This window comes from Petromyzon marinus, chromosome 3 (assembly GCF_048934315.1).
Source record: "Petromyzon marinus isolate PM22_M1 ecotype Great Lakes invasive population chromosome 3, UKy_Petmar_22M1.pri1.0, whole genome shotgun sequence".
Lineage (NCBI taxonomy): Eukaryota > Metazoa > Chordata > Hyperoartia > Petromyzontiformes > Petromyzontidae > Petromyzon > Petromyzon marinus.
The window spans coordinates 13,737-294,929 of NC_133669.1; the positions used below are offsets into that span (position 1 = coordinate 13,737).

Here is a 281,193-nt window from a genome sequence, read left to right on the forward strand (position 1 = left end):
AGCTTCATGTCCCTCTCCTAGCATCCACGCAACGCTCCCCTCCCACTACGCCCCTCCCTTGCCCCCTCCCCCCTCTCTTACCCATATAACCTCTTACCACGGCATCTCTCCCACTTCAGCAAAAAATAACTCTTACTGTGGTTTTCCCACCTGATGATTGCTTGTGTTGCAATCGAAACGTCACGATTTATTTTTTATACCTACGTGACTTTACCGAAAGAACCAGAGTATACCTCTGTCATTGCTGATCAATGTTGTAACGGTGTGGGCTCGCACAAAATAGATTTTTCTAAAACGGAGGTATTCTGCAAACCTACCGGCTACCTTCAGAGATTTGTTCATGAAGCCATCCAGATATACCTGTATAAACAGACATTTCAACCGAGAGGATGGGTACAAATTGAGCAAACATTGGAAGGACGTTATTAACCAGGTAAAGTCTTAACAGACTGTGATGTTTCCATCCTACCTGCCTGTCAGCTGTTATTTTAGACTGTCTCTATGCCTCTCTTAGATCTCTCATGCTCGCATGTCCTTTGCATTGCACTCTCATGCTCACATGTCCTTTGGATTGCACTCTCATGCCTTTGAATTGCACTCTCATGCTCACATGCCCTTAGGATTGCACCCTTTGGGTTTCACTCCCATGCCTTTGGATTGCACCACTCTTCGATTTTACATTAACATGCTAATCTCTCACATTACATAGCCACTTCCGTGCCCTCGTCGAGGAGGCCGCTCTCCAATCTTGCATTTATATACTAATTTCTCACATTAACATCACTAGCCCCGCCCACTTCTTTATGACCCTTGGGCTACACACATTTCAAACCTTTTAAGTTTGCCTCAGCAGCAGATCATGCTTTCCCACCTGATGACGGACACTTGTGTTGCACCCGAAACATCGTGATTTATTTTATTTTATACCTACGTGACTTACCGAAAGAACCAAAGAGTAAGGATGACTATCACAAGGGGCCACTTTAGCTAGCACCTGTGACAGGTCATAAAAGGCATCAGACCCATCGGCCTTGCCTGCATCCCTCTACTGATGTCCATCTTCGGTGGGGACATAAGTAACCACGACCACCACTCCTCATCCCTGGTTAATGGGAAGGTGAGGCCACAGTTGCCTGGGGCTTACAGCTTCCAACACATTACCGCTACGGTCCCACATCTCCTTCATTCTTTTGTTCAGAAGAGCCACTCCCTGTTGTTTGGTAGTCTCCTGCCCTGAGTTGATGACAGTCCACCCCTTACGGTGGCAGGAGCCAGAGCCAGTCCACCAGACCTCCTGAATACGAGATTCAGGCGGTACCGGTCCAGCTTCCGACAGGGTGGCGGCAGCCTCTCCTCCACAGTGAACATTCGACTATTCCACATAGCCACTCGTAATGGCTTTTTGTTGTTTCTGGAAGAACCCTGAGGGTAAGGATTCAGCCTCCTCGCTCCGCCAAATGGGGTTTGGCCAGAAGACATCATAGACGCCTGTCCCACCAGGGCCTCCGGCACAAGCTTAGATTTTTAACACGTGTTTTTGTGGTACTTTGTGTAGTGGCATAGAATAAGTAATGTAGCAGCATAGCGCTGGCTGCTGGTGGGGAAGGTGATCTGCGGCTTACAGCAGCCCTGATATCAGCAGGCCAGGTTATACACCAGAGGGTGATCTCGGGAAAAGGTCACAGAAGGGGCACACCAAAAACCCATTGGTAGGTTCTAGAAAGGAGGCGTGGCCGGGGGCAGAGCCACGCCACGCTGACAGTAGCGGACCTCAGGGCTATTGATCGTAAGTGGGATCCCCGTCCATCGTCGTCGTCATCATTCTTCTCTTAGTCGCCGCAGTTGTCGTCACTTAATATTGCGCTGTTATACAGTTGTTGGCTGTATCAGTCAGCGCCATCGGTGTTAGACGGCTAGTGTTGTCTATAGGCTAGGGTGTGTGTAGCCTAGGCGACTGTAGGATGTGTGAAGGGAGATTGTGAGTATAATAAAAGTGCCTCCAAGAATTACTGCCTCCGAGTTGAACCACTACACTTGTATTGAAGGTGGAGGGGTTACCAGCCAGAGACCCCATTGGCTGCAGTGGTGGCGACAAGCACCACGAGGGGAAAAGCCAAATGGAATTGGCCGTTCCCTCCATGGCAACGCTTGTATCCACCAGCGTTACCATCCGGCACACCGAGATAGGGAGTTGTTTTTTGCTACCCACACACACCTCTAGACACACACACACCCCTAACTAAAGTGGCCCCTCGGGATAGTTATCTTGTTTGGTGCCTGAGTGGGTCATGACATGGGCAATTGGACTGGAGTGATTGGAAGGCATGGGCAACATCAGCTCAATATAATGGTAGGAGACTGTTCGAGACGTCTGCAGCCCATGGACTTGTAATCACCGACACGCATCAAACTGCTAAAAAACTCAGAATGAAAGTCTTCAAAAATGTGTATTCCTTGTTTCAATTTTAACAATGCAATGGAGATGGTAGTCACATGCACCTGTCCATGTTATCGCAGATAGTTACTTCAAATAAACATGTTGCAAATAATAACACTCAAGTGTACACCAAGTATGTTAGCTATGTTTTGGGCAATTTAGATACAACTCATGTAAGCAATGTATCCTGTTTGGTAATAGAGTGAGTGAAGACTGGCCTTTCCCCCCTTGAGATACTGGAAGCTCAGTTGTTGCTGTTGAGAGCTTCTGCCATGAACAGCTTTCCCAGGTTCTGCGATGTAAACTCATTGATTTGTTGGCAGTAGGTGTTGATTTGTCCTGAAAGTCAGATCACAATGTGGCATTAAAAGTTATGGCCAAGTAACCACATGGAACAAAACATAAGTAAAAATACCACTGGTTTATAAATATCTTATCAAATATATTATACACATTGACTTAAAGCTTTCGTGACAGCAGGAATTCATATTCTTTGGGTCTTTCGGTAAAGCCACGTAGATAGAAAAAAAATCAAAATCACAATGTTTCGATGGCAACACAAGCATACCATAGAGCTCGTATTTCCGACCATCACCACCTAGCCAGTGAACTGGAGCACGTACACCAAGCCCTCAAGAAGAATGGATATTCAGACAACACAATCCGTAAAGCTATCACCCCAACCATTGGGAAAGAACCATCTGGGGACCCAATCAAAACCATCACCTTGCCATACATAGCAGGGGTCACCAAAATATTTCCAAAATCATGAGCAAACACAAGATCCAGGTACGATTCAACACAGTACATAACATTTGTGATTTGATCCCATCTGTTGAGGATGTGATCCCTGACATGCAATACCCCAGTGTCTACAAACTAAGCTGTGTCTGTGGCAGCAGTTACATTGGGGAAACTAAGCGACATGTCTCGGACCGGGTTAGTGAACATAAGGCAGATCTGAAACACGGTAAGACCAATACCTCAGCCGTGACTGATCATTATTTTAACGTGGTGAGCACACAGACACAATTTCAACCGAGAAGATGGGTACAAACTGAGCAATCACTGGAAGGACGTTATTAACCAGTTTAGGTCATAACTGGCTGTGATGTTCCTATCTTAACTACATGTTAGCAGTTATTTTCGACTCTCTTGAGTTACATTCACTAACACAGCCAACCTTTAGGTGTGTTAGTAAATGGCGGCTTGCCACTACGTCGTCCGGGCCCTTTCCGAGCTGACATTTACAAGCAAATTTCTCTCTCCTACTCGATCCTCAAATTTCTCTCTCCTACACGCTCCTACATTGGCATTAGCTGCCCTGCCCATCTCTAAACCTTTATAAACAGCCTGCCGCAGCAATTTCCCCCTCTATTTTTCACCTGAAGACGATTGCTTGTGTTGCGATCGAAATGTCGTGATTTAGATTTTATTATTTTTTCTATCTACGTGGCTTTACCGAAAGACCAAATGAATATATTCTAAACACATAACAGTGTGAATAAAGTGCATTATGTGGGGTTTCAACATGTGTAAATAATTCATTTAGACATATTCAATATGACAAATTCAAGTGTTGTGCTTGAGAAAAACAAGAGTACCTACAAGAAACAGACAAATTACCTATTGGAATAACAGGCAATCTCAGGCATTCTATAAGGTGGTTTAATTCGAGAAGTTGGGGCCTCCTATATAACATTAATTTGTGGCAGTTGCCATTATTACAAGCAGAATTAAATTGTAAAAAAAACATCCTTTAGGCCATGCTCAGCAGTGGCGAACTGAGAAACTGGGGTTGAACGGTAATTTCACAAAAATAAAAAAGGTTTGGTTAACGGTTTTAGCTCGTTTAATTTCTCCCACCATCTCAATTTAGCACTTTGCAGCTGGGATCTTTTTAAGTTGAAATAGCCTTCGATTTTTCAACCAAGTTTACTAATATTAAGCTCGAGAGAACATTTGTTGTGGTCCGTTTGTGTCTCTGACACAAGCACAGATTTTGGCAAAAGTCTAAAAAAAAAAGTCAGATGGCCACGCAGAGACAGGTAGGCACAGAGACACAAAGACAGTAAAACAGATAGACAAATACAGAGTGAGACACACAGATGGACAAAGTATGAGCCAATATAAATACAATTTTCCTAATTTTGCCGAATAGGAATCAAATATTTTCCCACAAATTTCACAGTAAAGTTAAAACTAAAACTAGTTTATTTTACCAGTTAAGACCCACCTGAGCTATATAGAGCACTTTTTCAAAAGCAACCTGGCGATAAATGATGTGCAAATTTCTAGCAGCCAAATACTCTAAACACATGTTTCTAAATGTGGAGAGGAAAACCAATGGACCAGATTAAAAATCCACATGACCATGGGGAGAACATGCAACCTCCAAATATACAGGCGTCAGGGTCGGGATCGAACTCAGGCGAGGGAGTTAACAAAGCAACCGTGGTGCCCAAAGTCAAATGTAGCATTACATAGAAAAGAGCAAGGATTAAAGTAAATCTTGAAACTGCAAAATGTTTGATCTTTGTTTTTCGAGTTTAGCAAATATGCAAATGTGAACTGATTTCGAATGTTTTTTTGCCAAATGGTTAACCAGAACCAAACCTTCCCAAATCGTTCTGACCTGATTGAACTGTAACTGGTTCAATTGGATTTCAGATGATAAAAACTGTACCCGAAAACCAATTGAATAAATTTCCTGATGTTCAGGTCACCCCATAAGTTAATTTAACAATTCTAATGCAAAGTGACTAACCAGCGATAAGCAGGGTATCAAGACGGGAAGGAGGTGCTGGCGGCTTGAAGAGCTTGCTGATGTCCTCCTCTGCCAATGGCTGGTCACCACGCGCCTCACGTTGAACGTTTTCTTGCTGGCGCTTCTGTAGATACTTTATTACCAACATTGCCAAATGCACACCCACACAATAGCACACAAATATGTTAACTTGTTGGCAGAATGCTCAATCCATTATGAAATGTCAGAATCAAAATCTGTATTTACACTATATTTTAATGTCATGGGCTATGGTTGTGTGCGGCTTGACGGGCACCTGCGTCTTCTGCTGTTGTAGCTTTCCCAGAGTGCGCAAGTGCGTGTTGTACTTGACGATGTCAGAGGCCATGTCGTCTATGCGGTCCATTAGCAACTGCAGGTTCTTTTCTAGGTGATTGCTGTATGAACATCAACGATCAAGTTGTCATTGTCACCAAAGCCATCGAAGCCACCACAACGCTTTCTTACCTTTCCACCAAATCCCACAGCTGCTGCACAGTAGACCCACGAACTTCAAGATCGGTCCTGACAAGTGTTCCATAATCTGGTCTTAGGTCTTCCTTTTCATTGCCAAACTCGTGAAGACTAGTCTAAAACCTAAGTAACCAATCCTCAGTGGTACTTATTCTATCAATCTCAGAGGAGTGATTTGCTAAGTCAACTCAACCAAAATGTAAACTCACAACCTTACAATTACGACCCGCTCGCTCTAACACTGAGAAACCACATCGGCTTGTTGTTTAACGACTGTCAATGCACCTTTTCATTTGCATACCCCTAACTTGGGCCACTACCAGTGTGTGAGCAGTGAAAAGTGCTCAGGGTACCTGCTCGCCAAGCTGAGGAGCTCCTGTTTATCGGCCACTTTGGACTTTCCCTCCAGCTCCCCCTCCAGCACGTTAGTGAGGTACGAGTTCTTGATGATGATGGGAACTTCCTCAAACATCTGCTCATACGTCACACCAGCTTTTTTTATTCTGTGGATGAAACATTCTACAAATCAGCTTGTTCAACATGGAACTTGATCGCAAAATGTTTACACAACAGAGGTTTTCGCCATAAAGTAGAAAGCATTACATCCTTCAACTATTTAATCACAATTAAAAACTATTTCATTTGCTTTCAATCCAGTGACAATATCTAAACTCCACATCAACATGAAAATATATGAAGGAAATGGCTGTTAAAGCCCAGAATACCCTTCCGAGCTGAATTCCTTTTCCTTGTACAGTTCCATGAGCTTGGGTGTCAAGCGATACGCTTTGAGAGACAGACTACCCAGAGCTGTCTTCACAGGATCTGTCAGACAAAAATAGTGCCTATTATGTGCTTTTTCTTATCAATGTTGAGAGCTCTATTTAATAAAGAGATGCACTTTTTGCTATTTATGTTTTACCATATGTTTTCAATATACCAAGAGCTGCTATGCATGTGTATAACGTCACGAAGCAGCAGTCCTTAAAGAGCCACATGTGGCTCCTGAGCCGCAAGTTGCCAACCCCTACACTAGGGCAAGGCAAGATACATTTTAGAACTTAGTAGCAGATTTAAAATGAAAAAAAGCCAATGAGCAGGGATCAAATCTTGACTTAAAGCTTTTGTGACTGCAGGAATTCATATTCTTTTGGGTCTTTCGGTAAAGTCACGTAGATAGGTTGAAAGAAAATAACAAAAAACTACGACGTTTCCATCACAACACAAGCGATCGTCATCAGGAGGAAAAAAAAAGTAAAGCTGCTGAGGCAGACTGTTTTAAAGGTTTAGATTGGGTGTAGCCCAACGGTTATAAACAAAGTGGGCGGGGCTAGTGATATTAATGTGAGAAATTAGCATGTTAATGTAAGATCGGAGGACGACGTCCATGACAGAAAGCGCGGAGGTGGCTGTGTTAATGTGAGAAATGAGCATGTTAATGTAAGATCGCAGAGTCTCTGCCGCGTCGGCACGCGAGGTGGCTGTGTTAGTGTGAGAAATTTAACCTGTTAATGTAAAATCAGAGCCGAAAATAGCAACTAACATCGGAAGGTAGGGTGTAAACATCACAGACAGTTATGACTTAAACTGGTTAATAACGTCCTTCCAATGATTGCTCAGTGTGTACCCATCTTCTCGGTTGAAATTGTGTGTGATGTTTCCAACCTTTCATGTGATCGAAACGTCGTAGTTTTTTGTTATTTTCTCTCAAACTATCTACGTGACTTTACCGAAAGACCCAAAGAGCAGGGATAATTGTATTTCCTCTCTCTACAATCAAGTTATCAACTAGGGTTTATTCTATACAACAAGAGAACTGGCGGTGGGCAATAGTTTATTATTTTGATTTGAAGCTTTCATGACTGCAGGAATCCATACTCTTTGGTTCTTTCGGTAAAGTCACGTAGGTAGAAAAAAATCTACATCACGAAATTTCGATCGCAACACAAGCGGTCGTCCTCAGGCGGAAAAAATAATCCAGCAGTGCAACTGCTGAACCAGGAAGAACACAGCAAGAGAGCTGTTACAACATTAGGTTATATATGTGGTGAAGGGCAAGCAGGCGGGGTTCTGAGCTGGAAAGGAATTCGATCCCCGCACACAAGCACGTCAGTTGTGTTAATAGGGGAGATTATGGAGAGATTAGGGAGAGATTAGCATGAAATGAGCTTCTGTCGCTGCATAAGAGTATCGTCCCCACATATAAGAGATTAGGCAGAGAGATTAGGGGGATTAGCAAGTTAATGTCATGTGTATGTGTAACACAAGCTGCGGCGCTGCCAACTGCGCTGTGAGAGGCAAGCACGTCAATGCAAAAGAACCACCGCAACGGTGGTCGCGCCAGTGAGACACACAGCCCAACACACAGCCAGAACCATCGATACATCAAGGCTAAGGGAGCAGAGGTGGCCATGTTAGTGAGACCCCAGCCCATTAATGCAGAGGCACCCAACAGGGCAATGCAACTCAGTGTCGGAGATAACAGCCTCATATATATAACCTCTTGTTGCAACAGCTCTTTCGCTGTGTTCTTCCTGGTTCAGCAGTTCCACTGCTAGATTATTTTTTCCGCCTGAGGACGGCCGCTTGTGTTGCGATCGAAACGTCGTGATATATTGTTTTTTATTTTTCTACCGACATGACTTTATCGAAAGAACCAAAGAGTATAGTTGATTATTTATTGAATATTTGAAAATGTCTGCATGCCATTTAGTATTTTCTATGTATATAAGCCATTTGACACCCTAGAAACCATTGAATACAAGATGTTCCATCTCAAATAACAATCCAGGTTAAATATTTCATTTAAACATAATTGAAGAACTCCTTACCAAATATGAGCACAACCGACTCCTCGATGGCATGCTGGTAGCTGAATTGTGAGTCGAGCAGTGCACGGCTGATAAAGGAACCATAGAAAGTCGATTGGTACCAACCGACGTGCAGATGGTCAATGTTGACATGCCGGAGACTGCGCATCATCTCCATCTGATACTGAACTGCAAGGACCAAGGAAAGACACTGGTTATTACTCATCCCGTTATTCATGTTATGTTCCTGCTACAAGCAAGCAGAGAATCAAGGTGTACAAAATGCATCAACACTCACAACAATTTCGATAGGGTAATGAACTGCAGACTACAACACGCAATAATTATGCATGGGCTATTAAAATTCTCAACACCATTTTAGGTCCTAAAAATTGGCCAGGTTTCATACATGGTCTGGATATTCTGCTACCCCAAAATATAAGCAAAATTTTAATGTTGGTTGAATTGATGTGGAATGGACCCTATAACCTTCTATATATTATAAGGCAATGTTTCAACAAAACCGATATGACTTTTGTCAGTATGGCAAGTCAATATTTGCAGTTGTTTAAGTTAGCCAGTCTTGACATGTTCAAAGGCCCCATTCCCTTCCCTTCATCCAAAAATGTATGGGCTTTTTTCTGTTAGACATGTCCTTCATGAGACCACATATTCATAAGTTTGGTTGATGTAATACATACATTGATATGTTCCTCTTACTGTCCCTCAATGTGATTCCAATCATGCAACTCGTCATGCTTGAGTTTGTTCTACATTTTTTATTAACAATCATGTTTTTTTTGTAATCACACGTTTTACCCTCATCAAAATCGGACTCATCCTCTGTGTGCTGCGGGAACGGGAAGCAGTTGGTGATCTCCAGGCGGTCATCCACCACCAGGCCGAGCAACACCCCCTGCGCCACGTCCTGTACCGTGCCCTCCTCCTGGCAGTGCTTAATGATCTTCAGCACCACCTGAGGGCCAAGCACACAACCACTTATTCTACAACTTCAACGAAATCAAATGACATTTTTCAGATGTTTGAAAATAAGTTCCACACTATCAAAATTAAAAACATGATTTATTGCAATATGTCCTTACAAATAATACATCGGATTCCCTGCCTTTGGCCAAATTACCACTCCAAGGCATCTTACAGTACGTACTTACACTGTCAGTGTAAAAATGCAAATCCAGGTAATACAATTCAAAATTACAATATAATTGTATAAAGTGTTCAGCTTAAAAAAAAATCTGCATCACAGAGTCTGCAAAAAAGCCATCGGGTTTCCAATAAGCAGAGTGAAAACAGCGTGTTTGAATTCAAATCTACAACTCATTACTAATCATAACCAATGACTGATTACTAATCGATTATATAATTACAATACCCCCCCTCCGCCTCTAATCACTGCACCTGATGAGTTAAGTGATGACGTCACCCTGCTGCTCTATATAAAACCGGGAGCAAGCGAGGGCTTTACCATTCTGGTGAATTGCCCGATGATGCTGGATGTATTTACCAGCGAAACGTCGTACTCAAACTGTAAATGTGGATTCACTCTTCAACACACCGGTGGGCTAAAGTAGTGAACTATTTGTCTTTTTGTCAACGTGACACCTTTTTTTGCTGATTGGCCGTGTCGGGTGGTGGAGGGTTACGACACATTTATAAATAAACGCGATCTAACCCAAAAACCTTTATTATGAATAATATTGGTCGCGAAAGCCTACGTGTTAAACAGAATTTATCATGTAGGTTCTTTCGATTAAACACTTATTAAAAAATTAAGTACTTAAGTACATTAAAAACTATACATATTCTGATTACAATGAAGATACGTTACGTGGAATGACAAATGTTTTGTGTCCCATAGATTTTCCAAAATGTATTCGAATAAAGCCAAGGACAAAATGTCGTCGCAGTCTCGTCACTCGCAAATTAGATGATATCCTGGTCTCGAGTTCTGACCTGGTGAAACACAATCATCTTTAAACTTGCAAAGACAATCCGTATCGTTTTCATCACTACATATGTTTTTCTTGGTGGGCTTTCTCTCGGACGAATTCGTTTTAAGCTGCCGTCCCGTTAACAGTCTGGTCCATCGACCACAATTGTTCACAGCGATGTTTGTGTTTAAGTAGAACGTGGGATACGTACACAAAACGACCGGGAAGCGACATGTCAATTGGCTCATGGAAATGTATCACATGGCGTGCGTACATTCATCTCTTCAGAAAAATTGAAGTGGAGGCAGCGGCCGTTTGGGGAAGCATTAATCTGGTTAGGAGCGACCATGGCTGAATACGATGAATGGGATTGACCTCGCTGAGGGCGACGGCTCATTCACCACAATCAGCGAGTTTCCACAACGCTCCACAACGCACGCAGTCGCCGGGCTCGGGCGAAGAAAAACGTGGGAGGATCGGCTGTGGCGGTCGCAGACTCCAGGATTCAGTTTTTTACTCCTCTAAACAGCCTCCGCACCATCATTGGGGAACGTCTGCCAAAAAAAATCACCGAACTGCACCGTGTACAGAATTTTGATTTAAAGCTTTCGTGACTGCAGGGATTCTTATTCTTGGTTATTTCGGTAAAGCCACGTTTCCCTTCTACGTGACTTTACCGAAAGAACCAAGAATGTGTACACAATTCTTTGTCACGTGTCGTGGCGGGTACTGGAAGATTTGACCATGTCCGTCCAGCGCTCGCCGAGCTGCATTGGTTTCCGGTTGCGGAACGAATAAATTATAAGGTCGCCCTCATTACCCACAAAGTGCTTGCACAAATTAACAATACCTTGCAAGGTACATAAACCATCACGCGAACTCCGGTCATCCTCGCAGTGGCTTTTGGATAGCCATCGAACAAAGACGGTCACTTGAATCGCGCGACTTCGGATACACTTTTGAGACCGTCAGGAACGCTCTTCTTTCTGATATTTGGAAGCCACTGGAGCTACGCACTTTTACATATAGATTGAAAACTCATTTCTTAAAAACTGTTTTTCGTGTTTAAGTTTGTTGTCCTTCCCCCGAACCCCCGATGAGCGCGGGTGGCTACGGACGGGGAGAAAGAAGTTTAATCATACATACACCCCCATAGAGAACGGGAGTGGACAAGAGTACACGGGGAGATAGAGGGGAGAGCGGGGAGGCCGCTCGCCTCACCAGGCCGTCGATCTGCACCAACTTCACGGGAGAGCCGAGCGCCGCCGCCGCCGCCACCACCGCTACCTCCTTCCTCGCCGCCATCTTCCGTGGTGAGAGCGTGTTGCCGTAAAGCCGCTAGTAAGGTGTCGTAAGTTCCGTGTCGTCATTTCCGTGTCGTGAAATACCAGCCTACAGTTTGCGACAATGACTCTTGTCACACGGTTGTGTCGCCACAGGGTGGGATTCCGTTCGTAACAAAGTAAAAAAAATGAAGCGTTCGCCTCCAGCTGGTCTTTGTCGCTGTACATCAACAATGAAATAAAACCTGGAGTTCAAATCCTCATTGGGAATTACTTGATCAGGAAGTAACCAACTCATTGTCATTCTGTGGGCTGTTTAATCAAACATTTCAAGCAAACTAAACACGGTCGCCAATTATGTCTAAAAAATAAATGTATATAATAGACAGCTTTTCGGGCAATGGTCCTCAGCACATAGAAGTAGGCGCCCATAGATGTAGGTAACAAGGAACGTTCCTGAGATCGGCCATGCAATGAAGGAATCTTTGTTAAAAAATAGCTGCAATGTAAGTGCTGAGGAGTTTCACGACCAACATCCCAGACAAAACAGTACAGTACGAGAAATCAATGTGACACTACTGGAATGTGTATCCTTACAATACCATAATTGTGGAATGGTTTACAAGATTTACTCACTAAATTAATACTAGTGTGATTTGTGTGTGAGCGTAGGAATGTATGTGATGAGTGCGCTGTTTCCTGTGTATAGTATGTATGTTTAACTTCTTTCGCACCGTACATAGCCAACCATGCTAATTGGATGTGCGGGAAAGGACAACACAAAAAGCAGTTCTAAATAAATTCGTTGTCAATCTAGATTTCACGAATGTATAAACATTCGTGAATGTATAAACATTCGTGAACTGGCTGAAAACATCCTAAAAAAAACCGATGCATGACCCTCATGATTACGAATTCTACTATCAAATGTCTTTCCTGGACAAATAAGTACATTATTATTACAATACCTTCATTCAACTCTCGTATAAATACAATAATATATTAACCTATGGTTTTATGTGGTATAGTTTACTTTCTTTCCTGAAAAGGAGGTATTTTTGGTATTAGGCTGGAAAAAAAAAAGTGTCACAGAAGCCCAGTATGTTTGGCCAGGACTGTTTGGTGTCTAGGTAACAGGATAGTTCTGTAGTAGCTCAACCACAACAGGATCAACAACACGTCCAATATTTGCATAACGTGTGCTTTTTCTATGTCAACTTAAAGTTTATATGGATTCATAATGTTACACCAATTATTCGCATCAACAATCTTCATTCCGCAATGTAGATGAGATTTCTTAAAAGTAGTGTCATAAAATATCAGCAGAGCATTTGTATATATTTGTTGAAATAAAAACCCAACTTGTATGTACTCATTCAGACAGAGCTGCTTTAACATGGAGCAACCTACGAGACACTAAAACGTGCCACCGGTCTCAACATATATATTATACATCTTTAATTAAAACACAATTGCACAATGTGCAACCGTTACAGCTAAACTACATTATATATGAACTAGTGGTGTGCACAATTTGTGGCGTGTTGATGTTTGAATTTTTAGATACAGTATGTTACTGTTTTACGTATATTACGCATTGACAGTGTACTCAGCCCATTTTAATTAGGGTGTCCTACTGGATGCACATTGATGAACGAAAGGAATTAAGTACAGTATGTGCATTTCTAATACTGTAGTCCTTTTAAGGAAAGAGGAGTTGATGTTATGCATACTACGTTTACACAATGTGTACCTTAGGTGCCAAATACATATCTATATCTTCGGTGTTGGGCGAACTGCTTTGACAGAACCCATCCCCCAGACCAAGCATTGATTCGCAAATTCAATGCATTTTCAACCTGAACGTAATTGAATCCAGTTGTGTGTTAACGTATCAAAGGATAACTATTGAGCCTCACCATTTGATTGTAGCTTGCTATGTGACTTAAAGCTGAACATCGAGATAAAAGTAAAACCGATTGACGCAACATCTTTAATCCTGTTCTTGGTTCTTTCGGTAAAGTCACGTAGAAGGGAAACAAAATAATAATCCTGCCTTTCTGCTGCAGCTTTTGTGCCAAGGCACGTACTTTTTTTCCTAACAGCCTTTTCTTTTGAAGCCAAAGCGACACCCCTTGGAAACAGTTTCAGCGTTGCTAAGACGTTGACAGTGTTTGTGTCTTGGAGATGTCCGCGTGCACACGACAAAGTGCAAAGGGTGCTTGGGCAGGCTTCTTCACAGCGCTGTGATTTCCCATCACATCACGGCGAGACCACGCATTTGACTGCCCTCCCTCTTCCCAGCCCTACCCCACGCTACCCCAGCACACACCCTCGCCTATAAATGCTCTGCTCAAACGCGCTCCACAGAAGATCATACGCGACACAGGCTGCAAAGCCGCAGTACGGACAAAACAACAACAACCAAGCAGTCCGCTTTGCTGAAACACGTTAAATAAATAATTACAAATTGATAAATGGAGGCTCTGTCGGCAGAAATTATGCAGGATCGGAGCGGGCAGTACGGGGGCTGCCCCCCGTGCTCTCCGGCCACCTTTTCCCAGAGGCGAGTTGGCAGAATGGACATCGGCAAGGCTCTGACACACCTGCGCAATGAGCTGGTGAGCGATGATGCCCTGTGCACACACCACGCAGTCATATGCTTCGTCAAGGTCTGCACAGACACATTCTCTAGCTAAATCGTTTATCAAAATGTAACTGGATGTTCGGAAGTACATTGGCAGAGGAACACATGGCTACGCAGGTTAATGATAGACCATGCAAACGGTTAAGAAAAAATGAATCTTGATTTGGCAGAACGCATGGCTGGAAGAGACGATGAACTATGGTCGAGATTAGCGATGGAGTGGCAGCCAATGAACGTAACGCGTCCAAAAGTTGTACAACCGAGGAGACGGAGCGATAAAATCAGTTAATGTGCCGCTACTGTCATTGAATGCATTTCAAGATCGTGAAAGGTGCCGGTGGATTAGGAGGCCTTTACCGGGCAGTGATTTGACCACGGCTATGATTATATTATTGACCCTTCTATTAGTTATTAGAAGGTAAATACTGCATGTTATCTTGAATTGTTAATGGGATGCAAATTACAATGTACATTTATTTTGTGGAGGACAACGAAAATTAGAATTCAGAATGTTAATTAGCTGTTTTTATTTTCTTTGACTTTCATTTGTGTATTCTTCGATGTGTTTGTCCCACTCATGTGGGGTGTTCCGCTGCCTTTGCCAACCTTTTCCATGCTGCCCTGTCCTGCGCCATCTCTTTCCACTGCTCGGGCTACTATGTCCGATCGCACCACATCGCCCCCCCCACCTCTGCCTTCCTCTTGATCTATTTCCTTGCACTTGCATAACTTGCACCTTCTGACCCAAGGGATTTTCCTGTTGTCTCTCCACATGACCGAACCACACCCACAGCCTTTTCTCTCTCATCCTCTCTGTGATTTCTACCACCTTGAGTCTTCCTCTCACTTCATTTCTCACCCTGTCCTTCTTTGTTAAACCCAACATCCACCGCAACATCCTCATCTCTGTGACTGCAATAGCTTGGTCCTCCCTCCTTTTTGTGCCCCAGCACTTGGCCCCATACAACAGCACTGGCCTCACCAACGTCTTGTACACTTTTCTCTTCAAACAAACTGGGGGACCCTCTTATCGCACACCAATCACACCAGTCATCTCTCCTTCTAGTGATCCATCAGTACACATCGTTGCACCCAGGTACTTAACTGGTCACTTCCAATATGCAATCATCCTCCTGCATTGTCCACTGAAATTTGCCACCATGTCCTCCGTCTTTTTTGTTATTAGTTCATTAACTTCCCTTGTTTAAAATGCATTTTGTAAAACCTATGTAAAATATGGTACTATAATACAGGAATGTGTCACATGACATAGTGTTCAAAAAGCGGCAGTAAGTCTGCAACCTGCACCTCCGATTAGCACAGTGCGAAAGAAGTTCAACAAACATACTGTACATGCTTATCAATTTGCTACAACTACTACGACGATTACTCTTCCCGTGAACTTCACTCATTGATTCCTACACCAATTTTGAGGACTCTCTACCACACTACGGTAATCATTTAGTCCCAGCCATATTGTGTTCAACCAGCATACTGCAAGTCACAAAACACTCACAATTTCGTAGGTTACAACACTTAAATTTATGCTTCCCTCAAATTGCTCCACTTAGGAATCCCCTCCTGGTGTCTATTTTCCAAAGTTCTTGTAATCTCACTCAATAAAAAACATGTCAACTCATTCAACAACTTTGATATTGCTGTTTGTTGCTGGCCCCTTGACGTTTTAGGCGTGTACTCAGCAAATTGGGTAAATACAATCTCACGTGGTGTGTCTAGAAGCTCATTTTCCTGAAAACCATTGCGGGTGTGTGCGTGGTGACCTCTCTCTCTGGCGTGCCCTGTGGCCATGGCGATTGAAGCTGTTATGTGTGTTTTGTGGCACTGAACTCACTGACGCAACCCTTTTCAACAAAAAGGATTGGGGCAAAAGTAATGAAAGCATTTATCACAAGCACAATCCAGTGCTTTTGTTGCTAAATGCTAATGAATGGCCACACGTGGATAACGTTTTATGACCTTGTTTGTGTTATCCTTTATAGCCATTTAATCAATCGACAACGTTTTGAATGTAACATTACTTGTATGTTGAACTTCTTTCGCACCGTAGGTATCCAATCGTGATAATCGGATGTTATTAAATTACCAAACCCAACTTCTTGCCATTGGTTACAGTTGCGCTAGTGGTGTGGTTTCTAAGCAACAATGACTCGCACATCTATCAGTGACAACTGGCAGCACTGGAATCCAAGTTTAGGTCATTGCGACTGGAAACATTTGTCTGGCGAATTCAGCACATCATCCATAATATAGCTTTTTTTGGGTTAGATAAAAAATATATATAAATGTGTCGTTAAACCCACCACCACCCGACGCAGCCAATTAGTAAGGGTTGTCACGTAAACAGAATATGCCAATTCGTTACTCGTACAGCACACCGGTGTGTTGGAGAGCAAATCCACAACATTTACAATCTTGAGTACGTTTCGCCTTTTATATTTATAAAATACATTTATATTTAAGCGATTTATATTTTTATATTTACACGCTCTAACCCAACAAAAACCTATATTATGGATATTGGTAAGCTCAGTACGTAATGTTTCACAAAATCTAAAACCAGCTATTAATACAAGTTGGCTTAGGCAGGACAATGGGTCAAGAATAATTAACACTATGTAACACGATTTTTGTTTCTGGGTAGTAAGTGTTATTTTCTAATTGCTTATGCTTCAAAAGTATGTAAAATGGCTATTATTCCCCACAAACTTTGCTTTTGTGACCAGGACTTTATGTGAAGGGATGACACAAATGCACACCACGTTTTCTCATTGAAAATGGGTAAATTTTAAAATATCACTGTCCTGGTCACAAAAGCAAAGTTCGTGGGGAATAATAACCATTTTCTGTACTTTTGAGGCATACGCAATTAGGAAATAACACTTACTACCCAGGGACAAAAAATATATAACAAAAAATATATAATTATATATATATATAATTATATATTTACTGGGTAGTAAGTAACAAAAAATAATATATTTTGTTACACGGTGTTATTAATGGAGTGGATTATTAACTTTGCTTTTGTATCCTGGTCACATAAGCAATTAGAAAATAACACTTTTGTTACAGTGTAATGGAGTGACAGTCAAGGAGTGTAACGTGTCCAAGATGACGAAGGAAATGGAGCAACAAATGCAGTTCAGGTGTTAGATGGATTGTTGCATCGCAAGCTTGTGAGAGGTGGCAGCGGCTTTGGGAGAACTCCATCCAGCAGTAGACTGACCATGGGTGATGATGAATGTTTAAAAAAACATTGTTGTTGCACAAGTTCAGTCTTCCAGAAAAAAACTAAATCTTTACCAGTGACAAATTAAATAATTGTACCATTGTGTTTCCCATATTTTACTACTGTACTTAAATCCTGCTCACTGTAGTTTAAAAAAACAGCTTACGTAGAGAAATCTTAATTCACATGTTGTAACACGTAGGCTTTCGCGATGAATATCAATAAAAGAGGTTTTTTGGGGGTAATAGATCGCATAAATATATAAATGTGTAGTTCAACCCGCCGACACAGCCAACTAGTAAGGATTGTCACGTAAACAGAACATGCCAATTCATCACTAGTACAGCACAACGGTATGTTGATGACGCTAGTTGTAATTACTGGTGAAACGTCGTACTCAGTTTGTAAATGTTGTGGCTTGGCTCTCCAACACACCGGTGTGCTGTACTAGTGACGAATTGGCATGTTCTGTTTACGTGACAACCCTTACTAGTTGTCTGTGTCGGGTGGTGGAGAGTTTAAGGACACATTTATATATTTACGCGATCTAACCCCCAAAAAAACCTCTTATGAATCACATGTTGTACTCATCAGGAATACATTTTCAATTTAAGATGAATAAAAAATATAAAAAGCAAGGAATACACAGTCATAAGGCATTGCAAGCATTTGGATACACACTACTATGTACCAAGTGACCACCGATATTTAATGCAACAATCTCTGTGTACATATGTAGTGACATAGAATTGGTCACTAAGTAGCATAGCGCTAGCTGCTGGCAGGAAAGGGATCTGCAGCTTGAAGCGGCCCTCACTGACAGCAGGCCACGTGATAGACCCGAGAGGGATCTCGGGGAAAGGTTACGGAAGGGACACGTCGGGAACCCGCTAGTAGGTTCTAGAAAGGGGGCGTGGCTAGGGCGGAGCGAGGCCACGCTGACAGTATAAGGGCCCCTGTAAGGGACCTCAGGTCTGTTGATCGTAAGTGGGACCCCGAGCAGGAGCTCGGGGCTGTCGTTTGGAGTAGGATCCCTGTCGTCGTTGCTGCTGAAGATTGCCACCATCGCCGCTGTCGTCTCGTGCCTTCGTCGCTGTCGTCTCCACTTGATAATTGCGCTGCTAGACGTAGTTGGCTGTCTCGGTTCAGCGCCGTCAGTGTCAGACGGCTAGCCTTGTGTGTAGGCTAGTAACCAGTGTAGAGTTGCGTATAAGTGAGAAACAGAGAGTGTGTAACAGTGTTGAGTGTGTATTGTATAAAGTGTACAAAGTGTGCTCGGTGTTTAATTAAATAATTGTCTCCAAGTCAGTCACTACACATATTTAGCATGCATTTCATATATGGCTATATTGAAATTGTAAATCTTCAGCATACCAATAAATGTTAAGTAGCTGATACCATCTCCAGCCACAGCTGCATCACTACCCAGTGACCATGCTCCTGCTGCTTGCTTGTGTAATGAGCGACTTCCGCGACACGTCGTGTAGATGGTACTTTTTTTATTTCTCACAAGGGCACAACACAGGCCAACCTTATCCGTCTCACTCTTGAGTAAAATACTTACAGTGAAGGAAAAAAGTATTTGATCCCCTGCTGATTTTGTACGTTTGCCCACTGACAAATAAATGATCAGTCATTAATTTTAATGGTAGGTTTATTTGAACAGTGAGAGACAGAATAACAACAAAAAAATCCAGAAAAACGCATGTCAAAAATTTTATAAATTGATTTGCATTTTAATGAGGGAAATAAGTATTTGACCTCCTCTCAATCAAACAGATTTCTGGCTCCCAGGTGTCTTTTATACAGGTAACGAGCTGAGATTAGGAGCACACTCTTAAAGGGAGTGCTCCTAATCTCAGCTTGTTAACTGTATAAAAGACACCTGTCCACAGAAGCAATCAATCAATCAGATTCCAAACTCTCCACCATGGCCAAGACCAAACAGCTCTCCAAGGATGTCAGGGACAAGATTGTAGACCTACACAAAGTTGGAATGGGCTACAAGACCATTGCCAAGCAGCTTGGTGAGGTGACAACAGGACCAATTCTTCGACCACATCAATTCCATACACCCAGCCATCAGATTTACCATGCAAGTCGAAAAAGATGGCAAGCTACCTTTTTTGGATGTCCTAATTAAAAAGAGACCTGATGGTTCAATCGGCCTGGGGCTCCATGCAAGATCTCACCTCGTGGAGTTGCAATGATCATGAGAACGGTAAGTAATCAGCCCAGAACTACACAGGAGGATCTTGTCAATGATCTCAAGGCAGCTGGGACCATAGTCACCAAGAAAACAATTTGTAACACACTATGCCGTGAAGGACTAAAATCCTGCAGCGCCCGCAAGGTCCCCCTGCTCAAGAAAGCACATACATGCCCGTCTGAAGTTTGCCAATGAACATCTGAATGATTCAGAGGACAACTGGGTGAAAGTGTTGTGGTCAGATGAGACCAAAATTGAGCTCTTTGGCATCAACTCAACTCGCCGTGTTTGGAGGAGGAATGCTGCCTATGACCTCAAGAACACCATCCCCACCGTCAAACATGGAGGTGGAAACACTATGCTTTGGGGGTGTTTTTCTGCTAAGGGGACAGGACAACAACACCGCATCAAAGGGACGATGGACGGGGCCATGTACCGTCAAATCTTGGGTGAGAACCTCCTTCCCTCAGCCAGGGCATTGAAAATGGGTCGTGGATGGGTATTCCCGCATGACAATGACCCAAAACACACGGCCAAGGCAACAAAGGAATGGCTCAAGAAGAAGCACATTAAGGTCCTGGAGTGGCCTAGCCAGTCTCCAGACCTTAATCCCATAGAAAATCTGTGGAGGGAGCTGAAGGTTCGAGTTGCCAAACGTCAGCCTCGAAACCTTAATGACTTGGAGAAGATCTGCAAAAAGGAGTGGGACAAAATCCCTCCTGAGATGTGTGCAAACCTGGTGGCCAACTACAAGAAACGTCTGACCTCTGCGATTGCTCACAAGGGTTTTGCCACCAAGTACTAAGTCATGTTTTTCAGAGGGGTCAAATACTTATTTCCCTCATTAAAATGCAAATCAATTTATAACATTTTTGACATGCGTTTTTCTGGATTTTTTTGTTATTCTGTCTCTCACTGTTCAAATAAACCTACCATTAAAATGATACACTGATCATTTCTTTGTCCGTGGGCAAACGTACAAAATCAGCAGGGGATCAAATACTTTTTTCCCTCACTGTAGATATTAACGTCTCTATTAGCGAGACACAGCCGATCACTCGGCGTGGTCCCACCGCTCTCACTCGGCTACACCACTGGTTGACAGCATGACGAGGATGGCGATGGAAACCCCGCAGATCTTCCACGTGGCCGGATGGGCGAGAGAGATGGCGGCGAGCAGCGACGAAGTCCGGACCCAAGAATCCACACCCGAACCCCGAGCCCCGGTCCGCCCGCGCTATCTCCCCATGCCCGGAGCATCTCGGCCAACCTCGCCTATTACCTCTGCGCCAGATACCTCTCCCTTTCCGATTGGATGTTATCTTAGCGGTGCCCGTACCCGTGCTTCCCTTTCCCAGTCAGCAGGTGTCATGTCATTACACCTGTAAAATAATGGAGGCTTCAAAGCTATACCTTTTAATCAAGCAGGTACCTCAGTGTTGTCAGGTTATGGGTCCCCACCAACAACATATTCACTGTAGCCACAAAGCTATACACAAGTGAGTTATTCGTAATGAGGAAATTAAACTAAGGTTTAAAAGTGACTCAATGTAATATTATTTACCTAACATGCAATGGCCATCACAACAAGCAGCCCTTGTGGGCATGGGGATACAGTTGTTGGATGCTTGTGTAAATCCATGCATGATTTAGTGATTTTTGTTATTCTTGTCCTCTGTGGGGATACCATTATTTTAAAAGGTCAAAATAAACGTAAAATTCCATTATGAAACATTGCTGTCACTTTGTAACTATATATCAAATTAATAAAGCACTTCAACAGGCTCTTACTAAAGTCGCAACCAAACCAAATTGGTTTTAATAATTTAAAACGGTTCAGGGCAACCGAACACATGCAGCTTAGGTGTATATTTTATTTATTACATTTATTTACTTCAGAAATTTTCTAATTTTGTGATCTGGTGTGTAATTTTTCAAATTTGTCATGAGATCTTTAACATCGACTGTGAAGCATGCGGTGCATCGTATTGAATGGTCAATATGCACACAGCATTACCTAGGGCAGCCTGTATTTAGAATCAATAATGGGCGTTTTTAGATACCGTCATTCATCTAAACTGCACTGCGCAATCCGCAAACATGGAGATGCCGATATAGTAAGAGGTCTGCAGCCAATTAATGAGTGGAAGAACACGGGAGCACCCGTAGAAAACTTATGTGTGCGTCGGTGCAACAATATCCCATACGAGCTTGGGCACCAGCACCTTGACGCTCATGGGAAAGGGAGTTTCAAGTCATTTGTGATCCACCAACTCTCCCCTCCACTGCTGGATTACAGGCGTGCGCCGCCACCATCACCTGGCGAAACATAACAAGCAGCAAATGTGCAACCGCTGGGCCATGCCACTCCACCACGTATCTAAACGAGTTGTCTTTTGGAATGCATTTTCCTGTATACAGAGGTCCATGTGATCCAACGTGGTGCATTTGCTCGAATTGTAGGTGGAGTTGCGTCTGCAGGACAAGGCGCTTCTGCAACAGCTGCGGGAACTTCACCTGGGCCTACAGGAGCTGCGTCTTGGTGAGGACAACGGCAGCGAAAGTGGTGGCAGCCAAAGCGACATCTCCTACGCCTCATCTTTTGGGGACGGCGAACCCATCCCATGGCCTGGCTTCCCACGCGCACGCAGCCGTCGCAACTCCATGCCCTAATTTTAATGGCAAGCCCTGTACAAAACGCACCCTCGCGTGGCAAACTCCTGACAAATCACTGAGGTCAAGCTCGCTGCTAAATAGTCATTAAGCATGTGACAAAACACAATGAAATTGATCATGACATTTACACCGTTAGTGTAATTTTTAAACATGTTTATAACATCAGTCTTGATAACGAGACATTTTATAGATATGTTATCAGTTGTATCTCTTAACATGCAACAAGTTGCCTATCTGAAGGAAATACTTTGAAGAGCAAATACCTTTGGCATGAAAGAATATATCCACATGGTCCAAAGTGGGGAAAAATGCAAATATTAAGATGTTTCCACAACTGCTATGTAAAAGTGAAGACGGCTAATTTAATTGCACAAATGTATGGATAATTGTTCTTTGGTTTCTGCTCCATAATCAACTTGACTTTGGCTTTGCCAAATTTCAACTTTTCATTCTTTTGTAAGCACAAATGCATTTCCCAATATATTTGTTAAATTGGATTTTAACATGTTATATTCCATTTACCAGTATGGGGACAGAGTAGGTTAAACATGAACATGCCTGAACTATTCAAGTGCAGATTTGGTTCAATTAGAAGCACTGATGTTTGGAAGTTTCTGATATGGCAATGAAGTTGTTGTCTCACGATGACCTGACCTTAAATTTGCGCGTTGGCTGACATGACCATTTCTGAAACATAAGACAATGTGTGGTAATATTTTGACACAAATACCAAACACGCTTGGGTTAAGTTTAGGACTTACAAATTGGATGCTGTACAGTGGATAATACACCTAAAATATAAACATTCACAATGAGACAGCCCTATCCAATGACATGGCCAGGCTATGATTATCACTTGTAAAAACATACCGATAAACATATTTCTTTAAGAAAATGGAACTGTAAACCATAGCTCATTTGGAAAATATTTGATGTTTTTTTTTTTATCTAACAACAGATTGCCACTGTCAAATGTTTTACTCCAAAATTAGTAAAAATAAAATTATACACTGGAGAATGTTATGCATATGTTAACTTAGAGGCCACGTTTTTGTCTCTATTGAAAAGTCTCATGATAAATTAAGAGATTTACTTGAAATTAAGTGAACTTATTCCAGCATGCTTTCATCAATTTGGAAATAATTTATGGAAATGGCATAAATGAAACAAGAACTGGAGTAAAATATTTAATAAATGAATAATTTCTTACATATACCAGTTGTAGAAAAAATGTAAGTTTAATGATCCAGTAATGGCAAAATGTGACAATGGGTTTGTTGACCTGTTTATACCATGACAACATGCATTAATGTATGGCACTTTAAGATTTCACATTTTTTTTGTAATTTGTATAGTATTGTATTGGCTATATGACTTCATATTAAGTTATTGATATTGAATCTTGAATCATATACAGAGTATGACTACAAGTTATATAACTACCAAAACTAACTTTTAAGGTGCTTAGTTTAGTTCTACGAAACGTCAGTGAAGTCGTTCCTTGTTGAGTGTCAAATGCATTTAGATGCACTGTATTTAAATGTTGTAATGTAACGCAATACAAAGGTAGGCATATGGAACAAGTGTGACTGCAAAGAACATGGACTGGACAGAAATAGCATGAGACCATATATCTTTACTATTTTACGTTGGGATAAGCACTTACACCAATAGCAAATAATTATCAAGCAACGAAAAATATGAACTAAAGTACAATTTGATTGAACAAATTCGACATTTAAACAAGACTGCACATCTTTTTCTAGCATTAAGTGCTTTTCAGTTGCATGAAGTTTGTAAGATCAGATTGATCTAAAAGAGCACTGCAGTGTATTGCGTTTGCAGGTAATTCCAGATGTACACGTTGTGCTACATGAACATATCATCATAGTTGGGGGGAGGCAGGTGGTCTGGATCCGGCCTGAAAATAAAAACACAAAATATTACACATTATATTTTTCCCCATTCACAGCTACAAAGGCTGTTATCATGTAATTTGTAAACACGAAAGTGCTTATTTAAAAAGAGAATATATATCCAGAGGTGGAATGGGTTCAGCCATGGACCAAATTTAGTTAATTACAAACAGTAAGTTCGTAAAAGCTATGTGCCCCTGCTGTTCAAATATTTACTTTAGTCCATCTGCCAGCACTTAGCAGTGACCTAATGCTGGGGACATTGTGTTTTTTTAGAAACAGACCACTGCAGTTTCCACATCACACGTGCAGATCGTGGTTTAGAAATAAGGCCTCGCAAAACACCACCCATTTGGATGACAATTATAAGCACTGTACATATTATTAGGGTAAGATTGAGCAAAATACATAGCTGCACTTAAGAGCCACACTTACAGTTGCCCCATGCTCTCTACACATATAAAAGCAGCCAATGTGTTCTTATAACAAATAACATAGTGACCAAACTTGAGAAAGACTATATTGGTCTGCAATGAATATAACTAACAATACGATCGTAACAAGGAAGAGACTAGGGGATGTTTACAATTAAATATACTAAATTAGACTTAGCTGATGTCACTGTTTTAACCTGATCCTAGCATCCATCGGTAAAATGTTTACTCAAGCAAATGTGGACACAAATGTCGACACACATGCATTGTGCAAGATTAAAGTAACATGCAAAATAACATGAGTCTTTATTTGTTCTGTTTTGGATGTACACATATAAATGTGAATTAGTTTCACATGAATTGCATATTAAATACATGAGCACTTCACAAACTTGATATGCCTCTGATCAAATCACCTGTTATGTACCCAATCTTGTTAGGGCATAAAAGTTAAACAGGGTTGACCCTGGATAGTGCTTGCATTGGCAACCAGTATGTATAAACATGTGCTGTAGGCATCCTTAGGTTAGCATTATTTATTGGACAGTGAAGAAAAATCCATTGTTGTACTGTGCTATGCTCCAAGATCTATGTTCACCGTCTTCACCAACCTTCAGATCAGCATAGTGAAGAATAGACAAATAACTCCTACAACCTGCACAGCATGCGGAAGCCCTCATGCAGCAGTGGATTGAATATATGTACAAACCCTTCTGTACATTAATTTACAATCCCATAACATGATGTAAGAATGGGCATTCTCATGAAGCCTATGTCATGTCATCTATAAAACATAATTAACATTGTTTTTACATTTACTATTTATTATGCACCTCACATTGGAATATTGGGAAATGTCAAGTGGCTGCTTTCATGAGTACTTGATGGATGAGTTGATGAGACGTGAGCCAGCTAAAGTATGCATTGGCATGTGACATGATAACAATCTAAGTATATACGAAACCATGATTCTGCCGATACTATTATATGGATTAGAATATTTGAGTCTGAGGAAAGCAGATGAACAAAAGATGCAGACTGCAGGTATAAGTTGGTAGAGGGGAATCTTTGGATTCTCGGTGTCCCAAAATAAGAAATGAAGATAATAAAATGATAAGCACAAGGAAAAACAACAGATCCAAGAAATGAGACAAATGGTTTGGACATGTCTCAAGAATGGATCCTGACAGAATACCAAACATGGTGATGTACATCAGAATATACAAGGATTGAACAATATAGGCAGTCAGAATGTCTTGGCTTGATATTAGGAAAGGAGATATAGAACAGAGGGCATTGTCAAGAATAAAGTTGTGAAATTGGCAGACAATAGAGCACAATATAGTTACTTCATACAGAACAATGTCACAATTGAGCAGATGGACAGGACCTGAAGAAAACTCACCCGCCGTGGGTGCCATAGGGACCGATGGGGTCAAACCGAGCGCCGGGAGGCACAGAGCCCAGGGGTAGCTGACCAGGAAACCGAGGTCTGGGACCACGGTGCCTGGGGTCCATCAACATTCCACCTTGGCCACGTCTGCATTAAAAAGCACAGGGCAAGTTTACAAAAAAGTGCAAGCAAAAATGTTCCACCACTTATGTTCCGACAAAACAAATACATGTGTCAGCCAATGACCTTTTTTAATTTGTATACAATTCATTTAGTTTTTGCTCTTAGTTCTCCACCTCTAAACAACGTTTTTTTTATGTTCAACGCATAGGCCTTCATGACCAATATCCATAATACAGGTTTTTTTGGGTTAGATCACGTACATTCTTTTGCATATATAGAAAGCCAAGCATGTCTTGTTACCTACTGGAATAGTGTACGTATGTTGAACTTCTTTTTCACCGTATGTAGCCAACCGTGCTAATCGGAGGTGCGAATGAACTAGTCATCGAATCAGAAAATCAGTAATCAAAACAAAACACTTTCTGGCTAAGCATCTTACCCAAATGGGTCCAGGTCAGCTCCACCTACTGTAAATGGGTTCACAGGATCTGACCTGCAAAAAGCACACAATTAGTAGATAGCTATTTTTTCATGGGAAAAGATTACCATTGGTCAACAAGCTATGTGTTACACATAGACATGACATTAACTTGCTAATCCCCCTAATCTCCCTGCCTAATCTCTCCCATCAACATAGTGCTAATCTCCCATTAACACCGCTGTGGTTCACATATGCGACGATACTCTTATGCGGTGATGGAAGTTCATTTCATGCTAATCTCTCTCCCTAATCTCCCCCATTAACACAACTGACGTGCTTGCGTCCAGGGATGAAATTCCTTTCCAGCTCAGACCCCGCTTGCTTGACCATCGCCATATAAATAACCTCTTGTTGTAACAGCTCTCTCGCTGGTTCAGCAGTTCCACTGCTGGATTATTTTTTCCGCCTGAGGACGACCGCTTGTGTTGCGATCGAAACGTCGTGATATATTTTTTTATATTCTTAGCTCTTTCGGTAAAGTCACGTTGAAGGGAAACAATAAAATAATAAAATATATATAAAACAATAAAAATTCTCACGTTTCGACCATAACACAAACGGTCGTCATCAGGTGTGTCGGTTTGCATATATTTTTTTTTAAACGGTGTATTTATTTATAAAAACGTCAGCGCCACGCGCAGCGATTTGGCAGTTTATTTAGAAGGACGAGTCCATCTATGTTCTGAAAAGAGGAGGGGGGAGACGAAAAATGAATGTATGCTGTCTGAAAGCCACTGTAAGCGTGAACAATCAAATAAGACCTGAAATGGTTAATCAAATCTTTCCAATGATTGCTAAGCCAGAATCCATCTTCTCGGTTGAAATTGTCTCTGTGCTTGTATATGTGGATAGCCTCATGAACGAATCTCTCATGGTAGCCAGATGGCTTACAAAGAACCTCTGTCTTGGAAAAGTCAATGTCATGTGAGCCTACTGAATTATAACAATGATCTGCCACGGCCGAGGTGTTGGTCCTACCGTGTTTAAGGTCTGCTTTGTGTTCAACCGAGAAGATGGATTCTGGCTTAGCAATAATTGGAAAGATTTGATTAACCATTTCAGGTCTTAATTGATTGTTCACGCTTACAGTGGCTTTCAGACAGCATACATTCATTTTTCGTCTCCCCCCTCCTCTTTTCAGAACATAGATGGACTCGTCCTTCTAAATAAATTGCCAAATCGCTGCGTGTGGTGCTGACGTTTTTTATAAATACACCGTTTAAAAATAAATAAATGTATGCAAACCGACACACCTGATGACGACCGTTTGTGTTATGGTCGAAACGTCGTGAGAATTTTTATTGTTTTATATATATTTTATTATTTTATTGTTTCCCTTCAACGTGACTTTACCGAAAGAGCTAAGAATATGAATTACTGCAGTCACGAAAGCTTTAAATCAAAAATATTATTTTTTGTTTCATTTTATTTTTCTACCTACGTGACTTTACCGAAAGAACCAAAGAGTATTGTATCATGGTAATAAGCACTGACCAGTCAGGTTGTCTTGGTGGCCGGAAGCCATGTGGAAGGTTCTTTGGAGGTCCGTAATCTCTGAGGGGGTCAATGCGACTGCCCTCCTGCTGTGAACTTGAGGCTTTGGCCTGTTGCCGCCTCTGCTCTCTTCCTCCCAGTGGCTCCACAAGTTCTCTGGCCACCAAGTTGCGGAGACCATCTTGATTTTTGAAAACTCTGGATGTTATAAAAAACAGCAAGTTTCTGAAGTTTCAAGCGCATTGTTTAACCCGGTAAGGACCCAAGAGACAATGGATAGTGTCATTTGCAAGTGACTTGGGTCACCAAAATAACAAAAGCAATAACATAAAACAAAGGTACACCAAAACATTAAAAGGAATTCAGAGAAAAACCCACCAAATAGAAATTAGAGCAAAACTACCCAATTACAAAAGAGAAACTGCACAAACATGAATTAATTTAAGTTGCATATATTTCCTGTGATGAAAGTTGGTTAAGACAAATTACTTTAAAACTGTCCATGGAAAATGAAGTTACACAAATTTAAACATGGATTTAGGGAGATTGCATATGCATGTAAACAGGCAAGGATAGGTGTCAATACAATGCAAATGAATGCGAAGGGTGTTTTGGCAATAATGCATACATGTGTAGTGAGTTCAACTGAGTCACAGACATACTCTTTGGAGACAACACATTTATTGATACCAACAAAAAGGGGTAACTGCCCCTTTACCAGATAACAACCTATGGTGGTGGACCACCAGGCTAACTACACTAATTACACTGGGAGTAGCTACAACGGACAGGACCCCGGCTTGGGTCCAGGTCCACATGTTGGCGACTCTTCTCGGATGTAGAACGTAGAAGGCAGATCTTCAGGATAACAACAGCAACGCTGAACCCCGGTCCCTCTGGGGACCAGGTTTATATCCTCACTGGTCGTGGCTGGCCCCGCCATTGGCCAGTACCACCTTCTCGAATCCTTTAGCAGGATCTCGCCCGACATGTGACCACCCCTAGCCCCCGCTTGGGGCCCCTGTGTAGACTTTACCCGTCACGTGCCTTCCTGGGTCAACCAGAGTGCCATGGCCTACATTAACCCCATTCATGGCCGGCACCCTCACACCCCCTCCTGTAGGGGACAGCACTGCACACCGAGCGTGGTGCCACTCAGCGCTCTCTGTAAGCGCTCACCGAGCCCCTGTAGGGCTGGTACTACACCCACATGTACAGGGTGTCCGTGATGTGAGTACATCGCACGCCGTACCTCATTAGAGCCGGCATTACCCACTGACATCCACGATGTCGCTACACACGTGATGTCCGTGATGTGAGTACATCGTACGCCGTGCCTCTCTATGGCTGGCACCACAGTGACATCCGCGATGTCACTACACATGTACCAATCCAGTGAAAACAAAGTAAATTTGTTAAATAATCAAGGAAAACACATACATGGAAGAAATTGCTTCAAATTGGACGATGTTTAAACATTACATATCGGTCATTGTACAACTCTTATTAACTTTTATTGCAGGATATTTTCAGGCACGAAATGCAGAACTGTTTGTTACCTTTCAAAATCTTGGAGATTGTCCTCATCAATGTACTCAGTCAGCTTCAATGTTAAATCAACTACCTGTTCAGTTTTTGTATCCTGCAAAAAGACAACAAAACACCTAAACAAAATATAAATCTATCCCATACAGAGAAGACCAATTGTATTGTAAAGAAATTTAAAAACATGCCAGGCTTGACAAAGACCACGCAATCCTTTAAAATTACTGTTTACTTGTTGCCAAATTGCGGCTTGCTAAAAATGTCTAGGAGTATTACAGAATGTCAGGGTACGTTTAGACAATAATTTTGTGGGTTTTTCACTGAAACATACATTGCTTACATTTTAGTTTTTAGTAAAAGCATTGTACTATAAATTACTCGATGAATAGAGCTGTACAAATGGGATGGAAGTACTTGCCATTAAATTGATAATAGCTTCACTCTCAATGGGGATGACCTTTAAAAGTAATGAGCGGTCATTAGACGCATATCTCAGTGTGTAAACATCTTTGACGTCATTCCATCCTTGTGGAAGCAATTCACTGTTCTTGTCACTTTCACCAGCCTGCAAAATGAAATCATGGAAATGTACTCACCACAAGCCATGACACCAGAACATTTATCATCTTGTTGTGCAACCAGAATATTCAACACGGTATATTATGAAGAACATATCAACCAGCCTCAGGAGCACTGTGATATGTGCATATATCCTATAATTCAGTCTGCCAAAACTGCTGAATAACAAAAGAAAAAAATTCAAGCGACACAAATGAGTAATGAGCATTGCAAATGATAACAGAGAAGTGTTTTTGAATCAAGACCAAGACGTCATCAAGGCCAAAGCCGTCGATTGCCACTGCACCTTGCCAATGCTTTTTATCCTCGGCCCTCATAGCATCCCACTATCTGCTTTTAGGTCTTCCCTTGGTCACCACTCGTTGAATAGCAGTGAAATAGTCTTAAGTAAAAAAACACATGAGGGTGGCTATTGCCAACCAACATTGGTCTCAAACTGTATGTCATTATTGCATCCAGGTGCGCTGGTGCAAAGTTACATACTTACAGGCTGTCACTACTTAAGAGAACCAGAAGAGGGAGACCCGAGCGCTGTGTTTTACCTAAAACAAACGAGGAATACATATTCTTGGTTCTTTCGGTAAAGTCGCAGTCACCCCCCAAACACATACCTGTGGATAACATTATTGCTCAGGTCGATGTAGCTCTTAAGGGTTTGGGACACATCGCTGCAGACGTGGCAAGATCTGAAATCACTGCAACCCTCAAAGGCGCTAAGATACCAGTCAGCAACATCAGTAAGGAGGAGCATTTTGAGTTATCTCAATTAAAAAAAGAGGGAAGATATCGTCATCCTCTCAGCCGTCAAGGGCAATGCCACAGTCATCATTGATAAAAAAAAACGTGTACAATAAAATTCAGGACCTACTTAATGATGGTAGCTATACACTAAAATTAAAAGAGATCCCACCAACTGTCTCGTTACAAAAACGAACAGTATCATCACTGATTCAGCTTCATTAATTGAACAGACCAAACGGGTTTCCTTAAAACCCTCTGCTGCTCGACCACCCAGACATATGGCCTACCAAAAATCCATAAAGAAGGTATACCCCTTTGTCCCATCGTCTACACCATTGGCTCACCCACCTACAAACTGGCCCGATATCTGAGACCTTGCAGCCATTCAATGGTCAGACCACCTCTTTTGTTCTTAACTCGGCTCACCTGGTATTGTCAATTAAAGACATCTCACTGTCCCCAGGTGATTTGCTCGTGAGTTTCGATGTAGTTTCTTTGTTCACCAAAGTTCCTGTGCCCAAAACCGCTGCAATAATTGATTATTTGGTCCAACAAGGATTGAATGCTGATGTACCAGCCCTGGTAAGACACTGCCTCACCAATACATACTTCACCTGGGGTGCAACATTCTACAAACAAACTGAAGGCACCCCAATGGGTTCTCCCTTATCTCCGGTTGTGGCCAACATTTTCATGGAAAAATGTGAGACGGACGTCATCCAGGCATCCACTCTAAGCCCATCCTTGTGGAAGAGGTACGTGGATGACACGTTTGTCATCCGGCCACATGGCCGAAAGGCTCTGAAACAATTTCTCAACCACATCAATTCTATACACCCAGCCATCAAATTCACCATGGAGGTAGAAAAGGATGGCATGCTACCTTTCTTGGATGTCCTAATAAAAAAGAGACTAGATGGCTCAATGAGCCATTTTGTTTACAGGAAATTAACCCATATTGATGCCTACCTAAAACCTGATTCCCACCACCATCCATCCCAGAAGAATTCCCTCATCAAAACGCTACACCATAGAGCTCAATGTATCTCCGACCATGAACACCTAACCAGTGAACTCAAAGACGTACACCAAGCTCTCATGGCGAATGGATATTTACTACACAATCCGCAAAGCCATCACCCCACCCATGAGGAAGGAGCCATCTGAAGATCCAATCAAAACCATCACCTTGCGTTACATAGCAGGGATAACCAAAAATATTTCCAAAATATTGAACAAACACAAGATCCAGATCCGATTTAACACAGTGCATAAAATTCGTAAACTGATCCCATCTGTGAAGGACAAGATTCCTGACATGCAATATCCCGGCGTCTACAAACTAAGCTGTATCTGTGGCAGGAGTCACATTGGGGAAATTAAATGACATGTCTCGGACCGTGTTCGTGAACATAAGGCAGATCTGAAACACGGCAGGACCAACACTTCTGCCGTGGCTGATCATTAATTTAATGCGGCTGGCTCACATGAAATGTATTTCTCTAAGATGATGGCACTTTGCAAGCCGACTGGCTATCAACAAAGATTCGTTCACGAAGCCATCCATTTACAGACACAATTTCAACCCAGACGACGGTTTTAAACTCAGCAATCATTGGAAAGATGTCATCAACCACTTTGGGTCATGACTTGATTTGTGTTTTCTTGTCAACCTCTACCGTCATCAGTGTGAATGGGTGTAGTGAGGTGGAATGCCCCCCCCCCCCCCAATCTCTACCTCCCTCTCTCCCCCTATCTCTACCCCCTCCCCCCATTGTCTAACACACTTGGACTGCGCCCTCACCTTCACCCCCCCCTCTCTCCCCCTGTCTCTGCCCCCTCCCTCCCCCCATTGTCTAACGCACTGGCTTTGCTTGTACTTCTGGTCCTTTGCTCCGACATTAGCGCTGGCTGCCCCGCCCATGCTGTTTACGCCGCACAGCTTTGCTCACTTTGAAAGCCCTTATAAGCAATTGCATTTGGAGGTTTGCCCCTCTTTTTTCTCCGCCTGATGAAGACCGCTTGTGTTGCGTTCGAAACGTCGTGGTTTTTGCTTGTATTTTTAATTTATTTTTTATTAAAATTTTATTTTGGTTTTTATTTTCTATCTACGTGACTTTACCGAAAGAACCAAGAATATGAATTCCTGCAGTCACGAAATATTTAAGTCAAAAAAAGGAATGAACAACTTCCGGTCCCCGAAAGACATCACTGGAGCCGTTATTAATTGTGATTACGCTGGTCATGAGTGCGGCGCTGTTACTGATGGGGGCGATAATGACAAGAGGAAAGGGGTTGGTTGGGAGGCGGTTTTCACCTGTTCGCCGAGCCCCCTGCACTTGTACCCAGCTGTGACCAGCTCCCAGTGCAGCAAGCAAAGCAGCGCGTCTGAGGGAGACGTCACGCTTCCTGCCGCGCCCTCGAACAGCAGCTCGAGCCCCGCCATCGAGAGGAATCTTGGGCCTCAAGTTGTCTTAGCAAGGCCACAGAGGAATTTACAGGTCATTCAAAAACGTCTGCCTGCTCAAATGAGCAACGGGCGGTGCTCAATTTGAACCCGAGTCGGGGGCTCATACAGTTCCACCGAAAAAATCTGCTGTTGTATATAAGTAGATATATTTGTGTCGCAGGCCATCCAATACGATATATGTTTCACCTTTTCTGGCAATAAAACAGGTGTTAAGATTTTGATTTAAAGCTTTCGTGACTGCAGGGATTCATATTCTTGTTTCTTTCGGTAAAGTCACGTAGAAAGGAAACTAAATATATATTAAACAATAAAATTCTCACGACGTTTCGACTGCAACACAAGCAATCATCAGGTGTGAAACCCACAGCAAGAAAATAAAAAAACGCCACTTTTTTCAAATTTTCTTGCTGTGGTTTTCACACCTGATGATGATTGCTTGTGTTGCAGTCGAAACGTCGTGAGAATTTTATTGTTTTATATTTTGTTTCCCTTCTACGTGACTTTACCGAAAGAACCAAGAATATAGGTGTTAAGATGTTTAAACAACAAACAGAATCCTTTTTCAAGGAATTGGTTGCATTAACCACACGTACTTGTGGTGAACATGCAAAAAAACATGCTCTGCATATATTATCAGAGCTTGTTTTTAATCTGCTTTATGCGTCTCAGATTAAAATATATATAAATCACATTCCTAATACGTAGTCCATGAGCTAAAGCAGAATTCGGTACCACTAGAGGCGGACATTTAGTAATACGAGCTTCTGTGTGGATCGTAAAAGTGGAGTATGCGGTAAAATACTTAAATAAGGTTATTTCATAATTTCCTTTTACGGTTAAAGGTGGCACCAACAAGTGTATTTTTTTGGTCAGGGGCCAATGGATTATGGTTGGGGCCCATGGTTTATGATTTTTAAATTGCATCGCTCCAAAAATGTGCAAGGCCCAAACTGTACGCGACGGATCTCTTCCGCAATGCATCACTACCCAGCACGACTGCACATCCGTGACAGCGGTCAGACGTCCCAACGCATAAAATCCACACATCGTATCACAACATAACGGGCCAAGTTGCCTTGAGTCAGCAACGACGATGCCACATTCCCATAACGGTAGCAAGGTATTTAAAAAACGGCCACTTCTGTGTGTACCGACTTCCCAAAAATCGGTACTCATATTTGCCTCGTTTTTACTTGGGAGGCGGTACATTTTACGCAACAAAGTCATGCCTTAACGGAAAGACTATAGCGCGCTTAGCAATAATCAGAACGTAGTGGTAGCGATTGTTTAGTTTGAGTTAATTGAAACCCGGAGCCGAACCTCGTTGCTACTGCGTGAAGCCGCCGGGCAGACGAGCCGTGATGACGTCACTGCGTCGCTTGCTGGTGACGACATCCGCCAAATTTTGTGAACGTCATAGCGCCATGATCGGGGCGTTTTCTCGGCAACGGGCGCGCGACGGTCGCTGGAGGGCCGCGCTCGCTGATGACGTCATCGGTTTTAGCAAAAATATGCGATGGCGTCACTCGTCAACATGGCGGCTTCCACGACGAGCACGTGTGGCCGGTTCCTGCTGTTGCTGGCACAGGAGCACGTGGAGTTCAGGCTGCCCGTGAGCCCCGCTCGCCCCAGTGACACCTAACGCTCCCGCGGTCTCTCCCAGCACGCACCTCAGCCCAGGGAGGCTCTATTACTAGACTGAACCATAGTGGACACATGTACTTGGCCGTGCAGGTTAAGGGTTGACTCAAATTTCAATAAAGTTAAAGCATGTTCTGGTCAAATGAGGATTTAGGCACTATTAATGTTTGCAGCCCTGGGTCAGTGGTTTAAACTCCACATTTCTATGCCGGGTGCAAGTATTTCAAGAGGACAGGCACTGCTGACTTCCCGATAAATTGGTACTCATTGTATCGGAGGGATGAAGGGCTGAGGCAATCCTCAAACCAGGATTTTAACTCACAACCTTTACGCTTGCGAGCTGCTTGCTCTATCGCTGAGCCACCTGACTGGTTAATAATGATTATGGACATGTGTATTGCTTGAACAGAAGCGACAGCACCCACACGGGACCACGCCTATCGTAGAATGCGTGGTCCCGTGTTAAAAAGTCATGTTGCTCGTACCGAGCCTTGAGGGAGGCCCACTGTTCATAATATCTTGCGGCTGTGTATATCAACAAGGTGTACTCTGAAAGTACGGTTACTGAGCATCGTGTCGATTCGGTGTACTGTACAATAGAACACCATCTGATGATTTTGGTCATCTTCCACAGCAGGCCATGATGCCAAAACGGTGACGGTAGGCAGCAGAAAGATAAAACATCATTGCTGTACCAGTTTTCAGTTGACATTGAAAACCAGCTTCTGAGGGTTGTGAACGCAACGATCCGTTTGCAGCAGCTAAGGTCAGTTCGAAATCTGGATTGTTCGGGAGGTAGTTGGGGGGCGACAATGGCAATCTAGCAGGCATTGCTTGGTACGTTCCATCAGATTGGAGGTGGAGGGCCAGAGGGATATTGGCCTGTAGCTGGAGGGCGAATCTTGTGGCTTTTCGGGTTTCAGAATGGCGGTGACTATATTGCTTACATTTTTGTGTGTCAAGCTGAATGTGTCATCATGGCCAAAGCCATTGATGCCACCACACGACACCAACGCTTCTTTCCTCTGCAATATTCCGCAACTGCTGCACAGAAGACATGCGACCTCCCAGATCTGCCAACACATTTTGTTTTGAAAATATTTGTTTTTACATTTTGTGTGTGCTTTACACAAATTAATCAAGTCTGTAGATTACAACAATAGCATATGACTTATTAATGTCTTGCAAGGATCAGAACTCGTTCAGTTCAGTTTCAGTTCAGTTTATTTATTTTGGTATAGCCCTGTGAGCCATTCGGCTCTTGAATCGGGTGCAGCCTCAACAAACAAAAAACAAAAACACGAACAAGAAAAACATCTTAAAGTGACTGACTGTGCAAACAGAAAATCCATGAAAAAGCAAAATATTCCTGAAAAAGCACCGTACACCATCAGTCTAACTCCGTACTACAACAAAACAAACATCTCCAAACCAAAAAACCTTTCGAAATCACCAAAAAATAAAGCCATAATTGCAATGTAACAATGATCATAGGGACTGTGACCGAATTTTTTACAATAAACTACATAAATAACATGTAACACCAAATCCTAGAGCCATAGCTGGCTGCATGAGTTACTCCACAACAACAGAAGCATCAGTCGGAGTATCACATTTTTCAATGCACCTTTAAGATCAAATCTAAATACAGATGATACTTTGCAGCGTCATCCGGAGCAACATTTTTTATTTTATTTTATGCCAATGAATAGCAGTGGCAGCTAGGGGTGTACAACTCCTCTAGAGCAGTTTTGAGAGAAGATCTCATTGGTAGCGATTCAAGTTGCAGCTTATTGGCAATAGCATTCCAGACCCTGGGGGCATCAATAGCAAAGACCCTTCCTCCAGTTTTTGTAGGGCAATAGAGAATGTGAAGCTGGTAAATGAGCGAAGACCTGAGGTCAAATTTGTTCTTTGAAACAGAGAGGGGATCCAGCAGGTAGTCTGCGGATTTTTTTGTAAGTACATCGTGAATAAATAAGATCTGGTGCACAAGCCGTCGAACATTAAGAGATGTTAAGTTTGACCCAATGTAGAGATCACAGTGGTGAGTCCTATATGGGCAGTTCAATGTAAATCTTAAGACCGAGTGATAGATGGAATCAAGCTTCTTCAGTACAGTACTTGGGGCTGATTTATACACGATGTCACAGTAGTCAAGCAGAGGCAGTATGGTAGCTTTTATCAATTCGAAATGGAACATTGGGGGGAAGCAGTGCTTGTGTCGATACAGAAAACCAATTTTTATTTTTGTCTTTTTACCAATATAATCAATGTGATCTTCAAAATTCAGTTTTGAATCCAGGATGACCCCAAGATACTTATAGATTTTGACTTGCTCTATTTGATAATTATTTAAGGAATGTAATTGGGGAAAAATAACTTCCTGCTTTAGTCCTGGTGAGAAGCATAGCACCTTGGTTTTGGAGGTATTCAGGACTAGTTTAAGAGCAACTAGCTGATGTAGTTTGTTGAAATCACCCTGTAGCTTAGCAATCACGTCATCCGGAGAGCGGCCAGCAGTAATCAGTATCGTGTCATCTGCAAAAAGATTTACCCTGGAATGATCCAGGTCAGTGCCCAAGTCATTGACATAAAGAGAGAACAAAAGGGGGCCAAGGATGGAACCCTGTGGAACCCCTTTTATCTTAACACTGTTTGACCTCCAACCATCTGTAAATACAGTTTGGGTGCAAGAAAAGAGGTAATTTTGTAACCATTTTACTGCGTTTTCGGAAAAACCGAGGCAACTTAGTTTACTAAGCAGGGTGTTGTGCTATACTGTATCAAAAGCTTTGGACAGGTCTAGAAAAAGACAGGCACAGTACTGCTTATTATCAAGGCTACTGTAAATGTGATTCAGCGAGTCTAATGCAACAAATGTGGTGCTGTATTTTTTTCGGAACCCAGATTGTTTTAGATGTAGTAGATTGTTGGTGGACAGGAAACTGCTCATTTGGTAGGTCAATGTTTCAAAAATTTTCATAAACGGGACAAAATTGAGATAGGTCATCTTTGTGAAGTGGACGGACATAGGAATGTTTCCATTCTAGAGGAACTGATGCTTCTTTGATGGACAGGTTGAAAATATGGGCTATAGGTTTGTATATTAGGTGACCAATAGTAGAGCAAAGATGGGAATACTATCTGCTCTGGTAGAGGTTGACCCTTTGAGGTAGGACAGTTGTTTCAGAACATTACTTTCGTGGATTGGCTGGAAACTAAATTCGTTTAATGTTTGGACAGGGGTGTAGGAATTTGCATGAGCTGGGGTGAATCCCAATACATTATCAAAAAGATTACCAGCTTCAGAAAAATGAAGGTTAAAATTGTCAACTATTTTTTTGGGATCTGAAAAATATTCCCCATTTCGGTTAAGCTCAGCGGGCAGATTGTTTTGGATGCCTTTTCGATACATTTGATTGTTTTCCAGAAAATCCTGGCATTTCCATGTGATTCCAGGAGAGTGGAGGAAAAGTAGGCATTTTTTGCATGCCGTATTTTTTTTACACATCTATTCCTTAAAATCCTGTATTATAGCCAGTCATTGACCAAATTACTTTTCTGAGTACATGCCCAAGCCTTGTCCCTAATTTTCATGAGCTTTCTAATCAAAGGATCAAACCATGGTGGGCAGTTGCCTTTCGTTTTAAATCTAACCAACGGAGCATGTTTGTTAAGAGTTTGGAGAAACGTGTACCTGAAGGTCTCCCAAGCCGTAGTCAGGTTGGCGATATCACAGACCTTGTCAATATCCGAGTGAAGCACATCATTAGTAAATGCCTGAGTGCGGAAGTGTCTCAGAGTGCTTCTCAACCAATTTGGGGGGGCTTTGGGTCTGGCTGATGATCTCACCCCAAAAATGAAGGAGTGATCACTAAGGTTATTACCCAGAACACCAGTCAGTGTGAAATTGTGAGGGGCATTTGTGAATAGGACGTCAAGCAGAAATGACTGCCCCGGATTTTTTTAGGTTGGGTCTTGTGGGGACATTTATTAATTGAAACAAATTAAATTCATCTGTAAAATTTGTGGCCACGGCTGGCGGGTTTAGCCAATTCCAATTTAGATCACCCACTAAAACTATTTCACCTTTAGGGAGGCCCCCAAAAAGCTCTCTCAGTGCAGATGCAGCTTCAATATCCTTCCCACTAGGCGGTCGATAGCAGCACACTACCAATATCTGTTGATTATTTGGGAGAGTTATTTTGAGAGCCAGACCTTCAAATCAACATTTTTTAAACAAGGAGTGAGCTAGTGAACATGCAATAGTATTACAAACATAGATGGCAATTCCACCTCCTTTAGATCCTCGGTCAAGCCGAAAAAGGTTGTAGTTGTCAATCGCAATCTGCAAGTCATTGATGGCAGGAGTGGGAAATGTTTCTGTTTGGCAAAAAATGTCCGTGTCTAGTTTTAGTTGACTTAATTTAATAACAAGCCCTCTGATGTTGACATGTAGAACACCAACACCTTTCCTGCCAGAAAAATCTACAGAATTGTATGAGTTCTTTTCACTTGGGCCAGGATGAAGCTCAATACCACCCAGAAATAAGAAAAGTAGAATTAATAGTTTGCACAAGTATTTTCTGTGAAAGGATGAAGAGCGGCGAACCTTGGACGAATAGCAGTAGCTCGCAGATGGTGTTATTTTTAAGAGCAGAATGAAGTTTGGAAGGAGTGCTGGTGAAGTAATGGGACAAAGATAGGGTTTAAAAAAATATAATGATGGAGTGTAGAAGTGTCTATAAGCTGTTTCATTTGCAGGTGTAGTGGCAAATCGAGCAACAAGTATGGACGCAAAGTAACAAGGGTAGCCGTTTGTAGAGTTGAGTGTGGCACTTTATATGGCCGGGAAGGACAGCAGTAGGATACACAGCAGGAGAATTGCCATCTCTAAAATATCCGGGGTAAACAGATTAACACACAAGCGGAAAATAAAAAATATATGTACTTGTAGGCCCAGCACGAGAAAAACGTCTTGCCGCACTCGTCACACATGCACGGCTTCTCGCCCATGTGCTAGGGTTAAACAGCCCCCCCCCCCACCCAGACAAGGACAGCAGATTTTTGGCTGTTGTGGGCTCGGCTGAACCGCTTGCACCACCTCCTTTCCCCGCCACAGGATGGTGCTCGAGCCCAGCCCTCCTTGAGCTCAGCCCACGACTGGAATGTTGTTTCTTGGCCTCTCGTGTCTCTGCTGCCCATCCAGACGGCCCCACTGAATCCCACACAGGGGACTCTTCATTCACGACCCTTGGCTGTCTTGACGATCGTGAAGTTTTCCAGGAACATAGCTTGGGGTCCGTCGCAATGTTGCCTTGGCAGGAACACAGCTTGGGGTCCGTGGCAATGTTGCCTTGTTATTCTAGTAGTCGTGTGGATTTTTCATGGGGTCCTCCAGGTTTTTCCTTCCACATTTAGAATCCACACGCATTTTAGAGTATTTTGCTGCTGTACATTTCCACATGATAATTCATTTCGTTGGGCTATCATTTGTGGCCCTGTCGCTTCTGAAAAAGAACCATATAGTTCAGTGGGCCTTACCTGGTAAATTAAAAAAAAATTCCCTTATTTGCTCACGTGCAACCCCTGGCACTGTTACAGTTGTGATGGTTCATGTGAAACACGGAAAGGTCGCGCTAACCCCACCAAAACCCATCTCAAAAAGTCATCTCGAGGCTTGACCAGTGGACATTTCGCATGAGGTCTCGCTTGTTCTCTCTGTGCTCACGTGGCCACGAACGAACAAAGCAGACCTCAACAAAAACGCAATGCTCACATCGATGCTTACAAAAGAGATAAGGCCGACAAATGAAATGCAGACAGCATTCATTGGCGCTGCAAAGTCTGGTGGCGACACAATCGACAAACATGTGTTTTTGTATTCAATCGACGAGTGTAAAGTTCTTCAGTGTATTACGGGCACGATTTTGAATGCGTTCTTGGTGGTTACAACATTCTGTTGCCACGTATGCAGTAGCTGCAAGAAACGTGTACAAACAAAAACACATTAAAAACTCACTCTCATAAACAAAGACAGCAAAGACACGCAGAGGGAAATTGCATTTGCGTTGTTTGTCAATTCTGCACACGGCGCAGGTGTTTCTGTTTGTTAGCAGTCGCATCGGACTCGCAGCAGACGTTTCAAGCAATGGTGTCCATTAAGGCGTCGGCGTGAGACATTATCTCACCGCCTCGAAAGAGCTCGGAGAGCACAACAACGGCCAGCTGCTCTCGACTGCAGGATCAAAATGATTGGCAAGCAGCGATGCGTAGTCCGTTTGCTTAAAACAAGTGCGATTTTCATTGTTTACATAAACAAATAAGTCGCTAAATGCCCAGCGTTTCTGTATGAACACAACATCGTGACAGCAGTGCGTGGTCATTCCCACAGGAGCTGAAGGCACTGTTCTCAGTGTGCGGAAAGCACTTGGAATGCAACACAGGTGGAAGTTCTGACAAAGTAAGAACTTTAAAATAAAATATTTATGTTTGTGTGCATGGACAGCTTCTTGTCGGGGTATGCAAAATGAGAACTCAATTTCTGTGAACCGATCAGTTGTCTGTAAACTCTGAGATGTCCATTAGCTGGTTTAAACTGTCCTCAATGTTGGCACAGTGCATGCACACCTCAAAAAGTCAATGGGATATCCTGCTCAAATGAGAATTCAGGTGGTACTCATCTCCAGTTTACAGCCCTGAACCAGTGGTGTAAATTCCTCATCCCTATGGTAAGGGTAAACATATCCAGAGGAAAACAACCATTAACTTCCCACACAGTCATACTTATTTTGTCAACCCCAGGTGGACGATGGGCTGAGCTACCCCCAACCAGTATTTGATGAGATTTTCGGTTTTATGATTTTTTAAAATAGTAATAAATGTTGTTTGTGATTAATAAGTATGCTTTTGTTTAAATGTTTGGTTAGAAACACTTAGTGCTCTAAAATTGCCTGTGTGAAAAGTGGGCTAAGTTTTACCGAATCTTGGCCAACTGACTGAAAAACTGAATATACTAAAATATTTAAACTTGCTCACACTACCGCTGTCACGCTCCCACAGAGCCACCTATCTACAGTGAGGGAAGAATGTATTTGATCCCCTGCTGATTTTGTACGTTTGCCCACTGACAAAGAAATGATCAGTCTATAATTTTAATGGTAGGTTTATTTGAACAGTGAGAGACAGAATAACAAAAGAAAAATCCAGAAAAACACATGTCAAAAGTGTTATAAATTTATTTGCATTTTAATGAGGGAAATAAGTATTTGACCCCCACTCAATGAGAAAGATTTCTGGCTCCCAGGTGTATTTATACAGGTAACGTGCTGAGATTAGGAGCACACTCTTAAAGGGAGTGCTCATAATCTCAGCTTCTTACCTGTATAAAAGACACCTGTCCACAGAAGCAATCAATCAGATTCCAAACTCTCCACCATGGCCAAGACCAAAGAGCTCTCTAAGGATGTTAGGAACAAGATTGTAGACCTACACAAGGCTGGAATGGGCTACAAGACCATTGCCAAGCAGCTTGGTGAGAAGGTGACAACAGTTGGTGCGATTATTCGCAAATGGAAGAAACACAAAAGAACTGTCAATCTCCCTTGGCCTGGGGCTCCATGCAAGATCTCACCTCGTGGAGTTGCAATGATCATGAGAACGGTGAGGAATCAGCCCAGAACTACACGGGAGGATCTTGTCAATGATCTCAAGGCAGCTGGGACCATAGTCACCAAGAAAACAATTGGTAACACACTACGCCGTGAAGTACTGAAATCCTGCAGCGCCCACAAGGTCCCCCTGCTCAAGAAAGCACATATACATGCCCGTCTGAAGTTTGCCAATGAACATCTGAATGATTCAGAGGACAGCTGGGTGAAAGTGTTGTGGTCAGATGAGACCAAAATGGAGCTCTTTGGCATCAACTCAACTCGCCGTGTTTGTAGAAGGAGGAATGCTGCCTATGACCCCAAGAACACCATCCCCACCATCAAACATGGAGGTGGAAACATGCTTTGGGGGTGTTTTTCTGCTAAGGGGACAGGACAACTTGACCGCATCAAAGGGACGATGGACGGGGCCATTTACCGTCAAATCGTGGGTGAGAACCTCCTTCCCTCAGCCAGGGCATTGAAAATGGGTCGTGGATGGGTATTCCAGCATGACAGTGACCCAAAACACACGGCCAAGGCAACAAAGGAGTGGCTCAAGAAGAAGCACATTAAGGTCCTGGAGTGGCCTAGCCACTCTCCAGACCTTAATCCCATAGAAAATCTGTAGAGGGAGCTGAAAGTTCGAGTTGCCAAACGTCAGCCTCAAAACCTTAATGACTTGGAGAAGATCTGCAAAGAGGAGTGGGGCAAAATCCCTCCTGAGATGTGTGCAAACCTGGTGGCCAACTACAAGAAACGTCTGACCTCTGTGATTGCCAACAAGGGTTTTGCCACCAAGTACTAAGTCATGTTTTGCAGAGGGGTCAAATACTTATTTCCCTCATTAAAATGCAAATCAATTTATAACATTTTTGACATGCGTTCTTCTGGATTTTTTTGTTATTCTTTTCTCACTGTTCAAATTAACCTACCATTAAAATTATAGACTGATCATTTCTTTGTCAGTGGGCAAACGTACAAAATCAGCAGGGGATCAAATACTTTTTCCCTCACTGTATGAGGTTTTGAACAGTCGTCGTATTGCATATTGCACACACAGACTTATCAAATAAAAATGTTAAGTTTCTGATTTTACTCTTATGCTCTGAATGCTTTTACTAGGGCCCATTTTTGGTTGTTTTGGGAACATCGGAGGAAACAATTAGAAAAGTCATGGAAAGGACCGTATCAGCCAAGTAAGCACTGCAACATGGGGCGGAGCCAGGGGGGGGGGTGACAGGGGTGACATTCTGCGTATATGTGTACGACACTCGGTCTGGCGGACTCCATACAACTGCAATGTCAGAGTGTGTCGCCAACCGATGGCGTCTAGTTCAACAGCCTGACTCTAATCATTCTTGAAATTAAAATTTGTTGAATGTCACCCCGGCCTGAAATCCTGACTCCGCCCCTGACTGCAACATGAATAACTGTACATCGTCTTTCCCTTTCGGCGTAAAGTTCTCACCAGCAATATGGTAATATACTGTATTGTCTTTCCCTATAGGTCTGCTATAGAGCTGTGGGGAATGGGGAAGACCCATCAGGAATTGTTGGCTTCCCTCAAACCACAATCTGAGCACATCGTGAGAACATTTATGATTTACTTTTTACTTTCAATATTCACTTGTAAAGCATTCTCAATCACAGCCTTCATCTTCAACTAGGTGAGAGCCCATTGAGATGATAAATATATCTTCCAAGGGAGACCAGGATTGAAAGAGCAGTCCACCCTGGTGGATTCTGTGCATGTTTTAAACATACAACCCCTACGCACCGTCTGCTTTACAGAGGACATAAACAATCTTGGAGCATCCTTCGAATAAGAGTAGGCCATTGTTTTCTGGCATCATAATTCCCATTTGAAATGTACTCTCAAATTACTTAATTGGGAAACGTAGAGCACATGTTGCTCTCTCCTGTGAAAACTTAGCAGAACCCTCCTCAAATAGTCCTTGAGACTCAGTGAGGCTTTTCTAGGTAAACAAGTGTAAAATATGATACTATTGGGTGAAGCAATAAGGACATGTTCATACATTTAGTGTTAATCCCTCTCACATGACGGTTTCTTTCTGCATCTCAGGTTGCAGAGGATTACATCTGTTATGAACAAGTCAGATTTACCTATTGGCCGGTCCTTTGCAAAGGTTGTGAATAAAAACTTAAACAAATGCAAGTTCCTTTGTATTCATTTCTAAAGAAGAGCACAATGATGATCAATGTGACTTATTTAGAACAAAGCACAAGGGTGAATGGAAGATCTGGTGTAGAAAATTTACAGAACCCTGAACATGGTTCTGTCAGTGTTTCACAGTCATATTACTACTATGAAAGTCAATATCTTTCTCTACAGTTTCACATTAATACTTTGTTAGAATTGTCTATTTTATACATTTGTCTACTAATTATTGTATATAGTGAAAACATTTCTCCAGGGTAGCAAAGGCATGCACCGAGATTATTTTTTTTCCATTTGTAATCCTTGATTTCACTGCTCAAAGTGCAATATCATTATCAGTCTGTACCAGGCTATGAATATGGGATGACCCGGCTTTTCTAACAGAGACAGCTGTGCCACCCAGAATCTTCATTCAAGATCACAATACACACTTTTAACAAGACTCTCCAGTACAACGAGCGTCTGCAGAGGATTGAGGTAAGGATTTGACTGTGGTGTGCTTATACAGAAGGGTGCTGGTTGCATTGTTAATCGAGTGGTCTTGGGTATGGTGACAGCTTGTCTTTATGAGACTTTGCCAACATCCACATTTGCCACAAATGCTTTCTATGTTCAAAAATATTTGCATGGTTGTGTGTTTGTGTCGGGCATAGCAATGTGTCCATACTTTTACAGCCAAATTATAGTTTGTACAGTGGCCTTTAACAAAGCATATTTTTTGTTATTTTGTCTGTTTCAGTCATTGGATGTCCTTCCATTTAATGGGCGAGTGGACTTAAAAAACCCAGATCACAATTTTTTCCTCCTGGAGGATTATGGGTTGGACCCTAACAACGTTCCCACAGACCCTCTCTGCCTCTACTTCGGCAGATGGGTAGGTGTTGGCTGACCAACTTACACTGGGTATATTTATAGTATGCATTGTATTTGATCATATGTACACAATTTTGTGAATGTAGGCTCCAATGATAAAAAAAAACAATTCTTATCTTGCTATGCATCAATTAAAGCATACAGTAATGATTCAGTGTAGTGCCTTATATATTTATATATTAGATATCTTTAGCAATAATGTGACAAGTGAAACTTATATGGGCATCACATAACCAAAAAATATGTTTCTAGATTTAAAGCTTTCGTGACTGCAAGGATCCATACTCTTTGGTTCTATTCGGTAAAGTCACGTAGGTAAAAAATAAAAATAAAAATCACGACGTTTTTGCCACAACACAAGAAGCCTTCATCAGGTGAAGGGATCAGGCTGTCTCGAGGACAGCACTGGAGTGGAACACAGCCACGCTCAGACCGCGCCCTTTAAGCTGTGTGCGAGGAAACAAGGTGCCTTGACAAAGGAATTAACATAAAATTAGCCTTTGATTGCCCGACTTAGCATAGAAGTGGTGTACATGCAAGTGCACATGCCAGTTGGCGCGGGGGGGGGGGAGTTTCCCTATTGATGGTGTGAAAAGGGAATTTAAGAGCTGCGAAAGTTTGGGGTACCACTGCTTGAAAAATATACTGCACCATTGAAAATTAGTTTAATGTTTGGTTCGATTTAGAACATCTTTCCAATGGTTGCTTAATTTGAAACCATCTTCTCGGTTGAAATTGTGTCTGTGCTTGTAGATCTGAATTGCCTCGTGAACAAATCTCTGATAAAAACCCGTGGGTTTGCAAAGAACCTTAGTATCGGAGAAAATTATATCGTGATCACCCACAGCGTTGTAACAATGATCAGCTACGGCAGAAGAATTTGTTTTACCGTGTTTCAAATCTGATTTGTGCTCGCGAATTCGGTCAGAGACATGTCGCTTTGTCTCCCCGATATAGCAATCACCGCAGGTACAACTCAATTTGTAAACCCCGGGGTACTGTAAGTCAGGAATGACATCCTTCACGGATGGGATCAAATCACGAATTTTGTGTACTGTATTGAACCGGACCTGGATCTTGTGTTTGTTTAGAATTTTGGAAATCTTTTTAGTAACGCCTGCTATATATGGAAGTGTGATGGTTTTGACCGGAGTATCAAGTGGTTGTTTCTCTATGGAGGGAGAGACAGCTTGGCGGATGGTACGGTCAGAGTATCCATTCCTTTTGAGGGCCAGGTGTACATGTTTTAATTCACTGGTCAGGTGGTGTTGGTCCGAAATGCAATGAGCCCTATGGTATAAAGTTTTGATGGGAGAATTCTTCTGGGCTGGGTGGTGGTGGGAATCAGGCTTCAAGTAGGAATCCGTGTGGGTGGGTTTCCTGCAGACAGAATGCCCCAATGAGCCATCAGGTCTCCTCTCAAACAGAACATCCAAGAATGGTAGCTTGCCATCTTTCTCCACCTCCATGGTGGATTTGATGGCGGGATGTCTGGAATTGATGTGGTGTAGGAAAAGGTTCAGAGCTGGGAGGCCATGTGGCCAAATGACGAAAGTGTCATCCACATATCTCTTCCACAGGGAAGGTCTGAGGGTGGAATTCTGGATGGTGTCTGATTCAAATTTCTCCATGAAAATATTGGCTATCACTGGTGACAAGGGGGGTCTCATGGGGGTACCCTCATTTTGTTTGTAGAAGGAGCCATTCCAAGTAAAGTAGGTATTGTTGAGGCAGTGCCTCCCCCACTACGACCCATCGTATCCACGATCAACTCCCCTGCCTATAGACTGGCCCGTTTTCTGTCAGATACCTTGCTGCCTTTCACTGGCAAGACCGCCTCAGCAGTACTTAACTCAGCCCAATTGGTCTCTATGGTCAAAGACGTTGTACTGTCCCCTGACGATATCCTTGTCAGCTTCGATGTGGTCTCTTTGTTCACCAAGGTCCCAGTGCCTGATACCATTGAAATAATTGAAAATTTGGTCCAACATGGACTAGACCCCGATACACCTGTACTGGTTAGGCACTGCCTCAACAATACCTACTTTACTTGGAATGGCTCCTTCTACAAACAAAATGAGGGTACCCCCATGGGATCCCCATTGTCACCAGTGATAGCCAATATTTTCATGGAGAAATTTGAATCAGACACCATCCAGACTTCCACCCTCAGACCTTCCCTGTGGAAGAGATATGTGGATGACACTTTCATCATTTGGCCACATGGCCTCCCAGCTCTGAACCTTTTCCTACACCACATCAATTCCAGACCACCCGTCATCAAATTCACCATGGAGGTGGAGAAAGATGGCAAGCTACCATTCTTGGATGTTCTGTTTGAGAGGAGACCTGATGGCTCATTGGGGCATTCTGTCTACAGGAAACCCACCCACACAGATTCCTACTTGAAGCCTGATTCCCACCACCACCCAGCCCAGAAGAATTATCTCATCAAAACTTTATACCATAGGGCTCATTGCATTTCGGACCAACACCACCTGACCAGTGAATTAAAACATGTACACCTGGCCCTCAAAAGGAATGGATACTCTGACCGTACCATCCGCCAAGCTGTTTCTCCCTCCATACAGAAACAACCACTTGATATTCTGGTCAAAACCATCACACTACCATATATAGCAGGCGTTACTAAAAGGATTTCCAAAATTCTAAACAAACACAAGATCCAGGTCCGGTTCAATACAGTACACAAAATTCATGATCTGATCCCATCCGTGAAGGATGTCATTCCTGACTTACAGTACCCCGGGGTTTACAAATTGAGCTGTACCTGCGGTGATTGCTATATCGGGGAGACAAAGCGACATGTCTCTGACCGAATTCGCGAGCACAAATCAGATTTGAAACACGGTAAAACGAATTCTTCTGCCGTAGCTGATCATTGTTACAACGCTGTGGGTGATCACGATATAATTTTCTCCGATACCAAGGTTCTTTGCAAACCCACGGGTTTTTTTTTATCAGAGATTTGTTCACGACGCAATTCAGATCTACAAGCACAGACACAATTTCAACCGAGAAGATGGTTTCAAATTAAGCAACCATTGGAAAGATGTTCTAAATCGAACCAAACATTAAACTAATTTTCAATGGTACAGTATATTTTTCAAGTAGTGGTACCCAAAACTTTCGCAGCTCTTAAATTCCCTTTTCACACCATCAATAGGGAAACTCCCCCTCCCCACCCCCCGCGCCAACCGGCATGTGCACTTGCATCTACACCACTTCTATGCTAAGTCGGGCAATCAAATGCTATTTTTTTATGTTAATTCCTTTGTCAAGGCACCTTGTTTCCTCGCACACAGCTTAAAGGTTGCGGTCTGAGCGTGGCTGTGTTCCACTCCAGCGCTGTCCTCGAGACAGCCTGATCCCTTCACCTGATGAAGGCCGCTTGTGTTGTGGCCGAAACGTCATGATTTTTTGTTGTTTTATTTTTTACCTACGTGACTTTACCGAATAGAACCAAAGAGTATAAAAAATATGCTGTACACATTTAGTCCATGGGTCAGACAGGTTAATAGGTGAATTGGTACCATCATGAGGTACCAGATGGAATTGACACTTATGTTTTTGTATCCCCAAGACATGAATACAAATGCATGATGGACTTTTCGAAGGGTAGTTGTAACCTATATTCTTAGTTTTTTCGGTAAAGTCACGTTGAAGAGAAACAACAAAATAACAAAATATATATAAAACAATAAAAAATTCTCACGACGTTTCGACCATAACTCAAACGGTCATCATCAGGTGTGTCGGTTTGCATAAATTTATTTTGAAAACGGCATATTTATTTATATATATAAAAATAACGTTTGCGTCACGCGCAACGATGGCAGTTTGCCAGGACTAGTCCATCTATTTTTTGAAAAGAGGAGGGGGGAGACGAAATTTGTTTTTATGTAAGCTGTCTGAAAGGCACTGTAAGCGTGAACAATCAATCAAGAACTGAAATGATTTATCAAATCTTTCCAATGATTGCTAAGATAGAATCCATCTTCTCGGTTGAAATTGTCTCTGTGTTTGTATATGTGGATAGCCTCATGAACGAATCTCTCATGGAAGCCAGATGGCTTACAAAGAACCTCCGTCTTGGAAAAGTTCTTTGTAAGCCATCTGGCTTCCATGAGAGATTCGTTCATGAGGCTATCCACATATACAAACACAGAGACAATTTCAACCGAGAAGATGGATTCTATCTTAGCAATCATTGGAAAGATTTGATAAATCATTTCAGTTCTTGATTGATTGTTCACGCTTACAGTGCCTTTCAGACAGCTTACATAAAAACAAATTTCGTCTCCCCCCTCCTCTTTTCAAAAAATAGATGGACTAGTCCTGGCAAACTGCCATCGTTGCGCGTGACGCAAACGTTATTTTTATATATATAAATAAATATGCCGTTTTCAAAATAAATTTATGCAAACCGACACACCTGATGATGACCGTTTGAGTTATGGTCGAAACGTCGTGAGAATTTTTTATTGTTTTATATATATTTTGTTATTTTGTTGTTTCTCTTCAACGTGACTTTACCGAAAAAACTAAGAATATGAATTACTGCAGTCACGAAAGCTTTAAATCAAAATTTAGTTGTAACCTCTTATAGACTATACAGAAGAACTCCTCTTAGCCGTGACCCTATTACCCACAACTCCTAATATCCACAAAAAACTCACAATTTCCCGTAGCCATATTCTAACAATTGCCACCATCCACACATTTCTCCGAGCGCTAACTGCAGAACCTCAAAGTACAGACTGGTTAAATAATACATACAACTTCTTGGTTCTTTCGGTAAAGTCACTGAAAGAACCAAGAAGATGAATCCCTGCAGTCACGAAAGCTTTAAATCGAAATTTAATACTTACAAATAAAGAGGTAGATTCATATACAAAAGGGAAAACAGACACAACAGACTTTACACAATTACATTTAAAAAAAAATAATTTAAAAAACATGTAAGTGGTAGTCAAGACTGTAATTAGCACTGTAAAGCTACTGGTCATAATGGTCCACTATATGTAAACATCTACACGCATGTAGTAAGTCACTACACTCAATAAAGTCTGCTATATTGCTTTATCAATCCTGGTACCACTCCCATATCTAACCCCTGCTTCATGGACTCAATATGTGAGAGAGGTGCGAAATATATGTATGTTAAACTTCTTTCGCACCATACGTAGCCAACCGTGCTCATCAAATGTGCAGGGAAGGACAATACACTAAACACAAAAAGCAACATTAAAGTTCAAACAAATGAATGTGGCACTGAAAAAAACAGGCTTATTATTCAGTGGTGGTTGATATGATATGGTTCCATCTTTTAAACAGCTGGTGGATGGACAGCGTGACTTACTGCGGAGCTACAGTGTGAAGACGCGTCACTTCATTGGCAACACCAGCATGGACGCCGGCCTGGCTTTCATCATGGCTAACCACGCCAGAGTGCAACCAGGGCACCTTGTGTGCGACCCATTCGTTGGCACTGGTACGATATTAGTGGTCTACCCATAGGGAGTAGATGCATTCAGCTTACATTTGCCCAGTATGTATGTTGAACTCCTTTCGCACTATACATAGCCAACCGTGCTCATTGGAGTAGTGGGGGAAGGTCCAAAAACTAAACACAAAAAGCAATTCTCAAAAATTAGTTTTCAAATTAGATTTTAAAATGCATAGTTCCAGTGGCTCCCTAATATCAGAAGGAAGAGTGTTCCAGATGGCCACAGAAGCGCACCTGAAAGTGCGTGATGCAGTGACTGTCTTTGTTCAATGGCTAGCCAAAAGCCACTGTGAGGATGATTGTAGTTCGCTTGATTGTTTATGCTCCAGTGTTCTTATTACACAGCGAGTGGAAGTAACCAGATATTGAAACGTTAATGTTGCTAAAATATATCATTGGCCTTAAATATATTTGTGAGAGTTTGGGTGCCTGCATCGATTTCTATTGAATGGGAAGTTTTTCATAATCTAAAGACGAGGCACAATTTCAAGGGAAATGCATTTGTGGTGGGCTCAAACTGAGTCGCAGACGTACTCTTTGGAGGCAACACATTTAATACCAACACTGGTTAAACACTATACAACCTATGGTGGTGACCACCAGGCTAACTACACTAATCACACAGTAACTAGCTACCACAGACAGGACCACAGCTTGGGTCCAGGCTCACTTGTTAGAGAGACTTTTTGGACGTAGAATGTAGGTTTCTTCAGGATAACAGCAGCTGGTCCCTCTGGGGGCCCGGCTTATATCCTGTGTGGTGGGGCTCGCTCCGCCCTTAGCCCTGACCACCTCGAATCGTCGAGCAGGATCTTGACCCGGACACGTGATCACCCCTAGCCCCCTTTTGGGGGCCCCCCTGTAGACACCACCAGTCATGTGTCCTCCAGGGTCCCTTGTAACCATATTCCATGGCTGGCACTCTTGCACCCTATCCTGTAGGGGCCAGCACAGCACGCTGAGCGTGGTGCCATCCATCACTGTCAGCGCTCACGAGCCCCGCTAGGGCCGGTACTGCATCCACATTCAAGTGGTGTCTGCGATGTCAATACATCGCACGCTGTGCCTCTCTAGGGCCGGCATTTTACAGTGACATCCGAGATGTCACGACACATTGGTATTTTCCAAAGTCTGACAATCGTACAGCAAAAGCTCTCTTATCTGGCATCCATGGGGAATAGAGGATACCGGTTAATAAAAATATGCAGGCTATCTGAGAGTTATACTTATGGTTCACCAAATTTTCCAAGTACATAAAACTTTGAAGAAAGAAATTAAGCCTACATTTTAACCATGATATAAGAAACAATATACTTTTACAGGGGTACTCACCAATCAGTTGTAGAGCATTCTAAGTTGATTGTAGAGAAGCAGTGGAGCGGTTTAGAGTACAATGCACAGTAGTACAGTCCTGTATGTATAGACTTCTGCGACCACCACCACTTGGCAGTATCCTGAAGCTTCCATTAACAACAGATCTATGGTAAGCGCATGCATGGCAAGATGCCAGTTGGCTGTCAGATTTTTTACAGATACGTGAAGGAAGATTCGTATTGCCATCTAATAGATGCCAGTTAATAGAGCATTCCGTATGGTGAAGTGCCAGATAACAGAGCTTTTGCTGTATGTATGTAGTCAATAGTAGAGAAACCTTTCATAAACCCTACCCATGCTCACAGTTGATTGGCCTCTAAGTTTGTCATGATTTGTTCCCAATGATCTTTGAGAACTATTTATATAAGAGAACGAGTGTATAGTTTTCAATTCAGTCACTGGTACCTGTGGAAAGTTACATAATTGTACCTTACTCGGTATTATAAAATACACGTGCATAAGGTATGTTTTTATAAAAGGTTTGCAAAGAAGTATGGAACAGGTGCATGCTTGCAATTACATAGATACAAACAGCAACACGTATTCGAGAACATGTAAGTTAGAGACATTGCCTTAAGACAAGTAATTGGCCTTGGGTAGGACATGTCGCAAGAAGGGTTGATCGTCGGTGGTTGAGTCTTCTGATGGAGTGGCAACCAAAGGAAAGAACATCACCAAGAGTCCATAAAATGCAGAGATGGAGTGATGAAATCAGATCTTGCACAGGTTTGTTGCATTGCAGATCAATAGCTGCATTGTAGGAACATGAGAGGCTTGGGGGAGCCTCTCGAACAATAGATTTATCATGGCTGATGATGAATGTAAAAATTGTATTCCAGCTCCATGCAAATATGCATTAAAATAGAAAAGTGATTTCCCAAGCCCTGTAAGCTTATTTCCATGTGTAAATAACTGTCAGAATGATGTCGAGTGCATAACATAGCAGATGTTTTGTCCTGTGTGAGTTCTATTATCCCTGATGGAAACAGGCATTGTGCATAATTGAAAAAGAGTATTTGCAATTTTGCAACCACATGCTGTGCTGGCTTTTTACTCCAAAATAATTTACAGCATTGTTTTTTGCCATGTGTCTTAAATCTTGCCTGTGTGCAGGGAGCCTGCTGGTAGCTTGTGCTCGGTTTGGCGCATTTGTCATGGGCAGCGACATTGACTACAACACAATCCATGGGCTGGGTATGACCTTCACATCAAACCTCACTTAAGCAGATAGCACACAGTACAGGATTCAATGGATGCTTTACAATGTAAGATGTATAAATAATGTTCAAGTGGAATGTTCCGATTTCACCAGGAACATGTTAAATAAGACACCTAGGCAGAACCTCCATTTCATCATCAAAAACATTGGGATGAAACTATTATCTTCTTTGGTTCTTTCGGTAAAGTCACGTAGAATGAGAATAAAATAATACATTGATAAAATAAAATAACACAATAATAATATTATTGTTCTTTCGGTAAAGTCACGTAGAATGAGAATAAAATAATAAATTGATAAAATAAAATAACACAATAATAATATTAGAAGATGAATCATTGCAGTCACGAAAGCTTTAAATCGAAAAATGAAACTATTAGTTGGGCAGAGAGCCCGTGAAGAAAGAGGGGCTATGTATCTGCACTAGCTACGTACATTCATTCACAGCATCCAAGCATCATCCACCTTAAAGCAACAGCCCAAGACTCAACTGTTCAGGCCAGCTTATGAGGAACTTTGAGTTCCATTGTCTTATTTTCGAAATATGCACAAATAAATTGTGTATTACTGGTAGTGCATTCTGCACTGACATCTCTAAATTCTGCACCCTAGTATCTAAGTTTGCTCTGCCCATATTTGTTGGCAATTCACCAGCACACATTAATTTTTATTAGAAGGGGAAGTGGCCAGGAAAAAAAACTGTATAGGGTTACCAACCAACCTAAAGTATAGGCTCCACTACATTACAACTCATTTACCTGGGAAAGCCTCACCAAGTCTCAAGACTTTTTTTATGAGGGTTCTGCCAAGTTTTTTTTGCAGTAGGTAACGATGATTGCTATGCATTTCCCAAATAAGTAATTTACAAGTGAGTTTTTAATTTGGACCAAGATGCCGGCATACAAGGTCCCACTTTTCTTCTGTTGGCGTCTCAGGATGTTAACGCCCACTATGAAGCAGATGGTGCTTAGTATTATATGGTCAAAGGGCAGTTGCATGGCTGACCTGGTTATTACTGTGGGTGTATCAGCCGTATAAAAATACACCATCTTCACAGTGGACATTTAAGATCCTGTGACGTAATTTGCAAGTGTAGGCTATGGTGTGCCAGTGTCATGGTCCAAATTTTGAAATATTACCCACAAATTATTCAATTGAGATTACACGTAGCATTCATCACATCAACTGCAAAAAGACGGCAGGATCCTCCTGAAAGAGTCATGAGACTCGGTGAGGCTTTCCTAGGTAAAGAAGTGTCATGATAATTACCCCATACTCCAATTCGAACCATTATTTTTTTCAACAAGTGGCAAACGTGGTACCGCTCGGCCACACTGCGACATTGTCATAATGGAAACAGGAGATGCCTTAATATCCAACAAATTCCTAGCACAGAGCAGCTCAAACAAGAAGCGGCTTGTTTTAATTATGCATTTTGCAAACTCAAATCTTCCTAAGAAGTATAATTTAAATATAAGGTAGGAATCTGTGCAACAAAAGCCATGTGTGCATGTTATTGCTTTAGACTATGCCCGATGCTTTCCTTTATAGGAAAGGCAAGCCGAAAAAACCAGAAGTGGCGTGGGCCTGACGAGAACATCCGTGCAAACCTGCGACAGTATGGCCTGGAGCAGCTGTACGCAGACGTGCTGGTGTCAGACGCTTCACGTCCCATCTGGAGGCCACACCAACTCTTTGATGCCATCCTCACTGACCGTATAAGCAGTTTCTGTGACATCCCTTACAACAGATTGCTTTAGTACTCATGTTTTATATAGGGGCAATACACTGTCATGTTTTCTGCCTAGTTTCATGAATGCGTTACTAACATATAGTATCCGGCCAGGTGTCTTGAGTGTCTCAGTGGTAGAGTGAGAAGCTCGCAATCAGAAAGTTGCAGCTTAAAATCCTGGTTGGGAGTTGACTTGGCCCATCTTCCATACAGTGTCAATAAAATAAGTACCACTTTGTGGAGAAGTCAACAGTGGTTGTCCTACACATAAGTTGCCCCTGCCATAGGAGTGTGACATTTTCACCACTGGCTCAGGGCTGTAAACAATAAATGAGCACCGCCTCATTTGAGCAGCAAATCACTTTGACTTTAAACTTAGTGTTCAACTGTTGCTCTACTTTCTCCATTTTGGGAACTGCCTGAGCACATTGCGTGCAAAGTCAAATTAAAGTTATGAGGAAGCCTAAGTATATATAACATGGCAATTTTTTAATGAAGTCATCAAATACATTTATTTACCTATGTACAATTAACACATCTATTTTACTTGAGGTGAATTCATCAAAGATAAATCAATACACTAATTTATTCAAACAAAGTTTTCCTAGCTTTAGCTCTGGCAGAGTCATGAATGATGTCATTGAAATTGAAAGATAAAAATTCAGATGGCCACACTAACCATCGCTCAGCTCTTCAATTTGGAATAGAGGGCCTAAAGGAGTGCCTACAAAATACAAGGATCTAATGCCCTATTAGCCTTTGGGTTAATCCGGCCCTGATTGTACGTCTTTGTCATTGACAAGGATAATTAATAAATCTGCTCGCATTATGATTTATGAGATGCCGTTGCAATTATAAATACTTTATATAATTACACACAGTATGTGACCAAAAAATAGGCAAATATTTGCGTTACATTTTTTGTATGTATATGTATAACGTTTTTCGGACCGTATGTAGCTTGTAAGTAAATGAACATTTATTTTACCAACAGCGCCATATGGAATCCGAGAGTCCACGAGAAAAATTGGATCGTATGGTGAAAATGGCAAAGTCCCTGATGATGTGTAAGTAATTTAACATTGGATTATTTACCTAAAATGAAATAACTTAAAATTGGTAACAGCAATGGTTGTTCTGAAGAACTTTTTGCAGTATATTTTTAATAAAGCCACTGCTAAAGTGGAGAAATAGCTGCTGGTTTTGCTTTGTTTTTGTTTCAGCGCAGATAACCACATTCCCGAGAGCAGGGAATACCATCTGAGTGATATCTTTGTGGATCTGCTCAACTTTGCAGCGGAGTACCTGGTGAATGGGGGGCGGCTTGTTTACTGGTTGCCCGTCTTCAGACCTGAGTGAGTTGAACTATGCAGCTGAGTATACTGCCCTTTTAACCAGTTAATATAACATAAAATGCTTCAACATTGAAGTTGAAGAGTTATTCATATTTCAAGAGTGATAGCCCCACCAGATAATGTGGAACTGTCTCGTCATCCCAGCTACACGGAGGAGATTGTGCCTCGGCATCCGTGCTTGAAGCTCGTGAGCAACTGTGAGCAGATGCTCAACAGCCAGAGTGGCCGCCGCCTCCTCACCATGCAGAAGATCAAGGACTTTGAGGTGAGCATTGCCAACATCAGCACATTTACAGTAAGGATGGCCAAGTGGTGCTGTGGCTTGGTGCTCGACTCGCAATCAGAAGGTTGTGAGTAAAAAAAACAGATAGAGGTCGACTCGGCTATTTATATAGAAATGAGACATGGATGTCTGATCAAATGACTGACAGAATAATGTGGATATTCAATCACAGTATGAACATTAAAGCGCATTTATAGTATTGTGTAAACATGTTTTCATTACATTGTCGGGTCAACTTTTGTCACCGGAAATTTGTTTTATTGAAGATTCACTTATATGTGCAGTTTTCAATTTCTGCTGTAATGTGGTTGGTTTTTTCCTGCTTTCTATTTATTTAAGCACTGTACTTTGTTTTTATGTGACTGATTTTGTCACTTTTGTGACCCAAATTACTCTTTCGAATGAGACTGTCCTGGCCTCACCTGGTTAAACAAAATCCACTTTAAACTTACCTTGATGTGTTATTAAAAAATAGTTTTGAGTTCTTGCAATAACACTGTTCTTATGAGTTTGTATGCAATTTTAATATATATTGAGTATTTTTTCCTATAATATTGGCATACATAAGAGACACCATGAGTCACATTCAGACACCAGTGAGGGCTTTCCAAAAAGCCAGCGTGGTTGCGAATGACATTTTTTTTTCCCCAGGAGGTTGATCGTTATGCACATATGCAGGATGTGCGACAAAACCCTTATAAGGGACACAACGCATTCCGCGACAAGTACTTTAGCGGGCTCACAAAGGAGAGGGCCCGGGAGTGTGAGTGAGGACAGCCAGCAGAGCTATACGGCACAGAATGCTACATCAACACTCAAAATGTTTTACATAATGTATTTCTGATGTTAAAATGTACTTTGTGGTGCTCTGAAAAGACAGGGTAAAGGTAATAATTTGTTGAAAGCCACAAAAGGTAGGGCAGATGTAAAATATTGTCAGCAGTAGATATTACTATTGCTATATTGTATAAAAAATATACATAATGAATCCATTAAAATGCTGGTGAGTCTGCTTTAAAATGTCTTCTCAAATCGAATAAATGAATAGACTAAAGTTTAATAGTATAAATATTGTGTTGTGTATCTTTTTCAATAGATTTTTACCAAAGAACTCTGAAAATAAAAATAGATGTATTTCAGTTGCAAAGTCTGATTAAAAATATCGACACTTTGTAGATATCATGTTGTATTTCTCAGTCCGTTATTTTATGGAAGTGACAAAAAGTATTTGATTTAATAGGTGTGGCAGTTGTGGAAAAGGGATAAGGGGAAGTATGCGTTGTCCATAAGGGCATTATGCATGCCACAATATTGCAAATGTAGCTGGGACATAAAATATTTAGTCTAGACTCTCGGCAATTTCTCCCCATGTAAACATTTTAACGTTAGGCAGGATGACAATGATGTCCCCCTAGCCATTCCGGCCAGCAGAAAGTAACACATTTGTGTTACAATGTATGAGAGTTCCTTGAAGCTTTGTTTTTGTGACCTTGTACTTTAACGGTATCTAGATAGTGATAAGATTCGTTTTATATGTATGAAGCCTTAGCCATTAGCCTTAAACATTTTGTAATTTACCATTGTGGCCCACTACTTGGCATTTCTATTATTTTTGAAAGACTGCTACTATCTACTAGCTTATCCAGTTTTAGACTGCAGAGCATATTATAGATTTGAGCATAGATTTCGACATAGGGTATTCACTTAAATTACTCTTTTCCAAGGACATATGTGTAGCATTAACTTTTTATGTCTTATACAGATTTATCTGGCTTCATACAGTGATGGGCTTATGGGAAGTATCTCTGCAATGCCAACATTTAATTCCATCGCAGTTTCTGGCAACGTTATAATATTTAGTTTGTAATCGCCCAAGATTTATAGTGGGTTTAGGGAATTTGTTAAGTGATTTGAAAACGATGTAGGTATGTGTTAAATTCTGAAAATATATTTAATTAGTAACTATTATGCATACATTAAACACGTACGTGGGCTATGGAAACAAATGTTTTTAATAATTTAGATTGAGCCAAGGCAGACCGCAAAGTTCCTGCAATTGTAATTTGTCTGTTTTTAAATGCTCTCGATTTCCTAAACGGCTGTTTAATCTATTAAACACAGATACATGCAATTCCCACCAAAAATGGTGATCCTCCACTAATGTGTTTTTGTTGTAAATTTGTAACTTCCAAAACAATTTACTGTACACAGTTGCACCTTTGTTTTATTTTCAAGATGTTTGTGGAAGTTTGCTTAGAGACACTGCACAATATTTTGATGAATAAAATGTGTTTTAAATGGTGGTACATTATTGTGTGTGCATTCCTGTTATATGAAAAAGAAGCCACGAGGAATGTGAACAATGCTTAGGTCCAGTAAGTGCCCACTCGTTTGAGAGTAAAGAAACGGAGCAGAAGGGCCCCATTGACTTGAGGAAAATACACTCCCATGATCGCCTTGCACCCATGTTTTCCAGCAAGTTGATAATTATGAGAATGTCAGAATGAGGGATGGGTTTCTAAAAAAAGTTGTTCTTTGTTACAGATTATAACATCGTGCATGTATTAATGCAACCTTCAGCTGTTTCTATTTTCCAGTAAATGATACCAATGGGTCTTGGCATGTTTATTGCAGCAAGAGAGCCGAGAGGCGTATATCCAGTATAGATATATTTGTTGCTTCCCATCATGTTTTTTAATTATTTTTTTCTGGTTCACAATATTGGGGGTGCTCAAAAGGCATAATAAACGATCTCTCGTATTAGCACACGACTATAACATGGGATTTGAGGGATGTTTTCTAAGTCTGATCTTTGGTCAAGGTATAACACCTTAGGTCTTAAAGCATGTTTTAGTGGAAAGGAATTGGTCCAATAGCACAATTACAAGGAACTCTGAAGTAAAAGAAAATGAACAAGAATAAAACCCCAACATCTATATTCAAGATCTGAAAAACATTTTTCTGAGCTATCAAAAAACCATGGTGAATGAGGTTGGGATTTCAGGTTACAGAGATCTGGTAATATTAAAATAAGAACCCCAAGGTCACTCAATAATTCAGTTTTGCATTTTCCAAAATGACTATGCTTTTTAGATTTTTATTTAGGCATTTATTTCTCCTTCCAGATGACGTGTGTGTAATTGAGTCATTCCAGTGTTTAGCACAAACCAGGTTTCACAATAATGTAAGTAATATTTTAATGAAAAATATGTGCATATACATAGGGTGATGAGAATATAACTGCAAGTTCGTTTTTTTAAAGGCTTGCATCTTGCATTTCCATGACTGCATGCATTTCCGTAACATTGTTCTGTGTCGACAGGAATATTCTTCGCGGGCATTGTACATGTTTGACAACTCCACTCTACCTGTGAGTTGCATCCACTGTTATGTCCAGTAGGGAGAGCTGTAGACACAAGTCCCCTCCATCCCTGAATCGGGAAATGATGTCAAAGGGAATGCTCTCATCATTGAATTTGCAACTTTAAGCATAAGATGACAACGTGCCATTTATTATTTCACTTGTTTGAATTGGAAATACTGTATATTGAATTCAGGCAGACGCTTGTGAGAAATAGAAATTAACATGCATTATATGCTCTTTCCGAGACTTTTAACAGCACACCAATGTGTCTGGAAAATAACGTTGTCGATCAGTGCACATTACCATGATAACATACGGATCAAAAACATGGGCACTGACAAGTAAAATGGAACACCAGCTGAAAAATTCACAAATAAGCATTGGGAGATGCAAGCTTGGAATTACCCGCAGATAAAATGGAACACATGGATCAGGATACAAAATACACTTAGAGGCATTACTTGTTCAAGAAAGTAAGTTGGCTTGGACAGGACACATCGCTAGGGGGGATGATGAGAGCGGTGAAGTAATGGCAGCCAAAGGAGCGAATGTGCCCAATAGGATAACCACCTCATAAGCGGAGCAAACAGATCAGCATCTGTAGAGGAGTGAGATGGATTGATTGTGGCATTGTAGGACCATGAGGTTTGACGATCGGGTGGGGAGGTCTTCCTTCATGCAGCAGTGGATAGACAATGGCTAATAATTCCATGAAGGCATCACAAACATACAACAATTCGCTTTCCTTGAATTCTATATAAGGACGTAGGGTGGATGCCTGGATGGCATCTGTCTCAAATTTATCCATGAAAACATTGGCTACAACTGGAAATAAGGGAGAACCCATTGGGGTACCTTCAACTTGGTTGTAGAATGTTCCATTCCAGGTGAAGTAAGTGTTGGTGAGGCAGTGTCTTACCAGGGCCAGTACATCAGCATTCAGTCCTTGTTGGACCACATCTTCAATGATTGCTATAGTGTCAGGCACAGGAACTTTGATAAACAAAGATACCACATCGAAACTGACAAGCAAATCACCTGGAGATAGTGAGATATTCTTAATTGAAGTTATCAAGTGAACGGAGTTAAGTACAGCTGATGTGGTCTTACCAGTTAATGGTTGCAAGGTCTCAGACATAAATTGGGCCAGTTTATAGATGGGTGAGCTAATGGTGGAGACGATAGTATGGAGTGGTGTACCTTTTTATGGATTTTTGGTCAGCTATAAAATCTGGGTGGTCTAGCGGTAGAGGGTTTTAAGGAAAGCCGCTTGGTTGGTTCGATTAAAGATGTCGAATCGGTGATAATGTTGGTTTTCATAACCAGGTGGTTGGTTGGATCTCCATTAATTTTGGTATAGCTGCCATCATTAAGTAGGTCCAGAATTTTATTATTGTACGTGGTTTTGTCCATGATGACAGTGGGATTGCCCTTGTCGGCTGAGAGGATGACTATGTCACCTCTCTTTTTTTAGTTGTCTTAAATTGACATGCTAATCTCTCAATACAATGGCCACCCCCACAGCTTAATTTATGAGTTGCATTCACAAACAGCCACCGTTAGCTCTGTTAGTAAATGGCGGCTTGCCATCCTTTTCCACCTCCATATGTCGATGGCTCTTTCCTAGCTCTCTCCGAGCTTACATTTCCAAGCATCTCTAAACCTTTGTAAACAGCTCTTTTATTGAGGTAGACCTACTGCCGGTTATGGAGACCTCTGCTACATTAACATTAGCTGCCCTGCCCATCTCTAAACCTTTATAAACAGCTATTTGATTGGTGTCTACCTACTGCAGGTTACGGAGACCTCTCCTACATTAACATTAGCTGCCCCGCCCATCTCTAAACCTTTATAAACAGCCTGCCTCAGCAGCTTTCCCCCTCTTTTTTCACCTGATCACGATTGCTTGTGTTGCGATCGAAACTTTGTGATATTGTTATTATTTTTTCTATCTACATGGCTTTACCGAAAGACCCACAGAATACACAATATATCGTTATAACTAGCTTTGCAAGTCTATTAACCTTCAGAGGAATTCACAGATTAACATTAACTTTGAAACGTCATTTGAAATGGACTTGTACATTATTAACTTGTGGTATTAAATGTGTTTAGGATATATTGAATTTAATAGTCTTGTATATTTACCAGTGAATCCATACATTTCACAAAGTTAATATATTTGTTATGTAGCGTTTCACGGGAATGCATAAATTGTTTGAAGACTTGACTTAAAGCTTTCGTGACTGCAGGGATTAATATTCTTTGGATCTTTCGGTAAAGTCACATAGATAGGTAAAATATATATATAATAATAAAATAAAACAAACTACGACGTTTCAATCGCAACACAAGCAACTGTCACCTGATGACCATCACCTGATGACGGTCACTTGTGTTGTGATCGAAACGTCGTAGTTTAAAAATAATGTTTTGAACCTATATACGTGACTTTACCGAAAGACCCAAAGAATATGTTTGAATACCGTATAATTAGTGCTATAATTTCCTGCTGAGCAGCAAATGTGCACTTATTCATATATAACCACAACTATATATGTATTATTCTTGGTTCTTTCGGTAAAGTCACATAGAACAGAGGAAAAATACAAATTTCACTCAGAAAGCTTGCCACTGTTGTTAGCGATGGCTGACAAACTGGCTCAAACTGAGATGACCGGGTTTATGATGTAGTGTGGTAGCCATTGCATCACTAAACCATCCCCAAATTCAGAGAGTATATTGTATATTCTTGGTTCTTTCGGTAAAGTCACGTAGAAGGGAAACAATAAAATAATAAAAATATAAAACAATAAAAATATCACGACGTTTCGACTGCAACACAAGCAACCATCATAAGGTGTGAAAACCACAGCAAGAAAATTTGAAAAAAGTGGCGGTTATTTTTAACGTTAGCACCACGGAGAGCGATTGGAAACCAAGTGCAAGGTAAGGAACAACTTGAAATGTGTTTTGAATTTCACAAGCGTCCCACTAATGCAGGGCACGAGCTATTTGCCAACAAAACTGGATAGCTCACTGGCACCTGTTCAGCCCTTCACACGCTATATAACTAATGTAGCAAAAACTAGCATACTGTGGCGATCAGATATATATTTTTTAGGTGTTATCATTCGCTAAATCACAACTTTGAAATGTGATGTCAACCAAATGACACGAAGGCCAAGAAGTAAAAACCGATATGAACCGTGATAAGAATTAAATGTGAGAAGTATCCACATTGGATTCCATAAATGTGTTCATAAGACATTATGGGATAAGTATATGAATGTTTTGTATGTGTGTGTGTATATATGAGAATAGGTTCTCCCCTTGTTCTGGTAATAAAGCAGGTGTTAAGATGTTAAAACACCAAACTGAAACCTTTTACAACGAGTCATGTCTGCATTAACCACAATATATGTGGTCAGAATGCAAACAATCACTTTCAAAGACAATGCCAATATATGATCAGAGTATGTTTTTTTGTTTGCATTCTGACCACAAGTGTTGTGGTTAATGCAGACATGACTCCTTGTAAAAGGTTTCAGTTTGGTGTTTTAACATCTTAACACCTATTTTATTGCCAGAAAAAAGGGGAAAATCTATTCTCATATTTTGGTACTGGCAAAGGAGGTCCCATGATTGTCTGTATGTATATTCAAAATTTAAGCAAATTACACGAACACAATTGCAAGAATATGGGAGTACATACAGGAATTGTACAGTTCAATGCCACTATTGATAATTCTAGGACCTCATATCATGGTAACTTTATTCAGTTAATACAATACTGTGCGATTTGATCTGTGGGTTACCATTGTACAACTTTATGAAATTTCATCAGGAAAATGTACGGGTAATTATCATAGAAGGGACGAGACTGTCTGGTAGGACAGCGCTGGAGTGAAAGAGCCACGTTCAGATCACGGCCTTTAAGCCTCAACTTTAGCACTTTAGCACGTGATCTGAACGTGGCTCTTTCACTCCAGCGCTGTCCTACCAGACAGTCTCGTCCCTTCACCTGATGAAGGCCGCTTGTGTTGTGGCCGAAACGTCGTGAGAATATTATTGTGTTATTTTATTTTATCAATGTATTATTTTATTCTCATTCTACGTGACTTTACCGAAAGAACCAAATAAGATGAATCATTGCAGTCACGAAAGCTTTAAATCGAAAAATTATCATAGACTTACGTAAATCCTCACTGTTGAACTTCATGAATTAAGTTTTGTGGAATGAAAATATAACTTATTGTTTTTGTACAGCAGTCATGATTTTTATCCTTCACCATGCCATTTTGTAAAATGTTACGTTGTTAGAAATGTCTGAAATAATGATCGCACACCCATGCGTTGTGGATTGGCAGTCATATCCCAGCACATAACCAATGGTTTAGGGAGATGATTGAGAGTTGAGTTGGAGTAGGTAAGGGTTAAGATAGTGGGCTGGAGGGTAAAAGGCTTGTTTTGCTTTATATCAAACTGATTTTCTACACACAGACACCCCCTGGTCTATAAAACTGAAACAAATCCTAGCGAGAGGCCTACTGGAAGGAATAAACATTTTGGCAGACTTTGTGGCACAGTGGCTCAGCCAACACTAGACACTCACGCAAGATGATGTCAACCAGTAGGTCTCCCTCATAGGCTTACTATACATAGGTCTACCATAAAGAGTCAAACGACTTATTGTGAAAATGTTTTATTATACACTAGGCAATATTTGCATTAGCAAATATTACATAAAATTCATTTAAAAATAAACCTTTTTTATCTGATGGCAATAATTTGGCCACAACAGTAGTGCTTCACAATGCATCATGGTATGGTTCAGGTCTGCAGCTTTGGTGTTACCTTTGGAGTTTGATGGGTTTTGTTGGGTAAAGAATGAATTACCGTGATGCCCAAAGCCAATGTAGCTCAAATGGAGGTGACAGAGCACTGCCTGAGAGACCAAGGTTTGTGTAAAGCTCTTCTGGGATGTGGTGGCTGCCTTAATACAGCACTGCAGCCCTGGAGAAAGCAAAAGGCCAACTTCCAGTTTTATTTCAATGACTCGTGGCAGCAGAAGATGTGGGTGAGGCTATGTCTCTTACTAGAGACAACATATCAGGGTATTATGGTCGTGTCATTATACATGATGTTGCAGGCCAGCATGTTTACCCATGCCGACACTTTAAAGATGACTTTAAACGAAACATAGCATACCTGTGTTCGGAAGATAACACAGTAGGATGTTGGTGCAGGAGTTAGTGTAATAAACCAGAGAGTACTCCCCTAGCTACATACCTACCCAGCTAGCCTGTCAGCTACAAAGCCGGCCACCCAGCCAGCACTGCCACACAGGCACCTAACACTACCCATATGACATGCCATTCTTTGTCCCAGATACATACCCTATGTATCTTCTTGGTTCTTTCGGTAAAGTCACGTAGAATGGAAATAAAATAATAAAAAATAAAACATACGTGACTTAAACCAAAAGAACCAAGAAGATGAATCCCTGCAGTCACGAAAGCTTTAAATCGAAAAATACCCTATGTAATTAACACATCACCAGATAGCTACCACCACATCCAGCCAACCTGCCTGCCATTGGGCTACCTACCCAACCCCCACCCATCCACCCAACCGGTTGATCACCCACCTCGTTCCCCACCCAGCCATACGCTGTTGGCCTGCTTTCCAGATACAATGATAAGTTACCTTCGATTTTTACAAATTAAATGTAGTGCTCTTACACGAAATACTAACATTTAATTTATGTAGAAATGGCCACAAATGTCCAATGCCATAAAACATTTTATATACAATAACCAATTAAAAGATAGAATTATTTAACGTATTTTTTTAATTTTACATAAATAAAATGACAACTTATTAATATTATTGGTAAAAGTAAATCAATGTGCATATCGTTTTAAATATGTTGATAAGAAATGTGGAACAACGCATACAAAAAAAACATTCTAACCAATGATATTACGATATTACCATCTTCCTCGGCTCATCTAATTCATACATGTTCATCACATTTTTACACAGAAATAATATACCACAATCATGAAATGATGCCTTAATCATGAGGACTAACTTATTATTCCTTTAAATATATGACAGCATAAAGGACATATACACTTCAGGATATAAAGGGCATTATAATAAATTTTAAGAGTCCTAAGCCTAAACCAACTTCCAGATTTTCCTATAATTTAAACGAATATCATCACACAATCCTTCATGGTGGCATAAAACCTGGAACATGTATGCAACGCCTCACATTTCCCAGAAGCACGTTTGACTCATAATTGTACACAGCAGCACAGTTTTAACGCACCACTGCCAAACCATTATTTAGGAAATGGAATGCCACTACAAAGACACATTATATCCATTGCCAAAGTATTTATTTTAACAATGCCAGACAGGCGAAAGGATAAGCCTACAAGTAAAAAATATGACACATACCATTATATATCTCAGCCAAGTTTATATTTGCGGAAGCCAGCCAATCAGCAGTCAGACGACTGCATTTCTATTTCTGACCATAATGCCATATAAAATACAACATTTTCCACAAGCTCCAGAATCAAGTATGGTTGGCACTTGCCTAATCTATCTAAAGCGTGCAAAATAACACTCTGGAAGTGGTTAAAGAAATAACTTCGTCAGCGGAAAACATGTTATTTATTCATGTTAATAATGTTAACATGTTAATAATTCCTTCAGTATTTATTCCTGTAGAGCCACAAGGGAGGACGAACAACGCGATTAGCTTTCATGCTATACACCACGGTAGAATCTTAAAAAATATATGTTATATCATTCCCTTCGGTAAAACATGTTGTAGTTTTTAGCTTACCCAGCACATGGCTGGACAAATTTAGTGATTTAAAGAGATGATTCCACACGTTATACCTTAGTCATTTTCCTTGTGAATCTAAGAGGTAAAAATTCCCTCATCAAAACTCTACACCATAGGGCTCGTTGCATTTCCGACCATCACCACCTAGCCAGTAAACTGGAATACGTACACCAAGCCCTCAAGATGAATAGATATTCGGATCGCACAATCCGTAAAGCTGTCACCCTAACCGTTGGGAGAGAACCGCCTGAGGACCCAATCAAAACCATCACCTTGCCACACATAGTAGGGGTCACCAAAAATATTTCCAAAATCATGAGCAACCACAAGATCCAGGTCCGATTCAACACAGTGCATAAAATTCGTGATCTGATCCCATAAGCGATGATTAACTGTACAGCCCAGTTCCTGAGATACAACCAGCTAGATTTAAAATGGTTCAACAGCCAAAGATAACCTCTTCGTAAATATGTAGAACTTATTTCACATTTTCTTGGTTCTTTCGGTAAAGTCAGGTAGAATGGAAATAAAATAATAAAAATAAAACATAATAAAATAAAATTCTCACGACGTTTCGGCCACAACACAAGTAGCCTTCTTCAGGTGAAGAAACAGGACCGTCCAGAAAACAGCCCCAACATGCTAATTCATATGTTAATTCCGCCCACACAGCTTAAAAGACGCGGTGCATGCTTGGCAGTGTTCACTAAAGCGCTGTCTTCTGGACGGTCGTGTTTCTTCACCTGAAGAAGGCTACTTGTGTTGTGGCCGAAACGTCGTGAGAATTTTATTTTATTATATTTTATTTGTATTATTTTATTTCCATTCTATGTGACTTTACCGAAAGAACCAAGAAGATGAATCCCTGCAGTCACGAAAGCTTTAAATCTAAATTATTTCACATTGTACGTAGCTAACCGTCTTCAAAACTAGGTCCACATGACCTGTGGCAGCCATCGAGACTCATCAGATTAAGGACTCCCAGCAATGACTGGGCCACCTCCCTGGGGAGAAGGGGTCGGTACAACATTGACATGGGATGGAGGACTCAAGCCTTGCCCCACTCAGTGGGTAGTCAATGAGATGCGTCCATTGCCTGCCTCCACCCCTACCAGTTTGGAGTGGGCACATGGGTTGTTTTTATTCTGAGAATTTAAGACTCCATGCCATGCCAGCACCATACTAGCTGGCCTCCTGGACCATGCCACCATGCATGGTTCAATCTAAAAATAAATTCCCTTTCTGCAGTGAGACTGATTTGCTGGTTTTGAGTGGCTCAGACGACAGCAGCGCGATTTTAAACCGGTCATGCCCCACTGGTTGTTAATACTCATAATCAAGCTGGGTCAATTACCCTAATTGATACAAGCACTTCAAATGAAAGACCTGGTCACACTTCAAAGCAATAGATTTGGTAATTGCCATGCTTTGGCTAAACAAAGCAGACATTCAAAGTACTGAATTTTCAATTACAATATTTTATTGTGTAAAAAGCTTTTTGAAAATTACACTTTTTCATTATAAGATTAGATGTACTATATTAAAAGCAGTTTCTTATTTAAATATTAGTCAACATTTACTTCGGCATGAAGTAATTTTTCCTTGGACAATTTATCCAGTTACGACATTATCAAACGGTGACATTTTGTGACGGACTGGAATGAGTTATCATTTTGTCAGAACCTAATATTATTTGCACAAATAATATAGGGGTTATGAAATAACAAATTCTGGCATGTTTCTATAAAGTGAGTTTGTATGTTTGCGAAAATCAACTCACTCCAATTCAAACTACCAGAAAACTGTTTTTTGTCTATAAATGAGGAAAATATTTAATCTTTTTAATTTCTAAAACAAGATTAATTTCAAATATCTTGATGCGGCTTTCACATTTGTTAATTCAGAGTTTGTGTTAACATATATCGATGTGTACTCAGGTTGGCTGCAACATCTTGACCATATTTTCTTTCAGAAAATATTTGCTTTAACTTAGAATAAAATTATATGCAGTCGGTAAACTATGAATGAAAATTCACTTGTATCACAAAATGATCTAGCTGGCTAACTGGCTACTTGAGTATTTACGAACCCAGGCATCCGTGTGCCAAACGGCCAGCATTTGGGCAACTTCCATGGGGTTCAAGGTTTGAAACACCGAATCACAAATAAAATTAACAAGTAAATCTGGCAGGACATGCACCATTCAGTATTTCTCTTTGCATCAATAAAGGACACAAACACATGCTATAATAGGAGTCCAGTGCAGCATCTGTTGGTTGCTTGTGTTGCTTCCAAAACGTCGTGATTTAATTTATTTGTTTTATACCTACGTGACTTTACCGAAAGAACTAAAAAGTATAGATCCCTGCAGTCACGAAAACTTCAGATCTAGATTGAACCACTTCTACGGGGAGGGTTTCCACACCTCTGTTAGAGCTTTTACGGGATAATAAGGCGCAACCAATCGAGTCGCTAACCTTCCTCAAGAGATGCCGTGACAACAAGGTAATACCTATCGCATTTACACTAACTTCTGCTGCTGTCACTTCTTCTAACGCTAAACGGATCTTGTTTAAAGCTAGCCTATCACTGATCTCAGAGAGAATAAGATTGCTCCGATTTGAACTGGATAATTTAGACAAAACTCTCTTACAATCACACCTAATATTACCAGAAAAAAATGTCCACTTCTGATTGGGACCGTGTAGATAACATGACAGTCTCCTTTGCCAATTAAGTGTCAACCAAATGTAAAGCTAACTTGGTCGCTAAATTCAACCGCCTGTCAAAAAAGAAACCAGATCCACACGTTAAAAAGTTAGATGTTAACAAGATTGTCATCAATCAGAGTAACATCCCAATTTCTGACAGCCTAAAATCGGTACTAGCTAAAGGGTTGAATTTCGCAGTTACCCCTAAACATATCCCAGTGGATGTTATAATCTCCCAGGTCGTCGTAGCTCTCAAAGGCTTGGGACACATCCCGACATACGTTGCTAGAGCTAAAATTGCCACCATCCTAAAAAATGCTAAGAAACCCATTAGTAAGATCAGCAAAGACGAGCACTCTGAACTCGCAAATTTGAAAATAGGGATGACATAGTCATCCTTTCGGCTGACAAGGGCAATGCCACTATTATCATGGATAAAACCACATACAACAACAAAATCCAGGACCTTCTCAATGATGGTAGCTACTCCAAAATCAATAAAGATCCTACTAACAGCTTGACTACAAAAAACAACAATATCATTTCCAGTTCGACTTCTCTAATCGAACCAGTCAAACGGCTCTCCCTAAAACCTTCGGCTGCTAGACAACCCAGATTCTATGGGCTTCCTAAGATCCATAAAGAAGGCACTCCACTTCGGCCCATCGTGTCCATAATCAACTCACCTACCTACAAACTGGCCCGTTTTCTGTCTGATACCTTGCTTCCTTTCACTGGCAAGATTACCTCAGCAGTACATAACTCAGCTCACTTGGTCTCTCTAATCAAGGACATTTCACTGTCCCCAGATGATTGTCTCGTCAGCTTTGATGTGGTTTCTCTGTTCACCAAGGTTCCGGTACCTGACACCATAGCAATAATTGAAGACTTAGTCCAACATGGACTGAACTCTGATGTTCCTACTCTGGTTAGGCACTGCCTTACCAACACTTACTTCACCTGGAATGGTACTTTCTACAAACAAAATGAAGGTATCTCCATGGGTTCCCCCTTGTCACCAGTGATAGCGAATGTTTTCATGGAGAAATTTGAAACAGATGCCATCCAGACATCCACCCTACGTCCTTCCTTGTGGAAGAGATATGTAGATGACACTTTCGTCATTTGACCACATGGTCTGCCAGCATTGAACCAATTTCTCAACCATATTAACTCCATACACCCATCCATCAAATTCACCATGGAAGTGGAGAATGATGGCAAGCTACCATTCCTGGATGTGTTGTTTGAGAAGAAACCTGATGGCTCTTTGGGACACTCTGTCTACAGGAAAACCACCCACACAGATTCCTATCTGAAACCTGATTCCCACCACCATGCGGCACAGAAGAATTCCCTCATCAAAACACCACACCAAAGAGCCCACTGCATTTCTGACCAACACCACCTAGCCAGTGAATTGGAACATGTAAACCAGGCCCTTAAGATGAATGGATATTAGGACCGTATTATCCGCAAAGCTGTTTCTCCAACCATGGAGAAACAACCCCCTGAGACGCCGATCAAAACCATCACCTTACCATACATAGCAGGCGTGACCAAAAAGATTTACAAAATCTTAAACAAACACAAGATCCAAGTCCGATTCAGTACAGTACACAAAATCCGTGACCTAATCCCATCCGTAAAGGATGTCATTCCTGACATGCAATACCCTGGAGTCTACAAACTGAGTTGCACGTGTGGTGATTGTTACATGGGGAAACGAAACGACATGTATCTGACCGTATTCGCGAGCACAAGGCAGATCTGAAACACGGTAGAACTAACTCTTCCGCCGTGGCTGATCACTGCTATAACGCTGTGGGCTCTCATGATATTGTCTTTTCCGAGACCAAGGTGCTCTGCAAACCGTCAGGCTACTATCAAAGGTTTGTTCATGATGCCATCCAGATATATAAACACAGACGTAACTTCAACCGAGAAGATGGATACAAATTGAGCAATCATTGGAAGGATGTTATTCACTAGGTAAAACCTTAATTATTTTACAGTTTGCCTTCATATCCACATCTCCAGTTTATTCAGCCTTCTACCCCCAGGCCCGCTTACTGCCCAGCCCTGGCATTGTGTCGTACTAGCGGTGCAAGTTGTAGCGGTTTTGCATCACAATAGGCAGATCGCCACTCCCCTACATGAGGCAGATCGCCACTCCCCTACACCCCCCCCCTCCCCCACCCTTTCTATCTCTCCTCCCTGGCTCCTCCCCCCTCTTACCTTATATAACCTCTTGTCACAAGTATCTCTTTTGCCCACTACAGCAATTTGTTCCTTGCTGTGGCCACCTGATGATGGACGCTTGTGTTGCTTCCGAAACGTCGTGATTAAATTTATTTTGTTTTATACCTACGTGACTTTACCGAAAGAACCAAAGAGTAGGTAGAAGGTATTTACATCACAAACCTCGAGTCAGCTTGAGCCTAATTACTTTTGTCTTACACAGTTAGATCTTACAGCTTTAAACTGTCCGTACTATCTCTTCCACACACATTAACGTATACAACTGAGGCCTACACACCTGAAAAGTCACGTGTTTATTCAATATCATAACCAAATTAATTACTCTTCTTTGGTTCTTTCGGTAAAGTCACGTACAATGAGAATAAAATAATAAAATAAAACAATAAAATTCTCACGACGTTTCGGCCACAACACAAGTGGCCTTCTTCAGGTGAAAGGAACAGACCTAAATTTTGATTTAAAGCTTTTGTGACTGCAGTAATTCATATTCTTAGTTTTTTTGGTAAAGTCACGTTGAAAGGAAACAACAAAATAATAAAATATATATAAAACAATAAAAAAAATTCTCACGACGTTTCGACCATAACTCAAACGGTCGTCTTCAGGTGTGTTGGTTTGCATAAATTTATTTTTAAACGGCGCATTTATTTATTTATAAAAACGTTAGCGCCACGCGCAACGATTTGGCAGTTTATTTAGGACTAGTCAATCTATATTCTGAAAAGAGGAGGGGGGAGACGAAATTTTTTATAATGTATGCTGTCTGAAAGCCACTGTAAACGTGAACAATCAATTAAGACCTGAAATGGTTTTTCAAATCTTTCCAATGATTGCTAAGATATAATCCATCTTCTCGGTTGAAATTGTCTCTGTGCTTGTATATGTGGATAGCCTCATGAACGAATCTCTCATGGTAGCCAGATGGCTTACAAAGAACCTCTGTCTTGGAAAAGTCAATGGCATGTGAGCCTACTGAATTAGAACAATGATCTGCCACGGCCGAGGTGTTGGTCCTACCGTGTTTAAGGTCTGCTTTGTGTTCACGAATGCGGTCCGAGACATGGCGTTTGGTTTCTCCAATGTAACTACTACCACAGGAATCACATCTTTTACAGACGGAACCAGATCACGGATTTTATGTAATGTGTTGAAACGGACCTGGATCTTGTGTTTATTCAAGATTTTGGAGATCTTTTTAGTGACCCCTGCAATGTAGGTTAAGGTGATGGTATTGAAAGGCTCCTCAAGAGGGTTCTTCTTCATGGTTTGAGTGATGGCTTTGCGGATTGTGTAGTCGGAGTAACCATTAGCCCTGAGAGCATGGTGTACGTGTTTGAGTTCACTGGTAATGTGTTCCTGGTCGGAAATGCATTGGGCTCTATGGTATAGAGTCTTGATGAGGGAGTTCTTCTGGGATGGATGGTGGTGGGAATCCGGTTTCAAGTAAGCATCTGTATGGGTAGCTTTCCTGTAGACAGAGTGGCTCATTGAGCCATCAGGTCTCTTTTTAATTAAGACATCCAAAAAGGGTAGCTTGCCATCTTTTTTCACCTCCATGGTAAATCTGATGGCTGGGTGTATGGAATTGATGTGGTCCCGGAATTGGTCTAGAGCAGGCTGGCCATGTGGCCAGATGACAAAAGTGTCATCCACGTACCTCTTCCATAAGGTCGGGCGTAGAGTGGCAGTCTAGATGGCGTCAGTTTCAAAATTTTCCATGACTACGTTGGCTACAATAGGAGACAGGGGGGAGCCCATTGGGGTGCCCTCAGTCTGTTTGTAGGCGAAGTATGTGTTGGTTAAGAAATGTCTCACCAGAGGGGGTACATCAGTATGCAGTCCTTGATTAACCAAGTCTTCAATGATAGCGATGGTGTCAGGTACTGGAACTTTGGTGAACAAGGACACCACATCAAAACTGACAAGCAGGTCGTCTGGGGACAGGGAAATGCCTTTGATTGTCGATACCAGGTGAGTAGAATTTAGTACTGCAGAGGTGTTTTTTTTTCCAGTGAAAGGTCGCAATATATCAACAAGAAAACGTGCCAGTTGATAGGTGGGGGAGTTGATAGTAGAGACGATGGGACGAAGGGGTGTATCTTCTTTGTGTATCTTTGGAAGGCCATATAATCTTGGTGGTCTGGCAGCAGAGGGTTTCAACGATAACGGTTTGGTCTGATCAATTAATGCTGTTGAATCAGAGATTATTATATTCGTTTTGGTAACCAGGCTATTGGTAGGATCTCTTCTTATTTTTGTATAGCTGCCATCGTTGAGTAGTTCTTGAATTTTGTTGTTATATTCTGTTTTGTCCATGATGACAGTGGCATTGCCCTTGTCGGCTGAGAGGACAACAATATCATCTTTCTTTTTTAATTGAGATAATTCAAAGCGTTCATCTTTGCTGGTGTTGCTAGGTTAATGGTATGGTTTATAACATGATTATAACAGCGCCTCGCAGCTGTTTCTCGCCTCTGTTCCGACCATGATGGACTCGTCCATCTGAACGGGGCTCGTAGCGGTCCGTGGTGCTGATGTGGAGGGTAAGAATCCACCCATTTTTTCGCCATATAGCATCGTGATATATAACGACTTATTGTTGGTAGCTCAGCTCATTGGATAATATATAGTTTATTGATAACATTGAGGTAGTTTATATTTTAGTTTTTTTTAACGTTTCCTATATGGTATTCATTATATAGTGTAGTGTATACCCAGTTTCTGTTAATAGCTCTGCTTATTGAAGAATATATTGAGTACATTTATTATATTGATGTAATTTAGACTTAGGTTTTTTTTCACATCGGTTTACTGTATGATAGTTGAGTTGTTGCAGCCCCTTTGGCGTCCATGTACGAGGTGCCTCTGTGGATGTGTAGGCTTTGACTTTAATATAGCTATTTCTGTGACCAGTCACAAGCTAATCCCTCAACTGTTTCAATGCTAAATTCTCCTGTTTGATATGTAAACCCCCTTTGTCAAGGTGCCTCACTTCTCTCAACCAGCTTAAAAGACGCTGCGAATCTTAGCAGCGTTCATTGTAGCTCTGTCGTCCCGACAGGTTTGTCCCTTTCACCTGAAGAAGGCCACTTGTGTTGTAGCCGAAACGTCGTGAGAATTGTATTGTTTTATTTTATTATTTTATTCTCATTCTACGTGACTTTACCGAAAGAACCAAAGAAGATGAATCCTTGCAGTTACGAAAGCTTGAAATCGAAAATTAATTACTTTTAACTCCACTTCCCAGAAGAGCTCAATCACTATAATACAATTCTACCTATCGTTTAGAAATGAGAATGTACTGTAACAACTTCAAAAATGTAACAATATGAAAAAAAACCTACTTAAAATATATAACTTCGCACTGCACTATAAACCGAGTAATGAGAGCTCGATTCTCAGTCATGGCCAACATCAGTTCCAAGTGAACTGGTCCCGGGCCACCCCCTTTGCCAACCTGCACAGACCAGCATGAGGAAGCATAGTCAAACAACCTCCATGATCAATACCTTTTCAAGTTCACGTTTATTTCGCTGAGACAGGTGAGAACTCACGAGACCACGATAGTTGTATTTGCAAGAGTGACCTGGACCACCAGAGCAAATATAAGTCTTGCATGAGAATACAAAATATCGCAATGACATTAATGTTAAATAATACATTCCCTAAACTCTACGTCAGCTCAAGGAGATTTTTAGATGGCTCATAGTACAATTACAATTCAGTTACAAAAACATTAACAGTCATAGGGTGATAATTGTACTAATATGCAAACAGACGAATATACATTGTCAAATGCAATTGCAAGTTAAGTTATGAAGACTCAACAGCTCGACATCAAATCGTACTTTAGATGGGAGAGGAACCAAGGACGTTTTTAAAGCGATGGCATTCCAGATCTTTGCGGCATTGACAGACAATGAGTCACAGCGTTGAGAGGCACTCATTCAATAATACAAATAAATTAAACTTATATAGCGCTCTTCATCTAGCAGTAGCATTGACACACAGCTGTACATCTACAGTATTATGCAACTAATGGAGTTCAGTGAAATTGACTGGGCATACATGTGCCAATGATATATTTTTTTCATCCCATTTACAATTGCCAAACTTCTCTTTATGGTTTCAACTTTTCCAAGGAAAATACGCACCTTCCCATTTAAATAGATGCAAATAGATCAGCTACATAATCAATTGTTCTGATTCTATTTCACACAAAATGGAAAAGACTTCTGTCTCTCTTGATAAGCATATGATTGGTGTTTAACAACCTTACAATGTGACAAATGGCAGAGACAGCAATGAATGACAAAACTTAAGCTGCATTTTGTGATTTGCACGCAAGGTTTAAAACTCAAATATAATGCTTAGGGATAAATTTACACAGCCATTATATAAACGCTATAATGCATTGGATAAAACACCATTGTATCTTAAGTTTATGTAGCAGAGGGGTGTAGCTTCGATTGGTAAGACGACATCCCATATATAACCACCATAGATGGTATATGACCAGTGATAACATGTGTAGTGACATCTGGGATGTCACTGTATGGTGCCGGCCTGAGAGAGCCATGGCACGTGATGCACTCTCATCGCATACACCCTGTGAGCGGGTGTCGTACCAGCCCTAGCGGGGCTTGGTGAGTGCTGGATAGCGCGGGCACCACACAGCGTGTGGTGGGGGCTCCACGATGGGGAGCAGGAGAGTGTTAGCAAAAGGGTAGGGTTGCCCCGGGCAATGGCACTCTGGTTGACCCGCCAGACACGTGATCTAGAGTTTCAATACAGAAGCCCCCAGGTGGAGGGACTAGAGGGTGATCACTTGTCCGGGGGGAGCTTTCGAGGGGGATTGAGAGGGCGCTAGAAGGCTCCAGAAGGTGGGCGGGGCCAAAGGCGGAGCAGCCCCGACCATAGGGGGATATAAGGCGGGTCCCTGAGAGGGACTGGGGTCGCTGCAATCTACAAGCTGGAAGCTCTACGTCTCAAGCTGGAAGCTCTACAAGGCAGCCACGTGGTTGCGGACCCGAGTGAGGGCTCGACCCTTCGTAGCAATAACTCCTCTGTATAGAGTAGTTAGCTAGGTGGTCACCACCCTAGGCTGTATCTGGTGAAGGGGCAGTTACCCCTTGTGTTACGTGTTACAAATAAATGTGTTGCTTCTAAAAGGAACAACGTCTGCGACTCAGTTGGACTCACTACAACTGGTGTCGGAAGTGGCCAACACGCTCGTTATTCAGCTATCTGCAGACTATGTCTACGCGTCACAGACCACGTACCAGGACATCGGACAGTGAAAACGAGGATCTCGTGCCGCCTACAATGCCGGAGGATGCGGGGGAGATGCTGCCAGCGGAGCAGGGCACCGTCCGGCCGCTCGACGCTTCGCCGTCAGCAGGGGCGACCCTCCGGGAGGCGTACGGACGTCTTGTGGAGCTCCTCCACGCTGCGGCTTCACTCCTCGCGGAGGTCAGCCCCACGGTCTCGCCGGTGAAGGAGGGAGCGGCGATGCCACTTGGGGACGATGACTCCACCGCCATTTTGCAGCAGGCGGGAAACTCTGGGGCTCAGCCCATGCATAGGGCCGCCATTTTGTCGCCGGCACGGAGCGCGCAGCTCGCCAAAATTGAAGACGCACTGTCGCGCCAATGGACATCCCGGCCCTCCGACGTCGGCTTCCCTTTATTAAAGAATTCGCGGCCTCTAGTGGCAACTAGGTGGCCTTCAAGCGGTGGTCCCTCATGAACGCCGACTTGGCGGGTTGGACGGAGGCGGAGGCGCTGCGAGCATTGCCTGCCGCTCTCGACGATAATGCCCTTGCGGCATTTGTCGCCATCCCTCCACCGGAGAGGTCCACCCTTTCACAGGCTTTCGACCACATGGCATCTATTCATGAGCCTCCGGTGAACACGCACCACAAATTCGCCACGCAACGGAAGGGGAGAACGAGTCAGCCCTCGCCTTCCGTAGTGCGCTTTTGCTGCTAGCGAAAGCCGCCTTCCCTAAGATGGACCACGATGGGATCGACGTGATGGTCCTCGAGAGACTCCTGGCCTTGGCGAAAACCCTCCACACTATTCTTCCGGCCGAGGATGGTGACGTCTCGTCTCTTAAAGTCGACAGGTGCATCCAAGCCCAGCAACTTCTACAACGGGATAGGGCACTTGTGACATGTGCCGTGTCCCGCACGGAGCCGGGGCCACCGGAGGGAGCAGAGCCCCTTTCGGCATGCGCGTCGACTCGGGTGGTGGCGACCGGGGTGATGGTGGCGCTTGACGGACGGATGAGCAGCGGCAGCCAAGATCATTGTCCCGTTCCAGAGCCGGCCGTGTCACCTGCTACAATTGCGGCCGGTCGGGGTACGTTTCTTCAGGCTGCCGCGTAACACGACGGCGCCTACCAGCGTCACCACCATCCTACACCTCTCCACACCCTAACGCGAGTCGCGACGCACTCCACAGTCAACCACTTGCCTCACCTCACCCATCTAGGCGGTTCGGTTCGCGTCCTGGTCGCGCGTCGGTACGGGGGAATCCTACGTGAAATCGGGAGGTTTGTCAGCTCTGACCGGATCAGTGGTCGGAGCTGGCACATCGAGTTGTAGCAGCGGCTGCAGGTTAATCTGCCGTGCTTGGATTTATTGAGGGTGTGGAAATAAGGATGCTAATCGATACGGGTGCGTCGGCAACCATAATTTCGGAGTTGATTTACAATATTTTGCCTCCTAAGTGTCGGGTTCTAGACCGTGTCGATGCACCGCGTTTCACCGCTAATGGCGGCTCATTGGGTATTATCAGTTGGATTACGGCCGAACTGTGCATTGCTGACGTTAAATTGTCAGGGCACATTCTTGTCTCCACGTCCCTAGCTGTTCCATGTTTACTTGGAACCGATTTTCTCAGGAGGATGCCCTTGAAAATCCGTATTGACCGTGGCTGTTTGGAATTGCTATTCGGCTGTCGTATGGCATTTTTGCCTTCCTCCACCTGGTTGTGTACGGTCAACGCTATGGTGCAGGCGCTCATGTGCCAAACGGTGAGAATCCCTCCCGGTGCACAGATGTTGATTCCCCTCCACTTGAGGAAGCCGCTCGATTGGGGAGCCACGGTAGATGGGATTGTTTTGGGACCTTCCAACAAGGTCAATCACGGACTTGTTTTGGTGGCGACCCAAACGCTGGTGTCGAATGACCAGGAACCTTTTATTCAGGTTCTTAATGCTGAGTTGGACACCGAGGTCATCCAGGAGGGTACGGTTCTGGCTCATGCGTCGCTGGTGCGTCCGGAAGGGGGCATCGTCGGGAACGTGGGTGCTGCTCCTTGTACACGAAAATCCCGGGATATGGATGAAAGTTGGATTGACAAGCTATCCGCTGAGAGTGGTTCCTTGTCTGCCGACCAGTTAGGTAAGCTGCGGGTGCTCTTGCGGGAATTCTCTGATATTTTTAGCAAGGGTAAATTTGATAGTGGGCACACGTCGCTATTGAGTTACCACATTGATATGGGCGATGTGGCCCCTATCCGGCAGAATCCTTACCGGCTGAGCCCGGCAGAAAAGATACATGTTCGGCTGGCGGTTTAGGAGATGTTAGCCGCCGACATCATCTCACCATCCACCCATCCCTGGGGAGCTCTGATTGTGGTCATGACAACGTGTTGATTTTCGGAATAAGGTGTCTGTTGCGGATGCGTATCCTCTGCCTCGCATGGATGATTCACTGGATGCGCTGGCGGGGGCACGTTTCTTTTCAACCCTCGATCTCTTATCTGGGTTTTGGCAATTGCCGTTTGACGATGTCTCGAGACCTTCGTAAGCCTCAGGGATTGTTCAAATTTAACCGGCTTCCCATGGGGCTCCATTCTGCACCAGCCACATTCCAACGTTTAATGGAACTGGTCCTGGCAGGTCTCCAGTGGAACTCGTGTTTAATATATATCTCGATGATGTAATTGTCTTCAGTCGCACTTTCGACGAACATTTGGTCTGCCTGCGTGCTGTATTTCTTAAAATGCGGGCGGCTAACCTTAAATTCAAACCTCAGAAATGTCATCTTCTCCAGAAATCGGTTCAGTATCTTGGCCACATCGTTGACGAATCGGGCATTGCAAATGACCCAGAGAAGACTGCGTGCGTTCGAACTTGGCCGACCCCAACCTCGGTGACTGAAGTGCGCAGTTTTATCGGCTTCGCTTCTTACTAACGCCGGTTTGTTGCCGGGTTTGCGTCGCTTGCTAAACCCCTCCACGCTTTGCCAGTGAAGGGTCATAAGTTTCATTGGGGGGAGGTGGAGGAGGCTGCATTTCGTGCTATCCGCGATGGATTGGTGAACACCCCTCCCCTACGTTATCCGGATTTTTCATTGCTGTTTATCCTAGATACGGCCGCTAGCAATACCAGAATTGGAGCTGTCTTGTCGACGGGGTAGAGAATGTTGTTGCGTACGGCAGTAGGGTGCTGTCTCCGGCTAGCCATTGTGGTTTTCGTGCAGCAGTATTGCCCCTACTTGTACGGTAGACGTTTTGAGGTGTGTTCCGATCATGCGGTGCTCCAATATGCGCTGCATGTGGATCAGCCGTCAGGCCAATTGTCGCGCTGGCTAGAGATCCTGCAGGACTTCTCGTTCCACGTTATGTACCGCAAGGGTACTCGCCATACGAACGCCGATGCCTTCTCGCGACTGCCGTTGTCTGAGGGTTGTGCGTGTTTCTCGGGTTCCGGGCACTGTAAACCGACCGATGTGACTTTGACCTTTCCTCTCGCGGCATCCGCCGATGCAGCAACAGGAAGGAAGGCCGCCGGTCCTGGCGCTCGGGACGCGGTCATTGGTCTAGATTACATGGAATGGGGACGCCTTCAGGCGGAAGATGCTTCGTTACTCAAGTTGCGCCGTCGTGTGAGGGAAGCTGATGCGGCGTCGACTCGGTGGTTCTGCGGGGTGGCTTGCTCATGCATTGGGATGGGGGGCTGTGCTGTTATACCATTGTTGTCCCCACTACCCTGCGAGGCAAGCTTGTTTGGGCTGTGCACGAGCGTCTTTTGCACCTGGGCATGCAGAAGATGCTGGCCACGCTCAAACTGGAATTTTATTGGCCGGCCATGTCTGCGGACGTGGAAGATTTGCTTAAAGGGTGCATGCGGTGTGCTCGGCAAAAACCGCCGGCTAAACGTTGCCGACCCCCCTTGCAATCAATTCAGGTATCGCGCGTCAATTAACTCATTGCTTGGACCGTTTCCACTACCGCTCGGGGGAACAAATACCTGCTTGTGGGGGACGAGTATTTTTCATGATGGCCTTTTCCGTGGCCGCTCCCTAACCAATCGGCTGTGACTATTACGGAAGCATTCCTCAATGGTTACGTTATGGACAAGGGCGCTCCTGAACATCTTTTGACCGACCAGGGCAATAATTTGTCTTCTAAATTGTTACAGGTCTGCGTTTTGTTGGGAACAAAAAAGGGTGCGCACGTCGCCGTACCACCCGCAGACTGATGGCATAGTTTAACGGCCACAAAGGACTTTGACCTCCATGTTGAGCCACCAGGTCAATGAATCACAACTTGATTGGGATTTACATATCCCTGCGGTCCTCTCCACTTACAGGATGGCCCCGCACGCATCCACAGGCTACTCGCCGTTTTTTTAATATATGGAAGGGAATACGACCCCCCCCCCCCCCCCCCCCCCATCGATCTACAGTTACAGGCCGCGCCAACGAAGCATAAATCTAAGATTTCTGACTCTATCGGTAAAGTCACGTAGAAGGGAAACAATAAAATATTATTTAAAATATTATTTTATTGTTTCCCTTCTATGTGACTTTACCGAAAGAACCAAGAATATGAATCCCTGCAGTCATGAAAGCTTTAAATCAAAATTTCTGACTCTCTTCGCTTCACTCTTCAAAAGCTTTCTGAGGCACGGGAGGCCTCCAGGGTTAATTCGGAGTCGCGGCAAATTGGCCAACGAACGGCTTAAGGGAGTGCGTGCTTCCCTGTATGAATGGTTGCGGGGGGACAAGGCCTGGTTGCACTGTCCCCAGGTGCCAGTGGGTACATTGCCTAAGTAACTCCACCCTTGGCGGGGGCCGGTCGATGTTCTCCGAGTTGTTCGACCACTGTGTCCAGATCAACTTTGGTCGGTGGAGTTGGTTCGTGCATCCATCTCGCCTGAAACCCTTTAGCACGCCATGCAAATTCTTTTCATCTCCACATCGCAGGGGCCGAGTGTCAATTGTGTCCGACGAGCTGGGGTGTGTGCCCGTTGATGTTGATCCTCAGCGGAGCGATTCTGTTCCGCCCACAGGTGCTGCACGACTGAGGTCCCCTGAACAACCGTGCATGCCGCCTTCGAGCATGGAGGATCCGTCGACCCAGCCTACTGCTCTTCGTTGGGAGCTGGGTTCGGCGGAACATTTACGCATTCCCCCCGGGTCCTCCAGGGTGAGTGAGCCCACCTGCCCTGGGGGTCCGGCATCGCTCAAAGACTCGTTTTTCGTGATTCCCTTGCAGACACGCTCGCACGTTGTCAGTTGCTTGTCACGCACATTGTGTCGTGGTGGTCATTGGCTGATCCTGGCCGCCATTGAGCTCACGTGCATTGTTACACGGTGAAAGTGGGAGGTGTGGTGGTGGAGGGGATCCCGAGGTTTTACGCATTTTTAAAAATATATTGTTGTTGGAATGGTGTTGTTATTGTTAGTTCATTGGTTGATACCCTTCTCCCTGTTGAATTGTACATTTGTAAAGTGTCATTTTTGTACAGGTGCGTTGGGTATTTTTTTTCTTGTATTTCAGTTAAATTGTTCGTTGCAGGGGGAGTTGACAGCCGGGACAGCTGGATGCTACAAAGGGGATGTCACTGGATGGTGCCGGCCTGAGAGGGCCATGGCACGCGATACACTGTCATCGCATACACCCTGAGAGCGGGTGTAGTACCAGCCCTAGTGGGGCTTGGTGAGTGCTGGATAGCGCAGGCACCAGGCATAGCGTGTGGTGGGGGCTCCCACAAGGGGGAGCGGGAGAGTGTCAGCCCAAGGGCAGGGTTGCCCCGGGCCATGGCACTCTGGTTGACCTGGCAGACACCTGATCTAGAGTGTCCATAGAGAGGCCCCCAGGTGGGGGGACTAGGGGGTGATCACGTGCCTGGGGGGAGCTCTCGAGGTTGATTCAGAGGGAGCTAGAAGGCACCAGGAGGTGGGCGGGGCTAAGGGCGGAGCAGCCCTGACCATAGGGGGATATAAGGCGGGTCCTTGAGAGGGACCGGGGTTGCTGCAATCTAGAAGCTGGAAGCTCTATGTCTCAAACTGGAAGCTCTACAAGGCAGCCACGTGGTTGCGAACCCGAGTGAGGGCCCGACCCTTCGTAGAAGTAACTCCTCTGCATAGAGTAGTTAGCTGGGTGGTCACCACCTTAGGCTGTATCTGTTGTGTTACAAATAAATGTGTTGCCTCTAAAAGGAACGTCTGCGACTTAGTTGGACTCACTACACATGTATAAGAAACACTTGAAACATATGGTCCTTCCAATAATTCCAAGTATCTATAATGGTGGCTTATTCTGGAGCTACTTGAAGTTGGCTCCGAAACATTTTACATCATTCTGAGCTGCAATTACACTTTGATTCTTAAATAAATTGTAAAGTTTTTTTTAATCCACAGGACATCTCTGATGTCTCATGTATGAACCTAAATTGTACATTTCTGTTAAAAACATGTCGCTATATAAAAAAGGGTGTCGTTCCTTGCTTTTTTGCACCATATTATTTTCTTAACAGCCGCTATGAAGTACCTAACGTGTATGTCATCTAAGCCATGTGTTGCTTTCTCTGAGCTTTTCTTCCATTTTGTCAATGCCCATGGTTCTGATACATATGGTATAGCAAGACATATTTTCTTCAGGCATACTGGTATGTTGCCTTTAATTATGAAATTCACTTTTCCAGATGCACTCCAACCTGCTCTTGTCCACCTCTTTATATCATCATTAACTGCCCAAGGCACATATACTCTGATGTGTTTTTCAGTTGTGTCCCTACAACAGATATCTCCAATTGTTTGCACACTTCTTGTACAAGCCCAATGTTTTTGCATTCATTATTCTCAATCATGTCCTGCAATATGTTCCCATTGGTTTTTTTAAATCATAACTGTCGTCAGCAAATCTAATATAGTTAATACTTTCTCCATGTAAATGTATGTCTTTTTTTAAATCAACATACACATAGAACAATTTTATAGAAAAAATATCCTTGTTTGACACCACCTATTTATTTTGTAACTTTGTTCATGCAATCTCATTGGAGCCGTTCCGCTTCTGTGGTGTCTTCTTTAAAATATTGAATGTGCCAATATTATGCATTTTCGCGAACACATCCCAACCTGCACACCCTGGGACACCTTCTAAACCGTATTAAATCCAAACTCCCCTGCCTCTTTTTTTGGGGTTCCAATTGATCATTGCACATGTCGTGCACATTTTTCAGACACTTGCGTGCAATGCTGCCATTCTCTGAAAACATCTGGGGGGGATCAGGGGGAGTTTGGGGGTGGAGTTGAGGGAAGAAGTCAACAGATCCATTTGGATCAGACCTACAGCACGCACCTCAAGCTAAAATATTGGCAAGTGCATTTGGCACTTCTTATATTTACCAAAGCGAACTGGAGGTACACTTACTCATGTAAAAAAATACTGAAGCTCCTGTGTTTGATAAAACTGGACAAAAAAACCCAACTATAATAACTATGTAATTTACTGCATCAACTGTCAGCAAAGCTTACTTTAGTTATGAGCATAAACAAGTAAATCAGGGGAAAAAAATAATATTTCCTGTATCTTATTGATGAAATAGACATACATATTTCTTTATAATTGCGTTTTGTGTTCAGCTTATCCTTCCCCCACACCTGATTAGCACGGTTGGCCACGTACGGTGCAAAATAAGTTCAACATACGAAATACCAAATTGTGCACCGTATTAAGCTGGCAATAATTACCACAATCATGATGGCAATATTAAGCACATGTTTTGTGTACGGTAAAAACTCTGGCGTACCAGACACAAATTAAAATATATTTCTCCTGCCCTTCATTCTATTCCTAGCTGTGGCTGACAGCCATTTCAGGAGGACCTTGGGTTACACAACTCCTGTATAAAGGGAGGCAGCCCTCACCCATGACATAGCCACATCAGTATTATATATGGCTCAGGTGCAGGATGCCCTTTTGACTTGTTACAGAAAGTTATGTATTTTTTAATCCAGGACACAATCATGGATTTTGATGTCATAGTTCTTCAATTAAAGACTGTAAAGTGTTAATGAGAGATTAGACTTCCAGAAAACCTCAGCAGGTAGTACTTAAAAGGTATTGGCAGACTCATAAGATGTCTCCAAAGCCTTTCCTTACTAGATAGAGGCCTCACACGGAGAGGGAAGGGTTACAGGTTGATCAAGGGAATTACCTGAAACTACCTTCATTAGAAAGACTGCATGCAGTCTCAAAATGGTCGTTCGCACCTGAAGAATGATACAAGGGAACAACAAAGCTGGCAATGCTCCCACACATCTGAGATAACAACCACTCAAATGGCCACCTTTCAAATCACAAAACAGTGCTGCAAATGGTGTAGCTTCACTGATGTCGCAATGACCGAGTCGAGATGCCTCTACATGACATAGCGACGCAGTGCCCTGAAAGAGTACTCAAGTACATCGCGTCCACACAAAACGGTCAGGTTGGTACATGTGCAGATCACGATTTCATTTCTGCGTTTGCATTTGAGCGGTGATTCTGGGTATTCAATCTGAGTAGTGTTATGGAGGCCGGGGGGACATCCAACACATCGCGTCTGCATTCTCGTCAGTTACCTTCCCTGTCTACAATTCATTGTTGTTGAAATTACTATTTGTAAATTTGAGATTCGAATTTTATATTTGTGAATATAGATGAGGAACGTAGCTGTGAGTGATGTAAGTAGAAACAGCTGTATGGCTCCTTCAGGTATGCAAGTTGCATCTTTCGCTGAGCACGTGTATGACAGCACAGCAGGGAAGAGATGCATTCACAATATCTCAACACAAACGATTACTATCAATTACCTATTTCTTCTGAGCTACGATCCTGGCAGGGCTTTAAGCCTCTGGCTCATCCATCTCGGTTTTTTAGTTAACAGTGGTTTGGTTGTGCCTCTTATTATTTTTAAATGCTTTTACATTTTAAGAACACACACCGACATGTACTTATGTTGAACTTCTTTTACACTATAGTAGCCAACCATGCTAATCGGAGGTGCGGGGGAAGAACCTAAACACAAAAATCAGTTGTAAAGAAAAGAGTTTTCAATATATGTATATTAACAATCTTGTCCATAGCAAATCCCACAAGACGAACCAAGTGATACAGCTAGCTGTACCAAGTGATACAGCTATTCTGCTGTGACTTCCACCTGAAGACGGAAACTTGTGTTGCCTCCGAAACGTCGTGATACAGCTATTCTGCTGACTGTTCCACCTGAAGACGGAAGCTTGTGTTGCCTCCGAAACGTCGTGATTTAATTTAGTTTTTATTTTACCTACGTGACTTTACCGAAAAAACCAAGGAGTACTACCACAGAGGCAACTTAGTTTGTAGACGCCAGGGTACTGTATGTCCGGAATCACATCTTTTACAGACGGAACTAGATCACAGATTTTATGTAATGTGTTGAATCGGACCTGGATCTTGTTTATTCAAGATTTTGGAAATATTTTTTGTGATCCCCGCAAAGTAGGGTAAAGTGATGGTTTTGAAAGGCTCGAGGGTCCTTCTTCATGGTTGGAATGATAGCTTTGCGGATTGTGTAGTCGGAATAACCATTAGCCTTAAGAGCTTGGTGTACGTGTTTGAGTTCACTGGCTATGTGTTCCTGGTCGGATATGCAGTTTCCCTTCTACATGACTTTACTGAAAGAACCAAGAATACCATTACCTGGTTGATAACATCCTTCCAATGATTGTTCAATTTGTATCCATCTTCTCGGTTGAAGTTTTGTCTATGTCTATATATCTGGATGGCTTCATGAACAAACCTTTGATAATAGTCTGAAGGTTTGCAGAGTACCTTGGTGTCGGAAAAAAACAATATCATGCGAGCCCACAGCGTTATAACAATGGTCAGCTACGGCAGATGTATTGGTTCTGCCATGTTTCAGATAGACGTCGTTTCGTTTCCCCATTGTAATTGCTACCACAGGTACAACTCAGTTTGTAGACTCCAGGGTATTGCATGTCAGGAATGACCTCTTAACACAGATGGGATTAGATCACAGATTTTGAGTATTGTATTGAATCGGACTTGGATCTTGTGTTTAAGATTTTGGAAATATTTTTGGTAACACCTGCTATGTATGGTAACGTGATGGTTTTGATTGGATTCAGCTTTGCGAATAATGCGGTCCGAGTACCCATTCATCTTGAGGGCTTGGTGTACGTGTTCCAGTTTGCTGGCTAGGTGGTGTTGGTCGGAGATGCAGTGGGCCCTATGGTGTAGTGTTTTGATGGAGGAATTATTCTGTGCCGGATGGGTGGGAATCAGGTTTTAGATAAGAATCTGTGGGTGGCTTTCCTGTGGACAGTGTCCCAATGAGCCGTCAGGCCTCTTCTCAAACAGAACATCCAGGAATGGTAGTTTACATCCTTCTCCACTTCCATGGTGAATTTGATGTATGGGTGTATGGAATTAATGTGGTTGAGAAATTGGTTCAATGCTGGCAGGCCATGTGGACAAATTACAAAAGTGTATCTACACATCTCTTCCACAAGGACGTAGGGTGGATGTCTGAATGGCATGTTTCAAATTTCTCTATGAAAACATTCACTATCACTGGTGATAAGGGGGAACTTATGGGGGCATATTTCATTTTGTTTGTAGAAAGTACTATTCCAGGTGAAGTGTTGGTAAGGCAGTGCCTAACAAAAGTTTACAAGCAAATCATCTGGAGACAGTGAGATACTCTTTATTAGAGAGACCAAGTCAGCTGAGTTATGTACTGCTGAGATAGTCTTGCCCGTGAATGGAAGCAACATTATTAAAATGTTTCCAAAAGTCAAGGTGCATACTTAATACATCTCACAAGGTTTAAAACTGAGATTGATAATTGCAATGTTCATTGGGATGTTGACAGAAAGATAAGTTATTCAAATTTGTGGTGAAAGAAATACAATTGAAACAAATACCCTTTTTTCTGTTGTCTTCAGGGAAATTACTTTTATGGGCACTTGAGATTGACAAACACTGTCTTGTCCGCAGCTGCAAAGGTTCACATGCAAATAAAGACTGGTTGTATTTGAAGTCCCCACCTTGTGTATACTTTTATTAGTCACTGTCCCAGATAATTTTTATGAGCATTTATTGTGATTTTAAAGTAACATAAGAATCAGTGTAAGGTATAGGAGATGCACTGCACCAGGTGGTGTTGCAATGTCCTGACTGCAGGACCACGCGATTATAAATGACACTACCCTCTCTATTACAGCTATCGTCATGGTGCTTGATTGGAAGCTGCGATACAGTACTTGCAGTGAATCACGATAAAGCTATGACCTCTGATATATCCCTTAACAAAATGTCTTGCATTGTGTTACACCAGCTCAACAAGATGTGCTCTGGCCTAATGAGTGCAATAGATCTCAAATGTTGCGTGGCCTTCAGAAGTATTCCGAGATCAATGACCATGAGATATACAACAATCTATAGTTTTTGCTATATGGTAAAATTGATTGCTGAACTTTGATACAGAAATGAACACTGCATGAATTAACCACAGCAACTCTACTGTGTGTTACAAAAAGCCTGATTGGCATTACATTTTTGTATTATAGCAAAAAGTTAAATATTATTTTTTTCCCTTGGATTTTCCTTTTGAGTTTTTGCTTTGCGATGTCTCTGTGGTCTTCTTTTTGTTTCGATTCTTATTCTTCACATTGTGCGTTTCGTAATATCGCACTCCCACTTTCTTGGACTTCTGGGATCGATCCAGTTTCCGTCTCTATGAAAAATAAATAAGAATTCACACATTGTTACTGTTTGTACATCTAATACACATATACAATTGTCTGAGTGATGGATGTAATTTTAAATGATGAAATGTATAAGCTACAAAACAGATATTTGTCATAATTTTAGTTGCATCTCCTTCAATTGGGAAAACATCTAAAATTAAAACGGAATTTTGGGCCTTCCATCGGCAAACATTCGTTATTTATAATGTAGGCTTATGAAATGAACCGACAAGTGAAAATAAAACTGTGACATGAAATTAAATTTTAACAATATGAATAAAGTAGCTCAAAATTTCCAAAAAATACCCCACTGCATCTCAAGCACACTTAAAAAGTATGGAATACTAACTTTACCTTATAACAATTCTGCTTTCTTCGATCTCTTTATAAAACTAGACATTGTTTAATTTAAGTAGTATTTGCCGACCAGCAGGTCACAACTGCCAACAATTTGCTTTACATTTTTACACATTTTATTCACTTTGAGTAAAACAAATTCCTTTATAGAGTGAGAAGATGGGGAGCAAGCCAAGTGCCTCATCAGTGTGAGCAGGTTTAAAGTCTCAATTATTTCATATAAAACCCACGTGGCCGACGGCTATGGACAAATTCACCTCTAATATGCTCCAAGCAAAGGGGCTGAGTACACAGTTTGTGTCGGCCACTTGTTAGAAATAAACACATTTTCAAACTATTGCACCTCCTGCCAAAAAACTCACAACTTGAAGCTAAACAACCAGAAACCTTGGCTTTTTGCGCCATTTTTGTTGCAAATATGGGGGGGTTATTTTGCCAAAAATGGATAAAAATGAACATTCACCGACTCACAAATCAGGCCCAAAGTGTCTCCAGTCAAATGATTTCTCGGTTATGTGCTTCTACATCAGCAATCATATATAATGGCAGATGCCAGAAGCCAGTCCCCTCCAAAAGATAACCATAGGCCAATTCTCAAAAAGTGGACCTCATTTCACAGCTCTGGAATTATGGACTACATCAATGGCCTACCTTGTAAACATTTACAATTGTAAATGTTGTGTGTTTACTCTCCAACACACCGGTGCTGTACTCTTAATGAATTGGCATGTTTTATTTACATGACAAACCTGGTGGCAGGTTTGACTATACATTTATATTTAAGCGATCTAACCCAAAAATCTCTATTATGGAAAACATGTGACTTTGTGGCCAGTGTGAGATTTGTTTTCCCTTGTTCTGTTAAAATACAATTGCTTTCACTGATGAATAAAAACCAGAGGCTCCTAACCTTCACATGTGAGAAATTGCAATGGTGTGATGGCCACAGCCAATGAGCCTGATAAATATTGACACAACCCTTACTGAATATTGTGGCTTTAAAAACACCGAAGGTCACCACCGAAACTTAGATGTGATGGGCCAAACCTGTTTGGAGGTCATCTTGTCCTGCCCCTCATCACTCCACCACTTCTCTTCATCATCTCCACCAGGCTTCCCTTTCTTCTTCTTGGCGCTTCTCTCATCCTCCTCATTGCCTTGAAAGTGAGCAGTAAATACTCAGGATGAACTCAGACTACAACCACAATCTCGACTTTGGGTCTTTCGGTAAAGTCACGTAGATAGGTTCAAAGAAAATAACAAAAACTAACAAAAAACTATGACGTTTCGATCGCAACCTATCTACGTGACTTTACCAAAAGACCCAAGAATATGAATTCCTGCAGTCACAAAAGCTGTAAGTCAAGGTGCCTTAGTAGTTTAAGCAAAAGCCAAAAAATAGAAATACCCTTTATTCAAGAAAGATTAATTGTAATTTAAGATATTTTCAGGATACATTTGACAAATTCGTTTATCAACATGTGTGGAATGAAATTGGGAGTTCCTGGAGAAAACATGCATTAGCAAACTAGTTTTTGGTTTCTTTGGCATGTGTCATATAAATGCATCCCAAAACACATTACTATTATGATATAACTGCCACATACCATCGATCATACATGCAATGTTTAATCCATAAAATATTCATATTTCTTTAATAAAACATTTCAGGATTGTGAAAATGCATTTAATTTTTCACTGTGCTATAGAATGTAGCACCAAGACAAAGCTGCAGACTAACGCCCATTACTTCTGATTCATGAGAGGTCAGCGGCTTGAAGTTCATCTCCGTTGACTGGGCACACACCTTGGTTTGAAGGTCGCTTCAACTTTTGCTTTGGATCCTCCGTGTGCATGACCATCTTGGTACTGAGAGCCTTTGGTATCCTTTATTTGGGATACACAGTGAAAAAAATTACCACCCTTGCAAAACTTGCAATATTTAGAAGCTGCTTTCGAATTATGGCAAGAACGGTGAACATACTAAGATCATACGAAGATGTGATGTTCAACATACCTTTATTGCATTAAAAAACTACACATCCTGAGAAAGTTACCAAGAGATACATGGGGGAAAAGGACATCCTGTATTTATAATTTTCGGTTTTGATTTAAAACAGCTCAGTAGGAAAATTACAATCACTGATCGCCTTCGTGTATGTCAAATGAAAGTTTCTTTTTATGGAATGTCTCTTTAAAACAAGTCTAAACTCAATTAAATTATTGTTTTACCCTATTCCTCTCTGGAATTCAGCAGACGAAGGAAGCTTAAAACACGTTTAATGGTTTTGAAGTCATCAGAATATTTTAGCAACCGATATATGCACAAAACCTCCAACTACCTAGCCCGCTCAGACCATAATGAGTTGTGATCGACACAGCACTTAGCTGATATATGAACACAGGACAACCCCAATCTATTCCAGCTATTATAAGGCCATCCAAGGCATATTTTGAAATATTTAAAGTTAAAATACATTGAGACATGTAACAATCATAATGTTCCAAAATACTAAATAATTTAAAACACTACTCAAACAAAAACAAGGATGTGCTGCTTATTGTTCTGTTGTTCTGGAAATGTATACTCGGAATTGGCCGTTGAATGTTGTTTTAAAATAATTGTTTTCTAATACAACCTTGAATTTTTGTTTCATTCATTTTGCCATGATTTGATTCTCACATTTTATTACAGCAACACTTAATGGACTGCTGTAATGAATCCATCTGTTTTTGGCCCTCACATGAAAGATGTATGTTTATCCACAGGCATGTTAAAGTTAAGTGTGCTGTCACAAACCTGGTTCTGGGGTGTGACCTGCTCAGTGTGAACTGGGGAACACAAGCTGAAGCAATTACACTTAGCGATAATCTGAGACTCAAATTGATAAACGTGGCAATTCCTACCAATTATTTTATTGTAAATGCTTCCCATTATCTGTATGTCATGTACTTACTGTTTTATACAATTCTTTCTAAACCTGCATATTACTTCCGTACTTGTGTAGTGGGTTCCACTGAGGCGCACACTCGAACTTGGAGGCAACACGTTTATTTTTTAACATAACGGGGTAACTATATTATCACTCGACGGATAATGATCTAGGGTGGTAACCACCACGAGTAACCACATAACCACTTGACGGGATAACTATAAAATCAGACCAGGTCAGCTAACACGCTGCCTGGTCCACGATGTCGTGCGCATAGCACGAAGACCGAGTACCGAAGACAGAGACTAGCACGGCGGGTTGATTCCAGAAGACAGCCGCGATTGCTCTTGGGCCGTCCCTCTTATGATGCCGAGCGTGGCATTACTCCGCCTCCGGCCACGCCCCCTTCTGAAGGATCTGGAGCCAGCATCACGTGTCCCTCAAGCCCCTTTTGGCCCCCTTGCTACCCCGTGCTGGTCACGTGTCCTCTCGGGTTCACCCAGACGTTACGTCCTCACCCGACCTCTCTGCCACTGTCACTCAAACTATGCCCCCTAGGGGCCCTTCCGTTCGATACTCATTTCGGTTCTAAAGAGAGGCTCCAAACATACAGTACCGCTCTTCTCTCGGTACTGGCGCTACACCAGTGACTCTATACATGCCACTACATGTATCATAATAAACATTCCTAGGACTCAGTTATAAAATGAATATTCTCCTGGCTTGCATAAAAGAGTGCTTGTTTTTCCAAGAAGTGCAACATTTTTATTTGAGAAGTAAAAAAAATGGTGCATTAACTCCTTGACAAGTGTAAATAAAATGGAAAAAGTTACACTTCCATAATATACCTTGCAACTAAAAGTTTGGCTCAATTGAAGTAAACACTTTCAGTAAGTATGAAAACACACAAATAAAAGCACTTGCCAACACACACAAGTTCGCACACTCAAACTGCCATGCCTAGTACTGCAACTGCTGTAATCAAGGGAGACTGCTTACAGCAGTGGGCCTTTGATTCCGATACTAATGGTTCATTTCTTGGCCACACGAGTATGCCAATTGGTGCCTCCAATTATTGCACACTGGGAGATGGTAGTACTGCCAACACCACCAGAAATTATAAGCTTATAAAATCACTTAATAGCTTACAACACTAGTTGGGCACAAAACGTTAACTTGAATCCAGTTAAATACAATATAAATGTTGTTATGCATGTACTGCACAAGAAAATGTAAAATTTTCTTAAGTTATAAATGTGTATGTTTACTACAAAACGTGTAAGCTACCCACAAAGTGGGTTGCTGAGGGTTTACTATACAGAACTCAGTAACATTTCACCAATTCAAATTCAAGCATCCCATGAAAGTATTAATTTCTGTTGGGTACCCTATACTAGCACCAACTCAGAGATAGAGGTAGCTTTGGCTTTAACATTTATGATGCGAACAATCACACAGGGTCAGAATACAAATCTAAAGCTTATCCATTCAGAACAAGAATCCTGAGAAGGAATTGTACATACCTGATGGCAGAAAACCTCTTGGCCTGGGCTTGAGCCAGGAACTTTTTATATTTGTCAATCTTGGCATCAAGGTCTCTGATGACGCTTTTAGTGGACTTGGCTTCTTGCTTCTCTCTGGCACAGGAGGCACTGTCTTCAGTTGCACCCTCCACATCCTCCGGAAGCCCCACATTAGGAGGCCCGGCACCTTCATGCCGGTCAGAGTTCTGCTCATTGTCTGAAAGGCTGTCATCTGGTAAAGAGATCCATATGTTTAGCAGAACCAAACCCACCACATCTCACAAGTTACTATCCGAATCGATAATTCGTTTTCAGAAATTCCATCGGCCCTTCCAAGTTTCAAGGCTTACAGGTATTTTTTTAATAGAATATATAATTTAGTTGTACAGTAGTTTAAAGTTATAAACATACACTCGTGCATTAAAGTGCTCCTTAAATTAAAATACAGTAAGTTTTATTCAATGTTCCTTCATTGTTGTTTGACTTGCATCCCACTGGGATTTTTTTGCACACAGCGTTGGTGTACGGTGCTTTTTTCAGGAATATTTTGCTGTTTTTTTTCATGGATTTTCTGTTTGCACAGTCACATAGTCACTTTAAGATGTTTTCTTGTTCGTGTTTTTGTTTGTTGTGATTGCACCCGATTCAAGAGCCGAATGGCTCACACGGCTATACCAAAATAAATGAACTGAAATGAAATTATTGATAACTTAATGGATATATATTGCAACATGAATGACTCAATGTGAAGTTAATGCTTGTGATGTGAAAACAGGATCAGCTCACCTCACACTCAATGGCTTATCACCAGTTAATTTGATGCATACCAATCAATCACCTCAAATGTTTTAAATTAAACAATGTTTTTGTGATACTGCATTGGTCGAGATGCAAATGCATCAATACAAACTCAGCCCATGTGTTAATAACACTGTGGCCCTAAAAGTTAAAAGATACATAATAGGAGACATTTTGGGAAATAGCCCTTCTTCATTAAAAAATATGCACTCACAAGTCGTGGCACAAAACCATGACAATTGGATACGGTGAGTAAACCCAGGGGCATCAGTGTTTTTTTCAAATGAATGTTTTTCAATGTCAATACTTCATAGCAATGCATTGTGTGTATACCATGGCAAGACAACACATACTTGAATGTTTCTATACTTGGTAACATTTAAATAACCTTGTTAGTCTGAAATTGAAAAAATAATTGCTTGGAATGTACAGTCATCTGTTAATGGAATATGTATTTGGAAGGCAGACAATACTATAAAGATTATATCAACCGGCATGAGCCCCAAAGCAAGGTTTGCCAAGTACCAACATTCGCTGTGGCCATCAAATTAACCCGTCACCAATTCAAGTGCACTAGAAGTAGGGGTAGATCAGCGTGTTGTAGAAGTGTGCTCTGCCAGTTGAACAGGTCCACATGGAGTCAAGGCGAAGCCTCACCCACCCACAGCTCCATATAGCAGCCACCTTTGTCATCTTCATTCTCATCCTCGGATGGCAGCTCGATGGGTTCGAGAGGGAGGAGATCGTCTCCAGAAAACTCCAGTCCCACACTGATGATGCTGAAGTCCTGGTGGACGCTGGGGTGGACCACGCTGGCTGAGGCATTGACCCCCTCTTCCTGCTCCTCCTCCTCCACCGCGACAGCATCTCCTTGCCCTGACACTTCCTGGCTATCAACGGGATTGCTCGCAACTTCTGTATCCTGCGTTCTTGCGTCTGCTCCAACCTCTGCTTCATTTTGGGCTTCCGTGTTGACTCCCTGTACACAGTGCATGATCAAGATGTATTATAAATGTTGAGTATGTTTAAAATATCGTTGTTTCCATGTATCGGAAGCTTCAAATTGACATTTGCCTGACCTATATTCTTTAGTTCTATTCGGTAAAGTAATTTTTTACCTACGTGACTTTACTGAATAGAACAAAAGAGTATGGATCCTTGGAGTCACAAAAGCTTCAAATCTAGAATTTGCCTGACCTCACAAATTAAAACTCTTTTTCATAATTGCATCTGTTATTGTAAATGTCTTAACGAAGGAATTTTTTTATACTAAGAAATTAGCTAATTAAAATCAAATCCGCTAAATTACCAGAAATTGCATATTTACCCTTGTCATAAAAAACAAGTTATGGCAGTACAAATGCCTTTTCCTTCCTAACAGCTTCGATTGTAGACCGGTAGTCTTCTGTTTCATAATGGAGGGGCCTATAAGGACCCTTCTCACTTAATGAACAGCACTTCATTTTGATTGACAAAGACAAAACTGTTAATCACTTATTTAGGGACATCTTATTCCTGTTTTGATTTACAGAAACTTGTGTAATGAAGGTAAGAAACATATTTTCGGGCCTTCTTCAACTGGGTAACATTTTTATGAATGAGCCTGTGGTAATCATACTATCCACAAATGTTTACATTTTCAATGTTTGTGTTTCTTAATGAACAGAAAATAAACATCCCAAACGGTGCAACACAACATCGTTTAGCCACCATGGCCAGATAAGCCCTACCCTGTCCTCCGAGCCTTGTCAGAGCTCGGTTATACTTTGGGTCATGTAGCAGTGTAAACATCTATTTGGCATTTTTTGTTTGTATATTTATTGTTAAGATTACCCGTAATTTATTTCACACAGCACATATGGTCAGACTTCCTAAATGCACTTCATGCAGGATATGGCGCAATAATTCTGAACAGTAAGCTTTGCTGCACACAAGTGTGAAGACGGTAATGTATTATGGAGATGGCTTTGTGGTTGAATGTTCTACAGAAAACTCACCTTCATTCTCAAATATTTTTTTACTTGGCACCTAATGATGTTATGGAAGATTTTTTTTTCACATACTGCTTGTTCTCTTGCAAGATTTAAATAATCTTGGACAAGATTTGCACAAATTTTACTAATGGGCATAGTTTTAACTATTGAACATTCACACACAATATTAACCTCAAGGGAAATAACAGTGAGTGATCCTGTGATTAGGGCACTATTGGGAGGTTGTAAATTCAATGGATGCCACGATAAGCAGCAGGCTAAGCAGGTGGTAGGTTCTGCTGCTGCTGTGGAGCCACTTACCTTCACACCCCCTGGGGCTGCTGGCGGCTTCACAAAGAATGGGATCCTACCCCTCTGGAAATCATTGAGCACCATCTTGGCCACGGTCTGGCAGTCTGGCTCCCCACCCTGACCAACACAATAAGGGGTGGGGGGGGGGTGATGGGCACACGTTCAAGCAGCCAGCAGCGGCAACACCTTCCACCCATAAACTCCAAAACTTGCAGGGCACTAGAAGCAGTGGGTGGCCGTTAGATAGGCAGCCTGAAGACTTGATTGTTTGCAGAATTATACTTTGTATGTTTTTGGAAGTTTATTTCTAAACACAAACACGGGTTACATAATGGTCAAGTCAAATTTAATTCAAGATTAATGAGCATGAAAGCAGTGCTTAACTCTCATTCACAACTATGAGCCAAGTGGCAATTCCACATTCCTATGACAGGATACTCATTATATCAACCCCAGAGGGATGAGGAGTCAATCCCCAACCATGATTAGAACTCGCAACCGTCCCATTGAGAGCAGCTCTCTCCTGCTGAGCCACATGGCCAAATGTGTAACCTCATGGTGGCCTCAAATGGAGAAATGTATTGATTATATTTGCTGATTACAAAAAAACACAGCCGAAAGTTATTTTACAATAAATTGAACCAAATTACTAAAAAACCGGAACAATTTGAATATTTATCTTGCACGACTAAGAGCATTTGTAAGTTGCTTTTCATGAAGTTGAGTTGTCCAAAAGCACTCCTACCTCACGTCCACCTCTTTATTTCAACAGTTTTATCCCAGTCCACCTTAAATAACTGACCTAGGTACACAATCATTTGTTGTCCAGTTGTGCCCCTACAACAAATATCTTACATTTATTTAACAGTACTTAATTTTTGTATTGCTCATGTGTCGTGAGCCAAACTTTTCAACTTTCTTAATTTAAAATTTGATTTAAAGCTTTCGTGACTGCAGGGATTCATATTCTTGGTTCTTTCGGTAAAGTCACCACGTAGAAGGGAAACAATAAAATAATAAAAATATAAAACAATAAAATTAACACGACGTTTCAACTGCAACAAAAGCAAGACTGTGTTGCAGTCGAAACGTCGTGAGAATTGTATTTTATATTAGTATTATTTTATTGTTTCCCTTCTACGTGACTTTACCGAAAGAACCAAGAATATTTCTTAATTTAGTTTATTATTTTATTAACTTCTTTAATTATTCAGTAATTCTGAATTCTTGAATAATTAATTTTACATACCAAATTTCTAACGTAAAAAGTGCTTCGATTGGCACATATCTATTAAATATGGGTCAAACAGAAATTTACAAAAAAGTTTAAAAACTGAAAAATGCAGCAAAAAGCACAGAGGTGCATGCTTAAAATGGCAATGAAAACCAGAAAGAGGAATGCACGTGTTACAGAACATACGCAACTTAGAGGCAGGGAAAGGCAGGGAAAGTTGCAAGAAGGGATTATGGCTGGTGGTCAAGACTAACAACAGAACGGTAGCCAAAGAAGGGAACATTCTCAAAAGGGACATCCCACTGCAGAGATCGCAGCGATGAGATCTGCTCGTTTTCAGGACAGAGATGAATTGTTGCATTACAAGACCAAACACCATGCACAGATTATATACAACTATATTTAAATGCATTCAATTACATTATGAAAGAAACAAAACCAAAATATTAAATTAAATAAATTAAAATAAATTAAATCACGACTTTACCGAAAGAACCAAAGAGTATGAATCCCTGCAGTTATGAAAACTTCAAATCTAGATCAAAATATTAAACCCAGGTTTCCTTTACAAAGTCCACCATGTGGCTGAATAAGCTGTCCTCAACTCCAAGCACGTTCTCGATCAGCAGTTGCAACATATTTTTTGTGTGACCCATAAACGGAATCACACAACTAGCTCCCATGTGGGCCGAGAGGTTCATGTGAAAACGTCGCAAACACAACTTCACCTAATGGAAAAGAACGTCACGTTTGCGAATGATGTCATATTCATGAACGAAAGGCATAGTCGCCTGTTCGCAGTGAACAGCCCACTTAGCCAATAGCTCACGTAAATCGGTGCTCGCACCGTGGGCTCAAAATGGCCCATGGGCTAACTGGTGCACACTCCTGTTCTAAATGAAATAAAGATGCTCTGCGTAACCATGAATACATACACGTTGTATTATATTAATGAGATTACTATAATAGTAAGCCCAATGACGACATGGAGGTACACACAATTATTGGCAGTATGAGAAGCCATTACCGTTCAAGGTTTCCTCAATAAACTATAACCAGGACAGTTTGCTTGTGTTTAAAGGCAGAGTGCAGCCTTTCTGTTCTCCCAAGGCTGTAAATGCTGGAATCTACATAATGGGCCCAACAAGCTTCCAACTGCAGATGCTGAAATAATGTGACCGCACGTGTCAGAACGATAACATTCAACTGTGTGATGGCAGAAAGGTCATGAAATACCATAGGCCTTGTGGATTACCTTTGTACCGAAGACTTAGTTTATTCCGTGAAAGCAAGAGCCATGCAGCCATTTTGTCACTACAATAATGTTACATTATTATTCCTTGCGTACATATTAGAAATGTTATGCAATGATAATACAAATAACACAAGTTACAAAAAGCTCATAACACATAATAGGGGTTTTTCTCCATTTTTTCTGGCAACAAAACTGAAGCCTTTTTTACAAGGATTCATGTCTGCATTAACCACAATACTTGTGAAAATGCAAACAAAAAAACACTGATATATGCATTCATCTTCTTTGGTTCTTTCGGTAAAGTAACGTAGAATGAGAATAAAATAATAAATTGATAAAATAAAATAACACAATAATATTCTCACGACGTTTCGGCCACAACACAAGCGGCCTTCATCAGGTGAAGGGACGAGACTGTCTGGTAGGACAGCGCTGGAGTGAAAGAGCCACGTTCAGATCACGGCCTTTAAGCTGTGTGAGAGGAACAAAGCGCCTTGACAAAGGAATTAGCATATAATTTAGCATTAAAATGGCTGAATGATTAGCTTGTGACTGGTCACAGAAATAGCTATGTTAAAAGTTAAAGCATACACATCCGCAGAGGCACCCCTTGTTAAAGGAATTAGCATAGAATTTAGCATTGAAATAGCTAAGTTAAAGCATACACATCCGCAGAGGCGCACCCCTTGACAATGGAATTTAGCATTGAAATAGCTGAGTGATTAGCTTGTAACTGCTCACAGAAATAGCTACGTTAAAGTCAGACCATACACATTCACCGAGGCACTTAGTACAAATCAAACAGGAGAATTTAGCATTGAAATAACTAGGCGAATTTAGCATTGAAATAACTGAGTGATTAGCTAGTGACTGGTCACAGAAATGACTATGTTGAAGTCAAGGCCTACACATCTGAGCTATTCACAGTACTATATAGTGAACCAATAAAAAACTAAAATATAAATTACCTTAATGTTATCAATAAACTCTATATTCTCCAATCAGCTAAGCTACCAACAATAAGTCGTTATATATCACAATGCTATATGGCGCAAAAAATGGGTGGATTCTTACCCTCAACTTTAGCACCACGGATAGCTACGGGCCCCGTTCAGACGGACGAGTTCGTCCATGGTCGGAACAGAAGGGGGAGAGAGACAGCTGCGAGGCGCTATTATACTCCATGTTGTAAAACCATGCCATTAACCGTGGTGTGAGAGGTATTAAGAGTCAATGCTGGCGAAGGAGCTGCGGTCTGAAGGTCATCGTAAAAATACAATTAATTAAGAACAGAAATGATTTAAAACATCTTTCCAGTGGTTACTAAGCCAGAATCCATCTTCTCGGTTGAAATTGTCTCTGTGCTTGTATATGTGAATGGCCTCATGAACGAATCTCTCATGGTAGCCGGTTGGTTTGCAAAGAACCTCCGTCTTGGAGAAGTCAATGTCATGTGAGCCCACTGAATTATAACAGTGATCTGCCACGGCAGAGGAGTTCATCCTACCGTGTTTCAAGTCTGCTTTATGTTCGCGGATGCGGTCCGAGATATGTCTTTTGGTTTCTCCAATGTAGCTACTACCACAGAGGCACTTTAGTTTGTAAACGCCCGGGTACTATATGTCTGGAACAGCATCTTTTACAGATGGAACTAAATCACGGATTTTATGTACTGTGTTGAATCGGACCTGGATCTTGTGTTTATTCAGGATATTGGAGATCTTTTTAGTGACCCCTGCAATGTAGGGTAAGGTGATGGTTTTGAGTGGCTCCACAAGAGGATCCTTCTTCATGACTGGAGTGATGGCTTTGCGGATTGTGTAGTCGGAGTAGCCATTAGCCCTGAGAGCCTGGTGTACGTGCTCGAGTTCACTGGTAATGTGTTCCTGGTCGGAAATGCATTGGGCTCTATGGTATAGAGTCTTGATGAGGGAGTTCTTCTGGGATGGATGGTGGTGGGAATCCGGTTTCAAGTAAGCATCTGTATGGGTAGCTTTCCTGTAGACAGAGTGGCTCATTGAACCATCATGTCTCCTTTTAATTAAGACATCCAGAAAGGGTAGTTTGCCATCTTTTTCGACCTCCATGGTAAATCTGATGGCTGGGTGTATGGAATTGATGTGGTCGCGGAATTGGTCTAGAGCAGGCTGGCCATGTGGCCAGATGACAAAGGTGTCATCAACGTACCTCTTCCATAAGGTCGGGCGTAGAGTGGCAGTCTGGATGGCGTCAGTTTCAAATTTTTCCATGAATACGTTGGCTACAACCGGAGATAGGGGGGAGCCCATTGGGGTGCCCTCAGTTTGTTTGTAGAAAGTTCCATTCCAGGTGAAGTATGTGTTGGTTAAGCAATGTCTCACCAGGGGGGGTACATCAGTATGCAGTCCTTGATGAACCAGGTCTTCAATGATAGCGATGGTGTCAGGTACCTGACACCATCGCTATCATTGAAGACCTGGTACCTGACACCATCGCTATCATTGAAGACCTGGTACCTGACACCATCGCTATCATTGAAGACCTGGTTCATCAAGGACTGCATACTGATGTACCCCCCCTGGTGAGACATTGCTTAACCAACACATACTTCACCTGGAATGGAACTTTCTACAAACAAACTGAGGGCACCCCAATGGGCTCCCCCCTATCTCCGGTTGTAGCCAACGTATTCATGGAAAAATTTGAAACTGACGCCATCCAGACTGCCACTCTACGCCCGACCTTATGGAAGAGGTACGTTGATGACACCTTTGTCATCTGGCCACATGGCCAGCCTGCTCTAGACCAATTCCGCGACCACATCAATTCCATACACCCAGCCATCAGATTTACCATGGAGGTCGAAAAAGATGGCAAACTACCCTTTCTGGATGTCTTAATTAAAAGGAGACATGATGGTTCAATGAGCCACTCTGTCTACAGGAAAGCTACCCATACAGATGCTTACTTGAAACCGGATTCCCACCACCATCCATCCCAGAAGAACTCCCTCATCAAGACTCTATACCATAGAGCCCAATGCATTTCTGACCAGGAACACATTACCAGTGAACTCAAACACGTACACCAGGCTCTCAGGGCTAATGGCTACTCCGACTACACAATCCGCAAAGCCATCACTCCAGTCATGAAGAAGGATCCTCTTGTGGAGCCACTCAAAACCATCACCTTACCCTACATTGCAGGGGTCACTAAAAAGATCTCCAAAATCCTGAATAAACACAAGATCCAGGTCCGATTCAACACAGTACATAAAATCCGTGATTTAGTTCCATCTGTAAAAGATGCTGTTCCAGACACACAGTACCCGGGCGTTTACAAACTAAAGTGCCTCTGTGGTAGTAGCTACATTGGAGAAACCAAAAGACATATCTCGGACCGCATCCGCGAACATAAAGCAGACTTGAAACACGGTAGGATGAACTCCTCTGCCGTGGCAGATCACTGTTATAATTCAGTGGGCTCACATGACATTGACTTCTCCAAGACGGAGGTTCTTTGCAAACCAACCGGCTACCATGAGAGATTAGTTCATGAGGCCATTCACATATACAAGCACAGAGACAATTTCAACCGAGAAGATGGATTCTGGCTTATTAACCACTGGAAAGATGTTTTAAATCATTTCTGTTCTTAATTAATTGTATTTTTACGATGACCTTCAGACCGCAGCTCCTTCGCCAGCATTGACTCTTAATACCTCTCACACCACGGTTAATGGTATGGTTTTACAACATGGAGTATAATAGCGCCTCGCAGCTGTCTCTCTCCCCCTTCTGTTCCGACCATGGACGAACTCGTCCGTCTGAACGGGGCCCGTAGCTATCCATGGTGCTAAAGTTGAGGGTAAGAATCCACCCATTTTTTCACCATTTAGCATTGTGATATATAACGACTTATTGTTGGTAGCTTAGCTGATTGGAGAATATAGAGTTTATTGATAACATTAAGGTAATTTATATTTTAGTTTTTTATTGGTTCACTATATAGTACTGTGAATAGCTCAGATGTGTAGGCCTTGACTTCAACATAGTCATTTCTGTGACCAGTCACTAGCTAATCACTCAGTTATTTCAATGCTAAATTCGCCTAGTTATTTCAATGCTAAATTCTCCTGTTTGATTTGTACTAAGTGCCTCGGTGAATGTGTATGCTCTGACTTTAACGTAGCTATTTCTGTGAGCAGTTACAAGCTAATCACTCAGCTATTTCAATGCTAAATTCCATTGTCAAGGGGTGCGCCTCTGCGGATGTGTATGCTTTAACTTAGCTATTTCAATGCTAAATTCTATGCTAATTCCTTTAACAAGGGGTGCCTCTGCGGATGTGTATGCTTTAACTTTTAACATAGCTATTTCTGTGACCAGTCACAAGCTAATCATTCAGCCATTTTAATGCTAAATTATATGCTAATTCCTTTGTCAAGGCGCTTTGTTCCTCTCACACAGCTTAAAGGCCGTGATCTGAACGTGGCTCTTTCACTCCAGCGCTGTCCTACCAGACAGTCTCGTCCCTTCACCTGATGAAGGCCGCTTGTGTTGTGGCCGAAACGTCGTGAGAATATTATTGTGTTATTTTAGTTTATCAATTTATTATTTTATTCTCATTCTACGTGACTTTACCGAAAGAACCAAAGAAGATGAATCATTGCAGTCACGAAAACTTTAAATAGAAATATATGCATTGTCCTTGAAACTGATTGGTCCACACCAGAGACAGATTTCTTTAGAGCCTAGTCTCAATTGGTGCTAGACCAGATGACGCCAAAAGGCGTACAGCTCAAAGACAATGCACTAACAAAGTAATGAGGGCTCGGGGTATGCATCTAAATCATTGGACCTCCTTTGCCAGTACAAAAATATAATAGGGTTTTTTGTATTATTATATTGTAGATTGCAAGTATTGTGGTTAATGCAGACATAAAGCCTTGTAAAAAAGGTTTAAGTTTTGTTGCCAGAGAAAAAAGGGGAAAAAAACCCTATTATAATATTTTTGTCCTGGCAAAGGAGGTCCAATGATGTAGACTCATAACACATAATTCACAATATTACATTTGTACACACGTGTGATTCGTTGATAAAGTCGTGAATAAGTTACGGCTTAAATTTAGACTTAAAACTTTCGTGACTGCAGGAATTCATAATCTTGGTTCTTTCGGTAAAGTCTCGTAAAAAATATAATCATAAAAATAAAATAAAACATTTCTTGAAAATAAAAGCAAAAAAACCCACAATAAAAAGAAAAGATAGTAAAATAAAATTACATTGAAAATAAAAGCAAAAAACCCACGACGCTTCGATCGCAACACAAGCGGTCTTCATCAATTTGTAAGGCCGCGGTGACAGACTTATTTCATTTAAAGGTTATAATCTCTTGTTCATCATGACGTCCTTTTTACTTGTCTCAATAGTGTTACGGAGATCGCGTGACGTGCGGGTTATAAGTTGTCGCTGAGGAGGCGCCTCTTGCCCCCATGTGGAGTGATGTCACCCGCTAATTATTAATGGCGGAGGGGGTGTCCATTTGGAGGACATCACCTGTTCATTGATTATTGAGGGGGGCTGTTCGATGTGGAGTGATGTCACCTCCATATGATTGTGAATGAGGGGGGGGGGGGTTTCTCCATGCGGAGTGATGTCACACGTTCATTATTAATGAGGGAGGGGGCGTGTCCATGTGGAGCACATAATCGGTTCATGATTATTAATAAAGGCTGATCGATGTGGAGTGACGTCACATGCGGGACACAGACATTCTTGGCTCATTATAAGAGTAATTAGTGAGATTATTTTGACTTAAAAGGCTAAGTGGACTTTGATAGGACCCGTCATGAGTACGGATGATGGCAGATGGGTGAGGCTGGTGAGGTGGATGGTTGCATCGTGGGACCTTTAGGGATGGCAATGGATGTTGGGAGGCCTTCATCCAGCAGTGGACAGATCATGGCTGATGACAATGGTGCCAACATGTTTAGGAACAAGCTTCAGTGAAGCTCAAAAACAATTCTAGATAACATAAGAAAACTAACAAAAATGCGTGTTGATGATGTATAAAATACCTTCAGTAGCTTGCCCATGCGGAAAGCCATCTTCTCCAGAAAGTCTTCTGGGCTTGACCAAGACTCGATTTTGTATGTCTTCTGGATGTAGTCTGGCTTAACACGGTTCAGAACCTCTGGTATGTGATCTTCAGGCGTTTTAATTTTCTCTATTTGGACCTAAGGCGCACACAGGCCAGGGAGTGATTTAAGAGCAGTTTTCAGAAAATAGACTCAACTGAGCCCATCAATTGGGCATATTTTTTTATAATCTTGAAGCATGTTTATAGTTATTAAATACGTACACTTCCTTAAACTATATGGTGCACAGTGGCTGAATATATTCTTACATAATTTATTTTGATGCTTTCGAGATTAAGTTTTTTATAAATATTCCTAAGCTTTCTACAAGTACTGATTACAAACCTAGCTATTAAATAGCCACACTAAAATTTGTATAACTGTATTCTTGGTTCTTTCGGTAAAGTCACGTAGAAGGGAAACAATAAAATAATAAAAATATAACACTATTTTTACAACGTTTTTTTTATTTTATTGTTTGCCTTCTACGTGACTTTACCGAAATAACCAAGAATATGAATCCCTGCAGTCACGAAAGCTTTAAATAAAAATTTGTATAACTGATTACTGTGCTTTATATTCAACATTTCAAATAAAACATTTGTCTCGCGTTAAATGTAATAAAAAATCGAGATTACATTTTGTGGCTACGCTACTTGTAACGAATTTCCATATGCAGTTTCAAACATATAACTTGCATAAGATCACACGCGACATAAAACTTTATTTACCACTCCTTTGAGAACAATCTCCGTCTCCGTGTCGCCAGAAGGGTAGACAACACCAGGGCAATCGATGAGGAAAATACGCTTCATCAGTGTGATGTACTGCCAGACCTTTCTCATGCAACAGTCACAAAACAATACCAAATTTATGACACATCTGCTTCTATTCAAAAGGAGAGACATGTTCCATTTCCAAGGATGTCTCTTTTGCACATCTGTTTAAAATGATTGAACAGATATCTAAAGCTTGACAATTTTGGTGCAACACCTGCACACACGCATATTCATAGGCTCGCTGAAGCAAGGTCAATATTCGGTGTGTAAATCTTACAGGGGTCAGCTGTACAACACGTAATTGCTCACACCGTATTTTGCGTCTGATGGCGTGTTTATAAGAACAGGGCTCCCCGTCTTAATAATGGGGAGCGGTGGCACAGCAGTTAGCGCGCTGCACTAGGAACCTGAATAGGTCATAAACATTTATTTCATTTGCACATGAAACGAGAAATTAAATGCCATTCATTTACTGAGGATAATCACAACTTTCTCCGTCTTAAGATTTTTTCAGCAAAAACCTACTATTACTACTCATTGACTATGAGCGATTAGAGCCCTACTCTTATACTGGTAGGAACGAAGTTGTAAACTGAGTGTACCAGCCTGCAATAGATTAATGTGTCCGTCCGTCCGTCCCCTTTCAATACTTTAACGAAGTGAAATCTCGTGCTGTTGGGTGTAAAATCAGCAATAGACAGCGCAGAGACTTGTCCTACCAGCCCACCCTGCAGGGACCTGTTTACTTATGATTCAACGTGTCTCTCTGTTGATGTGTGGGGTAGTGGACATCTCCATTGTGGTCCTGGATGAGCAGAAACACTACAACCCAAAGTCTAGAGCCAAAATGTGACCTAATTTGCTGACTCCAAAAACTTAATAACCCTTCGATTTAAAGCTTTCGTGACTGCAAGGATTCATCTTCTTTGGTTCTTTCGGTAAAGTCACGTAGAATGAGAATAAAATAATAAAATAAAACAATTAAATTCTCACGACGTTTCGGCCACAACACAAGTAGCCTTCTTCAGGTGAGGGAACAAAACTGTCGTCCCGACAGTCGTCCCACAGTTTTGTTCCTTCACCTGAAGAAGGCTACTTGTGTTGTGGCTGAAACGTCATGAGAATTTGATTGTTTTATTTTATTATTTTATTGTCTTTCTACGTGACTTTACCGAAAGAACCAAAGAAGACTCAATAACCCTGGCAGGAATATGAAATCACAAACTTCTGATTGAGAGCTGATCGGTGCTACAGCACCACTCATCTTGAAACGTGACACTCAAATGGCAACATAGATGTTCTTACACAGGACATTGTCTTACCTTGGTTTCTCCTGCAATCGGAGCCACCTTGCACACCTTCTTTGACCTCAACGTGTTGATGATGGAGCTCTTGCCCACATTGGGGTAGCCGATGAAGCCAACACTAATGTGTTTCTTGTCTATGTGTAGCTGCAGAACAATATTGCAATAAGACCGCCATCAAAACGCACCACACATTTATGAACGTATGCACTCCATTAATCTTTAATTAAATGTAAAAAAACCCCTGGCTTACCTTTCCAAACTGTCTAAGGAGTTGAATCAGGGCTCCCTTGCCAAAGGACTTGGTAATGCTGGCATGGAAGGCTAACGTTGGATACTCACTGGACAGAATGGCGACCCAGCGTTGCTGTGAAAGAAATAAGCCAGTAGAAAGTGAAACCATCTACAATTTTAATTAACTTATAATTTACACTGCATTTTTGCACCAAAGTCAAACAAAACAAGACGAGAGTTGGTTATTGGAGGTCCTTCTCGGTCGAGTGGAAAATTGAACGCATGAGGAAATTGCGCAGCGTGCATTGGGCCTTGGCTGCCTGGTGCCTGTGCTGGTGCTTAATGGCCCTTTCAGGCTTCCCGATGTGGTTGGCTGCTGGTTGGCTGCTGGCCGGCTTGAAAGGAAATTGCTTCAGTGATTAATAGATACCGAGCATTGCTATAATTTTAATAGCAGCTGTACTTGGAATAATATGTAGGTTGTACCATTTACTTTGTTTATAAATGTTGGTTAAGGAAACACACGAGGAGCCAAAATGGCGACATCACTGTTGCCCATTTAATTATACTTCACTTTGCATTTTTTAATTTCATTATCACAAGACCATAATGAGCCAACGTTCCACTAGACACCTATCAAAGGGTCGTCTTACATCCAAAGTTGGCCTCTTAGATCACAGGATGCAACCTTGCTTAGTATTATAACAGGGAAGAGATATTAAAACATATTTATGATTTAGAATTCACTCTTGTAAATTATATTGTACTACTTGCTTTTACTGAATTTATGTATGCAAATTTCTTACGAATTTTCTACTTCTTAATATATATTCTCTGATGCATATAGCTACAATATTTGATAGTTTTTTGCAAAATCACTTTGAGGCAAATACTCTGGGGAAAGGTCCGATACAAAAATAAAGATTGATTGAACTATGCATTGTACTTAAAAAATACTCAGACTAAATCATAAAAATCAATTTTTCTGAGGTTCTTTCTTAGTGTAAGTACAAAGCAGCATCTCTTTATGGTAAAACTTGTGCACATAACACTTAACAGGGTGCTAAAATATTCACTTACTAATAATATTTGAATTACATATCAAAGAACCTTACATCACATCTCATATTAAACATTGGAAGGGGATCACCATTGGCATCTGTTTTGGTATGGCACAAGGCAACTTGGCACCAACCTGCAAGTGGAAATTAGTCTGCAAGTCATGGGCAATGGTTTGCTATGTGTCAAATCATGAGTAATTTGTGAATAATATTTCAAATGTGGCAATTTGGACCATGACGCCAGCAAGGAATGGCCTGCTCTTTTTTATTCCGACCACATGATTTTCCATTGTGAAGCATCTACTGTTAAGTAGGCGGCGAGTAGTTTTAATGTTAATAGACAATATTATACAGGGTGGTCTATCGGATCCGAACCACGAACCTCTACACCATCCATCGAACGCGCGACCGCTTGAACACGTCACTGCATATATATTTATTAGAAAGCATGTGAAAAAAGTACATACCGTCACCCACGTTGGGACAAGGTCACACTTATTGAATACAAAGATCAGATGTTTCCAAGGCTTCTCTTTACGCAGGTACTTCTCGATGTGCTTTGAACGGGTGCCCATTGGGTCACGAGCATCAAGAACTTGGATAACGACATCTGATGAGTCGATCACCTAGTGAAATGTTGGCGGGGGTGGGGTATTATAATCTACATGAGCAACTGCAACTATACACACAATTAATATTTTTGTGAATGCTTAATTATTTGCTGTACATTTTTAACATTAAATGACAAATGCATTCACTGCAAAATCGCCTTCATTTGATAATGCATTCATTATATTCATTGTGAAATGACTATGTCAGTTGTAAATAATGTGTAGCAGACCGATAGTCTTAGCAAATGCTGTATTAGAAAAAAAAATTGAACAAACAGTTCCTATTCAGTCAACATGACAGATAAAAATAAACAAACCTGCAAATTAAATTTTGATTTAAAGCTTTCGTGACTGCAGTAATTCATATTCTTATTTTTTTCGGTAAAGTCACGTTGAAGGGAAACAACAAAATAATAAAATATACATAAAACAATAAAAAATTCTCACGACGTTTCGACCATAACTCAAACGGTCGTCTTCAGGTGTGTTGGTTTGCATAAATTTGTTGTTTCCCTTCAACGTGACTTTACCGAAAAAACTAAGATAATGAAACCTGCAAATTACTCATTGTTTTTTTCTATTTATTCAATCAGCTTCCATATAACATGTACAAGAACTCACATTTGTCAGTAACACTGCCTTAAAAGAACAAAAAATATATATTATGAGACCTCCTTTGCCGGTAGCAAGATATAGTAATAGATTTTTACCCTTTTATCTGGCACCAACACTGACACCTTTATACAAGGGATCATGTTTGCAATAACCACAACACAAGCAGTTAAAATGCAAACAAAAAAGAGAACTCTGATAATGATATGCACTGTCCTTGAAATTGATTGGTCCACACCCGAGACGGCTTTTCTAGAGCCTAGTCTCCACTGGTGTTAGACCAGATGACGCCAAAAAGCCGTCTCGGGTGTGGACCAATCAATTTCAAGGACAGTGCATATCATTATCAGAGTTGTCTCTTTTTTTGTTTGCATTTTGACTGCTTGTGTTGTGGTTATTGCAAACATGATCCCTTGCATAAAGGTGTCAGTTTTGGTGCCAGATAAAACGGTAAAAACCTATTACTAAAAAGTATATAATCGACCAAGTTACGGGAAATGGCCTTTCTTCACTGCACACAAGAGCGTGCCCAATGGTGTTGAGTGCAGTCTCCAACCCCGATTAACTCTGGCCTCTGTTTGTGATGAAAATAACACACAATATGCCTCTACAGTGGGCCTTACCTGGTAAAATAAAAATAAAATATAGGCTGGCCAGATGTGAAAAGATGGTAAAAGTTGCTTTACAATTTTTAAGATAGGGGTCAAAATATAATAGGTTTTCCCTTTTGTCTGACAACAAAACAGGTGTTAAGATGTTAAAACACCAAACTGAAGCCTTGTACAAGGAATCATGTTTGCATTCTGACCACAAGCATTGTGGTTAATGCAGACATGATTCCTTGTAAAAGGTTTCAGTTTGGTGTTTTAACATCTAACACCTATATTTGATTTAAAGCTTTCGTGACTGCAGGTATTCATATTCTTGGTTCTTTCGGTAAAGTCACATAGAAGGAAAACAATAAAATAATAAAAATATAAAACATTAAAATTCTCACGACGTTTCGACTGCAACACAAGCGATTATCATCAGGTGTAAAAAACACACCTGATGATGATTGCTTGTGTTGATGATTGCTTGTGTTGCAGTCGAAACGTCGTGAGAATTTTAATGTTTAATATTTTTATTATTTTGTTTCCCTTCTAGGTGACTTAACCGAAAGAACCAAGAATATCTTAACACCTGTTTTGTTGCCAAACAAAAGGGGAAAACCTATTATCATATTTTGGTACTGGCAAAGGAGATCCCATGATATAGGGGCCAAATACAAGCCCATCTGTCCTCCCATCATGAGACCCTCTGAATACATGGCTTAGAAGATGGTGCTTATTTGTGTTTTTTACAGCCATGAAACCAATGCGTACATGTAACTGCACCTTCATTCACCAGCAAAAACATTTGCATTTATGAATCGCTCAATAATTACCTTGTACAACTCCCCCCAGATTCTCTTGGACTGTCCTTTTTTGAAGATCTCTTCTCTTGCCTCTTCCCTAAACAATCAGAGGGAAAATATTTCACTTCACCTTAAAGTAAATCACAGTTATACCATTACCATAGAGTACATTTGATTACATGTATAATAACAAGCATATTTAGGTATCAAGGGGTGAATAATGTGGCCTACTTCTAATCAATACTTAATAAAATAAAAAGCTAAACTGCTGCTAGTTTTGCCCAAGTCACATTTGTTTGTAAAGCTGTAAATCCCAACACATTAAAGATACGTGGTGATGACATGGCCCAGCAGGAGTGCATTCACAACTTGCTACAAATGTTTGCAGTTAAAATCTTAAAGGCTGCCCTGCTTAATACTCGGGTGTGTATTAACCATAAAATATTTCACCCCTTCTGCTTCACTGGGGATTAAAAAAAGGCTTTGTGCTGGTGTCATGGTCTAAAATGTAAAAATTACCTGCAATTTACTTATTGGGAAGTCACTCGTTGCTTAACTTCAGTCCGTTTAACATTGTTTTGCTATGTCACCGATGAATCACTACCCATTTATGCATTTAACGTCGTGTGGTACCGCTCTAACGTCGCTGCCAGCAGGCAACTACTTTCCATGGCGGAGAGTGAGGCGGCTGTACGCTCTATGCGGCCAGACTGTACGGTAGGTCCTCGCTTTCTTGCACTGTGCTAGTTAGCGGAATGATACAGTACGCGGCAGCATACCTTCATGTCGGTTCATTGTGGTGACGTCACCGTCAATTCGTAACGAACGGCGGTTAATATTGTTGTGAGAGTGAGTGGGGAGTGGTGGTGCAGTGGTTTGTGCACTACGCTGCGAACTCAGCAGAGACCAGAGTTTGATTCCTGCTCACAGCCACCACTAATAACAGCAGTGGCAGCGATTATCTGAACTGGGACTCCCCTAGGTGGACTCAGTCCATAATGAATACCTGGTGCAGTGTGTATGAAATGTCGCCACTTGGGAGACAAAGACGGCCAGGCGTGTGTGGTGCATGCCACCCACATCCTCGTGTGCTGTGCCGGCTTTCATAGGTGCTACTCTCCTAAAGCACTTGCACAGAGCCTGCTAAAGGCTACAGGGGGATCTTTGTCTTTGGTGCAGTGGTTAGCGCATTGTGCTGCAGACCCAGCCAACCTGCGACGACTTCTAAAAAATATATATAACTCAAAACAGCTGTCAATGATACACACTGTGTGTGGCCTAAACAAAAAACATCAACGTCATTTCAGGCAATGGCCCTTCTTAATGGTCTTAACCTAAACTAAGCTTTTCTCTACTTATAGCTACAGTTAATCACCAGTGTTATTATTCGTTTTTCAATTAAATATGTACATTAAGAAAGCTTTTTTACGTTCTTAATTTTCATAGGAAATTTCCGAGGAACAATAACCTCCCCTATTTACATTATTTCTTATGGCAAAACAGGTTTCGCTTAATGCTGCTTCACTTAAAGTTGTATATTCCAAGAAAGTAACCCCAAAGTTAGGCGAGGAGTGACTGTACAAGTAGCAGGCAATGCCCCATACTGAGTCACCTGTTCGGCAAAGGGACAGCTAGCACTTGGGGTACCCTTCGAATGTTTGAAGCATGTAGCCACCATATACATATTATTATTCCTTTGACTTTTCACAAATTACTGCTGAACTCTGACCATTCTGTAGATCTTAGACCACCAAGCACTTGCTACACATTGGTCAAGTGACTTTCGCTTGCCCTCGGTGCTCACCGTATGCCAGAATCCTCCACTACGAGGTCGCGGTCTTTCTCGAGGTCGTAGGTGTCGGCCGAGGTCTGGGCGCTCTCCAGCAGGGCCTGTAGGTCGGCCGCTGGCAGGCTCGGCCGCTTGCGCTGCGCTTTCTTCCCGAATGTCGTCTCGAAACTCTCCGTGTCGAGGATGTGCACCCGAGAGTTCTGAGAATCATGAGGCATGGCAGAAGTGCCTTGGTTACAGGAATTGTTACCTCCGATTAGCACGGTTGGCTACATTCGGAGCGTAAGAATTTCAACATACTTATGTGATATGGGAATTAAATTATATGTTAGATTTGAGGTGGTTGGGTGGCTCAGGGGTCATAACACTGAGTGGGTACAGCTAATACCCAAAGTTATAATCTGGATTTTAAATACCTGTGATTAAATTAGGTTCCTTAAGTGTAGCAAGTTTATCACCTCACTCCTGTCACTAATTACTGCATTAAAAAAGCATCACATTAAATTTGTTTTTCATTTAATTTGGCAAAATTCTAGCTCTAAAATTGAAAATTATTGGTTTAACTGGCAACAGCAAATATTTCTCTCTGTGCAGGGTCAGTGGGAAAGTGATTCCCAAGAAGTTACTTAAAGGGATCTCAGAAGTTGTTCTTTGGTCTATCCTTCCACAGGCTGTTTTCTGACATAGCGTGATGCATTGCTATACAAGTTCGGAAATAACATATTGTTTCATGACCACGCAGACAGCACAAATTGGGAACAAAATAAAGAGTATAGTTTTATTAACGTTGATCAAAATGTACAGATATTTATTGAAAAAAAAGTTAAATGTCTTCAGTTCTATTGATTCCAAAGCCAATGATCGAAATTTCATATTCCTATGACAACCCACCAATCTCTCCATAGGAAAAACACCATCGTTGAATTCGCACAAGGTGGTACTAATTTTTCAATGCCAGACAGATGGGTCGAGTCTCTCCTTAACCAGGAACTTAACTAAAACATTTTGATTATGAGCTTGTGAAGTTTTTTACTTTCAGGATGTTACTTATCAGGAAATACTTATTACAGTTTATTCATGTCATCATAGACAATGTTGGAAACAATACCCATCCATCAACAAGTCACAAAGTACACTTACATGTGGCTTGCTGCTCTCATTCAGAAGAGAGATTGGAAGTTTACTGGTTTTCAAGATAACTTTGTACGGGTCCTTTATAACTTTTCCCATTTCTTCCTGAAACTTCTGCAAGGCAACCTGCTTGATGACGCGGGTATTTCCTGTTACATGCAAAAACAGCAATATGTTTATCTGAAAACCTTTAAAAGTCATGGTCCTCTTACATGCCAGTTTACAAGCAGCCTATTTATATTCTTGGTTCTTTCGGTAAAGTCACGTAGAAGGTTTTCCCACCTGATGATGATTGCTTGTTGCAGTCGAAACGTCGTGAGAATTTTATTGTTTTATATTTTTATTATTTTATTGTTTCCCTTCTACGTGACTTTACCGAAAGAACCAAGAATATGAATCCCTGCAGTAACGAAAGCTTTAAATCAAAATTTAAGCAGCCTATTTGTTTCCTTTGTTGGTGTTATTACTCAATAACTGTAGGCACTTGGAAGTCCATGTACAGAAATGCTGGCTTCCACACACCAACAGTTGCCAGGAAAGCCACCCTTTAGAGTGGTGAAAACTTCACTGAGCAACAAATGCAGATAAGTGTTAATTCTTGAGAATCAAGTTTGAATTAGGAGAGTACTGCCACAACATTTGGTCAAGAATAGAATACAAACATAGAAAAGTTTGGTTGGTTTAAACGTAATTGTATTGTGACACAAGGCACAACTTTAATCGAGGTTCAGTAAACTAAACCAATGCCTATGGGACCCTTTTGCAAGTATCAAAATGGAAAAAAATAAGAGACTTTACCCTGCCAGAAAGTGTAAAGCCTATTTTTCAAACTCAACCAAATTTACATTTAATAAACCATGCATAACAACTGCATAACTTGTATCAATAAAAGACAAAAACACACCACAATTCACTTGGTATGCATTAAGAGACAAAATTCACCTGGTGTTCCTTGCGAAAATTAGGTCAATATAGCGGGCATTCTATCCATCCTAATAACCTGTTACTATGAATTAGTTGGTGTTGCTAATCTATGTATTGCTTTGGGTATTGCAATATCGAGCATAGCAGCAATTTTAAACATTTACAATGTTTAATATACTCTTTGGTTCTTTCGGTAAAGTCGCGTAGAAAGAAAATACATAGTGTCTATGTTGTGTATCTCTCTGTGTGTCTCTGTGTTGTCTCTCTCTGCTTGTGTGTCTGTCTGTGTGTCCCCGTGTCTGTGTTTTATCTCTCTCAAATTTTGCAATCTTTGGAAGAACGTAATGAACCAGCTAAGGTGCTGACTGTTGTGTTAGCCGACTCTCTGTGTTGTATTGCATTGTATTTCGAAGTTCACTAGGTTGTTTTCTACCTGATGACGATTGCTTGTTTTGCAATCGAAACGTTTTATTCTATTATTTAATTCATTTTCTTTCTACGTGACTTTACCGAAAAAACATAGTAATTCCTGCAGTCACGGAAGCTCCAAATACATGTTTAATATGTTGTTTACTTTTTTTGACTTGTGTGATTAACAGTGTTTTTTTTTACCAAATAGGTGTATGTTCATACGTGGTTGATCACACTATGTTGAACTTTTTTTTCACCGTATGTAGCCAACCGTGCTAATGGGCAGGTGCATTCTAAGCACACATTCATACACCAAGTGCCCATGGGATAAATCATATTAAAACAATCCAATCCAATTAAAGATTCATAAAGAACCACTACAAATAAAATACACGCATGAATGACTCAAAATGCTAAAAACAACTTGGTTGAAAAAAAACTTACCAAACCATTTTCTGTTTGGTTCCACTCTGGCAACAGTTCCAGAGGCCACCTCCGACTGGTAAGGCAACCGCTTTATCACCTTTCCAAAATTGTTCCTTTTAAGTGGAAAAAAAATGACAGTACATATCAGTGATAATCCTGCAGGTAAACCATTTCAAACAAAAATAAACATTGCTATTACACAACAAGAGAAAGGTGCTTCTTTACTGAAATGATTGGGGCAGTACTTGTCTGTAAGCAGCCCTGAGGTAGAAGTGGGAATTCCACATCGTGGTGCCCTGTTTATGTACAGGGCAACCATCACTGCTACTTATTTGTAGGGTTCTGGTCGAGCAGTGCTTTTTGGATTTGTATACATGTTCTTACAATGGTGGCAAACCATTACCAATCTATGGTTATGTTTATGTTGTATCCCATATGCAGACACAAAAGCACTCATTAACTCGTATAAGGCTAACATGGTGTTTTACTGGTAGGAAGCGTGTATGTCTGTGGATGTCTGTCCACGTGGGAGGGGTGGGGCTGGGTGGAGAGGGTAGGGAGGGGCTGGGTGGGTGGGGAGGGGCTGGGTGGGGAGGGGAGGGTGGGGAGGGGCTGGGTGGGGGGTGGGAGGGGTGGGGCTGGGTGGGGTGGGGCTGGGTGGGGAGGGGCTGGTCACCCCGTGGTGCCCTTATAAAACTCAACGTTTAACCTACTCACGCTGGCTTGTGCCCGCCCTCACAGTCGGGCATATTTGCGGAAAACACCATGCCACCGTTGACCCTGTCCATTGACCGAGCAACCCAACATTCCTACCAGCTCCCTCCGCAGGAATGTGTTAATTAGAAGACTTGAGGTACATACACGTGTGCTGCACACAGAATTACAGGTGTAGGCAGCCATCGTCTCTGTAAGATATTCATTTTCTGGGCCCCCCTCTGACAGGGGCTCTTAAATAGGCATAGAGTACTTGGTCATGTGACCAACTTCCTGAGGCAATGCACATACACATTACACATTATTGCCCAAACACACCAGTGTATTTTCCCAAATGCTTGCTTTCATTGTTTAATAAATGATCCACTTTAAAATCAAGTAGAGGAAAAACATTTGTCAGAGCATGTTAGCTAGGACAAAAAAACAGTATATCTGTACGTTTAACTTCTTTTGCACTGTACATAGCCAACTGTGCTTATCGGAGGTGCGGGAACATTATGTATAATTTGTATGAAGTAGAGATTCAGTTATTCTGTAAAAACATGTAGCACAAATAAAAAGTGGTTGAATTGCTGCCAGCAATGTTGCCATTTCAAGTATTACAAGCATGTTTCTTTCAATCAACCAGCATGTGCAGGATTTTACTGAAAAGTGTTGCACTCTGTGTTGTGTCCACTGCTGTGCACAAAGTTGATGTAGTTACTGAATGTCATGTATACTCAGTGTGGGCCGTACCTCCTTTCCTTCTGCCTGTACATGTTGAGGCGGCGGATGGTGGCCCGATCCCGCATGTTTTGGCCACCAGCCCCCTTGGGCCGGTCTATGCACAATTTCACAAATTACTTTTCACTCAGCCATTGCATTGACAGGGCACAGAATACAATGAAAAATGCTACTTCTTTAACTGAAATCCACACGTAAGAATCGAGTGCCATTTTCAATAATGCACGAAAGTAAATTTTACTATCAGTATTTTTTGGGTCTTTCGGTGAAGCCACATAGATAGAAAAATAATAAAAAAATAAAAATATCACGTTTCAATCGCAATATAAGCAATCGTCATCAGGTGAAAAAATATAGGAGAGCTGCTGAGGCAGGAAAACAATATAACGGGAGCTGCTGAAGCAGGATGTTATATAGGTTTGAGATGGGTGTAGCCCAAGGGTAAATGGGCGGGGCTACAGATGGAATTTGCATGTCAATGTAAGATCGGAGAGCTGCTGACGCAGGATGTTATATAGGTTTGAGATGGGTGTAGCCCAAGGGTAAGTGGGCGGGGCTAGAGATGGAATTTGCGCTTAAATTCAAGATCGGAGAGCTGATATACCTCCACGACTACGAAGCTGTGGAGGTGGCCATTGTATTGTGAGAGATTAGCATGTCAATGTAAGAGAACCACCACAACGGTGGCTGTGTTAGTCAGACATTCAGCCTGTTAATGTAAACACATTTAACCTGGTAATGTAACTCAGAGAGTTGGAAATAACTGCTCACATCGGCAGGTAGGATGGAAACATCACAGCCAGTTAAACTGGTTAATGACAAATGCAAGACATTTTATGAACAATATGTAGATTGGGGACTTAATTTGTCTAAAATGTATGTTTACTGTGTATTGCGTAATGGGAAGTTCAATGCTGGGTAAAGATAAGTTCACTCGTTGTATAAAGGCAGGCTTATACCCCCATTTTGAGCCCAAAGTCCCATTTTTGCTGCATGTTGCAGAAAAATGTCTGGGGCAGACACACATGCCTTCTACAGAACCTTTAATAATGGCATGATTTTACAAATGCTATTTTTAAGTATATTGCACAATTCGCAGTCAGCAAGCACAGAACAATGCTGAGCATCATGGTTATTGCTGGCTGTTGGTGCCTATCCACTGCACAAAATACCCTAATCTGAGTGATGCTGTCAATAACATGTGTACCACTAGTCATCTCCACTACACTAAGTTCACCCATTATTTCAATACATTTAAATGGGGGAAAGGATATGATTAAGTAACTTCTGCTTGGGAAAATACATGTACACAGCAAGTCTTCTGCTGTCATAATTGTGTAATGAGAATAGAGCTTGCATGCGGTGTGAGGGGACTAGTAGCCACGGGAGGTAATGACAGGGGTATAAGTTGTGAGTGCGAAGGGACTGGTGGCTAAGAGAATGTTCGAGAAAGGAGCGTGGTAAGGTGACGGAAGAGGACGGTGGAGTCTGCCGGTGGTGTGAGCGTCCAGTCAGCGAGAATGGAGAAGGGGGCGTGGCCTCGGTTGGTATATAAGGGAGATGCGCGGGATACTCAAGGCTGTTGCAGTGGGATCTCCGCTTGATGTCAAGTGAATGTATCTTAAATAAAGTACCATCTCAAGAGAAGTGTCAAGTCGTCATTACAATTGCACAAGCTCTTAAGTAATTTCTTCATGACATGCACCCACTCTTTTAGCCGTCATTCTCGTCATGTGCACCTCCTGAATGGCCATCATGCGAGCAAAGAGCGTGAACCTTACAGTCATCATGGACCTCGCGCTGTCGTTCTCCTACATGTCAGCTCTGCATGGATTAATATTTCGAAGCAATATTCCTCACATCACTCATTTTGTTCCATCTGCTGCCGAGGCTCATCCATGCATTCACTGCCTGTCGCCTTGAACTTCGACAAACTCCATCCTCGACTGTCCCAAATACCTCACCGTCCATATCCCCAAATTATTCATGCCTCATCCATGAACGAGACCGCATCACCCCAGTCTTAAGCTCATGCCACTGGCTCAAAAGTCCAGTCGCAAGTCTATTGCAAGATCAACAGCGTTTTTAAGATTCTTCATGGACTTGTTCCAGCCCCTCTCATTTCACTGTTATTCACGCTCTCTCTCTCTCTTGATAAGCCAAGCCCTTCTGGAAAAAAAAAACCCTTAGCATATACTCAATGGGGGGGGGGGGGGGGGGTCAACGGCTGGATCTCCCAGACCCCAGCCATCCACACGACCAACTCCCTTGGCCCTCAGGCTCAGGACCTACCTTTTTCCTCTCCTTATGAAATTTCAATTAAACCTTACTCTAAAATTATATCCAACACTTTCATCTACGTGGTGCTCATGTTCAGCTTTTTGTAGGCCTCCAGATGCAGTTGAATTTTCACGCGATATACTGTACACCTACTTTGTACTTCTCACAAAGGTGCACCAACTGTATCGACCCCTTGGAACAGTTGACCATGATGGACTGACTTGGTCGTGACCTCAAGTATGAACTTCACCTCTTGACTACCTGAGACGATTCTCACATGAGCTATTATACTTCTATTAAGGGATTAAAGGCATAGACGATTCCCGTCCACTCCATATTAGGTCCACGTGTATTTTGGTGTAGCTTAGTGTACATAAACGCCGCCAGGGCAACTTCGCGTTACATCGCGCGCCTCCATTCACACAGAAACCTCAAAGTATCATCGGTAACTTTGGATCGTCGTAACAATTGCGCATATTTGGCGCGAAAACCTTCGTGTTAAACGTAATATGCGCACGCGTAAAATATGCGGGTTAGCGGACTGTCGCATTTGCTAGCGTATGCTTGGGGCCTACTGGTCGCCGCTGTCTCCCCGCTCTCGGGAAGCTTCCGCAACTGGTGCCACGGGACTCGGGGACACGGGGCTGCGCGATGAGAGCGTCACCTGGGTTGGAGCTTGCATTGGACGGGTTGATGGTGTTCCTCCCCTTGTACTGCGGCTTCACCATGGTGGGCTGCACGTGGATGCACTGTAGGCAACACGCGCACTACTGTAGGCAACGCGCGAGTGACGTCACGCTCAGGCCCTACGGGGCGCGAGAGGGAGCGGATTAAAGGCCCCGTAACGCGATTTTAAAATGAACGGAGGGGCGTTAGGGAATTGCAAGGCATTTGCTCACTCATTGCTGACTGGCAGAGCGGTCAAGGTGCGATGTGTGATGTTGACCCCCCTCCCATCTCTTCTAAGATAATTGTTAGTAATTGGGAAATTATGGTTGTGTGAATGTTAATCATGTTCTAGATGGTAACTAGCCTGTTTGAACAATCTAGAACGTTATTACAGTAACATAAAAAAAAACCTCAACGTGCATTGTTACATATTTGAAATTATATTCATGTCATGTTGTGTTTTGTTCCAAAGTTGGGTGAGGTATCTAACTACTATATTTAAATACTTTTTCAAATGTGTCTGCTTGGGATCACTGTGAAGTTTATATTTGTAAACAAATCACCCGGAACGCCCCCGAACTCTTCGGATCGTGAGAGCTAACCAGTAACGGGCCTGGATACCGCCACAGGTGATATAGGCTGCGGAGCCAGGGTTGTGGGCAGCAGGGGGCAGTGCAGCTACATCCATTGCACAGGACTGTACTTCTATGCTCCCCGCTTACTCCAACTCGCACTGACCAGCTTGGTCAGTCTGATCAAATAACTCCCAGCGTGGGAGGAACCTCATCCAGCAGTGGATTGACAAAATGCCTATCCTGCATTATGTGCACGTACATTACTCACGGGTGGGGATCGGTGGCGCCGTGGTTAGTGCGCTGTGCTGTGAACCTGACGATCACGGCTCACATCATTGCCTCGACCCCGTCTCCCCCGCTCCTTGGCCCACAATGATCTACGCGCAGCACGGTCAACTCCCCTCACACCATGCCGAGGCCTTCAGCGGTCAACCGACAAAGGGATGGCAATAACTCGTGACAACTTGAGGCAACGCAAGCTCGTGTAGGTCTGTCACTTCTTACCGTTGTACATATCATCACGCGTGCGATTTCTTAAAACAACTGCTGCAGCATCTCACACACAACACAGTTCAGTTTTCAGTTTTTTGGTGATTTCTAAAAGTTTTTTGGTTTGGACATGTTTGGTATAGCCCTGTGAGCCATTCGGCTCTTGAATCGAGTGCAACCACAACAAACAAAAAACAAAAACACGAACATGAAAACATCTTAAAGTGATATTCTTAGTTTTTTCGGTAAAGTCACGTTGAAGAGAAACAACAAAATAACAAAATATATATAAAACAATAAAAAATTCTCACGACGTTTCGACCATAACTCAAACGGTCATCATCAGGTGTGTCGGTTTGCATAAATTTATTTTGAAAACGGCATATTTATTTATATATATAAAAATAACGTTTGCGTCACGCGCAACGATGGCAGTTTGCCAGGACTAGTCCATCTATTTTTTGAAAAGAGGAGGGGGGAGACGAAATTTGTTTTTATGTATGCTGTCTGAAAGGCACTGTAAGCGTGAACAATCAATCAAGAACTGAAATGATTTATCAAATCTTTCCAATGATTGCTAAGATAGAATCCATCTTCTCGGTTGAAATTGTCTCTGTGTTTGTATATGTGGATAGCCTCATGAACGAATCTCTCATGGAAGCCAGATGGCTTACAAAGAACCTCCGTCTTGGAAAAGTCAATGGCATGTGAGCCTACTGAATTAGAACAATGATCTGCTACGGCCGAGGTGTTGGTCCTACCGTGTTTAAGGTCTGCTTTATGTTCACGAATGCGGTCCGAGATATGGCGTTTGGTTTCTCCAATGTAACTACTACCACAGAGGCAACTTAGTTTGTAGACACCAGGGTATTGTATGTCCGGAATCACATCTTTTACAGACGGAACCAGATCACGGATTTTATGTAATGTGTTGAAACGGACCTGGATCTTGTGTTTATTCAAGATTTTGGAGATCTTTTTTGTGATCCCAGCAATGTAGGGTAAAGTGATGGTTTTGAAAGGCTCCTCAAGAGGGTTCTTCTTCATGGTTTGAGTGATAGCTTTGCGGATTGTATAGTCGGAGTAACCATTAGCCCTAAGAGCTTGGTGTACGTGCTTGAGTTCACTGCTTATGTGTTCCTGGTCGGATATGCATTGGGCTCTATGATACAGAGTCTTGATGAGAGAATTCTTCTGTGATGGATGGTGGTGGGAATCCGGTTTCAGATAAGCATCCGTGTGGGTAGCTTTCCTGTAGACAGAGTGGCTCATTGAACCATCAGGTCTCTTTTTAATTAGGACATCCAAAAAAGGTATCTTGCCATCTATTTCGACTTCCATGGTAAATCTGATGGCTGGGTGTATGGAATTGAGGCTATCCACATATACAAACACAGAGACAATTTCAACCGAGAAGATGGATTCTATCTTAGCAATCATTGGAAAGATTTGATAAATCATTTCAGTTCTTGATTGATTGTTCACGCTTACAGTGCCTTTCAGACAGCATACATAAAAACAAATTTCGTCTCCCCCCTCCTCTTTTCAAAAAATAGATGGACTAGTCCTGGCAAACTGCCATCGTTGCGCGTGACGCAAACGTTATTTTTATATATATAAATAAATATGCCGTTTTCAAAATAAATTTATGCAAACCGACACACCTGATGATGACCGTTTGAGTTATGGTCGAAACGTCGTGAGAATTTTTTATTGTTTTATATATATTTTGTTATTTTGTTGTTTCTCTTCAACGTGACTTTACCGAAAAAACTAAGAATATGAATTACTGCAGTCACGAAAGCTTTAAATCAAAATCTTAAAGTGATTTAAAGCTTTCGTGACTGCAATGATTCATCTTCTTTGGTTCTTTCGGTAAAGTCACGTAGAATGAGAATAAAATAATAGATTGATAAAATAAAATAACACAATAATATTCTCACGACGTTTCGGCCACAACACAAGCGGCCTTCATCAGGTGAAGGGGGCGAGACTGTCTGGTAGGACAGCGCTGGAGTGAGAGAGCCACGTTCAGATCACGGCTTTTAAGCTGTGTGAGAGGAACAAAGAGCCTTGACGAAGGAATTAGCATAAAATTTAGCATTGAAATGGCTGAATGATTAGCTTGTGACTGGTCACAGAAATAGCTATGTTAAAAGTTAAAGCATACACATCCGCAGAGGCACCCATTGTTAAAAGGAATTAGCATAGAATTTAGCATTGAAATAGCTAAGTTAAGGCATACACATCCGCAGAGGCACCCCTTGACAATGGGATTAGCATAGAATTTAGCATTGAAATGGCTGAGTGATTCGCTTGTAACTGCTACAGAAATAGTTACGTTGAAGTCAGAGCATACACATTCACCGAGGCACTTAGTACAAATCAAACAGGAGAATTTAGCATTGAAATAACTAGGCGAATTTAGCATTGAAATAACTGGGTGATTTGCTAGTGACTGGTCACAGAAATGACTACACAGCTGCGAAGCCCTAGTATACTCCATGTTGTAAACCATACCATTAACCGTGGTGTGAGAGGTATTAAGAGGCAATGCTGGCGAAAGAGCTGCGGTCTGAAGGTCATCGTAAAATTACAATTAATTAAGAACAGAAATGATTTAACACATCTTTCCAGTGGTTACTAAGCCTGAATCCATCTTCTCGGTTGAAATTGTCTCTGTGCTTGTATATGTGAATGGCCTCATGAACGAATCTCTCATGGTAGCCAGTTGGTTTGCAAAGAACCTCCGTCTTGGAGAAGTCAATGTCATGTGAGCCCACTGAATTGTAACAGTGATCTGCCACGGCAGAGGAGTTCGTCTTACCGTGTTTCAAGTCTGCTTTATGTTCGCGGATGCGGTCCGAGATATGTCTTTTGGTTTCTCCAATGTAGCTACTACCACAGAGGCACTTTAGTTTGTAAACGCCCGGGTACTGTATGTCTGGAAGAGCATCTTTTACAGATGGAACTAAATCACGCAGCTGTCTCTCTCCCCCTCCTCTGTTCCGACCATGGACGAACTCGTCCGTCTGAACGGGGCCCGTAGCTATCCGTGGTACGGAAATTTGAGGGTAAGAATCCACCCATTTTTTCGCCATATAGCATTGTGATATATAACGACTTATGGTTGGTAGCTTAGCTGATTGGAGAATATAGAGTTTATTGATAACATGAAGGTAATTTATATTTTAGTTTTTATTGGTTCACTATATAGTACTGTGAATAGCTCAGATGTGTAGTCATTTCTGTTACCAGTCACTAGCAAATCACCCAGTTATTTCAATGCTAAATTCGCCTAGTTATTTCAATGCTAAATTCTCCTGTTTGATTTGTACTAAGTGCCTCGGTGAATGTGTATGCTCTGACTTCAACGTAACTATTTCTGTAGTAGTTACAAGCGAATCACTCAGCCATTTCAATGCTAAATTCTATGCTAATCCCATTGTCAAGGGGTGCCTCTGCGGATGTGTATGCCTTAACTTAGCTATTTCAATGCTAAATTCTATGCTAATTCCTTTTAACAATGGGTGCCTCTGCGGATGTGTATGCTTTAACTTTTAACATAGCTATTTCTGTGACCAGTCACAAGCTAATCATTCAGCCATTTCAATGCTAAATTTTATGCTAATTCCTTCGTCAAGGCTCTTTGTTCCTCTCACACAGCTTAAAAGCCGTGATCTGAACGTGGCTCTCTCACTCCAGCGCTGTCCTACCAGACAGTCTCGCCCCCTTCACCTGATGAAGGCCGCTTGTGTTGTGGCCGAAACGTCGTGAGAATATTATTGTGTTATTTTATTTTATCAATCTATTATTTTATTCTCATTCTACGTGACTTTACCGAAAGAACCAAAGAAGATCTTAAAGTGACTATGTGACTGTGCAAACAGAAAATCCATGAAAAAAAACAGCAAAATATTCCTGAAAAAGCACCGTACACCAACGCTGTGTGCAAAAATCCCAGTGGGATGCAAGTCAAACAACAACCACAAGAAAACTTAGATTAAGGCCATAGTCTAACTCCGTACTACAACAAAACAAACGTCCAAACCAAAAAACTTTAAGAAATCACCAAAAAATAAAGCCATAATTGTAATGTAACAGTGATCATAGGGACTGTGACCGAATTTTTTACAATAAACTACATAAATAACATGTAACACCAAATCCTAGAGCCATAGCTGGCTGCATGAGTTACTCCACAACAACAGAAGCATCAGTCGGAGTATCACATTTTTTAATGCACCTTTAAGAGCAAGCTAAATCAAAATACAGATAATACTTTACAGCGTCATCTGGAGCGAAACATTTTATTTTATTTTACGCCAATGAATAGCAGTGGCAGCTAGGGGTGTACAACTCCTCTAGAGCAGTTTTGAGAGAAGATCTCATTGGTAGCGATTCAAGTTGCAGTTTATTGGCAATAGCATTCCAGACCCTGGGGGTATCAATAGCAAAGGCCCTTATTGTACGGCAATAGGGAATGTGAAGCTGGTAAATGAGCGAAGACCTGAGGTCAAATTTGTTCTTTGAAACAGAGGAGATCCAACAGGTAGTCTGCGGATTTTTTTGGAAGTACATTGTGAATAAATAAGATCTGGTGCACAAGCCGTCGAACATTAAGAGATGTTAAGTTTGACTCAATGTAGAGATCACAGTGGTGAGTCCTATATGGGCAGTTCAATGTAAATCTTAAGGCCGAGTGATAGATGGAATCAAGCTTCTTCAGTACAGTACTTGGGGCTGATTTATACACGATGTCACAGTAGTCAAGTAGAGGCAGTATTCTAGATTTGAAGCTTTCATGACTGCAAGGATCCATACGCTTTGGTTCTATTCGATAAAGTCACGTAGGTGAAAAATAAAACAACAAAATCACGACGTTTCGGCAACAACTCAAGTGGCCTTCAGGTGAAGGAACAGAACTGTCGGGCCGACAGCACGTCAATGACCGCTGCTAAGATTCACAGCGCCTTTTAAGCTCGATGGGAGGAGCACGGCGCCTTGACAAAGGAGTTTACATATCAAAAATAGCTGTGTTAAAGTGTTGAAGCAGCAGGGTGTTAAAGTCAGAAAATTAGCTGGGGGATTAGCATGTTTATGTGTAGAGGGTGTGGAGGATGGGTCACTGTGTGTGTGCAATAGAAACGGAAAACAATTAAAGATCGGCAAGAATGTGCTGTCAGGGGAGAGTAGAAAAAAGGGTGTAATAGAAAGTTCGGAAGGAATATGCTTGGTATACAAGTACTTGAAATTGCTGTTTTGAAATTAGTTGACGTTTGGTATGATTTAAAACGTCTTTCCAATGGTTGCTTAATTTGAAACCATCCTCTCGGTTGAAGTTATGTCTGTGTTTGTATATCTGAATGGCTTCGTGGACAAATCTCTGGTGATAACCTGTAGGTTTACAGAGAACCTTGGTATCGGAGAAGACAATATCATGATCACCCATAGCATTGTAACAATGATCAGCCACAGCAGATGAATTCGTTCTGCCGTGTTTCAGATCTGATTTGTGCTCGCGAATGGCAAGCTACCATTCTTGGATGTTCTGTTTGAGAGGAGACCTGATGGCTCATTGGGGCATTCTGTCTACAGGAAACCCACCCACACAGATTCCTACTTGAAGCCTGATTCCCACCACCGCCCAGCTCAAAAGAATTCTCTCATCAAAACGTTATACCACAGGGCTCATTGGATTTCGGACCAACACCACCTGACCAGTGAATTAAAACATGTACACCTGGCCCTCAAGAGAAACGGATACTCTGACAGTACCATCCGCCAAGCTGTTTCTCCCTCCATACAGAAACAACCACTTGATACTCCGGTCAAAACCATCACACTACCATATATAGCAGGCGTTACTAAAAAGATCTCCAAAATTCTAAACAAACACAAGATCCTGGTCCGGTTCAATACAGTACACAAAATCCGTGACCTGATCCCATCCGTGAAGGATGTCATCCCTGACTTACAGTACCCCGGAGTTTACAAATTGAGTTGTACCTACGGTGATTGCTATATCGGAGAGATGAAACGATATATCTCTGACCGAATTCGCGAGCACAAATCAGATCTGAAACACGGCAGAACGAATTCATCTGCGGTGGCTGATCATTGTTACAACGCTATGGGTGATAATGAGATTGTCTTCTCCGATACCAAGGTTCTCTGTAAACCTACAGGTTATCACCAGAGATTTGTCCATGAAGCCATTCAGATATACAAACATAGACATAACTTCAACCGAGAGGATGGTTTCAAATTAAGCAACCATTGGAAAGACGTTTTAAATCATACCAAATGTCAACTAATTTCTAACAGCAATTTCAAGAAATGGTATACCAAGCATATTCCTTCCGAACTTTCTATTAAACCCTTTTTTCTACTCTCCCCTGACAGCACATTCTTGCTGATCTTTAATTTTTTTCCGTTTCTATTGCACACACACAGTGACCCATCCTCTGCACCCTCTACACATAAACATGCTAATCCCCAAGCTAATTTTCTGACTTTGACACCCTGCTGCTTCAACACTTTAACACAGCTATTCAACACTTTAACACAGCTATTTTTGATATGTAAACTCCTTTGTCAAGGCGCCCTGCTCCTCCCACCGAGCTTAAAAGGCACTGCGAACCTTAGCAGCGGTCATTGAAGTGCTGTCGTCCCGACAGTTCTGTTCCTTCACCTGAAGAAGGCCACTTGTGTTGTGGCCGAAACGTCGTGATTTTTGTTGTTTTATTTTTTACCTACGTGACTTTACCGAATAGAACCAAAGAGTAGAGGCAGTATGGTAGCTTTTATCAATTCCAAACGGAATATAGGGGGGAAGCAGTGCTTGTGTCGATACAGAAAACCAATTTCTATTTTTGTCTTTTTACCAATATAATCAATGTGATCTTCAAAATTCAGTTTTGAATCCAGGATGACCCCAAGATACTTATAGATCTTGACTTGCTCTATTTGATAATTATTTAAGGAATGTAATTGGGGAAAAATAACTTCCTGCTTTAGTCCTGGTGAGAAGCTTAGCACCTTGGTTTTGGAGGTATTCAGGACTAGTTTAAGAGCAACTAGCTGATGTTGTAGTTTGTTGAAATCACCCTGGAGCTTAGTAATCAAGTCATCCGGAGAGCGGCCAGCAGTAATCAGTATCGTGTCATCTGCAAAAAGATTCACCCTGGAATGATCCAGGTCAGTGCCCAAGTCATTGACATAAAGAGAGAACAAAAGGGGGCCGAGGATGAAACCCTGTGGCACCCCTTTTGTTATCTTAACACTGTTTGACCTCCAACCATCTGTGAATACATTTTGGGTGCGAGAAAAGAGGTAATTTTGTAACCATTTCACTGCATTTTCGGAAAAACCGAGGCAACTTAGTTTACTAAGCAAGGTGTTGTGATTTACTGTATCAAAAGCTTTGGACAGGTCTAGAAAAAGACAGGCACAGTACTGCTTATTTCGATTTAAAGCTTTCGTGACTGCAGGGATTCATCTTCTTGGTTCTTTCGGTAAAGACTCTATCCCATAGAGCCCAATGCATTTCCGACCAGGAACACATTGCCAGTTAACTCAAGCACGTACACCAGGCTCTCAGGGCTAATGGTTACTCCGACTACACAATCCGCACAGCCATCACTCCAGTCATGATGAAGGATCCTCTTAAGGAGCCACTCAAAACCATCACCTTACCCTACATTGCAGGGGTCACTAAAAATATCTACAAAATCCTGAATAAACACAAGATCCAGGTCCGATTCAACACAGTACATAAAATCCATGATCTGGTTCCATCTGCAAATGATGCTGTTTCAGACATACAGTACCCGGGCATTTACAAACTAAAGTGCCTCTGTGGTAGCAACTACATTGGAGAAACCAAACGACATATCTCGGACCGCATCCGCGAACATAAAGCAGATTTGAAACACGGTAGGACGAATTCCTCTGCCGTGGCATATCACTGTTATAATTCAGTGGGCTCACATGACATTGACTTCTCCAAGATGGAGGTTCTTTGCAAGCCAACCGGCTACAATGAGCGATTCGTTCATGAGGCCATCCACATATACAAGCACAGAGACAATTTCAACCAAGAAGATGGATTCTGGCTTAGTAACCATTGAAAAGATGTTTTAAACAATTTCGGTTCTTAATTGTATTTTGCGGTGACCTTCAGGCCGCAGCTCTTTCGCTGGCATTGCCTCTTAATACCTCTCACACCACGGTTACTTAGTTTTTTCACATCCGTTTACTGTATGATAGTTGGGTAGTTGCAGCCCTTTAGCGTCCATATACTAAATGCCTCTGTTGATATGTAAACTTTGACTTTAACATAGCTATTTCTGTGACCAGTCACAAGCTAATCCCTCAGCTATTTCAATGCTAAATTCCCCTGTTTGATATGTAAACTCCTTTGTCAATGCGATTTACTTCTCTCACCTAGCTTAAAAGACGCTATGAATCTTATCAGCGTTCATTGAAGTGCTGTCATCCCGACAGTTCTGTTCCTTCACCTGAAGAAGGCTACTTGTGTTGTGGCCGAAACGTCGTGAGAATTTTATTTTATTTTGTTTTATTTTTATTACTTTGTTTCCATTCTACGTGACTTTACCGAAAGAACCAAGAAGATGAGTACTGCTTATTATCAAGGCTACTGTAAATGCAGCAGATGTGGTGCTGTATTTTTTTCGGAACGCAGATTGTTTTAGATGTAGTAGATTGTTGGTGGACAGGAAACTGCTAATTTGGTAGTTCAATCATTTTTGCAAAACTTTTCATCAATGGGGACAAAATTGAGATAGGTCGGTAGTTATTTGGATCATCTTTAGGGCCCCCTTTGTGAAGTGGACAGACATAGGAATGTTTCCAATCTAGAGGAACTGATGCTTCTTTGATGGACAGGTTGAAAATATGGGCTATAAGTTTGTATATTAGGTGACCAACAGTTAGTAAAGCAAAGACGGGAATACTATCTGCTCCGGTAGAGGAGGACCGTTTGAGGTAGGACAGTAGTTTCAGAACATTACTTTCGTGGATTGGCTGGAAACTAAATTCGTTTAATGTTTGGACAGGGGTGTAGGAATTTGCATGAGCAGGGGTGACTCCCAATACATTATCAAAAAGATTACCAGCTTCAGAAAAATTAAGGCTAAAATTGTCAACTATTTTTGTGGGATCTGAAAAGTATTCCCCATTTTGGTTAAGCTCAACGGGCAGATTGTCTGTTTTGGATGCCTTTTCGATACATTTGATTGTTTTCCAGAAAATCCTGGCATTTCCATGTGATTCCAGGAGAGTGGAGGAAAAATAGGCATTTTTTGCATGCTGTATATTTTTGACGCATCTATATTTTAAAATCCTGTATTCTAGCCAGTCATTGACCAAATTACTTTTCTGAGCACATGCCCAAGCCTTGTCGCTAGTTTTCATGAGCTTTGTAATCCAAGGATTAAACCATGGTGGGCGGTTGCCTTTAGTTTTAAATCTAACCAACAGAGCATGTTTGTTAAGAATTTGGAGAAACGTGTACCTGAAGGTCTCCCTAGCCGTAGTCAGGTTGGGGATATCACAGACCTTGTCAATATCCGAGTGAAGCACATCATTAGTAAATGCCTGAGTGCTGAAGTGTCTCATAGAGTGCTTCTCAACCAATTTAGGGGGGGCTTTGGGTCTGGCTGATGATCTCACCCCAAAATTGAAGGAGTGATCACTAAGGTTATTACCCAGAACACCATTCAGTGTGAAATTGTGAGGGGCATTTGTCAATAGGATGTCAAGCAGAGATGGCTGTCCCGGATTTTTTAGGTTGGGTCTTGTGGGGACATTTATCAATTGAAACAGGTTAAATTCATCTGCAAAATTTGTGGCCACGGCTGGCGGGTTTAGCCAATTCCAATTTAGATCACCCACTGAAACTATTTCACCTTTAGGGAGGCCCCCAAAAAGCTCTCTCAGTGCAGATGCAGCTTCAACATCCTTCCCACTAGGCAGTCTATAGCAGCACACTACCAATATCTGTTGATTATTTGGGAGAGTTATTCTGAGAGCCAGACCTTCAAAGCAACATTTTTTAAACAAGGAGTGAGCTAGTGAACATGCAATAGTATTACAAATATAGATGGCAATTCCACCTCCTTTAGATCCTCGGTAAAGCCGAAAAAGGTTGTAGTTGCAAATCGTAATCTGCAAGTCATTGACAGCAGGAGTGACAAATGTTTCTGTTAGGCAAAAAATGTCCGGGTCAAGATTTGCCGCTTCTAGTTTTAGTTGACTTAATTTAATCACAAGTCCTCTGATGTTGACATGTAGAACACCAACACCTTTCCTGCCAGAAAAATCTACAGAATTATACGAGTTCTTTACATTTGGGCCAGGATGAAGCTCAATACCACCCAGAAATAAGAAAAGTAGAATGAATAGTTTGCGCAAGTATTTTCTGTGAAAGGATGAAGAGCGGCGAACCTTGGACGAATAGCAGTAGCTCGCAGATGGTGTTATTTTTAAGAGCAGAATGAAGTTTGGAAGGAGTGCTGGTGAAGTAATGGGACAAAGATAGGGTTTAAAAGAATATAATGATGGAGTGTAGAAGTGTCTATAAGCTGTTTCATTTGCAGGTGTAGTGGCAAATCGAGCAACAAGTATGGACGCAAAGTAACAAGGGTAGCCGTTTGTAGAGTTGAGTGTGGCACTTTATATGGCCGGGAAGGACAGCAGTAGGATACACAGCAGGAGAATTGCCATCTCTAAAATATCCGGGGTAAACAGATTAACACACAAGCGGAAAATAAAAAATATATATACTTGTAGGCCAAGCGCGAGAAAACGTCTTGCCGCACTCGTCACACATGCACGGCTTCTCGCCCATGTGCTAGGGTTGAACAGACCCCCCCCCCCCAGACAGGGACAGCAGATTCTTGGCTGTTGTGGGCCTGGCTGAACCGCTTGCACCGCCTCCTTTCCCCTGCCACAGGATGGTGCTCGAGCTAGCCCTCCTTGAGCTCAGCCTACGACTGGAATGTCGTTTCTTGGCCTCTCATGTCTCTGCTGCCCGACCAGACGGCCCCACTGAAGCCCACACAGGGGACTCTTCATTCAAGACCCTTGGCCGTCTTGACGATCTCCGTGAAGTTTTCCAGGATGGAGCGCCTTGGCAGGAACACAGCTTGGGGTCTGTCTCAATGTTTCCTTTGCAGGAACACAGCTTGGGGTCCGTCGCAATGTTGCCTTGGCAGGAACACAGCTTGGGGTCCGTGGCAATGTTGCCTTGGCAGGAACACAGCTTGGGGTCCGTGGCAATGTTGCCTTGGCAGGAACACAGTTTGGGGTCCACGGCAATGTTGCCTTGGCAGGAACACAGCTTGGGGTTCGTGGCAATGTTGCCTTGGCAGGAACTCAGTTTGTGGTCCGTCGAACTATTGACTAAGCCTCACTCAGGCTGCGCCATGGGCGCGATTAACTAGGCCTCACTCAGATTGCGCCAGGTGCACTGTTAACTAGGCCTCACTCAGGCTGCACCAGGTGCACGATTAGCTAGGCCTCACTCAGGCAGTGCCAGGTGCACGATTTACTCGGCCTCACTCAGGCTGTGTCATGTGCAGTATTACCTAGGCCTCACTCAGGCTGCACCAGGTGCATGATTAACTAGGCCTCACTCAGGCTGCGCCACGTGCAAGATTAACTAGGCCTCACTCCGGCTGCGCCAGGTACACACACGGATGTACATCACTACAGTATTCACACACACACGAATGTACATCATTACACTATCACACACACACGAGTGTACATCACTACACTATCACACACACAGAGTGTACATCACTATACTATCACACACACAGTGTACATCACTACACTATCACACACTGTACATCACTACACTATCACACACACACACGAATGTACATCACTGTTTGAACGCAGAAGTCCCTCTCTTCATGGCCATGAAGCTATGAAGCTGCTGAACTACATTTGCTGGGGGTGGCCTCCAAAATAAAATCAAGAATAATAGGCGACGTTTCGGCAATGGCCCTTACAACACACAAGTATTATAATGACGGCTCACTCTCACACACGGCTCACTCTCACACACACGGCTCACTCACACGCAGCTCACACACAGCTCATTCTCACTCACATTTTCACATTCTCACGCACAGTTTACACTCACGCAAAACAGTTTTCAGTTTCAGTTTTTTTTGTATAGCCCTGTGAGCCATTCGGCTCTTGAATTGGGTGCAACCACAACAAACAAAAAAACAAAAACACGAACAAGAAAATATTTTTAAGTGACTATGTGATTGTGCAAATAGAAAATCCATGAAAAAAAACAGCAAAATATTCCTGAAAAAAGCACCGCACACCAACGCTGTGTGCAAAAAAATCCCAGTGGGATGCAAGTCAACAACAACCACAACAAAACTTAGATTAAAGCCATCAGTCTAACTCCGTACTACAACAAAACAAACATGTCCAAACCAAAAAACTTTTCGAAAATCACCAAAAATAAAACAACTCACACGCTGCTACACACGCCGTCGCCATAAAAAAAAACACACATAACCCTCGCCATTACATTCGCCAGTGCAGTGCTCATATTTACAAACTTATTAATATATAATTTTTGTATATATTGTCAGCATTCGTGTGGCTTTAAAACATTTACTGTAATTGCCATGTTCAATGTGTATGACTATGCCAAAATTAACAACTTTATACATTTTAAGAGTTATATACGTTATTTTAATGTTTCATTTAAAGTGTCAACATTGACAGGAACATGGCTTACAATCTGGGATCCCTCACATCTCCACCCGAGGATTTGGCAGCAAAATGCCAAGAGTGCCACTCCAGGAAAAACGAAGAGTGATGCGTCAGCAAGGCTTTCACAAGAAAATCCCATCAAAACACTGGGACATTTTTTGTGCTTCGGTCACGCAGAAGCCAGCAGCCAGTCAGCGAGCTCAATGACAAGTACCTCTGTCCTGGGGCAAGCCGACCCTGGGCAGGAACAATGGGTGATGATTGTCCGTGGGATAGCGCAGGCCTGGAGGCGTGAGCACCGTGAATAGGGCTAGCGGCATTTGTCGGGACTAAGATCCATCAGCCAATTCACGATTTAAGGGACTAAGCCCCAGTGAAAAGAGTTTTTTGCTTAAATGACAATCTGTGACCATGAGAGCTGATGCCGGACGTAAGTCACATGATACTGTTTTATTTACACGAGAATTAACAATTTATCTAAATTTTAAGAATTTAATACACAATAACGAAGCATTAGATTCCGTGGCTTAGGATAGACTGAGGTAATATTACAGTTTAAAAGAAGACATTGATGTCTTGGTTAGACTGTACAGTACATTGTTTGCGCGTGAATTACAAATTAAATGCATTTGTACTGTATTACACGAAAAAGTATTCTAGTAAGAGTTTTTACTTTGAAACTCACTAAATCGTAACAGTTACTTCTTTACAAAAATTACGTTTAATATTGCGCTATCGTCAAACATTTAACTGCTGTTGATGTAATCACATTTTTTAAGTAAGGCATTTAGAAAAAGCCATGAAAGTAGTTTTTATGGAAGGAGACAAAATAAGCAAGTTTTAAAGGGATTTTTTTGTTCATGAAAAACTGGTCACAGAACTGATATCGCAATACAGGAAAGGCATACCGCAGCAAAGCTGGAGATTAGCTTAATGCATGCCCCAGGGAAGTGGTCAGCTGTTTAAGAAGAGAAATATTTGCAGAATTATCCCATTTCGACAGTTGAATCCCAAGTGACCCCACGTGAAGAGAACATAGTTGAGCCAGACACAATTTCCAAGTCGCCCAAGGTAATTTCGGGTTATTTAATTTTCTATTATACCATAATTTTCTCATGATTTTATACTGCTAACTCTTTATCTCATAGCAACAATTAACAATAAGTTCATGTTTATAGTACAAACACATGAAGGAAGGCCTAACAACTGAATAATTCTAACAGCGATTTAGAATGTATTCCCTAAACTTTAATAAATATGTAGGTTTCATAGCCAATACAAAAATACATATAGTTTTTTGGGTTGGATCACATTGTGTCTTTCTGCCAAAATGATTGTCATTAACCACCACCCATCAAGATTGTCATTATACGTGTCTGGATATTGATAAAATTATGACCAATAAAGATCTCTAGTGGCTGCAGGCTTCCATGACTGAATTCAAAATCACCAAATGACGTTTCAGTCAATCTGTTTTTAGCTTCATCCAGTTATAGACTAAGAATTCAGTGATTCGACTGAAATCCAATGCGGACAACATCCAGGGTGCACAATCTTCAAGATTTTCACACTTTCATTCAACACAGCTGACACACTTTCACTATAGATACTGCCACCACGACTGCTCCGGTTCACAATCACTCCCCCACTCCTGCTTTCACATTCCTTGTCCGACTCGTTCCTGCGCCCATTTGCACCCTTGTGTTCCCACGCTTTCTACTTCATCCCGAGTGCGGATCGGACGGACTACTTTACTAGATCCCAGCTGCTCTCGGAGACGTCGCAGTCTTCAGTCCTGTACGCACGGCCAAACGGCGTGAATGCCCACGCCTTGTCTTGCCTCGAAACGCCTCATCTTGCCTCGAAACGCACACATCACCCTCGATCCACGCATTTGCATGTCCAGGGGCCCGAGCGTCTCTGTTCCCGCCTTTCACTGACTCTTGGATCATTGATTTTCTAGGAGCCCCCTCTTTGCTGATTGCACAGCATTTGGATCCTAGGCACATAACAAAACGGTTTGCTCCTGCGCGCTTCGACATTCTGCTGCGAACCGCAGCCACCATTCACCCTCAACATAATTGGATGCAGGCCACCCTACTCTTGACCTGCACAACACACCGACCTGCTCGTTGACAGCCGCATATCATTCCCTTTAGAGTGTCCATCTGGCTTCATAGCCACATGTTCATTTTCACACCATTCTCATTAACCTCATTACATCCCCTGCACTTCCAAGGTAGAATTCATTCACAACATGACCACGGTATCAGTACAGTAATACCTTAGTTGCTTGAATACATGATTAATCACATAGAGAAATACAGCACGGTAAAACAGTCAAACTATACCTTGACTTAAAGCTTTCGTGATTGCAGAAATTCATATTCTGTGGGTCTTTCGGTAAAGTCACAGAACAAAAAAACATTTTTACTAAAAACTACGACGTTTCCAATGCAACACAAGCAATCGTCATCAGGAGAAAAAAGAGGGGGAAAGCTGCTGAGGCAGGCTGTTTTAAAGGTTTGAAATGGGTGTAGCCCAAGTGTCATAAATGAAGTGGGCGGGGCTAGTGATGTCTAAGAGAGAAATTTGCATGTAAATGTAAGCATCATCAGGAGGAAAAAAGAGGGGGAAATCTCTCTTACAATCACACCTAATAGTAACAGAAAAAATGTCCACTTCTGATTGGGACCGTGTAGATAACATGACAGTCTCCTCTGCTAATTCAATGGCAACCAAATGTAAAGCTAACTTGGTCGCTAAATTCAACCTCCTGTCAAAAAAGAAGCCAGATCCACACGTTAAAAAGTTAGATGTTAACAAGATTGTCATTAATCAGAGTAACATCCCAATTTCTGACAGCCTAAAATCGGTACTAGCTAAAGGGTTGAATTTCGCAGTTACCCCTAAATATATCCCAGTGGAGGATATAATCTTCCAGGTCGTCGTAGCTCTCAAAGGCTTGGGACACATCCCGACAGACGTTGCTAGAGCTGAAATTGCCACCATGCTTAAAAACGCTAAGAAACCCATTAGTAACATCAGCAAAGACGAGCGCTCTGAACTCGCAAAATTGAAAAAGAGGGATGACATAGTCATCCTCTCGGCCGACAAGGACAATGCTCCTGTCATCTTGGATAAAACCACATACAAAAACAAAATCCAGAACCTTAATGATGGCAGCTACACCAAAATTAACAAAGATCCTACTAACAGCCTGACTACAAAAACCAACAATAGTACCAGTTCGACTTCTCTAATAGAATCAGTCAAACGGCTCTCCCTAAAACCTTCTGCTGATAGACCACCCAGATTCTATGGTCTTCCTAAGATCCAAAGAAGGCACTCCACTTCGGCCTATCGTTTCCACTATCAACTAACCTACCTACAAGCTGGCCCGTTTTCTGTCTGGTACCTTGCTCACATTCACTGGCAAGATTACGTCAGCAGTACATAACTCAGCTTACTTGGTCTCTCTTATCAAGGGTATTTCACTGTCCCCAGATGACTTTCTCGTCAGCTTTGATGTGGTTTCTCTTTTCACCAAGGTTCCTGTGCCTGACACCTGAGCAATAATTGAAGATTTAGTCCAACATGGACTGAACCCTGATGTTCCTACTCTGGTTAGGCACTGCCTTACCAACACTTACTTCACCTGGAATGGTACTTTCTACAAACAAAATGAAAGTACCCTCATGGGTTCCCCCTTATATTATTAAAACTACCATGACAACCAAAGGCAGTCTTTGCACAACTGCGACAGCCACCATGCCACTCCTGTGTATGATGTATATTTGAGGTTTAATGAGATGGGAATGTGTTACAACAGTCATTATCATTACAGGAATTGTTATTGCTATGCGCCTGTGAATTGTTGATGAAGTCAAGGCGTCCTGACTCCTGGCATTTCTGATCACTGTTATCATAAAGTTTTAGTCAAGCAAAATTCCTTGTTATTATTCGTTTTAGGTATAGTAAGACATTGTATGAATGTACGTAGATAGTTTACACTTGCAATGCAAGTAATCATGTTATTAATTATTAATCGAGGAGAATGGAATACATTTTTGCATGTCCTAACAGCTACATGTCCTCATATGAGCAGAGGAACTTTTGAACATTCTGTATAACTTCACTTGGAGTTGTATTCAACATAAGCTATATCCTTTTCTATTTAAATACCGGTGTAATATTATCTTAAATACATTTTTATGTTATATTGTTCTATCGTTATTATTTTCTATCTAAGTGACTTTACCGAAATAACCATAGAATATTAATTCCTGCAATCACGAAAGTTTTAAGTAAAAATTTGTATTTTTTTTAAAGCTTAATTTAAAGACAGTTTTTAAAGTAACTTGTCGAATACATTTTTTGTGCAATATTTATTTGATTTTATATTGACTGCTCGTGCACTGTTTTTTATTTGTTCTGTCCCACAATTATTCTTGCTCTCATATATAGTTGGTTTTGCTATGATTTATATTTGCTTTATTGTTTTACTCTGTATTCATATAATTTATTTTGTAATTTTGGTGACCAAGTTCACTCTGAAAAATGTGAATATCCTGGTCGCTTGAGTTCTCACTTAGTTAAACAATGATGACTTCAAATTGAAGTGACATGACCACTGCTATTTATTCATAGGTTTCAATTGAAACATTTCCACGCACCAATGAAAGGGGACACACATGACCACATGCCTGATGAGTATCATGATAATACAATTCAGTTGGACTTGTTCACATTGCACAGCTCAATTGCACCCCATGCAAGTGCGTTTTGTGCAGGTGCAGGGAATATTTCCACACTGGTGTGGATGCGTTGCCAGGGCAGTGACAACAGCTTTCGCCACCCGCTGCCCCATAGGCCTCAGGCAGGTCACATGGAACACAATCTTTACGTACGTTTTGTCTATGCCATTTTCACTGCAAGACAAAAGCATTGAAATATCTACAGAGTTATGTATATTTATTCACTTCACATTCATTCCTGTAGATTTCATTTGTATTTATATTATTAAGCTTGTTTACCCAATACAGTACTTTTGTTAGGAGGGTCCTGCCAAGTTTTTCGCAGTAGGAGGCGATGTTGCTTTGTGTGATTTCAATTGAGTAATTTGCAGAAAATAATTCAGCATAGGCGTATTTGGTTACCTTATTTATATTGTATTTAAAAAATATTTTTTTTATCAATGGGAGGAAACAGGAGAACTCATAGGAATCCCATGCAGAACGGGGGGGGAGAACATACTAACTCCACACAACCTAGAAACGGAGCCTATTTGGGGATCGAATTCAGCCCCTTCTTGCTCTGAGTATTGGCACTGTACCACCCTGCTGCTATTTTACTCACTGCCATTGAGTGTTAAGGAAATGATGGCAGTTATTTGGCACTCCTTTCATTGAATGGCAGTTATATGAAGCCGTGTTGTGACATAGTGTGAGCATCTTTGGTCTTTTTATGTTAAAAAGCCTTCCCACATTACCAATCAAGAGTAATTTCTATATCGATCCTGAAAAAGTAAAAATAAATTGCATGCTATTAAAAGTATGTAAAGAAAGAACATTTATTCCATAATTTCTTACTATTTTAAAAAAGTAATTCAGGAAGATTAATGGGTTAACCAAGAGCCCAATTCCAGAAAGAGCCTAATGCACAATCACTTTACCTGAGCAAACAGGATAAAACATATTTGAATGACTGTTAAAAGCAACATCAGTTGAAACTACTTTTCCATCAATAATATCACTGCCTTTTAGACTAGGAGCTCATCGTTCTCTATCGAAAGTCAACAGTGGTTGTTCTATGGAGAAACTGGTCCGCAGCATTGCAATGTGGAATTTCCATCACTAACTAAGGGCACATAATTGCTTGAGAAGGGACATGCTTTTTAGACTTTTCATTAAATCGTGTATGGTTAGCTATTTTAATTATTTTATCTCATCATACATTTTCTAGCGCTTTAACCAAGGCGCTGTACAGTGAACTAACTATGGTACAAGATGGTTGGCGAGATGAAACGATATGAGTGCATCGTATATATGTACCATGAGGTGATGGTGGCGATGCGTGGAATAAACGAAGATAGAAATTAAATTAGTGGATTGATGATGGGTGACCATGGGGAGTTGGGGAGAGGGAAGGAGGCGTTAGTACGAGTGGGGAGGACAACAAGGGGAGTAGGAAGGGTGGGCAAGAGAGAATAATGAGTGGGTTTTAAGAGAAGGGCGGAAGTTAGTGAGAGAGGGTGATTGACGTGTAAGGGCAGTTGATTCCAGTCAAGAGGGGCGAGGAGAGTATTTAATGCTACAGTGTATATATTTCAGTATGGATGGCAATTATTGTGTATGGCAGTAGGGATAAACTATTACTCTAAGTCTATATTTTTCATATATATTTTTCATCGTATGTATTATGTTCAATTATGTACCAAATGAAAAATAAGATTTTTGTCTCTACTATTTTTTAAATATATTTTACAACTCTCAGTAAACGCTAAATATGTTCTTTAGCATGCCGTGTTTGAGATATGGGACAGTGTTGGCATTTTGAGAAAAATGTCCAAGAGGAGCAAACTAAAAAACGAATTGTGTTGAGTGAAGCGTCATGGAATGCACACCAGATATGTGTCTGCAGGCACGAATTGCTACGTAAATCCCCAAAAGGCATCAAATGCAATGCCTGCTTTACATATATTTACATTTACTGTCATAGGTGATAATTTAGAAAATCATGAAATGTACATTGCAGTAAATGTTTTAATTGGTACCAATGTGCAATAACTTCAAATGTAAATGTTTGAGGACAACAGAATCAAGTTTAGACTCTCATGTCTGACATGCTGCTAACAGGACGTGTGTGGCATTTCAGTATAAGGTCAGAAGCTACATTCCTTGTGCAGCAAGCACACTTTTATGGGTTTTACTGAATTTACAATTGCACAAAACAATTCAGATAAATTTACAGTCGGTTGGTAAGATGTTCTATATGGTAAAAATGTTGGTTAAATTTGGTAAAACTAGTATGACAAATGCAAAGGAAACCTATTCTAATGTGGAAGACTTGTGGATTGCATTAGGGCGTGCTACTCATTTTGTAATATGCAGTAAAATTTTCAAGCTTACCAAATGTTTTTAGAGGGCAGTGGGTTAGCTGTAGATAAATTTAACCCATGCTCTTGTAAGTTTGTTTTGTCTAATGCAGACACAAAATGTTTAAATGAAGCTAACACTCTAGTTGTAAGGCAGGGTAATGTAATTGTGTGGCCAAACTTTTGTATTGAGAAGACACAAAATACAATGCAAGTTGTAAGCCTTCCTGTTGTCTTTTCCTCCGTTTCTGTTTTCTAATCGCTTTTCTGCTTTAAGTTACCTCTCATTCTTACATTGCTTCATTTTATACATTGCTATCAGAACCATTGTGTCAATACATGTGTAAAATAAAAACTTACAATTTGGATGTTAACTGTAGTAATATGGATGTTTAGCAAGGATGATTAAATTATTTTGAAGTCAGTCTATGTGGAGCTGTAGTTGAGCACTCAACTTCCAATTGGAAGGTTGTGAGGTCCACCCAGCCCATCGTGTCTCTGTGAGGTCCACCCAGCCCATCGTGTCTCTGTGAGGTCCACCCAGCCCATCGTGTCTCTGTGAGGTCCACCCAGCCCATCGTGTCTCTGTGAGGTCCACCCAGCCCATCGTGTCTCTGTGAGGTCCACCCAGCCCATCGTGTCTCTGTGAGGTCCACCCAGCCCATCGTGTCTCTGTGAGGTCCACCCAGCCCATCGTGTCTCTGTGAGGTCCACCCAGCCCATCGTGTCTCTGTGAGGTCCACCCAGCCCATCGTGTCTCTGTGAGGTCTACCCAGCCCATCGTGTCTCTGTGAGGTCCACCCAGCCCATCGTGTCTCTGTGAGGTCCACCCAGTCCATCGTGTCTCTGTGAGGTCCACCCAGCCCATCGTGCCTCTGTGAGGTCCACCCAGCTCATCGTGTCTCTGTGAGGTCCACCCAGCCCATCGTGTCTCTGTGAGGTCCACCCAGCCCATCGTGCCTCTGTGAGGTCCACCCAGCCCATCGTGCCTCTGTGAGGTCCACCCAGCCCATCGTGTCTCTGTGAGGTCCATCCAGCCCATCGTGTCTCTGGGATTGCTATAATAACCACCCCTTTTTGGGAATCTCAAGTCATCTTCCTATGGAGAGGCAAACTCCTGCCATAGAAATGTGGAATTTAAACCATTTGTTCAGGTTCACTGATGTAGATGAGTGTCATTCCATTGTTGAGTTTGGTTTGGAAACACTTCGATTTTTGTGAGAAGTAAATCTCTTATAATTGACTTTTTGTGTTTGTCAAACCTGCACATTTTTGTAATAGTTATATTTGTCCTTGTTTTGTCGTTTGGCATAATGTTCACCGATCCATCTTCTTGTTTTGGTTGAGGTCCAGCAAAAACAAAACAATTCATTATTTTTTGTAACCGATATGTGTTATTTCCTCTGCGCTCCAGACACTAAAGTGTGCTGATATTTTCCATATGCGAATGTATGTATGTATGTTGAACTCCTTTCGCACCATACGTAGCCAACCATGCTAATCGAAGGTGTGGGGGAAGGACAAAAAACTAAATGCAAAAAGCAGTTCTAAAGAGAAGCTGCTCTTAGGCATAGAGACAGTCTAATCTTTTATTGTGTCATTCAGTGATATATTATAACGATTCATTACTACAATATATACATATTTTAAGATTATGACTTCTCAAATCATGCTGCTGTATGCAGCAAAGATGTCAATTGAAAACGTTGCCTCAGTACAAAATGTGCTTGCGACATGTTGACTCATCAACATTTAAATTGTAAAGCCATATCTTGACTTAAAGCTTACGTGACTGCAGGAATTCATATTCTTTGGGTCGTTCAGTAAAGCCACGTAGATAGAACAATAATAAGATAAATTTCGATTTAAAGCTTTCGTGACTGCAATGATTCATCTTCTTTGGTTCTTTCGGTAAAGTCACGTAGAATGAGAATAAAAGAATAAATTGATAAAATAAAATAACACAATAATATTCTCACGACGTTTCGGCCACAACACAAGCGGCCTTCATCAGGTGAAGGGGCGAGACTGTCTGGTAGGACAGCGCTGGAGCGCTGGAGTGCTGTCCTACCAGACAGTCTCGCCCCTTCACCTGATGAAGGCCGCTTGTGTTGTGGCCGAAACGTCGTGAGAATATTATTGTGTTATTTTATTTTATCAATTTATTATTTTATTCTCATTCTACGTGACTTTACCGAAAGAACCAAAGAAGAATAATAAGATAATAAAAATAATAACAATATCTCGACGTTTCCATCGCAACACAAGCAGCCGTGGCTGATCATTGTTTTAACGCTGTGTGCACACGATATTTATTTGCCAAGACCACGGTAATCTGCAAGCCCACTGGCTATCAGCAAAGATTCGTTCATGAAGCCATCCAGATATATAAACAATTTCAACCGAGAAGATGGGTACAAACTGAGCAATCATTGGAAGGACGTTATTAACCAGTTTAGGTCATAACTGGCTGTGATGTTAGCAGTTATTTTCAACTCTCTGAGTTACATTCGCTAACACAGCCACCATTAGCTGTATTAGTAAATGGCTTTTTTCCGAGCTCTTTTCGAGCTTACATTTACAAGCAAATTTCTTACATTGACATGCTAATCTCTCACAATACAATGGTCACCCCCACAGCTTCGTTTGTCAAGATTTCTCTGATCTTACATTTGCATGCAAATTTCATCTCTAGCCCCGCCCACTGACCCGTAGACTACACCCATCTCAAACGTTTATAACTCCCTGCCTTAGCAGCGCTCCCACCATATATTCTCAGCAGCTCTCCCGCTATATTATTCACCTGATGACGATTGCTTGTGTTGCGATCAAAACGTCGTAATATTGTTATTATTTTATTATTTGTTCTACGTGGCTTTACCGAAAAACCCAAATAATATGCAAAGCCATAGTTAAATATAACTGTGGTGAAGATCAGTTCAGTTTATTTTGGTATAGCCCTGTGAGCCATCAATGATCATGAAAATAACAATTTGAGCGCTTTAATGATGGTATCCTTACCACTGACGACAGCTTACAGATCAGTAGATTACGTGGCTGCATCATACACTACTGGATTTGTACTTTCAGTAGAATAATTAATCATTTACCCTTTTTCGTCAGCTGTTAATATTGAAGTTTTTAAAAGATGCATTTTAAAAAATATGAGCTGCCAAAAAGGTTAGGTCATTGTTGTTTACATCACATTTAAGTCCTAAAAGAGAGCCGATGCATGATTTATTACCAAGGTCACTCATGCTAATTAGACGCCTTATTTGCGCTGGCCTTGCATCCATGCACTGTATACTGATACCACCAGGAGTAAATAACTGTGAACATTCACTGTTTGCATGCTTCTTGCTGGAGTTTCTAAAAGTGGTGCATAAGTTGGCAGCATTTGGATAGACTGTGTTCAGCGATGGCTCACTTCGTTCTTTGCAGCATGCCAGATCTAGTTCTGCTGATGAGACACTGAATGTCAAAAACCATTCAGTGTTTGCTTTTATGAAATCAATGCTGCTGAAAGAATGAACTCCCAGAAGGCCATGTGGCTGACGGGATGTTGAAAAAAATAATTTTCCTTTTGATGTAAGAAAATTATCACTACTTCAAATGACTGCAAAGTGCACTTCGCCTGGTACAAGTGTAAGTGATGTATATTGAGTCACCATGGCGTCTAGCGCTAGCTATTGGAAGAAGAGTGGTACTGTACAGGTTAGCATCTCTGTCATAGAGTGTGTATGGCATAGAAGCGGGCCCTAGGGGGCATGCTTCTGGTGACGGCCAGAGAGAGGGCACTTCAGGACATGATAGTCTGGGTGAACCCGAGAGGGCACATGACCAAGACAGGGTACCGAGGGGGCCAAGGGGTGGCGAGAGGAACACGTGACATAAGGCCCAGAACCTTCTAGTAGGATCTAGAAGGAGGCATGGCCTAGGGCGGGGCCAGGCCACGCTCAGGGGCATAAAAGGGAAGTCCCGAGAATCGATCCGGGCTGTCTTCTGGAATCAATCTGCCGTGCTACGTCTCCTCGATCTTCGGTCTTCGGTCGTCACGTTTGTCACCGTGGGTCAGGTAGTATGTTACTGACTTTACCCAGTTATGTAGTTGCCCGTTGTGGTTTAGTCGCTAGTGGAAGTTAGCTACCACCTATGTCGTTATCCCATACGTTTATGTAGTTACCCTGTCGGGGTGTTGTAATAAACGTGTTGCCTCCAAGTTCTAGTGTGTGTCTCCATGGATGCCACTACACAAGTATTGTGGTGACATTATGGTGGCTGTTGTCATTCTGTGCATGTGTAATGACTACTTGACACACTTCTCTTGAGATGGCACTTTATTGAAGACATGTTTACTTGACATCAGGCGGAGACCCCACTGCAACAGCCCCGAGTCTCCCGCACATCTCCTTTATATACTAACCAAGGCCACGCCTCTCTTCTCGATCATTCTCGCTGACTCTGGACACTCGCTTCATCGGCAGACTCTACCGTCCTCTTCCGTCACCTGACCACGCTCCTTTCTCGAACATTATCTTAGCCACCAGTCCCTTCGCACTCACAACTGATACCCCTGTCATTACCTCCCGTAGCCACGAGTGCATTCGCACCGCATGCAGGCTCTATTGTTATTACACGTGTACTTTTTGTGTGTGTAAGACAGCTGTGGGGAGTAGTAGTGTCGTAATTAGTGCACTGTGCTTAAAAACACGACGACCCAAGTTCAATTCCCACTTAAGGCTAATGTGATGTATACGTTGGCACTGTGGAGGCAAAGGCGGCTGGGCATGGTGCTCGCCACATCACCTCCTCAAGCCCAAATCCTGCTTTCATTGGTGCTAATAGCACTGTTTGTACTAACAGCACTAACAGTACTTGCCGCAGTAATCTATTACAAGCTATATGGTGGATCATTGTCTGTGTAAGACCCATAAACATAGGAAATAAAGGAAAACTGTTGCTTCAAAATATCTCAGGAGTTTCTTATCCACACTCATTACCCTGCTCAGTGTGGTTTTGCCATAGGAATATGATTGGCTCATGGATGCCAACACAGAAAGTGGATCGGACTTTATGTCTCGTAAATGGGGAGTCACGTTGCTTGTAGACACCTCTAGACGTATGAAACTATGTAAAGCAGCAGTATTTTAATAATTGCCGGTACATATATTAATAATCAGTTTATATCTACAGAAAAAAGTAGTCAATCAACCATTGAGCCTTGTGGACCAATGTTTTGCACTACATGTTTAGAAAAGGAAAACCCTGGACGGCCTTCATGCTTTTGAAGGACCTTGGATCAGAGAGAACATTTATTTTCATTTTGATGATGAACAGAGATTTTTCTTGTGTATTTACAGTAGTACCCACAATGTGCCACACAGTACAAAATGATTGATATTTAAAGTGTTTTTCCTGTGCCAGGTACATATAAGTAACTCAGTTTTCTGTAGTCGAAGGATAAACAGCACAACATTGTTGCAATTTCTGACACATTTGTTGCAAAACAATACTCATTCAAGCTATTATATGAGACTGGACAAATTAGGAAGCACGTTATAGGGCCTAGTGCAGTGTTACAGAGGAGAATGAAATGTCAATGCCAATCAGCTTTAATAAAGTGTATCGTACAATTTGTGGATCGGTGGTGCAGTGATTAGCACACCTTACTTTGATACCGGTGACCTGAGTTTTATCCCCAGTCATAGGTCACATCAGCGGCGAGTAATATCTGAAGCGGTTCCGGCCAACACTAACCCTTCACTAACCTGCACTGACTAGAGTGGTGAAGTATGGTCTGACGACCGCAATGACTGAGATGGTGTGGGGAGAGCTTAATCCATAAGTGGATTGACATAGACTTGACATTTATTTCAGTATTGTAATTAATTGTATGACTTATCATTATGAACTAAACAATGATGGAAAAATCCCCCTTTAAATGTGTTTATCTCTTTACTGGTGCACACCCAACTGCTGCATGAGAACAATGTTTATGTTCTTCATGATAACTCACCAGCATTGCACTTTCCTCAGAGAATGAAGCAGGAAATGTGCGTTTCATTACAGAAATATACAGCAGATTAGTTTTAACAACTCAAGGAAATCCTACCAGCACAACATATGCAATCAATTCAGCAAAACAGCAATATGGAAGGAAAATAGAAACAGTTGAAAAGATTCACCTTTAATATCCGTGTTTAATCAAACTGCTGCCTACATGTGTGCAATAATACTGTTCGTTTTCGAAAACAGCAGCTATAATGTTGCATATTGAAAGGAATTTCTTAAATTGGTATACATTAAAAAGTATAATATTGTACTGTACTAGCAACCTTTAGCATGCTAAGCGCACCGCACGGGTGACTGGTGTGTTCTCTCATATAACTTTGTGTTTTTGCTTTTATTTGTCGTGTATTTACAAAAAAAAGTTTCTTTACGTTGGTTGTAAAAGGTGTTGTTTCATCAATTTTTAACAAAGAGCAATGCTAATTATAAATATTATATAAGAAGGGTATTTACGAATGTCTGTTTTCAATACAGACCAAGCAGTACTGAATTTGTAAATTTGTTCACTCACACACAAAACATAATATACATTCGTTCACTGTTTGACTTTGGTGGCACATTTTGCAAACTGCAACATGGGCAGAAACAAAAAAATTAGTTTTTCTCCATTATTTTCCCCTAATTGCGAGTAAATGTGTATCGAATGCAAAACGGAAGTACAGGAGTTTTATATATATACTTTACATAGTCACAAAGTGGATAACTGCAAAGCAATACAATGAGATTTCCCTCAGTTACATCAACATCAAAGGTGCGGGGAGGTAGAGGAGGAGCATTGTTGAGTTTTAATTTAGTCACTTAAATATTTCACCTTCAGATGGCACATCTCGGTTGCAAAGGTGTCAATTGACACATACGTAGCAAACACAAAATGACGCGTCTACACTGTAAATGTATAACTTATCCAGTATGCATCTATACAAATAATATCACACCCAAACACCTACATATATGTACAAATAATGTAATAGTGCACATCTCCGGTTCACGTAGAATGCACTCTATCTTTAACAGTGGTAAATTATGTACAAGTGTTTAAATAAATGATTTCAATAAGTTTATACTGGTGGCCTATTTTAGTGTCTGACAGATCATTCAAGCTGCTGTGTATGACTGAGTATGCCTATTCAGGGTTTTACTTTAGGGATAGATACATTGTTATGCTTTTTGGACCGAGGAGAAACGTTATTGTTGCAGTAAAATGATAGATGTTGTGTTACTTAAAGGGGGAGTTTTTAAATGTGCACATTTGTAGATACCATATGGATGCCCAGTGAGTCAGTCTTAACCCAGCCCCAGCGGAGCCTCTGTACATGTTGGCTTGGCTGAAACTCAGGAGTTGTAGTTCTAATCCAGAGGGAGCCAGAGGAGAAAAACATTACTGCAGTTTCTAATTCACCCAACACTAACATCCCAGGGGCCCCAGCTCACAAGGAGGTTGTTTCTCCTAGAACGTGCAGCAGATTCTGCTTCGTCTCCGCAACCCTGTGCTCAGAATAAGGCTGAATTATAATCTCTGAACAGTTGATAAAATGCGTTGCCTTACTCATTGACGAAAACAATGCCAACGAACAACTTCAAATGACAACTTCCACAACGACTGCAAATCTGCATTAAGACATTGGTGGATAACAGACAACTTAAATAGGCTTTTAACACGAAACATTGTGAAAAGTATTCCATTTGAAGAAGTTTATTTAGAGAAAACATGGTATATTCAAGACAATTATTGTAAAATCCCGGCGTTCCGTTTTTCTATTCGTCCGTCAACTAAATTATGAGAGCCTTTCAGAAGGCCTGAATCAACAGGTACAAAAAGTGGACCCCCCACCCGCAGATGTGGGGGTAAAAGTTGATCCAACAGGTTTCCAAAATTTAAATTTCACTCCCGACCCCCGAAAAATAAATGTATTTTGTAAGCATATATGCCTACACACGCTATATACAAAAGAGTCAGTAGTATGTGCACACATTGGGGAAGTGGGGGGAAGAAGCGGACATCAGTGGGGGCGACGGGCGAGGTGCGCAGCGCTGAGAAGCCCTCCGCAGGCGCGAGAAGAAGGCGGCCACAGGCTGCCGACATCCTCGTGTTTTAAGCTCATTTAAGTGGTTCTCCAAATGGCGTTTTGCAATACAAATGTGAACACATCTCTATGAAACACATTTCAATCAGATAGCCCGAAATACATATCATATGTAATTATATTCACTGTTTACTGAGGAGTTTGTTCTGTAAAACAAAGTAGCTTCTTTATAACTGGCTGTGGCGAGACGTTAACTTATTTGCCTGGTTTGCAGGCCGTCGTGGATTCGATCCCAACCCTGACGCCTGTATATTTGGAGTTTGCATGTTCTCCCCTTGATCGCTTGGATTTTTCTCCGGGTCCTCCGGGTTTTCCCTCCACATTTAAAAACATGCGTTTCAAGTATTTGGCTACGTAAATTTTGCACATAAGCCACTTCGTTGAGCTATCATTTGTGACCAGGTTGCTTCTGAAAATGAGTTATATAGCTCAGTGAGCCTTATCTGGTAAAGTAAAAGTAGTTTTACTTTTTTAGTTAGTTTATAAATCTTAACACGTAAGTTGCAGGACCACTACTCAGGGGTGGCATCTGAAAGTATAATGGTGGGGTGCTGGCAACAGGATGTGGTGGCATTGATGTGTTTTACGTTCAGTGTCCGCATGGAATTTGTGATTCAATTTGTGGTTAATGGTTTGTGGCCTTCGTAATCTCAGAACCACTTTATAGCTAACTATTGGGAAGCCCTGATCGTTTTGTCTACAGCTCAACTCAGTCGCCCGTTCTTGGCCATCCCCCCCTGCTGCACGCCCTGCCACTCTCTTGGCTTGGCAACAAACAACAGCAAACTCGAACATTTTCTTTTTCATTTTGTTTTCAAAGCATATATCCATGGTGTTAGTCATTTGTGTTACTACTCTGTTGGCAAGTGCTTTGCACGCCTGTCAATTATTTCACTGTTACATGTGGTTCAGTTCTGGCACCCTTGTCCTGCCTGCCAATGTTTTCGCACATAATTTTGATACCCTCTAAAATGTATTTTTGTTTGTTATTATGTATAATTAGCTCATTATTTAGCAACATCTTTAAGATGGCCACATGAAAAGTAACACTTTCTTTACAAAGTGAATCGTTATAATTACATTGCATTATTTGCAAAGCGTTTTTGAGAAAATCAGACTTCTCAGATGTAATAATGTTTGGCAATGACGAACGGCTAGTATTATCTAGTAAATATAGATTGCTAGACTTGCTGTGGAATATTAATACAACTGTTGTGTAACCTGCATTGTGGTTTTTTCACATTTAGGAACATTACAATTTGTTTATTACCAGAACATCTTGATAATGGCTCACCTCCTATTCTACAAGTAATTTCCCCCAAGAATCTCTCCCTAAATTCAACCGCTTGTGAGGGCAACAGCCAAAATGACATTGGCCTTGTAAATGGCTTAGATGAGAAACCACGTTTACGTTTCCCTGTGAATGTTTGGACAATGCTGCTCATAAAGTGTAGGAACCAAAACATATGAGATCCCTTCCCTTGTAAAACATCGATTAGGACCAATTTAAGGACACTGCTTCACTGAAAAGCATTCAAACAATTTAGTTCTACAGATGGTCTCTTGTTTTCTGATGTTGCCATAGGTTTAAGAACATAGCACAAAGCCAGCATTCTCGCAAGAATGCCGCTTGTGTAAATTTTTTATGCTGTTTCATACCTTCGTTCCCAGAATAATTGCACATTTTTTTAAAAATACATATATACATGTATATATATACTTTACAATGTCCAGACTCTCCATCTGGATTTGAGTAAAAAACTGAAATGAAGTTAAATGACGCATGTGCGCTGTGAAGTGTTAGTATTTAAAACCATTACCTAGCTAAATGAACAACATAGATGCAGGAAATCTGGTGACGCATTATCCAGAGAATATTTACAAATCATAAGCCAACCATAATCCATTTTACAATCAATAAATAAGCATTTGTAGTTACATATTTAAATAAAATTAAACAACGATTTGTTATTTTAAATATCAAGAGGATAAATCTACACTTTGAACGTTTTTGAAAAACATTTCCAGTATTTTGCAACAAGAAAAAATATTTATACCTTGTATCCACATTTTTAAGAAAGACACAGCTGAAACATTGTTTATATATGTCAAATGCTTTTCCCTACTATATACAATGAAAGATAATCTGGTGAAAGATGCTTCTGCTGAATTTGTATTTTTCACATCAAAAAGTTCCACATCAGTTAGTTCTGTGTAAACAATATGAAGAAATTGATTCTTTGGATGACTGAGTTAGAGATTAATACTAATACCTTGTCAAACTAGCTTAGAGTGATGTATCAAAATAAGTCTCAAGTAAAGCATACTTTTGAACGAATAATGACAATTTTTTTACATTTGCTTTTGACTTAAGATCAGATGTTATTTTATTTGATATTATTTTATACATTTTCCACCCATTATAGATACTAAATTACAAAACACTTTCATTGAATATGTGGCATTATACATGAGAAATGTTTCTCTCTTTAGTGTAATATTTTATACAAAATTACCTTAAAACCTTTCTATAATAATGCCACATTTCACCAAATTTTATGGTACTATATTTACAAAATTTGCTTTCTACCGTGCTTGTTTATAGGTCCATTCTCTCCTCTGGTCGTTATGGGCAGGAATTCCACACAATTTTCCCTCTGCCCCCCCTCCCCTCTCTCTCTCGATTTAAGGCCACGACACGGAGGCATTGGGTCTGTGTGTCTATGTTGTGTGTCTCTCTCTGTGTGTCTCTGTGTGAGTCTCTCTGTGCTTGTGTGTCTGTCTGTGTGTCTCCGTGTCTGTGTTTTGTCTTTCTCTCAAATTCAGTTCTACTTGATGACAATAGCTTATGTCGCAATCGAAACGTCGTATTCTATTATTTAATTTATTTTCTTTCTAGGTGGCTTTACCGAAAGAACCAAATACGTAAGCATAATGCTAAATTCAAGTACTTCACCTTTTTTAGTTAAGTATTGATACTTGGAAAATGTCAAAAAAATAGTTCCAGAGATACAAATGAGGGCATAATATTACCATTTATCAACAACATCCCTGTTGATTTAGTGATACTGCGTTCCGACCGCAGGTATTGTGGTCAATGTAAACATGACTCCTTGTAAAAAAAGGTGTCAGTTTTGTTGCCAGATAAAAGGGTAAAAAAAACACTTATAGTTTTTAAGTCATTCAGTTGGAAGATGCTTTCCTCTTAATACAATTTAATATTGGGCCAAGCAGCAAAGGCCACTCCATTACAATAGTTTAAAGAGAGCTTTGAAGACTTTCAGAGCTGTAATTTGTGAAAATTAGGTACTTGTGTTGCCTTTTATCCCGTCAGTTGGCTTGTTTGCTGGTGGCCATGCAGTTACTTTGCAGGTTGAGGTGATCTGCCTTTCATGATCTGCTCGTGATTTATGATGCTTTGCCACAGGGTGCACACACTACTACCAGGTGTGCTTGGGGTTTTGAAGTCCCTGTACAAAAGTAAAAATATGACAGAACAAAAAGCTAATTTAGGAGCTGTAGTCGCATTTACGCCATAACATGGAGAATCACTCCTGCATGATGCTCGTTGTCTTAACGTGGAACTCCCCCTGGTTGGAAAAGACGGCACAGTGCACATCGCGCCTCGTAGAGCACAATACAAGTGCAACAACAATCTTTATCAAAATCCATTGCGAGTGTAAACTACCAAATTTAAATCAAATTTAAATCAAAATTTTACCAGGTACACCGTATAAACAGCGGGTCACTAAATGAGTGAAAGTCAAAGAGACGTTTTGCTCAAGTGAGTATGCGGCACTGCTCATCCCCTCTTTATAGCTATGAGCCAGTGGTGGAAATTCCACGATCGTATTGACTTGCCCACACAGTGGTACTCATTTTATCTACCTGGAGGAAGGGATGATGGGCTGAGTTAACTCCAACCACAATTTTGAACTTGTCAACCTGCCTATTCGAGCCGCTTGCTCTCCCATTGAGCCACCTGTCCGGACATAATGATAACAACTTAGCACCACGTAGTGTCACAGAGATGCTGCAGCAGTTGTAAAGAATATGGCTGAAGTGAATGTATTCCTGGTTCTTTCGGTAAAGTCACGTAGAAGGGAAACAATAAAATAATAAAAATATAACGACGTTTCGACTGCAACACAAGCAATCATCATCAAGAAAATTTGAAAAAAAGTTACCACTTTCAAGAAAATTTGAAAAAAAGTTACCACTTTTTTTCAAATTTTCTTGTTGTGGTTTTCACACATGGTGATGATTGCTTGTGTTGCAGTCGAAACGTCGTGAGAATTTTATTGTTTTATATTTTTATTATTTTTATTATTTTATTGTTTCCCTTCTACGTGACTTTACCGAAAGAACCAAGAATATGAATCCCTGCAGTCACGAAAGCTTTAAATCAAAAATTGAATGTATTCCTTCAAGCAGAAATCTGTGCTTGAACTTCTAGTAAAATAATGTGTTAAGGTTTCTGAGATTGATGGCAGATTACAAGTTGTATATAGGGACACAGTGTAAAAACAATGTCAGGAAGAGGGTCAAGCGATTCAATACCTATTTGATAAGTTTAGGGATGACAGATGAAGAACTTGAGGTGTCATGGTATTTGCACCGTGAAAATTAGAGATCTACTATAATTTGGTTTTCAATTAGTGTCCTGATGACAAAATTGTGTCGATCCGTGTTGTGGATTATGTGGAATTAATCGCCAATACCGTGGTATTAATGGTCCATGTCTTCTCTCAAAGTGATGTGAATAGACTGATAAATACTGTGTGTAAGTCCTTCCTTTATCAAAGTGCCCTTATATCATAATGAGCAGACCCTTCTTTTGCCTCTTATCATAAGTGCATCTTTACAGCAATCCTTCAGTCCACTAATATTTTCATTGTTATTGCCTTCGTTTAAAGTTAAATTATCTTTAAAATAGCATCTACTGGGTTTATATTTGAGGTACATCACATCTTTGCAGAGCCTCAACAAAAGCTTTAGGTCCATGACAACTTCTGTTGGAGGGAAACTACTAATTTAAAAACCAATGTGTGAATATTGTTACAGTTATATTACCACATACAATACAGTCTATAATTATCAATGAAATATAAAACAAAATGCTGAATACAATGAGTTAAATACATACTAGATTTAAAGCTTTCGTGACTGCTAGGATCCATACTCTTTGGTTCTATTGGGTAAAGTCACGTAGGTGAAAATAAAATAACAAAAAATCACGACGTTTCGGCCACAACACAAGCGGCCTTCATCAGGTGAAGGGACGAGACTGTCTGGAGGACAGCGCTGGAGTGGAAGAAGCCATGCTTAGATCACGACCTTTAAGCTGTGTGAAAAAAAAGACCACGCGCCTTGACAAAGGAATTAGCATATATCTTCTTTGGTTCTTTCGGTAAAGTCACGTAGAATGAGAATAAAATAATACATTGATAAAATAAAATAACATAATAATATTCTCACGACGTTTCGGCCACAACACAAGCGGCCTTCATCAGGTGAAGGGGACGAGACTGTCTGGAGGACAGCGCTGGAGGCCGCTTGTGTTGTGGCCGAAACGTCGTGAGAATATTATTGTGTTATTTTATTTTATCAATGTATTATTTTATTCTCATTCTACGTGACTTTACCGAAAGAACCAAAGAAGATGAATCCTTGCAGTCACGAAAGCTTTAAATCGAAAATTAGCATATAATTTAGCATTGAAATGGCTCATTGAAATAGCTAAGTTAAAGTATACACATCGGCAGAGGTACCCCTTGACAAAGGAATTAGCGCTGGAGTGGAAGAAGCCACGCTTAGCTCACGACCTTTAAGCTGTGTGAGAAGAAAAAGACTACGCGCCTTGACAAAGGAATTAGCATATAATTTAGCATTGAAATGGCTCATTGAAATAGCTAAGTTAAAGTATACACATCCACAGAGATACCCCTTGACAAAGGAATTAGCATCGAATTTAGCATTGAAATAGCTGAGTTATTAGCTTGTAACTGGTCACATAAATAGCTATGTTAAAGTTAGAGCATATACATTCACCGAGGTACCTAGTACAAATCAAACAGGAGAATTTAGCGAAACACAACCACGCTCAGACATCGGTCCTGTGTGCGAGCAAACAAGGTGTTCTGACAAAGAAATTAGCATAAAAATTAGCATTTGATTGGCGGATTTTAGGAAAGAGGTGGTGTACGTGCCGGTGGACTCGCAGTTTGGCGCGGGGGGGAAAGGGGGGAGGGGGGAGTTTACCTATTGATGGTGTGAAAAGGGGGTACCACTAATTGAAAAATATACTGTACCATTAAAATTAGTTTAATGTTTAGTTCGATTTAGAACATCTTTCCAATGGTTGCTTATTTTGAACCCATCCTCTCGGTTGAAATTGTGTCTGTGTTTGTAGATATGAATTGCTTCATGAACAAATCTCTGATAAAAGCCCGTGGGTTTGCAAAGAACCTTGGTATCGGAGAAAATTATATCGTGATCCCCCACAGCGTTGTAACAGTGATCAGCCACGGCAGAAGAATTCGTTTTGCCGTGTTTCAAATCTGATTTGTGCTCGCGAATTCGGTCAGAGACATGTCGCTTTGTCTCACCGATGTAGCAATCACCGCAGGTACAACTCAATTTGTAAACCCCGGGGTACTGTAAATCAGGAATGACATCCTTCACGGATGGGATCAGATCACGAATTTTGTGTACTGTATTGAACCGGACCTGGATCTTGTGTTTATTTAGAATTTTGGAAATCTTTTTAGTAACGCCTGCTATATATGGAAGTGTGATGGTTTTGACTGGAGTATCAAGTGGTTGTTTCTGTATGGAGGGAGAGACAGCTTGGCGGATGGTACGGTCAGAGTAACCATTCCTTTTGAGGGCCAGGTGTACATGTTTTAATTCACTGGTCAGGTGGTGTTGGTCCGAAATGCAATGAGCCCTATGGTATAAAGTTTTGATGAGAGAATTATTTTGGGCTGGGTGGTGGTGGGAATCAGGTTTCAAGTAGGAATCTGTGTGGGTGGGTTTCCTGTAGACAGAATGCCCCAATGAGCCATCAGGTCTCCTCTCAAACAGAACATCTAAGAATGGTAGCTTGCCATCTTTCTCCACTTCCATGGTGAATTTGATGGCGGGATGTCTGGAATTGATGTGGTGTAGGAAAAGGTTCAGAGCTGGGAGGCCATGTGGCCAAATGACGAAAGTGTCATCCACATATCTCTTCCACAGGGAATGTCTGAGGGTGGAAGTCTGGATGGCGTCTGATTCAAAATTTTCCATGAAAATATTGGCTATCACTGGTGATAAGGGGGATCCCATGGGGGTACCTTCATTTTGTTTGTAGAAGGAGCCATTCCAAGTAAAGTAGGTATTGTTGAGGCAGTGCCTAACCAGTGCAGGTGTGTCGGGGTCTAGTCCATGTTGGACCAAATTTTCAATTATTTCAATGGTATCAGGTATTGGGACCTTGGTGAACAAAGAGACCACATCGAAGCTGACAAGGATATCGTCAGGGGACAGTACAACGTCTTTGACCATAGAGACCAATTGGGCTGAGTTGAGTACTGCTGAGGCGGTCTTGCCAGTGAAAGGCAGCAAGGTATCTGACAGAAAACGGGCTAGTCTATAGGTAGGGGAGTTGATCGTGGATACGATGGGTCGAAGTGGGGTGCCTTCTTTATGAATCTTGGGAAGACCATAGAATCTAGCGGGTCTTGCAGCAGAAGGTTTTAGGGAGGGACGTTTAGTTGGGTCGATTAGGGAGGTCGATCTTGTGATGATCTTGTTAGTTTTTATCGCTAGGCTATTAGTAGGGTCATTTTTTATTTTTGAGTAACTTCCATCGTTGAGCAGATTCTGGATTTTGTTGTTGTATGAATCTTTATCCATAATAACAGTAGCGTTGCCTTTATCGGCTGAGAGTATGACTATATCACTTATGTTTTTTAAATTCGCGAGTTCAGAGCGTTCATTTTTGCTGATGTTACTAATGGGTTTCTTAGCATTCTTAAGAATAGTGGCTATTTCAGCTCTCGCAACGTCTGCTTGGATGTGTCCTACGCCTTTGAGGGCTACATCGACGTGAGAGATGATATCATCTATTGGTATGTGTTTTGGGGTGACAGCAAAATTTAGTCCCATTGCCAGTACTGTTTTCAGATTGTCCGAAATCGGGGTGCTACTCTGATTAATGACGATTTTGTTAACATCTAGTTTTGTTATATGTGGAACTGGGTTCTTCTTTGATAGGTGGTTGAATTTAGAAATCAGTTTAGCTTTACATTTGACTGACAGTGACTCAGCAGAAGAAGCAGTCATGTTGTCTACGTGATTCCAATCAGAAGGTGACATTTTTTGTGTTAACATTAAATGAGCTTGTAGGAGAGTCCTGTCTAAAGTATCGAGTTCAAATCGGAGTAGCCTTATCCTCTCTGAGATTAAAGATAGGCTGGCCTTAAGCAGAATCTGTTTAGAATTCGGAGAAGATACAGCAGCAGAAGTGAGTGTGAAAGCGATGGGTATTACCTTGTGATCGCGGCATCTTTTGAGGAAGGTCAGCGTCTCGATGAGTTGCGACTTCTTGTCCCGTTGTCTGTTAAAAGCTCTAACAGATAGGTGAAAACCCTCCCCATAGAGGTTATCAATTCTAGATTTAAAGCTTTCGTGACTGCTAGGATCCATACTCTTTGGTTCTATTGGGTAAAGTCACGTAGGTGAAAATAAAATAACAAAAGATTACGACGTTTCGGCCACAACACAAGCGGCCTTCATCAGGTGAAGGGCGAGACTGTCTGGAGGACAGCGCTGGAGTGGAAGAAGCCACGCTTAGATCACGACCTTTAAGCTGTGTGAGAAGAAAAAAAAAGACCACGCGCCTTGACAAAGGAATTAGCATATCATTTAGCATTGAAATGGCTCATTGAAATAGCTAAGTTAAAGTATACACATCCGCAGAGGTACCCCTTGACAAAGGAATTAGCGCTGGAGTGGAAGAAGCCACGCTTAGATCACGACCTTTAAGCTGTGTGAGAAGAAAAAGACCACGCGCCTTGACAAAGGAATTAGTATATAATTTAGCATTGAAATGGCTCATTGAAATAGCTAAGTTAAAGTATACACATCTGCAGAGGTACCCCTTGACAAAGGAATTAGCATCAAATTTAGCATTGAAATAGCTGAGTGATTAGCTTATAACTGGTCACAGAAATAGCTATGTTAAAGTTAGAGCATATACATTCACCGAGGCACCTAGTACAAATCAAACAGGAGATTTTAGCGAAACACAACCACGCTCAGACATCGGTCCTGTGTGTGAGCAAACAAGGTGTTCTGACAAAGAAATTAGCATAAAAATTAGCATTTGATTGGCGGATTTTAGGAAAGAGGTGGTGTACGTGTCGGTGGACTAGCAGTTTGGCGCGGGGGGGAAGGGGGGAGGGGGGAGTTTACTTATTGATGGTGTGAAAAGGGGGAATTTATAAGAGCTGCGAAAGTTTGGGGTACCACTACTTGAAAAATATACTGTACCATTAAAATTTGTTTAATGTTTAGTTCGATTTAGAACATCTTTCCAATGGTTGCTTAATTTGAAACCATCCTCTCGGTTGAAATTGTGTCTGTGTTTGTAGATCTGAATTGCTTCATGAACAAATCTCTGATAAAAGCCCGTGGGTTTGCAAAGAACCTTGGTATCGGAGAAAATTATATCGTGATCCCCCAGAGCGTTGTAACAGTGATGAGCCACGGCAGAAGAATTCGTTTTGCCGTGTTTCAAATCTGATTTGTGCTCGCGAATTCGGTCAGAGCCATGTCGTTTGTCTCACCGATGTAGCAATCACCGCAGGTACAACTCAATTTGTAAACCCCGGGGTACTGTAAATCAGGAATGACATCCTTCACGGATGGGATCAGATCACGAATTTTGTGTACTGTATTGAACCGGACCTGGATCTTGTGTTTGTTTAGAATTTTGGAAATCTTTTTAGTAACGCCTGCTATATATGGAAGTGGGATGGTTTTGACCGGAGTATCAAGTGGTTGTTTCTGTATGGAGGGAGAGACAGCTTGGCGGATGGTACGGTCAGAGTTACCTTTCCTTTTGGTGGCGAGATGTACATGTTTTAATTCACTGGTCAGGTGGTGTTGGTCCGAAATGCAATGAGCCCTATGGTATAAAGTTTTGATGAGAGAATTCTTTTGGGCTGAGTGGTGGTGGGAATCAGGTTTCAAGTATGAATCTGTGTGGGTGGGTTTCCTGTAGACAGAATGCCCCAATGAGCCATCAGGTCTCCTCTCAAACAAAACATCTAAGAATGGTAGCTTGCCATCTTTCTCCACTTCCATGGTGAATTTGTCAAGGCGCGTGTTTTTTTTTTCTTCTCACACAGCTTAAAGGTCGTGATCTAAGCGTGGCTTCTTCCACTCCAGCGCTGTCCTCCAGACAGTCTCGTCCCTTCACCTGATGATGGCCGCTTGTGTTGTGGCCGAAATGTCGTGATTTTTTGTTATTTTATTTTCACATACGTGACTTTACCCAATAGAAACAAAGTGTATGGATCCTAGCAGTCACGAAAGCTTTAAATCTAGAATTGATAACCTTTATGGGGAGGGTTTTCACCTATCTGTTAGAGCTTTTAACACACAACGGGACAAGAAGTCGCAACTCATCGAGACGCTGACCTTCCTCAAAAGATGCCGCGATCACAAGGTAATACCCATAGCTTTCACACTCACTTCTGCTGCTGTATCTTCTCCGAATTCTAAACAGATTTTGCTTAAGGCCAGCCTATCTTTAATCTCAGAGAGGATAAGGCTACTCCGATTTGAACTCGATACTTTGGACAGGGCTTTTCTACAAGCTCATTTAATGTTAACACAAAAAATGTCACCTGATTGGAATCACGTAGACAACATGACTGCTTCTTCTGCTGAGTCACTGTCAGTCAAATGTAAAGCTAACCTGATTTCTAAATTCAACCACCTATCAAAGAAGAACCCAGTTCCACATATAACAAAACTAGATGTTAACAAAATCGTCATTAATCAGAGTAGCACCCCGATTTCGGACAATCTCAAAACAGTACTGGCTAGGGGACAAAATTTTGCTGTCACCCCAAAACACATACCAATAGATGATATCATCTCTCAGGTCGATGTAGCCCTCAAAGGCGTAGGACACATCCAAGCAGACGTTGCGAGAGCTGAAATAGCCACTATTCTTAAGAATGCTAAGAAACCCATTAGTAACGTCAGCAAAAATGAACGCTCTGAACTCACGAATTTAAAAAAACAGAAGTGATATAGTCATACTCTCAGCCGATAAAGGCAACGCTACTGTTATTATGGATACAGATTCATACAACAACAAAATCCAGAATCTGCTCAACGATGGAAGTTACTCAAAAATAAAAAAATGACCCTACTAATAGCCTAGCGATAAAAACCAACAAGATCATCACAAGTTCGACCTCCCTAATCGACCCAACTAAACGTCCCTCCCTAAAACCTTCTGCTGCAAGACCCGCTAGATTCTATGGTCTTCCCAAGATTCATAAAGAAGGCACCCCACTTCGACCCATCGTATCCACGATCAACTCCCCTACCTATAGACTAGCCCGTTTTCTGTCAGATACCTTGCTGCCTTTCACTGGCAAGACCGCCTCAGCAGTACTCAACTCAGCCCAATTGGTCTCTATGGTCAAAGACGTTGTACTGTCCCCTGACGATATCCTTGTCAGCTTCGATGTGGTCTCTTTGTTCACCAAGGTCCCAGTACCTGATACCATTGAAATAATTGAAAATTTGGTCCAACATGGACTAGACCCCGACATACCTGCACTGGTTAGGCACTGCCTCAACAATACCTACTTTACTTGGAATGGCTCCTTCTACAAACAAAATTAGGGTACCCCCATGGGATCCCCCTTATCACCAGTGATAGCCAATATTTTCATGGAGAAATTTGAATCAGACGCCATCCAGACTTCCACCCTCAGACCTTCCCTTTGGAAGAGATATGTGGATGACACTTTCGTCATTTGGCCACATGGCCTCCCAGCTCTGAACCTTTTCCTACACCACATCAATTCCAGACATCCCGCCATCAAATTCACCATGGAAGTGGAGAAAGATGGCAAGCTACCATTCTTAGATGTTCTGTTTGAGAGGAGACCTGATGGCTCATTGGGGCATTCTGTCTACAGGAAACCCACCCACACAGATTCATACTTGAAACCTGATTCCCACCACGACCCAGCCCAAAAGAATTCTCTCATCAAAACTTTATACCATAGGGCTCATTGCATTTCGGACCAACACCACCTGACCAGTGAATTAAAACATGTACATCTGGCCCTCAAAAGGAATGGTTACTCTGACCGTACCATCCGCCAAGCTGTCTCTCCCTCCATACAGAAACAACCACTTGATACTCCGGTCAAAACCATCACACTTCCATATATAGCAGGCGTTACTAAAAAGATTTCCAAAATTCTAAACAAACACAAGATCCAGGTCCAGTTCAATACAGTACACAAAATTCGTGATCTGATCCCATCCGTGAAGGATGTCATTCCTGATTTACAGTACCCCGGGGTTTACAAATTGAGCTGTACCTGCGGTGATTGCTACATCAGTGAGACAAAGCGACATGTCTCTGACCCAATTCGCGAGCACAAATAAGATTTGAAATACGGCAAACGAATTCTTCTGCCGTGGCTGATCACTGTTACAATGCTGTGGGGGATCGCGATATAATTTTCTCCGATACCAAGGTTCTTTGCAAACCCACGGGCTTTTATCAGAGATTTGTTCATGAAGCAATTCAGATCTACAAACACAGACACAATTTCAACCGAGAGGATGGTTTCAAATTAAGCAACCATTGGAAAGATCTTCTTTGGTTCTTTCGGTAAAGTCACAATAATATTCTCACGTCGTGAGAATATTAATGTGTTATTTTATTTTATCAATTTATTATTTTATTCTCATTCTACGTGACTTTACCGAAAGAACCAAAGAAGATGAATCATTGCAGTCACGAAAGCTTTACATTGGAAAGATGTTCTAAATCGAATTAAACATTAAACTAATTGTAATCGTACAGTATATTTTTCAAGTAGTGGTACCCCAAACTTTCGCAGCTCTTATAAATTCCCCCTTTTCACACCATCAATAGGTAAACTCCCCCCTCCCACCCCCCCCCCCCCCGCGCCAAACTGCGAGTCCACCGGCACGTACACCACCTCTTTCCTAAAATCCGCCAATCATATGCTAATTTTTATGCTAATTTCTTTATCAGAACACCTTGTTTGCTCGCACACAGGACCGATGTCTGAGCGTGGTTGTGTTTCGCTAAATTCTCCTGTTTGATTTGTACTAGGTGCCTCGGTGAATGTATATGCTCTAACTTTAACATAGCTATTTCTGTGACCAGTTACAAGCTAATCACTCAGCTATTTCAATGGTAAATTCGATGCTAATTCCTTTGTCAAGGGGTACCTCTGCGGATGTGTATACTTTAACTTAGCTATTTCAATGAGCCATTTCAATGCTAAATTATATGCTAATTCCTTTGTCAAGGCGCGTGGTCTTTTTCTTCTCACACAGCTTAAAGGTCGTGATCTAAGCGTGGCTTCTTCCACTCCAGCGCTAATTCCTTTGTCAAGGGGTACCTCTGCGGATGTGTATACTTTAACTTAGCTATTTCAATGAGCTATTTCAATGCTAAATTATATGCTAATTCCTTTGTCAAAGCGCGTGGTCTTTTTTTTCTTCTCACACAGCTTAAAGGTCGTGATCTAAGCGTGGCTTCTTCCACTCCAGCGCTGTCCTCCAGACAGTCTCGTCCCTTCACCTGATGAAGGCCGCTTGTGTTGTGGCCGAAACGTCGTGATTTTTTGTTATTTTATTTTCACCTACGTGACTTTACCCAATAGAACCAAAGAGTAGTTAAATAAATAAACAACACACTACAAACATCTGGTACACATCTGGGGTTTTTTGCTTCACAAATCACACTCCAGATGTATTTAATCATTCTGTTAAAAAAAATTAAAGTGCACGATACATCTAATAATTTTGTGTTGATACATATACCTGACAAAAACAATACTGATAAAGCTTTATAATGCATTTCAAAGGATGTGTTTAAAATTGTATGAGCCACGCTTTGAACTGCTCTATTCCCCTAAAAACCACCCAATGTTTGAGCCACAACACACGTGGAAATGGCCGCATGTTGATGTGGTGGTGATGATTATACGCAGTCTAAATAGTGGAGACTTTAAAAAGTGCATTTTGGGTGCAAGCACATTTCATATACAAACATGGCTACAGATTTTAAACAAAATACCCCTTGGCATATAACTTTTTTCAGCTTGCACAAATATTGTAGTTGGCAATTGATTAAGTAAGCAGTGCTCTTGATGGAGCAGGTGCCACTGATGGCTGTCCTTGAGGCTCAACCCTCACCCTCTTCATTGCCATAGAGCTGCCCATTCCCCAATAAAGCCCGTTTCAGCATCAGCCAGCGTCATTTTAAATATTTAGATAAGAAGGTCGCTTGAGTCAGAGTGGGCTATTTATTTTAGAAGGTGAGAAACTGCAAAGGCCTGGATGAAGTGGCTTCGCTGGAATTTACCAGCAAATGCACACATTTTGTTGTACGTATGAGCTAAGTTATTTGTCGTCATCATTTATTCTTGCATGGAATGAATTGCAAAGAAAAAATAACGTTTCTCGTGTATAGCATGTTTTAATTATTTAATAATGTTTTAATTTCGTTTTTTTCCATTTCAATGAATGTAGGTGAAAAAATGCTTGTTATCTGTGACCCTGCGGTTCGTGCATATACTTTGGCTGTAACACTCTCTGCTCATGCCCACTGGTGAGAATGATATCATGGAGTCTTGTTTGCCTATGAGAAAATAATACAGCCATGCGCATGAGGGGGAGTGCGTGCAACAATGGATATGAAAGAGGGAGAGAATACGGAATGAGCAAGAGAGATGAGAAGAGGAGGAAAAGGTGCAAGACATGACGAACCAAGCAACTACAAAATGAGGCCGAACTATTCACAGGCTTGGACTACCCTTTTGTTGAAAAATTGGACTCAGATGTTTGTTTTTGCTATTTTATTACATATTATCTGCCTGTGTGTTGATTTATAAGCCTCTTGATGGAGGTGATTTTGTGGTGCATTTTCAGATAAGCTGAGGTGTTGCTGTGGTGGATGATGCAACTGACAATAAGAAGACGAAGACTGCACGTCCACATCTAGGTGGACGTGAGTGTTCATTCAGTCCATCGTCCCTCTGTGATTAATAACACGAGTGACTTTCTAGAACATCAGCAAATTATTATCATAAGGAGACTGAAACCACCATAGAAATGTGGAATTATATGTTTAATTGGATGGTCCTGGCAAGGTGGCTCAATGGTTGTGAATTCAAATCCTACAGAAGTTGAGAGTTGACTGAGCAGAACATCCCTCCTGGGTCAATACAATTCGTGCCACTTTCTTGGAAATTCAACAGTGATTGTCCAATAGATATGCTCACCCCATCATAGGAGTGTAGAATATTCATCATTGGTGCAGGCTGTAAACAGGATATGAGTGCTCCCTTAATGCTCATTTAAAAAGGAACTCACTGACTTTTCCTAGAGGGATCAGTCTCCCTGTTAGTGGTGCTTGTCTCTATCGGCAGTCTTTAGCCAGGGGTGAACGCACGACAGTTCTATGGTGAGGACTACACCAGGGTTAATAGAGACATTCATTTTAGCAGCTTGGAGAGATGGAAGGCAGGGACCAATAGCCCCAAAGACTACCTTTGCATGACAGCACAGTTATCGCATTGAGTGTCCACATTGAGCTGTATAAAGTGTGGATTAATCAACGCACGCCCATCTGGGATCGAAGGCGAATGGACTCTGGTGGAGGAAACGCTGGTGGCAGTTGGAAGCTTTGATGGAGCCTCTAGGGGCCAGTTGGTAGGCCACTTGGTTTGATGGTTAACAGACTGAGGCAGCGAGTGGACAGGATAACGGATTATACAGAAGTTAGCAAGAATTCTACAAGCGACAGTGATTAATATGGCCTGAACATGTTAGTGTAGAAGACGATGGAAAATATATAGAAGAGCCAAGGGGCCCGGATAAAGAGGGCAAGGGGAAATGTCATGCGTTGTTTAAATTGGAGATTCTTATAGTGAAAGCTTAACAGCGTATTCTCAAAAAGTATGATTTAAACACATTTTCCTTTTGGTATTGTTTCCTACATAAGATCGTGGATCAAAGACTAACTTCAACCGTAGTTATAGTCGTGGCCAATACTCACTTCAGCATGAAAACAACCTTTGCGTTTTGATATCCATCATGTTAACCAATGAAAAGTATTCATATGATGTTGAAGCACAAATATTTGCCCATATTCACACGACACCATTCTCACTAGAGCTTTTCCGTGAAAAAAAGGTTTTTGGGTTAGAATGCGTAAAAGTAAATGTGTCGTTAACCCACTACCACCCGACACAGCCAATTGGTAAGGTTGTCATGTGAATAAAACGTGCCAATTAGCTATTACTTCAGCACATCGGTGTGATGGTGAGTAAACCTACAACATTTAGAGTACGGCATTTCGCTGGTGATTACAACCAGCTTCATCAGGTGATTTTCCAGAATTGTGAAGAAATCTTCCTGCTTCCAGTCTTAAATAGCGACGCATTTATATTTACGCAATCTAACCAAAAAACCTTTATTATAAATAATATTGGTTGCAAAAGTCTATGTTTAAAATATTCCATGACACTACCATATTTTAAGATGGGTTTGTTTATTTTAGGATTGTAACTTTTATTGCTATCAATTACATGGTTGTATCAGCTAAAATACCATAATGTACATAATACACTGCTTAAATCACAGGTTTTGTGATTTTTTTGCTGCTTAAATATCATGTTAGTGTGTCTTGATTTAAGGCAATGCTTTTTAAGATTATATGATCTACCCCTGTATTCATTTTTTATGTTCTCTACAGATGTAAAAGATGGTTTGCATTTTTTTAAATGCAGCTTCAAAATCATAAAGTGTTGAAAAGAGACTAGTTTGGTGAAGCCTGCTGAGTTCAACATTGCGCATCAAATCCTCTGAGATCTGTGAGTGTCTGTGGATTAGAGGAATGCAAAATATACGTTGTATGCAGTGTCACATCTCAGGACAGAGTCAGCAGAAAAATCCTCATCACCACTACCATCATCATCACGATTATCATTACTGTCATGTTCGTCATCACTATTATTGTCATCATCATTTTGAGCCACTGTCCATCCACTGCTGGTTGCCTCTCATTTCCATCACCATTAATCACAGTCCTGCAATGCCATGATCCATCTCACTGTTGCACACAAACTATTTGGGGGGTAGCTGAAACAAATTTAAAGACTGTTATTCATGTATTAGTAATAACATTCAAACTCTTTATTTTTTGGAGAGAAAAACTAAAATACATAAAAGAATTAAATAGATCAATATATATAAAAAAAACATATCAAGGTGTGGAAACATAATGTGGTACTACAATTAATAAAAATGAGTTAAACAGTCAATTATAATATACAATGAAAACTTTCAACATAGCCCCTAAAGTCAACCACCAACCAATATTGGAACTCCCAACCTTCTGACTATGAGCCACTTGCTCTACCGCTGAGCCACCTAGCACCCAAAACGATACAGGGATGAGTGGTGAGTGGTTGCTTGTGTCAAGTGATGACCCATGGGAAATGAGGATAGTCTCACAACTGGGAGTAATTGTAGAATAATGATCTCTTTTGATCTACTGTTGCCCTACTAATGGATGATTATAAATTATCTTGTCGAGGTTCTTCGTAAGCAAGGAAGCAAATGCCAGAGGAGCAAGAGCAGGGAGTCAATTCGTGATCTTTTTGTCATATTGGCTTTGTAGAAATGACCAGAAACATTTTGGGAATAAAACATATCCTGTAACATCTGTGGCAGAGAAGCATTTGCAGGAGCATTTAACTTAAATTTGAAAGCCACATCTCAAACTACTATAAATCTACTTATCTTCATTTGACTCAGCTAGTCTATCCCTGACATAAATAAGATGTAGTAAGTGCTTGTGCGTTTGTGTGTCTCTGGGTCAGTGCCCTTCTGCGGTCTTTCACAACACACATTGATGTCTCCTTGTACTGAATATGTACAATAGCAAAATATGAGTAGAGAAAACATCCCTGAGCTGTTTGGTAACTTATATGTGGTAAGGATATTCATTCACATGCAAAGCATGACCTAAAGTACATTGTTTAAGTTCTGCAATGGCTGTTTTTAATATGGTTGCCTGAAACCTGTTTTAAAAGAAAATGATTGTAGATTTCCTGGTGAAAAATAAAACGAGTCTGCAGCTGTTCATAGCTCAACTCCACCCATCTGGAATGGTGAGCCATACATTTAAATGACCCCTGTAGCAAAAATAACCAAGAGTGAGAACAGGTTAATAAATAATACCCAAAGGGCACCTGCCACCTAGGTTAATGCTTGTGTTTGAAAGGGGAGGAGGCCAAAGGAATTGATGTCCTTTGAGTAAACCCACATGCACACACCCACACATGAACATGCACGCATTAATCACGCACCTCATGAATGCGCTTGGCAACCACCACTGCCAAACATTCCACAATAAACTGAAAATAAGATTGAATTATTTCAGCACTTTTCCTTCTATAAACTGATTGGTCAAATGAAGCAATCACTTAATAATGTTCTGCCATAACAAAAATGTTCACCTGCTTTTAATAAACTTAAAATGAAGGGATTTTAATTGTTTTAAATCATGAAGATGGAAAGTGCCTCTAACTCAAGTTACGAAGGAGGTAAAGTTATGTCAACCAGTGATCATGTGGAGCTCCCAGGGTTAATTGCATTTTGCCCCTGCCTAGGGCTGTGTTGAGAGATTGCCCCATTCAAGTGCTGTCTGGTATGTGAAAAGAATGCCACGGCCAATGTTTTTCTTTAACCAGAAGAATCCAATTGACGTGGCACCAGTCAATGAATTTCAAGAACAGTAGTTTAGACTGCATGGCAGTGATGCTTCAGCAAACATCGTATTGTATCTGCAAAAATTGCACGGACCACATGTTGGGAACCGCTGCACAGGACGATGAAGAGATATTCCATGTCATTCCTCGGTATTTGATTGTTCAAATATTGTGGTGTATGCCCACAATGCGTCCAGCCTCTGCGTGTAAGGATTTGGCACAAGGACTCACGGAAGTAGAGTCCTTCTCTTCAGCGCATGCCTGGTGTCCGTCACGAGCTGCATACTCACTGAGCTGTGACGAACCCTAGACATGACTAAAAAGCTATTTGGCTTATATTCCTTCCAAGTAAACATTGTGCCAAAGACTAATGTTAATGAAAAGAAAATAGATTTTGGATTGTATTTAATCATTTGAAAGGCTAGAGCCTAATACTTAATATTCTCCTTTGCATGTGGTGACATTTGGTAAATTAATGACCAGCGGGAAAACTGTTGGATGTTTACTTTTTGTTTAAGTAAGACTCTGAATTCAGTTCCTAGGAATTCAGTCAGGGAAAGCTGGTTATACTTAGCTTTTTATAACATAGTTTTGCACGCTATTATATTTTTGCATATGGCAATATGTTCAGGAGCTAAATGCTAATGTCAAGGTCTGCGATCACAAGAGGGCTTCAGGAGAGAGTTGGTGTATTTTTGCTGTTCCTCCTCAATTGAATGAGTGCAGACCACAGTGGTTTATTTACTCTCTGTTCCATAGTTTGGTTGCATGGCCACAATCGCACCACTACTGACTACTATAACCGGTGCACCACAGCATTGGTTGGCCTCGATATCTCAGCCGTCTTTGACGCCATCAATCATGAGATACTCATCGGGCGGCTAAGGTCAAGGTTCGGTGTATCGGGTATGGCACTGGGGCGGATTGAGCCCTACCAGCATGGTCGATCACAGTTCATCAAGCTGGGCTGACAAACAGTCATCGCCTATGCCGTGCCTAGCCGGTGTACTGCAGGGGTCCGTCCTCGAGCCCTTCCTATTTTCAACAAACGTCTCTCTGATCGCCAATGTTATCTCATTGCATGACATCAAGTTCCATCAATATGCTGATGATACACAATTGTACACCGCAGTGAAGGCAAACTTAGATATAGAGAACCTCGTAACTTCGCAGATTGCACGCAAGTGGTGCACGTGTGGTTTGCACGAAAAAAAATACTGGTTGATCCAGAAAAAATCTGAGGTTCTGCTGGTTGCCACTCAGGTTCAGGTGAAACAAATTGTGGGAGGATTAGGTGTGGCGGTCATAGACTCCAGGATTCAGTTTTATACTCATCTAAAGAGCCTCGGTACCATCCTGGACCAGAATATGCGCTTGATTACTACGTGCAAAATATAGTCAGGTCCTGCAATTCTCATATCAGGGCTCTACGACACATTCGCCGACTTTTGAGTAGTGACATAGCCAACATGGTGACGTGCAGCATAGTATTGTCAAGGCTCGTTTATTGCAGCACAATACTTTACGGGAAGTCTGACAAAAACAATACCAAGCTACAGCATGTACAGAATTCTCCGGCAAATGTCGTGATGGGTACTGCAAGATCCGACCATGTTTGTCCAGTGTTCACCAAGCTGCATTGGTTTCCGGTTGCAGAATGGATATATTATAAGGTCGCACTTATTCTACAGAAAGTGCTTGTCACAAATGAACCACAATACCTTGCTGATCTCGTCAAGGAGCATAAACCATTCTGCAAATTCCGGTCTTCCTCGCAGCGGCTTTTGGCTGGCCATCGAACAAAGACGGTCACTGCATCGCGCACTTTCACATGCCCTTCTGCGGCCATCTGGAACGCTCTTCCTTCTGATATTTGGAAGCCACTGGAGCTATGCACTTTAAAATTTAGATTGGAAACTCATTTCTGCTTTTTGTGTTTCGTTTGTTGTCCTTTCCCCACACCTCCAATTAGCATGGTTGGTTACATAGAGTGGGAAAAAAGTTCAACATGCATGCGAATAGGTTTTCCCATTTTTTCTGGCAACAAAACAGGTGTTAAGATGTTAAAACACCAAACTGAAACCTTTTACAACGAATTATGTCTGCATTAACCACAATACTTGTGGTCAGAATGCAAAAAAACGTACTCTGATAATATATAAATGCATTGTCTTTGAAACTGATTGGTCCACACCAGAGACAGGTTTCTCTTGAGCCTAGTCTCAAAATGGACGCCTTTTGGCGTCCTCTGGTGTTTTAACATCTTAACACAGCTGTTTTGTTGCTAGAAAAAAGGGGAAAACCTATTCTCATATTTTGGTACTGGCAAAAAGGTCCCATGATGTATAGACTTCAACATGCATAATAACGTCTTTAACTTTCCATTTATGAAGCAGATGTGCGTAGCAGCCTGTTGATCTTCTGATGCGGTTGATGGTTACACCAGTGTCTTCGAATGAGGTATTTATTCTGGACATCTGCGTTACTTCACTCTGTTCGCCAGCATTCTTCTGGATCTGGATCAGATTATAGGATGGTGACAGCAGTGGTATGCCAGAAGGGGGATTGGAACTTCAGTCTGCAGCAAGCTACATTGTTGGGGTCTTGGTTGATGATGGGTAGGTGTTTGTCGTTGGCAGGAAAACTTCAAAACTCCTTTGCAGTTTGTGCGGTGTCTCTGTAAATGTTTCGTGACAGAATGTTCACCAGAACAAGGAGACAGGGGATTGGTGTCGGTTTCAGTGCACACTGAAAGAGAATTTAACATTACCTCATAATTACAAATACCGTGGTCTCCCTTACAAGAGAGCGAACATATTTCAAGAGGCTCTCATCAGGTTCAATGACAGAGAACAGAGTTTATTCGTTATTGGTAGGACATTTAAACTAAACCAAATGGAACATTCACACTCACATTACTCCAACATGCTTGCATAATTTTATCGGCATTTGTTTTCAAGTTATACATGAATGCACTTGCCCCACATATGGCTTTCAATAAGAAAAGTCATTACCTTTTATATCATAGGAAATTAGTCCAAAGATTTGTTAAAAAGAATGAATAGATTTTTCTTTCTTCCACAATCTATGATTCATCCTCATGTTATAACTATTCTCTCAAATGATTGTACAATTAGAAAAGCAAAATGAGTGCAAACATTTTTAAGTCATACTGGTAAAATGTTGCCTTCGCATTGGGTTCTATGTGTGTGACAGGTGTAGCGGCTGACGTTGATTAAGGATTTTACCATCGAATGCTCAGTGCAAGCAACTGAAGCAGTTTAGTCCACTCAGGGTTCCTATACAATTTTTATTTTTTTCCCACGACATCTCCGTGACAAATGTTTGATTTTCCATGACTAAATAATTTCATGTTTACGAAGAAAAGGCCGGAAAGATGGATCTGTACACAGGAAATTATAATAATATTGATCAACACGATAGGAAAGATAACCACATAATCATCTTGTTTGTCAAGATGGCCTCCTCCTCCGCTTACAGCGATTCAGCCCACCCACCCGAACTCTGCACACTGAAAAGCAAGCACAAGGGAGAGTTGACACATGCCACCAGCTACTAATAGTTAAAGAGTAAACAAACATGTAAAAGTTATCTTCTTGGTTCTTTCGGTAAAGTCACGTAGAGTGGAAACAACATAATAAAGATAATAATAAAACAATAAAATACAATTCTCACGACGTTTCGGCCACAAGTAGCCTTCTTCAGGTGAATGAACAGGACTGTCCAGAAGACAGCGCTCTAATGAACATTGCCAAGCATGGATCGCGTCTTTTAAGCTGTGTGGGCGGAATTAACATATGAACTTGTGTTTTATAATTGACCACATGAAGAATACAGCATTTTGAAAACACCCTCAAAATATTTTTTTATTTAATCTAGAAGAATAATTCAGGAAAACTTGATCAAAATAAAACTATGTGGTCTTGTATGCTTTGGGTCTTTCGGTAAAGTCATGTAGATAGGTTCAATGAAAATAAAAAAACTACGACGTTTCGATTGCAACACAAGCGTTCGTTATCTTCACAAGCGTTCGTCATCAGGAAGATCGAAACATCGTAGTTTTTTTTGTTATTTTTGTTATCTTTAAATCTTTCTATGTGACTTTACCAAAAGACCAAAAGAATATTAATTCCTGCAGTCACGAAAGCTTTATGTGTGTGGTCTTGATTCTTTATTTGCAGATGAGATTGTAAAAACAAAACAACTTGTGGGATTATACATTTTTGATTTTCATTGTTATTACCATCATTACACATTGCTGATGTCTACAGCTAATGTTTAGCACCTTGGCATGATGCATGTCACTTATGTATGTATGTACATGGTCAGCTAAATACTGCTTTGATCCGCTTTAACGTTTTCAAAATATTTTATCGTTGCCCCGTCAGTTTACTTTCTAGCTGCAGCACTTAATCTAATTTTAGAGACATTTTGCATCTGGTTGATTGTCAACAAGGAGATCCTTGAATAATAATCGATTTTTGGGTAAGATCCTGTGAGTTAACGGTGTGCCATCAACCCACCTCCACCCAACACAGCCAGTTAGTAAAGTTCTCACGTGAAAAAAGTGTAAATTTTAAACTGCTTCAACAGCACCGCCGGTGGTGTTGGAGAGCAATGTCAGAACGCTTCACAACTGGGTCAACTTCTTTGGTTCTTTCGGTAAAGTCACTTTACCGAAAGAACCAAAGAAGATGAATCATTGCAGTCACGAAAGCTTTAAATCGAAACTGGGTCAACGTTTCGCTGATAATTACAACCAGCATCATCAGGCAGTTTCCAGAATTGTGAAAATATCCTCCAGTTTTGGGCCTTTAAAAGGCGGTATGGTGTCATTAAATGTCCATTCTCTGACAAATGAGACCTTGATGTTCTTTCCTTTCTATCGCTAGAAAAACGAGACAGACTATGGAAGCTTACCTCTATATTACTGATATAAATGGTGCCAGCTCTGATCTATTATTTCTCCTTATTTATGCATATTCATTCCTGTCACTCAAATCTATACAGCCAAAGTGTCTCTTCGTTCAAATCAATGTATGATGGTTATCACCTTCATTGGTGGCGCTGAGGTAGTGGTTAGAATTCCCATTGAGCTTCCGTGGAGTAATATATGCACACTGGACTTGCAATTCAGAAGCCGCAAGTTTGTTTAATTCTCCCAGTGCGGCAGTTGGAACAACGAGGCAATCTGTCCAACCAGCAGTTACTCGAGTGGCAGGTCGTGCGTGGTGAGATAAAATGTGGGAAATCAAACCTTTCAACACGTCTGCTCCGCAAAGAAGAGTAGACCAAGTACTGTTGAGAGCTCCCTCTAGTGGACGCTCTTTTGCCAGAAGTGACACGAGCAAGCAATTTAAGGGTTACACCTTTTACCTTTCTGGTGGAGGCCAGGAATTACAATTTTAAAAATACTGTTTATTTGCCTTAGACTGTTCGCAATTATTTTCATCTGTTATTTTTGTTTCTAATCATTGTTTATTAAATGCATAACAGATTATTTTTAAACGCATACTCAAACCTCACATTTTTTTCCCTTTCTAGAGTAATTTCTGATGCTTAAACGCCGTGCGCTGAAACACTTTGCAATCAAACGTGGAATGTCTCGTAGTTAGCGATAACACCTGCGTGCTATTGTAGCAGCCTGAATGAAAACACATGTGGAGCACTCTATATGGGGTAGCAAGCTCTATTTGTAGGAGTTATTTCGTTGAGTATTGAAAACATCCCATGCTTTGAGAATACTGCCTCACATAGTCACATGGTTAGCAATTCCTGCCACTGAGCCAGACCTCTTCCAACAGAAATACCTTCTAGCAAACCAACATAATTTCTTGTAGGGAACCGACAGTATCAATATTTACTATTTCACTAGAAATTGACTAATACAATTGTAGTTAATCACTTCGGAGACACAAGTAGTTGGAGGCACTCTCATTTATTCCAGCCATCACAGGCACAGGGGAAAACTATATACTTGGTCAGGACAGCCGGCACACTGCCTGTCCAAAAACGCTGAGGAGGTGAAGACGAGGACGAAGACGTAGAACGATGGGTTATATTCTAGATGCCCCATCGTGGCCTGGCTCCGCCTTCGGCCATGCCCCCTTCTGGAACCTACCAGAAGGTTCTGGGCTTCACCTGATGTGTCCCCTCCGTCACCTTTGCCCTACATCCCTTTCTCCGGTCTATCACGTGCCCTGCTAGCAGACCGGGCTGCTACACCCACAAATCCCCCTCTCTGCCAGTAACCAGTGACCCCTTCTATGTCACTACACAATTATAAATGATGGAGCAACTTTCTTCTCAAGGCACTATCCCAACTGTATATATCTGGCGGTGACAATGTCCAGCGTTAGCGCTTTTACTGGACATCTGTCAAAAAAAAGCTTCATAGCTCATCAGATTCCTCAAGACTAAATAAATATTCTGATTTAGACTTTTCTGATTGTTGCAGAGAATCACGGTTCGAATCCGACAGGCCACCCCAGTTATTACTGCAGGTGTATTAACCATAAAATGTGCGCCATGGACGCTAAAGATTTGTGACAATTCAAAGTAGAGTAGGTCATTGTGTGCTGGCAACAATGGTGTAAATTTGCCAGTTAAAAAAGCCTAGCATATTATTAAATAATTATTTAATTGGAAAATACATTGTAATTGTCACTCTTGAAACAAATTGGCTGGTCCCTCCTGAATTTTTTTTATTAAGACTCAGTGGGGATTTACTTGGTAATTAAGCATATGAATTATAAATATAATGCCAAGAAAAGTGCAGTTTTGTCAGTACATATTGCATCGGTCTAATGTAGCCAGAATCAGCACTCTTAGGCAATCATATGAATGGCACGTGGAATGGCAGTTATATACAATATACTTTTGATTTAAAGATTTCCTGACTGCAGGGATTCATATTCTTGGTTCTTTCGGTAAAGTCCCGTAGAAGGGAAACAATAAAATAATAAAAATATATAATACAATTATCACGACGTTTCGACTGCAATACAAGCAATCATCATCATCAGGTGTGAAAACCACAACAAGAAAATTTTTAAAAAGTGGCGGTTTCTTTTTTAACGTTAGCACCACGGATAGAGATTTGACAGTTTGTTCAGATGGACGAGTCCATCTATGTTCGGAAAAGAGGAGGGGGGGGACGAAAAATAATGGATGCAGTCTGAAAGCCACCTTAAGCATGATCATTCAATTAAGACCCGAAATGGTTTATCAAATCCTTCCAAAGATTGCTAAGCCAGAATCCATCTTCTCGGTTGAAATTGTCTCTGTGTTTGTATATGTGGATAGCCTCATGAACGAATCTCTCATGGTAGCCGGATGGCTTGCAGAGAACCTCCGTCTTGGAGAAGTCAATGTCATGTGAGCCCACTGAATTATAACAGTGATCTGCCACGGCCGAGGTGTTGGTCCTACCGTGTTTCAGGTCTGTTTTGTGTTCACGAATGCGGTCCGAGACATGTCGTTTGGTTTCTCCAATGTAACTACTACCACAGAGGCAACTTAGTTTGTAGACGCCAGGGTACTTTATGTCCGTAATCACATCTTTTACAGACGGAACCAGATCACGGATTTTATGTAATGTGTTGAATCGGACCTGGATCTTGTGTTTAGTCAAGATTTTGGAGATCCATTATTTTTCGTCTCCCCCCTCCTCTTTTCAGAACATAGATGGACTTGTCCATCTGAACAAACTGTCAAATCGCTATCCGTGGTGCTAACGTTAAAAAACACCGCCACTTTTTTCTAATTTTCTTGTTGTGGTTTTCACACCTGATGATGATTGCTTGTGTTGCAGTCGAAACGTCGTGAGAAATGTATTGTTTTATATTTTTATTATTTTTATGTTTCTCTTCTACGTGACTTTACCGAAAGAACCAAGAATATACAATATACTCTCTGAATTTGGGGATGGATTAGTGATGCAATGGCTACCACACTACATCATAAACCCGGTCATCTCAGTTTGATTGTCAGCCATCGCTAACAACAGTGGCAAGCTTTCTGAGTGAAATTTGTGTTTTTCCTCTGTTCTGAATAGGTTTCCTCCGGGTTCTCCTGTTTTATCCAAAATATTAAAAAACCAATACATTTGGAATTGGCCCAAAATCTCAATACTGAAAAATGACTTGCGAATTAAGAGTGTCAAAATATTTAAACGCGTATTGAGCCCTCCCTTCACCATCTCTACATTGGGTCAAACTTAACATCTCTTAATGATCGATGGCTTGTGCATCAGATCTTATTTATTCACGATGAACTTACAAAAAAATCAGCAGACTACCTGCTGGATCTCCTTACTGTTTCGAAGAATAAATGTGACCTAAGGTCTTCGCTCATTTACCAATTTCACATTCCTTATTACCGTACAAATACTGGAGGAAGGTCCTTTACTGTTGATGCCCCCAGGCTCTGGAATGCCTTTGCCAATAAACTGCAACTTGCATCACTACCTGTGAGATCTGCACTCAAAACTGTTCTTGAGGAGCTGTACACCCCCCGCTGCCACTGCTATGCAGAGTGGCCTGAAATCACATGCACCGCTCTGGATGTCCGCTGCAAAGTATGATCTTGAGTTTCGATTATAGTGTGCTGATCTTTAAAGGTCCATTTAAAAAAAAAATACTCCTGCTGATACTCCTGTTGTTATGGAGTGACTCGTGCTGCCAGCTATGGCTGCAAAGTTTAGTCGTACATGTTATGTATATGGTTTATTGTTAAATGTGAATTGCAGTTCTTATTATCACTGTTACATTGTTTTTATATAGCTTTATTTTGGTGATTTCGAAAACCTATGGTTAGGCCATGTTTGTTTGTTGAAGTACGGAGTTAGCCTGATAACTTTTTCTAAATTGTCTTATGGTTGTTATTGATCGACTTGCATCCCACTGGGATTTTTGCACACTGCGTTGATATACGGTGCTTATTTCTGGAAGATTTTACAGGTTTTTCCTGGATGTTTATTTTGCGCGTCATCACTTTAAGATGTTCTTTGTTCATGTTTTGTTTGTTGGGGTTGCACCCGAGTCAAGAGCCTCATGGCTCACAGGGCTATACCTAATAAATGAAACTGAAAACTGAAACCAACCCACACTGATTGGAGTGATGCCGTATCACAATGTGTAAAGGACTTCATCCAGCGTTAGATTGAAAGTATATGATACATTAATTAGCCACGCCTAAATTAAGTCTTTATCATCCCTCGAGGTCTTGCAGCTCTTACATATGAGCTGATGTCGTTGTTAGATCTCCATGGTAGATGTCCTCTTTGGTGTATTCCCTTCTTTGGCTGCCACTCGATGATTAGTCTCAAGTTCAATGTATTTTATTAATTATTTGCATTTTTGTACCTTTCCGTATCTCTTCCCATCTTCATTATCTCTTTTTTGAATACAGATAACTTGTTCTATGCTCTTTTGCATTGCCCCTTACTTTCTATATATATACTATACCCATACAAATATCGAAACTCTTTGACGTTTTACATTTGCAGCTGGCGTATAAGTTATGGCTGTGAATTCTGACTAAATTATTATATGAATGTATGGTTGTAATCCATTCTGGTATCATCATGCGGGTGTTTTCGTGGTATGAATTGATCGGCAGATGGCTCAGCAGTATGTATGCGTGTTGAACTTCTTTTGCACCATACGTAGCCAACAGTGCTAATCGAAGGTACAGAAACAGAACAGCAGAGCAGCGAACAGCTAGCAAACAGAAGGTCGTGTGAATTCAATTCCTGGTTGGGGGGGTAACTCATCCCATCATTATTCCTCCGAAGTCAATAAAGTACCACTTTTTGGAAGTCAACAGTGGTTGCAATATGGATGGACTTGTCCTCGTCATATGAATGTTGAATTTGCACCACTGGCTCAGGGCTGTAAAAGGGAAATGAGCACTGTCTCAATGCTAATTTGAGTAAGAAGTCACTGCATGAATTGGCATTAGTACATCCTCCACAGGGAAAACTCAACGATAGCACGAGGGGAAAAAAACCACGTAAATATATTTCCATTCTTCCAAGAATTTGGATATAATGTTATCGTTTGAATCTTTACTGAAAAGTGTGGAAAGTGTACATTTAGGGACATCTGATACAGGAAGGCGCAGCTTGGGATTCATGTGCTGCAAAACGTGCTTAGCCATCAGAGGCAGGCAACAACATTAATCACCTGCTTTGACCTGTGAAACAGTGAAGGCAGTGTGTAATTTCCTCCTTCCTCTTTGTTAAGATATATTGCTGGACCAAGCCCAGTTAAAAGGTTAGGATCTTGATGATCATCGCTTCTTGTAAAGTAATTGTGAGCTCGGTGAGCCTCGTGTCCACAATGTGTACGTATTACACTCTTACACCAAGCTCTTGTATCACTCATTGTCTTTTTTTAGATCGGTCGCCTGAGGACAAGACTTTTGGGAGGATTTACCTCGGCGTAAACACGCAGCAGTGAAGAATGACGCACTGAATCCGCCGGCTACATGGAATATCAGATGCCCAGTGGACCCCAAGTACGAACACGTTCATAACAATGTCCATGAGGATTTCACATTAAAATCTGTCAGGACCGTGGCACCACAGGTGCATATATCCTTGTACAATTACTAGAAATAGCTTGGATTTAAATACTAGTTTATAAAATCTATACTTGTACTGTCTATGTAACTTTTGTGCCACAATATTTAGATGTAAATTTTGCTCATATGTGGTAAGACAAGAAAAGCAATGCAGAAGTCTAGAAGGGAATGTGGCTGGCGATTGTTGTAGATATAATCAGGCAAAAATGGCTGCTCTCGGTTGGATGTGTAAAGGATGGGGGAGGCGAACTGCCGAGACTGGCATTTGAACGGTCTTCAAGGCCCGATCTTGGAGGTCGTAGGTCTACTCTGTAGCAGCTGTAGAATCTGGTTTCGGGGGTAGAAAGAATTGGCGAGGCGTAGTGGTTTGAATGGCTCTAGCCATGATGACACCTTGATCTTTGAAAGTGGTTCTCTATGATCACAGAGTTTGTTGTCTTCATTGAAGTTCTAAATCACAGAGGTGTTATTACTGCAGTAACAGTCCCTGGATATTTTTGCATGCTTCATATTTCAAATTAAAAAGTATTGGTCGATAAGATGAATTCCTCAAAATGTCTAAGTGTTCTTTCCTCAGATTAGCATTAGTTAATGCACATCTCCATTGGTGGCCCTGGGCTAGAGATGAAAATTCCACATTTTTGTTTGAAGGAATAGTTTTCCACAGGATAACCTAGGTTGATAATAATAATCAAAAAATAAATATGTAATAAATAGTATGCAACATTACATGTATTTGATTGGATAGCACTTAATGTGTTTTACTCGTTAAATATGTACTGTGGATAATCCCTTGAGGAGGAGCATCTCTCATTTGCCAAGGTGTCCAGGGTGTCAATTGGCACAAAACATAGCAGAGCACTCGACTCACAATTATAACGTTATGAGTTTCATTCAGTCAGGGGTCAAATTAGCCATCATTCTTGCAGAGTTGATAACAATGAATAGGTGTGAGGAAATGTGTTCTGATGGATAGACTGTGCCCTGCTATAGGAATGCAGAATTTAAAACAAACCAGCAACAGACATGAGCACTGTCCTAATCCTTCTGTCCATAGGTCCATTTTCACACCATCATAATAGATCCTCAACAGAATAAGCACCATCACATTTCAACCTCGTAATTTAGTCACAACACGTATGTGAGTGACTGAGTGTGCTTGCTTTGTGTGTGACACATGCCAAATTGAAAGCAGATACAATGAGACGGTTGCAGGCAGGTGTGTGTGGTCCTCACATAGATCGAGAAGAACAAACATTTATTTACGATGAAGAACCATCTCCCGAGGACATGTAGTATTAAATACCTTTAAGATTCAGCCCTCTGTCAATCGCAGTCCCTCTTGTTATTAATTTTTTTTTTCCCTACAGCACTGTAATTGAAAAAAATAATAAAAATATAAATGTGTTGCAAGCGTATGCTGGCACCCTTGCTGATACAGTTTGGGCCTGGCCATGACCCAGGGGTTGTGAGTGCCAGGCCATGGCGATCTAGCCAAGTGTGCTCCGAGGCCAGGAGAGAGATCACGAAGTCCCACTGCACACACAAATACCAGAGTTTTAACTTGAATACCACAGGGCACACCTGATATTCAATGTATCACTTTAAACGTTCAAAATGTCAACTTGCTCAACTGAGTTTGGAGTAGCACTAATCTCCCACTTCAGCAAAAAAAAATTCTTGCTGTGGGTTTCCCACCTGATGATGATTGCTTGTGATGCAATCGAAACGTCGTGATTTATTTTATTTTATACCTACGTGACTTTACCGAAAGAACCAGAGTATAGCACTAATCTGTTTGTAGCTCCAAACCAGTGAATAATGTTTCACACTCCTACTGTGGGGATCATTCCATCCATAGGGCACAACTCCAGACTTCTCATGAGGTTGGAGTAATTTTAACAACCACAGATAATTATGGGATGGCTTCCCTCCTATCTGGAATCTTAACCCGCAACTTTAAATTGTGAGTCTAGCTCGAAACTAAAACTGCTACTCTGCTGACTGTGAATACGCATGCTATCCTATAAAATTAAACTTTATGAGTACACCCAAGTTCTCAAACATTACAATTTGTCCCACGTCTATAATGATATCGGCCAGGTGGGTCGGTGGTAGAGTGAGCGATTCACAATCAGAGAGGTTGCGAGTTCAAATTATGGTTGGTGGTTGACTCAGCCCATCATCCGTCCTTGAGTTTCAAAATGAGTCCCACTTCGTGAAAATGTCAACAGTAGTTGTCCTATGGATATACTTGACCCTACAATAGGAATGCAGAATTTCCACGACTGGCTCAGGGCTGTAAACGAGAGATGAGTACCGCTTCGAAGCTCTTTTGAGTAAGAAATCACTTTAGCTTTTAACAATTACATCACTTTCACATTTTCTATCACAGCACCTGGAGATTAGCATGCTCTCATTTTTGTTATCATCATCATCAAAAGTTCCTTCACTCCAAACTCTCTGTTGCCTCCCCATTCCATTTCTCTCCACAACAAGTTCCCCACTCTCCCTTCTCTCAGTCTCAACCCAGCAGGCAGCATGCCAATACTTGTTGCGACACCTCATCACGACCGTATATCACAATGAATACAAAAATGGACTTTGCCATAGGACATAATGCAAACAACATGTTGAAAATTCCCTCACTGCAAAAATATATTTGTAACAGTACGCCTTATCGGCATTATTTTAGGTTCATAGGCTATATATATATTTATTTACATACAACAAGGCCAAATGGGAACATAATTATAAAGATGTGCACTCTGCGTATCACTAAAAATGCAGCAGAGTAGATACAAATGTTTAGCCTGTATGCACAGCAATTAACAATGTTGTCAACTTATAAAGTGAGACCAATCAAACTAAAATAGTGCGTTTTTTTTTAAATTGCCAATAAAACAAGAAGCATGGAACCCACATTTTAACATATTGCTGTAAATTAAACGTTAAAAGTTGATAACGCGAGAGGTCAATTCACAAGGGCCTTTCTATTTGGTCCTTGTGAAAAGTGTCACTCTCAATAAACCAAGTACCACTTTGTGGAAAGTCAAGAGTAGTTGTACAATGGACAGAATCAGCAAATATAAATCTAGAAACCCCACTTATGACTCAAGGCTATCGAGGGGAGATATTTAATAGCGAACATTTGACTTGCTTGTGGAATGTGTGGTAACAGAGTGCTCCAGCTAAAGGTATCACTTGAAAAGCAAATCCACATTTTGATTAAATAAGAGGACTTGTATATTACATTAAATCACAACATTAAATACATGATTCAGCAGCACGTTTAGTTGGGCCTAGTTCTACAGTTTATTGAGGGCTTATGTTTTTGGGGGTTTTCTAAATTAAGTGTTTTCTTAAATCTTGACTTAAAGCTTTCGTGGCTGCAGGAATTCATATTCTTGGGTCTTGCGGTAAGTCACGTAGATAGGTTCAAATAAAATAACAAAAAACTACGAAATTTCGATGGCAACACAAGCAGTCGTCTTCAGGAAAAAGGGGCGACCGCTTGTGTTGCAATTGAAACGTCGTAGTTTTTTGTTATTTTCTTTTAACCTATCTACGTGACTTTACCGAAAGACCCAAGAATATAAGTGTTTTATTATTCTTTGGTTCTATCGGTAAAGTCACGTAGATAGAAAAATAATAATAAAGTGAGAAGAGGTGCTGCCACTGGAGCAGGACGCCGTCTGGCCGCACGACGGCTCACCGCCGTCGGAGAGGGTGCTCCGGGAGACACATTCTCGCCTCGTGGAGCTTCTTCAAGCCGCAGCGTCCATCATCGCGGGGATCCACTGTTGGGGAGCCGGCGGCGGAGGAGAAAAGGATTTCCCGCCAATCGGGAGTTTCTGCGGTTCCCGCCGAAATTTCCCACCAATCGGGAGTTTTCGCGGTGCCCGCCAAAATTTCCCGCCAATTGGGAGCTTCCACGGCCCAGCCCGTTCATACAGCCGGAATCCTGTTGGTGGGGCGAGGAAGCTGCACCAAGATTGCCGGTGGACGTCCCATCTCTTCAACGTCAACTACCCTTCATCAAGGAATTTTCAGCCGTTGGAGGCGACTGGGCAACCTTCCAGCGGCGCTTCCTCACCAACAGTGACTTGGCAGGGTGGACGGAGCAGGAGGCGCTGAGAGCGCTGCCCGCCGCCCTGGAAGACAATGCCTTGGTGGCGTTTTTAACCATCCCACCGGCGGACAGGGACATGCTGCAGCAGGGACTGAGGCAGATGGCGGCGATCTACAGACCGCCATCCAACGTGGAACATCGGTTCGCTGCACGGAGGTTGGGGGAGGCTAACGCCAGCAGCGCATTGCAGCTGGCGTTAGCGAAGGCTACCTTCCCCAGGATGGACCATGACGGTCTCGACTCCCTGGTCCTGGAGAAGCTGCTGGCGTTGGCAAGAGACCTCCACATCGTCATACAAGCTGTCAATGACGATGACTTGTGTCCTCTCAAAGTTGCAAGGTGCATCCAGGCACACCTGCTTTTGCAATGAGAGAAGGGGTTGGCGGCGTGTACCACACCTTGTGATACACCCAAAGAGACGGAGCCATTTCAAGCCTACGCATTGGCTCAGGGCAGAGGTTGGCGAAGGGATGGCATGGAGCAATGGGACGACTTCCAACACCAGGGGAGGACATCACCTCGTCCGGGGCGCGGCCTCGCCATGTGTTTTAACTGCAACCTGATGGGACACCTCTCGTTGAGTTGCCTCGTGCCACGATGAAGCCTCTCCGGACTACCGCCATCGTCTGCCCGACCATCCTCCTCTCTAAGGTGAGTCGCAACACATCACACACTCGGTCCCTGAATCCATCTCACTCATCTCGTTCCGTCGTTTTCTCGTTCGCATCGTGCGTTGGTGAGGGGGGGGTTCGGAAAGTGCCCGGGCCAACTGGCTGCTCCGACCCGGTCAGTGATCGGAGCTGGCCCATAGAGTAGTTGTCGCGACCGTTGGTTCATCTGTTGTTGTTGGTTCGATCGAGGGGGTTGACATGAGGATGCTCGTCGACACTGGTGCGTCGGCGACCATCATTTCCAAGCTAATTTATAACATTTTGCCCACTAAATGTCGTATTCTATGCCCCGTTGATGTTCCGTGCTTCGCCGCAAACGGCGGCTCATTGGGCATCATTGGCAAAATATCAGCACAGGTGTGTATTGGTGATGTAAAATTAACAGGACCGGTTCTCACCTCGACGTCCCTTGTGGTTCCATGCTTGCTCGGGACTGATTTTTTGGGTAAAATGCCTGTAAAAATTCTCATTGACCAAGGGTGTATTGAATTGCCATCCGGCCATCGTATGGCATTTTTACCCTCTCTCGCTTGGATGTGTACGGCCAACACCACTATACAAGTGTGGTGAGCCCAAAGACGAGGGAGAGCCGGTACTTGAGGCAACACGTTTATTAACAAACAAAGCTCAATACAGGGTCCCTAACACAAAGGGGTAACGGCCTCTTACACCCGCTACCTGGGGAGGTATGGCCTCTGGGCTATCGTGCCTCCGGAAACTGGGAGCACTCTAACTTTCAGCCCTCTGGCTAGGGGCCCTAGGGGAGGCTACCCTGACCCGACCCAGCCTAGGTCCTCGGGTCCTGGCCACTGGCCCACTCAGTCCCAGCCCTTACAAGGACGTCGGGTCTGGGGGTGCCCAGGGTCCGACTACTGGCCCACTCAGTCCCGGCCCTTAGAAGAACAGCGGGTCTGGGGGTCGCAGGGTCCTACTCTAAGCCTGGTCTTCAGTCTTCGGCTTGGGGACGTTTGGGAACACCCTTGTCCAGGACATAGCCCTGGAGAAAGGCCTCCGTGAAGGCTGCTGCCGAATCATTGGGGAGTGGCCAGGCCATAGGCCATCGAGTGAAGTATTCGACCCCAACCAACAGGTACTTATTACCCCTGGGAGTGGTGGGAAATGGCCCAAGAATGTCCAGCACTGCAAGTTCATTCACGCGGGACACCTGAATGGATTGCAATGGCAGGTGGGATGGTCTGGTGGGAGGTTTTTGGTGTGCGCACTGGACGCAGCCCTGGAGTAAATTGGCGACATCCCTTGCCATGCCCGGCAAGTGTCTTGTGTACTCCTAGATGCAGAAGGCACTCGTGGGCAGCCCATACCATCTTCCCCCGCAGGGAAGTTGGCACCACCAATTTTTTAATCTGCAAGCAGCCATCCCACCTCATGAGAAGGCTGCCCTGCATGGCGAAGGAGACAGGGCCCCCACGACCTCTATCCCCGCGAGACTCACTGGCGCGACGGCGCAATTTATGGAGGGCCCCGTCCTCCAACTGAAGACGCCCCCACTCAGCGAAGCTCAGGCTCAATAAAGCATCACATGTGACCGACGCCTCGGGCACACTAGGAGAATCAATCCCAGCATCGGCCGTAGCAGCAAGGGTCGGAGGTGAGCCATCAGTTGGCAGCTTGCAATGCTCCGAACCTGTGAAGCACACACATCTCCCGGCAGGCGGCAACCGCGATAGCGCATCAGCGTTGGTGTGTCGGATGCCCTTACGATAGGTGACCGTGAACGTGTAGTCTTGGAGAACTTCGAGCGAGCGGGATAGTTGGCCAGATGGGTGGTCGACACGTAACACGTATTGAAGTGCCGCATGGTCCGAACGCACGGTAAAATGCCTCCCATAGAGGTATGGCCTGTACTGTTGGATGAAGAAAACAATGGCCAACAGTTCTCGACAGGTGACGCAATAGCGTTCTGTGGGGGACAACACTCCGGTGTTACTGGTGTCCGTGTCTAGAACGAATGGCATGGAAAAATCTGAGTATCGCAAAGGAGGGGCATTGACCAGGGCATCACAGAGGGAGTCAAATGCGGTCTGTCCCGCCTTTCCCCACTGAAATTTCTCACCTTTAGCCGTCAGTGCATGGAGGGGCTCTGCAATGGATGCAAATCCTGCCACGAAGCGCCGATAATAAGAGGCAAAGCCAATGAAGCTCCGAACATCCCCGACCGAAGTGGGGGTAGGCCATGAGCAGACGCAACTCGTTTCTTCCGGGTCACCGGCAATGCTGGACTGACTAACGATGTGGCCAAGGTAACGGACAGAGTCCCACAGAAGATGGCGTTTCTGGGGTTTTAATTTCAAATTCGCAGCCCACATTTTAATGAAAATGGCTTTCAGCCAGTCAAGATGTCCGTCAAACGTCCGGATGAAGACGATAACATCGTATAATTAACTAAGGCATGAGTGCCACTGGAGTCCAGCGAGGACCAGCTCCATTAGGTGCTGGAACGTTGCTTGGGCTGAGTTGAGGGCCATGGGTAGCCGGTTAAACTCAAAGAGGCATTGCGGTGTGCGGAAGGCCGTCTTAGGTTTTGACGCCTCGTCAAGGGGCAATTGCCAGAACCCTGACAAGAGGAAATTTGACATCGGCCGCACTATGCTTCTAAGCCACCATCTGGATATGGGGGACGCTACTCCCATCCGGCAGAACCCTTATCGGCTGAGCCCTGCAGAGAAGGAGCACGTTCGGCTAGCTGTTGATGAGATGCTAGCCGAAGACATCATTGGTGGATGGTGAAATGATGTCTTGCGCTTCTGTGTCGACTTCCGCAAGCTTAACAATATATCTGTGGCTGATGCGTATCCTCTCCCTCGGATGGACGATTCCCTGGACACTCTAGCAGGAGCCCATTACTTCTCTTCTCTTGATCTCTTGTCTGGATTTTGGCAGTTGCCACTAGATGAAGCCTCTAGGCCCAAAACAGTTTTTCATACACCTCAAGGCCTATTCGAATTAAATCGGCTTCCGATGGGGCTCCACTCTGCGCCGGCTACGTCCTGGCTGGCCTTCAGTGGTACTCATGCTTGATATACCTCGACGATGTTATTGTCTTCAGCCTTACGTTCAAAACATCTTGACCGGTTACTTGCTGTCTTTCTCAAAATACATGCAGCCAATTTGAAATTTAAGCCGCAGAAGTGTCACCTCCTTCAAAAATCGGTTCGATATCTCGGTCACATAGTTAGTAAATCGAGAATTGCGACAGACCCGGACAAAACCGTGTGTGTTCGAACTTGGCCGACCCCCACGTCGGTGGGAGCGGTGCGAAGTTTGATAGGATTAGTGTCTTATTATCGCCGTTTTGTCGCCAGGTTCGCTACCATTGCAAAACCTCTCCACGCCTTGATGGCTAAGGGTCAGAAGTTTCATTGGGAGGAGGAGGAGGAGGAAGAGGCCATATTTGTTGCGCTCCGCGATGCCTTGGTGAATGCCCCTCCCTTCCACTCCCCCGACTTTGCCTCGCCGTTCGTCCTTGATATGGACGCGAGCAACACCGGAATTGGCGCTGTTCTGTCACAAGTTGTCAATGGTGTGGAGAGCATTGTCACATATGGCAGCAAAGTGCTGTCGCCGGCTGAGCAGCAATAGTGTCACACGCCGGGAACTCCTAGTGATTGTTTTATTTGTGCAACAGTATCGTCCCTACTTGTTTGGCAGGCGCTTTACGGTGAGCTTTGACCATACAGCGCTACAATACGCATTGCGTATTGAACAACCATCAGGCCAACTTTCACGTTGGTTGGAGGTCCTCCAGGACTACTCCTTTATGGTCCCCTATTGAAAAGGCACCCAGCATACGAACGCAGATGCCCTGTCGCGATTGCCATCAAGCGACAGGTGCGTGTGTTTTTCGGGCTCGGGGCGCTGTAAAACGCCGACCACCTCAGCCGCGGCAGCGGCTGAGGTGGACACCTCTGATGGAGCTGATGGTCCCATGGTGCGTGACGCCGTCCTTGGACTAGCTCTCGCAGAGTGGGGGCACCTCCAGGTTGAGGACACCCCCCTGGTTAAGCTGCGCCTTTGATGTGTTGGGACGGAGGCTTGCGCCGTTACAATATTGTTGTGCCCACTGCCCTACATGGTAATGTTGTTTGGGCAGTACACGAGCAACTGTTGCACTTGGGTGTGCACAAAACGCATCCACGCTCCAGCTTGACTTCTTCTGGCCGGGCATGGCAGAGGATGTTGCCAATTTGCTGAAGGGATATGTACAGTGTGCTTGGCGGAAAAGCTCAGCCAGGCACTGTTGTCCGCCATTGCAATCAATTCAGGTCTCCCGCATTAATGAGTTGGTCGCTCTATATATATATTTGGGCCGTTTCCCACCACCCGGCAGGAGAATAAATATTTGTTGGTCGGCATCGAATATTTCTCACACTGGCCGTTGGCCTGGCCGCTCCCCAACCAATCAGCGGTCGGCCATCACCGAAGCGTTCCTCAATGGATACGTATTGGACACGTATTTAATTTATCTTCCAAATTGCTGCGGAGGTTTGTGACTTACTGGGAACATAGAAAATACGGACGTTGCCATACCACCCACCAAACTGATGAAATGGTGGAAAGGCTGCATAAGACTCAAACTTCGATGCTGAGCCATCAGGTCAGCGAGTCCCAGCTTGACTGGGAACTGCATGTTCCCGGAGTCCTAGCCGCCTACAAGATGGCTCCTCACATGTCCACTGGCTATTCACCGCTTTTTTTTAATATACGGCAGAGACCATGACCCCCCAATTGATGTCCAGCTACTTGTCGCGCCAAACAAGGCTATGTCTAAAATCTCGGATGCCATGCACCTTACCCTTCAAAAGCTTTCAGAAGTGCGCAAGGATTTCAGAGAAAATTCAACGTCACGCCATTTGGCTAATTAGCGGCTAAGGGGTCTCCGTACTTCCACCCACGAATGGGTTGCAGGTGACAGAGCCTGGTTACACTGTCCACAGGTGCCGGTGGGGACGTCGTCCAAATTGTTTAAACCCTGGAGGGGACCAGTCAATATGATTCGGGTTGTCCAGCCACAGTGTGTTCAGATTTGGTTCGGCTGGCGGAGCTGGTTTGTACATCCGTCACGCCTCAAACCCTTCATCGCCCCACGTGTATTTATCCCATCTCCACAACGCAGGGGCTGAGTGTCGGATGTGTCGGATGAGCTGTGTGTGTCCACTGGGGTTGGTCCTCAGCGGATTCATGTGGTCCCGTCCTCAGGTGCCGCGCGACTAACGGGCCCCAAGTCACCATCTGCACCAACTCCGGTGGCCTTGGAAAACGAGAACCCATCGGTCCGGCCAACTGCCCCCGTGAGGAGCCTGGTTCAACGGGACAGTTGGATGTTCCCCCTGGGACCTCTAGGGAGAGCGAGCTCACCTCCCCTGGGGTGCGCAGCCACAAGGACTTGATCAAAAACTCTTCGGTTCTCGTGATCCCCACGCACACACACTTCCACACTGTCAGTTGGCTGTCAACTCGGTAGGCCATATCGGCTATTGGCTGACCCTGGCCTTTATTGTGCTTACTGGTGTTGTTACACGGTGAAGGTGGGGGATGTTGCCGATGGAAGGGATTTCGATCGTTCGCAGTTCACTGCATTTTTGCTCTTTTTCTCGTGTTGTGCTCTGCACTTACTTCCTTTTTTCCCTTGTTAATCTACATTTGTAGGTAGTGTATATATTGTATAGGTGGGCTGGGGTATTTATGTGTTGTTATTGTTACTCTTTAGGCACACCTTGTTCCTGTTAAATTGTTATTACTTGCTGATTGATTTCTAAGGGTGAGTTGGCAGCCAGGATGGCTGAGTACTACGAAGGGGGGGGGGGGGGGTTGATGTAGTGACATCGTTGGATGTCACTGTGTAGGTCATTGTGTGAAGCTGGCCTGGGAGAGGCACAGCGTGCAATGTATTGACATCGCAGACACCACTGAGGGTGGATGCAGTACCGGCCCTAGCGGGGCTCGGTGAGCACTGACTGACAGTGACAGATGGCACCACGCTCTACGTGCAGTGCCAGCCCCTACAGAATAGAGGGCGAGAGTGCCGGGCACGGTACGGGGTTCAAAGGGGGCCATGGTACTCTGGTTGAACCCGGAGGACACGTGACCGGAGGTATTGACCCGGGGACCCCCAAAGAGGGGCTGGGGTGATCACGTGTCCAGGTGGAGATCCTTCTCGAGGTTTCAAGAAGGTGGGCGTGGCTAGGGGCGGGGTCAGCCCCGCCACACAGGTTAGAAGCCAGAGCCCTGAGAGGCACCGGCTGCTGTTGTCATCCTGAAGAATCTACGTTCCACGTTCTACGTCCGAGAAGAATCACCAACACGTGGACCTGCACCCAAGCGGGGGTCCCGTCCATTCGTAGCTACTCCGAGTGTAATTATTGTAGTTAGCCTGGTGGTCCACCACCATAGGTTGTTATCTGGTGAAGGGGCAGTTACCCCTTCGTGTTAGTGTGTGCTGGTGTTAATAAATGTGCTGCCTCTGAGAGAACGTCTGAGTCTCCGTTTGAGCCCACTACAAATGTAAGCATTTACATTTTAATGTACATGTTTTCATGCGCTTCAATGTATGGTAGCAATCAATTCAGTTTATGTTGCCTAAATAATCTCCAGATTTGTATAAGTAAATTACATCAAACTATTTCCATAACAAACACCTAAAATTTCACATCTGCTATTACGTTTTAATTATATCTGTGACTTTTTGCACATACTTAAACCAGTCACTAAAAATAATGCTTCATATCATTGGATTTACTTCTAAGCCATACATTGCATACATTGCATGACTTACAAGTACCATGATTAGCACAACTGTGTTTTACATTCAAAGGATATTCATTTTAGATGACTTACAGTAAATGACAGTTGCAAAAAAGGTCAGTTACAATATAGGGTTTGCTGCAACACGTGGAAACACATTCCTGCGGAGGGGGCTGGTAGAAACGTTGGTTGCTCGGTCAGTGGCCAGGGTCAACGGCGGCGTGGTGTATTCCGCAAATATGCCCGACTGTGAGGGCGGGCACAAGCCGGCGTGAGTAGGTTAAACGTTGAGTTTTATAAGGGCACCCCGGGGTGACCAGCCCCTCCCCACCCAGCCCCACCCCACCCAGCCCCACCCCTCCCACCCCCCACCCAGCCTCACCCTCCCCACCCAGCCCCTCCCCACCCTCCCCTCCCCACCCAGCCCCTCCCTACCCTCCCCTCTCCACCCAGCCCCACCCCTCCCATTTTTTTTTATATCCGAATGTCCGGATACACGTGGACAGACATCCACAGACATACACAATTAATCCCCTGCCTCCTGTGAGAATTAATCCTGGTTGGGCTTCTAGTCCACTACGTTTCCTACCAGTAATGCCCACTAGGAGCGCATTTGTTATATATCCGGGTGTCCGGATACACGTGGACAGATATCCACAGACATACACAATTAATCCAATGCCTCCTGTGAATTAATCCCGGTTGGGCTTCCAGTCCATATAAGGGCACCACGGGGTGACCAGCCCCTCCCCACCCAGCCCACCCCACCCAGCCCCACCCCTCCCACCCCTCACCCAGCCCCACCCTCCCCACCCAGCCCCTCTCCACCCTCCCCTCCCCACCCAGCCCCTCCCCACCCAGCCCCTCCTCACCCAGCCCCTCCCTACCCTCCCCTCTCCACCCAGCCCCACCCCTCCCACGTGGACAGACATCCACAGACATACACAATTAATCCCCTGCCTCCTGTGAATTAATCCCGTTTGGGCTTCCAGTCCACTACGTTTCCTACCAGTATAAAATAAACTTTAACAGAAGCAAGAAGAAAACAACACAAGTACGTGTTTGCCAGTTGGTCATTTGTCCTCTGGAATAAATTCTCAAACAACGTCTCTTCAAATTATCTATCACTGAACAATGCCCTTTGGCAGTGCGTCTCTAAATGACGTACAGAGAAACATAAAGCAATGTAAATTTGGCCAAATCCAGTTTAGGGTCTTTAGTCGGTGTTTTTTCAAAAGTGCCCTCACGCTGTGATTGTGCAGGGTGCAGGACCATCTATGCACGTTTTTTTTTTAAATAGAAAAAATGTTCAATGAAAACCTTTGAAAATCTCCCAGAACAAACTTTATTGTAAAGACATTGGCCATTTGCTTTGTTTTACTAATTTTGAAACCCTTTAAGCATTGATGAAAGAGATGAAAACGAAAGCTCTAATTTCCTTCCTTCTTGTAAAATGTGCTGCCTGACTATAAATACCCCATACCACGTGACCAATCATAGCTGCTACTTTCATTATCAGCAGCGAGTTTGAATTAATTTGGACAAGTGCACTTTGCAGGTGACATCAATTACAAACATGTTATGTGTTTTGCTCACTATTATTATTATTGACATGAAGAACATTGGCTTACCATGGCTGATATCACGATTTTGATAAACGTTGACAATTCATCTGCTAATGTCAGCCACTTGGATTATGCTGGACGAGACATCCATTGTTCATGCATCATATGTGCATTAATGTGGGCAATGCGCTTGGTGTACCTGATGACAATGATTCTTCATTGTCTGCCAATGCCTTCCACAGATTCTGAGTCACTGCATTTGTCAAGGATGGATGATGGCACAGTGCATGTTCCCCCGATTCAAGGAGACGCTCAGTGATGCTAAAAATCCTGTATTGATATTACAGCTATAAATTTCAATACATGAACCACTGTTGACCTCCCACAAAGTGGGACTCGTGTTCTTGACACCAGAAGATGTATAAGCTGAGTAAACCGCCAACGAGGATTTTAATTCACAACTTTCCAAATGAAAGTTGTATTCTGCAAAGCCACTAACCAGCTGGTAAATATTTACAAGAGTATGCCATAGCGTCTTCGTTTCAGACTAATATACAAAAAATGAAGAATTATCAGCAGCAAATAAGCAAAATAGTTCTAATAGAAATTCTGCCTTTGTCGCTAAATAGACACCCTTGCAAGTGAGATGTTCCATCTCAAATAATTATCCAGGTGAAATCTTTGAATAAACAAAAATACAAATGAACCCTGATCTTTCTCACATAACACTGACCATTCTCCTGGTTAAATACAACTTATTAATACTTACAAAACTTACGATTTATATTTCAATGCATGCATGTAAAGGGAATGTTGGTGCTGTTACAATAATACATTAATCATCATCAGCGCGTCAGTACAACATTGCTATTTGTCAGATGGGGTTTATGGCCACGTCTTAGACAGGCATCCACAGGAAGCGTCTGCACGGCTCGAGATGGATTGGATTGGTTTTCCCCAAGGATAGAACAGACGCATTTCCTCCACAAAAATGACCGTGGCCAAGCTCTGCATTTGTTTTTTTACAAATAGCGCCGAGCGTTGCTTATTGCTTCACCGAGCCTCGGGTTCTGAGATGATGGCAATGCGTGTGGTACAGAATCCCACCGCACGCAGCGGAAACCAAGTAGGTGAAGTCACTTGGTCCCTCGTGAAATGTATCAAACTGGTTCTGCTTTTCAGATTCTCAAGTTGCTCAAGCAAAATAAGAAAGCAATTAACACATACGAACAATCACGTACTGCGTCAGATATTTCCAATTGTTATGAAGGTTACAAGGACTGTTTAAAAAATAAAACGGATATATGCCAAGAGCAAAACAATGGTGTGGATGAAGCGATACAAAAGATACAACTATCTACTATTTTTAGAAATAGACCGTCATTGCTATTACTTTTGTGATTACAATTATAAACTCTTGTTCATGTATTCGCTAAACGTAAAACATTATCTAAAATGCTTGTATAGATGTTTTTATAACTTAGTTTAATATGCTTAGGTTACTCAATGTATCATACTGTGCTCATATCTGCTTTTGAATTTGCGAATTAACTTATAATTATTAATAATCATTGACCCTTAAACTGTAAATCAGATATACTAATGGAATAAGGAAATAAGGATAGTGTCATTACAAAACCAAATAAACAAATAAACTAGAAAAACACACTGCGTCACAAAAACCACAGTGCAATTAGAATATGTTCCTTTCGAAGCCCTCTTCTCCTGGACACCCACCGCACAGCGAACATACCCCGAGTTGACGCTTGATGCGCTGTGGTTTTCCTTGTGTTTTTTTGTTGTTGACATGAGAAGCCGTTTTCACTGCTTTCCTTTCCCTGCGGTGCCAGGTCAAACTCATAACAGCTGGAAATTAGTTTTCCTTTCGTGCACAAAGCTGGCATCCCAAGGCAGGTCACTCCCAGCGGGTTGCCAAGTATGCATTTTTTTCAATTAGTTTCACCTTTTTTTGATCTCGACTGCACGCAAACGTGAGCAAAGTACATACCCTGCTGCATGGCCCACAGGCAGACAATCTGCTGACCTTATCTATACATTTCCCTTCCCACGACCAAATTGGGATTTTTTTTTAAAATTACATTTGCTAGTTTAATAGATAAAAATGCGTGAGGTCCTAACCCAGGGTAATGTTGATTAAACACGTTAAATATAATCAATATTTATTGCATATTTGAAAATGTTGCATTATTCGAAAATGGGCATTTACAAAACTTTTATATATTTTGTATTATTTTCTGCTTTAAATGTCCTATTGATAAGCCACTTTGTTGAGCTATCCTTTCTGGCCAGGTCGCTTTTGAAAAATAAGTTAACGCCTCAGTGGGCTTTGTCTGGTAGGATGGGGATGGTTTAGTTTTATTTGTATGTGTTTGTGATTTGTTTAGCTATCTTGTACCTTTCACTCCTATCGTGTTTCTGTATTTTTTGTTGTTGTAAAGTTCTTAGCTTGTGCCCCGACTGGACATTATTCCAGAATAAATAAATATTTTGATTCTTAAAAAATATCTTCCGAATATCTTACAATTGTAGTGACACAGAATGGGTCACTACGTAGCATAGCGCTGGTTGCTGGCCAAGTAGGGGATCTGCAGTTGCAGCAGCCCTGACAGCAGGTCACGTGATAACCTAGAGAGAGGGATGTAGGGGAAAGGTCACAGAGGGGGCACGTGAGGGAACCCCGGGAACCCGCTAGTAGGTTCTATAAAAGGGGCGTGGCTGGGGCGGAGCCAGTCCACGCTGGGAGGATAAAAGGGGACCCCGAGTGGGAGCTCGGGGCTGTTGCCTGGAGTGGGATCCCATCGTGCTGCTGGAGTCTTCGCTCCTGTCTACGTCTTCACCTGCTCGGCGTCGTCAGTCAGGCAGTCTGCCAGCTGTCCTGACTGGGAGCTGTAGTTACACTGTGTGGACTGTGAATGCTGTTAATAAATAGAGTGCCTCCTACGCTTAGTGTCTCTGAGTCAGTCACTACACAATTATGAAGGTTATAAAAGATGAATCACAAAACAATTATTTACCTGTAAAAGCCCAAAAAATGCTTCACTCGCATGTAGTGATATATGAGTGGAAAACACTGCAAGATCCACATAGACAGGTTCATGAGTCCATTTGATTTTCTGCTATGTTCTGTCCACCTCGCATTGTACTTGGTTTGGATGCTTCACAAATCTGCTCGATTTTTTTCAAAATTACCATCCAGCATTTTTAAAGAATGTTGAAAAATATTGAAAATAGTATTTTAAAAGAAAGACATGGAAAGATATAGTTGCGCGTGGCATTGCAAAAAGGCAACGGGGAAATCTTGGAAGAGGGATTGCTCTTTCCTCAGTCCAAGCATCGATGGTTAAAACCCATTGCTGGCCCCCAGTGCCGTCTGGCAGGGGTAGGAACACAAGCTGTGCTGTCCTTTGCTTGGGATATTGGCCATGCTGTTATGTTTACTGATGCATGGTAAAGGTCACATGTCTCTCTCCTGAAGAATATTTCCCGCTCGTGGATTGAAGAGGATTCCAAACGTTGACTGTGACTTGGCGGTAATTAGATACCACGCAGCATGTCCCTCAAGGATTTTTTTTTTTACCGCGGTCCGCCACTTCACGTGTTCTACCCCAGCCAATGGCGAGGCCAGAGCCGCCCCCATTCGCAAATCCGTGCCTCTTGAGGGAAGGGCCTTGCCACGATCCTTCCAGAGCCACGATCGATAAAGCAGCTGCCTCGAGGGCAATGCCACGACGTTCCCACCACGAGCCATAGCCACATCTTCACTCCTCAGCAGCCGTCTACTTAAAATCACAACGTTAGGATTTATATATCTTCGAAATGTCACTGCATCTCAAGTTCCAAAGTCAAAGTAATTTCCTTCTCGAACGCGTTTCGAGGTTTTGCCCATCTCACATTTACAGCCCTGATTCAATGGTATAAATTCCACATTTCTATGTCAGAGATAAATCTACAGGACAATCACTGTGGACTTCCCCACAAAATGGTACAGTACTCTGTTTTGTCAAGCCCGGAGAGATGATGGGCTGCATGAACCCCCAACCAGGATTTGATCTCGAAATTGAAACTGCTGAACCATCTGGTCAGACACATAACTGGAGGACATGGGAATCCTAGGAAAATTAGGAAACATTTAATAAAGAGAACAGAACAGTCAGAGGCAGAGGAAAACATGAAGGTCTTGAGTCTGGACTTGAACAGGGGCAGGGTGTGGACAACCCATGCGGCTGGGGGGAGTTCCAGACTAAGAAGGCAGTAAAGAAGAAAGGGCTTGCACGGATCATCGCTTTACTTGTGGATTTGATAGAAAGCCTTTGACAAAAGACCTTGGTTGCTGGGGAGCTGAGTGGCTTACTGGACACTTTGGTGATTGTGAAGGGAGGGGGTTGTCATATAGAAGGCCACGTTACCATTGCGCAGTGGTTCTCAGAGTGCGGGCCCCACACCACCGGCGGTCTACGATGGTCCTCCAGGTGGGCCGTGGGCTGTGATGCAAATCCAGGTTGATCCGGAAATAATGACAATGTTTCTACCTTTTGTTTCGGATGTGAATTAATATTTGACTGACGATATTAAATCAAAAAAATTAAGTTAGGTAAACTACCCTGATTAAGGTACCCTAACCCTGAGATCTAAATTCCTCCCGTAAAAAAAACAACTAGCTGCGTTTAAAAAAGAGTTTATGTTCCGGTATTATGAATAATTTTGTATTACGATTATTTAGAGAGAAGGGAATGCGTTTTGCTTCCACGGGTGGGGGACTGTGTGGATCGCGGAGATGTTTGCACGGCTGAGTGGTCCGCGGGGTAAAAAAGTTTTGAGAAACGCTGCCATAAGATTGGGGCTGCTGTGCGAGTGTGGCTGGTAATTTACCTGGCGTCACACTAACGCATGTCTCTGCACCTATAAGCTAAGCATATTTTGAAATACTTGTACAACACCTCTGGAATTGTGCATGTTTCTTTTACACCGGGAAAATTTCAACAGAGTTTGCTCGAGTCATTTTCGGACCCCACGCATTTGTCGGTCTCTGCCTACCTGACAGTCGAGTCAACAATTTGCAACATTCAATCGAACCATTAACAATCAGTGACCTGAAATCTTTAAATATCAACAATTGTTGCTTAATCCACTGATACATTACCATATTAATTATTCTTTATGTATTTTATTTGTTGTGTGTGCTATTTTCATATGTTTACAACAGCCAAGACCTCAATGTAAAGGACTGGTAATTCCACTTTGTCACTCACAACATTCAATTGTGATATGCACGCTCACATATTATTTACTTACACATCCAAATTATAACTTCACCTCGAACAATTTATATTAAATTTCAGTGTGGAAATTAGTTTGTATGCACTTTGTACGAAATGTGAGATGCTTTTCTCAGTGGGCTTGTAATGGGCAACAGACGGCGTTCATTGAGAGCGCTCACGCACACCGAGACAGTTACTTTCCTGGCATGTGGCTCCATCGTCGCCTCTATGACCCATTCTACTCAATATAATCATCGTGCCATTTCCACAGCCCTCCAATGATGGAAAGAATTCAAAACAAGTCATCATCGGCCAATAGACATAAAATGGCAGCATACAACTAGCACACGACAGATGATTGTATGTTCTTAAAAATCTATTCACAATGTTATAGCCATTGTCTTTCATTACACAGCTCAAGGTTAATACACATTCAATGCCTTTTGGTGATTTTTGGTTTGTATGTTTGAATCAAAATTCAGGTGGAATTTCTATAACGTGCGATCTTAAGAGGATGCTTGAAAAGATTAATTTGTGACTTTACCCTAAATGTCATGCTTGCACGCTTTCTGTTTTTTGGACAGTTTTATTAACTGGAAGATTTCCCTTTGAGTTTCGATGGGTAAAATGCGATACCAATTCTCCTAAAATTCCATTAAAACGTTACATTTATGTTTGCATCAAATAACAAGCTGTTTTATATGTAAAAAGAGAAAATTTTAAGCTTTAAGTTGGGGTCTTTTGAGTTTTGGGATGATGCATTGTTGGTTATTGGTGGAGGAAATTCCACTTTAACTTGTTGGAACAAAGCTATTTTTTAACACAAGTTGCACTTGTTCACGTTGTCCTCATTTCACTGACCCCACAGGAATGATGGGTTCAGCGTCGTCTTATTTGGCTTTGAACGCTCGTGCTATTTGTTACTGGCTTTGGCAATGAGCTGTTTTGAATTAATCTCATACTTAAGCAAAAGGCTTTCGGATAAAAAAATCATTCCACAATGAAACAATGAGAGGCCTTCATGAAATTATCTCTAAAGTGCAACGTTATTGGATGCAGAATGCATCCCCTAAACCACTAATTGCCATATAAACAAGTGGAATAATATAATAAGCCAAACAATCACACTTACTTTTATGTGTTTCCAATATTCAGATCAACAAATGAGGGAAGTGTTGCTCTCGCATTGCAATTCCAGAACATAAATCTATAAACACATGCTAATGATATTCACACTATTTACAAGCAGCTGTCTCTATGGTAAATACAAATAGTTTCCATAATCACACAATCATAATAGGGTTTAACTGTGCCAGTAATCATAACGGCTGATTTCTCGTGTGCCTACAATTTGGAAGACAGCAGAATGACCAACTTTATCAGTTATTTACCCTTTTATTTGATCAATATAGTAAAGAAATAGTGATTTCCTGCTCAACTGAGCAACCAGGCAGTACTCATCTCCTGTTGACAGCCCTGAGGCAGTGCTTGGGATTCCGTGAACCTAAGGCATGGGTGAGTGTATCCAGAGGACCACTTTTGACTTTCCCACAAAATGGTACTCAGTTTTCAAGCCCGGAGGGATGATGGATTGAGTCATCTCCCAGTTGGGATGGGAACTCACAACCTTCCAATTTTGAGCCGCTTGCTCGACCATTGAGCCACTTGGCAGCGTCACCTGATTAACGACAAAGTACGTCATGCATCGCACTTATTAAACTTTTTGGCTTACATAACATGCTGTAAATAAGTTTTGTATACTGTATAGTATTACTAAAATCGTAATGTATTTCCTATACATGGTAATGTCAACCCACTGCAAATGCAGTGGGTTGACATTAATATCTGAAACAATTTTGGTGAGACGTGCTGTGTCAATGTTACTCTCAGAATGGTGCTCGTTGTGCCACCATTCTGCAGAGGCCTTGAGCTGAGCATAACAGCCGTCAGCACTTAGCACCGAGTGTCTTGTTTAGCTGGAGCTGAGCAACGTCTTGCTGCTATTAATGTCAGCATGTGTTCATTCATTTCACAGAGTGCTTTCTAGATTTGAATTCGCAGTCATTCTGTCGTGGCAGGTTAATTCTGACATGAGCAGGCAGTCAACCAATTAATTACCTGCAATACCAGCCAAGAACCCACTCAGACAACGGGTCGTTTTTCCAAGGGAGACCTGGGATAAACATGTTTCAGGCAAATGTCAACACAGTATTGTACTTACACTGAATAATTACATCATGTTTCATCATCACACTGTTTTATGTTAGCCAATAGCTGCATTCGGTTCCCTAAAACAACGTGAAAAGGCAATCTGTATTATCCATGTTTTTTCCACACGAACCTGTCCTTCGAGTGCATCTGGCACTGATGGTTTTCTTTGTTGTTCTACTCCGGTGAGGACGTGTATGAAATGTTACTGCCAAGTCTCTTATGTAAACACAATAAGTGGGCAAATTATTAAGTAAAATAATACCACAATGCATTCTTATAATACTCTACAGGCAGTGTGGGAGTTGTTCCTATTGTGCAGGGCCTTTCATCACCCTCTGAAAAAGTGACTCTATGAATAAAACATCTTTCAGCTGGCAGGGTTACCATGGTAAATACCACTCACAGAGACCGCAGGGTCAGCTCCCTCTGCCTTTGACCAAGTAATTAAAGTTTAAGAGGTGAGGTGGGATTATGTCTGGGTCTACAATTTGTGAATAGTCTGAACTATAGTGGCACATGTCAAAAACGATCTATCCATTCACAGAATTGTCTGGAATTTATTTTCTAAGGCTAGTTATTTTCATTGGGAAGAGTTCTTCTAAGCAAATGAGGTGTATTTTTTTTTTCAAAAACACAGTTATTGAGTACAGGCTTACAGGCCCAAAATGTCAAGTGGCCAGCTCTTTGACAGTTGTCATAGATAATAGTTAACACATTTCTTGAATTTGACAAGGTTATGAGATATTGGGAAAAGAGAAGGTTTGAGGGAATTACAAAGCGGAGCAGTACGAGGGAGATACAAAGCAAAGAGTGCTGAGAGCTACAGTGTGCAGATCTTGAACATCCTGTGGTGGATGAGACAAAACAGTCAGTGTGGTAGACCGAGTCGTCAACACGAGTGGTGCAATTCAAATTATAAAGTTCACGGAACATGGCAGTAGCGATAGAAGAATGATACGAAGCTGCTGACTAAATTATGAATGAACGATAACTGTGTTAGTTAATACAAGTAATTCCATGATTGTTTGAACAAGATGCAAAAATTATTTTTAGAAAATGGATACAAACTTCCATTCTCCTGTTCTATGCTTTACACAAAATGTGAAAATTTTCTGGAAAGTAAATTCTCAGTATCACTGCACATGGCGGTAACCTAAAGGCAGGTGTGGGAAAAAAATTACAAACTGAAGATGCAATGTACGCATATGATTTTACCCCAAATGGATCGGTAACACCTGGGGGCGGAATGTGGAAAGCTCATTCATGCTCATCTGCGGTTTATCCTAGTTTCCAGATTAATGTAATCTGTAGTCCTAAAGGAACAGCATTCTATTCTGAATGGCAATTTACATCATTTTAATTTATCCGGACAGGTAGCACAGCAGTAGAACCTCCCATTGAAGATCTGCAAGTTCAAATCTAGGTTGGGGGTTGACTCAGCCTGTCATACCTCCAGGGTCACAATACGTTGAGCCCACCTTGTGGGGAAGTTAACAGTGGTTGCCCTATACTCACCCCTGCCAAAGGAATGCGGAATTTCCACCATTGGCTGTCAACATACTCCATCTCAAAATATTGATTTCCTTCCAAAACCAGCATGTACTGAAACATTAAAACGCAACACATTTGGCAATAGGACTGCCTTAAAAAGAAAAGTAATATATTTGGCAACGTTTATAGGCAATGACCCTTATTCACATCACATAGAGGCAAGAGAGGTTCGGTGGCCTCTATGTGGTGTGAATAAAGCCAATTGAATGAAATGTCAATGATGATACACTTTGTATTTCTAAGGCAGTGTTTTTCACGATGTGCTTTTTTCAGTATCTGAGGTTTGTTTTAGTTTATGTGCTTTGTGCACCACTGCTAGTGCAGTGACACTAAACACTTTGTTTAGTGTTGAAACTTAGTACTTTTTTTCATTGGTGAACTTGCAAAGCCACGCACAAAAAATGCAAAAGTACACACAAGATGTACATACACAAATGTACACATACAAACGCCTGCAGCATAGTTGCGTGTCACCTCTATTATTACAACTGTGTCCTTGTTTGATCCTCATCAAGTAACCTCAAGAAACTCCAACTTTACCCCAAGTCTTCCACATACACGAAGTGTCAAATTCACATTTATTCTGCTCAACGAGGTGAAAACTCAAGAGACCAGGAGAGTATCATTAGAAAGTGATCTGCATCACCAAAAATGACAAAAGCAACAACGTAAAAACTAAATAAAACTACGAAGAAAAGAGAGATCTGAGCAAAAACAACCACATTACAAAATAAAAAAAAACAATTCTAGATTTGAAGCTTTCGTGACTGCAAGGATCCATGCTGTTTGGTTCTATTCGGTAAAGTCACAAGGTAATACCCATCGCCTTCACACTCACTTCTGCTGCTGTGTCCTCACCGAACTCTAAACAGATTCTGTTTAAGGCCAGCCTCTTTTTAATCTCAGAGAGGATAAGACTACTCCGTTTTGAAGTCGATACTTTAGACAGGACTCTCCTACAAGCTCATTTAACGTTAACACAAAAAATGTCACCTTCTGATTGGAACCACGTAGACAACATGACTGCTTCTGCTGCCGATTCACTTTCAATCAAATGCAAAGCTAACCTAATTGCTAAATTCAACCACCTATCAAAGAAAAACCCGGTTCCACAGATCACAAAACTAGACGCTAACAAAATTGGTATCAATCAGAGTAGCACCCCGATTTCGGACAATCTGAAAACAGTATTGGCTAAAGGACTAAATTTCGCTGTCACCCCAAAACATATACCGATAGATGATATCATTTCTCAGGTCGATGTAGCCCTTAAAGGTATAGGACACATCCAAGCAGACGTCGTGAGAGCTGAAATAGCTACTATTCTTAAGAATGCTAAGAAACCCGTTAGCAACATCAGCAAAGATGAACGCTCTAAACTCGCAAAATTAAAAGAGAGACATGATATAGTCATCCTCTCAGCCGACAAGGGCAATGCCACTGTAATTATGGATAAAAACTCATACAACTGTAAAGGAGTTCCCGACGACTCACTCGGAGGCTAAGGTAAGGTAGGGGCTTCCGCCAAGGTTTTATTACAAATCTTTAACAATACACAGGGGTGAACAACTCCCCAGGGGTTAGGGGTCCCGGGCTAGGTCCCGACACAGCCGGCTGCCCTGTGCTGTCTCCTCTGCCCCGGCCGTGGGATCAACCAACACGGCCAAGCGAGGAACACAGCCACGTCTAGCCTGGCACTGTGCTCTCCCCTATCCCTACCCTCTTGCCCCTCGCTCCCCGTTTCACCCTTCTCAGACCCTACTCTCCAGCTACGACCCCTCTTCCGTCACGGGGTCCCCTTTTTCCCCTTCAGGAGCCGTGACGTCACTCTGCTGCCCCGAGCGCATAACGTCACGTCATCGCCCTGGACAGCACAAGTGATGCCACGTCCCCATTCTACTCCTCTACATTACCCCCCCCCCTGTGAAAAAAAACCGCCGACCCGGCTGCAAGAAAACCCCAACCTTAGGGCAGCACGGCATCCCAGGCATCACAATAACAACAACCAAATGAACGGGAAAAAAAGTAAGACGGCTTCTTCCGGCCGGCAGTGCCGAGCGGGCGCCGGGGCTGGGTCCGACGAACGGCCGCCCAGGCCATCACCGGAGCCGCATCCCCCTTGAACGGGTATGCGCTGCCGGCCCGCTTCCCCGTGTGGCGTCCGCCGCCGGTGCAGGTGGGCTGTCCGCAGGCAACAGGCCCACCGCCGTAGCCTCCGGTGGCCGGGGGGTCCCCGCTGGCGCTACTTGGAAGGGCCCTGGGGGCACACAAACAGAGCGAACGCCGCCCCCGTCAACAGGACCCGGCCGGACAGGCACGACGAACGCATCACCCGCCGGCCGCCCCGGAGTTGGGGGTGGATCCCCCAGGGTAGATGGAATATAGCGTTTGAGCCGGGACAGGTGCACTATCCACCGCCGGCGTCCGAACCGAATCCGGACGCACTGCGGCCGGGGGACTTCCACGACCTCAACAGGACCCTGCCAAGGGCGGTGCAATTTGGCAGATGTGCCAACCGGGACCTGGGGACAATGCAGCCACGCTTTCTGGCCCGCTACCCACGGAAGGCCCGCTGCCTGGTGTTTGGGCAGCCGCTCATTAGCCGCCTGCCGGCCGGCGGAATTCTCGGCAGCGGCCTGCCGTGCCTCGCGCAGCCGGTCAAGCGCGACTTTCAAAGGGACCGGCACAGCCGACCCCTTCCTGGAGGACCCCACGTCCAATTGGACATGCACCGGGGGCTCCGGCTCCCTCCTGTACATTAAATAAAAAGGCAAAAATCCCGTTGAGGCATGAGGAGCCAACCGATACGCTGCCAAGACCCCCGGGACAAACAGGTCCCAGTCCGATTGAGACGTGTTCACATGGTGGCACAGCATGGAAGTGAGGGTGCGGTTCAAGCGCTCTACCATCCCGTCCGATTGGGGGTGGTAGGGCGAGGTGCGGATTTTCTTGGTGCCAAGGAGGTCACACACCTCCTTGAGTAGCTTAGACGAGAAATTCCGCCCCTGATCCGTCAACAATTGTTCCGGCACACCCTTGTCCAACACGTACCCCTGGACGAATGCCTCGGTGATAGAAGAGGCCGACTGATCGACCAAAGGCCACGCCACAGGCCAACGTGGGAGGTACTCAACGCCCACCAAGAGGTATTTATGGCCCCGTTGGGATGCAGGGAATGGGCCCAAGATGTCGAGCGCCACGAGTTCATTAACGCAAGAAACCCGGATGGACTGCAGCGGGGCCCGGTCCTGGACGACTGGGGCCTTCCTCCGCGCACAGTCGTGGCAACCCTTCAAAATCAGTGCCACGTCACCCTCCACACCTGGCCAGTAATAGTCCCGCTTAAGGGTCAATAGGGTCTTGTGGTAGCCAAGGTGCATAAGCTTCTCGTGAATGGCTCGGGTTAATTTACCACGTAGGCTAGTGGGCACAACCACACAATAGCGTTCCAATTGGGCATCCCAACGCATGAGGAGTCCGTCATGCACGGCGATCGCTGGGGCCGCCGACGAAGCTGAACCCCGGGCCGTACGTCGCCGTAGCTTCAGCAGGGAGGAATCCTCCATCTGCAAGCTGGACCATACCTCCCGGGGGAGTCCCAGGCCGAAATCCGCGGATGTCGCCGCACCCGGGGGGGTGGTCGTCGCGGCCGACGCGACCAACTGGGCCGCGACGTCCCCTGGGGCCTTGCAACGGCTAGAGCCCAGGGCGCAAGCACACCCACCGCCTGCCGGCAATCTGGACAAACCGTCCGCATTTCCATGCAGTGCCCCCTTCCTGTGGATTACGTCAAAGGGGTAATCCTGGAGCACCTCGAGCCAGCGGGACAGCTGACCCGAGGGCTGACCAATCCTCAGCGAATATTGCAAGGCCGCGTGGTCGGTTCGGACTGTAAACCGCCTACCGTACAAGTAGGGCCTATACAATTGAACAAAAAAAACTATGGCCAAAAGCTCCCTCCGAGTCACGCAGTATCGCTGTTCCGTCGGAGACAGAACCCGACTGCCGTAGGCTACCACCCTCTCCACCCCGTCGACCACCTGGGCCAGGACTGCCCCAATGCCCATGTCGCTGGCATCGGTGTGAAGCAGAAAGGGCTTCGAGAAATCGGGGTACCCCAAGGGCGGCGCATCCGCCAAGGCCATGCGAAGCGTCGCAAAAGCAGCCTCCTCCTCCGCGCCCCAGTAAAACCTTTGGCTTTTGGCGGAGAGGGCGTGCAGCGGCTTCGCAATCATCGCAAAATCGCGGACAAACCGGCGATAGTACGATGCGAAGCCGACGAAGCTACGCACCTCCGCGACAGATGTGGGAGTCGGCCACGTCCGGACACAAGCCGTTTTCTCCGGGTGCGTGGCGACACCTGACGCACTAACAATGTGTCCCAAATATTTCACCGATGGTTGTAGGAAATGGCATTTCTGGGGTTTAAATTTCAAGCCCGCAGCGCGCACTTTGACGAACACAGCCTCGAGGCGTTGCAAGTGCTCGTCAAACGTACGCCCAAAAACAATAATGTCGTCCAAGTAAATTAAACAAGACTCCCACTGCAGCCCTGCCAAAACCATCTCCATGAGACGCTGGAAGGTGGCTGGGGCCGAATGAAGACCCATAGGAAGCCGATTGAACTCGAACAGCCCCTGGGGCGTGCGGAACGCTGTCTTGGGTCTAGAGGCTTCGTCCAGCGGCAATTGCCAGAAGCCGGAGAGCAAATCTAGAGTCGAAAAGAACCGCGCGCCCGAGAGGGCGTCCAGGGAATCATCCATGCGAGGCAATGGATATGCGTCAGCCACCGAAATCAACGCAGAACCGGAGACTCCCGTCCTGTTTCTTGACTAGCACAATGGGGGCACCCCAAGGGCTAGTGGAAGGGGAGACGATGTCCGCCGCCAACATTTCGTCGACAGCCGAGCGGACATGCTCCTTTTCCGCAGGGCTAAAGCGGTGGGAATTAAGCCGAATAGGGGCTGAGTCGCCCGTATCTATGTGGTGTTCCAAAAGAGTAGTGCGACCCAGATCAAACTTACTTTGGCTAAACACATCGGTGAAACTCTCGATGAGTTCGCGGAGTTGCTGACGCTCCCCGGTGGACAACGAGGCATTCTCGTCGCACAACGTGGCGATCCACGATGCGTCGGAGTCCCCCGCACGCATCACGCCCGCCACGACTCCTCCATCCGGGGCAACGCTCTCGGGTGGGGGAGCCGGGGTCGCATGCGCCAGGACGGCACCGGCCGGGATTACGATCGTCATGGGCCCCGAATTGAGGACCTGTAGAAAAAGGTCCTGGCCCCCCGACACGGCCGTCAAGGCGCCCACCAATCCCATCGTCCTTGACAGGAGGATACCTGTCTCCGTGGAGCCCCCTTCGAGCGGTCTGCGCAACCTAAGGGGTAGCAAGAATTGTGATGCCGGCGGCACGGTCACCGCCGCCCTATTCAAGGCCGGCACACTGGCAACCAAGGGAGACAGGACGGTAGGCGATTGTAGGAATTGCAGCCGCCTCCCTGACGGCAATTCCACACAGCCCTGGTCAACGAGAGTTCGAATGGGCATTCTAGACAAAAAGTCGGTCCCTAAGAGGCATGGAACTGCCAAGGTCTTGGAGACCAAAATAGGCCCGGCCAACTCAATCTCGTCCACCCGAACCGATGCTATAACTTGGCCCAATATGCCCAAACTGCTGCCGTTCGCGGCGACACAAGCCCCACGAACCGGCCCTAACGGACCGACGCTGCGGGGTAGGAGCTTGAAAATGGCCTCTGAAATAATGGTGGCAGACGCCCCCGTATCCACCAAGAGGTGAACTCGCACCCCCTGCACGCAACCCGCCAACGCTGAGGAGCCAGCAGCTGCCGCCACCATCCGATGCGCCAGCGCGTTCCAGTGGCGGGTCATCCTGGGCCATCCAGTGGGTGACAATGGTGGTGCACCCGACCCCTCGAGGACAACCACCTGACGATGAAGCTTAGCCCCGCTAGATGCATGAGGTGAGGGGGGCGGCCGCGCGGGTGATGCGTCGCGACTCGCCTGGGGCCCTGGGCTCGATGCCGATGAAGGTCAGGGAGGAGTTCGAGCCCCCTTGCTGAAGGCCCCCGGGGCATTCCTACACCCCCGCTCAATGTGGCCCTGCTGACCACAGCGGAAGCAGGTCACCGTGGCAGTGTCCTGCGGGCGGGAAGGTCCCGGCTACCCCCGCTGCTCCGGACGGCGACCACCCGCCCCCCCCCCCCGCAACGACCGGGCATCGCCAGGGCCGCGAGGGTGTCCACCCCCTGAGAGGCGGCCTCCTCTTCTGGCGCCGGGATTCCCGCGCACACCACCATCCGGGGCTGTTGGCGGAGGGAGAGGTGCACCTGGATGTTTTCGGCCACCGCCAACGACGTGATCTGGCGATCGCTATTTATGGATAAAGCGATCCCCAGCTCACGTGCCAGGTCGAGTAGCCGTTCCAGGGCCAACGAGTCCAGCGCCCTGCCCTGTATATCAGGGTATGCGGCCTGTGCCAAGGCCAGGAGCGAGCAGCGGAAAACCAATGGAGATTCCCCCTCCTCCCGCCGCCGTAGTGAAAACTTCTGGCGTGCCCTGGACAGCGGCTCGAGTACATCGGCCATCCGGAGGTACACTGTCGGAAGCGTAACCTTATCGGCCGGGGGAATGGACTTAAAGACCTGCATCGCCTTCTCGTCCAGGTAGGTCGGAAGGGCCCCCAACGCCTCCTCCATGGACCAGCCGACCGACATATACGCCGTGTCGAACCGGTCCTGGAAGGCCAACCAGTCGCCCACTTTCGTGACAAACGGCGCGATGTGGGGTAACCGGCGCAGCCCCTGGCCGCGCGGTGCGGCGAGGTATGGAAGCCCCCCGACTCCCGCGGGCCACCCTGCAACCACGGCGTGGTGCGGCAGCGTTGCGGCCCCCATAGGCCACGCCGAAGATGCAGCAAGGTGCGGTGGCGCTGCGGCCCCCATAGGCCACGCTGAAGACGCGGCAAGGTGCGGTGGCGCTGCGGCCCCCGTAGGCCATGCCGGAGACGTGGCGGGTGGCGGCAGAGTTGCGGCCCCCGTAGGCCACGCCGGAGATGCGGCGAGGTGCGGAGGTGCAGCAGCGGCCGCCGCCAACCCCGCCAACGCGGCGGGATGCGGAGGCGCACTAGCGCCCGTGACCCACCTTGAAGGCGCGACGAGGTGCGGGCCCGCGGCATCGCCAACGGCCAGCCCCGCGGCCCCGCCCGCGACGAGGGCCGGCGGCGCTACGGCCTCCGTGGGCCACGCCGCAGACGCGGCGAGGTGAGGAGGCGCGGTAGCGCCTGCGAGCCACCTCGCAAATGCGGCGGCATATGGATCCGCGGCCCATCCCGCAATTGCGACGGAATCCGCGGCCCGGCTCGCGGGTACGGCGAGGTGCGGAGCCGCGGCAGCGACATCCGCGGCAGCCTCCGCGGGCAAGCTCGCAGCCACAGCGAGGTGCGGAGCCGCGGCAAGTGACATATGCGGCAGCGACATCTGCGGCAGCCTCCGCGGCCAAGCTCGCAGCCACGGCGAGGCGCGGAGCCGCGGCAGTGACATCTGCGGCAGCGACATCTGCGGCAGCCTCCGCGGCCAAGCTCGCAGCCACGGCGAGGTGCGAGTCCGCGGGGGCATCCGCAGCCGCATCCGCGGCCGCCACGGCCGCAACAATGGCTGCCGCTTCCGGCGTCGCAGAGGAAATGACGTCCGCTTGCGGCTCCCTCACCAACATGGCCGCCACTTCCGGCGGCGCATGAAAAATGGCGCCAACTTCCAAATTGGCGGGCGGCAAAGCAGCGGGAATCTGCTGGTGCCACGCGGAGTATGGGCCGGGTGGGTGCATCTGCGCTCCCACCTCTGTAAGGGCGGCGGTGAGCTGCTCGATCGCCCGCAGGAGCAGCTGCGACCGCTCCTCGGCATCGCCCCCCGCCACCGGCGGTGGTGCGCTGGGACCCCCAGCCGCCGACACCACCTACCCCGCCGAGTCCATCTCCATGGCGACAGACTGCCCCCGGGTCGCAGCCGGAGCCTCCCCGACGTCGTCAGTACTCTCCCGGCGTCCCGCCGGTGGATTCTTACGCCGCCCACCCGATTTAGGCATAGCGACGGCAGCGTAACCACTCCTGACACCAGTTGTAAAGGAGTTCCCGATGACTCACTCGGAGGCCAAGGTAAGGTAGGGGCTTCCGCCAAGGTTTTATTACAAATCTTTAACAATACACAGGGGTGAACAACTCCCCAGGGGTTAGGGGTCCCGGGCTAGGTCCCGACACAGCCGGCTGCCCTGTGCTGTCTCCTCTGCCCCGGCCATGGGATCAACCAACACGGCCGAGCGAGGAGCACAGCCACGTCTAGCCTGGCACTGTGCTCTCCCCTATCCCTACCCTCTTGCCCCTCACTCCCCGTTTCACCCTTCTCAGACCCTACTCTCCAGCTACGACCCCTCTTCCGTCACGGGGTCCCCTTTTTCCCCTTCAGGAGCCGTGACGTCACTCTGCTGCCCCGAGCGCATTACGTCACGTCATCGCCCTGGACAGCACAAGTGATGCCACTTCCCCATTCTACTCCTCAACACAACAATAAAATTCAGGACCTTCTCAATGATGGTAGTTACTTAAAAATTAAAAATGACCCTACTAATAGCCTAACTATAAAAACCAACAAGATCATCACAAGTTCGACCTCCCTAATTGAACAAACTAAACGTCCCTCCCTAAAACCTTTTGCAGCAAGACCCCCTAGATTCTATGGTCTTCCAAAGATTCATAAAGAAGTCACTCCACTACGACCCATCGTATTCACGATCAACTCCCCTACCTATAAGCTAGCACGTTTTCTGTCGGATACCTTGCTACCTTTCACTGGCAAGACCTCCTCAGCAGTACTTAACTCAGCCCAATTGGTTTCTATGGTCAAAGACGTTGTACTGTCCCCTGACGATATCCTTGTCAGCTTCGATGTGGTCTCCTTGTTCACCAAGGTCCCGGTACCTGATACCATTTATATAATTGAAAATTTGGTACAACATGGACTAAACCCTGAGGTACCTACGCTACACAGGCACAGCCTCACCAACACCTACTTCACTTGGAATGGTTCCTTCTACAAGCAAAATGAGGGAACTCCCATGGGTTCCCCCTTGTCACCAGTGATAGCCAATGTTTTCATGGAGAAATTTGAATCGGACGCCATCCAGACTTCCACCCTCAGACCTTCCCTGTGGAAGAGATATGTGGATGACACTGTCGTCATTTGGCCACATGGCCTCCCAGCTCTGAACCTTTTCCTACACCACATCAATTCCAGACATCCCGCCATCAAATTCACCATAGAAGTGGAGAAAAATGGCAAGCTACCATTCTTGGATGTTCTGTTTGAGAGGAGATCTGATGGCTCATTGGGGCATTCTGTCTACAGGAAACCCACCCACACAGATTCCTACTTGAAGCCTGATTCCCACCACCACGCAGCCCAAAATAATTCTCTCATCAAAACTTTATACCATAGGGCTAATTGCATTTCAGACCAACACCACCTGACCAGTGAATTAAAACATGTACACCTGGCCCTCAAAAGGAATGGATACTCTGACCGTACCATCCGCCAAGCTGTTTCTCCCTCCATACAGAAACAACCACTTGATACTCCGGTCAAAACCATCACACTACCATATATAGCAGGCGTCACTAAAAAGATTTCCAAAATTCTAAACAAACACAAGATCCAGGTCCGGTTCAATACAGTACATACAATTTGTGATCTGATCCCATCCGTGAAGGATGTCATTCCTGACTTACACTACCCCGGGGTTTATAAATTGAGTTGTACCTGTGGTGATTGCTATATCGGGGAGACGAAGCGACATGTCTCTGACCGAATTCGCGAGCACAAATCAGATTTGAAACATGGCAGAACGAATTCTTCTGCCGTGGCTGATCACTGTTACAATGCTGTGGGTGATCACGATATAATTTTCTCCAATACCAAGGTTCTTTGCAAACCCACAGGTTTTTAACAGAGATTTGTTCACGAGGCAATTCAGATCTACAAACACAGACACAATTTCAACCGAGCAGATGGTTTCAAATTAAGCAACCATTGGAAAAATTTTCTAAATCGAACTAAACATTAAACTAATTTTCATTGGTACAGTATATTTTTTCAAGTAGTGGTACCCCAAACTTTCGCAGCACAGGCTGGTGCACTGCCGCTGCCGATCACTGTCCTACACCTTTCATCATGATAAGTCCGCCAATCAAATGCTAAATTTTACGCTAATTCCTTTGTCAAGGCACCTTAATCCCTCTCACACAGCTTAAAGGTGCACTGCCGTGTGCTACACCTTTCATCATGCTAAGTCCGCCAATCAAATGCTAATTTTTTTATGCTAATTTCTTTGTCGAGGCACCTTAATCCCTCTCACACAGCTTAAAGGTCGCAGTCTGAGCTTGGCTGTTTCACTCCAGCGCAGTCTTCGAGACAGGCTGGTCCCTTCACCTGATGAAGGCCGCTTGTGTTGTGGCCGAAATGTCGTGATTTTTGTTGTTTTCTTTTTTTACCTACGTGACTACCGAATATAACCAAAGAGTATAAAAAACAATTGTTTGCTTAAAATATACCTTGTGTTTGCTAAACACATGGAATATTTTATTTCTATCAGATCAAACAACCTTGTACATTATTACGCATATAGAATCTAAGAATTTTGACTTAAAGCTTTCGTTACTGCAGGAATACTTATTGTATGGGTCTTTCGGTGAAGCCACGTAGATAGAACAATAATAAATATATCACGACGTTTAGATCGCAACACAAGCAATCGTCTTCAGGTGAGAGAGAGAGAGAAAGCTGCCGAGACAAATAATTGTGAGTGATTAGCCTGTAGGGCGCCACCAAAGCTGTGGAGGTAGCCATTGTATTGTGTGTAGCCCTAGGGTAAGTGGGCGGGGCTAGAGATGGTATTTGCATGTAAATGTAAGATCGGAGGGCGCCCTGAGGCTGTGGAGGTGGCCATTGTACTTACCCTTGGGCTACACACAATCAACGGGCTGAATGTCTCACTAGCACATCCACCGTTGCGGTGGTTCTCTTACATTGACATGCTAATCTCTCACAATACAAAGGCCACTGCCCCAGCCTCTGTGGTTGGACCATCTCTAGCTCCACCCACCTACCTTGATGCACTCATCTCAGGCCTATATAAGACCTTGTCTCAGTAGCTTTCTCTTTTTTTTACGATCAGAGGAAACAAGAAGATGCTCGGTGTAGTTGGCACTTTGCTCTGTTCATCATTTCGTTTTTTTTGCTTTGCTTTGTGTAAACCCCCGCCCCCCCCCCCCCCTTTTAAATGAAAGACCCAACAAAATATATTTTTTCTTTTTTTCTGCTCTCCTTACCCCTTCCCTCTCTCTCTACCCCCCTCTCTGCCCCTCCTCTCTCTCTACCCCCCTCTCTGCCCCCCCCCCTCTCTCTCTGCCCCCTCTCTTCCTACTCCATTTGGCTCTCTCTCGCTCACTCTCTCGCTCTCTTTCTTTTTTTATAACTACGACAAGTGCTGCACCTGCACGCAGCCCTGCCCACAGTCAAACGGCCTCCGACGGGTAGCTTAGATTTGCATGCAGAGCTCTCCGCCATCTGCCACCGAGCACACAGCCTCCTCCACGCCTACTGCTCCTTGAAGGCCGGCACGGCGTGGGTCAGCTGCGCATGGCGGAACTCCAGCCACACCCTGGCGCCGACCAGAGCGCGGAAGATGCCCAGGCTGTTGGCTGGACGTTGCCCCTCCAGGGCTACCTTTCTCGCCCTGTATATGGCGAGCTTGGCGTAGCCGAAGAGCACGTTGACCAGCCCCTGAAGATGTTGGGGTCCGTCGCCCTTCGGGTATCCAAAGATGAGGACCGTCGGGGAGAAGTGGAGGCTGAACCTTAGGAGGATGTTTCTCAGGACCTTGAACAGCGAGTCCAGGCTCTTGCACTCCAAGTATTGGTGCGCCACCGTCTCCACTTTACCGCAGAACCGACACTCCGGGGACGTGTCGGTGAAGCGCGCCAGGGAGACATTGGTGGTGAGGGTGCCGTGGGCGATGCTCCAGCTGAGGTCGCCGATGCAGTTGTACGTCGGGCTGGAGTAGAGTTGCCTCCAGCGAGGCCTCTCCGGAGAGATACAGGGCAGGGCTTTCCTCCAGGCATGGTCCTTGTGGCTCCTCAGGGTGTCCTGTTGGTGGAACCGGACCATGTAGGAGTAGAGCACCTTCCTCTTTACATTTGCGAAAGCCACCTCCGGCAGGTCTTCCAGCCGGCACAGGTTGTGATCCGCCTTCGCTTGTCGGCATTGGCGATGCAGTGGCACGACTGAGAGCTCCGGTGGAGGGGGACCAAGAGGGGCCTCGTCATCCCCAACGCCGATGGGGGGCGTACTCCCCGCTGCCGCTGAGAAGACCCCTTGGCTTCGGCCAGGATCCGGGCAGCCACCCGGAGCGACTGCAGCCCTGTCTTTGCGGCCATATCTGCTGGTCCGAGCCACCGGCCCCGTTTTTCAGGCTCCACCAGATCTCCCATCCTGGTGAGCCGCGCGTTGGCGAGGCACCTCTCCATGGCTGGGGTGGCGGTGGTGGATGGCAGCTTTATCTGTGGGTTCCTGAGGATCAGTTCAAAGACCAGATCCTCGGCCGATCACGGTTGGTTCAGCCTCCTGACGGCGAGGGAGCTCCATGTCTGCAGGACGCTTCTGTAGAAGGGTGGCAGCTGTCCCAGTGGGAGGCCCTGCAGGTCCATGTAGAATAGTTGCTTGGAGCACTGCAGACCTGAAGACGATTGCTTGTGTTGTGATCGAAACGTCGTGATTTTTTAATTTTTTCTATCTACGTGGCTTCACTGAAAGACCCATAGAATAAGAATCTAAGAAGGTTATATTCTTTGGTTCTTTCGGAAAAGTCACGTTGATATAAAAATTATAATAAAGTGAATACAAATAATAACCACGATGTTTCGATCGCATCCTGATTATGGCCGCTTTTGTTCCGATCGAAACGTCGTGGTTTTTATTTTTATTCACTTTATTATTATTTTTCTATCTACATGACTTTACCGAAAGAACCAAAGAATATGAATTCCTGCAGTCACGAAAGTTAAGTCAAAAGCTGAGAAGGTTCACAGGTCAACCCTACTAATCACTGTCCTAGCTACACTTAGATAATTGAATATGATGATCACATAGTGAATGCAAAACCACTTTACAAAAAATAGTCAGTGGTTTCCTGTTCATGTGAGCATTGAGGTAGTGCTCATCTCCTGTTTAGAGTCAACCGAGTGGTGGAATGTTTACAATGCTGTTCTGGTGACGAGTCTTTACATGCTTTTTCATAGGGATGATTAGCTGAGTCAACCTGCGACCAAAATTTGAACTCAAAACCGTCCAATTGCAAACCGCTCACTCTACTACTGAAATGTGCAAAACCTCGATTGGAAAATGAGAAGCACTTTGAGTAATAACGCTCTGAGCCCTGATTACAGGTGTGCTGATCAGTAAGTACCAGTGCTGAAAATTACAGTACACTCTGTACGTCAGTATTTGGCAAGAGGTGCCATTTATAAATTAGGAGCAGAACAGCTCGGATTATCGGTTAATGTAATGCTGTCACATGCAACTGCAATGAGATAAATACTTTGGAGTTTGTAATGAATGGCAAAACACAGAGTCTATTGTGTGGTTCTCTTTTGTTTGCACAAGTAAACGTTACGAGTAGGCAAGACTTCACTGAGATTAACAATACAGTATTGTAACTGAGATATGGGGAAGGGGGGGGGGGGAAACGTAATATATACGCATACAAAATATCTCAGAATGGAAAAGCACAACCATGAAAATAAATAAATAAATTGATACAAACTTTTCCGGCAAAATAATGTGCTAAAATAACTATATAAAACTCTTATTTGCTCCACATTTTACACAAATAAGTTGCAAAAATGTAGTCAGATACAACAGCAGCCGTACCAGTCATCATTCCATCTACACTAGAAATCAACAATTATCACGTTGGGATATATCTACGAATGCAGAACTTTTATTCTGCATTCGTGATTTATGATTTCTGAGTGAGGAGGGAGCTGGTAGGAACGTTGAGTTGCTCGGTCAATGGCCAGGGTCAACGGCAGCGTGGTGTATTCCGCAAATATGCCCGACTGTGAGGGCGGGCACAAGCCGGCGTGAGTAGGTTAAACGTTGAGTTTTATAAGGGCACCACGGGGTGACCAGCCCCTCCCCACCCAGCCCCACCCCTCCCACCCCACACCTTCCCCACCCAGCCCCACCCCACCCAGCCCCTCCTAACCCTCCCCACCCAGCCCCACCCTCCCCACCCAGCCCCTCCCTACCCTCCCCTCCCCACCCAGCCCCTCCCTCCCCACCCAGCCCCTCCCTCCCCACCCTCCCCTCTCCACCCAGCCCCACTACTCCCATTTTTGGATGCACGATGGACGGACGGACACAATAATCCCCTGTGGGCTGCTGTAACCAGGAGGTTCCTACCAGTAAAACCATACCGAAAAGCCCTTCTGCAAGCCATTCATTTAAATGGAGTGCTGTAAATTCCATATATGCCCTAAAGTAACCTGCATAAACAAGTCTACACACACGCGCGCATACACACAGACACACGAGCATGAAACCAAGTTTTAAATGAGCACTCATATGCCTGTCCGATCTTATGAGGGAGAACAGCAGCGAAAAAAAAGGAGCTTTTTAGTTAATTTAGTTAAATACGTTTGCATGTATGTTGCATTTGAACAGACACAGCACCTTGGCCCTGATAGTTATTTAAAGGTGGTGCTTGCTATATATTTCCACTGACAGCATCCTGACTTCCACAATGTTAATACGATTTGCGTTTCACACTCAACTTATGGCTTTGATCATTATCGTCTCATACTCTGAGGTATGCAGCATACATGAACGATAACAGCAAGGAGTAAGAAATTGTTACACTTTATAAAACTTATTTAAATGTACTGTATATACAATCAGACAAAACATACAGGATCACTCACACAGTTACTATGCAAGCAGGACTTGAATCAAACAAAGTATGTAAATTGCCCTGCAGGGTTGTTGATTGTGTAAAAATACGTGATTAAATGAAAGGTCATATTTACGCTGCAGGGCTTTTCATTTTTTTGTTTGTTCATCCCCACCAGATGTGATGGCTGGAAAACAGTAAGAGTTTGCTTACACGCAATGCCAGGGTGTGTGAGCAGGCAGGAGGGAGCACGAGAAATCCATGCCATTTGCTTTCAAACACGACATTTTTACTAATCAAAGAATGCCAAAAAACACCTACTAAGTACTAACCACACACAGAGGGTAGTTTGGGCAAGCGTCCATGCTGCTACCTATGCGCCAGTCACGCAAAAGCCTGCTTTCATTTTTCGAAGCATGCACGTACTTTTTATAAAGTTTGTGAAAATGTTCATCTTCTTTGGTTCTTTCGGTAAAGTCACGTAGAATGAGAATAAAATAATAAATTGATAAAATAAAATAACACAATAATATTCTCACGACGTTTCGGCCACAACACAAGCGGCCTTCATCAGGTGAAGGGACGAGACTGGAGGACAGCGCTGGAGTGAAAAAGCCACGCTCAGATCGCGACCTTTAAGCTGTGTGAGAAGAAACAAAGCGCCTTGACAAAGGAATTAGCATAGAATTTAGCATTGAAGTGGCTGAGTGATTAGCTTGTGACTGGTCACAGAAATGGCTATGTTAAAGTTAAAGCATACACATTCACAGAGGCACCTAGTACAAATCAAACAGGAGAATTTAGCATTGAAATAACTAGGCGAATCTAGCATTGAAATAGCTACATTGGAGAAACCAAACGACATATCTCGGACCGCATCCGCGAACATAAAGCAGACTTGAAACACGGTAGAACGAACTCCTCTGCCGTGGCAGATCACTGTTATAATTCAGTGGGCTCACATGACATTGACTTCTCCAAGACGGAGGTTATTTGCAAACCAACCGGCTACCATGAGAGATTCGTTCATGAGGCCTTTCACATATACAAGCACAGAGACAATTTCAACCGAAAAGATGGATTCTGGCTTAGTAACCATTGGAAAGATGTTTTAAACCACTTCCGTTCTTAATTAATTGTATTTTACGATGACCTTCAGACCGCAGCTCTTTCGCTGGCATTGACTCTTAATACGTCTCACACCACGGTTAATGGTATGGTTTACAACATGGAGTATAACAACGCCTCGCAGCTGTCTCTCTCCCCCTCCTCTGTTCCGACCATGGATGAACTCGTCCGTCTGAACGGGGCCCGTAGCTATCCGTGTTGCTAAAGTTGAGGGTAAGAATCCACCCATTTTTTTCGCCATATAGCATTGTGATATATAACGACTTATTGCTGGTAGCTTAGCTGATTGGAGAATATATAGAGTTTATTGATAACATTGAGGTAATTTATATTTTAGTTTTTTTATTGGTTCACTATATAGTATTCATTATATATTGTAGTGTATACCCAGTTACTGTGAATAGCTCAGATGTGTAGGCCTTGACTTCAACATAGCCATTTCTGTGACCAGTCACAAGCTAATCACTCAGTTATTTCAATGCTTAATTCGCCTAGTTATTTCAATGCTAAATTCTCCTGTTTGATTTGTACTAGGTGCCTCTGTGAATGTATATGCTCTGACTTTAATATAGCTATTTCTGTGACCAGTTAAAGCTAATCACTCAGCTATTTCAATGCTAAATTCTATGCTAATTCCTTTGTCAAGGGGTGCCTCTGCGGATGTGTATGCTTTAACTTAGCTATTTCAATGCTAAATTCTATGCTAATTCCTTTGTCAAGGGGTGCCTCTGCGGATGTGTATGCTTTAACTTTAATATAGCCATTTCTGTGACCAGTCACAAGCTAATCACTCAGCCATTTCAATGCTAAATTCTATGCTAATTCCTTTGTCAAGGTGCTTTGTTTCTTCTCACACAGCTTAAAAGTCGCGATCTGAGCATGGCTTTTTCACTCCAGCGCTGTCCTCCAGACAGTCTCGTCCCTTCACCTGATGAAGGCCGCTTGTGTTGTGGCCGAAACGTTGTGAGAATATTATTGCGTCATTTTATTTTATCAATTTATTATTTTATTCTCATTCTACATGACTTTACCGAAAGAACCAGAGAAGATTAATCCTTGCAGTCACGAAAGCTTTAAATCAAAATTTGTGAAAATGGTGACGATATATTCTTCGCCACATTAATGTACGACAAATAAATCAAAATATAGAATATTAATTCACGGTTAACGTCAGGAGTCTTGCTGAATATTGCATTATATTATCAGCAGATGATCAATGTTTTCTTTAATACTTTATGTCAAGAGTTTTTTTGCAGGCTGCATCCAACATATGTCAAGCTGCAAGTAAGTTATTCAGTTAAACATGTGGAGTGACATGGAATGGGTCACTATGGCGCGTAGCGCTGGTTTTTGCCAGAGAAGGGGATCTGCTGTTGCAGCAGTCCTGTCTGCCAGCAGGTCACGTGATAAGCCGGAGAGAGGGAAGTCGGGCAAAGGTGACAGAGGGGGCACGTGAGGAAAAGCCCGGGAACCTTCTAGTAGGTTCTAGAAGGGAGGCATGGCCAAGGGCGGAGTGAGGCCACGCTGGGTGGATAAAAAGGAGACCCCGGGCAAGACTCGCGGCTGTTCGTTGGAATGGAACCCGTCGTGCTGCAGGAGTCTTCGTCACCATCTTCACCTCCTCGGCGTTGTTGGTCAGGCAGCCTGTTAACTGTCCTGACCATAGTGTCGTTACTCCCTATACCTGTGAAGGTTATAATAAATAGAGTGCCTCCCATTATTAGTGTATCTGAGTGACTCACTACACATGTGCTGTTCTTATTTGTATTTTTTTTCCTTTTAACCTTTTCATCATTTGGTAATTATCCCCGGATTTGCTTCAACATCAACCGAAAATAAAGGTCCATGGTAAACAAAGTGTCGATCATTGTGATGAGAATCCTGATGATCTTCTTGGTTCTTTCGGTAAAGTCACGTAGAATGGAAATAAAATAATAAAAATAAAACATAATAAAATAAAATTCTCACGACGTTTCGGCCACAACACAAGTAGCCTTCTTCAGGTGAAGGAACAGAACTGTCGGGACGACAGCGCTTCAATGAACACTGCTAAGCTTCGCAGCGTCTTTTAAGCTGGGTGGGAGGAGCAGAGCGCCTTAACAAAGGAGCTTACATATCAACAGAAGAATTTAGCATTGAAATAGCTGTGTTAAAGTGTTGGATTAGCAGGGTGTTAAAGTCATAAATTAGCATGTAACTGGGAGATTACCATGATGTTAATGTGAGGGATTAGCATGTCACGAAAGTAGCTATGTTAAAGTCAAAGTTTACATATCAACAGAGGCATTTAGTATATTGATGCTAAAGAACTGCAACTACCCAACTATCATACAATAAGCCGATGTGAAAGAACTAAGTATAAACTACATCAATATAATAAATGTACTCAACATATTCTTCAATAAGTTGAGCTATTAACATAAAGTAACTGGGTATACACTACACTATATAATTAAAACCATATAGTAAACTGATAAAAAAACTAAAATATAAACTACATCAATGCTATCAATAAACTCAATATACTCTCCAATCAGCTGAGCTACTAACAATAAGTCTTTATACATTAGAATTCTATATTAAAAAAAAGGTGGCGTTTTTTTCCTTTTCAACGTTAACACCACGGAAAGCGACGAGCTTTGTTCAGATGGACGAGTCCATCTATGCTCGGAACGGAGGAGGGGGGAGAAACAGCCACGATGCGCTGCTGTCCTGTGTTGCGTTACAACTATGTTATAAAGGTTCTATGCAAGCCATCCGGCTACAATGAGAGATTCGTTCATGAGGCTATCCACATATACAAGCACAGAGACAATTTCAACCGAGAAGATGGATTCTGGCTTAATTGGAAAGAAGTTATAAACCATTTCGGTTCTTGATTTATTGTATTTTACGGTGACTTTCAGACCGCAGTCCATTCGCTGGCACTGCCTCTTAATACCTTTCACACGACGGACAATGGTATGGTTTATAGCATGTTGTATAATAATAAACAGTATAACAGTGTAATGTTTAACATAATTCATAAGGCAATATATAGTATCGTAATTGTATAGTGAATATACAGCAGTGTGGTATACAGTAGGGTTGGTAGAATAATACGTAGTGTAATATTACAAGTCTAATATTTTATAGTCTAAAGTATAGGGTAGTCTATAGTATTACAAGTCTAATATTTTATAGTCTAAAGTATAGGGTAGTGTATAGTAACGCATTGTATAATTCAAGGGTGGGCGTTGTCTATGGCAGTGCATATTACGGTGTATAGTCGTGTAATGTAGAAAAAAGTTTGGTTGGAGACATATCAATATAATGCATAATGTTAGAGCTTACATTGGGCTATGTATACGATATTACACACTGTAGTTTAGATTGGAAGGTATAACATTGTAATGTAAAGTAGTCTATTTCGATTTCAAGCTTTCGTGACTGCAAGGATTCATCTTCTTGGTTCTTTCGGTAAAGTCACATAGAATGAGAATAAAACAATAAAACAAAATAAGACAATTGTCTTATACCGAAAGAACCAAGAAGATGAATCCCTGCAGTCACGAAAGCTTTAAATTGAAAAACAAATAAGACAATTGTCTTACTTTGTTTTATTGTTTTATTCTCATTCTACGTGACTTTACCGAAAGAACCAAGGAGATATGGTAGTCTAGTTTATAACATAGTTGTAACGCAACACAGGACAGAGCAGCGCATCGAGGCTGTTTCTCCCCCCTCCTCCGTTCTGAGCATAGATGGACTCGTCCGTCTGAAAAAAGCTCGTCGCTTTCCGTGGTGCTAATGTTGAAAAGGAAAAAACCGCCACCTTTTTTTTGACATAGAATTGTAATGCATAACGACTTATTGTTAGTAGCTCAGCTGTTTGGAGAGTATATTGAGTTTATTGATAACATTGATGTATATTCTTAGTTTTTTCGGTAAAGTCACGTTGAAGAGAAACAACAAAATAATAAAAAAATATATATAAAAATAAAAAAATTCTCACGACGTTTCGACCATAACTCAAACGGTCGTCTTCAGGTGTGTTGGTTCGCATAAATGTATTTTCAAACGGCGCATTTATTTATTTATATATAAAAAACGTTAGCGCCACGTGCAACGATTTGGCAGTTTACCCAGGACTAGGCCATCTATATTCTGAAAAGAGGAGGGGGAGACGAAATTTTTTATAATGTATGCTGTCTGAAAGCCACTGTAAGCGTGAACAATCAATTAAGACCTGAAATGGTTTATGAAATCTTTCCAATGATTGCTAAGATAGAATCCATCTTCTCGGTTGAAATTGTCTCTGTGCTTGTATATGTGGATAGCCTCATGAACGAATCTCTCATGGAAGCCAGATGGCTTACAAAGAACCTCTGTCTTGGAAAAGTCAATGGCATGTGAGCCTACTGAATTAGAACAATGATCTGCCACGGCCGAGGTGTTGGTCCTACCGTGTTTAAGGTCTGCTTTGTGTTCACGAATGCGGTCCGAGACATGGCGTTTGGTTTCTCCAATGTAACTACTACGACAGAGGCAACTTAGTTTGTAGACACCAGGGTATTGTATGTCCGGAATCACATCTTTTACAGACGGAACCAGATCACGGATTTTATGTAATGTGTTGAAACGGACCTGGATCTTGTGTTTATTCAAGATTTTGGAGATCTTTTTTGTGATCCCAGCAATGTAGGGTAAAGTGATGGTTTTGAAAGGCTCCTCAAGAGGGTTCTTCTTCATGGTTTGAGTGATAGCTTTGCGGATTGTATAGTCGGAGTAACCATTAGCCCTAAGAGCTTGGTGTACGTGCTTGAGTTCACTGCTTATGTGTTCCTGGTCGGATATGCATTGGGCTCTATGATACAGAGTCTTGATGAGAGAATTCTTCTGTGATGGATGGTGGTGGGAATCCGGTTTCAGATAAGCATCCGTATGGGTAGCTTTCCTGTAGACAGAGTGGCTCATTGAACCATCAGGTCTCTTTTTAATTAGGACATCCAAAAAAGGTATCTTGCCATCTATTTCGACTTCCATGGTAAATCTGATGGCTGGGTGTATGGAATTGATGTGGTCGAAGAATTGGTCTAGAGCAGGCCGGCCATGTGGCCAGATGACAAAAGTGTCATCCACGTACCTCTTCCATAAGGTTGGGCGCAGAGTGGCAGTCTGGATGGCGTCAGTGTCAAATTTCTCCATGAAAATGTTAGCTATAACTGGAGAAAGGGGGGAGCCCATTGGGGTGCCCTCAGTTTGTTTGTAGAAAGTTCCATTCCAAGTGAAGTATGTATTGGTTAAACAGTGTCTCACCAAGGGGGGTACCTCAGTGTTTAGTCCTTGATGAACCAAGTCTTCAATGATTGCAATGGTGTCAGGTACAGGAACCTTGGTGAATAAGGAAACTACATCAAAACTGACAAGCAGGTCGTCTGGGGACAGGGAAATACCCTTGATTGTCGATACCAGGTGAGTAGAATTTTGTACCGCAGAGGTGGTCTTTCCAGTGAAAGGACGCAGGATTTCAGACAAAAAATGAGCTAGTTTGTAGGTGGGGGAACCGATAGTAGAGACTATGGGACGAAGGGGTGTATCTACTTTATGTATTTTTGGTAAGCCGTATAATCTTGGTGGCCTGGCAGCAGAGGGATTCAACGAAAACTGTTTAGATTGATCAATTAATGCGGTTGAATCAGAAATTATTTTGTTGGTTTGTGTGACGAGGCTGTTGGTGGGATCTCTTTTTATTTTTGTATAACTACCATCGTCGAGTAATTCTTTAATTTTGTTGTTGTATTCTATTTTAGCCATGATGACAGTAGCATTGCCTTTGTCAGCTGAGAGGACTACAATATAATTCCTCTTTTTAATTTATATAATTCAAAACGCTCATCTTTGCTGAGGTTGCTAGCTGGCATCTTAGCGTTTTTGAGGGTTGCAGCGATTTCAGATCTTGCTACGTCTGCAGCGATGTGACCCAGGCCCCTGAGAGCAACGTCTACTTGGGCAATTATATCATTAACTGGTATGTGTTTAGGTGTGACTGCAAAGTTTAGACCTTTAGCTAAAACGGATTTCAGACCATCGGAAATAGAACTGTTACTGCGATTAATTACGACTTTATTAACGTCTAACTTTTTGGTGTGTGGGTCCGGTCTTTTGTTGAAGAGGAGGTTAAATTTGGAAATCAGGTTTTCCTTACATTTGGTCGACATAGTAGCAGCTGAAGAGGCAGTCATATTGTCTACATGTTCCCAATCCGATGTGGACATTGTTGCCGTCAATGATAAGTGTGATTTGTAGAGTGTCTTGTCTAACTGATCTAGTTCGGTGCGTATAAGTCTGATTTTTTCTGAGATAAGAGCTAAGCTAGTTTTGAAAAGAATTCGTTTCGCGTTAGAAGAAGTTACAGCAGCAGAGGTCAGTGTAAATGCGATTGGTATTACCCCAGAGTCGCGGCATCTCTTCAGGAAGGTGAGAGACTCGATCAGCTGAGCTTTCTTATCCCGGAGTTTGTTGAAGGATCTTAAAGTTATGTGAAAACCCTCCCCGTAGAGGCGATTAAATTTTGATTTAAAGCTTTCGTGACTGCAGTAATTCATATTCTTAGTTTTTTCGGTAAAGTCACGTTGAAGAGAAACAACAAAATAATAAAATATATATAAAAAAATTCTCACGACGTTTCGACCATAACTCAAACGGTCGTCTTCAGGTGTGTTGGTTCGCATAAATGTATTTTCAAACGGCGCATTTATTTATTTATATATTTAAAAAAACGTTAGCGCCACGCGCAACGATTTGACAGCTTACCCAGGACTAGTCCATCTATATTCTGAAAAGAGGAGGGGGGAGACTAATTTTTTTATAATGTATGCTGTCTGAAAGCCACTGTAAGCGTGAACAATCAATTAAGACCTGAAATGGTTTATCAAATCTTTCCAATGATTGCTAAGATAGAATCCATCTTCTCGGTTGAAATTGTCTCTGTGCTTGTATATGTGGATAGCCTCATGAACGAATCTCTCATGGAAGCCAGATGGCTTACAAAGAACCTCTGTCTTGGAAAAGTCAATGGCATGTGAGCCTACTGAATTAGAACAATGATCTGCCACGGCCGAGGTGTTGGTCCTACCGTGTTTAAGGTCTGCTTTGTGTTCACGAATGCGGTCCGAGACATGGCGTTTGGTTTCTCCAATGTAACTACTACAACAGAGGCAACTTAGTTTGTAGACACCAGGGTATTGTATGTCCGGAATCACATCTTTTACAGACGGAACCAGATCACGGATTTTATGTAATGTGTTGAAACGGACCTGGATCTTGTGTTTATTCAAGATTTTGGAGATCTTTTTTGTGATCCCAGCAATGTAGGGTAAAGTGATGGTTTTGAAAGGCTCCTCAAGAGGGTTCTTCTTCATGGTTTGAGTGATAGCTTTGCGGATTGTATAGTCGGAGTAACCATTAGCCCTAAGAGCTTGGTGTACGTGCTTGAGTTCACTGCTTATGTGTTCCTGGTCGGATATGCATTGGGCTCTATGATACAGAGTCTTGATGAGAGAATTCTTCTGTGATGGATGGTGGTGGGAATCCGGTTTCAGATAAGCATCCGTATGGGTAGCTTTCCTGTAGACAGAGTGGCTCATTGAACCATCAGGTCTCTTTTTAATTAGGACATCCAAAAAAGGTATCTTGCCATCTATTTCGACTTCCATGGTAAATCTGATGGCTGGGTGTATGGAATTGATGTGGTCGAAGAATTGGTCTAGAGCAGGCCGGCCATGTGGCCAGATGACAAAAGTGTCATCCACGTACCTCTTCCATAAGGTTGGGCGCAGAGTGGCAGTCTGGATGGCGTCAGTCTCAAATTTCTCCATGAAAATGTTAGCTATAACTGGAGAAAGGGGGGAGCCCATTGGGGTGCCCTCAGTTTGTTTGTAGAAAGTTCCATTCCAAGTGAAGTATGTATTGGTTAAACAGTGTCTCACCAAGGGGGGTACCTCAGTGTTTAGTCCTTGATGAACCAAGTCTTCAATGATTGCAATGGTGTCAGGTACAGGAACCTTGGTGAATAAGGAAACTACATCAAAACTGACAAGCAGGTCGTCTGGGGACAGGGAAATACCCTTGATTGTCGATACCAGGTGAGTAGAATTTTGTACCGCAGAGGTGGTCTTTCCAGTGAAAGGACGCAGGATTTCAGACAAAAAATGAGCTAGTTTGTAGGTGGGGGAGCCGATAGTAGAGACTATGGGACGAAGGGGTGTATCTACTTTATGTATTTTTGGTAAGCCGTATAATCTTGGTGGCCTGGCAGCAGAAGGTTTCAATTCCATACACCCAGCCATCAGATTTACCATGGAAGTCGAAATAGATGGCAAGATACCTTTTTTGGATGTCCTAATTTTAAAGAGACCTGATGGTTCAATGAGCCACTCTGTCTACAGGAAAGCTACCCATACGGATGCTTATCTGAAGCCGGATTCCCACCACCATCCATCACAGAAGAATTGTCTCATCAAGACTCTGTATCATAGAGCCCAATGCATATCCGACCAGGAACACATAAGCAGTGAACTCAAGCACGTACACCAAGCTCTTAGGGCTAATGGTTACTCCGACTATACAATCCGCAAAGCTATCACTCAAACCATGAAGAAGAACCCTCTTGAGGAGCCTTTCAAAACCATCACTTTACCCTACATTGCTGGGATCACAAAAAAGATCTCCAAAATCTTGAATAAACACAAGATCCAGGTCCGTTTCAACACATTACATAAAATCCGTGATCTGGTTCCGTCTGTAAAAGATGTGATTCCGGACATACAATACCCTGGTGTCTACAAACTAAGTTGCCTCTGTGGTCGTAGTTACATTGGAGAAACCAAACGCCATGTCTCGGACCGCATTCGTGAACACAAAGCAGACCTTAAACACGGTAGGACCAACACCTCGACTGTGGCAGATCATTGTTCTAATTCAGTAGGCTCACATGCCATTGACTTTTCCAAGACAGAGGTTCTTTGTAAGCCATCTGGCTTCCATGAGAGATTCGTTCATGAGGCTATCCACATATACAAGCACAGAGACAATTTCAACCGAGAAGATGGATTCTATCTTAGCAATCATTGGAAAGATTTGATAAACCATTTCAGGTCTTAATTGATTGTTCACGCTTACAGTGGCTTTCAGACAGCATACATTATAAAAAATGTCGTCTCCCCCCTCCTCTTTTCAGAATATAGATGGCCTAGTCCTGGGTAAACTGCCAAATCGTTGCGCGTGGCGCTAACGTTTTTTTAATATATAAATAAATAAATGCGCCGTTTAAAAATACATTTATGCGAACCAACACACCTGAAGACGACGTTTGAGTTATGGTCGAAACGTCATGAGAATGTTTTTATTTATTTATATATATATTATTATTTTGTTGTTTCTCTTCAACGTGACTTTACCGAAAAAACTAAGAATATGAATTACTGCAGTCACGAAAGCTTTAAATCAAAACATTGATGTAGTTTATATTTTAGTTTTAATCAGTTTACTATATGGTTTTCATTATATAGTGTAGTGTATACCCAGTTACGTTATGTTAATAGCTCAAGTTATTGAAGAATATATTGAGTACATTTATTATATTCATGTAGTTTATACTAAGTTCTTCACATTGGCTTATTGTATGATAGTTGGGTAGTTGCAGTTCTTTAGCGTCAATATACTAAATGTCTCTGTTGATATGTAAACTCTGACTTTAACATAGCTACTTCCGTGACCAGTTACATGCTAATCCCTCACATTAACATCATGGTAATCTCCCAGTTACATGCTAATTTACGACTTTAACATCCTGCTAATCCAACACTTTAACACAGCTATTTCAATGCTAAATTCTTCTGTTGATATGTAAACTCCTTTGTGAAGGCGCTCTGCTCCTCCCACCCAGCTTAAAAGACGCTGCGAAGCTAAGCAGTGTTCATTGAAGCGCTGTCGTCCCGACAGTTCTGCTCCTTCACCTGAAGAAGGCTACTTGTGTTGTGGCCAAACCGTCGTGAGAATTTTATTTTATTATGCGTTATTTTTATTATTATTTTATTTCCGTTCTACGTGACTTTACCGAAAGAACCAAGAAGATGAATCCCTGCAGTCACGAAAGCTTTAAATTGAAAAATCCTGATGATGTTTGATTTACAAATAAATGTCACGGTGAGAAAATTACCCAATGATGACAGTGAAGCTCGTTGTTTTTCTTAGAAAAGTGTGGTGACTTTTAACGTTTGTTCAAAAGTCATGAGCCATGGTTGTGCAGAAATTTCCAGTCAGGAAACACTTTAAATGAATACATATACAATTAATATGAATATAAATATACATTGTTTTGGCATCTTGCAAAGCGACCGGCTTTGACTGGAAAATATGAAAAAAAAAACCTGTCATCGTTTTCAAATAACCAGTGAACATCATCCTACATCCAGGTGTATGAATACGGTAAATATCTTACAATTTTGGTAAGCGTAAAAGGTTTAATGTCACTTGGCATTTAATGTTTAGATATGGATATACTTGCCCCCATCATAGGAATGTGCGGTTTTTACCACTGGCTCAGGGCTGTAAACAGTATATGAGCACTGTCTCACTGTTCATTTGAGCAGCAAATCAATTTTACTGATTTATATTTGATATATCTGCTTGTGGAGTGAACAAACTGAGTAATACATTCAACATTCAACTCCTGCTAACTGGACATTAACTGAAACCTTAATTAGATGTGCTGGATGGTGTGGATTCGTAGGCGGAGCTAATGGCTATGCTAACGAGAGCATAAACCATTAATTTAGCGGCCCATAGAGCACATGCAGTGAGTGGTTGGTAGTTGGTTCTTCCCTACGCCGGAGGGAGCTGGATTAGCCTTGAGAGGCGCTCACTCTCCCCTGTGGTGTGTGCAGGATCGTGATGAAACGAGGCGGGTGCGTCACTCACAGTTCCCTTAAGCAGAGACTTCGCTGAATGGAAGGGGCAGAGCTCACAGTGGATGTCCTGCGCTACTCCGGGCTGTTTGTACGTACGTATGTTGTCTATCTATGTTTAACTTATTTTGCATCGTACGTAGCCAATCGTGTTAATTGGAGGTGTTGCACTCATGCTAGGATTGGTTGTATTTACTGACTTAGCTATTCTTTGGACACAGTGTTGACCATGTGAGTTTAATATGGTAAGACGGCAGTCTAGGGTTAATAAAACGTTTCAATATTTATTGTATGTATTCAACAGCAGTTGAACTAGGAAGAGACTCGTTCCTGCAATAGGAATGCCATTATTATAGCATGTTTAATGGATACTAGAAAGGTTTAGATGTAGATGAATGCTTCCAAGTTTACAAAATTTAGTACTTAGCAAAAAACGATACACTCGAGTTAACTCAAATAGTTTCTTTACATTCTCCTATGAGTAAAAGTCAAAATCGTCTCAACCACAAGAACAATAATGAAGTGTAAATGTCCAGGTGGCTCAGAGCGCTGAGCTCGTACCGATGAGATACTGGGTTTGAATCCAGACAGTGATTAAACCTGGTCCTCTAATGCTGTTACTTAATTGTTGCAGTCCAGTCACCAGTGACTGCACAAAAAAGCACATATACAATTTAGTTATTTACTCACATTTGGCTAAATTTCAGTCTTGAGAAGGTAACGTTATGGGTTGACTCCAAACCGACAAAACGTTACTCTCTGGTAGAGGAGGTGACAAAGTCATTACTGTTACTGTGCAGACCAGGGGTTACTTGTAGGGATCTCATATGTAGTTTCATGATATCCACTTCTGTCGTTTATTTTCTAATACGAAGAGTTGCACTGCTCTGGGAGAGACCCGGATCGCTCGTCGAATGACACAATGCCCTCTAGCACAACTGGCATACAATTGGCGACAAATGTCAAAGAACCAAACCTCTTAATAGGTGTGGGATAACATCCTCTCATCCTTGTTGACAGGTGAGCAGAGAGGGCAAGTTGTCACAATATTGCCTCCGTGAATCTGGCTGAAATTTATCTTGTCCAGAGGGCTTACGAAGTTGGCATGTTGTGGGGAACATTCTGCGGTTTCATGAAGCGTTTCTAATTTTTTAACGTTTTTTTTAAATGTACATTCACTTTTCCACTCGCCCTTTATTACATAATCGCATGTAAAATAAGTTTTCAGGAATTTGTGTTCACTTACTTGGGAGGCAATTGGTCTCGACACATTTGCAGCATCGTGTGTGCGTCATAGGCCTATTATCGACCCTTTTAACGGAGTATTGTTAAAATTACATTTTAAAACTGCATCAAAATCTCTTTAAAAAGTTGAGAATTAAACCCATGCCGTCATCCTCTTCAGAGGCACGTTATTGGCATGTGCAGCCCTCTTAAAGTCTACAATGCGCATGTGAAAGCAATCAGACACTCGCCTTTCAGGCACCATAACAAATACTTAATTTCCTTTCACACAGGAAGATGAGAGACGTTACAGAACGGCGTGAATGATTCATAACGGTTGCTCTTCACAAGGCTCATTAAGCCGGGTTTCTCCCCACAGGAACAACACGATCTCTGGGACAGCAGAAACACAAACCTGCAAGATCGTTGATGAGTTCTGTCGCTTTAACTATTTGTGGGCTGCAGCATGTCTTCAAAGGGCAGCTACGATTTATTTTAAGTTTTCGACATCATTTCTTTATTTACGAGGTTTTATTATATTTTTTTCCTTCCAACAATGAGTCATGTGTTGCTTGCCAGATGATATTCAACGAATTTTATCAAGAAGAAATGTTTTAGAATCGGTGCTTTTTGAACTGCGTGAAGATGCATATGACAGCAATACTCCCCATTAACATTTATACGTCAAGAATAGCAACTACTCTGAACATAATCTGTTAATTCCCAACAGATAACATTTATTATAAAAACAAAAGGCTTAGCACAGTGCTAATGATTTAGTAAAAGTAATGTTACAGTCGTGTTATGTTTGTTTGGCCCCTTTTCTACTTTCAATGCCAACATTTCCAGGAAAGAAAACATGTTTTAATCAAGATGTGGATTATTTACAAATTTTTACCTAAAGTCACGTAGAATGAGAATGAAACAATAAAACAAAATAATAAAATAAAATTCTCACGACGTTTCGGCCACAACACAAGTAGCCTTCTTCAGATGAAGGAACAGAACTGTCGGGACGACAGCGCTTCAATGAACGCTGCTAAGATTCACAGCGTCTTTTAAGCTAGATGGGAGAAGTAAAGCGCCTTGACAAAGGAGTTTACATATCAAACAGGAGAATTTAGCATTGAAATAGCTGTGATAAAGTGTTGGATCAGCAGGGTGTTAAAGTCATAAATTAGCATGTAACTGGGAGATTAGCATGATGTTAATGTGAGGGATTAGCATGTGACTGGTCATGGAAATAGCAATGTTAAAGTCAAAGTTTACATATCAACAGAGGCATTTAGTATATGGACGCTAAAGGACTGCAACTACCCAACTATCATACAATAAACCGATGTGAAAAAAATAAGTATAAACTACATCAATATAATAAATGTACTCAATATATTCTTCAATAAGTTGAGCTATTAACATAAAGTAACTGGGTATACACTACACTATATAATGAATACCATATAGTAAACTAATACAAAACTAAAATATAAACTTCATCAATGTTATTAATAAACTCTATATAGTCTCCAATCAGCTCAGCTACTAAAAATAAGTCGCTATACATCACAATGCCATATGGCGAAAAAATGGTTGGCGTTTTTTTCTTTTCAACGTTAGCACCACGGACAGCGACGAGCTTTGTTCAGACGGACGAGTCCATCTATGCTCGGAACGGAGGAGGGGGGAGAAACAGCCACGATGCGCTGTTATAGTCCATGGTATAAACCATACCATTAACCGTGGTGTGAGAGGTATTAAGAGGCAATGCCAGCGAAAGAGCTGCAGTCTGAAGGTCACCGTAAAATACAATGAATTAAGAACCGAAATGGTTTAAAACATCTTTCCAATGGTGTTGTGGCCGTGAGAATTTTATTGTCTTATTGTCTTATTTTGTTTTATTGTTTTATTCTCATTCTACGTGACTTTACCGAAAAAACCAAGAAGATGAATCCTTGCAGTCACGAAAGCTTTAAATCGAAATTTAACCAAGAAGATATTTACAAATGCTTTAAATAATTGTCATCAATGAATATTACCAAGGTTTCAAGCCATATATTTAAACTGTGTTAAATTCTATACTATTGAAATGTATGTAGACATAAGTTGTTTTAAACACAATGTGTTTTGGAAGGTATATCTTGCAAGAAACACTTTGTCATAACAGAATTTCACCTAAGTATAAAATCATGTATTTATCGTACTTGTGTAATGTAGCTCTCAGAGACACCGTCTTGTCTTTCTGTATATGTATTTGGAATAAAGCCCACTGACAACTCAACGAGGAACCACGAGTGACTATATACACTTGGGCAGTTAGACCACTCTATTCTGAGACAACATAGCTTTTAGTCTCAAGACATCTCGAAGACGATGGAGACGACCCGTTCGAAGGCGACGACGATGATTCCCCAGACCAACAGCTCCTCAGTTCCGGTTAGAGCCGGCTCTTATGCCTCGCCTGATCCGGCCACGCCCCTATTCTCGAATTCTCACCACACCTGGCTCTGTAAATCTCCGCCCTTTCCCGCCATTGGATCCCGTGCTCCCCCTCACGTGACCCTGTCAACGCTTGTCCCATCAATCATCATTAGCATGTCCATTAGTAACCATGGTCCCGAGGAACCCGACTGTCCCACTATTGCTCCGAACTGTCTTTACATCACCCCCCCCTCTTGAAAAAATAGCAGTCCTCAGTTAACACAATTTTAACAACTCCTTTTAGGTTGAATCAACCCTTTAACACAACGCATAATAGATCCTCTAGGATTTAAGGGGAACAACTAACTCCTGAGAAGAATTTCGATTTAAAGCTTTCATGGCTGCAGGGATTCATCTTCTTGGTTCTTTCGGAAAAGTCACGTAAAATGGGGATAAAATAAAAAAAATAAAAATTCTCCAAAGAATGATTAACTTAATTTTCCCACTGCCCCCCATGCAGTGGCCCACTGGAGGTACCGCACCATCAACAGAACAAAAGAATGATTAACTTAGCCCCACACCCCATCAATGTCCCCCACTTGGCCCCGCCCTCCTTCCCCCCCCCCCCTTAACCTGTATTTAAGCTCGAGGCTCTCAGAGCCTCCCCACTTGATCAGCGAGCTTGCTGTGACTGTCCCACCTAAAGATGGAAGCTTGTGTTGCCTCCGAAATATCGTGAGAATTTTTATTTTTTATTATTTTAGCCCCATTCTCCTGAGAAGAACAATGTGGACAACCACATTCAACCCAACAACAACAACAATGCCAAAATCTGAACATCACACGCAACGCAAACCACAATTTAGCGAACAATACTGCAAGCCCCGGACATTTTGAACATACGGACACCCAACAACACACAACGCAAAACACGGCGATCCGTCAACGAAATGTCCAGTTCTTGTCGTGGGTCCTTCTTCCTGGGCAGATTTGTGGCCGTCAATGGCCAAGAGGGCTTGCACTCTTGGCCATTGACGGGGGGTTTATGGTCTTCGGGCACTTCTGACGCCAGGGATTCGCAACTTGGCGTGAAACAACACACATCCCTCGGCGTCCGATTGCTCCAGCCCACCGGCCCGGCCCGTCCGACACCCCAGACCCCAACCGCACAACACTGGGATGAATGATTTAAGTCGAAGATGAACATACGGCTCCAAGCATAACTTATGAGCAACTCATCTCACTCGCCCCTTGCCCACACCGCGGCCGTCAATTTCAACAACCTCCACCGGCCATTTCCTTGGCCAGTGCAATTTTGGGGACGAAAGCAAAGGCACTTCACAACCAACTCAGCCATGCTCTATTCCGTACTACACCTCCTCTGACTCACATGCTTTCGACATATCCTCCAGCCTGACCCACAGCTTTTACTGGTAAGGAAGGTTTCTCCCTTCTTGAGGCCGGACCCCATCAAACATCCATAGGGGTGAACTTCCATGGCCAACAGCCACTCAATAGGAATCACATTCAACAGGAGTCGCACTCAACCTCCTGAGCCCTTAACAACTTAGGTTTAACTGCAACAACTCACCCTTCCATGCTTCACAGCATGTGTCCTAACACACTTCTGTTTCAGCGGTTGGCCCGAACCCATCGCTCCTTGCTAACCTCGCTTAATGCAATACCTTCTTCACCTGAACCCCTGCAATTGCCATATCTCCAATAGGACATGCAGGAACGGTTCCCAATTTCCACTTAACAGCTTTAGCACCCAGAGCGGTGTGAGTCTGCGGCCCTTCCGCTCTAGACAGGCCAAGGAGGACCTCCATATCCTTCCCACCAGGTCAAACCGTTCGCAATATCGCAACGGGACCACTATCACCGAATAAAGTGAGCCCCCAGCCCACTGTTCCGGACGTGCCATGAAGGGTCTCAACCTCCGGGCCGTCAGGTCAAACCGCGTGCCGCAAGACGACGGGACCACTACTTCCGAGCAATGTGAGCCCACAGGCCAGTGCTCTAGAAGTGCCACAGAGGGTCTCCACTTCCGGGCTGTTAGGTCAAGCCGCCTGCCGCAACGCGACGGGATCTCTACTCTCATGTCAGGCGGATCTCTAAAGATTCCCTGAATATTACCCACTATCACTCCGTACTGTCTTGACATCTGCATGAAAAAAAACGGAGCATGTTGAATTTTCTGACCTCTGAGGTTCTGGCCTGGCACATAACTGCACTCTCAGAATTAAATGTGAAAAGCAAGTTGACTTTGTGCTGGGTGACCCTCTATGTGCAATGACAGCACCGACAGTCACATCATCTTGCAAAGAGCAGTTGGGGTAATTTTACTTCCAAAGGAGAAAATAATCCCAGGCAATATATTTGATGGTTAAGTTGTAATTCGTGATTACCTTTGCCCTGGCTCAGTTGTGCATTCCCACCAATTTCAGCTGCTTGGCTGGTATGAAATAAATATACATACAGCATGCCAGTTCATAGATTTTTTTTTACAATAAAAAATATGGAATAAATATCAATCTGAAATTTTTGTACTTCTCTGCTTACTTTTTGAGAACAAATTGTATTATGGTCCCATACAATAGTCACCCTCATACTAATCACATATAGACAATGAATGGAACATTTGATTTACCTTTAAATGTCTCTCGTTGCACATGGCCGCTTGGTCAGGTGGCTCAATAGTAAAGCGTGTGGCTGGCAATTGGAAGGCTGTCAGTTTAAATCCGAGGTAGGAATTCACCCCACCTGCCTTGTTGATTACGACATCCAGGCTTGCATCATCCTTGCCTGAATATACTTTGGTAGACTGCACTCTCGGGTCTTCGAGAAACAACAATCTAAGAATACCAACGAAAGTTACAGTCTACCTGACAGTCTGTGTGTCAAGGTTATTCTATGGCTCTGAAGCCTGGACAACCAATCACTCTCACATCAGACGCCTTGTTGCTTTCAACATCAGGTGCCTCCAATAGATTGTCAGCATCACCTGGGAGGATTGTGTCCCTCACGTTGATATCCTCCAGTGTATTAAGACCATCAGCATGGAAGCAACCCTAGCAAAGATGCAAATCCGCTGGGTGGGCCACGTCATTCAGATGCTTGGCAGTCGTCTACCTTGTCAGGTGCTCTGTGGACAACTCCCGGCAGCCAGCAGAAGACCGGGTGGTCAAAAACTGAGGTATAAGGATCAGCTGAAGGGGACACTAAAGAGGTGCAACATCAAACCCAGCGACCTTGTGGCAGCTGCAGCCGATCGCCCACTATGGCGCTCCTTATGTGACACAGGGGTCAAACACCTTTCAGAACAATGCACCCAGCAGCGGATAGTGGGTCAACAGTGCAGACACCAACACGCTGCACCAGAATCATCCCAGCCACCAGTCCCAAGCCTTACTTGTCCCAGCTGCGGCAGCATATGTAGCTCCAGGATCGGGCTTCATAGCCATCTGCAGTGGCATCATCGCCAGCAGCAATAGCCACTAGCAAATGTATTCACCAACAAACAATGGAAGCAACGTTATCTTCGTATCAATGGACTGCCATAAGCAAGCAAATGAAGCAGCAAGCCACAGAAAGTGGAATTTCCACCAATGATCAGCGCTGCAAAGAGGCGATGAGCACCAACTCTCTGGTCAATCGAGCAGGCCATCGCTCTAATCTGGGCAGGGGTCTCACCCACAACTGGAAATGTTGCTAATTCAAATCCCAGTCAGAGATCAGCTCTAACCATTGTCTCATTTGGTTGTGTAAACGAATGGTCAACGGCAGTTGTCCGATGAACAGACTGGCTCATACCATAATGTGAAAACGGCACCACTCGCTCAGATCTAGTAACGGGCACTCGAATCCTTGTTTCAACATACCCCAGGATGCACTTGTCTTGGTAGGAACTTGTTTTGATGGTTGCTGTCTAGCGATGGGACAGACATGATAATTCCTGCCATCGTTGGTAATAACCGTAAAATATTGGAGGCGTTTGACGTTCACATCTACAATAGCCTGTTGTGTCTATTGGCCCCGCCACCCAGATCGTTGTGATGTGCGTCCGACCCCTGGAGATGACAACTAGTCATCGCACGTGCATCACAGCCAGCAGCAACTGCATGCCAGCACCATTGGCCTTTGTAAAAAAAATTCTACAGACAAAACCAAGCGATCATTCATTACAGTATGAGCTTTCCTGCAATATATGAGCCTGACAGTGTAGATGAACTTGGCTTGTCCAGTAGTCTGGGTGGCGTGTGTATGATAACGGAAATACAACTTTTATGAAAAATGAAAACTTCGCTTTTTACACTTTTTTCCAAGTGTGATAAAAAATGGAGTGTAGAGAACCATAAGAATAAGGTTTCCCCTTTTTTCTGGCAACAAAACAGGTGTTAAGATGTTAAAACACCAAACTGAAACCTTTTGCAAGGTATCATGTCTGCATTAACCATAGATACCTGTGGTGAAAATACAAACAAAAAACATGCTCTGACAGAAAATGCATTGTCTTTGAAACTGATTGGTCCACACCAGAGACAGCTTTCTCTTGCAGATATGATTGCTTGCAAAAACGTTTCAGTTTGGTGTTTTAACATCTTAAAACCTGTTTTGTTGGCAGAAAAAAGGGGAAACCTATTCTTATATTTTGACACTGACAAAGGAGGTCCCATGATGTAGAGAACCATTTATGTTTTTTGATGAATGAACGTTTTTGTTGGCTCTGTTTCCCAGAGAGTTGCATTGCAATAGGAAACAGGCAATTGGTTGGACTCATTTAAGATAAATCAAATATGTTTAACACTGTATAAAAACCCACTAGGAATTACATCTTGAGGTAATTTTAGCAGAACACTTAATTTACCTCGTGACATTTTGAAAAGCAGAAGGAAATTTTAATACAATTACAATAACATTCATTCATAATAAAGGTTTTTGTGTTTGATCGCGTTATTTATAAATGTATCGTAACCCTCCACCACCCGACACAGCCAATCAGCAAAAAAGTGTCACGTTGACAAAAGACAAATAGTTCACTACTTTAGCCCACCGGAGTGTTGAAGAGTGAATCCACAACATTTACAGTTTGAGTACGACGTTTCGCTGGTAATTATATCCAGCATCATCGGGCAATTCGCCAGAATGGTAAAGCCCTCACTTGCTCCCGGTCTTAAATAGAGCAGCAGGGTAACGTCATCATTTAACTCATTCAGGTGCAGTGGTTTGAGGCGGAGGGGGGGTATTGTAATAATATAATCGATTGGTAATCAGTCAATGGTTATGATTAGTATAGTAATGAGTTGTAGATTAGTAATTAGTTGTAATGTGTTTTATTGTGATTATATGCTACGTTAGTAATCCGTTAATTAGTATGTGTTTCCCCTATAAGGAATTGTAATATGTATTATTTAATAATACGCTTCCAGGCCGCACTAAGCCTGTAGCTGTCAGAGCGATTAAAGTTATTTCTATTTCTCTCAATTTCAATGGATTCTCTAATTAGTCTTTGCCAGTAATAATTAGTTTCACACAACACTTCAACGTTATGAATATCAATTGAGTGTCCTTGTTGACAAGCATGTTCTGCCACTGCCGACAGTTGTGTTTGAGATAATTTAATATTTCTTTGGTGTTCTTTTAGTCTTATGCTGATGTTACGTCCCGTCTGTCCAATACAGCATCTGCCACATAAACAATTAATACAATATACACCTTCTGTTAATAATTTAGGCAATTCGTCTTTAGTGCAAGATACTAGTTTTTGAATTGTATGTACTGTACCAAATCTTACTGTAATGTTTTGCTTTTGCAAAACACGGGCTAATTTGTCAGTTACTCCTGAGATATATGGAATTTTAATTGTTTTAACAATCTGATCGCTTTCAGCAGTGTTGCTTTGCGATCGTGATTTGGCATTCAGTGCTCTGTTAATTTGAGTATTATTGTAGCCATTCTGTCGTAATGCTTCTTTAACGTGTTTGATCTCTCACTAGACTTTCACCATCTGACACTGTTTTAGCCCAATGTAAGAGCGTCTTGATAAGAGAGGATATTTAAGCTGGATGATGATGATGCGAATCTGCATTTAGATAGGCATCAGTGTGCGTTTGCTTTCTGTAAACGCTGTGCGTTATTTTACCGTTTAGGCCATGTCCAAGCAAAATATCTAGGAACGAGAGTGTTATTCACCTCCATTTCCATGGTGAACTGGATGGCCGGGTTTTGTGCATTGAGATTATTTAGAAAATCATTAAGTGTATCTTTACCATGTGACCAGACAACCAAAGAGTCATCCACATATCTAAACCAAAAAGATGGTTTTAATGTGCTCGAGGCAAGTGCTCTTATTTCAAAGTTTTCCATGTACAGATTTGCTATAGCAGGAGATAAAGGAGAGCCCATTGCTGCTCCTTCCTTTTGTTTAAAGAAATACCATCTCCATAAGAAGTAAGGTGGGCTAAAGCAGTGAACTATTTGTCTTTTGTCAACGTGACACTTTTTTGCTGATTGGCCGTGTCGGGTGGTGGAGGGTTACGACAGATTTATAAAAAAACGCGATCTAACCAAAAACCTTTATTATGAATAATATTGGTCGCGATAACCTACGTGTTAAAATAACATTTATGCTAGAAAAATAATTAAAACAATCCCATATCATTTCAGCACTTGTACATTTATACTTGGGGTAAAATTGATTGCCATAATATGGTTTAATATACATTGTGGATGGAGTTAAAATACAATAGCACGGAAAACAATGTTTAAAAATATTGATAAATCTAGAGGTTCAATGTGGTCCGTTGGTGAGCAACCGCGCTAGTTTCTGCAGGGGTACCTAAGAGGCCATACACAAGAACCAACTTGGACATCGCATTACGTTTGAAAGAAAGCAAAAACGGCGGGCAGCAGTGCGTCAATTAAAAACAACGCAGGGCAAACGTCAAGGCCACAATCCTCGAAAGTTTATAGGATTAGGAAATGAACTGGATATTCACTTTTTTCTTGAAACAAAATAAACCGAGATCAGGGGGGTAACTCCATTGTTTCTGACAAAAAATACTGATCTACAGAGTGTTTAAAAAAGAATTGACCCGATTTGAAATCGCTATATCTCTGCATAGAGTTTCAAATGATTACAGCTAGATGCCTCTCCCAGCGCACAAACAGCCCCTAGCCTCAGTCATTCGCAAGACACACTACCTCAACGTTGGATAGGTCGCACGGGACCCCAAGACTTGGCGTTACACTCTTGGCCCCCTAGATCACCAGACATCACACCCTGCGACTGTTTCTTGTGGGGATACGTCAAAGACCGTGATTTTGTGCCACCATTAGCAACTAATCTGGATGACCTCAAAAACAGAATAACGGCAGCGGTGACTTCAGTGGAAGAAGACACTTTAAGAGGCGTTTGGGACGAATTCAACTATCGTCTCGATAAAGAATTAAAGCTTTCTTGACTGCATAAATTACTCATTGTTTTTTTCGGTAAAGTCACGTATGTAGAAATACCAAAAAATTATATTAAAATAAATCAATCATGACGTTTCGACCGCAACACAGGCGATCTTCATCAGGTGTAAAAAACAAATAGCGAAGGAACATACAGGGCGACATCAACACAACACATAGAGAGCGCCAAACTGCACGGAGGTAAATACAACAAGAAGATGAGAGACGAGAATTCAACAAACCTAAGAAAAAATTATGTGATGCAAAACCAGTCAGGCCAACAACACAGTTAGACACTTTCCTGGCGGACCACGAATTTCAGAAGAGTGCTAAATTTCGTGTTCATCCTCTGGATTGAACATACCTTCATAGACAGAGTGAACAAATACGAGGTACAAGTCAGCAGAAATACATATACAGGGACACCAAGAGGCAAGGAGAGGAAAGACGGACAGAGAAGCAAGGAAACAGAAAAAGGGCTGGAGGGATGAACAGACAGAGGCCTTAAATAAGAAGTAGAGGTGGGGGGGAGGGGCAGGGGCTGAAGAGAGCAGGGCGGCACGGCAGCAGAGGCGGGGGGAGGGGTAGGAGAAAGCAAGGGGTGCAAAATGTTTAGGACAGAATTGGAAAGGTAACTTCCCCGTAGAAGTGTGTTAATAAAGAATTTAAGCTTTCGTGACTGCATAAATTACTCATTGTTTTTTTCGGTAAAGTCATGTATGTAGAAATACCATAAAATTATATTAAAATAAATCAATCACGACGTTTCGACAGCAACACAAGCGATCTTCATCAGGTGTAAAAAACAAATATCGAGGGAGCATAAAGGGTGACACCAACACAACACATAGAGAGCGCCAAACTGCACGGAGGTAAATACAACAAGAAAATGAGAGACGGGAATTCAATAAACCTAAGAAAAAATTACGTGATGCAAAACCAGTCAGGCCAACAACACAGTTAGACACTTGCCTGGCGGACCATGAATTTCATAAGAGTGCTATCGTCTCGATGTTGTCCGTACAGCAGGTGGAGGGCACATAGAGCATTTATAAAATGGTTAATAAAACTTGATAACTCATTAAACCGTTTGTAACTTTTGTGTAATTGTAGCATGTTGCCATCGTGAAATATAAAGCTTTGAAATTGGGTCCATCTCTTTCAAACACCATGTATTTTGTTCACATCTTAGCCAAATCTGCTCACAACACAGCAGTCCTTTGTGATTCCTTCTCGGTGTGAATCACAGTATATTTGAGCTCTTACTCAAACATACTTCATCACTTCCTGCGTATACTGCACACACAGCTGCCCAGCTGTGATGCCGTATATTCAAGCATTATTAAACTATTGTTACTCATTTTATGTCCATGTGAATTTTTTAAATAAAACTAATACTAATAATTAGTATCAGTACTGTGGTAGTATCAGTGGTATCAATACGTTTAGTGCTATTAATAAATAATGTGAGCATTGCCCAGCGTGTCACATAATTAGGTCATTTCCATGTTTCTAAATACTTAACATAGCAAATTATACAATAATATACTGCATTTGTAATGTATAATAATATACTATTTGTTTTTTTCGGTAAAGTCACGTAGGTAAAATAAAATAAATGAAAAACAACTAAATTACAGCAAAATTACTGTACCATACGCTACAGTAATTTTTCTGGAGCAGTCATACCTGATGACGGATACTTGTGTTGCTTCTGAAACGTCGTGATTTAATTTCGCTGTTTTTCATTTATTTTATTTTACCTACGTGGCTTTACCGAAAAAACCAAAGAGTATGAATCCTTGCAGTCACGAAAACTTCAAATCTAGAATAATAATATAAATGTAAACTTCAAATGTGCTGTGAATAATGTAAAACTAGATATGGAATTGAAAATGCCACCCAATAGCTCGTTGGGAGGTTTTACAGAAAACATGGTCACACAATCACCATCAAAGTATTTTTGAGGTATAAACTTAACAACCAGTCATTAACATTTTTAAGATTACTCAAATAAATACAGGAAGCTTCTTCTGATGACGAATCTCAGTTTAACTTTGGAAATCATGACCCCATTATGACAAAAGCCTTTGCCCAATACGTTATCCGTTACCGAGTGTATGCTGAAGGCAAAAACCAAACCTCAATGACAAGTTTACATGATGCACGTTTCCTGATAATAACGCTAATTAAATTGTAGGAGTGCTTTTTGAAGATGACTGTATTGGGAGATCTTTCACCAGTGTAGTCCCTGGAGACGCAAGGTTTAAGGAACATCAGTTATTTTCCAGAGCCATTTTACTATCCAATGGCAAACCACTGTGGGCCATTGCTTCTGAAGGTCAAGCTATTAGCTTCATTGACCACGATTTTCATATTTTGTGGCATAATCTGAGAGTGAAATTGCACTAAACCAGCTTTGAAGTTCTTCTGGAGAAAACTTAAAAGGAGACCCACTGCTTTTATAATGAAGCAGCCCAATGGGAACATTACGATGGTGTGTGGTAATGCTGAGAGGATTAATCACACAATCATCACAATCGATGTCATAGCACATGTTGACCACCCAGATTAAGATATTTTTTTTAATGTACTACCATTGTTTCTAGAGCAATTATTTATAGAGATATACATTTCTCTGAAGCCTACGTTGTGTGGATATATTCATATAGCAACACACTAGATAATTATGTTTGTAGCTTGGCCAAGATAAAGATCTCGAAAAATAATCCCAGCCAAAAGTAAAATCCCCACATGAGGTTTGTTAAGGGGCCCATTGGAGAGAAAAGTACGACACTATACAGAAGCATTCCTAATCTCACATCTTCGGTCTGGTATTTTGCTGATACAGCCGGTACTGGGAGTTTAATTTCTGCTATGAAACAGCTGTTATGGGAATGGTAATTAAGAACACGATTATTTATAAATGGGTTGGAAACTCATTTAGAAATAACAGTCCTGTTTCTTCACCTGAGAACGGCTACTTGTGTTGTGGCCGAAACGTCGTGAGAATTTTATTGTTTTATTTTATTACTTTATTCTCATTCTACATGACTTTACCGAAAGAAGGGTTGGAAACTGGTTGTGAAGATGTTTATAAATCTGGACTTCATTGCAAACTATAGAGAATTGGTGGCAGTGATGAACAAAACATTCTGAGGTAAATATAATGGATTTTCTGGTACATATATAGTAGTGAAGTTGATAACTATGTTTAAGGGCGTATTTGGTAAATTGGATATATGCAGACGTCAAACTTTACCTTCCCTCATATTTATTTTTCAAAGGGTTTATAATTTATTTTATACTGGTGCTTAAATCGAAAAACTATTTATAGGAGGGAAAATCTCGGTTATATTTAGCATACACATTGGGAAAATAAAATGGCTCAGGGGAAATACATTTTGGCTAATTGAATGATCTGTGACTGATTTGGCTGATCGGAAAATATGCTTGCAAATGTGTGCATGTTTTCTTACAGAATTTATTGCCAATTGCTTTGCCAGCTTTTTTAAACCCAAAAACAACTTTAATACTTCGAAGTGTCATTTTTATTTACAAGAAATGGTACTAAAGCATCCAGGCATTTCCATAACATGACTATATCAACTAAAACATTGAGGATAAATTCTGGCAGTGTGCATATGTATATCTTCGTCGTGAGAATTTGATTGTTATTTTATTTTATAAATTTATTATTTTATTCTCATTCTACGTGACTTTACCGAAAGAACCAAATAAAATAAATTGCTGTTGAAATCTCAATCGAAAACAAAACTATAACTAATATTAGAATGGCAGTTGCAACACATTAAAAAATAACTTTGATACGTATTTATGAGGTCGAAGCCATAGTTTACATAGTTTTCTCTGATATGATTAAGGTTTAGATGTTTTTTGATCGCTAATCCTCACCTTTCATATGCTTGCTGTCATGCACAAGTGAGTTGGGAAAGCAATATGAAGCAGAGCTTGAAATCAGATTTGCGAGACAGTTATCACTAGACGTGCATGCAGACAACATCTTCGCCATGCCCTTGAAAAGCCATTTATTGGAAAGGATCAACGATTGCACAAAAATAGTCTCAGTATGCAGCCTTCGTAATGTGATGCCGTCTTTAGAGGCATCTAGCTACACATCCAGTCACAAAAACATACGTGTACATGGTAGGAATGGTCTTGGGTCTTGTGCCTAGTTTTCCAAAGGAAGCTTGGGAATAGAGAAATGAATGAAGCAGCCATGGCTATATAAGCTATGGCTTGTGCTTGGTACTGTTTACTCTGTGTTGTCATTTGTCTGACACGCTGGTGGCTGGGGCAATGACCACTTACAAAGGCCATAACACAGCCCTGCCACGTGATGCCATCGGATAATTATTGGCAATGTCAAGCATGTGGTCACCTCCATGGGCTCACTCGCTAGCAACCTCGTTCCGCATTGCACTGTGCCTCACAGCAATGGGTTTCCATGCCTGACTTCAATTTTAAGGAGTTGATGATTTATTCGGGATCTGGAACGATCACACTTAAAATTTCTTTCCAGTGTCTTTAATAACAGAAAATGCAGACTATATTTACAAAGCCTCGTGGAAGCACCAAGTGTCAAAAGATCCTAAACATGCTTTCTAATTTTCTGTACTACCTGTAATATACTTGTAATACGAGTACCGTATGCATGCATAGCATTAGTCCACGGAAAGGGTACAGCCGTCTAACTGTTTGCTCACACCACTGCTGGTGGAAGGGGCTCCACTACATTGAACTCTAGACCGTGTTTGTTCTACTCTTCTCCATTGACGAAATGTCTTTAAGATGTGGGCATGGCCACACTTTACCCCACCACGCGACCTGCTGATCGACTGTGGTGTAACCATTTATACCGCTGGGTGGACAGAGGCGGTGGGTGATTTGAGAAACTTGCACCAAGGTTTCAACTGCTGCACTGGGAGATGGAGTCCAGTGTGCTAACCATTACACCATGGCAGCTCCCACACAGCATTTATTAATATATGTGAATTTATTGCACTTAAATCGGTCGTAAGGTTGCGAGTTTATGTCCAAGTCAGTGGCTGACTCAACTATTATCTCTCTGGTATTTATAAAAAAAATTGTCCAACTTTGTTTGATGTCAACATTTGTCTTCTTATGGAGATACTGACTGCGACCGTGGAAATGTGGAACTCCAAGCACTGACTCAGGGCCACCAGGGGAGGTGAGCAGCACCTCACGCTCACTTGGGCAGGGAGATGCTCTGCGACTCGGACAAGGGTGGAGCTCACAGACACAGAGGATCTGGGAATGTGCTCCAAAGTGCGAGTCACACACCTGGATTTGGCGGTAAGTGGCAGTGGGAGGATCAATGCACGCGAATGCAGCAGTGGCTGTAAAACAAAAGACTAGTGTCAGCATGTGGTTTACATTTACTCTTTTTTAAGCAGAGGAATAACATTTAGTCTGACATTGCACTGGAAAGCCATGGTTGTTAAAAAGGGAAGCAGTAAAATGCTTTAAGAGGCAGCCTGCATCCTGGTGGCTGGAGGGTAATCACCACTGGATTCCCTGGGACAAAAAGCCGAAGCATTGCCACTAACTCATGGAAATCCCTACAAACACTACCAAGCACAAATGTAATTAATGCACAGGGGCAATGTGTTTATACAATGATCCAATGAAGATTTTTTTTTAATGAAACCCATATTTTCTCAAATATTTAAATGACGTTGCTATTAAATTATTCTTACTTTAAAATGTTGACGTAACAAACGTACGGATTATATCTAAAACAAACATTGACATTGTTTCAGGATTTTAAGAGCAACCCCTTTTCGGCCCAAGTTTGCAAATGAGTTTAACAGCTCAGTGCTTAACAGTTGTATATATTTATGTTCAGTCCTGCGTACCTGCCACCACCCACCCAGCGGGTTAGGGTTAAATTAAATGTAAGGGTTAAGGTTTTGGTTAGATTGAATGTAAGGGTTAGGGTTTTGGTTAGATGGAATGTAAGGGTTAGATTGATGTAAGGGTTGACCTATACACTTGGCGGCTAATGTTCATTGTTCTGATGCAGGATATACGACCGTGTTAACAAGTGAATTACCTAAAGTGGAACTCCATATGTTAAAAATATTACACTTAGCATGGCAGTATATTAGTTGGTGATAATAAAGTAACATTTTTGTTTCCGCTCGTATTGTTATTTTTATTCAATGCCAAAATGCAATTTGAGTTTTAGTAACTCAATAAAATATATTTATAATGCAATAAACTAAAAAATAAAACACTTGACTGATTTCATCATAGTCAGGCCAAGTTCTTTTTTAAAAAGCGCGCAAAGCCAGAGAACAAGAGCACAAAATAAACAACTAAAATGTACGTAGCGCGCACAAAGGCACACACACACGGTATCCACGCCACATTTGCACATGTGTGTACACGTACATTCCAGCACGCACTTGCCAGCAATTGAACCCGTTCTGGCATATTGAAGTAAAATCCCTTCTTATAAAAGCCATCGTTTACTGTACAAGGTCAGCGCGAGGCTTTTGTCCCTAATCCAGGGGCTTGAGCTGCCTAAGTAAACACGAACCTGCTGTCGGGAAGGTGTAAAATTAAAGAAAATATCATTCTTTCCTCAACGACACTGCTGTGACATGCGGGTGCCAGCACACGGCACGCGAGGTGTTACGGGCGCCGCTCTCTCTCATCAGCCTCGCCGGCCGTGTTTTCCAAAAGCTTTCCTGCACATTACGACCTGGAAATGTTTGCATAGCCATGACCTCTGCGTGCAGCGACATTGGTATTTTATACTTTTTTGAAAACATGTTTTTTTACTGTCCCTATGTATGTGAATGTAATTGTTTGGCCAGAAACTGACAAAAAACATAACACTTCAGAACACTTAAATGTGATAACAGTAGCTTTTCGACAAAATGCTCGTCAGCCGTATTTTGTAAACTTAACATTTATAAATTAAAAGATGAAAACTTGTAAAAAAAACCCGGTCACGTGACTCAGCATGCCTTTTACAAAAGGAAGATTATAAGTTCAAATCCTGGTTGGGGGTTGACTCAGCGAGCCATCCCTTGCGGTTACTAAAATGAGTACCACTTTGCAAGAATGTCAAAAGTGGTTGCCCTATAGATAAACTTACCTCCGCCATAGGAATGTGGACTTTCCACCAATGGCTCAGGACTGTAAACAGGAGATGAGCACCGCTTCAATGGTCGCTTAAGTTGGAAGTAACTTTGACTTGACTTGTAAATTCAAGACTTAAAGCTTTCGTGACTGCAGGAATTCATATTCTTTGGGTCTTTTGGTAAAGTCACGTAGATAGGTTCAAAGAAAATAACAAAATAACAAAAAACTACGTTTCAATCGCAACACAAGCGATCGTCATCAGGAAAACAGCTACCTCGCGCGTCATCCTCAAGGTTGCTGCTCAGCGATCTCACATTAACATGCTCATCTCTCACATTAACATAGCCACCTGGGCACACTCGCCGTGGAGGATGCTTGGCGATCTCACATTAACATGCTCATCTCTCACATTAACATAGCCACCTTGGCACACTCACCGTGGAGGATGCTTGGCAATCTCACATTAACATGCTCATCTCTCACATTAACATAGCCACCTTGGCACACTCACCGTGGAGGATGCTTGGCGATCTCACATTAACATGCTCATCTCTCACATTAACATAGCCACCTTGGCACACTCACCGTGGAGGATGCTTGGCGATCTCACATTAACATGCTCATCTCTCACATTAACATAGCCACCTTGGCACACTCACCGTGGAGGATGCTTGGCGATCTCACATTAACATGCTCATCTCTCACATTAACATAGCCACCTTGGCACACTCACCGTGGAGGATGCTTGGCGATCTCACATTAACATGCTCATCTCTCACATTAACATAGCCACCTTGGCACACTCACCGTGGAGGATGCTTGGCGATCTCACATTAACATGCTCATCTCTCACATTAACATAGCCACCTTGGCACGCTCGCCGTGGAGGATGCTTGGCGATCTTACATTAAACATGCAAATTTGTACCTAGCAGCCCTTTGATTAGTGGAAAACCCACCACCGCCCCAGTGGCTGCCCACCACTTACATTATCATTGGCTGCTGACATTTCGGCTACGCCCATTTCAAACCTTTATAAACAGTTGTCTTTAGAAGCTAACCCCCCTTTTCCTGATGACGTCCGCTTGTGTTGCGATCGAAACGTCATAGATTTTTGTTATTTTCTTTGAACCTATCTACGTGACTTTATCGAAAGACTCAAAGAATTTGTAAATTCTAATTTTTTTTTTCACAATTTATTAAATTACACTATCGGGTGTGTCCAGTGAATCTCTTAGAATGTTATATAAACACTCACTGCAATACTCATACTCTGGTTCTTTCGGTAAAGTCACATAGGTACAAATAAAACAAATCACGACGTGCCGATCGCAACACAAGCAATCCTCATCAGGTGGAACAACCACAGCAAGAACAAATGCTTAAGTAGGCGAGAGAGCTGCCGTGTCAAGAGGTCAGTGTGATGGTACAACACGCTTCAGTGCACATTTCCGTGTTTACATCGCTTGGAATGGAGACGCACAAAAAGATGGCCAGACAGAACCCAGCCTCAAAAGCTCGAGACAGGATGAATAGACAACCTATCAGGGATGTTCACACACCTTCAATGTTCACCATTTCAAACTTCCGTTATTTAGACGGTGGGATATGTTTTGTCCAGTTGTTGTGCCCTCTTTAGTTCCACGTGGTTGCTCTCTGCCGTGTTTATCGAAGCACCCACTCGGGCTCCATGTCAAACAATGCAAGATGCTCTCCAACAACAGCAGTGTTTCAAGAAAACGTCCTCGGGTGATAATGACTGATGGAACTTTAGACGCGTCTCACCTGTCCAAGAAAGTGCTGAAACGTCTTTGTATAATCTGCCTGCAGAGAATAGCTTTTTCATATGTTATGTCACAGTGCCGTCAATTTGTCTCATTATTTGTCACACCTGGAAGGGAAAACAAGCCCGACAAACTGAAACTGAGCTTTGTGAAGGAGCATTCGTCAACACCTGCCTTTGGACAAAAGTGGCGAGGAGCCGTCAGACGAACAATTCCTGCAATCACAGCTACGCGCAAAATTTGATCATTCTTTTCCACGCAAGTGACACTGTTTTGGAGACCATTTTTTGTTATAATTTGTTCGCTTAAATTCCGTCCAGCCCAGTCCCCACTTGACATTATGTCACTGCCAAGCACAACGCTGCCATGAGCAAGAGACTCCAGCGGGCAGCAAGATGGCACATGGTCCGAGTGTCTCCCAGCACTCTCAGTGAGCCTCTGAGTGTGGAGGGCGCTGATTCACCCGCACTCCACAGCACGTGTGCCCTGCTGTCAACTTCCCTCCCAGTGTCATTATTAAAAACAACTCTTCAATAGACATTTAAATATTCTTGGTTCTTTCGGTAAAGTCACGTAGAAGGGAAACAATAAAATAATAAAAATATAAAAAAAATTCTCACGACATTTCGACTGCAACACAAGCAATCATCATCAGGTGTGAAAACCACAGCAAGACATTTTCTTGCTGTGTGAAAACCACAGCAATAAATGTTTTACCGAAAGAACCAAGAATATGAATCCTTGCAGTCACAAAAGCTTTAAATCAAGACATTTAAATGTTTATAATTTATTTTTGTGATTATAATTTACAAAGGTGAAAGTGATATATTGCGGGTGGTGGAAATGCCACATTCTTATGGTGGAACCCCTGGCTCTACTGCTCAGTTAACTGTGTAGACATTCTAATTTGCAGCCCTTTCTTAATTCACTCCTGTATGAAGACATCTCAACACCGTGCTGATGATGAGGATAATTTGACCATAACTCACCAAGCTGGTGAGGTTGGTGAATCAGAAGCCTGAGTACATAAAATTTGCATAAATGTAACCAAAAAGCGATTTTCGTACACTCAGAAAATGTGTAGTGAGAAAAGCAGAGTTCCAGACCCATTGCTATGGATTTGTCATCACTGCTGCTCCACTAGACAATTGACAGACTCACAGCTGCTCGCTGTCGCTCATACATTCTCACGGAAATGTACGCCTTCCCGTGTGTAAATCCCGTGGGGAATCGGAAATGCGAAGCATCGTGGCCTATGCAATTTATAAAATTGCAATTTATAAAATTGCAATTTATAAAATTGCATAATCTGTTTGGTATTCGGGTCCCAGTTTTGTGACGTTGAGGGATCAGGACGAATTCAGATATCACTCTTTATTGATGTTACCCATGACTGGCAATCAAACTCATTTGGTCATATTCGTAATGTGCATCCTTATCAGCTCTAGTTGCACTCTTCCTTGACCAACATCATATACATGGAAAATTGTCATGTGCACAAGTTATCAAGGTCAAGAGGTCATCAGTTGACAATGGCATTGATCACCCAGTCACCACTTTCTTTCCTTCATCTAGGCCCTTAGGCTGTTGCAGGGTTGACGCCCAACCTTCACAGTCTATTCCTACAGGCTCATCGCCATTGCTTGGCTTAGGTCTTCCCCTTGGTCACCGGACTATGGATGTCACTTCAACGCCTGTCTCAGTAACCTGCCCTCCTCCACCCTGCACGTGTGTCCCACCCATCACATCCTTCCCTCTCGAGTTCGCCACTAAGGATGTTTTAGCGTGTTATACAATTAGAGGGGAAAATAGACACCAGATAGAGCCCCAAGCCATGATGCAGTGGTATTTGGTCCTGCAGTCGGATCACTACTCCCTTGAAAGGCCTCTTATGACCTGGAGCTTATGTTTAAGCAGCATTGCTCAACAACATCTCTAGAATCTTTAGTACCTATAGATAATTAGAGGAGAAATACACAACTCTTTTTGAAGTTTATTTTGGAAGCAGTAAAGCAATGTCGCTGACATTTTAAAACGCAATGATAAATCCAAAATAATTATTGAAAAAACGTTGGCATACTTTAAATTGCATTGTGAATCAGAGATGACATGAGCTTGTGTTATGAGAGCATACACCAGCCATGAGAAAGTAATTATACTGGTAATTACGGTGCATATTAATATGCATGTCTATTATCCATGTACCAATCTTCATGTGCAAAACAGGAAATGTCCTGTGCACAGAGCATGGCTTCATTCCAAACAAAAAACCCCAAAACCTTTCAGGCAGTGGATGTGTGCCAATGTGCCCGGATGTGAGTACATGCAGATGTAAAGAACACTACCTAGCGGTGCTCAATACATCATTCATTCCAAATAATTCACTCAATATTAGTTACTCGATTGATGTAGCAATACATGTAAATAGTAGCTCATAATACTCAGAAAGTTAAACATTTACAGTAACATAAATACCTCAATATTTTGGGTTTAACATATAGGCTTTCGCGACCAATATCATCCAGAATATAGGTTTTTGGTTTAGATCGCGTAAATATATAAATGTAATTACTGGCGAAACGTCGGAATCAGATTGTAAATGTTGTGGCTTTGCTCTTCAACACACCGGTGTGCTGTACTAGTAACGAATTGGCTTCTTCTGTTTACGTGACAAACCTTACTAATTGTCCGTGTCGGGTGGTGGCGGGTCTAACGACATATTTATATATTTACGTGATCTAACCCAAGAAAAGCCAGTAGTATACATAAATATTTGATTTGTGCGTCTAAAAGAGAAATACAAAATGTATACCATGCTGGAAATGTTGGGAAATCAACAGTGGTTGTCCCTACGAATAGACTCGCCCCCGCCAAAGAAAAGTGGAAATTACACCACCTGATCAGGACTGAAAAAGAAGCTGAGCACTGCTTCAATGCACAGTTGAACAGCTAAATGTTTCCGTGTTCATGAACACTGACTAGAACAGCACCTTCATCCGATTTGAAAGAAACGTTGCCTGCAGGCTTTAAATTTTTATACCTCAATCAACGAAGACTTTGTTTGGTTTTTCTCGCCAATGACTAAGCTAAACAACCAATAACATGTAATGCCACACTTATTGAATGTATCACTGATTTAATTTTGCAACAATAAACTTTATGTGGGCCACGTGGAAATGCGTTTTGGTGCAACTCCAGGCGGAGCCTCCCCACTTCACTCACCATGGACAGCAAGCAGGTACTGTACTTTTCCCATTTTTCATTATCTATTTTGCTGCATAGTGCTGTAACAATGTGTCTCACCCACAACTGAACAGTCATGCGTTATCTCCCTCGATCTTAAAATGCGTACCACTTTGTGAGACATCAAGGTGTTTCCTGGAAAAGGAATGTGGAATTTCAAACACTCACTCGAGACTCACAATTGTTTGAGCAGGCAACCACTGACTTTTGTTTTAAAAATGGAGAAAATCATACTTTTTATAAAGTTTTACATCTGGGTAGTCCATCGTAAATGACGATGACAAAGTATATCATGTTACTTTAAGTCAGAGGTGGTGTCTGGATAGGCTGAATCTGGACAGGCAGTCCTGGCAGGTGTACACAGCATTGTCCTTGCCTCTGGTGCGCAAGTCTCTTGAGTAAAAAAATATGATAAACGTATAGGTATAAATATGCTTATGAAGTATGTATGGTGAATTTCTTTCGCACCGTACGTAGCCAAACATGCTAATCGGAGGTGCGGGAAGTAATTGGATCATTCGTAAAGGATTTATACCTGACGGGACCTCTGTCTACAAAACGTTCACAACGAGCCGATGAAAATACTTATTTGAGTTTCGCGCTGCACGTCACAGATAAAACATTCTCAGTGCTGTTAAACACAACAAATTTTCTTTCTTAACTCTTGTGAGAAAGGGGATGAGGAAGCGGGGATGTGTGGGCGGGTGGCAAAGAAGCTGAGGAGGATAGGGTGAGGCTACAGGAAAAGGCATGGGTTGGTACGGGATGGGAGTGTGCCGCGTGCGATACGAGGCATGAACTGAGGACCTGTGATGGGAGGAAGCCCTGGCAGGAAGCTGCATTGGTACTTTCTGTTGTGATTTCTGTGATACTTACCAGTGACATGATGCCACTTACACCAGTCCAGTAGTAGTCCATCTGCTGCCAGGTGGCTTCCTGTGTGAGCGTATCACTACCTGGTGTTACAGCAGCAGCAACAGACACATCCTCACAAAATGTACCTCGTTCCAGACAACACAATACATCCCCGATCACCCACTTCTAATGCCTCTTTATGGCACCAAAACGCACGTCTCAGGATCTGCGCACTCCTGTCATGGAAAATTAACGACTCGTTATAATTGGAGCCCTTCCTAAGTAACATACTCTAAAAATAATACTTTTGCATACGAGTGTTTCTGCCTTAAATAAATTATAGATATTATTAAGTTGGCGCATGATACAAGTGATAAATTACAGGCTTGGGTATTATTGCAGTGGCATGAATATGCTGCATGTGATAAACGAGCAGGCAGCTGAAGGCAAGTTGAACAAGTAGACAGGATGACAGACAAGTAATCGAACATAGATTTTGAAAAATACATAAAGTATAAAAGTGCAAATGAGGCAGTGCCTATCTCCTGTTTAGAGCCCTGAGCCAGTGGAGGAAATTCCACATTCCTCTAATGAAGGCAAGTCATATCCACAGGCAAACCACTGTTGACTTCCTGGCACGATGGTACTCAAATTACGATGGTACTCAAATTACGATGGTACTCATATTACGATGGTACTCACATTATCGACCGCTGGGGGACGATGGGCTGAGACAACCTCCAAACCAGATGTGAACTCACAACCTTCCGGTTGCGAGCCGTTCACCCTCCCGCTGAGTCACCTGGCAGGAAGGACTTGTCACCAAAACTAAATTACCTGTTGCATTTTCTGATTTAATAAAAGTACAATTTAAGCACAATCCTAATTTTGTCATATAAACATGTGGAAGTCATTTGATATTTTCCTAACCACTTTAAGCATTCTTAGAGGGAATATTTTGTGTTCACCTTTTCCCCTCACACCCTAACTTGTACCATAAGGCTGTGGTTCAGGAACATGCGCTTCAAAAGCATATCGAGGCTTTTTTGAAGGTGACGTGTCATTGCCGTGCTGCGTTGTGCTCACAGATGGCGTGCGTGGGCTGGCAGAAGCCACCATGCTACATCACAGCCCACCGTCTCACTCCCCAGTATGCCACAGGAGGATAGCATCAATTAAACTACATGTAAAATTAATCTGTGATTTTATTTTACAAGTTGCCATTTCCTCCCAGTCTCCTCATGAAAGACACGTGGTCAGCTGTGTAGCACAACTTCTTTGGTTCTTTCGGTAAAGTCACGTAGAATGATAATAAAATAATAAATTGATAAAATAAAATAACACAATAATATTCTCACGACGTTTCGGCCACAACACAAGCGGCCTTCATCAGGTGAAGGGGGCGAGACTGTCTGGTAGGACAGCGCTGTCCTTGTGTTGTGGCCGAAACGTCGTGAGAATATTATTGTGTTATTTTATTTTATCAATTTATTATTTTATTATCATTCTACGTGACTTTACCGAAAGAACCAAAGAAGATGAATCATTGCAGTCACGAAAGCTTTAAATCGAAATGTGTAGCACAATTTTAGGTGTCATGTATTTTCTACTTTGTAATAAAAGGAGCCTCTGACCACTGAGAACGAATGTCTTTTAATCTACTTCCACAAGAAGTGGATGAGAAAATACATCAAATAATCACTGCTGTATCATGGTACCTCCTTTGCCAGTACCAAAATATGAGAATAGGTTTTCCCCTTTTTTCTGGCAACAAACAGGTGACTGTTCCACCTGAAGACGGAAGCTTGTGTTGCCTCCGAAACGTCGTGATTTCATTTAGTTTTTTTTATTTTGTTACCTACGTGACTTTACCGAAAAACCAAAGAGTATGAATCCTTGCAGTCACGAAAGCTTCAAATCTAGAACTAGATGTTAAGAGGTTAAAACACCAAACTGAAACCTTTTACAAGGAATCATGTCTGCATTAACCACAATACTTGTGGTCAGAATGCAAAGTTCAGATGTACTGGGCTGCCCCATCCACGATACCGCAGCCCGGATAAGATGAATGTGTATCTGCCTGACCCGTTGAAGAATGTTCTACGTGTGTAAAATATAGAACATTAAAATAGTACAAGATTATTCTGGGTTTTGATGGATTTATGTACTTGTGCAATTTGTACTAATATATGCAAGTGTTTTTTGTGACTTGCTTACCTTTTCTATATCTTGCACTCCTATTGTTTTTTTTAATTGTTGTTGTAACCTGCTGACTCACCCCTACTGGACATCTGTGAAAAATAACTTCATAGCTCATCAGATTCCTCCTCCAGTCTAAATACAGATTCAGATTCTGGCCTACACATTACATCACGAGCACATGCTGGGAATGTATTGAGTTACTTTAAGAAATAAGCCATTGACTTTGTGCCATCTGGCTTTGCGGTGAGCATAGTAACTCCCAGGTTACCCAGCCACTTTTATTATAACGTACAACTTCAAAATGGTATGCAATCTCTATTGCATGTATTTTTGTGAAATATCAAAGTGTCTCCCTTCTCCAGTGAGTATTTGGTGGTGCTAATTTCTGTTGGTGGCCTTGAGTTCATGACAGAAATCCATTTTCTGTGGCAGGGGTCAGTTTTGACTTAAAACTTTGGTGACGGCAGGAATTCATGTTCTATGGTTCTTTCGGTAAAGTCACGTAGATAGAAAAAATAACAATACAATTATTAAAATAAAGTTAATAAAAAATATCACGACGTTTCGATCGAAACACAAGTGTAGTGGGTAATCATGGAGAGCGAGACTTACTGGAGGCAACACGTTTATTTATAACCTTAACAGACCCTAACACAAAGGGGTAATGGCCCCTTCCACCCGATACACTACGGAGGTATTTCCTCTGGACTATCATGCCCTCACGCTGGTTTAGCTTCAACCCTACACTGATTAAGCTTCAGCCCGACCCTAACCAGGGGTTCGGGTTTTGCCCTGTGGGCTATCGCGCCCTGACACTGGTTACTCGGCCCGACCCTAGCCAGGGATTCGGTTCCGGTCCTCGGGCTCTTCTCAGGGCGAGTCTTCGGGTCTTCAGTGGGCAGCTCCAGGTCTTCAAATGTTCAACAGCCTCCAGACCCGTTCAGGGTTCCGGTTTTTATATCCAGTCCCGGTTTTCCCCGCCCCTGGCCACGCCCACCTTCTAGAACCTTCGAGAAGGTCCTGGGCTGGCCGTACGACATCCCCCAACCCCCCTCTTGGGGGCCTGGGGTCCGCATCTCTAAACCTTTATATAAAGGTTTAGAGATGGGCAGGGCAGCTTTATATAACGGTTTAGAGATGGGCAGGGCAACTAATGTTAATATCGGCCAAGGCTCCGACACCAGCAGTAGGTCTACACCAATCAAAGCATTGCACCTCGCTCCACACACCCATACTGCTGATGGTGGAGGTTGACAAGAAAACACAAATCAAATCGTGACCCAAAGTGGTTGATGACATCTTTCCAATGATTGCTGAGTCTATAACCTTCCTCTTTGGTGGAACTTGTCTCTGTGTCTATATATATGGATGGCTTCATGAACGAATCTTTTTGTTCATAACCAGTAGGCTTGCAAAGTACCATCGTCTTAGAGAAATCAATTTCGTTTGAGCCAGCCGCATTAAAACAATGATCAGCCATGGCAGAAGTATTGGTCCTACCATGTTTCAAATCTGCCTTATGTTCACGGACACGGTCCGAGACAGGTCACTTAGTTTCCCCAATGTAACTGCTGCCGCAGATGAAGGTTAATTTGTAGACGCTGGGATATTGCATGTCAGGAATCTTGTCTTTCACAGATGGGATCAGATGATGATTTTTATGTAGTGTTAAATCGTACCTGGATCTTGTGTTTGTTCATGATTTTGAAAATATTTTTGGTTAACCTTGCTATATATGGTAGGGTGATGGTTTTGATTGGATCCTCAGATGGCTCCTTCTTCATGGTTGGGGTGATGGTTTTGCGGATTGTGTAGTCAGAATATCCATTCGCCTTGAGAGCTTGGTGTACGTGTTTAAGTTCACTGGTTAGGTGTTCATGGTCGGAGATACATTGAGCTCTAAGGTGTAGCGTTTTGATGAGGGAATTCTTCTGGGATGGATGGTGGTGGAAATCAGGTTTTAGGTAGGCATCAATATGGGTTAATTTCCTGTAAACAGAATGGCTCATTGAGCCATCTAGTCTCTTTTTTATTAGGACATCCAGGAAAGGTAGCATAGCCATCCTTTTCTACCTCCATGGTGAATTTGATGGCTGGGTGTATGGAATTGATGTTGTTGATTAATTGGTTTAGAGCCGGTCGGCCATGTGGCCAGATGACGAACGTGTCATCTACGTACCTCTTCCACAGGGACAGGCGTAGAGTGGATGCCTGGATGGCGTCCATCGCAATATTTTCCATGAAAATATTGGCTACAACCGGAGATGATGGAGAACCCATTGGGGTGCCTTCAGTTTGTTTGTAGAATGTTCCATTCCAAGTGAAGTATGTGTTGGTCAGGCAGTGTCTCACCAGGGCCAGTACATCAGCATTCCATCCTTGTTGGACCAGGTTTTCAATGATTGCAATAGTATCGGGCACAGGTACTTTGGTGAAGAAATAAACTACATCGAAACTGACGAGTAAATCATCTGGGGACAGTGAGATGTCTTTAATTGACGATATCAAGTGAGCTGAGTTAAGTACAGAAGAGGTCGTCTTACCAGTGAATGGCTGTAAGGTCTCAGACAGATATCGGGCCAATTTGTAGGTGGGTGAGCCAATAGTGGAGACAATGGTACGAAGTGGTGTACTTTCTTTATGGACTATTGGTGAGCCATATAATCTGGGTGGTCTAGCAACAGAACGTTTTAAGGAAAACCGTTTGGTCTGTTCAATTAATGAGGCTGAATCAGTGATATTGTTCATTTTTGCAACAAGGTTGTTGGTGGGATCTCTCTTAGTTTTTGTGTAGCTACCATCATTGAGTCCTGAATTGTTATTGTATACGGTTTTGTCCATCATGACAGTGGCATGGCCCTTAACGGGAGAGAGACAGCTGCGAGGCGCTGTTATTTAATTAATTCTATTTCAATGAATTGTATTTTACGATGACCTTCAGACCGCAGCTCTTTCGCCGGCATTGACTCTTAATACCTCTCACACCACGGTTAATGGTATGGTTTACAACATGGAGTATAATAGCGCCTCGCAGCTGTCTCTCTCCCCCTCCTCTGTTCCGATCATGGACGAACTCGTCCGTCTGAACGGGGCCCGTAGCTATCCGTGTTGCTAAAGTTAAGGGTAAGAATCCACCCATTTTTTCACCATATAGCATTGTGATCTATAACGACTTATTGTTGGTAGCTTAGCTGATTGAAGAATATAGAGTTTATTGATAACATTAAGGTAATTTATATCTTAGTTTTTTATTGGTTCACTATATAGTATTCATTATATATTGTGTTGTATACCAAGTTACTGTGAATAGCTCAGATGTGTAGGCCTTGACTTCAACATAGCCATTTCTGTGACCAGTCACTAGCTAATCACTCAGTTATTTCAATGCTAAATTCGCCTAGTTATTTCAATGCTAAATTCTCCTGTTTGATTTGTACTAGGTGCCTCGGTGAATGTGTATGCTCTGACTTTAACATAGCTATTTCTGTGACCAGTTACAAGCTAATCACTCAGCTATTTCAATGCTAAATTCTATGTTAATTCCTTTGTCAAGGGGTGCCTCTGCGGATGTGTATGCTTTAACTTAGCTATTTCAATGCTAAATTCTATGCTAATTCCTTTGTCAAGGGGTGCCTCTGCGGATGTGTATGCTTTAACTTTAACATAGCCATTTCTGTGACCAGTCACAAGCTAATCACTCAGCCATTTCAATGCTAAATTATATGCTAATTCCTTTGTCAAGGCGCTTTGTTTCTTCTCACACCGCTTAAAGGTCGTGATCTGAGCGTGGCTTTTTCACTCCAGCGCTGTCCTACCAGACAGTCTCGTCCCTTCACCTGATGAAGGCCGCTTGTGTTGTGGCCGAAACGTCGTGAGAATATTATTGTGTTATTTTATTTTATCAATTTATTATTTTATTCTCATTCTACATGACTTTACCGAAAGAACCAAAGAAGATGAAACCTTGTCAACGTCTAACTTTTTAACATGTGGATCTGGTTTCTTCTTGGAAAGGAGGTTGAACTTGGAAATCAGATTATCTTTACATTTAGCTGACATTGTAGCAGCTGATGAAGCAGTCATGTTATCTACATGTTCCCAATCAGATGTATAATTTGTTTCCATCAATGTTAAGTGTGATTTCAAGAGTGTCTTGTCTACATGATCTAGTTCAGTACGGAACAGCCTAATTCTCTCTGAGATCAGGGCCAAGCTAGGCCTGAACAAGATTCGTTTGGCATTGGAAGATGTGATGGCAGCAGAGGTCAGTGTGTATGAGGTCGGTATTACCTTAGAGTTGCGGCATCTCTTCAGAAATGTGAGTGATTCGATCAGATGAGCTTTCTTGTCTCAGAGTTTGTTAAAAGGTCTTATGTTTATGTGGAAACCCTTCGCGTATAGGTGGTTAAATTTTGACTGAAAACTTTCGTCACTGCAGGAATTCATATTCTATGGTTCTTTCGGTAAAGTTACGTAGATAGAAAAAATGACAATAAAATAATAAAAATTAAGTGAATCAGTGATGATATTGTTCGTTTTTCTAACAAGGTTGTTGGTGGTGTCTCGGACCGTGTACGTGAACATAAGGCAGATTTGAAACATGGTAGGACCAATACTTCTGCCATGGCTGATCATTATTTTAATGCAGCTGGCTCACACGAAATTGATTTCTCTAAGACGATGGTACTTTGCAAGCCTACTGGCTATCAACAAAGATTTGTTCATGAAGCCATCCATATATACAGACACAGAGACAATTTCCGGCCCAAAACTTCATGCCACCACATAAGCAACCCTTCCCGGAGGACAAACCACGAGATCCCCTTATGGCTGGGTTTTTTTCTGATCAGAGTCCACGCAGGTGTCGTAAGTTCAAGAGGGAGACATCCTCCATCTGCAACTTGCCCCGTTCTGCCCGCGTGAGGCCCAGCATGTCGTCCTTATGTGCATCTGCCACAGCGGGCGGCGGGTCACCTGAGGCCACTACGACCCCAGTTGACCCGGCTCCAGGCAATCTACACCAGCCCGCACTTGACGAGCATGCACAATGGTCGTTTAATGGCAGGCACGACAATGCATCGGCATTACAGTGCCTCACACCCCGGCGGTAAACCAAATGGAAGGAATACTCTTGGAGTATTTCTACACACTGACAGAGCTGGCCAGATGGTTGGTCCACTTTCAAAGAGAACTGAAGGATGTGTGATCTGTGCGGACAACAAATGCTCTGCCATAGAGGTATGCCCTGTCCTGTTGGACGAAGTACACCATAGCCAAAAATTACCTACGGGTGACACAATACCGCTGTTCTGCGGGTGATAGGACACAGCTCCCATGCACAATGACCCTTTCCACTCCGTTCTTAATCTGGGACAGGACAGCTCCTATACCCATGTCACTAGCGTCCGTAACTAGTATGAACGGCAGGGAAAAGTTCGGAGAGTCAAGAGGAAGTGCAATGGAAAGGCAATCGCGCAACACAACGAACGTGGCCTCCTCCTCTTGGCCCCATTTTAATTTCTGATTCATACCCATCAAGGTATGCAAGGTTTTAGCAATCATCGCAAACTGCGGAACAAACCTCCGGTAGTACGATGCAAAGCCTACAAAACTGCGCACCTCGCCTTCCGATTTAGGGGTTGGTCAATCACGCACACACGCAGCCTTATCCGGATCAATGGCGATACCCTTCGCACTGACCACATGACCCATATACCGCACGGAAGTCTGCAACAAATGGCACTTAGCTAGTTTTAACTCAAGGTTCGCCACCCGTACCCTAGAGAGCACCGTCCGCAACCGCTGCAAATGCTCGTTGAATGTTCGGCCAAAAACGATGATGTCATCCAAATAAATAAGACAAGAGTCCCATTGTAATCCTGCCAACACCAATTCCATAAGGCGCTAGAAAGTGACCGGGGCTGAATGCAATCCCATAGGGAGGCAATTAAACTGGAACAGTCCCTGGGGCGTGCGGAACGCCGTTTGAGGCTTGGACAATTCATCTGAGGGGAGTTGCCAAAATCTCGACAGTAGGTCCACAGTGAAAAAAAAACGAGCGCCCACCAACGCATCCAGGGAGTTGTCCATACGTGTCAGCGGAAGTCAACGCAAAAGCGCAAGCTGCCATCTTGCTTCCTAACCAACACCACATGGGCTCCCCAGGGGCTGGTTGAAGGTGAAATTATGTCCGCAGCCAACATTTCCCTTACTGCCTGGTGTACATGTTCCTTTTCAACAGGACTCATTCGATATTAATTCTGCCAAATAGGAGCTGCGTCACCTGTATCAATGTGGTGTTGCAACAAATTATTGTGCCCAATATCAAATTTCCCTTGGCTGAAAACGTCGCAGAACTCACATAACAATGACCGAAGTTCGGCCCGCTCCGCATGGGACAAATCAGGGTTCTCCTTACATAATTCCTCCATCCATGTCCCCACTGACTCCGCTCGCTGTTGCACCGTGACCAAGGCCTCACCTGCCCCTGAGTGAACAACTCTGCAGCATGCTGCCGTTGCGTGAGCCAACACTGCCCCTGCCTGAACCACACCCGCTCCCAGGCCCACATTTAGGACCTGTAGGAAGGGTTCATGGTTTCCCCGAATGATTGTCTGAGCCCCCACTAATGCGAGTCCTCGGGTCGCTGTGCTTGATGGAGTTAAAAGGACCCCCACCTCGGGGTCAGTCAACTGGAGGCGTTTTCGGTAGCGCAGGAGAATCACCATATGCGTGACTGGCGGAATCTGTATAGATTCCTTTGCCAAGGCCTGAAATGTCGCATTTGCAACTGGTTTCCCATGTGGGGCATTCATAAAGAGCTATAGCTGTCCCGACGGCATTTCAACACAGTGTTGATCCGTGAAAATTTTTAAGGGCATCCTTCCCAAAAAATCTGTTCCAAAGAGGCAAGGCACCACCACCGTCTTTGAAACCAACACAGGCCCTGACACTTCTCATTCCGATATTCTCACGCATGCCTCTATCCATCCCAAAATTCCCATACTCCCCCCATTAGCCACAGCGCACGTGTTTTCCACTGGCAAAATACAACGATCTCTTAGTGGCAACAAATTATATGTAACATCTGAAATTATGGTAGCCGAGGCCCCTGTGTCAACCAAGACCCGCACCTCTACTCCCTGAATGGAACCAAATATTGCTGATGACCCTGCCACAGCTGCTACCACTCGACGTGCCAATTTCCTCCACTGAATAAAGGAATTTAGCCACCCATCCGTACTCTGATCCCCTTGTTCACGCACCCCAATGGGTGAAGGGGAGGCGAGATTTACCTACGGAATATATGGCAATCTGGATGTGTGAGGTTGTTGTGGTACGGGCCGAGTGTCTAGTGTGCCGCGACTTGCAATATGTCCCGGTCTTCCACACCGGAAGCAGGAGATAGAGGGTCTGTGAGGCAGAGAAGTCGTCCTTCTCCTGAGGACCCAACCTTGCGTTGCAGGGGTCATCTCTCCCCTAGGAACCCAACCCCGACGTCGTCGCGGGCTTTTCCGTTTGCTGCTGAAGCCATCCCTGCGTCGCCGCTGCCTTCTCCCTCTGCAGCTCTGGTTCCTCCTCCAACAGCCTTGGATTACTCCCATCTGCCCGGCAGGTCAGCGTATCCTCTGACCCAGGCTCCCCCGACCACGCCGCCACCGGGATCCATCGGGTCGCATTTTCATGGGCCTGTAGGCATCTGGCCACCCACAGGGACGTCTGTGTTTCTTCTTCGACAACGGGCACCACAATCCCCTTTTCTTGGGCCAGCCCCAACAACTTCTCCATCGTCAAAGAGTCAATCCCCACCGGATCCATATGCGGGTACGCTGCCTGCCCCAGCACCATCAGTGTACTGCGGTAAACGAGGGGCGTCTCGGTCTCCCCTGCCCTCCGTTGCAAAAATTTCCTCCGCGCATTGAAAGGAGGGTCAAAAACCGCTGCCATCTCCCTGTATGCCTGACGAAGAGTTGCCCGCTTCTCCGGAGGGATGGCTTCAAATGCTGCAAGAGAGTCATCATCGAGGGCCATGGGTAAGGCCCACAAGGACTCATCCTCTGTCCACTCGACCGAGGAGAACGCCATTTCAAACCGCTGGATGAAGGCAGCCCAGTCGCCCCCCGCTGCCACAAACTCCCTGACAGGGGGCAGCCTCCTTAACCGGCCCAATGCTCCCCCCTGCCCAATCGGGGATAGAGCCGGAGCCGTGGTTGGCCATGAAATGGCGCCAGCTGATCACGCCCCCTCCCCCGCCGGGAAAATGGCGGCTGATGACCACGCGGTCTCTGTGGCATGGGCGATGGCCACCCCCGCTAATGCGGACTCCACTGCATGGAAGATGGCTGCCGGCAACTGCGCAGAATCTGCTGCGTGGAAGACGGTGGCCGGCAACTGCGCGGCCTCCACTGCATGGGGAGTAGTGACTGGTGACTCCGCAGGCTCCGCCGCATGGGAGGTGGCAGTCAGCGCTGGTCTGGCCTCGGCCACGTGGCCGATGGCAGTGACCCCCGGCGGGGCAGCGCCGGCGGCCGTCATCTGCCCTGTCTCCTCGACAGGTCCCCATCGCGTGGCCTCTATGGCTCCCGCTGGCACCGCCGTCATGCCCAGCAGCAGGGAGAGTCGCGTGATGGTCACAGGGAGCAGATCCAGTCTCCCCGCCACCTCTCGCCACCCCTCCACGGCCCGAGGCCGCTGGCCCCACGATCGCTCCCACCGCGCCCAGGGGCTCGTACACTGGGGCCCCTGTTCCTGGGGCTGCCTGGGAAGGGGTCTCCTCCTCGACTTTAGCCTCGTCCGAGGTCACAGTAGGTGGGTTCTTTTTTCTTGAGTATCTCGACATCTCCTGACACCAGTTGTAATGACTCTCGGACAACCTCTTTTCTTCGTTCTTTATTTATTAGGGCATGTCGCGCAGATAACGTACTCTCATATCCTACAGCACTTAGCTATGACTAGCATACAGTACTTGAGCTAGAATAACAACAGATACTTGGGCTAGGATAACGACAGATAATTGGGCTAGGACAGCACCCAAGCATCGACCGCATGGAGACAGAGACGTCACAAAGACGACGGCGGCGTGGAGACAGTCCATCCCGATCCCAGGGCAGCCAGGAGCTTTCTCAGCCTCCGCCTTATATTCCCCACGGCGTGGCCTCGCCCTGCCCCTAGTCACACCCTCTTTCCTGAACTGTCTCAACCAATCTCGAACATCCCCCCAGGGTTCCCTCTTGTAATTATCCCTTGCGACCACTTCGCCACGCACTGTCCCCATCCCCTCATTATCTCCACCCACGCACTGTCTCTCTCTTTCCGCACTGTCCCCGACACATATTCAATAAAGAATGTATGATGATAATGACTAAGAGAATGAATCAAAAGATGATGTTAATGAAATAATATGCCACAGCCTTTGCAAAAGTGTACAATATTTAATGAATAAACTACTAACTCATGTGTCAATTTATTTATTTAGTCATCATCTGTACGTCTAGTTTTTCCTTGAGGTAGTTTAGTCTAGACTCTGTAGGCATTCCTCAGCACCACACTGGCTTATCAAGCTCTATGCATGTGATACACATGGCGGTTGGTAAACAGAGCGGCTGGTCAGCGGGGTTTGAGGATAGGGCATTGAGTGTAATACTGAACTGAAGGCTTGCGTAGACTTTTCAATCCAAGTTTCTCCTTCCCCAAACTAGCTTTGAGTGGTGAAAGTCCTGAACTGGTTGCGGCAATTCCACATTCCTGCGGCGAGGGTAAATCTACATAGCGCAACCAGCATTGACTTCAGTTTCAATACTTTCATCTCTACAGTGAAATAGTGAAATGTTATATCGAGTGAATAAACATGAGCTTCCAAAAAAGTCCAACGTTTAGTCAGCATAACCTTTTACGACTCTTATAAATTTTGTTATATAAATGCACTTTTTCATTTGTTTACAGTTCGTTATTTAACCACGATAAAACCCTTGAAATTTACCTCTCATTTCTGAGGGAGTCCTGGCAAGTTGGTAGCTATACATCAGTTACATAACAAACGTCTTCAATGAATAATATACAAAAATTCACAAATTAAAATAAAGTACAATTAATTAATATAGTTAAATAACTTTTATACATCAAGTGCACAATGAATGTCATTCATGCACAAGAACTGATCTCATCGCTCCAATGACTACTATTTCTGTAATTACTGCAAAAAATATTTCAAATACCGTGAAGTGAAAAAGTCCTCCCTCAAATGTCTAATTGCTTTGCCCTCAAGACATTGGTTTAGAAATTGTTGTCCCTTACAGGTGGAAGCTTTTATTAGTTTTTTGTTTAATATAAATCTTTACCAAGGAGCTGCAGTCGTTTGCAGGAGAATCCTGGAGCTCCAGTGAGAGCTTCAGGTAATCCGTCTCAACTGGCAGCTGCGGTGCAACTTGGCAGGGAGAGGCTTCGAGCGAAACGAATGGAAAAAAAATGTTGATGCTCCTTCCTTTATGTTATTTCATAGAGCGTGCAACGTCAGCTGCTTTCTGCACTGCTGTGGCCTCACGTGCAAATGTTATGTTCGACTTTAGGTGTGCATGCTATTTCAATTTGATGTCCTTTTCATAATTATGACCATGATATTTAATATATCTTCCATCAAGGGAACCTGGTTGACCATAGATATGGAGAGTAAATGTTTTTGTCTATGACACTGATGTGCAATTCGCAACTTCTCAAAACACATATCCACACATGCTTTGCGTGATTTATATTTATAACCCAGATGAGAAAACTAATTGAGACAAACGTCTACTTTATAAGTGAGACATGTGATTCAAAGAACATAGTGTGGACATATATGATTGCAGTAAATTAACAACACATTGAGAGAAAAATACAATTAAAACAAAATAAATAAATAAAATGGTCAATGTGCAATCAATAAAGAATTAAAGCTTTCGTGACTGCATAAATTACTCAATGAGCAATGTGCAATCGTTTAACAAAACTGCATTGTAACTTTGTAGATTGCAATTTAACAATTAAAAATGCTGATAACGTAATGCAACCCAGTGAGTTCATAATGTGACATCACCTGCCACAAAACTATGCCTCCAAAGGCTCTTGAACACTACCTCTAAACACTTCTTGAACAAGGGCAGTTGGCCGTCACATCCAGATCTTCATTGCCTCTCTGTGACACTGTAAACAAATCTATTATTTTGATTTCAAGCTTTCGTGACTGCAGGGATTCATATTCTTGGTTCTTTCGGTAAAGTCACGAAGAAGGGAAACAATAAAATAATAAAAATAAAATTCTCACGACGTTTCGACTGCAACACAAGCAATCACCATCAGGTGTGAAAACCACAACAATAATTGTTTTAAAAAGTGGCGGTTATTTTTAACGTTAGCACGTGAGAATTGTATTGTTTTATATTTTTATTATTTTAATGTTTCCCTTCTACGTGACTTTACCGAAAGAACCAATAATATGAAACCTATTATTATTGGTATAATTTTAATTAACATGTTATTTTTCATGTATAAGTTCACAAGAGTACCAAATGGATAGTGTACAGTGGCGAGTGTCGTGGTGTGTCCCACTCACCAAACACTTACCAGACGGATGTTAACCAGGCTTTCAGCCCAGCTTTCTGGCTAAAAAGGTCACCAATTACCGTGGCACTCTCTTTCACTACACTGTGTTCACATGATTTCATTCAAAAGGTTACATTCCACAAAGTAACGTGACAGGGTATACCCACACAGACACTCTATGGGCGTATAAAGGATCTACCATGTAACAAATCACAAACATAACTTTCACGAGTACTAATAAGAGAACCAAAATCTTTCAGATTTGTGAATAGTAAAGTTATTTCTCACTCAAATCAGCATTGAGGCAGTGATAATCTTCAGTCCTGAGCCAATAGTGGGAATCCTCATCCCAATGGTGCAGGCAATTTCTGATTGATGCGGAATATTTTTTCAAAAAGTTTATATGAAGTCTGATATTCTAGAAGGCGCACAATGATAAAGATTTGGAGCATATAATGTTATCTATAAGTCAAATCAGAGAACATTGTGCAAGATTTGTGCTGGGGTTATCAGCTTTGTGATTAAGTAATTTTATCAGGACACACTATGACAGCTCTCACCAACATGCAAGATTTTACACGGGAGGCATTTATCTGTGAATATTGATCCCTGTGTGACACAGAGGGCACGCGATAATGGGCACGTTGGCATACAGAGCGCCCGACAGCACACAGGGCCTTTGTGATGACACTGAAAACGGGAGTTCCCTGTGTTTTGACGAGCAAGGGATTAAGAAAGCACTTTCTACCCCTTAACTCGTTACAGACTTCACAACCAGAAACCCACCCACCCGCTCGATTCCCAGCTGCCTTTTCAAAACCCACGGCGGCTTTGAAAGGGGCCTCCGCTCTTGCACGCTCCTTTGCTCGCAGCCACGGCTCAGGCTGAGTGGTGCAGCCCTGCTATACGCGGACCCCCTTGTGTTCATAAGCCTCGTCGTGTTCACACGCATAATCTCTTAATGCCTTTTGAACCGACAGAGGGCTCATAACGTGGCGGGATTTTTTCGTGAGTGTACGAGCGCACAGTGGAGGCACTTTTAATTAAAAAAAACGAAACAGAGGAGGAGGCCACTTGCTGAGATGGGGCTGGGAACTCTGTCAGCGATCATGACCTTAACTTCCCTCGCCACGCAAAGACATGCCAGGCTCTGGTCTCTTTTTCATTTCCAAAAATGTATGTAAAAGTAAAAAAACAAACACTAAATGTATTAATTTACTCGGATGACATTCAATACACTCACGCTGCATTTTAGGTCTTATTTTACTCTGCAAATTATCAATATGCTAGAAACGTTTAAGGGAACTGGGAATAAATGAAAGAAAGAAAAAACACTTCACAGTTCCATAATGTAATGCCGGAGATGAAATATGACATCCATGTGATATTTTTAAAACTCTATTGTTCCTTAAAATAGATTCAAATTATTTCCACACGATGTTGCCCACACCAACCAACCTGCAGGGTGCAGAATAGTTTTATTTCCATATATGAATAAAGCCCATTTTTACCTTCAACATTCTAAAATCACGTTATAAGTGTGCTTTCTTCCTTTGCGTGCCCTACCCTCCACCAACATTGTTCAGTGTTCCCCGTGTATCAGTTACAGTTGGCTGCCTCCACAACCCGGCCTCCTGTCCTCACCTCAAAACAGAACAAACCTTGCAGAGCTAAGGACAGCACCCACCGTTGGCCCACACATCACGGGCAAAGGGGCGGCACTGCAACAACGGCTTCCTCACGCCACTGCTGGCGGAAAGGCCTCCACCGGAGCAAAGTCAATGCGGTATTTGGTCTACTCTTCCACGTTGAGCAGAAGTGGTGGAAGAGGTGGGCGAACCCACACATTACCTCACAAAAAGGAATCTGATGATCTACTGTGGTAATTTAATAAAAATGGCAACCTTTGGATTGCAAGTACAGTGCGCTAACCATGACACCACCGCAGCTCCCATATTACAGCACTTGGCTTTATATATCTTGGGCTTATCTTCTGATGAACCCATCTTGGGATGGGCTCTCTCTAGCTGAAAAAATTCCTGTTTCGTACCACGTTAGGCTCTGCTTTCTCATGACTTCCCAACAGTTGAGTATGATGCGCCCATGAGAAAATACACGTGGGACAGTTTTTTTGTAGCTAGTCACGTACGAATGTGCTTAGACTCTTTTCAACCTGTGGACGAGGACCCTTCCAGACCAATGAGGCAGGGTTGTTGATGTTGCGTAGAGCCCTTGATGTCAGAGACAGACACTCAGGAGTTCGACAGGGGAATTTGGGCCTCAGTCCAGCCACCTGTGCCGTCTCAGAAATTTACCATTTTGACTCTGTGAACTTATTGCAAAAACTGTTTGTACATGAATAGCCAAAGCTAAGCATGCTTCTCATCCGTAACACAATCTCTCTATAAAATTTACCATACACGCAAATATATAAAATATAACGTGTTACACAGGAGCCATTGATAACTATATATACAATATAACGTGTTACACAGGAGTCATTGATAACTATATATACAATATAACGTGTTACACGGAGCCATTGATAACTATATATACAATATAACGTGTTACACAGGAGCCATTGATAACTATATTACCTTGATTGCGGGATGACCACGGACTAACGTTTGTTGCCGCTGAAAATCCTTTCCAACATACTTTGTTACTTTTTTGCTATAGTATTTCAAATTTGAACTAAGTGCTTTAACAATCTTTAATGTGTTCTGATGGAAATATTGCACACTGATAATACGCTTAAGAGCCAGAGTAAAGATTTATTCAAGGTTATTTATGCGAAACATCAATATAAATGTAATATAAGTGTGTATTGTTTTGCCCATGAAAACAGAAGGAATTGGCATTACTGTCAAAGCCAAGTGGCTGAGAATAAGACGGGGCCAGTTTCCATTGCGAAAGTCCCACATTGTTTCCACTTCGTGCTGCCGATCTGTCTATTCCTGAAGCCTGACCCATGCTTTTGTGTGACTCAGGGCTCTAAGTGGCGATAAGTGTTCGCCCACTCAATGCATCAGAATTGAACATGCAATTTTCACTACAGTATCGACATCGATCAAATTTTATCGTGTAAAAGTAAACGAAATGCATTCCATATAATTCAGATGCGTGGCTGCTGATGCAACACATACTATCTGGATATATTAACCACGATTTTATTGTTAACGCAAGCAAAGACATGTCTACCGATTGCCTGTGTTTTGCGCAATACACTTTTAGAAAAAATATATACACGACCCAATACAATGACACACATCAACAGAACATCGACAGACATGATGCTTACGAGTATGTGACTCCGAAACCCTCACAGTAGGTGGAAAACACGAATGACGACGTTGAAATAGCTAGAACGTTGTCACCAGTGTATCCATTGTACACACAAAGACCCAGACACTCACGTTGCCACACACCGCAGCCCTGCGTTGAACTTATTATATAGGGGTGTACAGGCGGCCGTGTGAGCTCTGTTCACGCAAGGCATGCAGAAAACATGTTCAATGGCTGCTCGCTGAGCGCAATGGAGACCACGCGCATCCCTTCTCAATGCAGGTTTCGCTCAAGCATATTCATCACACGCTGTACTCGGCTTCAACCCCAGAGGCACGATCTGTAGGAGAGCACAAGATCGGCACACGACGGGGTCGTGGTGTTAAGCGACACACAGGCCGTACGAGGATATCCGTGTGAAGGCAGGTAGAGAACCCTGCTCAATCATTGATGGGGCGCTCCCAAGCCAGGGATCGAACCGGGAGGGATCTTAGCACAGCTCACGAACACTCGGCCACTCACCGAGTTACTCACGTCGCAGCTCTCACTCTAAATGACTAACTCTGTCCAACTATCCACCTCGGTCACTCCCTCCCTCTCTCTGTTACTCACCCACCCAGCCACCCGCGCGCGCCGTGTCCCCCGCGCGTGACGTCACGCGGAGGAGCGCTTTTCTGCGCGGAGCTAAGCGCCGCGCACTCAGTCTGCGGCGCCGCGCTCCCCAATCCACGCTCTCTCCTCCGCGCTCTCTCGCTCTCACCTGTCGCATCATCTCTCCAACACACGTCTCTCGGCTCCTTCGTCTCTTCTCGCCACTCGCTGCTGTGTTGCATCGTGCGCCGCGGACCGAGTCGCTCAAATTTATTGGCGGATTCAATTTCCCTCTGAATGTGAATTGCGTAGAAACGCACAGGCGCACTCCGGGAGCATCGCGACTGAATTCCTTTAGAGTTTTATTTTGGTCGTTCGTTGGTGTTACTTTGGTGAGGGTTTTTTTTCGGTTCACTACATCTCAACTCCGGTGTGATGAGAATCGTATTCATTGTGCACATCAGCAGCATCAGCAGCATCATCAACTGCGCCTCGGTGTTGGAGTCTGCGAATGAGACAGGTAACGCGTGTGATTTGCCCGGGGTGCTATCCACTCAACGTCACTCACCCTGGGCTTTCTCACCCATGGCTCACTCACTTACGGCTCGCTCACTAACTCAGGGTTCACTCACTCATCCAAGGCTCACTCACCACGAAATCACTCACTCATCATGGACTTACCCAGAGGTCATTCACCCAGAACTCACCACGGAGATCACTCGCTCACTCACCCAGGGCTTACTCACCACGTGCTCATGCACTCACCCAGGTCTCACCAACCACGGGATCACTCACCAAGGGCTAACGGCCCCACCAAAGCTCACTCATCCAGGGTTTACTCACCCAGGGCTTACTCACCACGGGCTCATTCACACACGCAGAGCTCAATTACCCAGAACTTCACCGAGGGCTCACTCACCCACCCACTCACTCATCCACTCACTCATCCACTCACTCACCCTCTCACCCACTCACTCACCCACTCACCCACCCACTCACCCACCCACCCACTCACCCAGGGCTCACAAAGGACTTACATATGGCTCGCCCACCCAAGCAGGGCTCACTCACCACTGCCCACTCATCACACGCGCAGGGCTAAATCGCTTATAACGGGCTTAGAGCTCATTCATCCAAACAGGACCCAGTCACCAAGGCTCAATCAGGGCTCACACTACCAGGATTCACTCACTCAAGACTGCCTCACGCAGGCAGGACACACATACACACAGAGACACCTCGAGGCATGCAGGTACACGACAAAAACGTTCCTGCATCGACCTTCGCGCGGCGCGCGGTGCGCTGACGGCGCTCGTAGACCCGAGGCCCTGCGAGTCGCCGCCCGGGTGAGTTGGGAGTCCGCGGGGACTCCGTGATGATGCCGCGCGTTGCGCTTATCTCTAGGGCCTCGGTGAAGAATCCGATCGGCGGGACGTGTCCACCGCTAACGAACCACAACTTAGCGGAGCCGGGAGAAATGCGCAGCCCCCAAACCGCACCACGCTCCGCGCGCCCGCTCTGAGCGCCGTCACCGAGGCAGCTGCGTCCCGCCGTACGCGCGACGACCCCAGAAGATGTGACGTGCCGACAGGCTCCATCCGAAGCCACGTCACGAGCTGGAACCCCATGCCAGCCTTGGGATGCGTGTGAGTCCCGTGCGCTCATCTTCAGCTCGTGACTCCGGCAAACCTATCACAGACGGCGGCAACAGCATCAGCAGCAGCCGGGGTTTGCCCGCGGCTCAAGGCTCCGCACGGCTCCAGCCAGAGTTGTCTCTTTCGCTCCGCCAGCGTGACCCGACGAGCGCTTGACTATGCGTGTGCGGCTGCTGCCCTTGGCGTTTATCCTTCTCAACGTCTGCCACTACATGCAGGGCCAGCGGTTGCCGGTCAGGGCGCGGAGACAGACGCGCAGTGAGTACCCAAGCCTGGGCGCCGTGTGTGCTGCGTCCGCGTGCGGCACGCTGTGGTGGTTGTGTTGTGGTGCGTGTTGTGGTTGTGTTGTGGTGCGTGTGTGTGGTGTGGAGCATCTGGATGTGGTGAGCATGTGTGTGTGGCATGCTGTGTGTGTAACGTGTTTGTCTCCATATGTATGGGGTATGTGTGTAGTTGTGTTGTGGATGTGCGTGTGTGTAATATGTGTGGAGTGTCTGTGTGGTGCGCTCATGATGGGAGAGTGTAGAAAGTTAGTATTTGTGCGGTGTATGTTGTCTCGGGGATTAGGGAGCAGGAGTGTAGCGGATGTCGCGCTGCGCTAAGAATCCGCGTTCGATTTCCGCTCACGGTCAACACCAGTGACAATTATCTGAACCGGTCCTGGGCCTCCACTAAGTCGACTCAGCCTCAAATGGGTACCTGGTGCGGTGTGTAAACGTCGCCACTAGGGAGACAACGGTGGTCGGGCGTGGTTCTGGCTGCCGTTCCGACCTCTCTCACAGCACTTGCCCCAAACGTATGTTAAGGCTATAAGGTAGGGGGGGTGGTCTGTTTTTATCTTGTTGTGGATGTGTGTGGTGTGTGTGGTGTGTGTGCTCGGGTAGAACCACACACATGGACAGGCACACATATCCCACGGCACCGAATAGGCAACTCCAATTACAGCAAGAGCCATCGGTTCTAATATCCACGGAACAGGGCACTCTCGCTCTCATCATCAGCAGCAGCACAGGGTACAGAGATACACGAGCACGCAGCACATCGACACGAGGTATATATCTGAGATATTGAGTCCGACGGCGATAGGTAACCGATGGCAGACGGCGGAGTCTTGAACTGAAACCGCCCTATAACTGAAGGCAGATGCAGAGCAAAGCTGGGGCGGTCTGCAGTGCGGTCAAGTGCTGAGTCGGGGTTAATAGAGGCAGGCGGTGATTGCGCAGTGAACCCAGAGCGGCGCTGCAGCAGCGGCGACTCTGGCCCCAAGTCCGACTCTGACATTGCGCTCGTGAAGAGGGATGCTGAACTTTGACGCGGGTTTGGTGCATCGCGCACAGATCGCCATTCGCGAGACACCTGGGTGGAAGGGCTACGAGGTGCCCCTTAGAAGGCAGTGCACCAAGTGGGTTCCTGACTGTTTCTTGCAAATACTTTTTGCTGTCCCCGAGTGCACGTGGGTGTTCTCTTGAGACTCCATTTGACAAAAAAACTAATTTGCAATTGTGCCTATGTTCTGCAACAGGACCCTGTTGAAAACGGGTCTTGAGCCTAAATCGAGGCTTCCATGTGCAAGGATGCATTTTCTTTTCGACGTGAAAATATTTCACGCCGAAAAAAAATCCGTTGAGATGGAGCACCCAGTTCGCAACGGTCCCGGGTGCCAATTGCCCCAGAGCAGTCGCAGCCCGCTCCGATGACGGTGACGTCGAGCTGCTGGCATCGGAGCTCACCCTCTTCACTTCCCAGTGTTTCTGACCGCACATCGCGTCCTTTTCTGGCACCCACATGCGTCTCTCTCTCTCTTTCGCACCTGCTTCGCGTAATATTTAACAGAACACCGATGCGTGCACCCAGGACTGGAATGCGCTGCGCTCACACGAGACCCTCGCAAAGAAACTGCGAGCCAGCTAGGAGTTGTGTTCCACACAGCATTGGATTCGAGGGTAATCGTAGTCTACCAGCATCTCCTTTGGTGAATGTGACTTGACCATAGGTGAGGTTATCCGGCTAGGTGCCTCAGCAGTCGGGCTCGTGACTCACAAGCAGAAGGATGCGAGCCCAAAGTCTGAATGGGGGTTGACTCCTCCTCTGTCGATACAGTTAGTATCGCGTTGTAAGGAAGTCAACAGTGGTTGTCCAGAGGAATGTGGAATTTCCATCTCAGGTTTAGGGCTGTAAACAGGAGATTAACACCGCTTCAGTCTCAACATGAGCACGGAATACCTCTGACTGTTGACTAGAGGTGAGGTAGGTTTACAAACTTCGTGTTGTGTATCGAATTGATTATTTTTTTTACCACTTTAAAACTTCATTCTAAAGTATGCTTACGTGCTTTTTTTTTACTGATGCATTGTTAATAGTTAAAAGCTGTGGCTAGTAAGCTCTTAAAAAGTTCCACAGAATTACTCAGTGGATTGTCGGAAGCGGCATTCACAATGTGCATCTGGCAGTCAGGAAGGTAACGGTGCTTCCCTGCAATTTCCTGCCCACCTCACTGCTAGCAAACTCTAGAGCGTATTTGGTCTACTCTTCTACCCTAACTAGACGTGTTAAAAGAGGTGTGCATACCCCGACTTAACCTCATCACACGCGTCCTACCAATAGATTTTGGTGCACAGTAATCATCACACTGCTGGGTTGACAAGAGGCAGGGGGGATTTAATAAACCTTCTCCATTGTTTAAACTGCCCCACCGGGAGACGCAATCGAACTGGTGATCTCTGGGCTCTAAGTGCAGTGTGCCAACCCTCGCACGATGACGGCTCCGTGCGGTCACACGGCAGTCCCGTAACTCATTAAGCGTGTTGCCTTAGCGGCACGGCTGTGCTCCCTCTGGCCGATCACCGGTGCCGGCATTCCGTGAGCGCAGCTACGCTAACCCACGAGCACCAGAGGCTCACCATGGCACACGTGGCCCCATGTGCGAAGGAGGCACTCAGAGTAACTCGCCAATGTGTTTCTTATGTTTAAACTCCTAGAGCCATAAAAGAAGACGTTACGTGGCCCAGAGCTCTTTTCGCAATATATTACAGTAGGTCCATACCAAGACACCAATTAAACATTGAACTAATTGATTTCTTAGCAGCGGATGCTCACTGCTAACAACCACAGCATTGTCAGATGTTATGAGAACACATTTGTGTTCATGTTCCCCACCTACAACGACTGAATCAGATATGATGTAGCCAAGCAAATGTGAGACATTAACGACGGAATGCGCCCCACTTCCTGTAACAGCGATGAGACAGGTGTGTGGAACGATTTGACGATGGTATGGAATCATTACCAGGGTGACTGCCGGGAAATTTTCACAGAATACCTTTTCCATTGAAATATCATCACTGAATCTTTTGAAAAATTAAACTTCTGTAGATTTCCTTTAAACCTGCAATGTTTTAGCCACTTTTAATATAAGCTCAACTTTGAGAAAATATGTTAATATGTCTGCAGATAACAATTCAACCTGTCTAAGGCTGTTGGCAGTCTGAAGACATTAATGTAGCCAGACACATTGGACCTGTACTGAATTCGCAAATGCCTTCCAGGGGCAAATATGGGGAGCATTGAGAAATCCTTTGCAGACCATTGTGTCACTTGATAGCATTTTCTAATTTAAAAAAAGACAGTTTGGAATGAAAAATTATTTCTGTGTTTATTTCTACATGGTATAGCAATTGCAAAATATGTGCAAAACAGGAAATTAATGTTGCAACACATCGTGTACAATACAACATGTGATACAAACGTATTGGATTTAAATTATTAATTTTTAAATTCACTGAGGAATTTTCATCTTGGAATATCGATGTTTACACACCATTTTTATTTCATTTAACACGAATAAAGGTACAGAAACAAATTCTGGACCCAGTTTTTCGATATTACAGCCAACTTTAGCAATGACAATTTAACCGAATAGCAATGGAAGAGATTATTTATTCAAATATTTTCATAAAATATTCCTGATACAAGCTCTTCCGAAAACATGATTTGATTCTTTGTGTTCCTCATTGTGACTATAATATGGCGCTCTTTGCGTGAAGTGGAATATTTGACTTTGAACAGAGGTGAAAAAAATATAAAAGTGAAAGGACATTATGTTTAACGTAACCTTTCTTTGAAACCCTTGATGCCAGAACAATTTTATACTAATTCTTCGGCAAATTTACAAAAAGTAAACATGTCTAAGTTATTCTTAGCAGCAGACAGGGACTCTGGATATTTGAGGGTTTTTTTTTCAAAACCCAAAGTGTCCAAGATGAACATAACATGGGGCTGACCTGAATGCTACCTCCGCCCGTCCAACCGCCCATTCCATGACTTGCCCTTCTCCTACACCACGCGTGCTCAACCGCATTAGTGTGACTTGCGTACAAAACTATTCGGCGTTCCATGAAATCTATTGGCCATGCTCGACATAGGCCCTCTGACAAACTCTATTTTGCTCGTTGGACACGTGGAGTGGAGCTAATTCGACCCCCTCTATGGCTGGTCCCGAGAGTGGTGATATGCGTGAACTTTGCCATGTGGTTTCTAAACGTCTCCGAATTGACAAGCTGTTTAAATAGTGACAAGTCCAATGGCCTATGCCTGCAGAGATAATGCTGTAAACGCAAGCAGATAAGCATTATCAATAAATCACAAACAAATACACAGACAATAACAATATTCAGTTCAAGTAAAACACCCTCGAAAGATTAATAAACCGAGCCATCGTTTATATCATTTTCATCACAAGTGTTGTCTACTAGCACAGCAGAGACTCCGCGCCCTAATTATATTGTGAGTTCATGACAGCCAGAAACTTGAGTTATGTTTAAAAGCTATTCATGCTGAGACCGGATAAACAGAAAAAGGAAAACTTGGCTCCCTGGCTGACCCAGAACCAGAGGGCCTCTGGGGGCTTGTTGGTGAAGGAACAGGGTTCCTCCCCCAAGCCTGCACGCAAACATCAAGACCCCGTCCACACGCAGAGACCGGCAAGCAGCCTACGGACGGAACCCGGCCTTCCATTTAAGTGCCTCTGCACATGGGCTTTCATGCCTGGCTGGGTCAGCCTTGCGGTGGAGGTCTTGACCCACCTCTGGGAGGAGAGGTGGAGCCCATGGAAGTCACAGTCTTGCATCGTACCGCATTGCGCTGCGGCAGTTATCCATTCTCTTGTTTACTGGCAGTGAACTTTTAATTATGTAGTCATCCATTGTCAGAAGGTACACATGCCACACCCTTACAAATTTACTGTAAGTAGTCGTGTAATCTGTGGGTCTTGGTGGTTATGTCTTTGTGTTAAGTGACAGCAAATATGCCCATGTGTTGTAACGTTCTTGTGAAGCCGTTGAAACTCAGCACATTTTGGCACATGAAAAATATATGTTACATATATATCCAGCGCTACCGAATACCATTGATTTAATTTAAAAACATCTGTTAGAGATTTAGTTTGTTTTACGGATTATGATAATACAAATATGTTGCTGAATTGTTGGTGTATCTTTACAGTTGTGTATTTGCACATTGGTACTCACAGTGTTAATCGACAATGAGTTTGTAAGAGAGTTAGCGAATGAGTGTGTGTCAAAAGCAATGATTGAGTTCAATTCCTGGTCATGGATAATATCAGTGGCGAACAGTATCTGACACTTGTCCTGGGCCTCCGTTAGGTCAATTCAGACTTAAATAAGTAGCTTGTGCAATGTACTGTATAAACACTAGCACTTGGAAGACTTAGGCAGTCAGGGGTGGTCTGGCAACACCACTCCCTCATGTACCATGTCAGCCTCAATAGGAGCTTGCTCCCAACACTTGTGCCTCATTTGATATACAGTAACAAGTGCTATGCATTATCCTTACGTTTCGCACTTGCACGTGCAGAATCAGTCGTCGTATATATGTGTGTGTGTATATACACGTGTATGTGTGCTTACATATATATGTGTGTGTGTAAATTGGATGGGGAGCGGTAGTGCAGCGGTTAATGCGCTGCGCTATGAACCCGGTAACCCGAGTTGATTCCCGCTCACAGTTAACATCTGTGACCAATATCTCAACGTATCTTGAGCCTCTCCGAGGTTAACTAAGCCTTAAATACCTGGTGCAAAGTGTAAAACATCAGCACTAGGGAGACAAAGGCTGCCGGGCGTGATGTTGGCCACACCACCACTGCCCCCTTCGTGTGCCGTGCTGCCTTGATAGCCACTCGCGAATAGCACTTGCCCCAATAGTCTCTTAAGGATATACGATCTATGCGAATTGGACATGCTAGATTTCTGTGCAGCTTGTAATAACCAACACCTCAGAGGTATTCACACAACAGAGAATATACGTTCCCCCTCAATGTTTATTTCCCAGGAAGGAAAATTTGAGTCTCCCAGGGAGTAATATTTGAGAATATTGGTTCCCCTTTTGAACATTTCTACCCCATCACTTAGTACAGTAACATGTATGGTACAGAGTGACATTTATTTAACCCATACCCCTAATTCAGGGGTGCTAATAAGCATGGGGGAGCAAATGTTCGCTGGCGGGAAGTAACATTTGTTCCCTTGAAGGAAAAAAAAAATATCCCAGGGGAACAAATATTCACCAAATACTTATTAATATATTCACCAAATATCTGTTTAAATAGTCACTGAATATGTCCTGGAAGCACATGTGTATATATATTTGGGGGGGAGCAAATAATTGTATAAATATTTGTTTACATTGGGTTCAAGCAGCAACATATGCTGGACGATGCGGTGGCATAACAGCGAATGTGAGTCCATGTCTTTGACAAAAAGACTGACTGCAGAAGTCGATCTGTCCACTGATTATGCGGGCTGCACTGCTATTAAAAAGTACTGGAGTATCTCTCTTTCCTCCGTGTTCTGGGAAACGTCCTGGTAAGGATTATTCAACATCGCCTTGGCAGGCACGCTGAGGAGAAGCTTGCGGGGCCCCGATGCCATTTCAAGCCGGTGCAGTGCTGCACGAGTGCCATATTCTCCACCTGTCTGCTACGACAGACGCGAAGGAAATATCCACGAGACCTACATCACTGCTTTATTGGCATACATTCGACCTATATTCTTGGTTCTTTCGGTAAAGTCACGTAGAAGGAAAACAATAAAATAATAAAAATATAAAACATTCGACCTATTATAGCGGCATTGGGTTGTTCATTGTCCTGTGATAATGAAGGTACTTTATGATGGGGAGCAGGCCCCGGTAAAACTCCGTAGCCAGAAGTTCGAGCCGTTCCCTTGTTCATGTTGAGGTACGACAGGGATGCCCTCTTGCCCCGACACTACTTTTTGACCATGTAGTCGAGAAACCTCCCATGGCTGTAATTATCTCCATCTGTTTCGTATACGATGGAAGGCTGATCGATGCTCAGGTGTTGTCAATGGCTTCCTGCTGGTCATCCATGGCATTTATACTGATGATCTAGTACTGTAATTGCTGTTTATTCTGAGTTGGAGACTCTCCTGCTGAACCTGAAGCTTACCTTACCATCAACTACACCAAATTAAAACAGCACCCTGGGTACTTTATGTCATCGAACAGTTCACTCCCCCAACTCTCTATGAGTAATGGAGTGGTTATGGAGAGGATGAAAGAGTTTATGTACTTGGGCCACGTGCTCATGGCCATCTCTGGTTTGGCAGCAGACATCTCACTCCAAGGTGGTGCATCTGCTAATCAACTTAATCCGTTAACCCATAACACCTAGGCCTGTCCAATGACCTGCCATGCAGGTTTCGACGTGTCCTCAAAATAAACATAATCAGAAAAAGTGCCGTGGTGATATCACTGCCACTGAGTGATGAATGCGGTTTGTTGCTGTGTGCATGCATGAGTGGATATGTATATGTGTATACGTACGAGTGTGTATGTGCGTCTACTTGAATGTGGATATGTGTGTGCGTACGAGTGTGTATGTGTGTCTACTTTAATGTGGATATGAACATGCATGTATTTGTGTGAACTTATTTGACACCGTACGTAGCCAACCGTGCTAATCGGAGGTGTGGGGTATATATGAGTGTACGTGCCCATATGTGCATACATGCATTTCTGTGTCCGCATGTGTATGTGTGGTCGGTTGTGTGCGCATGTCTGTGTCTGTGCGTAACCGTGTGTGCATGTCCCTGCCGCGTGTGCAGTGGTGTGTCCCAAAGGCTGCCTCACATGCTCCGAGCCCAACGGCTGCATCAACTGCCTCCCGCGCTACTTCTTCTTCCTGGAGCGGCAGGGCATGCACGAGATGGGCAGCTGCCTGCCGTCCTGCCCCGCCGGCTACTTTGGGGTGCGGCGTCCCGACGGGAACGTCAGCGTCTGCCAGAGTGAGTAACAGCCGTGCCGGCACGCGACGTGACCACACGGCTCTCCCTATGACCCTCACGTTGGCT

General features: G+C 42.9%; 6 protein-coding genes and 2 long non-coding RNA genes across 13 annotated transcripts in view; 5 read left to right on the plus strand and 3 right to left on the minus strand.

Moving 5' to 3' along the window:
* Positions 1-2,428: 2,428 nt before the first annotated feature.
* EIF3H (eukaryotic translation initiation factor 3 subunit H) lies at positions 2,429-11,830 on the minus strand. The gene is made up of 8 exons (XM_032969015.1): positions 11,680-11,830; positions 9,326-9,482; positions 8,528-8,695; positions 6,422-6,521; positions 6,050-6,199; positions 5,500-5,620; positions 5,205-5,337; positions 2,429-2,776 (listed from the first exon to the last, which is right to left on the minus strand). The coding sequence occupies exons 1-8, from the start codon at positions 11,761-11,763 to the stop codon at positions 2,682-2,684; spliced, it is 1,008 nt and encodes a 335-aa protein (XP_032824906.1). The 5' UTR covers positions 11,764-11,830; the 3' UTR covers positions 2,429-2,681.
* Positions 11,831-13,938: 2,108 nt separating this feature from the next.
* On the plus strand, positions 13,939-25,161 carry C3H20orf202 (chromosome 3 C20orf202 homolog). The gene is made up of 2 exons (XM_076071969.1): positions 13,939-14,362; positions 22,311-25,161. Exons 1-2 carry the CDS (start codon positions 14,219-14,221, stop codon positions 22,518-22,520), a joined length of 354 nt encoding a protein of 117 aa, XP_075928084.1. The 5' UTR covers positions 13,939-14,218; the 3' UTR covers positions 22,521-25,161.
* On the minus strand, positions 24,140-35,186 carry PSMF1 (proteasome inhibitor subunit 1). 2 transcript variants are annotated; one of them, XM_032969028.2, is made up of 8 exons: positions 35,020-35,160; positions 33,547-33,702; positions 30,328-30,474; positions 29,924-30,006; positions 28,365-28,562; positions 26,829-26,882; positions 26,279-26,413; positions 24,140-24,444 (listed from the first exon to the last, which is right to left on the minus strand). In XM_032969028.2, the coding sequence occupies exons 2-8, from the start codon at positions 33,673-33,675 to the stop codon at positions 24,393-24,395; spliced, it is 798 nt and encodes a 265-aa protein (XP_032824919.1). In that variant the 5' UTR covers positions 33,676-33,702; positions 35,020-35,160; the 3' UTR covers positions 24,140-24,392. The 2 variants fall into 2 exon arrangements, with proteins under 2 accessions (XP_032824919.1, XP_032824928.2); XM_032969037.2 differs by lacking the exon at positions 33,547-33,702 and having other exon boundaries at positions 35,020-35,186.
* Positions 35,158-59,846, plus strand: TRMT11 (tRNA methyltransferase 11). 4 transcript variants are annotated; one of them, XM_076071966.1, is made up of 14 exons: positions 35,196-35,311; positions 41,443-41,601; positions 41,738-41,806; positions 44,118-44,191; positions 44,503-44,581; positions 45,559-45,651; positions 45,914-46,048; positions 51,406-51,562; positions 54,065-54,145; positions 55,722-55,886; positions 56,897-56,969; positions 57,126-57,257; positions 57,402-57,522; positions 58,192-59,846. In XM_076071966.1, the coding sequence occupies exons 4-14, from the start codon at positions 44,169-44,171 to the stop codon at positions 58,309-58,311; spliced, it is 1,179 nt and encodes a 392-aa protein (XP_075928081.1). In that variant the 5' UTR covers positions 35,196-35,311; positions 41,443-41,601; positions 41,738-41,806; positions 44,118-44,168; the 3' UTR covers positions 58,312-59,846. The 4 variants fall into 4 exon arrangements, with proteins under 4 accessions (XP_075928082.1, XP_032824892.2, XP_075928083.1 ...); XM_032969001.2 differs by lacking the exon at positions 41,443-41,601 and having other exon boundaries at positions 35,173-35,311; XM_076071968.1 differs by lacking the exon at positions 44,118-44,191 and having other exon boundaries at positions 35,194-35,311.
* A 28,876-nt stretch (positions 59,847-88,722) lies between these two features.
* Positions 88,723-121,504, minus strand: GNL2 (G protein nucleolar 2). The gene is made up of 17 exons (XM_032969062.2): positions 121,346-121,504; positions 118,414-118,498; positions 116,983-117,077; positions 115,213-115,352; positions 114,088-114,272; positions 112,314-112,380; positions 110,132-110,290; positions 108,623-108,736; positions 108,388-108,516; positions 107,018-107,122; positions 106,227-106,385; positions 97,689-97,796; positions 96,052-96,373; positions 94,597-94,828; positions 91,948-92,027; positions 91,188-91,297; positions 88,723-89,770 (listed from the first exon to the last, which is right to left on the minus strand). Exons 1-17 carry the CDS (start codon positions 121,407-121,409, stop codon positions 89,618-89,620), a joined length of 2,307 nt encoding a protein of 768 aa, XP_032824953.1. The 5' UTR covers positions 121,410-121,504; the 3' UTR covers positions 88,723-89,617.
* Positions 121,505-121,523: 19 nt separating this feature from the next.
* Positions 121,524-232,877, plus strand: LOC116950906 (uncharacterized). 2 transcript variants are annotated; one of them, XR_004404090.2, is made up of 6 exons: positions 121,524-121,607; positions 122,313-122,413; positions 165,651-165,729; positions 179,921-180,040; positions 229,355-229,470; positions 230,979-232,877. It is a non-coding gene; the product is annotated as an uncharacterized LOC116950906 (long non-coding RNA). The 2 variants fall into 2 exon arrangements; XR_012946030.1 differs by having other exon boundaries at positions 229,355-229,466.
* LOC142930076 (uncharacterized) lies at positions 125,056-126,456 on the plus strand. Its single transcript, XR_012946032.1, has 2 exons — positions 125,056-125,488; positions 126,059-126,456. It is a non-coding gene; the product is annotated as an uncharacterized LOC142930076 (long non-coding RNA).
* Positions 232,878-271,245: 38,368 nt separating the features above from the next.
* The window catches only part of LOC116950913 (R-spondin-2-like), a 22,628-nt gene continuing 12,680 nt past the window's right edge, over positions 271,246-281,193 (plus strand). Inside the window, exons 1-3 of the mRNA XM_076072036.1 lie at positions 271,246-271,668; positions 272,553-273,061; positions 280,948-281,127. Coding sequence (XP_075928151.1) covers positions 272,962-273,061; positions 280,948-281,127 — 280 coding nt within the window. The 5' untranslated portion in view covers positions 271,246-271,668; positions 272,553-272,961. The remainder of the gene's footprint in view (positions 271,669-272,552; positions 273,062-280,947; positions 281,128-281,193) is intronic.

Excerpts from the sequence above, each read along its gene's own strand:
- PSMF1 (XM_032969028.2), bottom strand. The coding sequence starts at position 33,675 with ATGGCGGGGCTCGAGCTGCTGTTCGAGGGCGCGGCAGGAAGCGTGACG. Across the intron at positions 30,007-30,327 it reads AAGCTATTATCAATTTAATG|GATACAAAAACTGAACAGGT; the intron begins GCAAGTACTTCC and ends GTCTTTTTGCAG. Across the intron at positions 26,414-26,828 it reads GCTGACCTGGACCCATTTGG|ACGTGGCCAAGGTGGAATGT; the intron begins GTAAGATGCTTA and ends TTTTTAATGCAG.
- C3H20orf202 (XM_076071969.1), top strand. The coding sequence starts at position 14,219 with ATGGAGGCTCTGTCGGCAGAAATTATGCAGGATCGGAGCGGGCAGTAC. Across the intron at positions 14,363-22,310 it reads CACACCTGCGCAATGAGCTG|GTGGAGTTGCGTCTGCAGGA; the intron begins GTGAGCGATGAT and ends CTCGAATTGTAG.
- EIF3H (XM_032969015.1), bottom strand. The coding sequence starts at position 11,763 with ATGGCGGCGAGGAAGGAGGTAGCGGTGGTGGCGGCGGCGGCGGCGCTC. Across the intron at positions 9,483-11,679 it reads TGGTGCAGATCGACGGCCTG|GTGGTGCTGAAGATCATTAA; the intron begins GTGAGGCGAGCG and ends CTTGGCCCTCAG. Across the intron at positions 6,522-8,527 it reads GTCGGTTGTGCTCATATTTG|ATCCTGTGAAGACAGCTCTG; the intron begins GTAAGGAGTTCT and ends TTTGTCTGACAG.
- GNL2 (XM_032969062.2), bottom strand. The coding sequence starts at position 121,409 with ATGGTGAAGCCGCAGTACAAGGGGAGGAACACCATCAACCCGTCCAAT. Across the intron at positions 108,517-108,622 it reads TCCTTAGACAGTTTGGAAAG|CTACACATAGACAAGAAACA; the intron begins GTAAGCCAGGGG and ends ATTGTTCTGCAG. Across the intron at positions 89,771-91,187 it reads ACAAGATGACCTCCAAACAG|AGACGGAAACTGGATCGATC; the intron begins GTTTGGCCCATC and ends TATTTTTCATAG.
- TRMT11 (XM_032969001.2), top strand. The coding sequence starts at position 35,216 with ATGGCGTCACTCGTCAACATGGCGGCTTCCACGACGAGCACGTGTGGC. Across the intron at positions 44,192-44,502 it reads GAAAGGACCGTATCAGCCAA|GTCTGCTATAGAGCTGTGGG; the intron begins GTAAGCACTGCA and ends CTTTCCCTATAG. Across the intron at positions 44,582-45,558 it reads AACCACAATCTGAGCACATC|AGACAGCTGTGCCACCCAGA; the intron begins GTGAGAACATTT and ends CTTTTCTAACAG.